The sequence below is a fragment of the Xyrauchen texanus genome, chromosome 15 (assembly GCF_025860055.1).
Source record: "Xyrauchen texanus isolate HMW12.3.18 chromosome 15, RBS_HiC_50CHRs, whole genome shotgun sequence".
NCBI lineage: Eukaryota > Metazoa > Chordata > Actinopteri > Cypriniformes > Catostomidae > Xyrauchen > Xyrauchen texanus.
In genome coordinates, this window is record NC_068290.1 from 16,619,882 (window position 1) to 16,891,498 (window position 271,617).

The following is a 271,617-nucleotide window of genomic DNA, read 5'->3' on the forward strand; positions in this document are numbered from 1 at the left end:
GTTTCCCTGGAGACCATGTGACTGGTGTTGTTGTTTTTCTCTTCCCTTTCTTTTAGAAGTTGTGTTTATTATGGGATGTCAGAGCGGTCTGCCTATGACTATTATGGGATGTCAGAGGGCGGGTGGGGGCAGTGTCTCCATAGCAACGTGGTTGCTAAGGGGGCAGGGACTAAGAAAGGGGAAGGCAGTGTGTACTTGCTGGTAGTGAGTGAGTGAGTGTGTGTGTGTGTGTGAGGGGGGTGATTATTATGGTCTGTAGGTTGCGAGGTAACTATGCAGAGTTGGGTGAGTGTTGTAGGGAGGGGGTAGCGTGCCTAGGATTATTATGGGATGCCCCCTCCTGGATTTCTTTGTGTATGTGAGGATGTTCGCTTCTGGTCACTGACGCTGGAGATAGAGGAGAAGAGTTAACGACGTAGCCCGAAGATTTTCACCTTTTTTATTTCTTTGTGATAGATATAACCATAGGGATTCGCGTCAGACTATAGCTGATCATATCGTGGACTCTCTACACCTTGGACTGACCTGTAAGTCAATTCTACCCACCCACCTCCGACCATTTTCAAGACCGCCTGCGCTAAAAGATATAAACTTGTATTTCTCGCTGACGTTTTGCGCCATATATTACAAATAAAAAAACTAATTGATATTATTGATAACTTAAATCTATTTAACGCATGTCACATCGCTTTGTAAAGCGCCATATGGTGTTTTACGGGGGCCTCGCGACCTCCGGTGCGATTTGTACAGTAGGAAAGTTGTAAAGGGCCAAATGCGGCAAAAATAAAGGCAGATAAGCGCTTTAACTCAACTCATCCAACCGGCTGCCATTTTCCCCGCAGCCGGATCTCTTGACTCTGTTTGCTAACGTTGCTAACTTGATTGACAGCTAAGTTTCTCTCGCGCGGACCGAGCGATAATGTTGACGAAAAAGGCCGAAACGGCACGATTACTTCCAACTCTTTTCAATGCTACAGGCTGTATGATGTTGTAGTTTCGAAAGGTCATCATCATTAAGTGTTTTATTTAGGGTTTAAACAGTTACCCTGCAGTGTCACTTCTCTCTGTCAACATGATGTCCAGCTATAAAACAGATCATATATTGTTTTGATTTCTGTTTTATCAAGTGTCCGGACATTTCCTGGAGCATTATGTCGGGGAGTGAAGAAGACAAGGACCATTTTGGATCCATGAGAGATGGTAAGCTGAGCTACTTTGGGTTAGCTGCACAACTTGCTGTCCTGAGCCAAATCTGGACCCGCATTAACCACATCATATTACATATTTTGTATCGGTGTCTTTTAAATAATATTTTACTATGCTTTATGTGTGTAAATCGGCTGCTGTACAGCACATTGGTCAACACGTGTTGTTTTAAATTGTGTTTTATAAATAAACTTGAATTTAACTGAATTGGATAACCTCCCCAAATAAGCCAAAACATGCACATTAACTGCTGCTTTTCTTAAGAGAGTACTTGGGGACAAAACAGCAGCATTTCTGTTAAGAGAAAGCTTGCTGTCATTTAATAACAGCCTGTCTCTTGCTTGTTTAGCCACGCGTTACTGCAAGATATTTCCCTCATAAATAAAGCCACATCTTCTAAAGATCAGTTCGTAATACAGCAGCAGCAGCTAGTTGCATGCAAAAGTGCGTTCACTTCCTGATTCAATCCCTTGTGAAAACAGCTGCTATTAAAATAAAAAGATAAACCGTTTTAGTGACCCCTTCTAAACCTCAAGATCTAATAAATGCTCGTTTTTGTACTATAAAGTTTATGTCATGCGAAACATTGTTTAGCATAGTGTGTCAAACCCCTTTGCTTTGCGTTCCTCTTCTGGCTGCTTTGGGTAATGGCGTTGGTTCTGTAGTGCAGCCTATCAGCAGAGAGCTTATAATGAATGAATGATTTCAAAAGCAAGAGTCTTATGCCCCAGTTCGGTCTGCTGCTGACATATTTGGACAGTACACTCAGATCTTAGACAGGAATGCACAAATATAAAATATTTCTACAGGCTTTAAAAAACTGTTAAGCAATGTCATTGGATCTAAATTGATTTGCTACTGTACTGTATATTACCTGTAATCACTATGTTAAAGGTAATATTTAAGGTCACCCAAAAATGAAGAATTTACTTTACTCAGACTGATGTTGTTATAAACCCATGAGTTTCTTTCTTCCATGGAATGTAAAAGGAGATTTTTTTCAACTTTTTTTTTTGACATTCCAGCTTTAAATAAAGGACTTCCAGAGGGGCTCCAGCTTGAGACACTTTCTAAATAAAATTAAAAAACAAAAGCGCGGATGGAGGCATTTGGTGTGAATGCCTCCTAATATGCTCAAAATGAAAACCGCTTTAATACAACCACCAGGAAGAACCAAATTTCTATCAATCTTCAATAAACAATTTTGCCAAAAAATGAAGCTGCATAGAGAAGGACAATCAAGACATTATCAAGCATCCCCCATCATAATTGAGCTTAAAGGGTAAATTCATCCAAAAATGAAAATTCTCTCATCATTTACTCACCCTCGTACCATCCCAGATGTGTATGCCATTCTTTCTTCTGCTGAACAATTTATTTTAAGTCCATACAATGACAAGTGAATGGTGATCAGATGTTTGTAGCTCCAAAAATAATTTAAAGGAAACATAAAAGTAATCCATATGACTCCAGTGGTTAAATCTATATTTTCAGAAAAGATGTGATTGATGTGGGATAAAACGGATACAATATATATATTTTTTACTCTAAATCTCCACTTTCACTTTTACATCAGAAAGCCACAAGTGGTGCCTGTTTAATTTCACTTTGACATGTGAAAGTGGATAATTAGAGTAAAAAAAGGACTTAAATTTTGATCTGTTTATCATCGACATGTATCATATCAAAATAACTAGACTTTTGGAGCACCATTTACTTCCATTTTAAGGACCTACAGAGCTGAAATATTCTTCTAAAAATCTTTGTTCAGCAGAAGGAAAAAAGTCATATACATCTTGGATGGCATGAGGGTGAGTAAATAATGAGATAATTTTTGGGTGAACTATCCCTTTAAGCCTTTTATGCATTTAAAGCTCAATGAACTGAGTTTCCATTTAAAATATGTCTCATCAATTTGTAGACAGTATATAATGTATTAATAATAGTACATCTCACAAACAATTATCTGGCATTCCGAGGCCCCTCTCTCAGTAAAGGTTGTACTACTGTTTTTATTTGTTTTAAAGTGGATTTTTAACATGAACACTGCATGAAATTGTGTATTTCTCCTTGAATTAGTGTAATTTTTTTGGTAGTAAATAGTGTTTTTCACAAGGGAAAGGCATTTAAATTAAACTTGTATTGTACATTTGTAGGCTACTAAAAGTGCTGCAATTTTTCTCCATCATTTAGCTCTCTCAGAGTCTTTTATGGTGCTTTTACACTGGCAAATTAGTTTGGAAACAGAGCATGGTTCACATTAAAAATGGGTAATGTGAAAGCTGTCATGCTGACCGGGGTGCGCACTGTGGTACCAAACCCGAGACTACCTGTAGGAGGTGGTCTGATTTCGGTTGCAATAGAACTGTAGCGTGATTCGCGTGAATGTGAAAGCAACTCTTATCTACCTATCTACCTACCTTCCTTCCTTCCTTATAAATACTATTATATAAAATTAAAAAAGGTAAATGGTCTGCACTTATATAGCGCTTTTTTAACCTTAGAGGTTACCAAAACGCTTTAAACTGTGTCCCATTCACACATACACTAATACACCAATGGCGGCAGAGCTGCCATGCAAGGCGCTAGCCTGCCATTGTGAGCAACTTCAATGGTTCAGTGTCTTGCCCAAGGACACTTCGGCATGTGGAGTCGTGTGGGACAGTTGTGAGGAGATGACAGTGGTGATAACTTCACCTTGGACACGAGCGTAAGTGTGCATTGTAAACAAAGATGCAAATGAATTCCTTGCAATCAGCTGTCTACTCAAACTCCGTTTGTGAGTAGCAGCAAGCCGCCTTCCCTTTATGCCTACGTGCATTTATACGCAGTTGTCGTTCACTCTGCTGTGCGTAATGGCACCAAAAAAAAAAAAAGTATGATGAGTCGCATTTTGTTCACCATGTGTGTTTGTGATGATGGAAGATGAACGCAAATAGACCGCCATTTGATAGAATTAAGTGAGTGTGAAACCAGACCAATGCTGCGGGGGGCACCAGGAACAATTGCACTCGGAATCGGACCACAGCAAATGTGCCCAGTGTGAAAGCCCCTTTAAAGTCTCTTTTCCAGAACGAGCACTGACATATGCAATCACGTTCACTTTTTATTGTTTTGGAAAATGCAGCATTAACACAAAATTTCTCCTCTTGTATTTCATGTAAGAAAGCAAAGCATACACGTTTTGAATGACATGAGGGCGAATAAATGACAACAGAATTTTCATTTTTGGGTGAAGTAACCCTTTAAGAGCACACTTCCGCTTTGATTTTTTTTGTGATGTTATGATTGATGCCCATGCTGGTCTGTGTTTTGGACAGATGAAGATGCAGATGAACCGATATCAGAGATAGAGGCTCCCAAATCTAAAAAGAAGAAGAAGGCAAAGAAAAGCCGTGAAAGTAGGAGCAGCAAACGACAGAAAGCCCTCAGAGAGGTTAGTGGAGCACCTCTAGGGTGCATATGGTCCAGGATTTTATATGACTTTTCACACCTGTGGAATGGACCTTGAAATTTCTCTCAAAACTAAAGTATTTGCTGTAAAACAGTGCCAGAATGTATAAAACAGCTCAGGGGTGTAAAGCTCAAATGGAATCTGTTTTCCTCTGTCTGTTTATAAAAAATGTTTTAGATATGGGAGATAAAACTAGCCACCAGCTAGATCAAACCAGCACTAATCAGCCTACACTACCTGGGAATTGCTTGCTGGTTAGGCTGGTCTTTTCCGAAGGGTTAGGCATGTTTGGAACTGTTATATGTGATATTAGGATCAAGCAGTGAATTTAAAGGATCTTATACATGTCATTTTTCCTTGCATGCTTTCTGTGGTGTAGGAAGTTCCTGTCAGCTCTCCTGAAGTGATGGAAGCGATCAGATTGGTTGGAGAAGAAGAAGAAGAGGACAGAGTGATGCGATCTGAGAGTGAAGGAAGTGATTATGCACCTAGCAAGAAGAAGAAAAAGAGATCAAGCTCTTCTAAGGAGAGAAAGAAGGGTTCAGCAGGAGAGAAGGCTGGCAGCTCATCTGGAGGAAAAAGCAAACGTAAAGATCCAGAGCCTGAGGAGGATGACGATGATGATGACGATGATGATGGGCAGGTAAGGAGTAGCAGATGGGAGGTCGCTGTTAAACCTTGAACCTCCTAACCACAAAAGAATTTGTGAAACAAATCCAATAGGCCTGGGCGATATGCCAGAAATATGTTCACCATGTTTTTATAAAAAAAAAATAGCGTGATATCCGAATACATGGTCAACCTCCCATTCTGAGGTATTGTTGAATATTCTTGCTTTATTGATTTTGCTTTAAAAATTAAATGTATTTATTGAAACACAAAAATTGCACTTCTAATGAAACGAAGAAGCAGTGGTCAAAAATTGTATATAACCACCCTTCCATTTGCCATCCAAGTATCCATCTACAACAGGTTTAACTTTTCTTATACAAATTAAGATCTAAAGACAATTATAAACTGAATCATAGTAGTAATAATAATAACTATTAAAATATAAATAAAATGTAGGTTCAAGTTGAGCTTGTTTAAGTTGTACATACATGTGGAGGCCAAAAGTGAACCGGTAGAGTTGCGTTCACAATGCATGTTAAGCTGAAACTGCTCCGTGGAAATAAAATGAACTAAACATTGAGCACCTCTTGAGATGGTCTGAAGCCATTTGCAGCATTCTCATAGACAACACTATTCTTGCAAACAGTTTTCAGATGACTGAAACAGAAAAGTAAGAATGATAACTCTTTACATGCACTTGTTCCAAGAGACACAATCCCGCTGCATGCCTCTGAACAAATGGCACCTCAGAGATGCGCATTGACGGCTTTTCTGACGTCTGTTTTTAAAAATATAATACGGTGTTTCTTCAAGTCTAACAACATTTCTAGTCACGTGTAAGCAGTTAGCCCACCACAGTGGCAGGTAGATGAGCAAAATTACCGCCATGCTCATGATATAGACTACCTGCATTTCCCAGATCCTTTATTTTGTAATTTCACAATATTTTCAGTCATATTCTGTCAATGAGTGTCACAATCGACATCAGGACATTGTCGATATCCAAATACATTGTCCTATTGCCCAGCTCTAATGTCTAACCCTGTCTGTGTTTTCAGTCAGGTTTTGGATAAAGTACAAGTCAGATGATGTCAAATATCCATGGTTACCCTTATGATTGTGTTATTCATCTGTCAGCCTCTTCCTTTACAGGAGCCCAAGTCCTCCTCTCAGCTATTAGCAGACTGGGGAATGAAAGACATTGACTACACCTTTACCCAGGAGGACTACACCTCTCTCACCAATTACAAAGCTTTCAGCCAGTTTGTCAGGTAGAACAATGCAGATTTTTTTTGTCTTCCTGGTTTGTACCATTTCTATTATTGCCTCATGTAAACACCCAAACATATCCTGTGGTTTTCTTGTGGCTGGCCTGAAGTGAGTATTTGTCTTTTCCTCTTTCGTTTAGGCCTCTTATAGCTGCTAAAAACCCTAAGATCGCTGTATCAAAGATGATGATGGTTTTGGGAGCTAAATGGCGAGAGTTCAGCACTAATAATCCCATGCGAGGTTCGGCGAGCGCCAACGCAGCCCTGGCAGCTGCCAATGTAGCTGCTGCAGTGGAGAGTATGGTGACCAGGGTGGATGGAGGAGGGTCAACACCTGTGGCCACACCCACACCAACAGCAGCTCCTGCTGCACTGGCCCTTCCACCCCAACCCCAACAGCCCCCAGCAATCCCCCTGCGGAAAGCCAAGACCAAAGAGGGCAAAGGTCAGAGAAAGTAATTTTTTTTAGATGAATGTGAATTAATTGTGGATTGAAGTGAAAGTATCAGAGAGTTATGTCCTACACAATGAGAAGTGAATGAAGATAGATTTTATAATATGTTAAATATATGTTTAATCTACCCAACATTGTGTCTTGGATATATGTGCTCTAGGCCCAAATGCACGTAGGAGGTCCAAGCCCACCCCAAAGCCCCAGGACAAAAAGTCTAAAGCGAAGAAAGTGGCTCCACTCAAGATTAAGCTGGGCAACTTCAAGAGAAAACGTTCCTCTGTATGTATCCATTCCATTTATGCCTGCACATGTTTGTTTCTACTGTATACAAAGCAGTATTAGAAACCAGCTATATATTATACATCTGTTCCTTGTGTGATTCAACACAACCTGTTTTGTCCTTTCAGAGTGGTGAGGGTGATGATGATGGTGAGAGCGATTTTGATAGTTTCTCTGTCAGTGATGGTTCTAACAGTCGTGGCAGCCGCTCCAAAAGTAAGAAATCCAAGAGCTCCAAGAAAAAGAAGAGAGGTAAGTCACAGAGAGCACAAACTCAGGTTAAGTGTATTTTACTACTGTGTGTTACTCTTAAATTTTCCCTGTGGGATCAAAGTCCTATCTAACTCTCGGACTAATTGTACTTTGTTTGTTTGTTTGTTTATCTAATACAATGTTAGTTAGTTATACATTTTTCAGAGTGATCGAGAAGGATATACTGTGGCATGCAAAAGTTTGGGCACCCCTGGTCAAAATTTCTGTTGCTGTGAATAGTTAAGTGAGTAGAAGTAGAACTGATCTCCAAAAAGAATGAAGTTAAAGATTAAAAATTATTTTCAAAATTTTAAGCAATATTAATGTATTAGTTTTATTTTGTACAATATTAGAGTGAAAAAAAGGAAAGGAGCACCATGCAAAAGTTTGGGTACCCTAAGAGATTTGAGCTCTCAGATAACTTTTACCAAGATCTCAGACCTTGATTAGCTTGTTAGGGCTATGGCTTGTTCACAGTCATCATTTGAAAAGGCCAGGTGATACAAATTTGAAAGCTTTATACATACTCTGATTCCTCAAATCTTGTCCCAACAATCAGCAGCCATAGGATTCTATGAGCAGCTGCCTAGCACTCTGAAAATTAAAATAATTGATGCCCACAAAGCAGAGAAATGCTATAAGAAGACAGCAAAGCGTTTTCAGGTAGCCGTTTCCCCAGTTCGTAATGTAATTAAGAAATGGCAGTTAACAGGAACGGTGGAGTTCAAATTTAGGTCTGGAAGACCAAGAAAACTTACAGAGAGTACTCCTCGTAGGATTGCTAGAAAGGCAAATTAAACCCCCTGTTTGACTGCAAAAGTTTTAGTAGACTCTGGAGTAGTGGTGCACTGTTCTACTGTGCAGCGACACCTCCACAAATATGACTTTCATGGAAGAGTCATGAGAAGAAAACCTTTCCTGCGTCCTCACCACAAATTTCAGCGTCAGAAGTTTGCAAATGAGCATATAAACAAGCCTGATGCATTTTAGAAACAAGTCCTGCAGTCTGATGTAGTTAAAATATAACTTTTTGGCTGCAATGAGCAAAGGTATGTTTGAAGAAAAAGGGTGCAGAATTTCATGAAAAGAACACCTCTCCGGGTGGATCGATCATGCATTAGGCTTGTGTTGATGCCAGTGGCACAGGGGAATATTTCTCTGGTATAGGAAAGAATGGATTCAATTAAATACCAGCAAACATCACACCATCTGTAAAAAAGCTGAAGATGAAAAGAGGATTGCTTCTACAACAGGATAGTGATCCTAAACACACCTCAAAAACCACAATGGACTACCTCAAGAGGCACAAGCTGAAGATTTTCACAGTCCCCGGACCTAAACATCATCGAAAATCTGTGGATAGACCTGAAAAGAGCAGTGCATGCAAGACGGCCCAAGAATTTCACAGAACTAGAAGACTTTTGCAAGGAAGAATGGGTGAAAATCCCCCAAACAAGAATTGAAAGACATTTAGCTGGCTACAAAAAGCTTTTACAAGCTGGGATACTTGCCAGGGGGTGTTTCGAAATACTGACCATGCAGGGTGCCCAAACTTTTGTTTAGAGCCCTTTTCCTTTTTTGTTATTTTGAAACTGTAAAAGATGGATATAAAAAATGTCATAAAATATAAAAAAATGTGTCATCTTTAACTTTATGCCTTTTGGAAATCAGGCCATCTTTTGCTCGCTTAGCTATTCACAGCAACAGAAAATTTGATCAGGGGTGCCCAAACTTTTGCATGCCACTGTAACTGCAGGCAGATCTCCAAAGAAAAGAAAATAAGCAATGAAATTGGGAGCCCCTAACCTACCTGCAGACTGAATATATCCAAATGGGGGGCATGACCTCCAAAAGAGGGTGGAGTTACTCCATAAGTGGGTGGGGTTACTAAAAAAAAAGGGGTTGCATAATTTCCAAAAGGGGGCGTTATTTTCACTCACGGTTAGGGAAAGGGTTAGGTTAGAGGCTTTTAGAAGATTTTGTTGATGAGCTCTGCCTGCAGCTAAATTCTTCTCTAACCATGTGTGGAAGTAATGCCCCCTTTTGGACTTGGCACAACCACTTTTGGATTAACCCTGCCCTCTTTTGAAAATGTTGGCCCCATTTGGAGATCTCCGGCCTGCAGCTATAACTACTTTAACATGTTTATTTTGATTAATTATATAAAATGTGTTAAATTTTACACAATTAATCATGTCTCCTGACCCGTACTTAAAGTTAGTAATAAAAGTACGTATTTTTCTGCCATCGGAGCTATTCCATGTAGAAATACATTTATGTTTAATACATCAATACTAAGTTGGACATTGAGCAGTCTTGGAAGGGTCTTGGCAAGAATCATACTGTGAAACACAGTACAGTTACACAATCCACCTATATTGTCAGATTCAGCTGTTATAGCCTCTGTATTACAATGTATCATTTCTTATCCCTCCTCTGTCTCAGTGGATGAAGAGGCTGATGGCTATGAGACTGATCATCAGGACTACTGTGAGGTGTGTCAGCAGGGCGGTGAGATCATTCTGTGTGACACCTGTCCACGAGCCTATCACATGGTGTGTCTAGACCCTGACATGGAAAGAGCCCCTGAGGGCACCTGGAGTTGCCCACACTGCGTATGTACACTTACTTGCGTTCAATCAATGCCTTATGTTATCACAAACCTGTGTCCAGAATAAAATGTCTGTCCTTTTTCTATTGTAGAGTTATTGAGTAAAACCCACATTCTGTGTGTGTGTGTGTGTGTGTGTGTGTGTGTCTGTGTGCATGCCCTGACTACTTTTTACTATTCCGTTGATGTTTAATGACTGAAGTTTGTGTTGATTATGCATTGGTTATGCCTGTCAGGAGAAGGAGGGAATTCAGTGGGAGGCTCGGGAGGAGAGCTCTGAGGCGGAGGAGGAGAATGATGATGGAAGAAGGGATGAAGGAGATGTAGAAGAGGAGGATGATCATCACATGGAGTTTTGTCGGGTGTGTAAAGATGGAGGAGAGCTGTTGTGCTGTGACACCTGCCCCTCATCCTACCACTTACACTGTCTCAATCCTCCCCTGCCAGACATCCCCAACGGAGAGTGGATCTGCCCTCGTTGCCTGGTGAGAGAGATAGTATTGTTGTGCAAGTGTCCTTTATATTTAGTTTAGCATAATACTGAAATATTTATAATTAACATTAATTGTCATTCATTCATCATGAATAGGTCACTCTTCAATGCCTGATTTTATCATGAAGTGTTCCTTCTTTATCAGATGCCTTACTCTCAAGATTTTATGTCTTTTTCAATTCCAACTCTTTTTGTCTTCTCAGAGTCTTCCACTAAAGGGCAAAGTCCAGAAAGTTCTGACCTGGCGATGGGGTGAAGCCCCTCCACCTATGCCAGTGCCCCGCCCTGTGGACCTCCCAGCCGATGCCCCAGATCCTCCTCCTATGATTGGTCGAAAGGAGAGAGAGTTCTTTGTGAAGTGGTGCAACATGTCTTACTGGCACTGTTCTTGGGTCCAAGAACTACAGGTAGCACACAAATAAATCACACATGCTGTACATACTGTCTTCAGTGGATTTTATTTTTTATGGGGTGGCCAGAGGGGAACAGAAAAATGTTAGGATGGCACACCAAAAAATGTGTGTATGTATGTGTATATATATGTAATTGTGTGTGTGTGTGTGTGTGTGTGTGTGTGTGTGTGTGTGAGCAAACAAATTCAAAAAGGACAGTGGTATTCAATTAACATTGTAAGAATTACAATATTTTCTTCCCAGTAAAGTCCAATATATATGTTATAGTCAACTTATATTAGCAGTTAAAATGTTTATAATTCAACAATTGTTTTTTTATTTGAGTAATAGGCCTACTTTTCACAAACAAAGGGCAGCTTTACAGAGAATAAAAGGGTGTCTTACAAAACCCCAGTGAGCAAGCCAGAGGTGAATAGTCTGTGACAAGGACCCAGCAAACACAGAACATTCCCCTAACGTTAGCATATGGTTTCCATTTTGATAATCTTTGGGAACCAATTCTCTTTAGGTTATATTTTTTAAACCATAAACTAACATTTCCAGAACACTGTAGGCAGGCTTTTCTGTGGCAACATTAAAAGCACTTATGCAGAATGTTCTCTAATTGTTATTTTTAGGTTTTAGCTGTGTAACTATAAACTAACCGTCCAAGAATGATGTAGGGAGGTTTTTGTAGGAGAACCTTAAAATAACATACATACAAGTAAAATACAAGTTTTTTTAATGGTTATTTTTAGGTTATATTCTTATGTCTTTGACAGACAACAATTAATTAAATTAGTGAAGTAGGCTAGTATTTAATTAAATGCAGAAAATAGATAGGCTAATGAACCGATGAGAAAAACATTCTACTTTCCTACCTTAATATATTATCTTTATCTAATTACTGTCTGATAGCTATACTGTATTTGAATGCGCACTTGATCTGCATGCGGTTCATTCAGCCACAGAAATTCGTGCTCTTGTGCAATATAAATTTAACGGTTATACGGAGACAGACTCACTGACTGCCATTCTATTCAAATTTGAGGATAACTATAGGCTAAATGTTGACTCATAAAATCGAAAAGAATATGATGTATTAGTTTAACGGAGTGGTTTTCTGATTAGTTGCTACAACTGAAGAGAAACAAAGATGTCTTGTAAGCCAATAACAAATACATTCAGACACAGATCTGTTTCAGTGGATGTGTTTTAGGGTTGCGCAATTAATCGGAAAACGAATTGTGATTACGATTACATCTGCAGCGATTATGTAATCGTGAAAACTGACAATTACAGCATTTAAAATTATTTCTGCTCCTGTTGCATCAACGGTTTCTATTTACAACGCATTTTTGCAGCAGTTGAGGATTCTAACCAATCACTAACATGTCCGTTGAGCAATGTGCATAAAAATCAAAAAAGCTAGGCTTTGAACGTAAATGCACTGCAAATGAGCGACACGATAAAACTAAAACGATCCTGTGCTATCAAGGCGCAGACGGGGTGTGAATAACTGATTTATTATGCTGATTAGACAGCTTTGTTTTTAATGAGAGCATTTGTGAGAGTGCAGAACATTGTGTGGAGCATCATGAGCTTGCGTCGAAATGCAGGTCTCAAAAAGTGTAAACCTGCAGCGAGTGACAGCAGTCATTGTAATGGGAGAGTTTTTGTTCGATTTCTATGTACAATTTATAAAAATGTTTATTACAGTTTTGTTTTGTCATGTTAGTAAGTAGGCCAATGTGAATTTGATTTGTACAAAATAGCAATAAAGTAATTCGGCTGAACTGTTCTAATTGTGTTTTGGAGGTGTAGCCAACATAAAGAATATGGCATGAATAGCATATTTCAGGAATCGCTGTTATTGTTATCGAGTCTGCACTAATAAGACCCATTTGTCACGCAGCTGGTATTGCTAGATTTTACATGTTCACAAATCGCACTAACTCCGATAGCAAATTAGTGTTTTTAATTTCCAAAATACAACCACTGAGGCCAAAAATTATCTAACGTTGATCTTACATGTACAAGATTACCATCGAAGATCTAACGGGATGAATGGTCACCTGTCTCGCCACTAGAGGGCTTACTGAACGCAGTAACTTGGTCGATTTAAGTCAGCTGTTAATAAGTTTGAATATTGAATATGCAATATTATTTACTGTACATGGACTAATAATTTAAGCAATATTTAAATTTATTCTATACCATAATTTAAGCAATAATTTCATTTATTCTATACCATAAATATCCATTTAAAATAATTTTAATTTGCCTTACCTTAACAAACATTATTACAATATAACATACAATTCAATATAATGCTTAAAAGATGCTTAAACAAAACTGGAGCTGAAATCTGAAATCTGAAAACTGAAATCTACTAAAATCTGAAGAACCACACGGTTGCTTACTTTGTGACATCAAGGTAATTTCATATTTTAATCAAAATTAATAATCGCGATTACAATATCAAGGGCAATAATTGACAGTTATGATTTTTGCTATTATGGTGCAGCCCTAATGTGTTTACTAGTAAATTCTTCCAGTCAGATATGTCTTTATATCTCTCTCTCTATCTCTCTCTCTCTCTCTCTTTTGCTGTAGTTGGAGCTGAACTGTCAAGTAATGTTCCGTAACTACCAGCGGAAGACAGACATGGAGGAGCCCCCCAATCTGGAGCTAGGTGCTGAGGGAGATGAGGATAAGAGCTGTAAGAGGAAGAATAAAGATCCTTTCTATGCCCGTATGGAGGATCGGTATGGACGCTTTGGAGTAAAACTCGAGTGGCTCCTCATCCACAGAATCTTGAACCACAGGTGAGAGCTGTCAGATACTGAAGCCTATTTGCTATGGAAAATAACATCATCTGAACCATTTGGGCATTCATCTCTCTATCCTTCTCTCTGTCAGTGTGGATAAGAAGAATAATGTTCACTATCTGATCAAATGGAGGGATTTGCAATATGATCAGTCAACCTGGGAGTGTGAAGACATGGACATCCCAGACTTTGAGACTTTCAAACAGCATTACTGGAACCACAGGTATATGCACAGAGGACTCTTTAGAACAAAAAATACTGATTACAGCAAAATATCTATCTGCATATTGGCTCAATCTTTCTCTTTGTTAGGGAACTGATGCTTGGAGAGGAGGGCAGACCGGGTAAAAAGCTGAAGAAGGTGAAAGTGAAGAAGACAGAGCGGCCTCCTGCTAATCCTGTGGTGGATGTAAGTAACAGAAGAACAACTCTTGCATGCCCCCTATATTATACCATATATGATACCTTGTTTTGGCAAAATTTGAAGCAGCTTTGCATATAAAAAGGCAGTTAGGCAATCTCATAATGCAATGCAAGAAACATGTTGATTATAAATATACTTTATTGTACATTCATTGAGTTGTTAGCTTATATCAATTTGTGTTACATGATAAGTCCTATTATTGCACTGTTTGTGCATGACCGTTAACTTGAGTGTTTCAAATCCGTCTCTAATGAGGTTCCAGTTTGGGTTTCATGTTGATTTATAATGTTGCTTACTGTTTAGAATACAAATCCAAAATTTGTTGACTTTTTTTTTTTCTTGATAACGTGTCCAATATAATTTCTTTGTCTCGTTCTTTCAGCCAACCATAAAGTTTGACAGGCAGCCGGATTATCTGGACACTACAGGTGGTACACTTCACCCTTACCAGCTGGAGGGACTGAACTGGTTGCGTTTCTCTTGGGCTCAAGGCACGGACACCATTCTAGCTGATGAGATGGGTCTGGGAAAAACTGTTCAGACTGCTGTTTTTCTCTACTCTCTCTACAAAGAGGTCTGTACGCTTATTATCATCTCTTTTGTCAGTGTTTTGTCATTATGAGTAATTCCCATAACTTTCTAATGGCGACTCATTATTAGTTTAGCAAATATAAATGCTTGCTGGGGAATTTGTTTAAACCATTAAAATGGCTTATAGAGTACAACAGTCTGGTTCCGGAAGTAATAATCCTATACTTTTTTCCATTGACTAATTGATTTTCAACTCTAACTTATAAACCTTTAGAAACAGACCTTCCGTGAGCTCTGAGGTTGTTCACGATGGTATATGCTTCTGTTGAAGCCAACTGTCTGCGTTATATCAACTTCATTGTTGAATTAAAATCATCTTTAATAGCTTAATTCCTGTTGAGTAACTACATAACCTATGGTCCAGCAGAGTAAGCTTCACCAATCAGAGAACTGCGACCACAAAGTCTGTGAAATAAACCCGGAAGAAACCGCCTACTCCCAAGATACACTCGGAATGATGCAAACGAGTCGGCCTACCTACACTCTCAAACTTCTTCTATATTTGTGTATTTTAGTATATTTCACAATAAACAAACTATATTAGTTCAATACTTATAATCAAGAAACTTAAATTAGTGCCGTCAGTCGATTAAATATTTTGAATCGCATAATTCTTCAGAGTTAAACACGATTAATCACAGATTTTGAAAATGCTGAAATTTTACAACATATATTTCCGGAATATAAATCTAGTTTTTTTACAGAATCTAAAAAGGTCCTGCAACTTATAGTCCAATGCGACTCATTTACATAATTTATATGTAACTGATGTCGGCTGGTGAAACACGTGCACCAAAACAGATGAAAACATCAGTCATAGTGACGGTAGAGGTGTTTTGAAGTTGCCAATTTAGAATATATTGCCTTTACAAAGTACTTCATGCAACCAATTGAAATATTCTGTCATCTTTAGACTGCTGTCAAACGCAACTCTTCACATGCCCACAAAATGAATGTATCAAGTAGTAAAAACATTCAGTCATTGAACAGGATAATTAATACTTTGCAAAGAGGGCTGCAAATATCAAAAATATTCACAGATATACAGTCGCTAACGTTAATAAATAGAATGCAACAGGCAAATGGTTTTACTCACAGACTGTTTATTTCTGCACAGCATAGAGGTATAGATTTTATAAACAGATGTGGATTATTTGTTGTGTTTCTGTCATGAAACATAAACAGAATATGAGAAACTCTTATACATGATTTAAACAACCATTTTAAACAAGCCCAAAACACCATCATACAAAGTGTAGATTCTGAGGTAATTTAATCTTCACGAGTGCGTTTGACATCTGCGTGCTAAAGGGAAGTCGGCTGATCCCGGGTCCTAGAGCCTGCACTATTCAATGTTTGTCAGTGTGACTTTTATATACAGAGATGAGACATGAGTATTTTTTTTCTCTCGCAATAACCCGGTGTGACTTATTTTCAGGTGCAACTTTATTTCCGTAAAATACGGTACTTCTTTTCCTGTCAAAAAATATTTTATTTCCATCTTAGGAAAGAGAACAAAACAAAATGCTTTATTAACATTTTCCAAACATTATACTTTCACAGTTTAAAGATAGAAATGCACTAAAATAGCACAAATTCAAGTTACATTAAATATTTCCCAAAGTCTAAGTGGAAGTTTGACTAATTGAAAGAACTAGTATACACACAGGTTGCATATTCATTGCTATGAGCATTAAATCTCTTAAACTCTCATCTTCCACAAAATGTATCTGCTGGTAGACTGTGGCTATCTGCTTTCCTACAGCAATCTTGAAGCTACATTCCTAATTCCTGTCAGAGTGTCAAGTGCAGGAAAAGTGCTGGCAGACAAAAACATCTCATTCTGCGTTTTGTTGATAGTTAAGACTTGGCGTGCTTCTGTGGTAATTACAATGCGCTTACAATGCATGATTCAAGTCCCATCTGGGCTTGTTTTGTACATCAAATAACGTTAAGAGCTAATTTCTCCATAATTTTTTCTGTGACAGGGAAGCACTGTTATGTGTTTTTTTGGCATGTGCATCAGTGTAATGATTCCGGGCAGACACATTACAAAGGTTCTGCCCTCACAAATGTGTTTATGCCGTATAAACGGTTAATGAATTAATCACGATTAAGAAAAATTAACGTTTTAAATCTTTTTAATGAATCGCATGCGTTAACATGTTAATTCTGACAGCTCTACCTTAAATAAGTTGTTTTATTTTTTCCAGTTTTATATTCGATTACGCCATTCGCAATTCTTCATTGGGATTGTAGTCTGTGCAATAACTTATGCAAGACGGTAAGTACACAGACCTGTACCTTTTGTCTGATTTTCAAATACATTTTTTGCCTTAAAACAACGTCTGTAATCTTGCGACTCACCTTGGAGCTGGTTGGTTTGGTTCATGGTTTACAACTCTTTAATGGAGGATTTTATGAAAAGTCTATGGAATAAATTAATGGGAAAAATACTTCTGGAACCCAGATGGCTGAAAAAGTGGGCAGGCACTGTTGCACTCCATTGTGCCTTAAATGTTTATAATACAGTGTACATTTGCTTATCTCATTCTTCTAACATTCTCTCTCAGGGTCACTCGAAAGGTCCTTTCCTGGTGAGTGCCCCTCTGTCCACTATCATTAACTGGGAGAGGGAGTTTGAAATGTGGGCCCCAGACATGTACGTGGTCACTTACGTGGGTGATAAAGACAGCAGGGCTGTCATACGTGAGAATGAATTCTCCTTTGAGGACAATGCCATCCGTGGTGGGAAGAAGGCCTCCAAAATGAAGGTAAGACTCTGAGGAAAGAGATGGAGGGCAAAAATGTATACTGGTTTATGATAAGAGAAAGCTAGTAACCTAGTAATGTGTAGGATTGTTTAATCTGTGCTACATCTTAGTGCTCCGATAAAATTTTATGATATGTTCCCTTGTATTTATCTGCTGAATGTGTGTGGTTTCTCTGTTCTGAATCTCTCTTCTTCTCCCTTACAGAAAGAGGCTTCTGTAAAGTTCCATGTACTGTTAACGTCCTACGAGCTGATCACAATTGATCAGGCCATCCTAGGTTCCATCGACTGGGCCTGTCTTGTGGTAGATGAGGCCCACAGGCTCAAAAACAACCAATCAAAGGTAAGAACCATGTGACAGATCTGCGGCACTACCAAAATATCCACTACTTAATACAACAAACCAGTGATTAAAGAGTTCATGAAGTTAAACTAACACACACACTCTCTTTTGTCTCTCTCTTTCTCTCTCTCTCTCAGTTCTTTCGTGTGTTGAATAACTACCCACTCCAGCATAAGTTGCTGTTGACAGGCACTCCTTTACAGAACAACCTGGAAGAGCTCTTTCATCTGCTCAACTTCCTCACGCCTGAGAGATTTAAGTGAGTGTGTGTGTGTGTGTGTGCGCGTGCTAAAATTTATCCCAAGAATCCGCAGCCCTTTACTACAATGAGAAAAAAATCACTGTAATTAGCAACCAAATTTTGTGCTATGTGACTAAAATGTATATAAAGTATTTGGCAACTGACTGGTAAATGTTCAGATTTCTCTCACCAGTAATTGTGTAGTATACTGATGGAGTATTCAGCAGCAAGATCCTTTCACTGCATGTTGAGAGTACATTAAATGTTGTTCCATGTAATGTGTGTCTAAAGATGGGATATCTATACAATGCATAAATATCAATATAGAATTTTTTTAGAGATGTACCTTTATTTTAATACTCTTATGTCAGCCATGTCTGTATGCATTTCCTTCAGGCGATGAAGCAACCGTATTACATTAATTTAACTTTATGAGCACTAAATATGCTTTTCTGTGGGACGCAGATGTGCACGGGGTCTTTGAAGCCAAATTGTGCTCTGCTATCCGTGACGCGTGCCCCGTGCGCATGCGTCAACCAGGCTTGCTGCGAAATGCGAGCTCCATTGACAGGATCCTTGCGAATGCATCAACCAGGCACTCCTTAAAATGTGAGCTCTCGTGAAAAAGACAGAGTGCTCGCATGCATGATTAATTCGGGCTTCCATCGATATCGTTGTGCATGCGACCCATTTGAATTTTACATGAGAATTTGCTATTTTAAAGTACCACGGAGAAGTTCAACCATGTGAAACGTATTGACAACGATGACATTCTGAACAGCACTAACGAGGGAAAGAGAAACACCTGCTCAGCTTCAGCATCAGTTATAAGACTTTAAACATCTATACATCAACACCCCTTACTAACACTTATCCCAGTTAACTGTAACAGAATGTTTCATAACAAATAGAGAGGTTGTAGCCAAGAAAACACGGATAGTACAAATAGTTGTAAACAATCATGTGTATGTAAGCATTTTGAATTGGACTAAACTGAAAAAAATGAGTGATGATCACTTGTGTGTGACTTTATTTTTATACTATTTATCTGAATAATTTTTTTCAACATCTGAAATACCTTATTTTGTTGTGGATGTCCCAATGTATATATAAAGAGAGCTGAAAAAATTATCAAATAATATTTTGGTTGCATTTGGGGGCAAAAAAATAAAATAAATTAATTGATTGTGTAAAATAGGCATCTTTATTGGAAGAACGATCGCAGGCCCCTGAATTTGAATTGTATCGCATTAGACTTTGAAGTATCTGCAAATATTGGGTCGCTGGCAAAGAGAATCAATTCAAGATCATATTGTGATAAAACTTACATAGCATGGATGAGGTAAAGCTGTTGGAGTCCTCCAACGGCTTCTTCCTCTCATTTATATGTGCTTATTTAAAGACACTTTACGGAACTGACAGTTTTCTTAAAGAGACAGTACTGTTTTAAGCACATGTTTAACAAATCAATGTAAATACCTGTAAATATGAATAATTATGCAATTAAACAATAAACATGGCATAATATATGAAATATGTCATATTTATTGATCAAAAACTTTGATTAGTTTATTTTTTAAAAAGTGAAAATGTGATCAACATGATGAAAAACTAATTAAATATAATTGGTTGAATAATATTTTTGAAATGTGCCTAGTTAGAAGGTTCCCTGTATAATTCACAACATTAGCTGTAAGAGAATTTGTTTCATATGTAAGCAAAATGGACAATATAACTGAAATATACCCATATTAATCGATATTGAATCTAATCGAATCGAGAGCTTGTGAATCCGAGTCGGGGTATGTGGGTCAGGTTTTACTTGCGTTGTGCAGACCATATGTCCCCACAAGGATATTAACACTTGAAATATTTTACATCTACACTGTGGCGGACTCCATCAGGAGAGTGGCTTTATAAACATACTAAATAATATCTAAATTAAAATCTAAAAATGGTTTCTGTTAGGGTTAAGTTTAGGGGTAGGATTAGTGAGTAGAAAATATGGTTTGCTCAGTATAAAAACAATAGTGAGTTTGTGTCCACAAAAGGGCAGATCAACAATTTTTTGCCATTGTTCAGTACCTTATGTGTTTGGGTGTGTGTTTCAGTAATCTGGAAGGCTTCCTGGAGGAGTTTGCTGAAATTGCAAAAGAGGACCAGATTAAGAAACTGCACGACATGTTGGGTCCACACATGCTCCGAAGACTCAAAGCCGATGTCTTCAAACACATGCCCTCAAAAACTGAACTCATTGTACGAGTGGAGCTCAGCTCCATGCAAAAGTATGAGAGTGACAAATCCTGAATTGGTCTGTTATGTTGTTCGCCACATTGAAACTTATTTCTCATTTAAACTCCTTTTCGCCACCTGCTGGACAAGTCCTCCAGTTATTTAAAACAAGTTTATTGTATAAATGGCAGCTTGATAGTTCTGGTGAGTTAGAGTGCGCCTTTTTGTATTACAGTTGGGTGATCCACTTTACTATATTGGAATGTATTGAAGAAAAACTTTAAAGAACCTGAGGCCTTGTTATGAAGACTTCTAATTCAATCTTTCTGATTATTTTTCTGGGACAGGAAGTACTACAAGTACATCCTGACACGCAACTTTGAAGCTTTGAACACTCGTGGTGGAGGAAACCAGGTGTCTTTGCTCAATGTGGTTATGGATTTGAAGAAGTGCTGTAACCACCCCTACCTCTTCCCCACAGCTGCTAATGTAAGATTTCACTGACATACTCCTAGTTTAGGACTGTACCATTTTACAGTAATAATGGCAGGGATATTTTAATTTAATTAATGGCAACAATATTTTGGGCTGATTTTCAATTCCTTTTACAGGAAGCCCCAAAGATCCCCAATGGCATGTATGATGGCAGTGCCCTTACAAAGTCTTCTGGGAAACTGATGCTTCTGTGTAAGATGCTAAGGAAACTAAAAGAGGGTGGACATAGAGTGCTGATATTCTCACAGGTACACTCCTATTCCAGAGAAGCGAATAGAATACAAATATATTTTGTACTGATACATTTTTCATACAGAAGCGCATTGTTATTCTTGCAGTATTTCACATATACACAAACACTATCATTTTCTTGGATACTTGTTCTCTTGGATATAGATGACAAAAATGTTGGACTTGCTTGAAGACTTCCTGGAAAATGAAGGATACAAGTATGAAAGGATAGATGGAGGGGTGACTGGAGGGATGAGACAGGAAGCCATCGATAGATTCAATGGTGAGTGGAAAATGGCATTCATCTCCATTAACAGCAGATAAATCAACATTTTGATTTGTTTGACATTTATATGTTCTCTGTCTGCAGCTCCTGGTGCTCCTCAATTTGTTTTCCTCCTGTCCACCAGAGCAGGAGGTTTGGGCATCAATTTGGCAACTGCTGACACTGTCATCATCTATGACTCCGACTGGAACCCGCACAATGACATTCAGGTAGAGGCAACACCAAATATCTGACCGTAAAACTGCCAAACATCTCTCTGTTCCTCTCTGGGTGGAAGTTACATTGAAGAACAGGTTTTCTTTAAAGAATTGTGGCCGAACATTTTTCTAACATAAAGAATCTAATTTTGACTGTGTTGCGGACTCTTTCGCAGGCATTTAGCAGGGCTCATCGTATTGGTCAAAATAGGAAGGTGATGATCTATCGATTTGTCACTAAAGCATCTGTGGAGGAAAGAATTACGCAGGTGAGATAGCACTTGGCACAACAAACCACATCAAATACTAAGAGGAGTATGTGTTTCTTGAATTCCACTTATTGGCAATAACTACTGGAATGCGTGTTGTGTTTATGGCCTAAAAGATGACTAGACAAAATAATGGGAAATACATGTTATACAGTAACACTAGTCAACAAACAAACACTGCCACTGGCAAAGTCATTATCTCAGAGTCATCAACAAACTCTGCCTCATTATCTTCACGTCTCAGGTGGCAAAGAAGAAGATGATGTTGACCCACCTGGTGGTGCGACCTGGTCTGGGCTCCAAGGCTGGATCCATGTCTAAACAGGAATTGGATGACATCTTAAAGTTCGGTACAGAGGAGCTTTTTAAAGGCGAGATCGGAGAAGGTGAGTGTTATTCAACGTGAAATATCTGTGAATATTTATTAGGGCTGCACGATTTGGGGAATTTGTCATATTGCGATTATTGAGGCTAATATTGCGATTTGCGATATAATAAATAAATGGTATCATGAGTCAACTTGCTTGGTTATCAAGGAAAATGCACAAATAGATTACTGATATTGCTGAAATGTATATTTCTCAACTCAAACATACAAACTAGCAACAAAAAACACTGTAAATGCACAGTGTTTTCAAATTAAAATAATATTTTTACAAAATTAAATAACATCTTTGCATTACTGCAAACTTGTTATTTTCTCAATATTACACCTAAATAAAATAGAACAATAAATAAGAACATAAGATTGTCCAAACAAACAGGGACATTTAAGCAGGATGTAACATGTACTTTGTATAAACTCTTTTGAAAAGGAAACGGTATAAAAGTGTGGTTCACTCAAACCACTAAAACTGTTGTTGTTTTTTTGTGTGTTGTTTTTTTTTAAATGACCAACTGGTATTTCCAAATCCTCTTTCTAAGTTATACTTTACAGTATAACACAGTGTCACAGTGTGTGGATAATTTTCTGAAATCTCACATCAATCAAGATTGATCTTATGACGATGACGTTGCGAGCTGCAGACAGCGGGGGTGAGAGACAAACGTCTCCGCATTAGAGTGTGCATCAGCCGGCGGAACTTTAAATCTCTCCCGGTATTGACTCGCGCTCAGATTGGGTCTCTTCCGTGACTGGTTGAAGCAGCTCTGACTGCACAGAGAATGACAGTTTTAGAGTTTGTGCTTATTTACATGGCACGCTCCCGTATTATTTGAAGCTTAATTAAGGATGAAATAAAGATATATCGCCATGCTTTGATCTGTGTTTCTATCAGACACTCGAGCGGCAGTGCTCCTCTCGTCTCGCATGCCATCATTATAGACTGGTCATCTTTTTATTAGCTGTGTAGAAAATGGCCTGTCACGTACACACATGCACTTATTTATTTAATAAAATCGCAGCATTTTGCCATCATATAATCAAGATTGTGACATCAGATAAGAAAAGGTAGAATATTTAGAGATGCAGTCAATTTTTGGCTCTGTAAGAAATGTTCTGCAGCTCCTATTGAAGCATTTGTATGCAACATGTTTTGCGGATTTGTCAGTATCACTTACAGTTGAAGTCAGAAGTTTACATACACCTTAGCCAAATACATTTAAACTTTTGAGTTTTTCACAAGTCCTGACATTTACTCATAGAAAACATTCCCTGTCTTAGGTAAGTTAGGATCACTACTTTATTTTCAGAATGAGAAATGTCAGAATAATGGTAGAGAGAATAATTTCTTTCATCACATTCCCAGTGGGTCAGAAGTTTACATACACTTTGTTAGTATTTGGTAGCATTGCCTTTAAATTGTTTAACTTGGGTCAAACGTAGCCTTCCACAAGATTCTCACAATAAGTTGCTGGAATTTTGGCCAATTCCTCCAGACAGAACTGGAGTCAGGTTTGTAGGCCCCTTGCTAGCTCACACTTTTTCAGTTCTGCCCACAAATGTTCTATCGGATTGAGGTCAGGGCTTTGAGTGGCAACGCTAATGCCTTGAGTTTGTTGTCCTTCAGTCATTTTGCCACAACTTTGGAGGTATGCTTGAAGTAATTGTCCATTTTTGTACTTTTGAATCATCAACTGACTGTAAATAACAGAAAGGATATTAAAAGAGACTTGAAGTGAAAATGGGATGCAGGGATCTCGTCTTTGGACACAAAATACACAGAACTAACCAAAAGGGAACTTTTACACGCATAATGTGTATTGACTTGCATGTACAGATATTTATTTTACAAGTTCGCAAATCTAAATCTTCAAGCTCGAGTTTTGCAACCCTTTTACCTGCTTACAGACGTCCAGGGACTTTACTGGTCTGTAGCCATGCTGTAAAATGGAGGATGTTGTAAAAACAGTCCATGGAAAAGTTTAAGCAAAACCAGTGTTGACTTTGCTTTCTTTAAATGCAAAGTAAATGTAACTATGGCATATCACGGCTCAACTAAAGCGATGGTGACAGTGTGATCACGACCACTGCAGCCAAATAATGTAAATTATTGTGTGCACACATGAGAGTAATTTTATTGAGTAAAAGGACAGCTGTACTTAGGTTCTTCACCACTACACGACTCAATCACTGGCGAGTGAAATCTGAACATTTAGTAGCCAGTGGCTTATAACAGACATATTTTAGTTGCATAGTGCGAAATTTGGTTTAGTATTCAAGTGATTTACTCGCAATTTAGAGGGCTGATCTATTCATCTTTTACACAAAATGAGAAATCTGTTTCTTTTTTTATTTGTTAACTTAACATTTAATGGACAATAAACATATTTGTTTCTGGCATATATTATATACATTGCAAAAATGCAGATCAAGTTGTGTAAACTACTATTACTGATTACTGTTGCCTTTTTCTCTCTGTCTCTCTTTCTCATCCAGGTGACAGTAAGGAGGAAGACAGCAGTGTGATCCACTATGATGACAAGGCGATTGATCGTCTGTTGGATCGTAACCAGGATGCAACAGATGACACAGAGCTGCAGAGTATGAATGAATACCTTAGCTCCTTTAAAATGGCCCAGTATGTGGTCAGAGATGAGGAAGAGGAGGTAAGCCATTTGGGATTTTGCCTGTCTGTGGGTGATATGATTGTTTTAGCCATATCTACGGTTGAATATCATATGTTGTGTGTCTATCAGGAGGAGGATGTGGATAGAGAGATTATTAAACAGGAAGAAAGTGTAGATCCTGATTATTGGGAGAAACTCTTGCGTCATCATTACGAGCAGCAGCAAGAAGATTTGGCTCGTCATCTGGGCAAAGGCAAACGACCACGTAAACCTGTCAACTACAATGACTGTTCACAGGAGGACAGAGGTAGTAGACGGGGTACAGACGCACTTTTTATGCTTTCTTTTTCTAATCTTTCCCTGTGTGTGCATGTGTAGTTGTATTTGTGTATTGTTATGGATGAAGTTGAGCATAAAATTGTGATTTCAAATAAGATAGGTTTACGTTATAAGGGTAAAAAATGACCTGCCACTATGTTTACTAGCAGAGAAAACCAGCTAAATATTTTTTTTTTTCAACTTGAAATTTGAACACTTTTCCTAGAGTGACCCCAACATTAGAAAAAGTGAACATTGCCTTTGTTCATATTTCCATGAAAGCTGTACACCACCAGGGTACAAAGATTGTTTTGGGGTCATTTTTGACCCAGCCATTATAAAATCATTCACACACCACAAAAATCACAATGAGACACACACAATGAGAAATTGCGATATATGTGTGCTACTGATTGAACTCAGACAAAACTAAAACTTTCTTTTGCATGTGCACACATGACTCAAGTTCACAGACAAAATAAAAACAATTTCAGACAAAATAAACTAAATTTCAGACAAAATAATAATTTCTTGAAAGCATTGTTTAATAATGGGGAATGCAGTCAGTGGCTATACATGTGCTGCAAATGACAGTTCCCCCAGTTCTTTTTGCTGAAGCCATGAGTGCACATTTCAGTGCCCAAAAGGTCGTAGATCTGTTTTTTTTTCAGATGTCCAGGAGGAATAAGTGAACAATGATTTAGAAGAGGAGTTATCTGAAGATGAAGATGGGGAAGAATACAACCCAGAGCATGATGCATCTTCAGATGATGAAGAAATCCCCCAAGCTGAAAGAGAGACATTTTTGTCAAAGAACAGCAAAATAACATTGTCCTTGTCACCATATGACAACCAGGGCAGGATGGCAGCACAAAATGTCATAAGGATGACCCCAGGGCCCACAAGACATGCAGTTGCCCATGCCCAGGACATCGCCTCAACATTCTACATGTTCATCATAAGATCGTGTCACCACCAGTGCAGAGCTTGCTCAATATTGGTAGCAGGTTGATGCGAGTGCACAGTAAGGCGAAGACAATGGCCTGGCGTCAAGAAGGACAGCAAAGAAGCCACTTCTCTCCAAGAAAATATCAAGGACAGACTGAAATTCTGCAGGAAGTACAAGGATTGGACAGCAGAAGACTGGTGCAAAGTTATTTTCTCTGATGAAGCCCCCTTCCGACTGTTTAGGACATCTGGAAAATCGAAAGTCTGGAGAAGAAAAGGTGAATGCTACCATGAGTCCTGTGTCGTGCCAAAAGTGAAGCATCCTGAGACCATCCATGTGTGGAGTTGCTTTTCATCCAAGGAAGTGGGCTCTCTCACAATTCTGCCCAAAAACACTGCCATGAATAAAGAATCGTATCAAAACTTCCTGCAAGAGCAACTTCTCCCAAAGATCCAGGAGCAATTTGGTGATGATCCGTTCATTTTCCAGCATGATGGAGCACCATGTCACAAGGCAAGAGTGATAATGAAGTGGCTTGGAGATCATTAGATTGAAATTTTGGATCCGTGGCCAGGCAACTCCCCAGATATTAATCCCACAGAGAACCTATGGTCAATCGTCAAAAGGCAATTGGACAAGCAGAAGCCCACAAACTGTGATCAACTCCAAGTACTAATAAGGCAAGAATGGATCGCCATCATTCAGGATTTGGCCCAGCTGATATCCAGCATGCCAGAGCGAATTGCAGAGGTTATGAAGAACAAGGGTCAACACTGTAAATATTGACTCTTTGCATTTATTGATTGTTTTTGCCAATAAAAGCCTTTAAAAATCATGAAATGCTTATCATTGTTTTCCAGTATACCATAGAAACATATGAAAAAATAATCTACAAATAATGAAGCAGCAAACTTTGCAAAACACAAAATGTATGTCACTACCAGTACTTTTGGCCATGGCTGTAAATGTAGTCTCTGGTATGCAGAGAGTGGAAGGGCGTTTTTTTTTTTTTTCGTGCCACGATGCCACTGAAAGTCTTTCACACTTTCTCAAGAATGCTATGATTTGATAACCGTGAGTCGTGTGAGAGACAATCTGCCGGCCATAAGAGAGGTCTGGGAGAAGAGGTCTCCTCGCAACAAGGGGGAGAGAGGCCTTCTCATCAAAGTTTGCCTTCACCCCCACCACCACTCTAGTTTCTTACCTTCCAAAGAGGAACAAGAATGTGGTAATCCTGGGCACATTGCACAAAATGGCTGAGATCAGTGACCGTGGGGACAGGAAGCCAGCCATCATCCTGGACTACAACCACAACAAATGAGGCGTGGACAACCTGGACAAGGGATTGGAACTTACAGCTGCAGGAGGATGACTGCCCGCTGACCCCTGTTCATCTTCCTTAACATCGTTTGATGTGTCCTCATACAATGCCTTCATGATATGGAACAAGATCAACCCTACCTGGATGCCTGATAAGCGGAACAAGAGGAGGGTGTTCCTGGAGCAGCTGGGAAAGGCACTTGTAACCCCACACATTCAAAGAAGTGAGCGCCTCCCCATGTTCAGCAGCCTCTGCAGTGCTTGTGAAAGCTGTTCAGGGGTCTGAATCTCCAGGGAGCTGCATCTGAGGCAGGCAAGACGAGGAGATGCCAATTCTGCCTCTGAAAGAAAGACTGTAAAACAAATACTATGTGCTGCACATGTGAGAAATACATCTGTAAAATCCATGCGCACACACTTGCATACTGTCCTGCATGTGCTAATTAGAGTTGATTGATGTTGTTCTTCTCATTTTTGTTTTGTATCCATTATCTTATTTTATTCTTATTTATTGTGTTGTTTATACACCTTGTGGGTGGGGGTAATGGTTCGAAAAAATTTTGTAGTTTAATTCCTCATTGTACAGTATATAAAAATATATCGCTATGTTGCCAAAAGAAGTTGAAGACTGTTATTGTTTCCCTTCAATAAAATGCATTCAAAACTACTTTCTGCTACTTTCTTAGGCTTTACTAGTACAAAAAATTATGTTTACACTTATGCAGTACCTTTAGCAATAATAATAATAAACCTCTACTTTAGTAATGAAAACAATTATGACAGGTATGTTGTAATAAAAACAACTGGTGTCCACTGATTTTATGTCAGTACAGTCTTTCTGTACTGTAAAGGGGTAAAACCCACATATTCACAAAGTTTGTGATGAATGACAGGTTGTTTCTTCATGCAAAATAGATTTGGGGTTTAAAATTCAATTAAGCTGCTTTATTTTAGGGGTTTGGTGAAGGTGGGTCATTTTTTACCCTTAGGACAAGGGGAGTATACAGAATGTTAAGACTACACAAGGGTTAAGTCTATTGGTCTCATTCATGAAACACAGATTTCTGTGTAAATTGTTTGGGGAAATAAATAAATAAATAAATGGTTAATAAGCAATACAATTAGAGCTGTTGGAATTAATGCATTAACACATGAGATTTGTTAAATATAATGTAATTAATATTTTTTTTTAAAGGCAATGACCCATTTATTACATTTTTCATTATATCATTCGATTTTAAAAACTGATCAGAACCTTCAGAGCTGATTTGATCTGATCGGAGTGCCACAACGCAACTCTTTCTCTCTCTCGATATCAGTAAGTGGTGGAGGAAAACCCTCTACGGGTTATTTGTAAATCAAACCTAGACAGGATGTTTAACAAAGTGCAAAGTCTTTTGCTCTCTTTGTATTGTTAAAATCAGTCATCATTGAAGCTTAAAAACCTAGCACAGGCCAGCAGCATCTCGACACATGATTACATCCGTTAAGTGTGGTAAAAGGTGTTGAATCACTGCAGGGTACATTTCCTGTGTTTTGATACAGTTTGAGAACTTTAGAATCTGTTAATGCATACATTTACAACATTATGGACATCATTCACATAAATTGCTGAACCCTATAATCACACAGGCTTATTATTAAGCTTACTTAATAGGCACTGAATGCATTAATGCGATTATTTGCATAAAAATGTGATTAATCATGATTAAATAATTGAATTGGTTGATGCACAAAACTAAATCTCACATGAGTGGTCATGATTTTATACATATATTAAAAAATTACTATTAATTTCTTTAGAAGTAAAAACATTTTAAATTAGGAAACATTTTCAAAAAATCTGTTTTTGTTTCAAGAATGAGGCCTGTTTTACATATTTCTTTGGAAACTAATATTTGGCGTTTTAATTTGCCTTAAATTTACAAATTAGGTGTCTGCATGAATCTTGTGTTTTGTCCCCTCAAATAAATATTTTCATGGCAAGAGTACTGAACTCCTCATCATTGTATTCCCCTGCCCATTTGTCTTCTTAGATTGGCAGGATGATCAGTCTGATAACCAATCAGATTACTCTGTAGCTTCAGAGGAGGGTGATGAGGACTTTGATGAACGTTCTGAAGGTAAGATAAGAGGATAAACAATAATGTATTTTTATTTGTATAAGCAATTATTATACAAATTTATATTTTTATTGACACAATCCTCTCTTTTATTCATAGCTAACTCTCGAAGGCCAAGTCGCAAAGGCTTGAGGAATGACAAAGACAAACCACTGCCCCCCCTACTGGCCAGAGTGGGAGGAAACATTGAGGTTTAATCAATAATACCGTTCAGCTTTTTTTTCATGTATTGTTAATTTTTTAATCAATAGCCTTGAAACACGTCTCACTCTGGTAGGTGTTGGGTTTCAATGCTCGTCAAAGGAAGGCCTTCCTGAATGCAGTGATGCGTTATGGGATGCCTCCGCAGGATGCCTTCACTACCCAGTGGCTCGTTAGGGACCTGCGGGGCAAATCAGAAAAAGAGTTCAAGTGAGTCTGATTGTCCTTGGAGAGAGTGTGTGAGAAACATGGAATTTGAATGAATTGCCTCATTTATTTAAGAAAACTCTTTCTCTTTATTTTCTCAGGGCATACGTGTCCCTTTTTATGCGTCACCTATGTGAGCCAGGCGCTGATGGGGCGGAAACATTTGCTGATGGTGTTCCACGGGAAGGGCTGTCACGACAACATGTCCTCACACGCATAGGTGTCATGTCTCTGATTCGCAAGAAGGTGTGTGAAGTTGAGATTGTTTGTGTCAGTGGTTAAAGATTTTAGGGAAGCTGATGTCGAGATGCTGTGCGATCTGGGTTTTTGATATGTAGGTTTGTTGTTTTAGTAACCACACTGGTTTTTGATGTGTGGTTGTCCTGGTCTGTGATTTGTTCTTTTGGTGGTACACTTTGCATGTGTGAGTGTACATTGGTGCAATGTAATAAAGTGTAAATAATGTGATTGGTTGTTATTAGGGATGCACCGAAATAGAAAATAGGCCGAAAATATTTACCTCCTCGCCCCGCCCCTCAGTGCTCTGATTTCAATCTAGATCTGGATCGATCTAGCCCTTATCACAGCGCTACCAAACAAAGGCCGATCATGTCAGCGGTGTGGAAATTCTTCAAAGTTTCTGATAAGGACATTACATTTGCGATCTGCAGTGTTTATTCAGCAGAACTTTCAAGATATATATATATACAGAGTACAGCAAGAGATTCTACAGGAAAGCACCCCGATCCACAGCAGTGCCACACCTAGCGCTGCTACAACACAACTTGAGGCGTATCTAGCTGAACTACGCTAGAAGCGACAATCCCCTTGACTATGGTCGCATAAACAAAGACCGCTTTCCTTTGCTTGCACGGATTGCGCACAGGTATTTATCTGCCCAAGCACCAGCACAGAGAGTGAGAGACTGTTCAGTGCAGCATCTCATGTTCTTGATGAGCTTTCTGACAGGAGAAACTGTCAGAAAATTTAGCAACTTTTGTTCTTGAAGAGAAACCTGTCAATTGTAGTTAAATAGAAAGCGGTCCAATATGATGTGTATAGCAATTACATTACACTTGTTCTTCACTTGAGGATACATCTGTCGTTTACAGTTGCCTTTGGATTTAGTTCAATTACTGCTGTTTTGCACTGTTGTTTTGCACAATCATTTTCACTTAAAGTGTACATACGTTTACATAAACAGAATAGAGCACTGATCTATATATATTATTATATATTATAGTTATATATAGATCAGTGGAATAGAGGCCCTCTGCCATTCTGTGTTCTGCCTTTTGTTTTAATTAAAATTACTGTTGCATATTTAAACTTTTTGAAAGATGTTAGCTAAGTTCATTACTTGACTGTTGTTTTTCATATAATAGTTTTCTAAAACTTTACATTATTTGGATAATTGTTAATAAAATCTGTAAAATTAGATTTGTACAGAACTGAAAGAAGAAGAATATTTAATAGTTTTAATATATTTTTTGTCCAATTTTGGTGTTACTTTCAATAAAAGTGTGATTTTATTTTATTGGTTTGTAGTTTTTCAATTCAGATTCATTAAATTCATGAAATTAATGAAAAAGTATAAAATTAATACAATTATACACAACATTTTTTTTTTTTTAAATAGGTAAAAATTTTGGTTTGGATTTTCGGTTTCGGCCCAGAATTTTCATTTCGGTGCATCCCTAGTTGTTATGTGACTGTTCTGAATTATGATTGGCGACTTGGAACTCCTACAGGTGCAGGAGTTTGAGCATGTGAATGGTCAATGGTCAATGCCCTGGATGAAAGAACTGGAGGAAAGCAAGAGAGCAGCAGCCATAGCAGCAGGAGAAGATCCAAAAACACCTTCTTCTGGAACACCAGCTGATACGCAGCCCAACACACCAGCAATGGGTACACACACACAAACACTCTCTCAGAGAGTTAATCTGAACAGTTCTTATTTAGAAAAGCTCCATTCATGCTGACGGCAACGGCAACATGTTGCCAGTGCTTGAAGTGGAAGAAAAAAAGTGTAGGTACTCTCCTTGAGAGGGGGCTGATTTATCTTACCTAACACAAAAATAAAACTGTTAATATTATGTATTTATTTACATTCAAATAGTATGTAATTACATTAAAAGAGGTATTTAATTAACGTTCGAGCAAATTTATTCTTAAGATCTGGCTGAAAAACAAATATGACATCACACCCTCAACTAACAAACAGGTTTTTATTAGCTTTACTTTGAAAATAAAAACATGCAATGTAGGGTTATTGTTTATGAAAACTTAGGAAGAGCATTTAGACCTGCTTAAGTATGTATCTTTGACAATACCAACCCACATAAGAGACATCTCTTTTTACAAAACCTAATGTAGCCTAAAATTGAAAGAGCATTATATCTGGTTTTCCTTTATAAAATTGTATTATCCTCCTATTCAATGAGGGGACAATTAGCCATGTCCTTCACACATGAATTTGCACACAATAGCCAGATACTTAATGTGTAGGGCTGCCCCTGACCAAAGATTTTCCTAGTCGACTAGTAGTCGTTAATTTAAGCCATTAGTCAACTAGTCATCACACATTTATGATATTAATTTAATTACTTAAATATATATATATTGGGGACATCAGAATATGGTTTGAGTTCCAGGGTTGAGAAAGAATGTTAGAAGTAATGGCACTTTTCCACTGCACGTTATGGTTCGACTCGACTCACCTCAACTCTACTCGTTTTACTTTTCTGAGCTTGCATTTCCACTGCAGTTTAATGCCACATCAACATGGGTGGGATTATAGGCTGGTCGTCATAGTTGCTCCGCCTCTACTGCCGTGACATCATCTTAAACATGACACAAACTGACCAAAACAATAACACAACTGCTAGCTGTTAGCTACTAGCTCATTGTGCTGCATAAAGCAGTTGTTGCATGGTGATTTTTTTACACAAGTGTAACAGTTAAATTGGCCTGGTTGTTTTAGAAGCAAGCTTTCCAGTAGCTGGTCAATTAAATAAATTGAAGCGTTCAAGCAGAATATGGAGTTAACCGTACCATCCTCCATCATGGCTGAGTCCAGGGCACTCTCCCTCCCATTGCTTGCCGGTTTAGATTTCCATTTGGTCGAACCACTTCCACTTTTCCTTGATGGTTCTGCAGTCACTTATGTTTTTTTTTACTTTTCCCTACACTGTTGGTAGGTCTGGTGGTAGCCGTGTGCGGCCAACAGCTGAGACACTCCCTGAGAGACTTTATCGTTTCGCACATCGCTAACGAGTGGACTGTCTGCACCTCGTTTATTGACAACGGCATGGTTTTGCGCACAGCCATTTATTTTTTCACAATTTGAAAGTCGCTTGAACAAATTATACAGCTATCGCTGTTAATAACTTTAAATCTAGCAGGTTGATGTTACATATCGGAAGTCCAGTGATGCTGGTAGTGACACTTCTCCCTGACCAATCCTGACCTGCAGTCACATTTAGTATCGGCTCTCCTCGCTTGGAACCTCAGTTACCAGGTACTATCCACAGTGGAAAACCCCAAAAAAGCGAGCCGAGTTGAGTTGTACCGTGCAGTGGAAAATTCTTCATTGCTAACACTGATCTACATTACTGAGAAATACTAAACCGTAATAATGAGCCTTTAAAATATAAATTTTACAAGCGAACGCATGATGCGAGCCGCAGCGACACCGGCAAAAGTGGTAATGACCCTATTTCCACAGATTTATTCACTGATCCCTCAGCCCCGAGGTTTCCGGTGTAATTTGATATTGCTATATATATATATATATATATATATATATATATATATATATATATATATATATATATTTTGCAGAATTTTAATTTAATTTGAATTTAAGTTAAAAAAAATATAAAAAATATGTTCAAAGTTTGAAATCAAGGTGTCTTGCCTAACCCTGCAATAATGAACCAGCAGTAATACTGGTGTTTGTCATTTCCTGCTGAGTTTTTTCTTTTTTTTTGCGACCAACGGACTAATCAAAACTTGGTCGACCAAGACTCTTCTCATCGACTAATGATTAGTCGACTATCAGGGGGCAGCTCTATTAATGTGCACATAATAAATAATCATAAGAAACGATGAACAAACTGATTTGATGATGTTCAAGATTGTGAACGCTGACACACATCTGTATGTAGATGTCACTGTCAGGATTTATGCATAGGCAATTTCAGAGACATTTCACAATCTTTTTACGAACACTACAGAAAAGAATTGAGAATAAAATGCAAATTTTCCTTTGTATTTTCTTTGAAGCTTCAGTTTTCATCATCTTTTTTATCTTTTGTGGAAAAACATTTTGTGCATATGAGCTGACATCACTCCTGTAACAGCTTTTTTTAAGTCTGTAGTTTAAACTGCACCCAACATCTAAACAATTTGCACAAACAAATTTGATTGAATAAGACTCAATAAAATGTGCTCACCTAAAAGTTGCTGGTTCGTGTTTTGGAGAAGAGTGTAACTGAACTATGCTCAGACAAGCTTAAACATGCGCCCTCCGGAACTGGACCACGGATTAGGGATGGGTGGATCAATCCTAATAAAGTATCGATACTTCTGATACTGATGTTGTATAAAAAAATATCAATCCTTACACAAAAATATTGTTTAAAAAATTATTTTAAAAATAAAACTAGGGATATTATTATTATTTGGTTACCATGAACCTGCATAATAATCATATGTGTCAAAGTGAAATGAAAAGGATTAGGCTATATCAGAAAATACTTGAGCAGGATGGAAACTATTTCTTCTTCCACTCATCTTAACATGCATGCTGAAAGACACAAGCAGACAAGCACTTGCACCATCACAAGGCACATTCAAACAAGAGGGATCAGTGCCTTGTAGAGGTAATGATAGAAAATCAGAGAATAAGTTCTGGACAGTAGTGTAGGCTATGGCATATGCCTTATTCCCACCTATCTTTCTTAGGATTTTGCATATGCCCACCTGAAAAGAGTGTATATATATATATATATATATATATATATAAGTGTACAGAGATTCTCTCTAAATGTGCATGGAGCTGCAGGAGTGCAACTGATGGCACGGGTAAGACAGATAGTCCGACTAAGGTGATCCACCAATCAGAGCGTTCATTTCAGACATGATTTGATATTTGCTAACCAATAATATTTCCCGTTTCAGTAAGGGGCGTGACATTTCCAGCTTCTGAAGCATCTGATACACAAGCATCCCTGGAGTAACCATAATTTGACCTGTAAATTAATTTCCCTGCTAAACGTGTGTATGTATTTATATAGGCCTAATATATATATATATATATATATATATATATATATATATATATATATATATATATATATATATAAATAAATTTAACTTATGCATTTAAATGGGTCTTTCATAAATTCACAGTATGCCCACCTCTTCAGACACTACTACACCACTGCCTCTGGAGTAAATTCACACTATAATAACAACATATCTAAATGTGACTTCTTATTTCTTATAATTGTTTGTAATTGTTGTTAAGTAATTAAAACAAATAGTTAATCATGGTTTTACTAAAATAATAATATAGTAACCATGTTTTTTTTCTAAGTCTAATACTTTTCTGTTAAGGCTCACAAATGTAAAAAAAATAAATAATAAAAAAAAAGAATTATGACATAAAATATATATTTTAAATGATCCATTTTATCCCAAAAAATCACAAAAAACCCCCAAAACATTTACAGAAGTATTGGTATCGATGACAGTGGACTTCAAATAATTGGTATCGGATCGAAAGGGAAATACTGTAAGTGGTATCGCTCATCCCTACCACGTATTGCTTGACGACCGCTGATGCTGTTGTTGCATGTGTTGAGCATTGTTAAACTCACCGCTGAGTTTACTCAGAGAGGGCTCGGATGTTTACTGCCACAATTTTATCCAAATCATTTAGAAGGTCTGATAAAGTGATTGGCTGGCCTCATCACATCACTGACTTACATTAATTAAAGACATTACATCGTACCGGGAGACTCTTTAGAAGTGGTGGTATGCAAGATAAACTGCCGAGATGCTGTATAGTAAATTATAGAAGTTCAGGTACTGCTTACCGTTGCGTACCGCCCACTTCAAACACTGCTTGTAGCGACTTAATGATAAGTTGGTGAGACAAGTTATGCTTAATACAAATAAGCAGCCGTGCTATACGACTTACTTGAACTGTCAATACATCTAATTTGTGATCCAATTTTGAAAACTATGACCAGTTGCACAGCCCAGTAATAACTTTTGGGCATCCAGTGGCAGAAACGCTTGCTAACAACCTTCAATTAATAGTCTGTGTGAATGGAATACTTGTATTTTTGTTCTCTTTGCTGTTTGTTTACAGATCATTTGTTCCATTATCTCTGTACCATCCTCAATGCTAATCATCAAGGATTAATCACTCTCTCTTTTATCCAAACAGAGGACCTGTCCAAGAATGAAGACATGGGGAAAGAGCTGGAGGAGAAGACGGAGGGAGATGGAGAGAACGAGACAAAAGGCTCCAGACAGGACAATGAGGTTCTTGTTAATTACTAAGGCTGTAATGGTGTCAATTATTTACCACCGCAGTGGTTAAGGGCCAATCACTGCCAGTGAATGGTGTTGCTTGGTGGTTGGAGGGCTGGGCAGGGGGTGCGCACAAAGTACGCATTTATTTAAACTTTAAAAAGTGCGTCATTAAACACAAAAAATAAATTAAACCCTTTGTAAAATATAACAAAATATGCAAGATGACATAAATACAAAATTGTTGCATTGGCTAAACATTTCTGTCTTTTATTGCAACATACATCCTAGGCTATATGTCTGAAATATGTACACATCAATAGCTAAAAATATTCCAGATTGTCAGATTCTAATATTGCTAAACTAAGTATCACTAATCAGCAGGACAATAAATAACTAGTTCAGTCCTACCTTTGAAAGCCTTTCCATTGTCAGATGCTTTTATTTTTTTAGACAGAAAAAAAGCTACATTTTCCGTTTTTTGAGAGGATCTCACTTGTGTTATGATGTTTTCTAGCCACACTGAATGCACATACAGAACGGGATGTTAATCTTGTCAACAAAAGTACTGACTAAAATGTTTGTGGTTTTGTTTGATTCCATTAACATAAATGGGATAATTTGAATAATTAAACCATTTTAATTAAAACTTTGACTAATATATGATGAGAAATAAACAGCACAGCAAATTTTACTAATTCACTGACCATGTTTAAGAAGAATAAAAACCTTGTTGAATAAAACCTAATTTATTTAAGTGATCCAGTCATAGTTTTGTGGGAGGTTTTCCCGTCTAAGCTGCATGCTGTGAATTGAAAGCACGGATCCCCGGTAAACTGAAACACTTTTTTAATCACCTATTTTCAATGCATCATATATATGAGATTAATCAACTATACCAACAACATAAACATAATATTACAACTTAAATCTGCAATGAAGCGAATGCACAATGGAGCTTAACTTTTAGATAGAGTGCATAAACAAGCATGAGCCCTTTCTTTCAGATTGTTTATTGGCATGATATCATGAATAAACTCTCCTGTGCTTAAGTTTGTGAAGGAATTTCAATTTACCGTAATTTCCAGACTATAAGCCGCAACTTTTTCCCCACGCTTTGAACCTCGCGGCTTATACAATGATGCGGCTAATATATGGATTTTTCCCGCTTTCAAATTTTATAAAAAAAAAAAACATTCGGTGACGTGCTCAGTTTTTTTGGCAGCGTGAAGCTTTCATTAGACCAATGAAATTGCCGAACGGGTTAAGGTCAAAACAACTTTTTTTGTTTACTGTTTAGATTAAATCGAGCACGCTCAAACTTCCCATCATTCTGATTACTGTAGTCATTTTGTCACCCTCAAGACACGGAGAAATGCATATGATGCTGCTTTCAAGTTGAAGGTGATTGATCTGGCTGTTGGAAAAGCAAATAGAGACATAATTTAGCTCAGGTTTAAGCGCCCTTACCGCTTTTCTCTCCCGGACGGGCGCTTGACCACGCCCCCGCTGCCACACCGTGTTTCGTTAAAGCCTATTTATTTTTTTACAAGCCGTGTTTCGTTAAAGCCTGAGTAAAGTTTCAATGTACCGGTAGGCACCTGCGGCTTATAGACAGGTGCGGCTTATTTATGTTTAAAATAATATTTTATTTAAAAATCAGTGGGTGCGGCTTATATTCAGGTGCGCTCAATAGTCCGGAAATTACGGTAATACAAAACACTATGCTGAGTCGATAGGTGTGCACTTGGCTTGAATATGTTGTTGCCATAAAAATACACTGTGCAGCACAAAATCAAGAATTCTCTATATAAAACGGAAAATTAACACTTTCCTGGGATGAAGAATCCACAAAACAGTTACTTAGGATCGAAGACTTTTCTATACTCATTAAATGACATTATTTCAGGAATTTTATTTAAATTTTTTGCACGGTCTTATCTAATTTGATAAATCTACATTACATGCATAACTGCTGGTGGCACTCTGCTACTGCGGTGGGGCACTTGTCACGGTGATGGTAGCAGCTCTATTATTTACAAACTCTCTCTTTCACTTCACCTTCCTGTTTTTGTCACTGTATTTTTAAACACTTTCCTTTGAAAGCACCTGCCTGTTTCAACTTCTCTGTCTACATCTCTCTCTCTCTCTCTCTCTCTCTCTCTCTCTCTCTCTCTCTCTCTCTCTCTCTCTCTCTCTCTCACAGATCATTGAGATTCCTGATGAAGGTGAGAAACCCTCCAGTCCAAAAGAGGAGAAAAAGGAAAAGGAGAGAGAGGATAATTCACTGTCAGTGGAGAAAGATGGAGGGAGTAGAGAGTTAGACAAGGAGAAAGAGGAGGATGGAGAGAAAGAGGAACTGTTGCCTGAATCAAAGGAGAGCACCACCTCTTCAGATGTCAAGGCTAAAGGTTCTGAGATATCAAGCAGTGCAGACACATCCAAAACCAAAGGTGAGTGAATGTAACGCATAAATGGCCAAAATACTCTCTAAATTAATTCTTGTTCATTCCCAATAATATTCAGCTATACTGATGACACAACTTCTCAGTAGCCTTTTTCATTCATGAAAGTTTTAAAATAAATGTACTCTAAAGTTACTAGATTTACTTTTTTGGGAAAGGTACAACTTTTGTTAACCCAAGCAATGGCTTTCCATTTTTGATGCATAGTTCTACTATTCACACACTACCAACAAAAAGCAGTTAAAGGCTCTGATATTTTATTAATTTTCTGAGTGAAACAGGATAATTGAGAAAACATTTATGGCAGGACTTGATTTTATCCATCAGGAATTGATTGGATTGTAAAAATTGTGTGTTACATACTAGAATGAAGCCAGGAGATTGGAGGGGAGGGGTTGTAAAATAATAATGTGGTGACGAAAAGGAAAGTCTTTTTAGAGGTGGAGCAAGCTATTGCATTTTGATGAAATATTACTAAGTCAAACATTTATTTTTCTTTGGTATAGCATGCAACAATGAATCGTGCACAATAGGAACAGGAAGAAGTATTAAGGAAGTAAATGGAGTCTATATGATTTCATGTTGATTTCACAAGCTGTGCTGGTAATCTAGGCTGCTACTAGTTTGAAAAAATGACAGGAATGATTTATTTGGTGCCTACAATGCTTGTTGCATTTCCAAGGCAAATCTTTACAATAATACAGTTGCATTCAAGGAAACATCATGAGATAATTGTGTCCGCTCCTTCAGAACATTGATGAATAGATAAAGTAAACCTCTTACGCCGGTGTGTCTTAAACAATCTTGCTTGAAATGTTACAGTTTTGTTCACACATAACTTTTCCCACAGTGTTACAGTACATCTATGGCAGGAACAGATTTGCTTGTATTTACACAAAGGGTCCTATTCACACATGACTTAAAAAAATTATTTACAGCAATGGCTGTATGTATGAAAGCACCTCATAATCTCCCTCTCTCTTATTACATTTCAGAAGAATCTTCTGAAGAAAAGACAGAGAAAATGGACACTAGCCCAGTTGGAGAAGATAAGAAAGGTACACACTGACTCAAATAACACATTTATATCACACAGGAACATATACCTAACTGTAATTGTCAATAATCTTTTTTTTATTTTTTATTCTTTTTTACTCCAGACTTGAAAGAGGAAAAGGATGGCTCAAAGACTGAGGACTCTGCCAAGCTTCAAAATGGGGAGAATGGGAAAGACACAAGTGGAGGAGGGGATGGAGTGAGTGAGGAGAAGAAGAAGGCAGTAAAGCAGAGGTTCATGTTTAACATTGCGGACGGAGGTTTCACAGGTACACTGGGAATTTACTATCTGTGTGTGCGTATGTGTAGGTGTTGTTGAATTTTGAATGAATAAATTCTCTGTTTCTCTCTCCAGAGCTTCACTCTCTCTGGCAGAATGAAGAGAGAGCTGCCACTGTCACCAAGAAGACTTATGAGATTTGGCATCGTCGCCATGACTACTGGCTCCTGGCCGGTATCATACAGTATCCTAAACCAGTTACTGTGTATTATGTCATTCATTATAGGATGGTTGGAAGCTTGTAAATGTAGCAGTAAATGTGTCTCTTTTATACAGACATTACTTGTGGTGATGTGGTATCCATACCAGCTTGAATGCATGCTGTCATTAAAGCAAACAAAACGGGGGAAATACCAAGTGCAAAGAAATGTTTCAGTTCCATTTTTAACTCAAATTTGCATATTGATAATCCAATGTGTAAATAAGAAATTATTTTAAAATGCAAAACAGAAGCATTTTTGTTAGTGGTCTCAGACTTTTGGACCCTGCTATACATCTATTAGCTATTCTGGATTCATCGTGAGGTCATGGTTAATGGTAGTTCTGGAGGAAGATCAGAAACCGTTTGTGTTGTGTCCTTCACCTCTGTGCCATCAGTCACGGCTACGCTCGCTGGCAGGATGTGCAAAATGACCCAAGATTTGCCATTCTTAATGAGCCGTTTAAAGGAGAGATGAGTCGAGGAAATTTCCTGGAGATCAAAAACAAGTTTCTTGCTCGAAGGTTTAAGGTTAGTGACACAGAAAAATATGAAACCATACTGCCCTGCAAAATTGAAAAGCAGTACCAATTTTGTCAACATTGAGTTACGACCAAAATTGGGAGACTTAGACCATGGACTATCCTGTGAAATGCGGGTTTGGATCAACTCAACAATGCTCAGATTCAGAAAAAAAAGAGTGAGATGTTTTTATAATCCACATTTTGCTGAGCAATCAGTAACTTTGAGGCCATTTTTCTCGGTTTCAGGCGTACAGTAGTTACTGTATTTTAGCTTTTCAGGGCAGTTTACACAAGCTACAGAGTTAGCTCTTCTTTTAACTCCAGATGGCTAATTTATATCTCTCTGTAGCTGTTGGAACAGGCTCTGGTGATCGAGGAACAGCTTAGACGCGCTGCGTATCTGAATATGACAGAGGACCCGTCTCACCCCTCCATGGCACTCAACACACGCTTCAGTGAAGTGGAGTGTCTGGCCGAGTCACACCAGCACCTCAGCAAAGAGTCCATGTCAGGAAACAAGCCTGCTAATGCAGTACTGCACAAAGGTATGATAAACTCACATGCCAATAAAGTACAGCATAATCTCTGGAAATTTCCATGAATAGGTAACAAAACAGGACTTTATTTTAAGTAATTAAGTAATTGTTTTCTGTTTCACCAAAGTATCACTAAAGGAGTTTTTTTTAAAGGAATATTCCAGGTTCGATACAAATTAAGCTCAATTTACAGCTTTTATGGCATAATGTTGATTAACACAAATTAATTTAGACTTAGTCACTCCTTTTCTTTAAGAAAAAAAAAAAAGCATATATCTGGGTAACAGTGAAACACAATGGAAGTGAAGAGGGAACAAATCAGTAAGCGTTAAAATACTCAGTGTTTTAAGTATAGCCACAAGACTGAAACAAATTGTATGTTAACATGTTTTTAGTGTGATGAAATCGCTTGCTAATCTTTTCTGTGTAAAGTTAATGCCAACTTCTTTGTTGCCATGATGAATTATTCAACAAATCCTAAAATGACTGTAAAAACTATGATTTCAACAACTTTACAGCTCAAATAATACATTAGTTTTAACAGAAGAATTAAAGTGTTTTTTGTGATATTAATAGCTTCAAATTTCTGCTTTTAAAGCCTCCAAATATTGGCCCCATTCACTTCCATTGTAAGTGCCTTACTATAACCTCAAAGTCTAAATAATTTTCATGGTAATGAACTCCATGCCACAAATGCTGTTGATCAAGCTAAACTTGTATTAAACCCGGAATATTCCTTTAACCTTCAAAAAATATTTTTCGTCAATCTTAGTAGGTTAAACTAAATATTAAATTAGCTTTTTATTTACATTTCATTTTAATTGAGGTTTGCAACGTTTGTAACCCTGTTACCAAATTTGGGATATGTCTAAATACAATTTAAAACCATGATTTGTGAGATTTGAGAAAAGAAAAAAAAAAGCCAGAATGGGACACAAAATTGCTCTGTATACCATGTCCACACAGCTCTGGAGACTTCCTTAGTCTAATAGTGTATGAAAAAGATAAGTTACTATATTATTCCACAATACATTTTACAACTATAGCACACTCTTAACACCTCAGAAGAGTGTTTCTAAAACGGCATTGCTCAAAGCCACTCAACTTCATGTTATTTAATACCTCTCCATATTTGACTACTAAAGCCTGTAGCTTTAGTACTGATGTGCAGAACCAAAAATGAAAAGAGAGTAATGAGATTATGTATTTCAAATGTTGTAGACAATTTCTCTGGAATTGCATGTGCAACGAAATGCTGACATGTTCAAAAATCTGTCCTTTCACCAATCGTTCCAAAACAGTTCTGAAACAATTGGAGGAGCTACTTAGCGACATGAAGGCTGATGTCACCCGCCTCCCAGCAACCATCGCTCGGATACCGCCTGTCGCTGTACGGCTGCAGATGTCAGAGAGAAGTATCCTTAGCCGGCTGGCCAGTCGGGGACCGGAGGTCACACAGACGCAGGCGCCACGTTGATGACCCCTGGATACATTTTTCACCGCTACCTCCTACAAGCGATGAGGAATCACTTGACTTTCTCTCACACATACAGACACAAACCTGTGTCCATTGCCTTGTATATATCTGAGATAATAAAGTCAGGCTGCCCGCACTAGTTTGGACAGAGAGATGGTGGAGAGGTGTCCTTAGCTAACACACAGTGGTTCCCTCACATTTTCCGTTAAACTCCAGTCAATTTAGAACCATTCCACCCCAAATCTTGTGAAGACACACCTGCTGACTAGAGAGATATATAAGCATGTTAAAATACACAGCAACCAGATCACTCTTCAGTTCAATAGAATTCAACTTCAGGTATTTCATGACACTTCATCTACACTGTAGGTCCATACAGGGCAAGGTTGTAGACCTGGTGTGAAAGCTTTGAGAGATCTTAGCAGTTGAGACTCTTTCTTCCTCAGGTGTGTACTTGTGTTGTAATTCACACTAGTTGAATCACTGTTTTGTGCATTTCCATAATTATGCTCCAAAAATGCCAGTTTGAGCTCCAAATCATGACGTGGTTTTCATCTTACCCGTACTGTAAGTACCGTTAGCTGTTTTGAAGTAATCAAGACAGCAGTTGGAAGGTGATTGAAAGGTTTATGCAGATGTCAGAACAAACAGACTATTATGATAAGGCCATCAAATGACCTATCGTTACTTAAGAGTTTAAAAAAAATCAAGATTTTTTAGATTATGAGAATTGCTGCTTTAAGAATAGTCATTCTGTTCCATTTTCACCATTGTTTATGAATTAAGTATGTGCTTGTTAAAAAAACTAAATCCACCCTTATGCCCTATCCTCTATTCTGATTGGCTCCTAAATAATGTAATTAAAGGTTCCAATAAGCCAGTTTATTCCTCCTATACAATAAAAATCACCCTAGCACAGGTGACAACATACAGCTATTAATTTAACTTCTTAAACTTTCAAGAGTTTTGAATATCTCACTTTGTAATTATTGTTGTTACCCTTGTATTGTTATTATGTCCTCTGTTTCTGTTTTTTCAGACCTGCAATAAAAAGGTAACAAAGAATGGGATGCCATTTTCTTTCTTTATAAGGACGATGCACACTCTGGTTTACATTTAGGGTTGGTTTTTTCACTGATTTTAAGCTAGGTGTCTGATTAGTCAAAGCGGCAACAGGTCTGGGCAAGAACTGTCTACTTGTTTTTACATGCCTTTTAAAGCTGAAGTATATAACTTTATCAGTGTTAAAATATTTTCTTCTATCCCAGCTTAATATGCAGAGACAACCATAAGTAAGCCATGCATAGGTTAAACACTGTCTCTGTGGCACTATTAAATTGCTTTTTTTTTTTTTTTTACAACCTGCGTTACTCAACCAATAGCATAAGTTGGAGGCGGGACAATCTAATAGTGTGAACAACAGCAGTTATTTGAAATAGATTATACCACAAAAATAGACTGCCGTGGAAAAACAAACAACATTAGTACTGACGCATCAGTCTCTGCGAATACATGATCAGAATTTCTGCCCAACTTGTTTTTCAGCTTCTCAGAGTAGCTTCTTTTAGCCACTCTGATTTCCCTTTTCAGTGTGTTCCTGGCCTGATTATACAAGACTCTATCCCCACCCCTGTAAGCATCCTCTTTGGCATGACGAAGCTGTCTGAGTTTTCCTGTGAACCATGGTTTATCATTGTTGAATGATAGAAATGTCCTAGTAGGGATGCACATACCCTCACAGAAACTGATGTTTGATGTAACAGTATCTGTGAGCTCGTCCAGGTCTGTAGCTGCAGCTTCAAAAACAATCAGTGCAGTCAAAGCAGGCTTGTAGTTCCAGCTCTGCTTCATTAGTCCATCTCCTTACAGTCCTTACAACTGGCTTTGTTGATTTTAATTTCTGCCTGTAGGTCGGGAGAAGATGTACCAGACAGTGATCAGAGAGTCCCAAAGCTGCACGTGGGACAGAGCGATATGCATCCTTTAATGTTGTATAGCAGTGATCCAAGTCCTGCTTTCAAATGCTCCCGTGTGTATCTGTGCAAGCGCTCGGTGAAGAGCGTCATTGATGTATATTTACAACATGTTTTTGAAGTGCTGATCATTGTAGCCAATCACAGACATATCCAATGAGCGCGTGAACACAGTGGCCAATCAGAGGTGTTTACGATTCCGCTCAACAGCGCTCAAAGCGTCACCTTTTTTAAATTTCAGTATCGACTTGGTACTGAAGTCGGTACTTTAGACAACACTAGTCTGGACTGCCCTACTATCCCTCTCCAGCTCTCATAGCAACACAAAACAGCTGTTAGAAATAATTTCCCGCAGGTGTCAATCCTTACTGCCCTTCCTCTCCTGGCCTCACTCTCCACAGAAGTCACTCGGCCACACCTCCCTCTCCACATTCCCCATCGCCTGACTCAGGCCGGGGACACATCCGGCCTGTCACCAACAGAGGGTGAAAGCACACCCCACAGATAGTACTGGAGGGTGAGATCCACCCACTTGATGGCCAAACACTCCTCCTCAGTTGTGCTGTACTTAGTCTCCCTCAGCTTTCGACTAAAGTACAGCATGGGCGCTCCTCCCTCTTCACCATCTGTGACTGTACCACTCCCACCCCCCTGTCTGATACATCCATCTGCAAGATAAAAGGGAGAGTAAAGTCAGGAGAGTGCAAAAACGGCCCACCACAAAGTGCAGCTTTTACCCAAGTGAATGCCTTCTGACATGGCTCTGTCCACTGTGACAGATCTCTTGCTCTTTTGTGAAGGAGGAAGCAGGAGCCAGATAAACAATCCACTTTATTTAGTGTCTTTATTTAGTCTTGATTTTTAACACTTTTCAGCGTAACATAAATGATCACATATTAAACACTGCTGCGTCCGTCTCTCTCTCTCCCTCTCCCTCCCCTCCAGCAGTCTGGACTGCGCTTTAATCCCTCTCCAGCTCACTGCATCACAACTGTTAGAGATAATTTCCCACAGGTGTCAATCCTTACCGCTCTTCTTCTCTCTGCCTCAATTTCCACAGACGTTGCTTGACCATGCCCCCATCTCCACAAATATTTTTTTGCCTTAAACAAAGTATGTAATGTTGCGATTCACCTCTGAGCTGGTTGTTTTGGTTAATGCTTTACAACTATTGACTGAAAAGTCTATGGAAGAAACAAATGGGAAAAATACTTTCCGTAATCCAGAAAAAGTGAGTGGGCACTGTTGCACTCTATTGTACTAATTGAAAAAAAAGTGCTTGAATTTTTTGGGGATGTAATTTCATATGCTTGTGTGTGTATGTATATATATATATATATATAGAAACTGTGAAATATTTTATTGAAAACGTGTTGGTCCTCTTCTGATTTGAATGCAATGAAAATCAAATAAAATATATATTTTTTTCAAGATCAATACCTGATTGCACCACCTAGTGGTGAAGCCTAGTAGCAGCAAATGAAGATTGTGCATCACAACTGTACTGCTTTTCCTGTAATGCCAGGATGTACAAGGTTGAATTTCCAAACAAACTTTAACAGCTGAAATTTTACAGGTGAATTTGCAAAGTGAAATGTAATGGACAGAATATTGCCTGTTAAATAATAAAGATTACATTTTTGGAAAAATCAAACTAATTGTTTTGGAACTGAATTTCAGAAGGTGAATATTTATTTTTTATTTTTAATGATGATATTTTGTGTGAAATGTTTTCAATGGCAATATTCACAATATTCACATGCTTCTTGTTTCAAAGACTTTTGTCATATACAGGTCCTTCTCAAAAAATTAGCATATTGTGATAAAGTTCATTATTTTCCATAATGTAATGATAAAAATTAAACTTTCATATATTTTAGATTCATTGCACACCAACTGAAATATTTCAGGTCTTTTATTGTTTTAATACTGATGATTTTGGCATACAGCTCATGAAAACCCAAAATTCCTATCTCAAAAAATTTGCATATCATGAAAAGGGTCTCTAAACGAGCTATTAACCTAATCATCTGAATCAACTAATTAACTCTAAACACCTGCAAAAGATTCCTGAGGCTTTTAAAAACTCCCAGCCTGTTTCATTACTCAAAACCGCAATCATGGGTAAGACTGCCGACCTGACTGCTGTCCAGAAGGCCATCATTGACACCCTCAAGCAAGAGGGTAAGACACAGAAAGAAATTTCTGAACAAATAGGCTGTTCCCAGAGTGCTGTATCAAGGCACCTCAGTGGGAAGTCTGTGGGAAGGAAAAAGTGTGGCAAAAAACGCTGCACAACGAGAAGAGGTGACCGGACCCTGAGGAAGATTGTGGAGAAGGACCGATTCCAGACCTTGGAGGACCTGCGGAAGCAGTGGACTGAGTCTGGAGTAGAAACATCCAGAGCCACAGGCACCAGAAACAGCAGCAGAAGCGCCTGACCTGGGCTACAGAGAAGCAGCACTGGACGCTCAGTGGTCCAAAGTACTTTTTTCGGATGAAAGCAAATTTTGCATGTCATTCGGAAATCAAGGTGCCAGAGTCTGGAGGAAGACTGGGGAGAAGGAAATGCCAAAATGCCTGAAGTCTAGTGTCAAGTACCCACAGTCAGTGATGGTCTGGGGTGCCATGTCAGCTGCTGGTGTTGGTCCACTGTGTTTTATCAAGGGCAGGGTCAATGCAGCTAGCTATCAGGAGATTTTGGAGCACTTCATGCTTCCATCTGCTGAAAAGCTTTATGGAGATGAAGATTTCATTTTTCAGCACGACCTGGCACCTGCTCACAGTGCCAAAACCACTGGTAAATGGTTCACTGACCATGGTATTACTGTGCTCAATTGGCCTGCCAACTCTCCTGACCTGAACCCCATAGAGAATCTGTGGGATATTGTGAAGAGAAAGTTGAGAGATGCAAGACCCAACACTCTGGATGAGCTTAAGGCCGCTATCGAAGCATCCTGGGCCTCCATAACACCTCAGCAGTGCCACAGGCTGATTGCCTCCATGCCAAATATTTCAGTTGGTGTGCAATGAATCTAAAATATATGAAAGTTTAATTTGTATCATTAGATTATGGAAAATAATGAACTTTATCACAATATGCTAATTGTTTGAGAAGGACCTGTATTTACCTTCCAAATATCGCTTTGAGCTTCCAGTGCAACGTTTAAACATACAAACATATGGATTTAAACATATACATACAGTGACATAAAAGTAATTAATAAAAAAAAGATATAACAGATAAAAAAAAAGATAAATACACAATTGTGCAAAAATGCTGTTAGAATATTTTATAATGAGATATACAGTTATGTTGAGGTAATGTTTTGAAGAGGTAGGATATTTTAAAGAATATAAATGAAATATGGATATAAGTAGGAATGGATGGATTGAGTATTGCACATGGTTGTATTGACCAAAGGAAAGTATTTGGGGGCAGTTTTATCTGTTCATGAGGTGGATGGCCTGAGGGAAAAAATGTTCCTGTGCTTGACTGTTCTGGTGCTCAGTGCTCTGTAGTGCCAGTCAGAGGGCAGTTCAAAAAGGTAGTGGGCTTGGTGAGTGGGGTCCAGAAGGATTTTTTCCAGCCCCTTTTCTCAGTCTGGAAGTGTACAAGTCTTGAAGGGAGGGCAGGGGTCAGCCAATAATCTGCTCAGCAGTCCAAACTGTCCATTGTAGTCTTCTGATGTCCGATTTTGTAGTTGAACCAAACCAGACAGTTATTGAAGTGCAGAGGACAGACTTGATGACTGCTGAGTAGAACTGTATCAGCAGTGCCTTTGGCAGGTTGAACTTACTCAACTGTTGAAGGAAGTACAAACTCTGCTAGGCCTTTTTCACTTGGAGTCAATGTGGGTTTAGGAAATATGTTTAGGATGTTCATTGATGTCTCATGAAATATCAACATAAATTAATGAAGCTTCACTCTGATCAGAATTATAGCAAGGAGGGCAGTAAATGACACATAAATAAGTGTGTGGTCAGAGGATGACGCAGAGAGAAAGAATGAGTTAATGAATGACCAAAACATACAGGATGGGGAAATGATGACAATTATGATGGGGTGGAGGCAGATAACTTCTCAGAAGCTTAGAGACAGAAGGCTTCAAAAGAGGAGATGGTTCAAGTTGTAACTCCACTAAGAATAATATGCTCTGTTAGTCAACTCCTGTTCCATGTTATTCCATGTTAAGGTAAATGTAAGATTTGTTCCATCATCTTTACTCTTAAGTGCAGACACAGGATTGTTGTGTGTTAGTGAGCCCTTAATTTTCTGAAAAGAAGGGGACAGCAGCATGCCATGCAGGTGAGAGATACATTTCCTACCTGACATATGTGCTTATATATTTGTGTGTAAAAAGTATTTATTTTAATCTCCACGTAAACACACAACTAAAATGTTGTTGTAGCAACTAATAATGTAATAACTGCACAAAATGTAATAAGTATTACATTATTAATGTAATAACATTTTCATAATGTAATAATTTTCTCAAAACAAGTTTTTTCATTGAGAAATGTAATACATTATGAACTCACCAAAAACATTTAAAGTTAAAATTTAATAATTTTGCCATATTGTAATAACTTACAAAACAAAAAGTATAATTTTTAAGGCTTAAAAAACATTGGTATTCCTTTACAGTACATATTTAAAATCTAAATCTAATTTTAAACTACCCACAAAATGAAACAAATTTAAATATTCATGCATTTATTATTATATATGCATTATTAAAATATGAAAAACATTATACATATATGCATTATATTTTTCTTACCTGTGATTGATGATGTCTATAAATTATCTAATGCATGTTTGAATAAACCTCCTAAATCTAAATAAGTTTGCAATTTTACTAATTTTACTCAAAAACTAGAGTTTATGACAGACACCTTTTAAATGGTAATATGTCGAGAATGGCTTTGGGTAAAAATATTAGTTAATACTTAAACAGTCGAGACTTTTACTGTTACGCTCAGAGGACGACAGAATTGATGAACCCAAATGCTGATTTATTAAGGGATACAAACAAAACATGGGTATATACAGTGAACAGAGCTGGATATCAGACTAAATAATAACTTAAACACAGGAGATATTCTTCAGGAAGAGTGACAAGGATAAGTAGTGCACACGTGAGGAATCAAAGCGAGACTAGACCAGGAATGGGAGTTAGAGATGAGTGATGAGGTGGCAAATGGAAATCAGTTGAGGGTAATCAGTTCTTGGGAGAGTTGGAGCAGGGGAGAGTGGGAGCAGAGAATGATGAGGGGCCTGACAGTACCCCCTCCATGGGCAGCTCCCGAAGCTCAAAATGAAGAGGACAACACCGAAGGCCAGGGAAGGGCCAGTGGATGATCAGGAGGCCTGAGAGTTAGCCATAAGAAAGGGACAAGGTAAGGAGGTCTGGGAGGCAGATAAAAGGCAGGAACAGGGTCAGGAGGCATTGGAGGTGGCCACAGGGTAGAGACAGGGTCAGGAGGCCTGGGAGACGGCCACAAGGCAGGAGCAGGAGGTTTAGGAGGAGTATCCGGTGGCTAGGACAGAGTTGGCAAGGGTAATGAGGTTTAGGAGGATGATCAGGTTTGGAGATGGCCATGGAAGGCTTGGAGGAAGGTGAGGAAGATTTGGGAAGTGGAGCCAAAGTAGACTCAGGAGGCAGAGATGTAGGAGGCTATGGATCAAGTACCTCCTAGAAGTGCACTGTGAAAGCCCCAATGGATTGCATGACAGAGCTTCCCTGTTTCCACATCTCATCTCCCCATTGAACAGCCTTTCCGGTGAGGTGGGAGATGATAAACGCGATCTTTGAACGATCATTGGTGAATTGCTGGGGTTATGTCTCAAACAACAAGGAACACTGGAGAAGAAAACTGCTGCATTCTTCTGCTAAGCCTGAGTAATTTGCTGGTGATACCACTGGGCTGATTAATGCTGGAGGAAACGGAAGGAGCAGAGGAGCTGTTGCGGACACTGTGGAATCTGTGAAGGCGCCCGGAGCATTGGAAGATGAGGTGATGGGTGGAATATTCACTAGGATTTCATCAAGCACACCTTCGTGTCACTGGAGCCGATGTTCAAGTTCGGCCAACCGTCCAATATGAGATGCTGCTTCTGCTGGGTTCATTCTGTAGTTGGTCTAGTCTTCTGTTATGCTCAGAGGAAGAGGATGACAGAAGTGATGAACCCAAATGCAGATTTATTAAGGGATACAAACAAAACACAGGTATATCCGTTGAACAGAAATGGATATCAAACAAAGGAGAAGTCAAACAAACTAATAACTTAACTCAAACACAGGAGATATTCTTCAGGAAGAGTAACAAGGATGAGTAGTACACACGTGAATATTCAAACCGAGACTAAACAAGGAATGTGAGTTAGAGGTGAATGTTTATAGTGTCCTTGATGAGGTGGTTAATGGTAATCAGTTCTTGGGAGAGTTGGAGCAGGGAGAGAGTTAGCAGAGACTGATGAGGGGCCTGACATTTACATTTTTACTGTTTTGTGTTTTTTATTTTTTGTGTGATAAAAAACAAGACTCGGCTTGTCAATTTTAACTGTCAATTTACCACAAAATCTAAAGAATTTATGTTCTTTTGATAGGCTTTGGGTTAATCCATCTCAAGTGGTCGAACATATGTTGCTTCACCATTTTTAATGTTCCTTTTTTTTGTGTGTAATTACCTCTACGTAATGGTATTGCAAAACCACCTGTTTTTAATTTTTATTTTACTTTGTTAAATCACGGTGGCCATATTTGTGTCATGGCACACATTCTTTTCTTTAGACTTACAGTAGAACTTAAGTCCTAATGTGATGATGAAGATCGCTGAAAGTTCAATTTTATAGACAATTTATAATGGGAAGGGTTCGAGTCTCAATCCTAAATTATTTTAAGGGGTACCTAGGTAAGTATAGTGTACATGCAGAACATTTCAGGTTTGAGAATTCTCTTATTTTTTTTATTAATATTTTTTTTTTATGAGGGCAAGAGTGCATTTTTTTTTTAACATTTCCCCTCACTTTCGGTGGGGGACCAGATAGGAACCTGAAATGGTCACAGATATAAGTCCTCTATGTTAGCATTCTGATGTAAAGTTTGAGTTTGAGATTCCACTTGTTACAGAGCTTTGGCTAGTAGAAATCTGGGGAAAAGCCTATATTCATGCATTTTGAGAACTTTCAGTGATCTTGTTCATTACTTTAGGACTTAAGTTCTAAGTTTAAGGACGAGAATGTGCTAAATGTTTATATATGTACACTGACTGCCAAAAGTTTGGAATAATGTACAGATTTTGCTCTTATGGAAATAAATTGTTACTTTTATTCACCAAAGTGGCATTCAGTTGATCACAATGTATAGTCAGGACATTAATAATGTGAAAAATTACTATTACAATTTGATTTTTTTTTTCAGAACTTCTTAAACTACTTCAAAGTGTTCTCATCAAAAAATCCTCCATGTGCAGCATTGACAACTTTGCAGATCCTTGGCATCCTCTCACATCACTCCCATCCTTCATAGGCTTCACTGGCTGCCTGTCTCCTATTGTATCCAATACAGATTTCTCCTTACACCATACAAAGCTTTACATGGTCTGGCCCCCTTTATACATCACTGATCTCGTCCACTCAGGACAGCTTTTGAAAAGCAGTTTTTAAAAAATATTTTATTATATGCTATTTTGAAACTGGATCCTGGATTTTTCATGTATTCAAATGTTGCATTTACAAAGTAGAGGCTAGTAGGTCACATTTGCAAGGCAAACATACCCTCCTTTTCTGGGTGGACTTTTGGTAATGTTTTTTTTAACATACTAAATTTAATCAGTTTAGGTATTAACTTCAAAAATGCGAAGCTACTACCTTGACGCTTTTACTGTGAGTTTAGTAAAGATTTTAGTTGGGACTGTAACTTTTATTACATGGAGACCTCTTCATTAGGAAATGTTTTAATAAATAAAGCATATACTGTTATTTGTTAACTTCTTTTTCAAATTGCAAAAGGTTTTTTAGGGGTAAGGTTATTCAGTGGTTCTCAACTAGCTTTGATTCAGGACACAGATTTTACATTGGAGATCATGTGGCAACTCAACCCAGTAAAAAACGAGGTAGTAAAAACCTGTAGCCTAGGTATAATTTTCTTTTATCTTGCAAAGTTTTCATGGTTTTCAAATAAAAAGGCATGTATCAACATTATTTTTGTTGTTGTTGACAACAAAAGATACAGGACCAATTGATTCCACCTATTATTTGTCAAAATTCCACAGTTACTTTTTCTGTTGTAAATTTGTGGTTCATTTTAGTAAGGGTGATGATGCTGTCTCTTTTCCTCATCAGTACTGTTTACAATGTCTAGGCTGTCTAGCTGTTTGAGAGGTTTGACTTTCTCCACTGCGCTTTAAACTAGAAAATTCTCGCAGGAAATGGTGCAGTGTTGTGGGCTGCACCGTGATATCGAGGGAAGCCCAGCTGACACACGTGCGCTCCAGACATACAGTAGGGTACAGCGGAGCAGATTGTTGGCTCGCATGAAAACAAGGATTCAATCGTATCGTGTTTTCAGTTGAAGAGCATATTTTACGCGTATATAGGGCAGAACATGAAATTAGCCGCAAAGAATGAACCCTGCCACTGTTCTTTCACTGTCTGTGACCCAATCCGAACACACTTGCGACCCACCAGTTGGGGTTTATACTATTTATAATTAGTTTATATTTATATTTAATTATAATGTGTATTATTATAGTGTTTCTCAAAACTTACAAACATCATTTTGGGGACATTATAAAAATATAAAAAAATAAAATTAATTAAGCACATACTGTTTATATATATATATATATATATATATATATATATATATATATATATATATATATATATATATATATATATATATATATATATATATTTGTCATTCTAAAATGCTAAAAGTTTTCTTTGAGGTGTAAGGATAGGGTGTAGATTAGGGTTAGTCAGTCTATAGCGTTCGTAATTCGTTTTTATTAAAAAAAGCCTATGGCATGTGCCCATTTAGCTAAATATACATTGTGTGTTTGTGTGTGTGAGGGAGAGAGAGAGAGAGAGAGAGAGAGAGAGAGAGAGAGAGAGAGCGAGAGAGAGAGAGAGACAGAGGGGGGTCTGTAAATAAGGAAGTATGCAACACTTGTACAATGGAATTTAACTGTAAGACTCAATGACACGTAACCTGTGATATCAGATGATGAGGAAGAGAGATATTAGTAAAGATTAGAAAAGATACTGTATTAGTAAAATTTTATCAAGAAAGCAGATTGTGGTAAGCGCAGAAGCAGGACGCTGTGAGAGGGTCATTCGTTTTCCATTGTTGCTATCATTATTATGTAAATCCTGCAGTTCCTCTATTAGTGTTTGGTGTGCCACTGTCTGAATTTATTAGGCACTATTATGGTAAGCTGGTTGTTTATCTGATGGCGCTTCAATATATCTAGTGGAACACACATGCTAGATGAGTGCCTGAGAAAATGAAATCTGTCTTTCATCTGTATCTGAATTATCTGTATCTTTTCTCTACCTCTCTTACTGTGGTGCTTTCACTGTTTTATGAAAAAGCCACAAAAAGGAAGGAAGGAGTGTGACGGTGCTTGAGAGAGTGAGAGAGTCCGAGTGAGAAAGGGAGGGACATTGGAGGGGTAAAGGCTTATATACACTGACAGGAGAACCTGCTCTTCAAAGCGCCGCAAAGACTGTTTATGTTTCGAGAGAGAAAGAGAAGAACAGAGGGCAGGGTAGGTATGAAGCCAGGTAGAGGGTAAATAATTATGGCTTGAAGTTGGTAATTTGGAGGCATGTTATTGCACTGGTTTTAGAGGAAGAGAGAGAGAGAAAGGCAAATGAGGGGAGGGGTGTAAAAGCATTCAGGATGAGAGTAGACGTATGACAGTGACCGTATACAAAGAGACAGACTAAGGGGAGGATACTGGACATTACTGTTCTGGATAATTGTTTCTGCCAGTTTAATATCTATAAAAAATATTAATTAATTTTTTTTTCTTTGACTGGAAGAGGAACATTTGAAAAAGGAAGATGGTTCGGTAAGTTGAGACAGGCTCCTGTGAACTTCACGCACTTGTTCCATATCTTCCCCTTTTTAGTTTTGCTTTTCTTATGTTGTCTACTGCAAACTGTCATCTGTGTGTTTTGCAATAGGCCTGTGTGTGTTTTTAAAAGGATTTTTATTTCACTTGTTTTACTGTTATTCTTATATGCCACTGCAAATGTGCAAGGTGTATGTTGATGCATGCCTGGCTGCACTTGTGTGTGTCCATTTCTGCAAATACGCATGGTGGTTAGTTGCGTACTAGGCCTTTACTGAAAAGCTGTTTATAGAGTGTGTACTTGTTTTTGCATGTGCTTATGAACTTACAGATACATACATGATGCCAGACTTGACAAAATTAAAGAGCTAATTCATTTAAAAAAGTGCTGAATAGCAATGTAGATTTGGCCAGTAGGTAGGTAGTTGGTTATGTATTTTAAACGTACAATGACCAATTAAAAAGTTAACTGGACACAAACCAAATTTAAAATGATAGAAGTTATCCTCACACAGGTGTCCTAGAGTGTAGTTCATCACATTAACTACTGTATGGATATGTCCCACACATTTTTAAAACCAGAAAGTGTCCAAATTTCTTTTGTCTTAATTGTAAACAATATGTCTATAGTTTTATCATTAAACCTAACCATTTATATTCTAAAACCTAGCAATTTTCTTTTTATGAGTAAACTTTGCTTTAAAATCTATCATTGGTTAAAATAAACACCACTTTGTTTGGTTTGACATTTTGTTATTCACTACAACGTGAACTTAGTCGTTAATTCCATCTTCCAGCGTGTTGTACCACGCGCATATATGTGGAACCATTTTGCAAGGGTCTATTTTATTTCCACCTCTAGTGTGTCTGACACTAACATACATATGTTTGTGTGTTGTACAGGTGGTTCCACAGAGATCTGTCTGGTATAGATGCAGAGACTATTTTGAAGACCCGAGGTGTCCATGGCAGCTTTTTGGCCCGACCCAGCAAGAAGAATGTGGGCGATTTCTCCCTCTCTGTTAGGTACAGCACTATTGGTGTGATCATATTATATGAGACCATCATTATATTGGAAAATGCTGCTGAACTTGACTAATTTTCTACCTTAGCCATGCTGTAGGCCTATGTCGTTTAGAGGAGGAATATTGATAGTGAAAAAGATTGTGTCTGCTGATGGAAGAGCTCTGATTTGGTGATACAGAGATGTCCTTCATAACTGCAGCTTAGATAAAAACTTATAGTACTTACTTTCTAAGATTTGTTTCCCTTTCTATCTGCACCAATTATCAAAGACAATGGAAAAAAGTGATTTTTACTAGATTTAGCTGTATTTGTCTGGTTTGAAATTGTACTTTGTTCCTCTGATTTGTCTGTCTGCGTTTAGTTCTACAATTCGTTAGAAAACATCTACAGTGGGGTTCAAAAGCCTGCCTTCTATTGTGCATTTTTCTTATTTAACACAGTTTGTTTTCATTACACATTATGTTACCAGCATAACAATTGGAGGGAAAAGTTGAATTGAAAAAGTAACATGAATTTCAGATTTTGTTTTGGTATTTGGTATGTCCCCTTATGGTTTAATGACAGCATGCACTCGAGCTGGCATGGACTCCACAAGTTTGTGCAAAACCTGATTATCCATGTTATCCCAGCATGTTTTGAAAATGTTCCAGAGCATGTATGTTTCAAATTAATAGATAAGTTTTTCCAATAGATAACAGGCAATTATTGGACAGAAGTCTAATAAAGAGGCAAAAACAAATCTTGTCAACAAAAACCCCTCAAATGCCTTGTGGTGCTATTCTCGTTCTGCATGTATATATTTGTACATTGCTATTTAAAGATGTTGTGTGGGTTGTAGTTCTCTGACCTTACGATTCCAAGTATATTAATTTACAAATATTTTCAATGAGTTAGCACCACAGAGATGAATATAACATATTCTTATAAACCTTTTGGTTTTAATTTTTCTCTTTTTTTAAATTAACAGTGTTATTTTACTAATTTGACATGCACCTACCGTCAACAGATGTTAATTTTCAAAATGCAATAATACACTCACATATATCTAGATGCATTTCAGTGCACTGCAATACCTTATTTGTTTATTTTACATGTAGACTGCCAAATTCCCTCCAAACTTACAATGTGTACTCGAGACTGAGACTCACGCTTGATTAAATGTGTACAATTTATTGCTGTGATACCCTTTGTATAAAAACATGTCTGCTAAATGATGAACAACATAAATAATAAGGCCACAATTAGGTAGATTATCAGGTTATGATAGTCAGAAATTAGAGACCTGGATATTGTCACATAACGCATAGACTGTTAAGTGTTCCTGTACTTAATTTGAACGGGCAAAGATAAAGGTTATGAATTGAAAAGTGGCACATTAAGTGCAAACGTTTCTGACAGTTGTATCATATCAAAAATTTTTATTATTCTATTCTGTTAAATATGCTCCTAATATGCTCCTTTAAGTCAATGGCAGGATAAACTTGTGTAGAGTATTTTCAAGCATTTTGCTTAAAATCAGAAAATTCTTGTCTCAACTTGCAGAATTGCTGTTCAGTTTATTCATAATTGCGGTTATACAAACAGAAATGACTGTACCTCTTTGGTTACTTTTGATATCTGCAAATAATTTGCTTTTGTATTGTCCTATGTCCCCCCTTTGATTCGATATACCCTGTTCCATAACTGTTCTATTAAGACAAGATGTCAAAGAATTAAATATCTTCGGGCTCTGGAGACATTAAAAGACACTTACGTGTGTAAAACAGTTAAAGGATGGACAAGGAGGAGGCGAGAACCAGCTTGACGATATAAATCATAGTTTAATGGAAAACTTAAAAGACAACACAAACACACATGACGGACATGTCCGCTAACGTTCTCTCTCTCTCGCACGGCCCTCTGCAGTCAGCCTTTAAACCTCAAGGAGGCATAATTAGCCTAATACGGGACCGGGTGTGTAGGATCACGACCCGGCCCCGCCCCGCCCTCCGCCCTGCCACAGTCCTCCCTCGTTCTCTCAGGCTGGGGAGCGCGCCTTCCGTGCTGACTGCCGGCAGGTCATCCCCATCTACCTGGAAATTAAGCAAATTAAGCAGCTCCCTGGTTTTGTAATGAACAGCAAGTTCTTGACCCTATTTTGACATTGCAAAGCCTTTCTATTAAACTAATCAGTGAAGTTAAGTCACACCCCGTTATCTCGCATTTGCAATCAGTATGGACAAAAGTGGCCAGAATGTTTAATTCTGACATTCATTTAAATGTTGCCTCAAGCAAAAGGAAGAACCCTAAATTATGTATTAATAAGTCCCGTTTCTGCTGGACAGAGTGGATTGTGAGGGGGGTTACTACACTCAGTGACCTAAACGAGAGTGTTGAGATCTTTTGAGAATTTGGTTCAACTTTTTGGGATTCCCAGATCTCAGTTTTATAGCCGCGCCACCTGCTCTGTATTGTTTTTGGGAGTAGCACACACCCCCAAGAGAGGCAGCTACTCTGGGAGAGGTGATTACTGCTTTTGGAAAAGGTCATTTGTCATGAGTCATCTGTGTATTACTCCCTGCTAATTTAGAGTCTGGGGGACGGAGCTTCAACCTCTCTCAAGAGATGCGAGAAAGATTAAATTTGGTATTGGAGGAGGAAGTGTGGGCTAGGATTCTAAAAAAGTCTGCAACTAGAGATGCAAGGGATCACCTTATACAATTCAAGATTTTACATAGATTGTATAGGCTTGGTTTTAAAGATACACTCACCTGCTGGCAATGCCAATCAGAAGCTGGAGAAGTTGGGGGGTAGTTAATATCCAAGAATTTTGGTTGAAGGTTCAGAGTTGTTTGTGTGACGTTTTGGGCACTCAAATTTTACTTTGCCCCAGGCTTTATATTTTATATTTTGGGTCATAAATTTGGGGGATAAACATATAAAATTTTTTATTCTGACCAGTATCATGATTGGCAGACATTATTTTAAGGGGTTGGAAGTCGGACAGAGTGGCATTATTTTCGGAGCGGTGTGCTGAGATGGGGAGGGTGGCAGCTTTTGAGGAGGTGGCAAATAGAACGCATAATTGGGTGTTTCTCACGAAATCCAGATTTAGAAGTTGTCCAGCATCAGAATTTTTAAAATGCCCTTAAAGCCAATTTTCTTTTTGCACATATAAGATTAAGGTCTGAACTTACTATAACCATTATTTTTAGAAGATTTAAAAAAATATTTCCTATATAATTATTTAAATTTTTTAGATGAAGTCCATAAAAAATTATCATTACCGCAACATGACATTACATTAAATATATGGTTAAAAATGTGTATTTTTGGCTAATGTTAAAGTAGACTCTTATTACTCATGCTCATGCTCATGCTATGTAAAACTCTGGAGAGATTACTTTTTCATATTTATTATTTTTTGTAATTTCCTTATTTTCTCTCATTACCGAAACATACGTGATGATTTACAATTTCTTTTATTTAATTTTTTTACTAAAAGATAACATACACATTTGTTATTTAGCAGACCTTAAATAAGTAGTGTTGTATAATATGTATATGCATTTTAAAACAAAATATGATTATCTAATTATTACTTAATTTGTAAAAAGATACATGTTGCGGTAATGAAAATGCCATTTCGGTAATGAGGATCAATGTTTCGGAAATGAGATTTAGCTCACACATTCACTGTTGACAAAGGGGTTTGATGCCTAACCCTATTTTACATATTTAAAACGCATACAATTTTTAAAAGAATATTTATTTCATAAACAGAGTTTGATTTTCTCATTTATCGTAATCATCACAGTACCATGCCTTGTGTTAACAAGTGTTGTGTATACAAGTTACAACCTTATGCTCAAAGAATCATGTCATGTAGCCTACACTGTAGTACTAACAAATATACAACCATTAGTATAAATATTATCATTCTAGTATAACATATAATCATGTGTTCATGAGAACTTTTTCAATGTAACAGCATCATGTGCTCTTGTAAAAAGATTTTAGTTTAGCTAAAACACTTTTAGTCCTGACATTCAACCACACATACTTTTTCTGAGAATAATTTCATGTGAAGAACTTGAATAGCAGCAACTCGATTTATGCTGGGGGGGTTGTAATAGCTATTTTGTTTACACAATCTGTTCAAGAAGTGTTTAAGGCAAATGTCAAGTTATATTGAAATGAGCAAGAGTTATAGTGCACGTCCCTCCTTCATAAGTCTTTTTCTCATTACCGAAACATTGAGTATCTCCACCGCAACAGGCCTTCAATTGTTGCGCTGAATGATAATGGTGTTGCAGAGGATGAGCGACCTTAAACATTCTTGCTAATTGTGGAAGCTAAATGAGGGTTAGCTAAAATGTCCCTCTCTTTTTATATTTAGACCATAATGGGGTATATAGTAATAACATTTTTTAAAAGGCAACATTTTTTAAAACTTCACAAACTCATGTTTCAGTAATGAGAACTAAAAAGTCGTGTAGGTACTATGACTTTTATTTGGAGAGAAAAAATAAGAACTGCTTACCTGGTAGCCATCTTGAGTGTCACAGACAATTATGTCCCTTCCAAAAAAATTCTTGAAAATGTTAGTTCCTTGAGGACTTAAACAATGATTGAAAATTGTTGCGGAGGATGAGAAAATTGGTCTTGGACACGTTTATATTCCTTATTATTGTCACTACATTTACCAATGATCACCAAATACCACATGTTTCTTACTGTAAATTTTTATAATATAACATGCACTGAAGCTTTTTATTTTTTATATTTTTTAATTATAAATATTTCCATCTCAAAGAACACAAATCCAGTCATGGACACGTTGCGGTAATGAAACATTTCCCCTTAAATATGGAAAAAAAAATTGGTATTTATGATGTAATTTGAAATCATGTGCAAAAATAGTACATGAAGAGATGTTTATAACTGTATCCTTCTTATTTTGATAGCATTTACTTTTATCATCAAAATGTTTCATGACACCTCATATTTCTAATTTCGCGAGAATCACCCAATTGGGGACATGTTTGTCAGGAAATGGGGTAATTATTTAGCATTTTTAGGGTACTCTTAGGGAGGGGATGAGAAGAGAGAAGTCTAGTTTAATTATGTATGTTTATTTTATATTTAAATTTGATTTAAGTGTGTGTGTTATTATATGTGAACACAGGGGTGTTCGCTGGTGGTTTGGGTGGGGTTGGTGATTGGGGAGGGATATTTGTGGGGGTTAAATGTAAAATGTTGATTCGTTGTGTATGTGTTGTGTTTTTCTCTGTTGTGTATTTTTTAATCAATAAAAAATGTAATTACAAAAAAAAAAATAAAAAAATATGAAACTAATGTTAATAATATTCAAATTCAGAGTAAAATCACTTTTGATAAATTCAGTTTATGCATGATATTTCTTTGTTCCAAATCACACAACCAAAGATGCTTGCTGGCATTAAAATTTTTAAGTTTTATGGACACATTTAAATTAAGAAGCTCAAGCCCAAGGAAAACAGGATTGATCCGAATAATCATTATCTTGTATATTGTAATCTGTCCCTTCCGAATAAGAATTCAAGTTCAGCAATTACTACACACATATTGTTTCTACACACTGCATGAAGTTACTTCACAAATGACTCCATTTCCTTGACATTTAGTCTCGATGTCAATGCTTCAGTAGTTTTGGATTTTGCCTCTGAAAATCCTAATTCACTTTGATTATTTATTTACAGGGTTCTGGATTAATTATTTTCAGTTGGCATGTTCGGTTCATCTCTTCCTTTTCATTTCTAATAAATAGTAATAGTTTAATGCTACTTGGCATGATGCATCCTCAATCTCCCTTTCTTTCTCTTACTCTCAGAGTGGGGGATATGATCACACACATCAGGATACAGAACACAGGGGATTATTATGACCTGTACGGTGGGGAAAAGTTTGCAACGTTGGCCGAGCTTGTGGAATACTACACTGCAGATCATGGAGTTCTACAGGATAAAGATGGAACCATTATTGAGCTCAAATACCCTTTAAACAGCTCGGACCCCACCACTGAGAGGTAAGACATCATGTTTGAGCCCTAATCTGGAAATATCAGAGTGTATGTATATAATTTACTGAAGCAGGTATGAAATACAAGCTGTTGTATTTGATTGTGGGTGCACAATCATACATTATCACCAATATAGTATGGTCACTTACTATATAATTCCAGTGACTTTTGTGTTAAGGGTTTCCGTGATATCATTACCATTACAGGTCTTCAAGATGAATTTCACCTATATAGGACTCATTCATATGCCATGGCTGTATATCTGCTTTCAGATGTCTTGTCATATTGGGTGGCATTGTAAGGGGGATTCTTGTCCCTATGACATCTATGAACGTTTATCAGAAAACATATTGAAGCCCAGAAGCTTTCAAAGTTGTAAGAGTGTGGTGAAAGCAGGCCTGCCACGCTCTTTTTGAGGCATGGGAACACGGGCAAATTCACATAACAGATTTATGTACAATTTGTCAGTGCTAAAACCTACATCTTATTCAGTAACCACTTGCTATCTGGTTCAACCAAGCTAAATTTGCTTAAAGAGCACTGTGCTGTATTTAAATTGAGCACTTGTCATGCTTTTCATTGCAAACCCGGCTCCTTTCTATGCAAATTTTAAAGAGATGTTTGTGTACATTTTTGGTGATAATGGAAGCAGTAGTTTATCAAATGATTATGAACTTATGGCGATGAGTGTTGTAACCAAGCATATATCCAGATGTGCAGTTTAGATGATTGCACTTTCCGTATTTTAAAGAGCTGATACAGGTGCCTGGATCACAATGGTGGAGCAAAGCTATAAAGTCCCAGCAAGTATGCCAGATTGAGGTAGCCTGCTGCAAAACCGATCTGCAATTTTATGAATTGCGTTATGCAAATTGTATTCAAAACAGAATTTGTGGGTAGCTCAGTGAGTACTGATGCTGACTACCACCCCTGGAGTTGCGAGTTCAAATCCAGGGTGTGCTGAGTGACTTCCGCAGTTCCCCTAAGTAACCAAATTGGCCCGGTTGCTAGGGAGGGTAGAATCACATGGGGTAACCTCCTTGTGGTTGCGATTAAGTAGTTCTCGATCTCAATGGGGTGCATGGTAAATTGTGCATGGATAACGGAGAGAAAAATGAGCTTCCACATGCTGCGAGTCTCCGCGGGGTCATGCACAGCAAGCCACGTGATAAGATGTGTGGATTGACTGTCTCAGAAGTAGAGACAACTGTGACTTGTCCTCCACCACCCTGATTGAGGTGAGTAACTGCACCTCCTCGAGGACTTAGTGGGAGTTGGGTATTCCATAAAATGGGGTGAAAAGGGGATTAAAAAAAAATAAATAAATAAATTGTGGGGGCATTTGCGCCTTTAACAATCCTGGGTAGATTACTTCTGAACTGTAATCTAGTACTGATAAGTGACATGAGTCAGTAACCTAATCTTTTGAAATACATTTTAGAGTAATCAAATCTAGTTATCTGCACATTTGGATTGCTTTTGGATTACTTTAGACATAATTCTTGTTTATTTGACATCACATGCATTTGAGTAGGATAACTTGTACCATTTTAGCATCATGTTGCTCAAATGCATAAAAGAAAACTTAGTTATAAGATAAAAATAAGGGAACTTGTATGATTTTTTTTGTGTAATAACAATAACTATATGTTATTTCTCCAGGAATTTTGACATTACAAACGCCATCCATGTGTGGTAGCAGATCAGACCAGATATATTTGTGAATCAATGTTTTCTCAAAAATGATTTGCAAAACTAGAGTACAAAATAAGTACAAAAGAGAACAAAAATTATTTGCAAAACTAAAAATAACTTTATCACACTCATGCAATCGTTTTGGCAGTTAGGTGTGGATCACATCTTGTGTGTAAATATGGCTGGTGGCTAGTATGACATATTTTTGCAACCCCCCCACCCACCCCCAATTATAAAACACTCGAAGACTTACCAAAGTTATATCAGTTGTAGGCTGATTTTGAATAAAGAACTGGTGTGATAAAAACTATGTAACTATGATCTGATTATGAGTATTTTAAAATGAAATTTAATATTTTTCTCCCAGTCTGTCTCTCTCCTTTCTCTGTTCTCTCTTTAACTGTCAAAGCACAAATCCTCTTTATGGTGCTAAAGCAGCACTTACTTAAACTCACTTTTTTAATGACTTACTAAAATAAATGTACTTAAAAATCTAAGCCTTTTCCTCATTTACTCACTTTTTGAAACAAACTATTTGCATGAATTACACAGTATATATTATTTTCACAGGTAAGGTGATCTACCTAACATGAGTGTGAAAGGTTATTTTATTATTCAATGAAATATAATTTATTGATATTTAATTAAATTATGATGCAAATAAACAATGAAAATTGCATATAGTAAAAATAAAGAGAAAATATTATAGGTCCTAATTGGAAACCATTAACTATATGATGTTTCTGTCCAGTCACAATAAATCTGCGTTGAGTGCAAGACCTATCTAACAATAAACGTAAGATAAACCACTTTTCAAATGGTTACAACTATTCTATTAATGAATTAGCATACATCTTTGACTGAAACTCCTGGATATGGTGCATTTAAATGTATTATTTTTGGACATATTAGCACAGAACACATGTAAGTAAAAGCATGCAAACATATTAACACAGATAAACTTGGACATTCATTTTGATCTTTTATGGCTCATCGTTTCATTTTAAAGCACCTTGAATCACAAACAAACTCTACCCCTCCCTATGCCATGTGTCTGACTTCCTTTTCTGTTATGCGGTTGGAAACTTTAGATTTACCACTTTTGCAAACAGTGACCAGACCCAATTAGGCCTTCCTTCATCTCTCCTCCTCTTTCTCTATCTATCCTCCACCCTTCTGTCTATCTCTTACTGGTTTTTGGTCATACTCATGATGAGCTGTTTGATGGGTGCTCTTTTTTTAACGGACAAAAAATGCAAACTTTCTACTGCTGACTGTCAGTCAGGTCACAGCCAAGTCCAGCGCTTTGCACTCAAAGGCACTGAAAATATGTAGTTCTTATGTTGTTACTATGTTTGCCATTTGTGAACTTCTCCAAAGGTCTTTTCTTCTTTGTCATGTTATTAACTTTTGGTACAGAGAACGGCACTTTTGACATTCTCACTTTACAATAAGGTTGTATATGTTAACATTATTTAGTGCATATCATAATTAACACAGAACAATTATTTAGTCAACATGATCACAGATTAAGAAATCTTGGTATAAAGTTATAAATATACTATTGTTTATTATTGTTCATGTTAGTTCATAATGCATTAACAAATGTTAACATACATCTTTGAATGTTAAAAATGTATGAGTATATGTAGAAATAGTCAACAAAAATGAAGGTCAACCAAGAATTATCATTGCTGTAAAAGTATTGTTTAGAGTTAGTTTATGTTAACTCAGATGTCTGCAACCTTACTGTGAAGTGTTACAGAGAAATTAAAGAGCAAGAATTAATTTATCTCAGACAAAACATACAATAGTTGCATATATGATGTTAAAGCTGTTGCCAGTGATTTCATGCATGTCAAAAATGTTTCTTTGTTAGTATGAAAATATTTCTTATTTCATGTCATGTACAAATCTTGATTTATTTGAGCTTTAAAACGTTTTCACTCTTCGTTGCCTCTAATCGGCTGATCTTCAGCAGATTGAATTGTAATGAAGAAAAAAAATGCTTTTTCTTTCCATAAAATGAGAGATAAGCCAGTTCAAGTTTAGTAACAGTAAATGAATAACTTTGAGACACTGGTCTTGTTTTTTGACTGAATAGAGCAGAATTTGAAATTATGTTCAAACATAATTGTCTTACAAATGTTAGTAGTACACACTCACCAGAGATACAGAATACATACACACAGCACATAAAATATAAAATTACACTGTTTTACATTTTTAATGAGTTTGTGGTCTTTGTATGCTGAAAGGGATGGTTCACCCAAAAATGAAAATTCTGTCATAATTTACTCATCCTCATGCCATACCAGATACAATTTATATAAGTGAATGGTGGCCAGAACTTTGAAGGTTCAAAAAAAATATAAAGGCAGCATAAAAGTAATCCATACACATTCAGTAGTTAAATCCATATCTTCAGAAGCCATGCGATAGGTGTGGTTAAGAAAAAGATCAATATTTAAGTTCTTGTTTAAAAAAGAAAAGAAGAAATGAAGAATGTGGAAGTGAAAGTGGAGATTTATAGTACAAAATTACTTAAATATTGATCTGTTTCTCACCCACACATATCATATTGCTTTCATAGACATGGATTTATCAAATAGAGTCATTTAGATTACTTTTCTGCTGCTTTTTGGACCTTAAAAGTTTTGGCCACCATTCACTTGCTTTGTATGGACCCACAGACCTTCGCTTGTGCTCTGCATAAGAAAGAAAGTCGTACACATCTGGGACGGCAAGAGGGTGAGAAAACTATTAGAGAATTTTCTTTTTTGTGTGAACTATCCCTAGTTACTTATGGAGAACAGACTCATGTTATAATGCTAAGTTTGAAGAGAATTTGCAATGACACTTACACAGTACAATATATACATTTGGAATGCACACAAAATAATATTAAACACACAATCAGATAATTGATAGGAACAGATATAACATTATCAGCCTAATTCAAACTCAAAAGAAGCCTGATTGTATGAAACAAGTGAATTAATTACAAGAATCTTATAATTATTCATTGTAATCCTGCATGCTGCTATGCTCTAGCGATTCTAACTGGCATAATGTTTAATAAGATATGTATAACAGCTCTATAACAAGGTTATTACCACTCAGTCTCTGTAGATAATTTTAGCCTGGGGCAGTGAACTTCAGAATCAGCATTAACTAAATGTAGCTGGCTAAAGTTTGCGCTATTATTTCACCATTTGCTTAAATGTATTTCCTTAGTATTCAAATCAAGTTTTATCATAAATTTTATTTTATATTATAATATAATTATACTTGAATTACTCTTTTATCGCTCAGTTTAATATTCAGGAGTTGAATAAATATTATATTGTATTCAACAATTCATTGGCGGTTGTTGTCAAAGAGCAATCACGGAAGAACCCTCAGAAGGGTGATTTAGCAAGCTTTATTTTCTCAAGAAAAGAGAGAAGGAAGGACAAGCTAAAAATACACCATATGCTCGTGTCAAGGTATCTTGTCATCAGAAAAGTTTCCGACCGCAGTACAGGAAGCTGAAATGTAGAAATTGAGAACTAAATCTAATTGTTAGCTCTCATTTTAGCATGCATGTGCTTGAAGACCATCATACTTTGCCTCATGATCCTGAAATACAATGTTATTAAATTCAAACATCTGTGCACTGCAGATATAGATAGTTTTTAAAACAAAATTTATGTGTATTGACTGTACGGCTGCTGTGGTTTGTGCTGCATCTGAAGTTGGATCTAAGTGTTTTTGTTTTAAAGCAATGCCATCCTCTAAATACCCTAGCTTGGGCTGTGAGCGTCAGAGGCATCAGATTTCATCCAAATTTGTAATAATGAATGATTGAATGAATGAGTATGCTTACACATACAAAAAATTTGTCTTGGTGACAGAAGCTTCCAGTGCACAAACAATACAACAAGACAGAGATAATAAAAAAATGTTAATGAAATAATGAGCGAATAGCAAAAATAAGTGTGTATACACACACACACACACACACACACACACGTATGTACAAATGCAAATACAAATCTGTTATATGCACATGCAAGGGAATGTATGGCAGAAAAGGTAGGATATGTTGGATACATATAAATAGACTAAGCTGTGTATTGCACATAATTATTGCTCAATGGGGCAGTTTTAATTGTTCATGAGGTGGATGGCCTGAGCGGAAAAAACTGTTCCTGTGCTCTGTAGTGCCAGCCAGAAGGCAACAGTTCAAAAAGGTAGTGGGCTGGGTGAGTGTGGTCCAGAGTGATTTTTCCAGCCCTTTTCCTCACCCTACAGTTATTGAAGGGAGGGCAGGGGGCAACCAATAATCCACTCAGCAGTTCGAACTGTCCTTTGTAGGCTTCTGATGTCTGATTTTGCAGCTGAACCAAACCAGACAGTTATTGAAGTGCAGAGGACAGACTCAATGACTGCTGAGTAGAACTGTATCAGCAGCGCCTGAAGTAGGTTAAACTTCCTCAACTGGTAAAGGAAGTACAAACTCTGCTGGGCCTATTCCACAATGGAGTCAATGTGGGTCTCCCACTTCAGGTCATGTGAGATGGTAGTGCCCAGGAACCTAAATGACTCCACTGCTGCCATAGTGCTATCCAAAATGGTGAGTGGGGTCGATGCTGGGGTGTTCCTCCTAAAGTCCACTATGATCTCCACTGTTTTGAGCATGTTCAGCTTCAGGTTGTTTTGACTGCACCAGTGAGCCAGCCATTCAACCTCCCTTCTGTATGCAGACAGAGGGGTCCTTGGCAGTGTAGTCCTTGGTATACAAGGAGAAATGTAGTGGGGAGAGCACACATCCCTGAGGGCACCAGTGCTGATCGAAATTAACTCCTAACTGATGCCTGTCATTCAGAAAGCTGATGATCCATTGACAGATAGACATGGGAACAGAAAGTTGGTGTAATTTTGTCTGGAGAATAGCAGGGATGATGGTGTTGAATGCTGATCTGAAGTCCACAAAAAGGATCCTTGCTGGTCTGTCCAGATGTTGCAAGATATGAGGCAATCCAATGTTGACTGCATCATCCACAGACCTGTTTGCTCGATAAACAAATTGAAGGGAATCTAGAAAGGGTCCAGAGATGTCCTTCAGGTGGGCCAAAACCAGTCTCTCAAATGACTTCATGACCACAGATTCTGCCTGTAGGTTAGAAGAAGATGAACCAGACAGTGATCAGAAAGTCACAAAGCTGCTCTAGAGACAGAGTGATATAAGAAAGCCTTTATTATTGTCACACATTATACATTTTTCATATATACAGTGAAATTTCCACATATCCCAGCTAATCTGGGGTCAGAGTGCAGGGTCAGCCATGATACGGCACCCCTGGAGCAGATAGGGTCAAGGGCCTTGCTCAAGGGCCCAACAGTGGCATCTTGGCGGTGCTGGGGCATGAACCCCTGACCTTCTGGTCAGTAACCCAGAGCCTTGACCACCACTGCATCCTTTAATGATGTGTAACAGTGATCCATTACATTTCTGTCCCTGGTGGGGCATGTAATGTGCTGTTTGTGTTTTGGCAGTTCACGGGTGAGGTTGGCTTTGTTAAAATCGTGAGTCCGGGTATTATTGTTCCATGTCTGTGATTCAGTGCAGCACTCACACACACACACTTGTGGAGGAATATAAACACTCACCAGAATAAATTAGGAAATGTCCCAAAGTGAGTTGAAAAGCTTACAGTTGATAAAGAGCACTTCCAAATTAGGACAACTCCTAATTATATTCCTCATGCTCTCAGAACCACTCTTTCACAATTTGAGCCCGATGAATCTTGGCATTGTCGTCCTGGAACATGCCTGTGCCGACAGGGAAGAAAAAAATCAATTGATGGGATAACCTGATCATTAAGTACATTCAGGTAGTCAGCTGACTTCATTTTATTGCCACATAATGTTGCTGAGCCTAGACCTGACCAATTGAAGCAACCCCAGATAATAAAACTGCCTCCAGAGGCTTGTACAGTGGGTACTATGCATGAAGGGTGCATCGCTTCATGCACTTCCCTTCTTACCCTGACGCACACATCGCTTTGGTATAGGGTAAATCTGGACTCATCAGACCACGTGACCCTTTTCCATTGCTCCACACTCCAAACTTTATGCTCCCTAGCAAACTGAAGTAATTTTTTTTTCGATTAGACTCACTAACAAGTGGCTTTCTTGTGGCCACACAGATGTTTAGTCCCAATCCTATAAGTTCTCGTCGCATTGTGTGTGTGTGGAAATGCTCTTATTTTCACTATTAAACATAGCTGTGAGTTTTCCTGTTGATTTTTTACGATGTGACTTCTTCAAGCGTTTTAGTGATCTCTGATCACGATCATTCAAGATTTCTCCTACCACATTTTTTCCGCGAATCTGAAGGTTTACCATTTTCCTTCCGGGTTTTAATAATGCATTGGGCAGTTCTTAAGCCATTTCCAGTTGTTTTCTTTGCTTGATGCAAGCCAATGATTTTCCCTTCTGAAACACAATAGCATTGTGGCAGGGCGGAGGGCGGGGCCGGGTCGTGATCATACACACCCGGTCCCGTATTAGGCTAATCAAGCCTCTGAGGTTTAAAGGCCGACTGCAGAGTATCGTGCTGGAGAGAGAGATCGTTAGCGGACATGTCCGTCATGTGTGTGTTTATGTTGTCTTTTAAGTTGATCATTAAATCTATTATTTATATTGTAAAGCCGGTTCTCGCCTCCTACTTTCCATTGAATCCCTTTACAAGCATCTTTTCCATGATACGTATTCCGACATGGTTGTTTAAGAAATGAAAAGCTACACACTGCATCAGTTAGGGGGGATAAAAGAATTGTTGCCTGCTGAAACATATTAATCACATCAATAATGATCCAATCATAGGCTCTTAAGTATGTGCTTATTTATTTTTGGTCAGGTTTGTACCTGTACAGAAAGTGGCTGAAAAATAAACGTACCCTGGAAAAAAAATGCATGATATGTGTGATAACCAGCCCAGGTCTGCCCTGTATACTATAAAGTACAGGAAATATCTTTCACCTCATGTGTGAATAAACAACTCCACATTTTACTTTTAGAAGTTTCTATTATGAGAACATCTAGAACAACACACAGAGTACTTTAAACTAAGGATGGAACAATAAAACATTTTTTCTTCCGATTCCGATACTTTTACTCTCATCATCGGCAGATACCGATCCCGATCCGATACCAGTGTTGTATTTCTTAATTAGTTAAACTTTATTGCTAACTAGTCTGAATGAAAGAGCCTACAGAGAGGAGGTGCAAACTCTGACACGCTGGTGTCAAGAGCACAACCTCTCCCTCAACGTCAGTAAAACCAAGGAGCTTGTAGTGGACTTCAGGAGAAAAGACAGAGTACACAGCCCCATCACCATTAATGGAGCACCGGTGGAGAGAGTCAGCAGTTTCAAGTTCCTCGGTGTCCACATCATGAAGAACTCACATGGTCCATCCACACTGAGGCCGTTGTGAAGAAGGATCACCAGCGCCTCTTCTTCCTGAGACGGCTGAGGAAGTTTGGAATGAACCACCACATCCTCACATGGTTCTACACTAGTATTGTAGAGAACATCCTGACTGGCTGCATCACCGCCTGGTACGGCAATAGCACCGCCCACAACTGCAAAGCCCTGCAAAGGGTGGTGCGAACTGCCAGAAACATCATCGGAGGTGAGCTTCCCTCCCTCCAGGACATATATACCAGGCGGTGTGTGCAAAAAGCTCGGAGGATCATCAGAGACTCCAGTCACCCGAGTCATGGTCTGTTCTCACTGCTACCATCAGGCAGGTGGTATCGCAGCATCAGGACCCGCACCAGCCGACTACATGACAGCTTCTTCCCCCAAGCAGTCAGCCTGTTGAACACTTGATCTATCAGGATCAATAATTAGCACTGCACTTTATTCATCTATAATCTCACACTGGACTGTCAACATATTCTCCTCAATTCAACTACTTATATATTTCATATACTCCCACTTATTGTATATTGTGTATTCTATATTGTGTGTATTGTTTACTGTACATTGTATATAATTATTGTGTTGTGTAAGTATGTGTACATTTGATATGTAAATAGTGTTGTGTAAGTATGTTGTTTACTGTAATTGGTATATGTCTCGTCACTGTCATGACTGCTATGTTGCTCGGAACTGCACACAAGAATTTTACCTACTGTTGCACTTGTGTACATGGTAGTGTGACAGTAAAGTGATTTGATTTGATTTTGATTTTGATTTGATTTGATGCAGCAGCAAAAACAAAAATAATTCCAGTGAAAGTCTTAAGTAGAAAAGAAGCCAGTTCTCTTTACACATTTTAACTTGTATCTGGACTTGTAAATGGTTTCAGATCTCTCTCTCTCTCTCTCTATATATATACTGTATATTATTTATTTATTTATTTTTAGCTTTATTAGTTTATCAATCCACTTTTCAGTCACACAGTCATTTTTGGAACTCAATTTGTTCTTATTGTAATTTATAATAATAATAATAATTATTATTATATAAATAATAGTAATATTTTTAATTAAACATTGGTAATACATTTCAGTTGAAATTTCTTAATAATTTTAATTTGACTCCAGCTTTTATTTTGAAAGTCCAGCTCTGAGCGCTCCAGGTTGTCTCTGTTTGAGTGTTTAATTGTAGGCTAGTTCACTGTGTTTCTCATTCAGCATTTGGCAAAATGCTTGTTAGGTGCTGTTCTCAATGCATCTTATAGGCAGACCGAACTATTGATTATATACATCCAAGATAGTTTGTGTGGGCATGAGCCTCTGCATTAATTTGTGTGTATGTGTTGGGAGAGCGGGGCTTGTTCAGTAAAGCTTAGTGCCAGAGACTACTTAGCTGTGCATGCTGACTGTATATTTATTATTAAACAGAGCCTTTTGCAATTCACAAAGCTTTTGAATGACTGTAAGAGCCTGAATAACATGCACAAGTTATATGGACTACTTTAATGGTGATTTGAAGGTTATTTATGGTCTTTGAGCTTGACAGTAACGTCGATGACCTATTGGATTTGGATTGGGCTCGTCGGACCGATACCCAATCCAGGTAAAAATATCAGTATTGGACCCGATACCGATCCAGGTATCGGATCGATGCCATCCCTAAAATAAACATCACAGTTGCAAAACTGTTTTTCTTATTCTATCAACTGTGTGTTTTCAGGTGGTATCATGGCCACTTGTCGGGGGCAAACGCTGAGAATCTGCTCCGTGAGCGTAATGAGACTGGAACATTCCTGGTGAGGGAATCGCTGTCTAAACCTGGAGACTTTGTGCTCTCTGCACTCACTGATGAACAGACCAGTGCTGGCAGGAGGGTCTCCCACATCAAGGTTATGTGCAATGTAAGTGCTTGTGTGTTTGAGCTCATACACATTCAGTATGATTGTGAATCTTTACAATCCAAATGTGCAAAACAAACTGCTGCCATATAGTGTTAAAAGCAAGTGTCTGACAACAACGTGTTACACAGCCCTACTTTGACATACTCTGGTGACTCAGTTAAATATGAAACCTATTAAACATTGAAGAGATTAATTTATCCATAGGTCACCTAGGCCCCGTTTCCACCTGGTGTTACGATGCGTTTCGGGTGATCCGATCACATGTGGTCAGGTGAGACACATCGCTGTTTACACCTGGTCGTTTTAATGCATCTTCTGTGACTAATTGTAAGAGCCAAATAAAAACTAGTTCATTTGAAGTAATAATTTAAAAACAGTTAAGTGGTAAAAAAGGGAAACATTTCATGAAAATTAATTGGAAATGTATTGGTTTAAAATGCATAATTTAGTAATGTTTAGGTATAACATTTCAGTAATAACATTTCAGTATTTGAGCTTCCAATCAGATAGTACTTGTCATAGCGTAATTATGGGATGTAGTTAGTTTAGTTTGAAGTTAGAGATGGTGGAAGCGACACAGTTTTTTGACCGTGCGTATATGTAATTTAAAAAGTAAACATTCAAAAAGAAGACCGTCTGCTCGTGTTTCAAATACTGGTTGTAGTTAGACTGACTTCAAAAGGTGGCAGAAGAATTAGAAGCAACGAGACACCACTACATTAATTGTGTTCGAATTTGGAGGTGAGGGTCTCTGTTCCATGACGACATACACTGGCGGCCAAAAGTTTGGAATATTGTACAGTTTGGAATATTGTACAGATTTTGATGTTTCGGAAGGAAATTGGTATTTTATTTCACCAAAGTGGCATTCAACTGATCACAAATTATAGTCAGGACATTACTGATGTAAAAAACAGCACCACTATTTGAAAAGTAATTTTTGATCAAATCTAGACAGGCCCCATTTCCAGCTGTCATCACTCCAACACCTTATCCTTGAGTAATCATGCTAAATTGCTAATTTGGTACTAGAAAATCACTTGCCATTATATCAAACACTGTTGAAAGCTATTTGGTTTGTTACATGAAGGTTTTTGCTGAACATTGCCTTTGTGTTTGTTTTTGAGTTGCCACAGTATGCAATAGACTGGCATGTCTTAAAAGTCAATATTAGGTAAAAAAAAAAATTGCAAAAAAGAAACCGCTTTCTCTAGAAACTCACCAGTCAATCATTGTTTTGAGGAATGAAGGCTATACAATGCTTGAAGTTGACAAAAAAAAAAATTATTTCATACAAAAGGTGTACTCTACAGTCTTCAAAGACAAAGGAAAACTGTCTCTAACAAGGACAGAAAGAGATGTGGAAGGCCAGATGTACAGCTAAACAAGAGGATAAGTATTTTTGAGTCTCTAGTTTGAGAAATGCGTAGATGCCTCACATGTCCTCAGCTGACAGCTTTATTGAATTCTACTCGCTCAACACCAGTTTCATGTACAATAGTAAAGAGAAGACTCAGGGTTACAGGCCTTATGGGACGAATTGAAAAGAAAAAGCCACTTTTGAAACAGAAAAAAAAGAGAAAAGGTTAGAGTGGGCAAATAAACACAGACATTGGACTCAGATCACTTGAAAAGAGTGTTATGGATCTTAACCCCATTGAGCTTTTGTGAGATCAGCTAGACTGTAAGGTGTGTGAGAATGTCCGACAAGACAGCCACATCTATGGCAAGTGCTACAGGAAGTGTGGGGTGAAATGTCACCTGAATATCTGGGCAAACTAACAGCTAGAATGCCAAGGATCTACAAAACTGTCATTGTTGCACATGGAAGATTCTTTAATGAGAACTCTGAATTAGTTTAAGACATTTTGAAATTTATTTTTCAAATTGTAATTGTACATTTTCATTTTATTAAAGTCCTGACTATACATTGTGATCAGTTGAACTTTGGTGAAAAAAGTAACAATTTATTTTCATAGGAGCACATTTTTTACAATGTAAAACATTTTTACATTTATTCCAAATTTATGGCCACCAGTCAATATGTCAGTGTGTTACTGCATGATAGTAAGGCGCAATAAAGTCAGACAAGACAAATAAGGTGTGAAAAAAAACGGCATGCTGTTTTTCCCAGATGCAGTTGAAATTTAATCGAAGCACTGAAACTTGCCATCTGACGAAATGAATGGTACTTTTGAAAAATATTTTTTAAATGATGAACACTCACATGAGATAAAGACTCTCTAGTCAGATCAGTAGCCTAACAAATGCGGTTTTAATTTACATGGAGCTGGGCTGGCTTATGAGGGCTGCAATGTTGAGATCACATGACCAGCCAAATACTACTCACTTTATCTCAGTAACCCCTCAGTTATAGAGCGCAACAGTCTGGTTCCAGAAGTAAAAATCTCATAAATTATTTTCCATTGGCCAATTGATTTTTAATGATAATTTATAAGAGAGCCCATATTATGCTAATTTGAGCCCCCCCAAAATGATTTTATTTTGGGGGTCTACTTTAATAGGTTTACATGCTTTGTTCAAAAACCACATTATTTTTCTCGTACTGTACATTTCTGCTAAACGTATCGGTTACCTAACGTAACCTCGGTTCTCTCTAGATGAGGGAATGAGTATTGCGTAAGCTAGCTTACGCTACGGGAAAGATTAATCTTTTCTGAGATATTGAAGCCAAAAAATTATCCTTAATTTTTGTATCCATTGTCAACGCAGTGCGGCAGCTGCAGACCTTGAGCGGGCTAGCTAGCGAGCTCATAGGTTGCTCTGCGGCAACTGCTGCAGCCTATAGATCGAGCTTGGGCTGAACTCGCATCCAATGAGAGGCGTCCCGCGCTCACTGCAACAAAGCCCGCCAAAATGGGCGTGACTAGAGTGCATATAAGCGTAGTTCGTAGGCTGGAACCCTGGTTTTCATTGACTGAAGCGAAAAGTCGCTCGTGATGCGAAGCACGGCCGGCTACGCAATACTCGTTCCCTCATCTAGAGAGAACCGAGGTTACGTTAGGTAACCGATACGTTCTCTTACGAGAGGTTCTCTCAGTATGCGTAAGCTAGCTTACGCCTACGGAACCCATTGTCAACGCCGTGCGCGCCAAGCATCCACTGTATGAGCCCCAGGGAATTAAGGGGGACCCGTGGGAGCCCTTATGAGTGGGGAAATAATATTTGGCCGGCAAGAATGCGGGTCATTGATTGTGTAATACATAAGCACATAGTGGGAAGGGAACGACAGAGCGGCGGTGCCGTTCTGTGTGGAATGTGTCCCATCAGTGCAGCTCACCAGGGAGCTGTAGCGTATTAAACCGCTAGTAGTTTTGCCTGCAGAGCGGGCACTTCCATTTTGTAAAATCTGACAAAGGTGGAGGGGAAGTCCATCCCGCTGCCACACATATGTCGTGAATGGAAATCCCGCTGGACCATGCCCACGAGGATGCCATGCCTCTAGTGGAGTGAGCCCTAATGCCCAACGGGCATGGCAGGTCTTTTGACGCGTATGCAGCAGCAATAGCGTCCACTATCCATCTAGATAGTGTCTGTTTCGAGGCGCGAGACCTTTGGTGTGCCCTCCGAACGAAACGAAAAGCTGCTCAGAGCGTCTGAAAGCGGCGGAGCGCGCAGTATACAATCTCAGTGCTCTGACCGGGCAAAGGAGATTGGCGTCGCGTTCGCTAACGGAAGCTGGCAGCGCCGATAGGGAAATGACCTGTGCTCTGAAAGGAGTACCGATCACCTTGGGAACATAGCCGTGTCTAGGCTTTAAAATGACCTTGGAGTCACTTGGTCCAAACTCAAGACACGCAGCGCTGACAGACAGCGCGTGAAGGTCTCCCACACGCTTGACTGATGACAGGGCAGTCAGAAAAACGGTTTTGAGTGAAAGGTATTTCAAATCCACGGATTGAAGTGGTTCGAAAGGGGGGCTTTCATAGTTTCGAGAACTATAGAAAGATCCCAGATAGGAACCGATGGGGGCGCGGGGGTTCATCCTTCTAGCTCCCCTGAGGAAGCGGATGACCAGCTCGTTTTACCCCATGACTGGCCGTGCAGGGGTTCAGCGAACGCCGCAACGGCCGCCACATACACTTTGAGCGTGGATGGGGTTCTGCCCTTATCCAGCAGCTCTTGTAGAAATACGAGCAGCTGACTGACACCCCACATGTCCGCGGGTCCAGGTCTCGGTCGGTGCACCATTTTGAGAACACAGACCATTTTGACGCATAGAGTCTTCTCGTGGAAGGGGCTCTAGCGCGTATGATGGTGTTTATTACTCCTTCTGGCAGAGCGACGGGTAGTCGTTGATCACCCACGCATGCAGCCCAGCTCTGGGTGGGGATGCCAAATTGTGCCGCGAGCTTGAGAGAGGAAATCTGCTCTCACTGGGATGGGCCACGGCGCTGTCAGTGACAGCTGCGTAAGCTCCGGGAACCATGTCTGATTCTCCCAACGCGGGGCTATGAGGAGCACCGAGTGACGCTGCTTCCTGATCCTCTGCATTACCTGTGGCAATAGCGAGACGGGAGGGAAGGCGCAAGCCGGGCGCCTGGGCCAGTCCTGGGCCAGCTGGCCCTCGCTTTGAGAAAAATATTGGGCAGTGAGAGTTCTCTTTGTACGCAAAGAGGTCTATCTCCGCTCTGCCGAATAGGTGCCATAACGCCTGGACTGTTTGAGCGTGCAGGGACCATTCCCCTGGGGGAATATTGTCTCTGGACAGTCTGTCCGGGCCGCCGCTCAGGTGGCCTGGCACGCGCGTCGCCCTCAGCGAGCGCAGGTGGCACTGGGACCAACTCAGTATGCGCTTCGTCAGATGGAAGAGGTTCCTGGATCTGACACCGCCCTGACGGTTTAGGTAGGATACCACAGATCTGTTGTCCGAACGGACCAGGACGTGGTGACCCTGAATGACCGGGAGAAAGCGCACGAGCGCGCATCGACCGCTATCATTTCCAGACAATTTATGTGAAGGAGCTTTTCCTGAACTGACCATAGGCCGAAAACCGGAGAGCCCTCGCGAGACCGCGCTCCAACCCGTGTTGGACGCCGCCTGTCGAGATGACTTTTCGGCGAGATACAGCTCCCATTGTCACTCCCCGCTGATACCATTCGGCCACTGTCCAGGGCTGCAGAGCTGAAATACAGGTCTGAGTCACCTTGATGGGCTGGCGGCCTGTGGCCCAAGCCCGGCGAGACGCCGGGTGTTTAGCCAATGCTGAAGCGGGCGATGTGCAGTAAACCCAGCTGAAGTACTGCTGCGGCTGAGGCCATGTAGCCTAGCACTCTCTGAAATTTCTTCAGAGGTGTGAGGCTGTTCATCTGAAATGACGCTGCTAGTCGCTGCACATGGCGCGCTGTGTAGATAAGCGAGCCGCCATTGCCACTGAGTCTAGTTCTATTCCAAGGAAGGAAATTGCCTGACTGGGCTGTAGTGAGCTCTTGGTCCAATTGACTGCAAGGCCCAAACTGTTCAGATGACTGAGGAGAACTGTCCTGTGAGACAGAAGCTCCGTATGTGATTGTGCCAAAATCAGCCAATCGTCCAAATAGTTCAGAATTCGCAAACCCTGACTCACGAGGGGTGCGAGCGCCAGGCCCATGCACTTCGTGAAAGTACGGGTGCTAAGGACAGGCTGAACGGAAGGACGGTGTATTGATAAACCTGGCCGCCGGCTGAATCTCAAGAATGGCCTGTGACGGGATTTATCTGAATCTGAAAGTATGCATTTTTCAAATCGAGAGAAATAAACCAGTCCCCTGGCGCATCATGCGCCGAGGAGTTTGCTGGTTGTAAGCATTTTGAACGGTCTTTTGCAAGCGCTTTGTTCAAAACCCTGAGATCTAATATTGGTCTGAGGTCGCCGCCTTTCTTGGGGACAAGAAAATAACGGCTGTAAAACCCCGACTCGCTCAGGGGAGGCGGCACTCTCTCTATGGCCCTTTTGCACAGAAGGTTTGCTATTTCTGAACGAAGCATGCACGCTGCTTCCGTGTTCAAAGTAGTTTCGAGCCGCTCCGAAGCAAGGAGGACGGCGATCGAACTGTAGCAAATAGCCCTGTTTTATTGTGCTTAACACCCATTCGGATATCCCTGGAATATCTTCCCACGCTTTGAAGCGTAATGTTAGAGGGTGAATGGCCAAATCGCTCTGATTGCCGCGACACAGCCGCTTAACAGAATGTGTGAGCCGCTTACTGTGCTTATGCTGGACTGCTCGCAGACAGCATGGACAGGCTGTTCTGTGAGTGACTTCCCGATTGAGGTGAATGGGGAAAGAGTCACGTCTGTTAAGTGATGCGCAAGCATAGCCACGGGCACGGGACTTACATACAGAGAAGTGTTTGCTGGCCGTGTGACAGAGACAGAGAATGGGCGTGCGCACGTATTCGTGAGCGCATTTATTGACTCTAACACTCGAGAGGTTCGTAATCGCTTTTGAGTGTGCTCTGATGGGGACACGGAACGTGTAATGCTTGTGTGTAGAGCTGAACACTAGATTGTGGGCACATTTTCTACACATAAGGCTGGTCGTGTGACAGAGCGGCCAGAGAATGGGCGCCGCGACGGATTCGTGGGTGCGTTATTAACCCTAACACTCGAGCGGGTCGTAACCGCTTTATGTGAGTGTGCTTTGATAGGGACATCGGACGTGTAATGCTTGTGTGTAGGGGTGAGCACTGAATCGTGGGCACATTTTCTACACATAAGGCTTTATTTTGGGTCGCCGTGGAAACGGCGCTTGAGTGCAGGCAAGCGGGTAATATCACCGGCTTGTTGGCTGCTGAATCCACCACTGCAGTAGCCTGAGAGAAGGGGACTGACAGGGGCGTACGGGACTTACATACAGCTGGCCGTGTGACAGAGCGGGCAGAGGAGGGATGCACGACGGGCTCGTGGGCGCATTTATTAACTCTAACACTCGAGCCGGTCGTAACCGCTTATGTGAGTGTGCTCTGATAGGGACACGGGATGTGTAATGCTTGTGTGTAGGGGTGAGCACTGGATTGTGGGCACAATTTCTACACATAAGGCATGTTTACTCTTTACAAGATTTCTTTGGGTCGCTGTGAAAACTGGCGCTTGAGTGCAGGCAAACGGGTAGTATCACCGGCTTGTTGGCTGCTGAATCCACCACTGCAGTAGCCTGAGAGAAGGGGACTGACAGGGGGCTAAGCTTTGACGGTGGTCCGCCGTGGCGGACTGAGCCGCCGCTTTCTCAACAACGCTAGGAGGACTTCGGTTGCTCAGGTTTCAGTACAATCTTAGGCCGAGGCCCGCAGGGGGAGGCTGTCTGAGCGCTGATCGAGGGCGGCCGCCCTGTCGACGCTGAGAAGTCTGGCTTGTTGAGCTGGGCGCTGTGAAGAGGCTCGTGCAGGAGGCTGGTCACGTGGGCGGCCTGCAGAGGAGCTTAGCGCGACGAGGCAGAAAGAGATTCATGGCTTGGGCTTCGAAACGGTCAACAATGCCACTCACCGCGGAACCGAAGAGACCGGACAGAGAGAGCGCGCGTAGTGCGCTCAGCTTCTCCCAAGTCGGCTAGTCAGATCTGAAACAGCCTCTGTCTGTAAGACGGCCATGGAATGCAGAGCAGATGCGCTTGGCCGGCGGCGGTATAGGCGCGGCCAACACAGGCGGAAGTAGTTCTGCAGGCCTTAGACGGGAGCACCAGCTTAGACCGCCATCTCGCAGAGGGCGGGCAAAGGTGCGGCGTGGAGTCTGTTGGGAGCCTGTTCAGGGGCGGTGACCACTGAGCCCGAGGCGGTCGACAACCTGTGTGAGGAGGCGCTAGTTCCCCTTCGACTCGGGCGCTGGTCCTGCTGGATTCCTGGGCCGAGGAGGAGGCGTGTGAGCCTGACCACCTCGCTGTCCGAGCCATGATGGAACAGTCCTTATCCTCCGCTTCGGTCCGAGATGGCAGCAGAGCAGCCGCCGGGCGGCAACTGCGCGTCCCGAGTGGGCGGGAGGGTGAAGGCGATGCTCGAGGGAGAGGCTCCGGCGAGGCAATCGCTTCTACCACTGGTTCCGCAGCCTTTGAGAGCGGCGCTTTTACTGCGCTGCTGAATGGAAGGCGCGCGCGGCTTCGGTCCTGAGCGCTCGAAGTCGAGCCCGCAGGGTCGACATCGGAAGCTCCTCGCAGAGATCGCGATCCGCCTTCAGCGAGGGGAGCTCTGCATGCCCCAGTCCCAGGCAGAGAGCGCAGATGACGTGGCGGTCTCCGGTGCTGAGAGGGGCGCTGCATGAGGCGCAAGTGGAGCGAGGCATCTTTAAAAAGACGCCAGTACTTTTTGTGAAGTTCATAAGAACTAGCTTGCTTTAAAAGGATACGTCGCCGGATGGCGTAGCTCGCAGGACGGCTGAAGGTGGCGAAGACGGCCGGCTTCTTCGAAGCTGTCCACGCTTGCTTGATGCCCCTCGAACGGCGACGCGGCTTCCAGTTCAGAGATGCGAAGAGCTTCACTGAAGAGATGAAAATCAGGGTTCCAGCCTACTGAACTACGCTTATATGCACTCTAGTCACGCCCATTTTGGCGGGCTTTGTTGCAGTGAGCGCGGACGCCTCTCATTGGATGCGAGTTCGCCCAAGCTCGTCTATAGGCTGCAGCAGTTGCCGCAGAGCAACCTATGAGCTCGCTAGCTAGCCCGCTCAAGGTCTGCAGCTGCCGCACTGCGTTGACAATGGATACAAAAATTAAGGATAATTTTTTGGCTTCAATATCTCAGAAAAGATGAATCTTTCCCGTAGCGTAAGCTAGCTTACGCAATACGAGAGAACCTCTCGTAAGAGAACCTAGTTTCATCCTATGGCTCAAATTCTCTGATTTTGGTCCTGTCTCTTTAAAGATCCCCTTTCCAAAAAGCTAAATTTGCTCCGATTGGCCAGCTGGCCTAGTCTGTTGTAATTGGTCAGCCGCGTGGATCGTATGTCGGAAATGTAACGCCCCTTACCATAACGGAGTTTCAAGCTTCCCGAGCAGCTGTAAACACTATTGTAAATATGGTAGAAGTGGCATCGGTTTTTGCCGTACAAGTTTGAGTCGATAATGAAAGTTTGGAAGAACAAGCTGATCGATCTGAACCACCTTTGCAAGTATGACTTGAGCAGGACGTTTCACAGTGGTAAGTTTTAATTTTGTAGCGTTCTTACAAGTACACTGTTGATTATTGTGAACCTAACAAAGCTTCAAGTAAAAGACACGTAGTGCATCTAACTAGTCATCTTTTGCTTGAATGGGTGTAGCCGAACTTTTTTCACCCGAACTTTTTTCAACCAAGATATTAACTGAGAGCAGAGGCTTACTCCCGGTTGGACATTACGAGGGGTATTAGAGAGTTGGTGAGCAAGTTAGCCCTGGACTACCACGGAGAGTGGCCGTAACATTACAGCTTGTAGTTATATCAATATATAAGACTCTTGAGATCAACCATTTTGTTACATAGTTTTAGTTAAAAGCCGGCCCACAGCTGAATAGTAAACCCTTGCCAAACAATAACGTTACATAGCAAGTTAGCCGAGCTGTACCGTGGATTGCAGATGTAAAATGAATTTGTAAAGTAAATCCATCTCCACACTTGATCACTATTCATGATAGTAAAAACGACAAACAATCTGCTTAATTCTATACAATTGTAGGTAAAAGTGTACCCGCAGCTGATTAGCAAAACTATTTCGACACAATAACATTAGCAGAGGCCTACAGCTGTGCACTGGATATACACTGTAGCTACACAAAATTCTCAGTAGCAGATACATCCACAAATAATCAAGCATCCTTACAGTTTGTGATCCTGAAACACCAGATTGTCCCAACAAAGTGGGAACTGCACCATCTTTCAGGAGTAATCATCTTAATTCCTGCATTGATTGTGGTTGTACTGCTGAGGAATAGTGTTATGATCCAGCTGAGGATCGAACCCGGGTCTGTGGAGTGCGTGTCCGAGAGGCAGACCGCTCCACCACTGGGGAAGGTGGAACTTAAATGCAGAGGAATAAGGAATCCTTTGCTCTTTATTTCAGAGGGAAAAACATTAATTACAGTCTTGTGCAGCACTTTAGGTTAACGTGCCACAGGGTGACTCAAACATCTCTCCTTGAGAGGCAATGCAAAGGATGAATCCAGACATCCACAATACATTAAAGGTAACAGAAACTGGTTATCCAAGAACAAAATAGAAGACTCACAAACCTCAGACCATCGTTTGGCATGGCAAAGCTAAGGAAAACATCAGGACTGAACAAAAACAAAAGTGCAATGAGGCTTTAAATAGGGTCTATCATTAGGAGTGATTCAACACAGGTGAGAGCATTGAAACTAATTAACAAAGTAGTAATCTGAGTTGAAATTATTCCATCTAGTGGTGAAATCAAGAAGCTTCAGACAAAACATTACAGAATAGCAGTAAAAATAAATTTTAACCACTGATTCTTCAATTCATCTGCCTTTGGAAGTCCAAACAAAGAGGTTTTGCTTTCACAGTGAAGAAAAAAGTGGCTTCTCGACAATGCTAACCCAACTCATCCTGGCCTCTTATATAACTACGTTTGTTTGAGGGCAGGCCAAAGTTGCCCTTAGGTATGGCATTATGCAAATGTATTACATAGATACTTTACGGAAGAAATGTCTGGACTACAAACAGCCCGTTTCTTGTAGTTCTTGAGCAGCTTTGTCTGTTGGAGAGAATAATTCCCTTTTGCGTGGACTTTGTGCTTTTTAACTTTGCAGACCTTTTACATGCACAAACTGCTATATTACACTCTAAAGGAAAGGTAAAATCCAAAAACGCATAATAGGGCTTTAATAGATCTACAATGAGCTCCAATGTTGTTAATTGATGGTACATAATTCTGGTGAGGCTATCAGTCCATGATATTTCAACTTAATTTAAAAAAAAATAATAATAGTGTTTAATGAATTTATGGTAAAGAATTGCACTGTACAGTACATGTTCCTAAAGGGGAACTCACTCCCATGATGCTCTGTGAGTGACAAAATCAAGACGGTCTCCCTTCTCTCTTCTTATATATTTGCATTTATCTGTATATATTTGTAATAAAATGTAAATATATTGTTTATACACTTTTTTTATTACGTCATTCGCAGTTCTTCAAGTGATTATAGTTTATTCCTTCATTAAAGACATTAAGTTCAGACATGTACCTTTTGTCTTTTTGTCAAATCAAAGTTTGCAATATCGGGATTCACCTTGTCATGATATTGTTCATGACTTTGAATTTTATGAAATCCCTATGAAAGAATAAGAAAAAAACTTCCGAAATGAATCATGGCTGTCTGTGAATGGTTTATTTCTACATTGGCATTGGTTACCGGAAACTATTGCTTTTCCATGAAGCTGCATCCACACAGCTAAGTGTGAATATAAGTCCAAGAGGACTCCCATATCGGCAGTGCAACAGAAATAAAAAAATGACTGCACCTGTAAGTGAAATTGTTTGAAAATGTGATTAAGAAAAGCCATTTGAAGATTTTTGTAAACGGCCCAAAAAAATAAATAGTTTTATAATAGTTGTATGAAATGTATACACATATATACACATGCAGACAGTATGACTTTTAAATCTACACAAATCAACATTTGAGGTTTGCACATACCTGAAAAACTCAACTGGACTTGAGTCATGAGTGTGTGTGGATGGCTATGCTCCACTCAGGACTCAGAGCCTTGTGGGCTCTAAATAGTTCTATTGTTTTGCTGTGAAAATGTGAGAGGAAGATTATGACCAAGGTTTCAGGCAAAACTGCTGCTCTATTGTTTTATATATTCCATTTGTAAGTATGTGCATGTGTGTGCTTTACCAGAGGTTCAAAGCGCTCTACCTAGAAAAACACCATCACTGCATTGTCTTACCCTGTGAGCAGATTAACAGAACAAACTCCGTTCTGTGAGAAGGTTGTAATCAGCTCAGAGAACAAAACAATGCGGTTAAGGCCTAAAACTTTTAAACCAGCCTAAGTTAACTCTATTTCAATTTTAAGAAGTTGTAAGCCCTAACCAATGGGCAGCTTCTGTTAATCTGATTCAAAGACACACAGAACGTTTTCTTTCCCTTTTTTTTATTATTATTTGAAGTTTTAATGAAAGATGCAGTCAAGTACATATTTATTTTTGGGGCTTTCTTGGCCTTTTTTATTTAGGGGACAGTAGAGGCAGACAGGAAAGCAATCATGAGTAATCATACTACCATCTACTTCACAATTCAGTATTACTTTCAGTTATACTAGAGCTGCACAATTAATTGAAAAACAAATCATGATTATAAGTGTTTTTGTAGTGGTTGAGTATTGTAACCAATCACTAACATGTCCGCTGAGCAATGAAATGGCAATGGACAATCAGAGCTGCTTAAATTAGTCCTTCGTGTGAGAGCATTCGTGAGAGTGCAGAACATTGAGCGGAGCGTCATCAGCGAAATGCAGGTCTCAAACAGTGTAAACCTGCAGTGACAGCCGTCATTGTAATGGGAGAATTTGTCGCGTTGTTCGATTTCTGTGTACAATTTATTAAAATGTGTAATTACAGTTTTGTTTTGTCATGTTAATAAGTAGGCCAATGTGAATTTGATTTTTACAAAATATCAGTAAAAGAATTCAGCTTAACTGTTCTAAGTGTGTTTTGGAGGTGTAGCCAACATATAGAATATTGCATGAATAGCATTTTTCAGGAATCACCGTCATTGTTATCACGCCTGCTCTAATAAGACCCATTTGCCACACAGCTGTATTGGTAGATTTAACATTTAAGACTTAACAATCTCAGATGAACGAGATCTCCATTGAAGATCTAACGGGATGAATGCTCGCCTGTCTCTTACTGAATGCAGTAGCTTGGTCGATTTAAATCAGCTGTTAATAAGTTTGAATATTGAATATGCCATATTATTTACTGTACATGGACTAATAATTTAAGCAGTAATTTAGCAATAATTCAATTTATTCTATACAATAGATGTCAATTTACAATCAGTTTTACAATATAAATTACAGTGCAAAATAATGCTTAAAAGATACTTAAAAGAAACTGGAGTGCAGCTCATATCCACCATTGAAATCTGCTACTCTGAATCACACGGTTGCTTACTTTGTGAAGTCACAGGATTTTAATATTTGAATTGACATTCATAATCGCAATTACAATATCAAGAGCAATAATCGACAATTATGATTTTTGCTATAATCGTGCAGCCCCAAGTTATACATTACTGTGCCAATTTTTAGGCACTTGTGAAAAATGTTGCATAGTTAGGATGTTTTCAGAAATAATGCCATAAATAGTTTTAAATTGATCAATAACATAATACAAAGTCCAGTAAACACACAAAAAAACAAGGTGTGTATTTGGTGTGACCACCTTTGCCTTGAAATCAGCACCAATTCTTCTAGGTACACCTGGACACAGTTTTTCTTGGTTGATGGCAGATAGGATGTTCCAAGCTTCTTTGAGAATTCACCACAGTTCTTCCATCTATTTAGGCCATCTCAGTTGCTTCTATCTTTTCATGTAATTACAGACTGACTCGATGTTCAGCGGGGGCTCTGTGGTGGTCATGCCATCTGTTGCAGGGCTCTCTGTTCTTCATTTTATTCGCAGAAGGAATGTTTGGGAGTCTAAATTGTATTTTTCCTATTGACACACTAAAGGTGAAGATATAAATAACCATTTTAAGACAAATATTTTTGTGACACCTCTTAAGTCATTAAATCTTTTGCACAGTACTGTATATACAGTCATAGTGTTTCATTTAAAAGAAATGTTGTGAGGTGGTAAAGTGAATGTAAAATCTGAACAATTGTTTGTGTGTTCTTAATATGTGAGAGTGAAGGTGCTATACTGAACTGGAAATTGCCCAAAGAGGTGGTAAGTAGGTAGGAATCCCTCTGAACTCAATTTATGTTTATTCACTTTCAGAATGACCGCTACACAATTGGTGGTAAAGAAATTTTTGACAATCTGACAGACCTTGTGGAGCATTTCAAACGCACTGGTATCGAGGAGTTATCTGGCACAATGGTTTACCTCAAACAGGTAAAAAATATCTGGTCCCAACATGTGTTTAAGTGATGACTGTCTCTTAAATGTTACACATATAGCACAAAATGTCATGCCACAAAAACATCAACTAATCAGCTTCTGGTACTAATCAGCTTCTGGTATTGGTAGAAGTTTTAGCTTTGGTCACACTGGATAAATTAGAGGGCCAGTTAGAGGGTGCTAACCACTGTGATGTACAGATGGTATCTTATACACATTGAGATTTTTGGTCAGTGGTTTTGATTAAAACCATTTTACAACAAGACCAAAAATATACAGGGCTCAACAATAAGATTGGTCCAATGGCCTGTGGCCAATATGAGGGCGCTTTGGACCAGTTAACTGAACTGTCACTTGCTCAGTGGTTAAATGCTGACTGGCATTTAATTTAATATAAAACATTTGTTCTGCTTACATAAACAGATTGGAGTGGAAAAAATCTGTAAAATTAGTTTTTTATGCTTTCTGACATAATGGCACTTCACAAACAGCTGTGGGAAAAACCCACAGAACCCCATGATGTGATTAATCACGCCCTCTCTGTCTGTCTCTCTCCTACCTTCTGCTGTCTATCTGTGTTCATGTCTTGTCTTCTCTCTCTATGTCTTTTGATGTCTACCCACCTCTCTTTTCCACAGCCATATTACTCCACAAGGTTGAATGCAGCTGATATTGAGAGCAGAGTAAAGCAGCTCAATCAGACCTCAGAGAGAGAGAACATGGGTGGGGCTAATAAAAAGCTCAAAGCTGGCTTCTGGGAAGAGTTTGATGTAAGTGGCATGTTAAAGGTTCTTTGGATGAACCAAGTTCTTCATGCATTGGAATCAAAACTACATTGTATGTGCTCATTGTGGGATTGATTTCGAAAATGCAGTTTGAAATTGTGCAGCATTCATTTATAACACATAACAAAAATAGAAATAACAATCTATATTTCATACAATGGCCCCCAAAAGTATTTGGACTAGAGCTTTGAGAATTAACGCATTAACGCATGCAATTATTTAAAAGGTTTGACATGTAAATTTTTCTTTTTAAATTAACGCATTTAACGTTAGTACAGCATAAACACTTGTTGGAAGGGCAGAACCTTTGTAATATGTCTGCTCTGAGTCATTACACTGATACTCTTAACAACACACACACACACACACACACACACACACACACACACACACACACACACACACACACACACACACACACCAGACGTGCTAGTGATTAAATAATGGAGAAAGGAAGTCTTAATGCTTTTTAATGTTGAAAACAAGCCCAGATGGGACTTATGATAGAAATAAAATATTATTTAGCCTATATAAGGTGCATTTTAATTACCACAGAAGCACGTCAAGCCTTAAATATCATTAAAACGCAGAATAAGACATTTTTGTCTGCAAGTACTTTTCATGTGAGAGTTCAAAGTGGCGCTTGACGCTGACATTGATGCCCCTAACCCGAATCGTGAAATTGGCTTCAAGAATCATGATATAGGAAAGCGGATAGCCACAGTCTGCCGGCTGACTAATATTGTTGAGGATGAGAGTTTGAGATATAAAACACATTGCAATGAAAATGCAACCTATGGGGAGAATAGTTCTTTCAATTATTCAACCTCCCAATTAGACTTTGGGAAAGGTTTAATGTTACTTGAATTGGTGCTATTTTTGTGCATTTCTATCTTTATACTGTGGAAGGCTTTGTTTGGAAAATGTTAATAAAGCATTATATTGTTACACAGTACCGCCACTGCCAATAAGCAGACTACGCAGCCTGCGTAGGGCACCGACTCCCTAGGGGGGTACCATCTTACCCTTGGAGGGCACTAGAAAGTCCACCGGCTGCCCTTACTCACACATTATACATGTTATTCACACACAGATTATCACAAGAAACCCCTGGAACTCTGCGTAGGGCATCAATTTGGCCAGCGGCCCTGTTGTAACATATTGTTTTGTTTTCTGTCATAAGAAATAAATGCATTTTGACAGGAACATTTTAATCAACTGATTAATTTGGATGCTTAAGCCACACTTAAAAATTTACATAATTAATATATTCACATTATGTAACAAAATATCAAACCAAGTGGCATTTTCTTTAGAAAAAGTAACACTTTCAAAGAAAACAATTTCACACAAAAAAGCTTATTAGATTTCAAAACAATTAAAAATGTGATTAAAATGTATTTAGGCTCTTTCTGGTTGTCAAACTTTATGGAATATGTCCATTAATAATTTGTTGAACTACACATGTGGTTATTCATACATCCACTACAAATCATTGCAGAAATGGCTTAGAAAGTTTAAGTTAGTTCTGAGAAAAGGTATATCATCATTTGTTTGCAGATGCCGCTTGGTTTGATATTTTGTTATCTGACGAAATTCAGACGTTTATAAGTATGGGTTAAATGTCCAAAAGTGTCCAAATACTTTTTAGGGCCACTGTATACAATGGGGAAAAAATAGAAGCATTATGCTGACTATGGTAGTGCTACTGAAAATACATAAAGAGTGTTTCAATCCCATGGTCAAAGTTCTGAATGGTTTTAGTGTGGTAGTTTAGTATGCCACAGGTAATAGGATCACCCCGTAACAGCAGCCTATAGGACGAAAAAAGAGGCCTTGTTTCCCACCAGTGTAATTCTTTATCCCATTTTTTTCCCATTGGCCCACTTTTGGGTCTGCCAAAACCTTTAGATCAAATGAAACAACTTATTATTTGACATATTTAAACACATGAGCATACTGTGACAAATAGGACAGTAGGCATCATATAGACAAAAGTTTTTAGCCATTAGTTTTTGCAGCAACTTTTTGATCAGCATTATAAGTCTGATTAAATAATGTATTCATACAAATAACCCTGCTTGTGCACAGCATGGCAAAAAGCTTGATTTAAAGGGTAACTAAACCCTAAACCAACTTTTTTTAGTTAATGATCTGTAAGCATGGGGCTTTATTAGTACTGGTCATTGATTCAAGTAATTCTTTTGACATTTGTGTATAAAGTGTTTTAATTCTACAATATATGGTGTAAAAACGTCTGAGTGCTGCCCTCTTCAGGTTGAACGGTGGCTACTGCAGTTGAATTTTCCTATTGGCTGTTGCGGTACTTCGTGACGTAAGCGGTGACAGCTGACGTAAGCAGGTTCCAGCTCACCATGCCAGATTCATGTACATGTCGTCTTGCGACCGTGTGAGGAATAATAATAACATAGAGTCTGACAGCATCTGTCAATTAATCCGTCACTACGAGTCTCAGGTGAACCCCCCCCCCCGCTCAGCCCCGCACTCGGTTCGTTCCCTCTATCCCCGCCGGGGTCTGCCCACTTTTCCTGCATTTTCAAATATTTCTAGTGGGTGGAGTCAGACTCTGAGCAGGTGTTTAGTTACCCTTTAAGGTTTAAGCAACTGTTGCTAAAATTAGCGCATTCTTGCTAAGCTGATCTCTGGTCGGAGTAAGGTTAGACCACAGTAGCCAAACGGTTGTTCAGAGCCACTCTCAACAGACAGGATTTCATGTATCTTTTCTTTTGGTCTTAATTTTCCTTCCCATCTTTGCTATTTTTGGTCTGTAGATTTCTTTTTCTGTCCACAGGCGCTGCAGAAGTTTGAAACGAAGGTAACGAAGAGTAGAGATGAAGGCATGAGACCAGAAAACAAAAGCAAAAACAGATACAAGAACATCCTTCCCTGTGAGAAACAAATCTAATTTGATAACAGTTTAATAAATACCGGCAGCTCTGGTTGCCAGAAATTTACCGTAAAAAATACAGTGACAATTTTTCAGGCATTACGTAATGCCATTTTAATGGCTGTATACTTTACAATTCACTACTATTTCATTAAATTATATAAACTTAATATAATAACCATCTCTAACTACAAAAATCTGCTTTTCACTATAAAATGTATTGTTAAACACTGCAGTAACAACAGAAGGCCACATAATGACTTAAAGTTGATCAAGAGTGTGGCCCTTCCAGGAGCAATAATTAATACACATGTAGAGATGGTAATCACGGTAACACGTGTGAACACATTAAATTAATGCAATAAAATTGAACTAAACTACAAAACATATGACATAGAAAACATCAAAGTACATAACTGATTTAAAAAATAAGAAACATAACCATATACTGTATACTGAAATTTGATGGGTCACACAGAGACTTCTAGGAACATCAGATTAAAAAAAAAACATTTCGCCAAAATTTGAACAATAGGTTACTTTAAAAGCACATGTATTCTCTTGTTAAATATTATATACATTTTTACCATTTAATTATATGGTAAAATCATACGTTTCCATCTAAAAACATTGGGGAAAACATATTGTTAAATATATTATAATTTTTTACCGTATATGTTAAAGAAACGACCTGTTTATAACTGAAAATACTGTAACTAGCATCCCCGTTAAAATTATGTTTTTTTTTTTTAGAAGTGTAGAAAGGGATGCCCACATACTTTTAAACTTGTAGTGTATTATTTATGAATATACAATTTGTGTTTCTTTGAAAATAATAAAAATAAAAATCAGTAACTCTCTTCCTTCCATATCTCTCCTTTTTGTTTTCTTAGTTGATGACACCAGGGTTATCCTGCAGAACGCAGATCCTAATGTTGTTGGCTCGGATTACGTCAATGCCAACTATGTTACAGTATGACCTCAATAAAAGTCATGGTTTTTAAATGACATTTGTAAAATGTCTTTCAAATCTCTTTTAAACTTTTCTTTCTCAATGTTCACAGAACAAATTAATGGAAATTGGTAACCAGAAAGTTTACATTGCTGGTCAAGGCTGTCTTGCAACAACTGTAAATGATTTTTGGCAAATGGTATGGCAGGAAGAGTCACGAGTAATCGTCATGACTACAAGGGAGGTTGAAAAAGGACGGGTTAGTATATTAGATCACTGTATGTTTAGGGTTAGGTTAGTATTAGGTTAATGTCAAGGAAGAGCTGAAATTCATCCTATTTATTTATGATAATTACTGAAAAATCTTAAATTCTTGTCTAACATTTTCATTTATGTGGTTGTTAAATCAATGTTTGTTGGTCCTTGGTCATGGGAAACCAAAATATAAAATAATTAAAATAAAATGATTTCCAAGAATGGAAAAGTCTTGAAAAATCGTGAAAATATCTTATAATGAACATACATTTGTTGTTAAAAAAACTAAAAAATTGACTCCAAATGTAATATTCCTATTAATATTATAATATTTTCTATTTCTGTTCACTAATAATTTACCCATTGTAAAATGATCAAAATGACGTGCTTTCTGCAGAACAAGTGTGTGCCATACTGGCCTACAAGTCCGGAAGAGAGCAAGGAAGCAGGCAGGTACATAGTGAAGTTACTGTCTGATAAAGATGCCACTGATTATAAGGTCAGAGTGATGGAGCTTTCACCTTCACACCGGGTAAGAACACCTATGCAAACATTCACACTAACACAGCACATTTATCTGTGTAGCACCTGTGGCGCATATTCTGTCCCTGTAATTCTGTTCCTTTCAATTTCATGTTGTCAGTATTGCATGTTAAAGTTACAAATGTGACTACCACTAACATTCAAGCTTTAATCATCAGTGCACTATATAAAGATATGTGATAATTATCTGCATTCATTTAGCCTCACTCCCTCTCTTTACTTTTCTGATTCCAGAAAGAGCCAGCACGGACCATTTGGCACTACCAATATATGAGCTGGCCAGATCATGGCGTGCCGCAGGAGCCTGGTGGAGTGCTTAGCTTTCTAGAGCAGGTCAATGCCAAACAGCATGAATGTTCTGGATCTGGACCAATGATTATTCACTGCAGGTACTCATCTGCACACAACAGAGCCCCTTAATACCTCCTCTACCACTTGGGGGCTTCATGAGCACAAGTTAGTCAAGTTTCCTGTAAAAAAATTGCCTACAAAACAAACATTTACATTTAAAAAAAAATAGATTAACTTTTTAAATGGCTGAGTTGGACCAGATTGTGAAGGGAAAATTGCCAAGAAGTGCCAGGCATACATGGGAACACCTTCAATACTGTTTAAAAGATTCCAGGTAGATACCATATAAAGTCAGTTAAGAAAATTCAGAGTCTGCATAGCTGTAATACATAATATATTATGTACTGAATATAATACATAATATTAATACTTTCGTTTGTGACATTCCATAGTTTGGATGGCCACTATTTTAAGAGCACTAGCACTTAGCGCAGTGCTATGCCATAAGTCATACAAGTTTTTGGCAAGTTCTGGTATTTTCATACAAGCATGTGTAGGTCGAGGCTCAAGTTGGTTTTGCGAAATGCGCTGATGGGTTTGGTCAAGTGCAATTTAATTCTGAAGTTCTTCTCCGGCACATCTGCCTCCTATAAAACTGTCCATTCTCTGTCAAGCACCAGCGATATAAACAAAGACAGCACATTCATATGAAGTTTGTGGTGTGTATGGACCGAGAACAATGAATTAGAAGAATAGAAATATGGACTTACCACCTTCTCTGCATTAAATGCATCCTTGTTGAATGCCAGGCTTCTTTGACAGTGACGCATTCCTTTTATATGCGTGGAAAATGTGGTTCTTTTCAGGATTTGAATTTACACTGTTAAATTAGAGAGGACGTATGTAACTGTCATCTACTGACACACAAATCATGGCTGATTGTATCTGAATGCACTTCTACCAGTCGATTTTGATTCTCAAACAATTAAATTCATTTATTGAAACTTGAAAAAAATGTAACCAAAATGATTTCTCAATTCAAAGTACACTTAAAAAAATATATAATAAAAATAACGAAGTGGCCAAACATTTTACTCTTCTCCAACTTCTTTTGCAGTGTTTTAAAAATCATTGTAAGACAACAATGGAACAATACCAATACAAACATAATAATAATAAATACAAAATAAACTATGACTCATAAATCTCATAAATATTAGTTTAATAAAACAAACAGTGACTACATTGATCGTCGTGGACATGATTTGATGTTCCACTACATTTACAGAGTTTGGACATGGACTTTATTACTTCCCTGCATGTGGAATCTCCAAACTGCAAATGCAGGAACTGAATTTGGACTTTGCGCTGAGATAAGACATGCTTTTGTAACATCTTGGCGCAATTACCTATTTATTAGCACATCGTGGTAATGCATAGTACTGCGCTTTGCTCACATATGAAAATAGAGCATGATGACTTCATTATTATTCTAAAATGTGAAAATAATAAATTAAGAATAAAGACTGAGTTGGTGTATCCAGACTTTTGACTGGTCGTTTACATTTTGCATTTGTAAACCTTTCCCTTTTTTAAAAGCCGATTTAGACATATTGAACATCTGTAAACCAGGCCTAGTGAACAGTAATTTGGTTTGTATTTCTATTTAATACGTCTATACAAAGATGATATTAGCAACTGCTAAGTGTTATCTTCTCTAATATTTAAACCAAAGCCCTCAGAATCACATTCTAAGAGATTGTATCAAACCCAGACGATTGATAAGACAGAAGACAAAATTATAAATGGCATGGGGAAGTGAATATTCTCTGTATGGCTAGACATTCAAGAACAAAGAAAACAAAGGCAGAATTGCAAAAACTTCTCTTCTCTTAGCATGCAATGTACTACATGCCAAAAAAGAAAAAAAAGAAGCCTAATCGGGGTGCTTTAGGCAGTATTCACACCACTCAGCAAGAAGTAATCACAGTAAATGCTTGAACTTTCCATGACCCCTGAATTTGTATTCTAAACCGTTAATTAATAGTTTGTTTATGCTTTAGTGTAAATGTGCTCTGGGACATTCAGTGTCTCATGACCTCTGCAAGCTGCATGATATGAGTTCAATGTTTTTTTTCTCAATGTGTTTTGTCAGTGCTGGTATTGGAAGAACAGGAACCATTGTGGTGATCGACATGCTTATAGACATAATTGACACTAAAGGTGAGTTTACAGCACTGATTCAACAGCTTTCTTGAATCTTTACATTTTCTTAACTTTTTTGCATTTGGCAGATGCTTTTATCCAAAGTGACTTGCAGTATAGTGCATACATTTACAAATACATGTCATCAGTTTAGGTGTTCCGCAGGAATCAAACCTATGACCTTGGCGTTGTGAGCCTTACTAGTGTATACATTTTTTTTTTTTTTGAAAGTCAGAATGCTGGCAACAGGGAGTCTGATGGTTCAGTTCCCACCAGAAGCAAGACAAAAGCCCTCACCATTGTGCACTTGAGCAAGGCACTTAACTCCAGGTTGCTCCACAGGCGTTGTGCCGTTCTATTGCAACATAACATGAAAGTCATGGAAATAAATTCTACAGGCCCTGGTCATGTGGCAATAAATTAAGAAATAATGGTTCTGCATTCATTGGAGTGCACCTAAACAGATTTGTGCATACACAGTCTGTTGATACTCTCAGACCATTGGAATGCCTTGGCACAATAAATTCCAACTCATTTTGAGAAGTTTATATTTTAAATAAGCTCAAATACATTCTAAAAATGTGCTGCATTTCCAGACGGGTTTAGGACTGCCCTAATATTTACCTTAATCTCAAAACATTAATCAAACTTTGCCATTGCAAAACTGATTTTAGATGAAGATCTTTAAAATGGCAATGAGATAATTTGATCTACAGATCAGCTCTCTCAGCAGGAGATTCATAATTCATCCGTTTTACTGCAGGTTATGGGTTAATGCAATGCAATCACATTGATGGAGGTATAATAACCTGTGAATGTCCTCAGGCTTTCTGGAGCCTATGTTTGCTTAATCTCCTTCCCTTTCTGATGACTCAGATATTTTTTTCACAAATTAATACCATCCGGAAATGCAAAAGTAACACAATTCAATGTTGTTAAGAGTACAGTTAGTCCATTGTTTATTGCCTTAAATCTTATAAGAGGTTTATTTTTACTTTTTGCAACCACATTTCATATGAACTCTTAGGTTCTGGGTCAAATATTGAAATGCAAATCATCCTGGTGTTTGAAAATGTTTCTAATGATGTTGTCCAACTGTGATGTCAGGTCTGGACTGTGACATTGACATCCAGAAGTGTATTCAGATGGTTAGAGGGCAGCGTTCCGGCATGGTGCAGACTGAAGCCCAGTACAAGTTCATCTACTTGGCCGTACTACAGTATATAGAGTCAACTACAGCCTCACGAAGGGCCGTCATGGTAAGGGAGTGGAGGGGATATCTTATGTTTTTCTCCCCTCTGTTGTATTTAGTATTGCTGATTCTTATTTTTTTCACTTTCTGTTATAGGAAACAGAAACGGAGTATGGAAACCTTTCAATTCAACCCAAACACCAGAAAGCCAGTCGCAAAACCTCTGCAAAGTGAGTACGCTCTATGTGTCAGAGACTTATACTTGCAATTTATAACCAAATATTCACAAAACATTCCAGAAATGTTCCCCTCACATCCCCTTATCTTCTTTGAACGAATGACCTGTTAAGTAGGCGGTTCAAAGTTCTCTTAGTTGCACGGGCCATTTTGATTGCACAAGCATTTGGAAAGGCTTAGAACAGTTGTGCAACATCCTATTGAAAAGAGAAAGAGAGGGATTGAGTTGCGTATTTTATCTCAGATTGGGTATTGTTTCAGTTTGACCTTGTTCTAATTGCCATAAATTGAACTAATCATTGGCTTACTGGACAATGTTTGACAAGTCTCTCTGTCTCTTTCACGTTATTTCAGGTAATGGCTCTGAGCTATGAAAATGTTATACATTTTAAGTTAATCAAAGCAACTGTTGTGGACTGAAAATAGGACAAGGAAGAGTATAATGGCGTGAATATCTCCATATTTAAGTCTAATAACACCCTAAAGGAATTGTTCACCTCAAAAATGTGTCATTATTGACACCCTCATGTTATTCCAAACCTGTTTGACTTTTTTCTTATGCAGACTAAAAAAGATGTTTTAACATACTCACTGAGCCATCTGCTTCAAGGATCAACGTGTTGTGCATTTCTGAGATGCTATTCTGCTAAACTGCTGCCACACGATTGGCTGATTAGATTATCGCATGAATAAGTAGGTGTACAGGTGTTCCTAATAAAGTCTCAGTAAGTGTATGTTCTCATCAAAAAAGTCTTGTGACTTTCCCTTTACAATGTGAATACAAATTTCACTCAGAATGCGCTCTAAACCCCAAGTAATTCATTACATTTCTTAAAAGAGCAACAGTGGCTTCAACTTTCATTTTCATTTCTATTTTGTGTAAACTTTTTGTATTTTTTCTAAAACACGTGAGATGGAAATTCTGTTTTAATTGCAAATTCTTTTTGAGATATTCCTATATTGTGAATAGTGCTGCAACTAATGATTATTTTGATAATCGATTAATCTAAGGATTATTAGAATGAATATTCGACTATTCAGAGTTTATTTTAACGATTAATCATTAGCTCTTAACCGAATATTCAGCTTGTTTCCTGAATTAAAAGGTTGTATTAAACGTGCTTACTAACAATAAAGATGACAAAATCATCTTTTAAAAATACCTCTAAATGACATTCACTGAATTAAAGGGAAAAAATACTTTTTATTACGTTTATTTCAGTAAAGAAATTCACTGCAAAAAATCCTATTGTTATCAAGTGTTTTTGTCTTTTTTTCCATTTAAAATTGTCTAGAAATCCTTAAAACAAGATAAATTTACTTGAGAAGCAACATAAGATATTTAAACTTGCTTTAAGAGACTGTATCTTAAATATAAGCGTATTTTATATATAAGTGTATTTTTTCACTTGGTTATACTTCTGCGAGTGCAGTAAAGACAAAACATACTTATATTCAAGATATGTTCTCTAAAAGCAAGTATAAATAGCTTATATGCTGCTTCTGAGGTGAATGCATCTTTGTATTTTTAATATTGTATTCAACATTCTCATATAACAATTTTTTTAACAAAAATAAAAACAAATCAAAAACATATTTTGTTGCAGTGTATATCTCACCTTTCTGTTCACTTCAATCCATCTTATACTCTCAAAAAAAACAAACTCTCACTTAACCCTCTGGGGTCTGAATTTTGTATTTTGGGCCCTGGAGAAGTTTTGACATGCCTTGACATTTGTGCTTTTTTCAGTTGCTTAAAAACATATTAATGGCTAAAGTCTGATAACACTGTATTCAGCACAAACTGGGCTACAATAATATGTGAGCAAAATGCATGTACAGGTTTGTATTTTTGAGAAAATAACGTTCATATAACACATACTAAACATTTGTCCACAAGACTTTTGAGAACTGGATCTTGTAGCCTAGATTTTTTGCTACAAAATTATGTGAAAATCATCCTGATCACTCATTCATACAAAATAATATAGTAATTTAACTTTTGTAAGACACTTTTAGTGTTGACAGGTAATATGCGAGGAGGCGTGAACTATCATGAATATGGAGGTAATTTACACCTGAGAGACAAAGACCTTCCCCTGAGCCTATCAATGAGGGATAGAGAATGAATGTGAGGAGACTTAATGATCAAAATCAAGTTTTAAGTTAAAAGAAGTAATCTGACTATATATTTTCTTTACATAAAGACTTGGAAAATGTTACATTTTCCATAATATCCTGGAGCTTTCTCGCCTGTGTGTCATTGCAAATGTGCAGAAAAATGAAAGAAAAGTGTTTACAACCTCACAGTCGAGGGGGGGGGGGGCGTGTACATTTGCATTGATTGTCTCAGCACATTAGCGTATGAATGGCGCGCTCTGCTGGTGGGTGGGATCACATTACAGATAATGAGATGGACCGGTAAAAACTGTACATCGCTTTGTTTCAAACAGATTGCATCGCAGGAGAATATTTGTTTTATATTGCAATAGTTTTATTTAAAAGTAGACATTTTAAGCTTTCTTTAGACATTTTTCATGTTTGTGTGATAGGTATTCGCGGAGTTTCAGTTCCTTTTTGTGACGTGTTTCTGAAATATGCTCGTGGAGACAGAGACTGCTGAAAGCTCACCCTTTTAATTTTCTTTATTTTACAAAAGCACAAGATGTTGTTATTGTGAGTGTACACAAATAAAAGTAGACCCTTTATAGTCTCTAATGATGTCTTACACTTATCTGTATACCCAAAAATGACAGAGTATTTTAAGTTGTTTCTGCTGTAATGACGAAAATATCCAGCAGGATGCGCCGGCGTGTCCGTCGACCCCAGAGGGTTAAGCATGCACGCACTCTCATTAAGTGTGCGTGCTCGAGGGACGAGCATACAGTTTCAATCTCTTCCCCTTAGATAGGGACATTTGCGCAACTCATAGATGAGGCACTGACCACACAGAGAAATGCCAGTTTAGAAGTTTGTAGTTATTTACACGATCTGCTTCCGTATTATTTGAACTTTAGGACTGGAATAGCTTTATCTCATCTGTGCCATGCACGATGGCCTGATTATTTTTAGTTGTTTTTGATCATCTTACTGTAAAGTACAGAAATGATTAAAAGGGACATTATTGAATGACAAATGGGTCATGTGCATTTCGTCTTTGGACACACATTAACGGACCAAATTTTACACTCAACATGTAGTGAAAGGACGTGCTGCTGAATATTTCACCACTATTCTACACAACTACTGGTGAGTGAAATGTAAACATTTACCAGCCAGTTTTCAAATATACACATTAGTCGCATAGTTGAAATTTGGTTGCAAATGCTCATTTTAGTGGAAGGCTGTACTTGGAGTAAAATATCCTTCTTGGGATTTAAGAATCAATATCGATATTGTTTAAATAAAGATTGTGATGCATCTGGAAATCTATATTTTTACCTACCCATAACTGGCATATTATTGAAATGATCTCCTTTTGTGTTCTGCATAAGAAAGTAATATGGTTTGGAATGACATTTTCGGGTGAACTGTCCCTTTAAATGAAGATTTTTCATTTCCAGGCATTGCAGATGACTTCTCATTCCATTGAACTCCTTTGCGTCTTGTGATGTTAGGATGGTTATGATGAATAGACTACTATAAGTTTGTGACTAATTAGTGACACTTTCTTTTTCAGAAAAAATGAAGAGGTTTATGAGAATCTGGGAGCAAAGGGCAAGAAAGATGTCAAAAAGCAGAAATCTCAGGATAAGAAGAGTGGATCTGTCAGAAAACGCTAAAAAAGAATAAAAAAAATAGATGACATTTTATTTTACTTCACTGTTGTACAGCTTATAATAAAATACATCTTCAGGTTTTTTACAGACATACTGTTTTAAATCAAACTGAGCCAGAGGTTTTTGCGAGAAGCCCAAAAAGTTGATTGTATTTAGCAAATCCTGCTACATTTATTTTCAATTTTATTTGTTAAAATAAAATTGTTATTTAGCAACAAATTATTGATCAAGTAAATTTGTTTTACTTGATATAAATTGACCCATGATCTGCTTTCTCCCATGTATTTCTGAGTTTCAATAAAAGCCTGCCCAAAGACTGTTAAAAGTTATCGCTTGCCATTTACATTTATCAGCAGTAATAAAATGAAGATGTGTTTGCATAGACTGTTCAGTTTTCCGGGATATTATTATTATTACAGCGGTAAGGCCGAATGGAAAGGCTGATGTGCTGGAGAGATAATATGCACAAAGCCTGGCCTGATGCCAGTGAGAGGAAACATCTCGGTTACGCATGTAACCTCAGTTCCCTGAGGCGATGGGAACGAGATATTGCGTTTATTAACGCATATGGGGAGTGCCTTCTTATACGACTTAGTTGAAAACTCTCTACAATAACGCCAATATTCTAATATTGGCTATAGTGTTTTAGTGACGCCTGTTTATGAAAACAGGTGCACAAAAACACCATTTACTCCAAATTTCTGTCTGAGAACAAGGAGCGCATCACTCCCGCCTCAATAACTCTGAGTCTAGTAGTGTGGCTAGCGTTCGCAATGTCTCGTTCCCTTCGTCTCTGGGAACTAAGGTTGCATATGTAACTGAGACGTTCCCTCAGTACTGTAGTAATCTAGATCGGTCTCTGTCTCGAGAGAAAAATCGACCGCATTTTTACTCAGTCTTGTCTCGGTCTCACACAAAGAGAGCTCTGGATTTTATTTCAAGACTGGGGTCAAGACCACAACAGCGAGATGTCACTAAATTGCCTTGTCTGATTTATTTGTTAACATCATTACTGTTACTGGGTGTAAATCTTCCTGCTTCAAATGCAAGCAATAACTTGACTCATTTCTAATTAGACATTTTTGTAACTGTTAACAGCTGTCACACCTCCCCTCCCCCTTCACACACTCAAAGAAAGTGAATGCAGTAGACAGGAGAAGAAACTGTGGCTGTCTGAGAGATGTCAGCCAAATATTCTGTAATACACTTTGGCTGCATAAACAAGTGTTTCCTAATAACTGTGTCCAGGTGTGCAAAAATGATAAAATTCTTCAAAATAAATAAATAAATACCGTTTTTTTTTTTCTGGTATTTAAATGAAGGCATAGAGACTAAAAGCTGTTTATTTGTGTACAGCATAGTTACAGATGCTATGAACAGATGTGGCTTACTTTTGGCATTTCTCTCATGAAACATAAAAGAATATGATTAACTGTAAACGATTGTTATATATATATATATATATATATATATATATATATATATATATATATATATATATATCTATCTATATATCATTCATATATATATATATATCATATATACATATATACTGTATATAGATAAGAAATGGAAGTAAAACCACAATTTAAAAAAGAAATTTAAAAATGGCCATTTAAAATCAATAAAATACACAATAAAAAAAAAAAAATATATATATATATATATATATATATATATATACACACACACACACACACACACACACACACACACACACACACACACACACGAGTCTCAAGATGCTTCCACTCATGAATTGCCCTTGTTCTGAGGGACGATTCAGCTTCACAAGCCCTCCCACCCCTCTCGTCTGTGATGCCCAAGGATTTACACGAGGAGGCACAGCGGTGAGTTAGAGCAGGATGAATTTGAGGTGATCCTCATGCTGGCACACAAGCCCCTCCACTAAGCGCAAGTTTTCAGATACGCTATGTGAGAGACAAGCTCCAGCCTTCAAGAGCGCGTGTCCTCGTCTCAGCGGTTCTGATGCTGGGGATGATAATGACAATGTCATGTCTCTCGCAGCATCAGGCGAGTGGTCAGTGGATGATGCTGCTGCCCCTCCCCCCAGCAAGGGCGATGAGCGTGCACGTGCCACTGACAGGCTGGTCGAAGAGCTTAACCTTGAGTGGTCTCCCCCAGAGGAACCTGAACAATCTTGCATCGATGAATAGTTTCTGCAGTCTGGACACCGTCAAGTGGCCGCATTCTGCAAATCTGCCCCATACTACCCCGAAGTTCATAACGAACTGTCCAAGTCCTGCTGCACGCCCTTCTCAGCACGCTCGCACAGTTATGCCATCCTCTCTAATGTGGATCACAGGGAAGAAAATGGTTATGCCCAATTACCCCCTGTGGAGGAGGCCAAAGTGGCACACCTCTGCCCACCGCGTAACAGTGGGTGGAAATCACACCCATGCATCCCTCCAAGCCATGTCAACAAACGTCCACACTGGCTGGAAAAGCTTACTCAGCAGTAGGACGAGCTGTATCAGAGCTACACACAATGGCGGGGCTCCAGGTATTTCAAGCCAAGCTCCTCAAGCAAATGGACGAGCAAGGCTTTGATCCAGAGACATTCAAAGAGCTCTGCACGTTCTGGATCAACATATATGGCTGACCCTCACACAAATGTGTGATAGGGAAAAAGCAAAAAAACTCCTGACAGGCACAGCCCTTTGAAGCAGAAAGCAGAGCCAGCGGTTCCCTCTGGGTCTGCTCCATAGAAGGCTTGATTGGAGAAACAAAACACTGTTCCCCATCTCCCCACTGCTGGTTGTCAGGAAAGGAATATTGTTGTTCACAATATTGTTCAATGTTGTTTCTGTTTCTTGTACAAATAAATGCAAAAAGAAATGCAATGAATGCAAAAAAAGAATACAGCAGTCGCTGAAAATGCATGAAATGCTCACACATTCTCAATAAAGAGCCCTTTTTCATCTTCAAAGCACATACATTATGCGCAACCACTTCCCTATGGTGAGCACACATTATATCATGGTGAGCAAACCAAATTACCCTCAGTCCCATTCTGCGAACGAGTGGCAAGCTCAAATGGGTATTTCAGAGCTGTACACATATGGGTCAAACATAGCCTTTGATCAGTGAACCCCATTTAACACCGACACAGCAGGAAAAACAGTAGGAGAAATTAATAAACTTCTCAGAGCACTGTGCCAAAAAAATTGATATACACAAGTGTTTTATTTATTATATATTTTTGTAATATTTTGTTTAAGGGATAGTTCACCCAAAGATACAAATTCTCTAATAATTTACTCACCCTCATGCCATCCCAGATGTGTATGACTTTCTTCTGCTGAACACAAACGTTTTAGAAGAATATTTCTAAGGTCTGAATGGCTTTAAATCTACAAAAGGCAGAATAAAAGTAATTCATAAGATTCCAGTGGTAAAATCTGTGTCTTCAGAAGTGATATGAAAGGCGTGGCTGAGAAACAGATCAATATTTCAGTCCTTTTATACTATAAAAAAGCCCAGTAGGCGGCAATATGCACGAATCGTCAAAAGAAGAAGAATGTGAAAGTGGAGATTTATAGTAAATATTGATCTGTTTCTCGCCCACATCCATCATATCACTTCTGAATATATGTATTTAACTACTGGAATCTTATGGATTACTTTTATGCGGCTCAGTGCTGGTCCTACCCCATTTGGCACCATAGGCAAGACTCTCCAGTAACCCGTGTCCCCCAACTAAAATTATTAGAAAGCTATGAATTACTTTTGACACAAAAAAGTACAAATTAACACATAATACATCCTAATATGTGTAAACCCAAACTAGCAAAAATGTATTATAATAATGTTGGGAAGAAGTACGCAAGTCCATGTTATGGCTTCTTAAGTAGGCACAGTAGCGGTTCTAGGTTGTTTGGCGCCCTGGGCGAAACCAGCTTCAACACGCCCCCAAAGTTGTTAAAGTTGTGTATATAGGAATACCTTTAATGTAAAGTGAACTTGAACCAAGTCAAGTGGTCAAAGATGTAACCAACAACAACAACAAAAAAGGCACACTGCCCAAAAGATCTATTCACATTGTACAGTATATTTCACAGCAGGCACATTGCATCATCGGAATACAGGGCACATTTTGTTTGACACAGATTGAACACTAATTATTGGCTTGGTAGATTGGCACCCCCCAAGCGATGCCGCCCTAGGCACTCGCCTATGTCGCCTAATGGGTTGACCGGCCCTGATGCTGCTTTTATGTGCTTTTGGATCTTTAAAATGTTGGTACCCATTCACTTGCATTTAATGGACTATATAGCAGAAATATTCTTCTAAAAATCTTTGTTTGAATTCAACAAAAGAAAGAAAGTCATACATATTTGGGATGGCATGAAGGCCATGATGAGAGAATAAAAAATGTGGGGGTGAACTATCCCTTTAAATAGCCTAACCTCTTTATAGAGGTTAGCCTAATTTAGATGATAAATACTATAAGATACTCTAACTGTTGATCACACTGAAACAAAAAAACAGCTACAACGTTTTCTTTATACTGCTATCATTCTTTTGTTATATTTTGTATTATACTGTATATTGCCAATTTGTGCATATTTAATATTTAATATAAATAAGCATAATTAGCATATATGAATGCGTTCAGTGCGGTTTAAAACTCAATAAGGAGGTTGGATTTGGCTAGTTATTCGTATATGAGCTGATTTGGGAGGAGTCATGGCTACTTTGGGGTTTACTTACAGAGTGAGGATGGAATGTTTATCGGGGCTTGGGGCATTGTGTGCAGAACATCACGGAATAGATTCTCCGGCTTGGATTCTGCATCTCGTTCTGCACTGATAGTTATTTGCGTTTTGTCAGCAGGAAACACAGCGTCAATCGCGCTATTCTTTATAACCAAATTAAACAGCGTAGGATGCGATAGTGCTGCCTGAAGGCACAAAGAGATCAGGACGGACATCTAAAGGGAAAGTGAGTGCACAGAGCCACACGTCAGATAAAGTTTAGCCGGCTGCGTGTCGATTCGCATCAAAGACAGAGAAAATGTCTAAACCTAATTATACCGGCATTTACCACATGGTTTCCCAGGACAGCTTTGATGAATATCTGGCGGCTTTGGGTAAGCAGGAATATCTTCACTTTTTTTCTTTTGTCAGTTTGGAAATCTAAGTAAAGATGATGAGAGAGCAAAACTGATTTTTGTCCTAGAATATAAAGAGTCCATTCACCACCAAACACAGTCACTCAAATTACAATATTAGGGGGCGTTAAGACTGAACTGAATAGAAAAAGATAGAACAGAACACAGGTGTCTCGAGACGGGATCTAAAGACAAAAGACGTCCATCTAGCTCAAACTATTGAAAAAACAAAAAAAAGCTTAGACATGTTCGGTGTGAACAGCCCCTCTAACTTTGTTTGTAACTTGATAATGTGTCGACTTGAATGCACCCTCTCTACTTGTCTTCAAAGCTCTGTGAAGATGGTGACATACCTCACTTTAACCTTTGATTTACTCAAATATAATCATCTTCTTGCCATGGGGAAGAAAGCCTAAACGAGATCACAGCATTGTAATGTGTAAAGAATACAAATGGGAGTCATGCCTGAACAGATGTGCATTGCTTTTACATTCAAGATGAAAATTATAGGTCTGTCACTGTCATAATATACTGAGGTTATCTCTTTTAACCTACCTCTCTCTTCTCTGTGTCTGTCTTTGTAATGTTTCACATTTAGATGTTAATTATGCATTAAGGAAAATCGTCAGCATTCTGAAACCCAGTAAACATATTGAGCATGATGTGAACACCGGCAAAATGAACATAAAGACAGTCACAACCTTTAAGAACTTCGACATGGATTTTACTCTGGGACAGGAATTCACCGAGGACCTGGGGCCAGTTGATGGACGAAAGTGCCAAGTATGTGGGATTTTTACTGGCTTTTTGCTCTTTCTTTTTATCGTCTGTGACGTATTTGTTACAAATGTGCCACTTTAAAAGTAACAACAGCCAGACAAAAGGACTGGGGGAAGTGTAGTATGTGTGTTGCTAATGGATAATGTTCTCCACATGTTTCAGACCACTGTCGACTGGGACGGTGATAAATTGGTGTGCGTTCAGCGAGGAGAGAAAGAGGGTAGAGGGTGGACACACTGGTTGGAGGGAAACATTCTCCATTTGGTAAGACATTAAGGCTTATCCTGGGTCATACAAACTGCATTACATATGTCTTGTTATCTATTTGCAGAAATCTTATAAAAGGTAACTCAAAAAACTTAAATCCTGCAGAATCCTACAGCCCTCTTCTGAAGGGGGTTCCATAGAATAGAACAATGGGGAGTGGAATTCTTTGAAAAGGTTTCATTTTTTATTACCACGGCAACAAAAACTATTAATTATATTTACAGATATAATGTATGAAGTGCAGGGTTTTTTTTTTTTTGAAGGAATGTTCTGGTTTCAATAACAAGTTAAGCTCAATCGACAGATTTTGATTTTTCAAATTATGACTTGTCTGCAAAATACACTGAGGCACTTACAATGGAAGTAAATGGGGCCAATTTTTGGAGGTGTTAAAGGCTGAAATGTTAAGCTTATAATTTTATACAAGCACATACATACATTTTCCTGTTAAAACTTGTGTATTATTTGAGCTTTCAAGTTGTTTAAATCATTGTATTTAAGGTTGTTGTAGGCTTTAAGGAATTACATCATCATGGCAACACATTTCCAAAATTGGATTTAACTTTACTCCAAAATTTGTATCACATTTAAATCATGTTAACATGCTTGCTATTTTCCTTCTTGTGGCTATATTTTTGAAACAATGTGTATTTTAACGTTTACAGATTGGTGACATTCACTTCCATTGTAAGTGCCTTACTGTAACCCATATTTATTTTTAGATTTTTTTAAGAAGAGACAAGTCAAAATGTATTTTAGTGGTTATCAAGTTTATACCACAAACGCTGTTGATTTAGCATTAAATATTGAACGCGGAATATTTATTTAACTGTTACTTTTATGGCAATTATGAAAATCAATTTAGAGACCTAAATAGACCACACATGTGAAAAGTGTCAAGATGACAAAATGGAAAAAAGGGTATTGAAAGAGGAGATAAAGAGGAGGAGGGGGATTTAAGCAAGGAATTTGAGACGGAAGGTCTTTTGTGTGCTGGTTTAGCAGTCTTTTTAGAAATCTCTTCCCATCCTACTGTCATGTTCTTTCCCACGGTTGCTTGTCGTTTAACATATCTTTCAAAACAACAAACAATTTATTCATTTTGGGGATAGTTCCAATGTAGCAACCTGGGTCTCCAAGCCTTGTTCAAAAACACAATGTTGAATAGGCTCTCTCAAAATCTCTTGCAAGTTCATGGATCGAACCTAAGCCTTCATTGGGCTACTACCAATGTTTGAGTCCCTGATAATGCTTTTTTTTCCATTTTGTTTTCTCTCCCTCATCTCTCTTTCTTTCTCCCTGCAGGAGTTGAGGGCTCAGGGTGTAACTGCCAAGCAAGTCTTTAAGAAGTCTGAGTGAGGGATAGCGAGAGGGAGAAAGAGAGGGGCCATTTGCGGGGAGTTTAAGCTCAGAGTGTCCTAAGATATCTGGACTCAGAAAGAGGCCATGTTGCCACATAGATCTGTCCTCAATCAGCAGCAAATATTGTTTTAATGGAGACTACAAATGTAGAAATTGTTTCCCTCTCAGTGAAATATTTCAGCATGAAAGTGAATTTCCTTCTCTCGCATTTGAAATCCAAACAAAATTTAGAATGAGATCAGGCCACAGTAGCCCTCCAGACCTTTGTTAATTTTAGTGAATGGTACTGTAAATATGGACCAGTTTCAGGCTGGATTCATAAAATCCTAAAAATGTTTTATGCCGTTATGTTTGTAGTATGCAGAAATAGTGATGCACTTAGCCAATCAAGTAGTTCACATTCTTAAATTTGTATTCCAAAATTCTATGCCTATTTATCAAGTGTCCTGCTACGGAATTTGAATTTGTAAAAAATTCTGTAATGACTGTTAAGTCTGTTGAATTTGTTTTGATTAATGCACTGCACTTGTCAAACTTTGCCTAAAAGTGCTGAGATATGTATGGTCAGAAATGTAAAGTTATTGTCCTCTACTGAATACAACTCTTTATATTACCATAAAAACAGATGTGTGTGAAATATTTTTGTTACTGGTTACTTGTCTTAAAAAGTTTTATATAGCTGCTGTGCTGTTTCAGTTGTTAAAAGATTGTTCAGTACAAGTTGGGCTCAATCGATAGCATTTGTGGCATAATGTTGATTACCACAAAAATTTATTTAGACTCCTTCCTCCTATTCTTTAAAAAAAGCAAAAATCGAGGTTACAGTGAGGCCCTTACAATGGAAGTGAATGGGGACAATTTTTGGAGGGTTTAAATAAAGCATATAATTTTATAAAAACACTTGCATTAATTCTTCTGTTAAAACTTGTGTGTTATTTGAGCTGTAAAGTTGTTTATATTGTCATTTTTGTGTTTGTTGACATTACATCGTCATGGTAATGAAGGCTATAATTTTACACAGAAAATGTTTGTAAGTGATTTTATCAAACTAAAATAATGTTTACACACACTTTCTTTATGTCTTGTGGCTAAACTTTTTAAACAGCGAGTATTTTAGTGTAAAAAATTGTCCCCCATTAACTTCCATTGTAAGTTCCTACATCCAGATTTTTGATTCCTTTAAAAAAGGAGGAACGTGTCGAAATAAATGTTTGTGGTAATCAACATTATATCACAAATGCTGTCGATTGAGCTGTAAATAACCTGGAACATTCATTTAATTTACTAAATGCTAACTAAAACACTTACATTGACTACATGGGACTGTAACTTGATAAAGTGCACAGTGGCCACCTCATAACACTTTAATTTATAAAACTTATGCTAGCATTAATGGTTGACCGATATATCGCAAAGGCCTATAAATCGGCCGATATTCTGACTTTTTTAATGTTCGGCATCGGCTGATAAATTTTCCCGTTTGGTTAAAAACCAAACCGTTTTTTTCTTGAGGGAGGCAAAAATCACCTGCATGCATGCAAAGTGACTGAGACATGTAAACAACCAAGTTTTGTTTTGTTGTTACGTGCTATCATGTTACTACAATAATAGAACGTAGTGCAACACAGTGTCATTTAAATGGTCCACATATTTGGCAGATGCATTTGAGCTCATAATGTTAAAGTGCTCGACTGTTTAATTCTCCCTCTCTCTCCTCAACAGTTCCCTGTAACTTTGAACTGTCTTGTCTAATAATAAAAAGGCAAATATCAATAAAACTAATATCATATACCATCTGAAAATATGCACATATCTCATTAAAACAGATGTAATAAACCAACCTCACACAACTTCAGCAGATCCAGCATCCTGTGGAGCGCTCATTTCTTTACCTCTAAAGCATGTATTCTAACAGTCTCTCCTCAACAGTTCCCTGTAATTTTTCTAATGACAAAAGGCAAATATCAATAAAACTTATATTATATACCATCTGCAAATATGCAGATATCTCATTTAAAAAGATGCAATTCACGAACCTCACGACAATCCAGCCTTTTCTTACCGTCGAGAAGTATGCACAGCAAACTTATGCAGCAATAAAACGAAGTCAGGTGACTTCTTGAATGTACTGAATGACCAGGTTATCCCATCAATTGATTTTTTCTTCCCTGACGCCACGGGCATTTTCCAGGACGACAATGGCCAGATTCATTGGCCTCAAAATGTGAAAGAGCAGGGGCGGGACCAGAATGGTGGCAGCTAAAAATGAGCTTTACCACCCCAACTCAGATCCTGCTCTTCTATTCTAAACTTTTCTATTTGCAAAAGTAATGTTTGGGCGTCCAAAATGTATTTTCCCTATTGACACACTAAGGCTGAAGATATAAAGAACCATCTTAAGACAAATGTTTTTGTGAAACATCTTAAGTGCCTAAAATTTTTGCACAGTATTGTATGTACAGTAGCATTCTTGCATTCTCTTTGCACTGGAGGATTCTGTCACAAAAAAAGCATACTTGGTAATAAAGCTCATTCAGATGTCATTTTGTCAGGAGTAGCCGACTTGTAAGTGGAGAAAGATTGAGTGCAACTTTTAAAATAACTTACATGTTGTTCGTACTGCAGCCAATAACGACTTGATTTGCAATATAGATTAGGCTTGTAGAAACTATTATTTTTTTCTCCCTGTTCAGACTTCCAAAAAAAACAAGTTGATTTAAGGAGGATATACTAAGAATCTGAATGTCGGTACCCGTCTCAACAACGCCTACAAACCTCAAATATAATGTCTTCCCCACTGCAAAGCCCTTATTTGACCACTAAGGGGCGACAAGAGGACAATATCTTCTGGACTTCGTCCCTTTTGCTTTATCACACGGTATAATCCATTCCAAACACATCATCACCGAATTTGACCTCTTTGTGTTGATGGATCAAATGATCAAACAAAACAAGCATACAAAAAAACATATCTTAAATAGAGGATTAAAGACAATATATATATGTTTTATTGCAAGAGAAGAGACCATACTGTGGAACGGCAGTAAAACTCTGAACATTTTCATTCATCCAGGTTAAATATGTGTTAGACTTTATTTGTGCTCTTTAATTATAGTTCTTTACAAATGCTTTACAAAAATATGCAGTAAAGCTCATAGCTTTATAGTTGTCCATCCATCCATCGTCAACCGCTTATCCTGTGTACAGGGTCGCGGGGCGCTGGAGCCTATCCCAGCTAACATTGGGCGAAAGGCGGGGACACCCTGGACAGGTCGCCAGTCCATCGCAGGGCCACACATCGACAGACATACACTCACACTCACCTCCACATCCACACCTAGGGCAATTTTTTTGGAGACACCAATTAACCTAGCCTGCATGTCTTTATAGTTGTAGGTAAACCAAATCATTCTATACTCATGGATAATTGTCAGGTAAATAGAAGTGAGTTAATCATTCCATTCAGACTCCTGTGGCTCTGATTGATATGTGGAGTGGCACATGATGCTGTCTTTATATCCATTTGCAGCATTGGATTCGCTGTATTTCTCTGAAACTGTCCTCACTGGCATGGCTCCACAACCACACCCTGTGTTACAGTCTATGTTTGTGTCATTTTCAACTGTGGAAAGAAAATCAGGTACAATCAGTATTGAACAATGATTGAACAGCATTGATAATTGAACTGGCAAATATTTTTTAACTCCACTACAAGCTAGTTCACCCAAAAATGAAAATTCTCATCATTTTCTCAATTTCCCCCATTGCCCCTTATCTATCATGGCCTCCTAATAATCCCCATCCCTGAGTTGGTTACATCACCCTAATCTCTTCTCCATCAATAGTTGGTATGTGGTGAGCGTAATGGTATACTATGGCTGCCAGGTGGATGCTACACACTGGTGGTATTTGAGGAGAGTCCCCCTGTACTATCTGAAGCACTTTGAGTGCCTTGAAAAGCGCTATATATAAAATGTAAGGAATTATTATTAATAATCAGTTTCTTATGAGATTATACTCATGATATCCTGAGAAATCAGTAAAAGCAGATTACTTCACAAACTGGATAAACAATGAACCTATTGTCACTCACAATATGACTGGTTTTACAACATCATGTGAATCAGACCCCGTGATTAAGCTGAGACAACAAATTATGTGTAGGAAGAACATTTAGGAGTCGTGGGAAGCCAAACCCTATTAGATTCTATAGCACACAGTGAAAGATGACACATACTGTATGTGGTTTGTACCCTTCCGTCTGTGAGCTGATAAGATCAGAAGAGGTCAAAGGAAACTTTGTAATCATTTACAGGTATATGGTGACGCAAAGCCATTGTTGTAAACATCACACAACCTTTGTTACTGTTCATTTAGAAAATCTGCTGACTGCAAGTAATGCGTTCTGTGGGAATGTTTGTATGATTCTACAGTGGTGTGACTTAATGTTATCTGTCAGACATCTGGGTCACAGCCTCAGAGAAATATTACTTGAGATCCAGTTTTGCACTAAATGTAATACCTGGATGCTGTTGGAAGATTTCAATCATCTTATATGGGTTTAAATTCATTTAGATTGTACAAATAAGGTTTGAATAAAATGGTTTCACGTACAGATTAAATAAATGGCCATTTGAAAATAAAATAAAAAACCTCAGGATATAGCCAAGTTTGATCATTAAACAGAAGGATGTAATTTGATTATTTGCGCTACATGCTACAGAATGAACAAGAGGTGCCGCTCTGCTCTGTCATATGGTATACACACGTACGCACACGCACACACGAGCAACATACTGCTGGTGCTTTATTTTCATACAGTGTGTTTAGAGTATAAATGGCTGTTAACACTTAAAGGAACTCCTCAGGTACAGATTTCAGCTGGAGAGTTGCAACAGGAGTATACCAGCAGTAAGGGGAAGCTTGATATAACTAACCCATAAAAACAAGAAGAACTCAAAGGTCTGTCAAAATAAAAGTCCTGCTTAAACAAAAGCACAATTCAACTGGATGTGTGAAATTGAAGACAGAAAAATATAACTACTGTATAAATATGTTATATTCAAAATGTAGCAATAACAATTATGTAGTATTAAATTGTATTATTATTGTTAAATCTGTAAGCCTTGTGCCACAGGTAATCAGATCTTTTTCCATTAATATTTTCATTAATACTCTGTTGTGCAGCATTTTATTTTAGCAAAAATAAAATGGCAATTTTTAGTAAAAACAAATAATGATAATTTTGATATTTCTATGTGATTAAAACTATGTATCAATTTGATTAAACATCTGTAAGACTTTACACAGTTCTTTTAATCTTTAATAAAGTACATTTTTGTGTAATTTCATAAAAAATCTGAGGCTTTTTTATTTGATTATAGTATCAATTTAGTATCGATACTGAGGTAACAGGGCTGGTATCGTACCAAAGTGAAATTTTTGGTATCGGAGCAACCCTAGTATGTGGGTGAAAAGAAGACCGGCAATTCATTTTACTTGTGCATTTAACAGAAAGAGGGTCTATTACCTGTATATGTGTGTTGGTGATATTCTGCATGTTTCTCCACACCAGGGTATTTCAGGATGTCTGGAGGAAGTACTGGTGAGTGTAAATACTCTGAAATATTCACTAAAAACACACATATGCACATGTCATTAGATGATTCACAAGCCTTAAGAAAAAACAACTTGCTAACCAATGCGTGATGGACTCTTTCTGCAGTGCTTGATGAATGTGACTTTTGCCTTTTATTGTTATGATATATAAATATATAAATCCCTATAAATGGATATCCTGTCATCATTTGCTTACCCTTGTATAATTTCAATCCCACATGATGATCTTTCTTCATAGACCACAAAAGGAGATGTTATGTAGGATGTTTATGCTGCTCTTTTTTTGACATAATGCAAGTGAATACTGACCAGGGACTGTCAAGCTCCAAACAGGCAAAAAACACAAAAGTTGTTCATACGACCTGTGCCCTATTTTCTGAGTGATCTCAAGCCATGTGAAAGCTTTAAGGAAAAAGTTTGGGAGTGGTGGCTCAGTGGTTGAGGCTCAGGGTTACTAACCAGAAGGTTGGGGGTTCAAGCCCCAGCACCACCAAGATGCCACTGTTGGGCCCTTGAGCAAGGCACTTAACTCCAGGTTGCTCTGGGGGATTGTCCCTGTAATAAGTACTGTAAGTCGCTTTGGATAAAAGTGTCTGCCAAATGCATAAATGTAAATGTAATGAAAAAGGCCAAAAATTGAAATGAATCATTATTCAATGATAATCTTCTCTGCCTCAGCTGTTTGTATATATTCAAATGTGACATGTCAAGAAGGGCTTGAAATCATGCAGTATGCCAAATTTATATGCACATACTAGCATTCTAGAGAGGAACAGTACAGGAGATGATTTTCCGTGATAAACATCTAAAATTGTTTTCTCATATGACTTATGAACTACCGGTTATGGTACTTTTTTGGAGTTGACAGTGCTTGGTCAATATTCACTTTCATTGTATAGAAAAGAGAAGCATAAACATCCAACATAACATCTAAATTTGTGGTTTAAGAAGAAAGAAAATAATTTGGGTTTGGAGAGACAAAAGGGTGAGTAAATGAGGAATTTCACGTTAGAGAGTTCAAAAAAAATGTCATGTTAGAGAGTTGGACATAATGCAAGATTTGGATGCCATTTACAGTACTCATCGTTTTGCTTCTGGCAACAGATGTGTCTGATAAGTTTTAAGAAAGCATGTTTGTGCAGTCTTCATCAGTAATATAAGGCTGTGCATGTGTATGCTGAACTGAAAGGATGTGGTCTACTAGCAGCATTTTAATCTCAAGCATCTTGTGCACCAAGCAGAAATCTTTTGACAAAGCACACAGCATAGAAACTTGTATGACTGTTTGTGTGTTTTGTTATATTCCCTACATCCTCACTGATAATGCTATCAGTGACAGCAGCAGAGGTAGTATCATTGATTGCAGAGTAGTCTATTACTCAGTGACTGGCAGAGCAACTCTGGAAATTGTGTTTGTGTGCGCGTGTGTTTGAGAGAATTTGGGGTTTCCCATCAATCAGACCAGCAGTTACTGCAAAATGACCCTTTTATTTACATCAATGCAAAATGCTGTTCACCCGTCATCAAAAGGACAATTTTTTTTCTTAACCCAGATCTGCAACCTACAGATTTTATCTGAAGTCAGCTTGGTTTCAATGACCAGCTGTAAAGCAATGTATGAGACCTGGCTGAGATCAAGCAAAAGTCTATTATAAATACCGTTTTAATATTTGAACATATCTTGTAAAAACACATGTAACTTGTTTAGTGAGCGGGTAAAGAATTAAAGAATTCCTTCTGAAGTGTCACATTTTTCAAGCTACTGAAAAAGCATAATTTTCTGTTAAGCTGTTTTGAAATTGTGTTGTGAAAAGCACTATACAAATAAAAATGACTTGACTTGAACTTGATTTTTCTTCCTTCATCTGAAAGTCTACATCACTGAAACCTAATTGAGGGTATGTGCACCCTAGGGGGTGCTAAGTCACGTTCCAAGTAGTACTTGGAAAGATTTCGATTTTTAACCTTGAAAATAGAAATTAAGTTTTAAAGAGATAATTCACCCAAAATTTTAAATTCAGTCATTGTTTACTCACCCCTGTACTGTTATAAACCCATATGACTTACTTTCTTTTTCTTATCACAAAGGGAGTGTGGTGAGCCGAGCAGCATCTGGGCAAAACGAGGCTGGGAAGATAAGTGGCAAATGACTTTCACCTGCGTGACATACCGGTTTTGTGTTCCAGTGAGGGGCGGTGGGAGTACTTAACGAGAAGTGATAGCGGCAGATGGAAGAGAGAGTTGCGTGAAGCTGTCTGTGTGTAGCGTGTTGAGCTGAAAAGCCAACACAGTTTATGTGTAGTCAAGCTGAAAAGAAAACCTTTTGTGTACTGCTGAAATGTGGCCTTGTTGTGTGCGACTGAAAAGTGCAACAATAAATGTCTACGTGTTTTGTCAAGCCAACCCTAGCATCCTCCTTTCCACAAACTGTTACAGGGAGAAATTATGAAAACATTTTGTGCTGAGTGATGTCAAACAAAGGCAGTTTATGGTGACCATCTCTTCAAGGTTCAATAAGACACAAAATTATAATTCAGAAGTCTAATAAATTATTGTATACGAAAATTATAAAGTTTAGTGAGAAACAAATCAAACTATAATGTATTATTAAGTCAAACTTGTGACTGAACATTGATCTCCCATGCATGTTCATGAGTCTGCATGCAAGCTTTAGAGCTTCTTGCACGAGAGCAACAAATTGTTATGTTTTGCTTCAACAGGACCACCAGTAATAATAACATCAGAAAGCACAATAAATATGCATACAAACCAGAGAACAGAACTTAAAAACATGTCTGAAGAAGTTGTGTCTGAATAGATGCGTTACTATGCCCAGCTATATTTGTTTGAACAGAGTCCTCAATCAAACAGTGTGATGGGGGAGGCTGAAGGTAGCTACACATACACACCCAGATGTTACAGTCAGACAGAGAGTACAGGAGACTGCAGTGAAAGTGAAAGAACTGAAGAGAAAGGTGGAGGGAGCATGAATGTCTATCACCTCTTCTCTATTCTGAACCAGTGGGTGTGTGCTCATCGAGATGCAAGCTTCTGACGGACAGAACAGTGCTCTTCGTTGGAAGGTGTAACACTCTCTGCTAAAATTAAGTAGTTTTAAAAGGCAAGTGTATTGCTGGCATCAATATAATGTTATCAGAGTGATTTTGGACTGGTGCCAGTTCATAGCAGATGAGGTTACCAGGCGACCAAGCAATCTCTGTTGATTGAGGACTCCGGTTCAATCAAATAAGGCTGGGCATAGAAACGCATCTATTTTCCGACTACAAACTCTTCAGACATGTTTTGTAAGTTCTGTTCTCTTTGGTTTGTGTGCAGCTATGTTGTGTTTTCTGTTGTTAATATTGCTGGTTGTCGTGTTAAAATAAAATATAACAAGTTTTTCCTTGAATGCCCCACCTCGCGAGAGACAGCATAACTACTGTTGCTCACGTGCAAGGAGCTTTAACCGTACATTTCCTCTAGTGTTGTGAGCAAAGGTTAAGCAAGTGTTTTCAATTAATTCCAATGGAAGTCGAGTCCCATGCTCTCGAGGTGGATTGTGATGTTGAGCGGTGCAGAAAAAGAAAATGAGGATGGTCAAGAATGTGTCAAAAAGGTTGAAATTACTCAACTTTATGCAAATGATGAACAAAAAATAGTAGGCAGCAGCCAATCACTGTGAGCTGAAATCAATGACATCTGTCATAAGTGCTTAAACATATGAAGATAATGCTAAAGTTTCTGCTGGACTGGAGTGCTTTAATCAAAAACGGATTTCAAATGATGATTGCAAGCATACATTGTGACAATACTATGGCTGGGTGAGCAAAAATGAGACTCCAAACAGACTTGAAAAACAAAGACGTCATGCATTCATTGTGAAAATAAAGTGGCTGGATGAAAAATCATAAAAAATCAACACAGTTTTTATATGTTGGGCATTTGGAAATCCTTTTTTGATTAGATGATTAGATTGACCGTGAACTGAAAACAATCACAGGATGAGTTTGAAATGGCATATACTGACGTGGCAGAAGCAGTAAAAGAGTTATGGGAAGTATGAGATTGCGAAGACAGGCCGCATTGGCTGTAACAGGCCCCAAAGCAGCAGCTCTCTGGCGTAGAGAGTGGCTTTGAGCTTTTCTGAGCCTGCGTAAATGTACAGTTCCACAGCGTTTCCACTGGCGTGGAAGAAATTAGCTCACAACACTAGGAAACAGCTTGCTCTGCACGTCTGTCAATCCCACAATCCACCGTGTGAGCATGACGCTCTGCTTCCATAGGAATGAAATAAAAAAGCTCTCTCACCTTTTCTCACAACGTGCCAGTGGAAACATGGTAAAGATTCTGTGCAGACTCATGTGCACAGGAGATCAATGGTCAGTCAAGAGTTTCACTAAAATAATACATTAGATAGCGGGTTGTTTCTCAACAAACCTTATCGCATTCCTTTAGAACAAGACATGAGTTGAATACAATAATTGATTAGACTTCTGGATAATACTTTCGTGTCCTTTTAAAGATTAAAGAGGTGGACACCATAAACTGCCATTGTATGACTTTACTCAGCACAAAATGTTTTCACAATTTCTCCCTTTGTGTTAATAAAAATAAAAATAAAGTCATATGGGGTTATAACAACACAGGGATAAAATAATGACTGAATTAAAAATTTTGGGTGAACTAATCCTTTAATTGTATTTAATTTATTAATAATTTCTTTGCTAGGAAATTTTCTTGAAAGTTTCTCCATGATTTCCCCCAGAACTTTAAAAATTTGTGAAAGACAAACAAGATTGTGTGTCTCATTAAATGGTGATGCTATTTAGTCAGTCTGTTTTCCACCCACAATATTGATTGTTTCATTTGTTTTTTGTTTTTAAGTGAATCACTGTAATAATGCCCATAAATGGCCTTTATAAAATGTTTATGCTGATTGAAATCCAGTATAATATCAGTTAAATGGAACACATTTCTGGAGGAAAAAAATGATCTAAATGGGAAACTTCATAAACAAAGGCAAAGACAGAAAAAAGGATCACTTACCTGATCTATGTGATGTACGTTTCTTTGACCGATAAATAAAAAATAGGGCCAAAAATATTATCAGGAAAGTAACGACTAGCCCTGCCCAGAGACCAGCAGGTAACATCCAAGGACAAGCTGAAATAGAGAAGAAATAGAGAACTAAGGACATATGGACAATAGTGGTGTGTGGATCTTTTCAGCTTCTTTTCTACAAATGCTTTTTTTTTTTTTTTATCAAGACATTAATGTATTTGTTTGATTGTAGAAATAGAGTGAACTTTGTGGGGTATCCTGGAAAATCTAAGTTCCTCCAGTAGAGTTTTGGAGACTCACATGCTTTAAAATCTCCACACACAGCATCTGTTGTGTCAGTCCCTGGACCCTTCAGATGTCGACCCAGAGCTTCACAACTGTAAAATGACAAAGACAGACAAATGAGCTCAGAGCTTCCAGAGAAAGGGGAAACTGCATCAAGTTTCAAAATCACAGTTCTACTGGGTAAAAGTGGAATCATTGCGTATAGCCTATACAGTATGGGGGTATTTCATATATTCATGTCAATAAACTTGTTTTTAAATTAACATCAAGATATTAAATTACATTTCATTTTAAATGTACATGTAGTATGATTTAATGAGTAGCAAGATTTTATGATTTAAAAGTACAGCTAATCCAAGTAGTCTCTCAATTAATATGATGCCATTAAAAACGGCATGTATTATATTTATAAAAGAATAAACAAAATGCCATTTAAAATAGTTTAAATGCCATATAGAATGTCATACATGTCAACTTCCCAAATCAACTAGCATATGTATCTTGTATTTATCTAAAATGTACTTTTGGTTTATGCCTGTATGTATGTGTGTATTGTGGTAGAGCGCCCTTTGTGTATATGTGTGTTGATGAAAAGGGAGAGAAATATTTGTGTATGTGTATATGTATGCGTGTGTAAGAGAGAGGTTAAGAAAGAAAGTGATACCCTCCCACACCCACACACTTGTGCCTCTAGACTTATTTCGTGTAGGAGAATGACATCAGACATATTGACGTAAATCCTGAATAGGTTATTAACATAAAAGGTATACATTCCATCTCTATCTGTTCTTCTAACCAAATAAAGGATCTGCACAATGAGATTAGATATAGGGGAGACCGGAGCTAGTTGTCACAAGCGGAAGTTGTTTCAAGGGCTATATCTAGGGGAACAATGAATGAATGTTATATTTATATAGCGCTTTTCTGACACTACACTCACTACAAGCACTCTTCATACTGAACAGGGGACTCTTCACCCATCAACTATATGGCTTTGAGTACAAAGTCCAATAACACATATATATTTTCTATAGCACAGGTTTTGTATGTTGTTTCAAACGCCTAATTCAAAAACTTCCTAAATTAAAATGATGTTTGTGAATTCTATTTTTAAATTGCAAAATCATCATATGCTCTCAATACTATAGATATTTGGTAAACAAGGTGAACACAGCACAACCACACTGGAATATGTTAAAGGGTTCGTTCATTTTTGGGTGAACTTTCTCTCATCATTTACTCACCCTCATGCCATCCCAGGTGTTTGACTTTCTTCTGCAGAACACAAATTAAGATTTTTAGAATAATATCTTAGCTCTGTAGATCCATACAATGCATGTGAATGGTAATTAAGTCTTTGAAGCTCCAAAAAGGAGATAAAGTCAGCATAAACATTATCCTTAAGACACAAGTGGTTTAATCAATGTCTTCTGAAGCAATCCAGTTGGTTTTCAGTGAGAACATACCAAAATGTAACTCTTTTTCACTGTAAATCTGGCCATTGCAGTCTATCCACCTTTTTCCTACATCTTGTTATGCTTAGCATTAAATGTGGGCATTAATTCCGTTGTCAACACAGCTATTGTTGCGGCATTCATCCATTCATTCATTGCAGTGTTTGGATTTTGAGGAGAGCGTCTATGATTTCATGAGGACATACATCAATAACTGTATCATTGTGTTACTGAACGATAATATACTGCAAAAAATAAATAAAACAAAGAAAGCACGAACAAAACAGGCGTGCTGTATCTCCCACATGCAGTTGAGATTTAATCTAAGCACAAACACAACATTTCAAGCAAAATGATCAGTTGTTTTAGTGGAGTACCTGTGTTAATTCAACTTCAGATGTGTGTGTGCTTGTACTTGTCACCCTGCATGTTCAAATCAGACAGACACACTGAGGAAAAGATATGATGTTCTCGTCCTCGGGTATGTTATCGCTTTTTAAAGTTTTCCATTTGGATGGTTATTTCCTTTTAAATCAACACGTAAGTTTAAACATTTGTTAAGCGGATGATTGACTGGTGAGAGGTGGTGCTTCACTACCTTCCGGGACATATCAGGATGCCATTTTAAACCTGAAATACGATGTGGTTTTTGACTACCACTGAATGTGTTTTTGTGATCCAATCACAAAACATTTTGCACCCAGTTTACAACAAAATTTAGTGCTGACCATTGGCAATCGGATCATCTGAAACACATCTTATAACCAGCTGTAAACAGGGTCTAAAATGACTGCAGTCAGAGCTAGGGAATGCTATAGAAAGGCTTCCGGCGTAAGTCCCACCCACAGTAATTTCCCCAGTGAGACCTCCGGGAAAAAGGTGGATAGGCATGATCATGATTTCAAGCTTGATTACACTTCCTAGTGCTTGACCCCTGTGCAGAGCTAGAAAGCACTGTGGGAAATTTATTCGAGCTTGAAAACCAACTGGATCGCTTCAGAACATTGATTAAACCACTGCAGTCTGATGGATTGTGTTTATATTGACTTTATCAGTATCACCTTTTTTTATATCTTCAAAAACTGATCACCATTCACTTGCATTGTATGGACCTACAGAGCTGGAATATTCTTCTAAAAAGCTTTGTTTATGTTCTGCAGAATGCTGGAGATTTTAACTGAATAGTTGAACTGTGTTTATAATTAAGTTATTTTTCATAAATGTCTAGTTGGGAAAAATTGGTCACATGTTTATACAATTTATTAATTACAATGTTTGTTATCCAAGACAATGGTTTGACATATATTTTATATGGGAATAATTGTTTATTGTTTACTTCAAGGTATGTGGCTAAGTGTATTGAAATTGTCTCAAAATTAGAAATATTCACAGGAGTACTGTGACAATACATCCCTGTCTCCCTTACTCCGTGTAATAAATGCAAAAAATTTGATAAATGCAAAAAATTTAACCAAGATACATTAAGACAAGAAGTGTTGTTTTGCGCAAGTGTGTGGGACATGGAAGTACTCACTAATGTTAGTCAGAAACTTGTGGTTCTGGTGAAAGTTTCACAAGAGGACATTTTTACAAATCACATCTGATTCTTTGTCATTTGAGTAAATTTGATGGCTTTTTAGTCATACGTTCCCGTCAGTACTGTAGGTGAGTAGGAAGTTTGTGCCACCGGCTGTGTGTATAGTTTTGTACTGTATGTCTTTTGTCAGTTTGCTTAAATGTTTTGAATGTTTATTGCAGTCAACTTTGCTGAATCTCACCTAGTATGATTTTTGCAGCTGGAAAAGTAGTCCTCCACATCGCTGTAGGTTCCCTCTAGGCAGGGACTGCACTCTGTGTCTCTCATGTCTGTGTCTGCAATACATCTTCAGTTAATAACAGACCACTCACCACCCGTGAAGGAAATTAAAATAAGTGTCGTAACTGTGGCCTAGTGGTTACCGCACACGTGTTCACAAGTGAAATTCACATTAAAAAAAGTTATCTGGAAAAAACATATTTTTTTTAATAGTATTTAAAAATGAAGTGAAGTATTATACGAGTCAGTATTGCCCTCGAAGAAACAAAAAGCTATACATATTTTACAAGCATGTACACCTTTTTAAATATTCTTATAATATATTATTATATAAATATTATTTATACCTCCCCCTAGCATTTGAAATGTTGTATTGTATTTGTATGTTTTTTTTTTTAAATATTTTCTTCAATATATATTTATATATATATATATAACCTGTTAACAAGAGATTTAACCCTCTCTCTCTCTCTCTCTCTCTCTCTCTCTCTCTCTCTCTCTCTCTCTCTCTCAATTTCAATTTCAATTTAAAAGTACTTTATTGGCATGATTGTGTTTACATACATTATTGCCAAAGCATTAATACACAAAACAGATAATGACAAGACAAATAATAATGATAAAATAGTAACAAATAACAATAAAGACAGAATTAAAATAAGGTACCAGGTAATGAATCACATAAAATAAAAACTATAATAACAATATACACTATACAATATAAAATAAAATACGCATTTAACAGGATATTATGAACATAAGAAAATAAAAGTACTCTGACTGAAGTACATTAAGGCAGTAATTGGTTTCTGAGGGTATGCAGCTCAAAAATGAATTTAGCTGCAACTGATGCATGATGGTCCTCCCCCAGTCACACCAGCATCTGATCTGTTTCTGCTGAACTGGGTAACTCTCTCTCGCTCTCTATTGTTTCATCCTCATCAACACTGAATTAAATGTAAAAAAAATTTGGCTTACATTGCCTGGTCACCCCTTTCCCTGGAGGGCAACTGGAGACGTGTTCGCAAAAATCACAGGGTTTCTCAGATTTGTGTTTGCAGTAGTACCCAGGCTTACACTTGCACTGCCTGTTTCTGTCGGCCTCACATTCCTTGTCCGTCATCAGATTTTCATCTAACACACACAAACACACATGTTACTCCCTGAAAAAGATATGTGGCATATCTGTACTGAGATTAACTGAATTTAAAATTACTGCTTGAGCACTCCCTGCAGGATAGACACTTGGACATAAAGTTTTCCTGCTCAATGTAGGTGTGAGGTGGGCAGGTTTCACATACTCTGTCCGATGTAGCATTACATTTTGCAGACTCATATTTCCCTGAGAGAGAAAGAAAGAAAGCTGAGCTTTGCAATATGACATTAAATGGCACATTTTATCTCACCATGAATATACAGTGGCACTAAAAATTATTTGGACAGTAAAGCCACACTTAAATTGTATGAATTTGTTTGCATTATATAACAAAATATCAAACCATGTACAGTAGCATCCTACAATACTTTTAACCAGCTGGTCCCAAGTGGATGTTTGAAGTGCCCTAGCACAGTAACCACAGGTTCATCACATTAAATAAATATTCCAGGTTCAGTACAAGTTAAGGTCAGTCAGCAAAATTTGTGACAAAATGTTGATTACCAAAAAAAAAAAAAAAAAAAAAAAAATATATATATATATATATATATATATATATATATATATATATATATATATTTTTTTTTTTTTGACTCATCTCTCATTTTCTTTAAAATAAATTAATAAAAAAATAAGGAAACATTTAGGTTACAGAGAGGCATTTACAATGAAAATGAATAGGGTCAATTTTTGGAGAGTTTAAAGGCAGAAATGTGAAGCTTATAATTTTATAAAAGCACTTTGTGGAGCGGAGGGGGGTTCTGTCCGCTGGGGGTCGGAGATTTGACTCCGGTTCACCCGGAGAGGAGCGGCTGTCGTCCGCCAGAGAGTGTGGAGGAGTGTTCAAGGACTCTGCGACGGGCACCCCTCCTCCTTCCCGGGCTTCGGCACCAATGTAACAGAGTTAAGGATGGGCAAGGAGGAGGCGAGAACCGGCTTGTCAACATAAATCATAATTTAATGCAAACTTAAACCACAAACACACACACACACACACACACACACACACACACACACACACACACACACACGACGGACATGCCCGTAATTCTCTCTCTCTCTCGAACCATCGTCACCGGCCGCCTTTATCCCTCACGCGCCTCATTAGGCCGATTGGGGACTGGGCGCGCGATATTCCGACCCGGCCCCACACCCCTCCGCTCCACACACTTACATATATTTTTCTGTTAAAACTCATGTATTATTTGAGGTGTGGTAAGTGGTGATCAAAGTGATAATCAATATTATGCCACAAATGCTGCTGATTGAGTTCAGACTGCTGAGAGGATTACTGGCGCTCCCCTACTCACACTGCTAGAACTGTATACATCCAGAGTGACAAAAAGGGCTGATAAAATCACTCCCATTCACCCAGCATACTTCCTTTTTGGACTGTTGCCCTCTGACCGGCGCTACAGAGCACTGAGCACCAGAACAGTCAGGCACAGGAACAGTTTTCCCCCCTCAGGCCATCTACCTCATGAAAAGTTGAAACGGCCCCCAAATACTTTCCTTTTGTCAATACAACCATGTGCAATATTCAGTCCATCCATTCCTATTTATATCCACATTTCATTTATATTCTTTAACATATCCTACCTCTTCAAAACATTACATCACCTCCACATAACTGTATATCTGAATATAAAATATTTTAACAGCATTATTGCGCTATTGCATATTCTCTCTCTATATATATAATATTTTTTTTTATGTCACTATATGTATATATGTTTAAATGTATATGTTTATTTGTATGTTTATATGGTATGTATATGCACTCTCTTTGCACTGGAAGCTTCTGTCACCATGAAAAATTCCTTGTGTGTAAGCATACTTGGCAATAAAGCTCATTCTGGTTCTGATCATTTAAAACTGTATAATGTCTTGCTTAAAAATATGCTTGTGCTATCTTTTTTTTTTTAAATAAATGCCACAAATTTTGTAATCTAATGCTAAAAAATTCTGAAGGGTATGAAGTGTCCAATACTTTTAGAGGACGCTCTATATTAGTCTAGTATTTCAAAAACACATAAATGCCATGAACAATTTAAATATTTCCCATGTTAACAGACAAAAGGGTACAGTACACAGTACAGGATTTACTCTGCTTAGCAGAGGCTCTAGTGGGCTGCTTTGACCTTGATGAAAACAATATGAAGGGTAAAAATAAAAACCTGATTCAGTGCTTTTCACTAAATTCTTGGCAATTTATGACATTAAATACTTTTTTATACATGACCTACATTACCCCAGACACACAACAAAGTAAATGTAACTTGACATAGCTCAGCAAAACACCAAATAATTGTAAAAATGCCATAGATAAGTTATTCTCACAAATTAGCTTGGGAGAACAACTGCCCTTAGTTTCATAATAGTGTTTCACAGACTATAACAGAGCTTTCATATTGAAAAGTAGTTTAAAAACAGTAGTTCCAAATAGAATGACAGTCCAAGCGATTTAATACTTAAAACACTGTAATGGAGCTTGATTATTAAATATGGCAACAACAAAAAAAAAAAGAAAAGAAAAATGACAGAGTGTAGAGTACAACTGTATCAAACTCCTATAGTGTAACCAAATCAAATACTTAAACAGAACACTCACCTTTTGGGCATTTATTGCATTTTACCATCTTGATCCCGGCTACTTTTACAGTCTTTTTTGATTCTGTCCTGTATGAAAATAGTTGTTTTGTACATACATATGAAGTCTGTGAGAGTGGACGCTCCCTTGACACTGCTCACGGACACTGAGCAAATTATCTATTGATTGTTCTGTATATTTACGTTACCTGGTAATTGAAGATTATTGAGACATGCCAACCCCTTGAACTGTGTCAGTGACCTTCTTCTCTTTTTTAGTCTTTGCTCCCTGTCCCTCAGTCTGTCTGTCACTCTTCTTGCTCTCTCTTTTCTTAGCCGTGTCTTAACATTTGTGTTCATCTACCACAGGTCCACAGGCAGAGGAAGAATTCTTTTTCTCTCTTTCCTTTTCAGATTCCTCTGGCACACTTTCATATGTCACCCACTTTTAATCCCCTCTGTTACTCTTTTTCTGCCTTCCACACTGGAAATCCCCGCTAAAACTATTCCACCCTCTGCGCTTTGCCCGCATCTCTCGACTTCCTTCCTGTTCTCTCAGCTCTTAACCCCCAAGAGAGAAAAAGAAAGTCAACACTACCTAATGGCCTTACTTTGTTTTGTTTTAAAGGTATTGTTCACCAAAAAAAATTATATTATTTACCCTAATTTTGTTCTGAACCTGTATTATTTTCTTTCTTTGTAGACTGCAAAATGAGATGTTATATTGGATGTTCATGCTTCTCTTTTCCATATGATGAAAGTGAATGGTGATCAGGGGCTGTCAAGTTCCAAATGTGACAACAAGCACCATAAAAGTACCATTACAAGGTCCATACGACTTGTGTGCAAACATTTAGCTAAACTGCTCCTATTGTGTTACATGGAAAAAAGAAAGTCATACAGGTTTGGAACAGCATGAGGGTGAGTAAATGATGATATAATATTGGGGTAAACTACAAAACTTAATTTTGCATTCATTTGTATCAGGAACTTCTTAAACCACTCTCTATCTCTTATTCAGGAAAAGATACTTTGTCTCAAGTCTGATTTAATATCCATGTATTAGTTTAATATGTTGATATCATACAGTACCTATAAAAATATAGCCTTAGCTTTGGGGGCAAATTTTCTTTATGCCCCCAAGCGCAAATGAAGCAAAGGATCGAGTTGTTACGTCATGGCGCGAACCCTAACCCTAACTAAATGCACTGGAACGGAAGACATACTGTATGTGCATTGCAGCACGCATCTGTTATTAGTAGCTCTGAATCACACAGTGCTATGATCTAAATGTCAACCCACAGACACTTTTGTGGAAGACACTGCAATACCACCATTGTGAGATTGTGTGTGTGTGTGTGTGTGTGTTCCTGCTTTCCTTCTTTGGTCAGACCTGTTAACAGTGTAGTTTCATTACTGTACGCTTTGATGTAACAGCACTTGTGAGCCAACATGCTGTGACACAAAGAAAACTATACTAATGCAATTTGGGGGCGCAAGCCAAGGAATTAATTTGAATACACATTTAATCTACCCCATATAATTTATTTGCATGATTCTGAACCAATCATAAAACGTTATTTTCACAGTTTCAAATGATTGTGTTTCCCCCGTTGACAGTTGAGGCTGATAAGTCTAGTGGTTTAATTTGTGTGTGAGGGACCAATCTTGACCCAACATATGTTTTAATGGTCTTTGTAACGCAGTTCAATGGAAAGGAGGAGGCGAGAACCGACTTGGCAATATAAATAATATTTTAATGACTAATTTAAACAAAAGACAAACACACACACATGATGGACATGTCCGTAAACGATCTCTCTCTCTCTCTCTCTCTATCTCTCTCGCACCATCCTCCGCAGTCGGCCTTTGTCCCTCTCGGAGGCTTGATTAGCCTGATAAGCCACCGGGTGTGTAGAATCACGACCCGGCCCCGCCCTCCGCCCTGCCACAGTCTTCTAACATGATATGGGGTTAATTAACAGAGGTTCGGGAGGAGCATATTAATTTGAATCTGACAAATCACAGCCAACGAGAGTTGCTTCATGTGACAACTCTCCTGACATGAGAGTCTCTCTGGCATTCGGCCCCACCCATTGCCCACGTACAGACCCAGGCAATCGGATCTAGTGATGGGAAGATCAGATCATTTTACTGACTTGAATCTTTGAGTCTCGTTCAGCAAAATTTAAAAATCTTTATTCAAGCCATTTCGTTCATTTGAGCAGAATTACATTAAAATGTTACATTTTCAATAGCCAAATCCCCCCCAACACGTCTACTTACGCAAACTATAGTCCCAATAAGGAAAAATTAATAATGCAGCCAAGGGCAAATTAGTTCACCTCTGGAATCTTCTTGTCCGAGTCATTCATTGTTTTGTCACGTGACAGCCGTATGTGCATAACATATACGTCTGTCACATAACAAATGAAGGTATGACTCGGACCAGAAAACTGGCTGTTTCTCATTTCAAAGGCTGCATGCTAGGTAGGATGCATATTTTGAAGGCTGCAGTATACGGAACGTCCTCCTTTAAAGACGGCCTTTGAAGGACAAACGGAAACTTAACGTAACATGGTTGCTATTACAGCACACCACTCTTTAACAAGTGAGCGCTTTGTGTGAGAAGGGAACAAAGTCCCTCTGGAAGGGAATGTATGAGATAAAATTTAGGAGAATTATAATTATGTAGAGAGAAAAGAAAATAGATTTTACAGGTGTACTTTTAGTCTAATACTTTATTTTAATTATTTATTAATATAATTATACATATTATATACTCTCCACCCATCTACTGAGGTACTTCAACTTGGGAATTAACATTACTTGTGTTTAAACATCATATTTACGGGCAAATTGTGGTAATTGTGTTTTAGATATTTCCGTTAAAGCAGAGAATTGTGGGTTGTGTCATGCATTCTCTGAATTCCCTTGAAAGAAGGTCGCATTTGAAGGCTGCATTCAAAATATGTCCTACTCACTTTTTTGAAACAAGACAGCCTCAATGACATATGCGGCCAACAAATGCGACCTCCGGAGGATGCAGCCTTCCAAACGAGACACAGCCACAGTTAACCAGTTTCCTGTGTGAGCAATGCATAGCGTATACGTCTGTCATGTGACAAAAGAATGAACGACATAGGCCATACGAGTTGAAAGGTTAAATAATTATCTCTGTTTCCTGTACAACGGTTTTCTCGTCACAAATGAACGGAGGTTGCACAATGCACATGCGCGGCCAACACAAAATGAAAGAATCAATCTCTGGGACTACTCGTTCCTCAGAGTCACATCAAAGGTTTGTTCACATCACTGGTCGGATTATCAGATGAAACTTTGCAGATGAAGCATTTGACTCCACCAGAACAGCTCTTCCATCCAAACAATCTCATTATTCAACAGAAGCTGCCACAGCAGCTCTTTTGTTTTTAGCAGAATTGATGGCTACCACGTTAAAGCTAGGGTGTGCAATCTTTTCCAGAGACATGTTTTTTTTACTGGTTGAAAGTATAAATCTTGAAATCTTCTGTGGAAGGGACAGGACTAAAAATGATCGAACAATCATTGCATTTGGTCTGAATATAATGATAGGATGTCCTTCCTGTCTGTCAATCTATGTTTGCATTAGCTATGACATGCAACTTGTTTGCACAGACAATCACATGTCATCAGCGCGGGTTCCTTGATGCTGTGCAGAGCGAGTGCGAGAGTTACGTTCATCATTATTGTAATGTCTAACCTGTGAATGAGACGTAATCTGAAACCGTTACAATCGAGAGAACACGTCTCTCCTCCTGGCGCTTAGACTCTGCTCTGTGTGATAGAGGAGGCGTGGCTTAGGAGACACCTCTAAAGCGTGGGTGGGCTCCATGCTTTCAAAGCTAGCTTGCTAACTGCTAGCTTCTCTGCATCACACACTCTAGCTTTAAGTGTTATATTTATTACCCTGTCTTTCTTTCTATGCTCCATTCGCGAAAAGTTTATAGCGTGAAGCTGCTTCCGCAAACTGGCTGCTCCGGCTCTTTAAAATGTGAAATAGCTCTCTGCGACTGCTCATGTTCTCTTATCTAAACTTTCCACCCGGAAAGCAGTGCGAGCTGCCTCTGTGAACGGGCGGCGTTTCATTTTCATGCCATTAGATTTCCATTTTTATTTGAACGCGAGAGAAACAAACATTAATGATTCAATCCAACCACCATTTCAATCCCAAGCATTTTGAATCAGGTTCTGCCACACAGGTGATGCCTGTCAGCCTCATTACCTCGCAGCAGCTTGTTTTGGGCGTGCTCTTACCAGCGATTGTACGTCATCTTCTAATGCAGTTTTTACACTACACTATTTTAGGCCAGATTTTCACTCGCCTACAGTTTTGTGGAGATCGCTGACAAAAGAAGTGCCTATGCGTCACCAATGTCAGCGAGATATCTAGCTTGTTCAATATATGGACCTGTACAAATTGTGAAATGTGTTTGGACTGAATACAACTGCAGCATTTACCTACAGCCAACGAGAGAGCAAGAAACGGGGCATGGGAAGTTTCAGTGGGAGGAGTACTGATGTACCTGCAATAGAACATCAACTAGCATGGCTGCGGTACCAAGAAAGTCTCATTGGACTGAAGAAATGGAGGAAAAATTTGTGGAACATTAGCAGGATCACCAGTGCTTATTTGATTTTTCATCTGAACTGTACCACAATCAGGTGGAGAACGAGAAGAGATGGAAAGAAATTGACAATTCTCTTGGACAGTCGGATAAGCAAATAGGTAGGAGTAGGAGATACTTTTTCATATTGTAACCAATCAAACATATGATGCCTTTAGTCGATTAAAAACATACACATCATATTCCGAACTGCGTAACATATGATCACGCATTTGTTTTTGTATCTCGTATCACTTCTCGCGTGTACTCTTACGTTGTGAAACGTATTTTGGAGTCCAGGCAGAGTTGTCGGGGATTCGTCAATAGTGAAATGTTTTGTAATGTGTTCACCACTGTCACCGATCCCTTGTGTAATTTGAAAACTCTATGACTTCAATGATGAGACAGACAGTTTTTTAATATGAACGGTACCAGAATCCAACGTCTTTGAAAGTCATGTAGTGTGTAGGAGGCATAACATGAATATCACGATTGTTTCTCCCTCCAAAGTGCCCTTCAATGTGTGTGATTTTTCCATTCTGAACAAAGGGGCATAATGCAACACAGAACTCCTTCTAATCGACCGATAATCTAATGACAACTTCTTTTCAAACCAGCGCAGACATTTTAACGCAAGCTTGCTGCTGTACAGCACTCGCTCTGACCAATCCACAGCACACTGCAGTTATACACAACCTCTGTCCGAACAGACATAAGCCGAATTCAGCTCTGCAAGAGGCTGATCATGCGCCGCATCCCAACTCATTCAATAATCATCCTATTGTCTGAAGCTATCTGCCAGATCTTGTCAAAAAACTACACCGTTCCCCACTTAATTCACCAAATAGACAATTTCCTATTTATCTCGCCCCCAATGCCCCTCCCGCTGCCAACCTCTGTACCATCCAGAAATTTTTGGCCGATTTAGGAATTCCAATTTCCCAAGAGAAAACAGCAGGTCTCTCCTCATCCATCGAATTACTAGGTATCATTCTCAACACAGATGTCTTTCAAGCCTTCTTGCCAAAAGAGAAATCGACAGAATAATCATAATAATGCCCAACCTCCTATCTAACAAAAGCTGCTTAAACGTGAGCTCCTCGGGCATCTCAATTTCGCCACGCACACAATCCCAAAAGCCGCCCCTTCATCTCGCATATCCTCACCCTTGCCTCATCTGTTGCTGCACTAAACGTCACAATATCCCTAAACCCATACTGCTGTGCTGACCTCGCTGCGCTGCACTGTCTGGTTAACATTCCTAAAACAATGTAATGGACTTACCTTCTTTTACTAGGACTTCCTCTCATTCATGAAGGCATCCAATTTTTCACCGATGCTGCCCCGTCCATCAGATTCGGCGGATTCTACCAAAGTCGCTGGTTTGCCTCCACCTGGCCCCCAGAGCTCACCAGCCTTCCACAATCAGCAGCTTCCTCAGCCCTGCACAAATTATACTCTATCGTGATAGCAGTTTTTCTGTTGGGAAACAAATGGACTTAAAAAGCATCATAGTCCATTGCGATTATCAGGCATCTACAAGGGCCGTTCTCGTGCCCCCAAAATCATGCAGTGTCTAAGACATCTAATTTAGATTTCAGCCTGTAACCAATTCATTATCTCTGTTAGACACATACCAAGATCAAAGAACCAAATTGATGACTCACTTTCTGTTTTTTCCTTTCAGAAATTCAGAGCATTAGCTCCAGAGGCGGACTCAACTCCGATCCCAGTACCTCCCTTTTCGGAGCTGAGATTCCTTTAGACCATCCCCACAAAAATCACCACCACCATTGATTATTTTGAACAGTATCAGTAACAGCAGACACAGTGAACTGTGGTGCAATAACCTCCTCCACCACCTTCATTCCGGCATCCCGGCAAAATTTTATTCCAGTCATTCATTCCGTATTGTTGTAGCACCCACAGCTGCCCAAAAAGTTTGATCAGAACAACAAATTCAATTTCTCGGTCATTGGCCCTCAGATCCAATAATTTCTACATCAGGAAAGCTCATCAATCACTAATCAGCTAATCCCTTATCAGTACCACATGTCACCGTCATTCATGTCACAACCTGCCTCCATCTCGGTGCATCCTACATGCACACGCGGATACATGTACACGTACGATTAAACACGGGTGTGCGTGCATGTGTGTATGTGGGCACGTGTATATGTGCATGTATACTGTATATTTAAATCAGAAGTCCTTGGGTTTGAATAGCAGCATAGCCCTCTCGATTAAATGCCACGCAAGCTCAACCACGTCCTCATATCACAGTCTTTTCCCTCCGAGGCAATCGATGGGCTTTCCATTTCAGACACATAGTGGCCCCTGAGCAAATGCATGTTGGGCTTACCCATTCGGTTGCTGTGAGCTCTCTCTCTCTCTATAGAGCAGTCTCCCGTTCGCATCGCAGTGTGAGCCCTCCCTTTTGAAAACAGCTAGAGCCAACTCTCGTTCTCATTTTCCCCTTTCGATTGCTTGCTGGGCTTACCCGTTCGAATGCACTGAGCTCTCTCTCTCTCAATAGAACAGTCTCTCATTCGAATCGCAGTGTGAGCCCTCCCTTTTGAATGCAGCGCGAGACAACTCTCATTCTAATTTTTTCCCGTTCAACTGCTTGCTGGGCTTACCCGTTCGAATGCCGTGAGCTGTCTCACCGTTAGAGCAGTTTCCCATTCAAATTGCAATGTAAGCCCTTCCTTTAAAACACAGCACAATCCAACTCTCGTTCACTTTTCCCCCGTTTGATTGCTTGCTGGGCTTACCCATTCGAACGCCGTGAGCATTTCAACGACAAGTGGTGGACTCTCGTTCAAATCGCAGCATAGCCCTCTCGACCAGCCATCATACAAGAACGCACCTTTAAACAAATGCATGTAGCACTCCCTCTATACAGATTTTGGGGGGAAAGAACAATTCAAAAGCATCCGCCAATTCAATTTACCTTATAGAATTATTGCTGGCTTGCTGCCTAAATCCTTCCTTCCATAGTCATGGTACTGATCTTTCATCTAATAACACTCGAGTTGAGTCTTGAGCTCCGAGCCCTCCAGTATACAGACAGCAATCCAAATATGTTTACTGCTTCAAGTTTACATTACCATACGAACTACTGAACATATCTTATATATAGCCTATAAAATCCTGAAAACAGAAAAAGACTGCCAGAAGCAGAAATACAAATATTCTTTGTAAATATAACTTGCCAGTTAAGTCGTTTGTTTCCTGTTGGCTCAGAATCATAACTTGTGATGTCTAATTCATGAGTGAATCACTTTTTTAATCACTTCCTCAAAGTGAATGTGTCAAAATGGATTAGCAAAATGGCTTGAATTGGTACTCTCACTGGATGAAGTGGAATTATTATCTTCAAACCACTGAACAACTTTTTCCATGTAGCTTTTGGTGTAACCAGGGCCGGCGCTACCTATAGGCAAACTAGGCAGTTGCCTAGGGCCTCGGCCTTGTAGGCGGGGCCTCCAAAACATACACATGCTTATCCACCAATCAATAGCAGCAAAATACTATGCTGTTTGTCCATTGGATATAACAATTGTCATTCACCTGTAGTTAAACCAATTAATATCACCGTTTACATGCGAGTCACTCCCAACCTCTGAATTTATGAATGAAGAGATTGTAGATGAATAAAATCCAACTTTTCTGCAAATTGATCTGATGGCGCCGAAGCGAACTCATCCTTCAGGGGCTGTTAAGCGTAAGGCTAAGCAGGCACGCAAAGAAAGTGCAGCTCGTGATTCAGGTATCATCTATTTTTGAGTGAATGTAATGTATTGTAAAAAAATAAACTGATTCTAACGATCAGCGTCATTTTGAGATAGATCATTTGACGGTTATTTCCAGTTCAAAAGAGCACGAGCACCGTTGATGGACTGAATTCGCTTCTGACACTTTGAATCCGAGCGTATGTAGCTACAATCGATTTCCAGCCCTAGTCAGGAGCTGACTCACAAAATACTACAGAAAAAGTCAAGTTTGTCAGTCAAAGAGCAAACGCACTATACTAAAGCATTGTTTATTATGTTTTAAAACAGTCTGTATATCTTCTAAAACGCAGATGTTTAGCCTACATTAACTGCTCTAGTCTATCATAATAGACTATAGACCATAATAGACTTCATTTTTTTTCGTTTTCCAATCATAAATACTGTTGCTTTATTTATTGAAAATAAGTATGCAATCTTAAGCATAAGCACACAATTACAGTTGACGAAATTAACTTGTCTTTTCACTTCCGCTAGCAGCTGATTTGTGTATCATAAGGTATTTCTCTACAATACATACCTAATATGACTATATTTAGTCTATCAAAAACAAAACTGTTCATTATCCCAAATAGTGGGTTAGTGTGTTACCATAAATAAATTACTGAACAAATTACTGCAAAAAACTTCCTGACTGTTAAAAAAAAAAGATGACTTTTCAGATGATTTTTTTTTGTTTACCTTAATTAAAGTTACATTAATATGCACATTTATGTAAAAATATAAAAATACTGACAACAGGTTTTGTATAAATAAAATGGTTAGGAATCATATTTGTTTTCAAGTCTTTTTTATTAAATTATGTTTTATTAACAAAGTTTGGGAGGAGCACATTCAGATAATCGACGAGATAAGAGGTATATATATACTGCAGACTTACCTCTGTTCATTGACAGTTTATCAGCATCCCTCCACCACCCCCATCTCCTCACTTTGATTTTTAATAATCTCTTATTGGATGTAAACAACACAATCCAAAATACAATGCAATCCAATGTAATACTGTGTAAAAATTCAGAGCCTGGAGCCCTCCCCTGGACAGCATGCCAAATACGCATAATCTTTACTCTATTTAATTTGATGTAAGTGTGAACTCGTGAATTCTGAAAGGTGGAGGGGAGGAGGGCATGGCGGGGGGCCTCCAACATACATTTTGCCTGGGGCCTCCAAATGTCTAGAACCGGCCCTGGGTGTAACTAACTAGATAATTTCTCTAAAGTGTCACTTTAGTTCAGCTTAGGTTTGCTATTTTTGTGGACACTTCAGAATCTTGGCTGTTTTGTGGCTTACTAGAAGAGAAGAAGCACTAGTATAAAAATCAATGGGAGAAATTGAAACACCCAGTATGGTGGATGTAGAAACGAAGTCATGCGTTAAAGGAATAGTTCACACAAAAATGAAAATTCTCTCATTATTCACATACCCTCATACCATCCTAGATGTGTCTTTCTTTAGCAGAACACAAATGAAGATTTTTAGAAGATGGGGCTCTGTCAGGTCCTTATAATGGATATACACGGGTGCCAGCACTTTGACAGTCTAAAAGTCACATTTAGGCTGCATAAAATTAATCCACGTGACTCCAGTCGATCAATGAACATCTTCTAAAGAAAATCGATAGGTTAATGTAAAAAAACTAGTCGATAATTAAAACGTTTTTATCTTTAAATCGGTGCTTCCATACAGGGCTCTGATGCAGTTTGAAATGGCTGACGTTTGTTCTTTTGTTGTAAATAAGCGGCGCTTAAACTTGCCGACATGCTTGCATCACGCTTTGTATCAGCTGCTGGCAGGAAGTAATTTTTAAAAGTTAATAACTTTTTAATTATCAATTTATTTTTTACACAAATGTATCGATTTGCTTCAGAAGACATTCATTGATCGACTGGAGTCACATGGATTACTTTTATGCTGCTGAATATGATTTTTGGACATTCAAAATATTTATATAATACACTCACCTAAAGGATTATTAGGAACACCATACTAATACTGTGTTTGACCCCCTTTCGCCTTCAGAACTGCCTTAATTCTACGTGGCATTGATTCAACAAGGTGCTGAAAGCATTCTTTAGAAATGTTGGCCCATATTGATAGGATAGCATCTTGCAGTTGATGGAGATTTGTGGGATGCACATCCAGGGCACGAAGCTCCTGTTCCACCACATCCCAAAGATGCTCTATTGGGTTGAGATCTGGTGACTGTGGGGGCCATTTTAGTACAGTGAACTCATTGTCATGTTCAAGAAACCAATTTGAAATGATTCGAGCTTTGTGACATGGTGCATTATCCTGCTGGAAGTAGCCATCAGAGGTTGGGTACATGGTGGCCATAAAGGGATGGACATGGTCAGAAACAATGCTCAGGTAGGCCGTGGCATTTAAACGATGCCCAATTGGCACTAAGGGGCCTAAAGTGTGCCAAGAAAACATCCCCCACACCATTACACCACCACCACCAGCCTGCACAGTGGTAACAAGGCATGATGGATCCATGTTCTCATTCTGTTTACGCCAAATTCTGACTCTACCATCTGAATGTCTCAACAGAAATCGAGACTCATCAGACCAGGCAACATTTTTCCAGTCTTCAACTGTCCAATTTTGGTGAGCTCTTGCAAATTGTAGCCTCTTTTTTCCTATTTGTAGTGGAGATGAGTGGTACCCGGTGGGGTCTTCTGCTGTTGTAGCCCATCCGCCTCAAGGTTGTGCGTGTTGTGGCTTCACAAATGCTTTGCTGCATACCTCGGTTGTAACGAGTGGTTATTTCAGGCAAAGTTGCTCTTCTATCAGCTTGAATCAGTCGGCCCATTCTCCTCTGACCTCTAGCATCATTAAGGCATTTTCAGCCCACAGGACTGCCGCGATACTGGATGTTTTTCCCTTTTCACACCATTCTTTGTAAACCCTAGAAATGGTTGTGCGTGAAAATCCCAGTAACTGAGCAGATTGTGAAATACTCAGACCGCCCGCCTGGCACCAACAACCATGCCACGCTCAAAATTGCTTAAATCACCTTTCTTTCCCATTCTGACATTCAGTTTGGAGTTCAGGAGATTGTCTTGACCAGGACCACACCCCTAAATGCATTGAAGCAACTGCCATGTGATTGGTTGATTAGATAATTGCATTAATGAGAAATTGAACAGGTGTTCCTAATAATCCTTAAGGTGAGTGTATACACTGGCAGTCAAAAGTTTGGAATTATGTACAGATTTTGCTCTTATGGAAAGAAACTGGTACTTTTATTCACTATTATGTATGCTCAAGTGGCATTCAACTGATCACAATGTCTAGTCAGGACATTAATAACATTGTTTTTCAAAACTTCTTCAAAGAGTTCTCATCAAAAAAATCCTCCACACGCAGCAATGACAGCTTTGCAAATCCTTGGCATTCTAGCTGTCAGTTTGTCCAGATACTCAAATGATATTTCACCACTCACTTCCTGTCTTGCCAGGCACTTTTTACGCACCTTACAGTCTAGCTGATCCCACAAAAGCTCTTTTCCAGTTATCTATTTTCCAATGTTTGTGTTTCTTTGCCCACTCTAACCTTTTCTTTTTGTTTTTCTGTTTCAAAAATGTCTTCTTCTTTGCAATTCTTCCCATAAGCACTGCATCCCTGAGTCTTCTCTTTACTGTTGTACATGAAACTGGTGTTGAGCAGGTAGAATTCAATGAAGCTGTCAGCTGAGGACATGTGAGGCATCTGTTTCTCAAACTAGAGACTTTGATGTACTTATCCTCTTGTTTAGTTGTACATCTGGCCTTCTACATCTCTTTCTGTCCTTGTTAGAGCCAGTTGCCCTTTGTCTTTGAAGACTAATGTTCACCTTTGTATGAAATCTTTTCAAGCTCTATATAGCCTTCATTCCTCAAAACAATGATTGTCTGATGAGTTTTTATAGAAAGCTGTTTCTTTTTTTTTTTTTACCATTTTTGACCTAATATTGACCATAAGACTGTGGCAACTCAAAAACAAAAACAATGTTAAGATTCATTTAACCAGTTGTGGAGCTAGGGGGTGACCACCATGGACCGAAGCCTGGCCACCCCATTGGCCACCCCACTAGCAATTGCTGTTTTAGTCATTTATTTCTGATTTTTTTTTGGCACAGTTGAGTTATTTAGAGGTGAAATAATCTCTGTACAAATGTACAAACTTAACATGTGCACACCGAGGTCCCAAACCTCTCCGTCCCGGGTGTCATGGTATCCACCGTGTGTGTGTGTGTGTGTGTGTGTGTGTGTGTGTGTCTGTAAAGATTACTGAATTCAGGAATTTTGTTATAAAATTTAAATGTGTAAAAACAAATTGTGTAATTTGGTTTATGTGTGTGTGTGTGTGTGTGTGTGTGTGTCTGCAAAGATTACTGAATTCAGGAATTTTGTTATAAAATTTAAATGTGTAAAAACAAATTGTGTAATTTGGTCTGTGTGTGTGTGTGTGTGTGTGTGTGTGTGTGTGTGTGTGTGTCTGTAAAGATTACTGAATTCAGGAATTTTGTTATAAAATTTAAATGTGTAAAAACAAATTGTGTAATTTGGTCTGTGTGTGTGTGCGTGTGTGTGTGTGTGTGTATGGGTTTAGCATTTTATTTAATGTACTTATTCTGGCACTAAATTCACTCAGAAAAATATTTTCAAGATTTATGCATTTCAATTTCTTAACACCTTCCCATCAAATTGAATTGAGTAATCTTTAACAAAATTAAGTTAAACATTTTTTTTTTTTTAATATATTTTAAGTTTTACTAATTTAATTTAGTTAAAGTTTACAACATTCATTTTGATGGATTATTTTTCTTTTTTGTGTAGGGCATTATGAACCTAAGAGATCTTATCATAAAGGAAGGAAATTACATTTTTTGGACATGGGTTTTGGACACTGAATATAAATCTGTGCAGTGAAAGATGAGTAATTAATATTTTTTGTACATTTCCCGGAAGAGGAAGACTGTCAATTTTATATGTGTATATCAGCTAAAAGGTAATTTTTACATCTTTTATGAATACAATATAGATGGCTTCAAAGCTAATAGACATGAACTAAAAGCAAGAAAACTCCCATTTTAATTTCATAAGGGTACCATGTGAGCAAGCTCATATAATCAGGTTTTATAGAATACACTCATAAAACTCTTGGTGTGGTACAGATGCACTTTATTTGAATGGCTATTAAAATAATTAATAATTAATAAAGTAATCTGAGGTGTTTTGTCTATGTGACAGACATTAAAACAACAATTAGAAGTGGGATTTACAGTGTGGGCCAAGACTTTACTCTCTAAGAGTAAGAATGATCTGTTTTACTTCCTGGATTCTGGGTTAAATTAAGATATTAAGACTTTCTGTTTTACTTCCGTTGTCTGGTGGAGAAAATCAAAGCATTCTTGTTTATCTTCTATCAGGTAGGTGTTGTATAAATATCTGATAATTGGTAATGCACATAATTTGCAGTGCTTATTAGCAAACAATGCAACACAATCTTTTAAAGACCCTATTTGACCTTTTTTGTGTGGTTGTTACGGTAAATGGTTGTTGGAAAATAATCAAACAATACACAGCAGAGAACTTCTGCACTTAAGCGGCAACTTGCTACTGCCTTGCCAATAATGAAAATTATTTTCTGAAAGTCATAGAATCTCGCCCTCCCGTTCCTGTCAGAACAGGGTAAACCACTGACAGATGTTGGAAAACACTCTGAGGTAGGTTGACTGGTTTTAGGGGAAAGGAGGGTGGGACATTACGAAAGTGTAGAAAGAGGAAAGGCAGAGTTGTGTTGTAGCAGTTCTAATCATGATCATATTCTGGTATGTAAGCACTTCTCTATTTATAAACATTGGGTATTTAAACATACATTTCTATACTATTTAGGTACTGATCATAAGTGTCAATGGTATTTATATTGCACAGTTCTTCAACTCTGCTGTTCAGAACAAAAATTACATGGATTATATAAGAGTGGCAGTGGAGTTTTAATTTTGATCAGCATTTGCTGTTGTTTCTCTTCTCTCTATCTATCTATCTATCTATCTATCTATCTATCTATCTATCTATCTATCTATCTATCTATCTATCTATCTATCTAACTGTCCGTCCGTCCGTCCGTCCGTCATTTTCTAATCAGCCAATCATGTGGCAGCAATGCATAAAAACCTGCAGATACGGGCCAGTAGCTTCAGTTAATGTTCACATCAACCATCAGAATAGAGAAAAAAAATAGATTTTAGGGATTTCGACCCTTGCATGATTGTTGGAGTCAGATGGGCTGGTTTTAGTATTTCTGTTTATGCTGATCTCAATGGGATTTTCACGCACAACAGTCTAGAGTTTACTCAGAATAGTGCCAAAAACAAAAACATCCAGTGAGCAGCAGTTCTGTAGACAGAAACGCCTTGTTGATGGGAGAGGTCAAAGGAGAATGGCCAGACAGGTTTTAGCTGACAGAAAGGCTACGGTAACTCAGATAACCACTCTGTACAATTGTAGTGAGCAGAATAGCATCTCAGAATGCACAGCACATCGAACCTTGAGGGGGATGGTCTACAACTGCAGAAGACTAAGTCAGGCACTTTATTAGCATCGTATGTTCCTAATAAAGTGCTATATGATTGCATATTTGTCTTTTATCTTTATCTCCCACCTACATGCTCTTATTTTATTCTGTTTTGTCATGTCTATTCCTGTCACATTTCCTCTCTGCTCAGTTTTAAATCTGACTTTCTATATGTTTCCCCCCCTCTCTGTCTAGTTTTATCACCCTTCTCCTTCCCTTGTGTGGGTCAGTGCCATTAGCTGGGTGGGTGCAGTCCCCTTGGACATCTACGTGGATATAACCCTGATTCCAGCCTGACGTGGAAAGAGTGTGCCCCGAACAGACACAAAATCACCCTCACTCTCATACACTTGGACCTAGAAGAAAGCTATTTGTGTGAGAATGATGCTTTGAAGGAGTGTTTGTGCCTAGCTATAGTTTGCAGAGAAAGTGGGATAAATATTTTCTCATTTGGAAAAATTATTCCATTACACTTTATTTTAAAATGTCCTTGTTACAGTGTAATTACACAAGTAATTACTGATTATTATTACTTATTAACAATGCACACTTACTAAAGGTTTAGGGTTTGGGTAAGGGTTTGGTATAGTTAGTTGCTTGTAAATATGCATAACTGACTGTTATTACTATAGTTAATACATGTAATATGTGTAACAAGGAAATTGTAAAATGAAAGTAAATTATTTTTCTTTTTCTTAAAATGCTAACTTTCTTTTATGGTTTTCGGTTGAGAACCACTGGTCTATAGTTTATATAATCACAATAAAAGTATATTCTACATACAGGTATATTATAAATATAAAGGTTTATACTACAAAAAGGTGTATTTTAGATCTTTATTTATATTTTGTTTGTGAGAATGTGTGTCTGTGTAAGTGACATCAGCCACCTTTTGTACAGATATTTGTAGATAAAAAGCTCCCTTTCCTTCTGTGTGGGACCAAGTCTTTGGAGGAGCTGCAGACATCTATCAACATATTCCTTTACTCCTCTTCTGGTGGCTGTCTCTCTCTCATTTCTCGCAGACTACTCAAACCCAAAGAGACACACAGGATTTCAAGGCTTTTACACCATACAGGGTGAAAAACCTATTCCTTACAAAAGCATTCTAAAGTGCTAATTTTGTACTCAAGAAAATGTTCTTATTATTACAACCATTGAAAATGGTTGTGTTACCATGTGAAAATCACAATACAGTGAGTTTCCCCCCATATGCTGAGGTATTGAGTTATTACAAGTTGCTTTGAACATGCAAGTCAAATTCTGGTTTTAAAAATGGGCAAAAAGAAACACATTTCTTCAGAAATTCTGTTTTCTCCTAAAGTCTATTATTTTAGAGTGATGAAGGCTAATCCATGCATTTCTGTTTTAAAAAAGAATCTCTAACCAGGATAGAGAGGGAAGTGGATGGCCCAGATGCACATCAAAAAGACAAGTTAATCACAGTCTCTAGTTTGAGAAACAGACTCCTCACAGGTCCAAAACTAGCAGCTTCTAAATAACAAAGACCTGCATTGCTGCAAGAGGATTCTTGGGCAAACAGAACATTTTAAGAATACAACATTTATTTAAATAGAAATAGTCATGTGAACATTCTTAATGTCTCTAAATCAACTCTAAACTACAAAATGTGCATTGTGAATGAAACAGATTCCTATTTCAGGTTTATTCTCATTCACGTATGTCCAAGTATTTTTGCTGTTAAGTTAACATACTATAAAAACTAATATAATGCAGTAGAATAGAGGACACAATTTATCCTCTATGATTTTGCAGCAATTATCCCGATATGGAATGAGATTATTAAGCAAAATTTATCGACTCCTACATGCCAACTGAATAAAGTAAGGCAAAAATAAACATTTCACAGAGTTTAGTGAGAGATATGATTTATTCAAACACTAAAAATGGTTGCTCTGTATATGTATTATTGTATTACAGTTGTAATAATAAAGTCTTAATTAACATTATGGTTATTTAACATATTGAGATATTATAATTAAGTAAATTGTAGCATTTGTTTACATTATGTTTTTTAATTTTGTAATATGCGGATAGATTGAGTGCTTATAACTTTCTTCTTCCCAAAAATGTACTTACGTAAATTGAATACTCAGCCATGGGCGTAGTTTCCCCCAATAATTAGACCCCCTCCTCCCCGCCCAATTTTTATAACATGATCAATGGAAACATGTAGATGCTTCACACTATATTCAAGCCAAATATAGGCCTTGTTGGTTTCAGCCAACATTTGTGGTCGGGCTAACATGTATTTGTATGTATTTTCATTCAACATTCACAGTTAATTGCTATAAAGAAGTCTCAACATACAAATGCGAGTTTCATGGACATTGTAATGCTTGTTAGTTCTAAATAGATGGACAAACCTGCTGGCTGCACTTGCAGTTGTAAGTCAAAATACCTTATTACATAACATTACAAGGAATAATACCAAAATGGCCATAAGCACAACAATGATATGTTACAATGAGTTGTTTACAGTGTATTTCCATAGCAGTGCGTTACATGGTTTTGTTCTCGTTCTCTCTCTCTCTCTCTCTCTCTCTCTCTCTCTCTCTCTCTCTCTCTCTCTCTCTCTCTCTCTCTCAATTCAATTCAATTTAAAAGTACTTTATTGGCATGATTGTGGTTACATACAATATTGCCAAAGCATTAATACACAATAGAGATAATGACAAGACAAAAAATAATGATAAGATAGAATTAAAATAAGGTGCCAGGTAATGAATCAAATAAAATACAAACTATAATAACAATATACACTATACAATATAAAATAAAATATGCATTTTACAGGATATTATGAACATAAGAAAATAAAAGTACTGTGACTGAAGTACATTAAGGCAGTAAGTAGTTTCTGAGGGTGTGCAGCTCAAAAATGAATTTAGCTGCAATTGATGCATGATGGTCCTCCCCCAGTAACACCAGCATCTGATCTCTCTCTCTCTCTCTCTCTCTCTCTCTCTCTCTCTCTCTCTCACTTCCGGTGTGCGTGTTGGGAGCGAGTGCTGTGTGAGAGACACGTGTGTGAGAGCGTTTTGCTTGTTTCAAGCTGATTTTTCGTTTTTTCCCCGAATTTTCTTATTTATTTATTTATTTACTTATTTATCTATTTATTTATTCTTTTTTTTTTTTTCACATCTTTGAGCACGTTTTTTTTTTTATTTAATTTTTTTTTATAGGTTATATATCGCGTGGTGTGTGAGGCAGTATGACGTCTACCCCCACGGGGGGAGCGTCGCCTCTAACCCTCCGGAATGGTTTCAGGTGTGCCCTGGAGGCGAATACCTCTATTGAGGATGTTCTCCTTGCTATAGGAGCCAAGGTTGGCAATGAAAACATTAGTTCTGCTTCAAGAATGAATAAGGCAGTCATTGTTTTTTTGAAAAATGAATTTCAAGTAAAAAACCTAATTGAAAGCGGAATATGGATCAATGAAACGTATGTGCCTATTACACCGTTGTCGGCACCAGCATCGAAAATTGTAATCTCAAATGTGCCCCCATTCGTCGGCAATGAGAGTATTATTAAAGAGTTGACTAGATTTGGCAAAATTGCCGGCGCTATAAAAGAGATTCCCTTGGGGTGTAAAAACGCTGCACTGAAACACGTATTATCTTTTAGGAGACATGTTTACATGTTTTTGAGCTCTCCCACTAAAACGCTTGATGTATCGTTTCGGATCTCTCACGGAGAGAGTTCATATAAGGTGTACGCTAGTACGGAGACTTTGCGTTGCTTTGAATGCGGGGATATTGGACACAAACGCTTCACCTGCCCACACAAAGCGCGTAATGTTGAAGAGGGAGGCCCAACTGAAACATCTGACAAGCCGCAGGTTGTGATGGAAAGTACACCGCAACAACCTGAAATGGCAGATACGAACACCGAGGTAAGACCGAATGTTTCAGAAGATGTTATTGATGCTGAGGTTCCAAGTTGTAGTGGGGTTGGTAAGAGTGATGTTTGTGGTGGTCTAGTACAGGAAAATGAGACGCATGAGGGGCAAAGCGAAGAAATGGATGATTTGTCAGAAGCAGCTGTAGAGAGTTGTAGAGATGATGAGTCATGTGCTGACCTTGATGTGGCAAATAGTGGAAGTGATCTGTATACAGTTGAGCAGATCAATGCATTTCTGGATGAGACAAAGGGTAAAAGTGTAGAAATTGATAAGTTTTTTCCAGATTTAAATAAATTTGTGTTATCTGTTATAAATGTAAGACAAGATTGCAGCCTAGATGAATTATCCCAGCAGAAAAGGTTTCGATTAAAAAAATACATAACAACAATTAGGCAAGGAGTAAAACCAGGCAGGGCGAAATGCCGAGCCGTGAAAGGTAAACTAAAATAAGTGCACGATGGGTATCTATCCTTTTCTTTTATTATCCTATTCTTCTCACATTTCTGTTTATTTCTGCTTTCCTACAATATTTTATTATGGATGTCCTACGAGTGGGGTCCCTAAATGTAAATGGTCTTAGGGCGAGTAATAAATGGTCATTGTTAAAAGAATGCATAAAGCTAAAAGAAATTAATGTGATGTTTCTACAAGAAACACACAGTGATATAAATAATGAAGTAGATTGGGGTTTGTGGTCTGATGGTCAGTGTGCCTTAGTCATGGGACAAATTTAAGTGCAGGGGTGGCAATATTGTTTTCTCCCGGATTAAATGTAAATATTTTATCTATTAATGAATTGGAAAAGGGGCGACTTCTTTTAATTAAAGCTAAAATAAAAGATTTGTGTTTTGTCTTTGTTAATATCTATGCACCAAATATTGGTAAGGACAGAATTAAGCTTTTTGAGATGCTAAAAAATACTCTTGTTTCTCTTTCACAAGAAGATTTTTTAATTATAGGTGGAGATTTTAATTGCACCCTTGATTTTGTTATTGATAGGATTGGAGAAGAACCACATCCTCCTTCTGCTAAAGTTTTGAAAGTAATAATCACTCAGTTAGGGCTAGTAGATGTGTGGAGGGAAAAAAATAAAAACGTGAGACAATATAGTTGGATTAAAGTGGCAGTAGGTAGAGTCAGTGCGGCACGTCTGGATAGATTTTATTTACATAATAATCAGTGTAATAGAGTGATGGGTGCATATATCACACCCTGTGTTATCTCTGATCATCAGCTCATTTTAGTGAATGTTGTTTTATCAGAAACAAAACCACAATTCTTTCATTGGCGGTTTGATATTAAATTAATTCAAGATGTAAATTTTTATGAGAATTTTAAAATGTTTTGGAATTGTTGGGTTGAAGGAAAAAATGATTATGGAAATCTACTTCAGTGGTGGGAAATAGGGAAAACGCAGATCAAGCTTTTCTGTCAACAATTTATGGCACATACTTCCTGTCAAATTAAATATAAAATGGCAGAATTGGAGAAAGATATTTTAAAAATTCAAAATAAGTTAATTGATCAAAACGATGTAAATTTACAAGATGATCTTAGACAGAAGAGACAAGAGTTAAGTAATATGTTAAATGAAAAGGTAAAAAGAGCTCTTGTAAAATCACATTTTGTTTCTTTACATGACATGGATGCCCCCACGAAATTATTTTTTAATTTGAATAAGAAGTGTGTTCATACAAACTATATGCATGCATTACGCACACCTGATGGGAATGTTACTTCAGATCCTTTGGAAATGAGGAGACTTGCTGTTGATTTCTATGTGGACTTATATGCTAAAGAGTGCACAGGAAACTTTGACGCAGATGAACTTTTTAACAACTTGCCTGTACTGGATGAAGAAAATGTAAAGAACTTGGACTCTGATCTGACATTTGAGGAAGTTACAAAAGCAGTGAATCAACTTTCATCTGGTCGTGTACCAGGAATCGATGGATTACCAGCAGAATTTTATAAAACTTTTTGGGGAATAATTGGAAAAGACTTTTTTAAAGTTGTACAAGAAAGCTATAAAGCTGAGGTTCTACGAAAAAGTTGTCAACGAGCAGTGCTGTCTTTCCGAAGAAGGGAGATCTTTGTCTGCTAAAAAACTGGAGACCAGTAGCGGTCTTATGTTCCGATTATAAAATAGTATCAAAGTGTTTGGCAAACAGACTTAAAGGTGTTCTTGATGTATTAGTACAAAAAGACCAAACATATTGTATACCAAAAAGGTCTATTTATGATAATTTGTTTTTAATGAGAGATATCATGGATTATGCTGGAATATATAATGTTGATTTTGGTTTGCTTTCTCTGGATCAGGAGAAAGCTTTTGATCGTGTAGATCATCTCTACCTTTTTAAGGTTCTTAAGTGTTATGGGTTTGGAGAACATTTTTTATCATGGATAAGAATATTATATACTGATGCTGTAAGCATGGTTAAAATAGGAGGAGGTTTGAGTGTACCAATTCAAATGAAAAGAGGGATAAGGCAAGGGTGCCCTATGTCGGATCAGTTATATACCTTGGCAATAGAGCCTCTACTTTGTTTATTAAGAAGTAAATTGACGGGTATTCTAGTAAGTAATAAGCCAGAAGCTGAAGCTATTAAACTTTCCGCTTATGCAGACGATATAACTGTTATGGTTAGGAATACGCATGATGTTCAAGTTATAAAGGAAGCTCTTAATATTTATGAAGGAGCATCATCAGCCAAACTTAATTGGCAAAAAACAGAGGCGTTATGATGTGGTTCTGAAGGAAGCTCTTTACCTGAATTACAAGGAAATGTCAAGTGGGGGAAGTCCGGTTTTAAATTTTTAGGAGTATATCTTGGTAAAGATGAATGTAAGATGAAGAATTGGGAGGGGTTAGTAGACGGAGTGCTTGCAACTTTGTCTAAATGGCAATGGCTGCTACCCCAGCTATCCTATAGGGGAAGAGTCCTGATAGCCAACAATCTTATAGCTTCCACCCTTTGGCATAAGTTGATGGTTTTGGATCCTCCAAAACACATAATTGAAGATATTCAAAAGACTCTTGTTAAATTCTTCTGGTCAGGACAACACTGGCTAAAAGCTGCTGTCCTATACCTTCCAATTCATGAGGGAGGACAAGGTTTAATTGACATTTGTTCTAGGATTGCTGTTTTCCATTTGCAAGTGGCACAGCGTCTTTTATATGGGCAGCATCAGCAGTGGATGGATGTAGCATGTGCTTTGCTGCAAAAAAACAGAAGAATGGGGTTGGATAAGCATTGGTTTGTCATGTCCTTTAATGGACTAGCATTGGAAGGATTGGCTGGTTTTTACCAGAGTGTATTGCAAGCTTGGCAGACTCTATCTTTTTCAAGAGAATGGGAAGGATCCAATCAGTGGGTATATGAAGAGCCTTTGTTTTTCAATCCACTTATCTCTGTTGAGTTGCTGAGCTCTGCCACTGTAAGGTCGGCAATGTTGAAAGCAGGAGTCTCCAAAATATGCCATCTACGCAGGGGACTGTGCTGGATATCTGTAGAGGATTTGGCACAAAAGGTGGGCTTCAGGTCTGAACGTTTTATCAAGAGGATGTTGGATGATCTTGAGGAGGCCCTCCCTGTTCCTATAAGGGATTTTATGAAAGTTTCTCCTGCGGTGAACTATGATACCAGAGATAATGGCCATTTTCCTGAACTGCATGTTTCCATAAAATAGAAGACTGGCAGGAGGATGGCAGCAAGTTGCTTTCCATGGATATACCAGAACTAAATATCTTGAGTATTTTGAGCAGACAAACACTTTACAGAGCTTGTGTAAAAACCATAAATTTCCAACATCTTAAGGATGTAAGAGACACTAAATGGTCTATGGTGTTTGAATCAGGCTCTTCCCCGAAAGGTAGCTGGCGGTCCCTGTACAAAAGACCCATTGAAAAGAGGGTGGGTGATCTTCAGTGGAGAATTGTGCATGGGATTTTAGCTACAAACAGACACAGAGCACTCCTTAATGACTCAGATGATGAGGGTTGTCCTTTCTGCGGGGTGTCTGAAACTGTTTTTCATCTTTTTATTGAGTGTCCACATTTAGATCAAATTTTGGGTTTAATGGAAAGCTGGAGTATGCAGCTTTTGGGAAAGTTCAATCAAGAATTGTTTATTTTTGGTCCCAAATATTCAACAAAATATAAATCCAAAGTGTTTTTTTTAAACTTCTTGTTTGGTGCAGCAAAGTTGGCTATTTGGTGTACAAGAAGAAATAAAGTAGAAGGGAGGGAAAGTGTGGACACTTGTTTTGATGATGAGAGGTTTTATAAAGAAGAGACTAACGATGGAGTTTGCGTATTTTAGCCTCATTAATGATGTTAATTCTTTTTTTCATGTGTGGGGAGTTGATGGTTTTATATGTGAAGCTGATGATCAGGGGGGTTTTGTATTAATTTATGAGTGTTTTTGTATTTATTTATATTATTTTTTGTTTTTGTTTTTCTATCCCCTTTGTTTTGTGGTAAATATAAACACATGGATGTTTTAATGGTTTTTATTTTTTTTTAAATATAGGTCACTTATGTTTATATTGATCAATTAAAGAAGACCTAAAAGTCTCTCTGTCTGTCTCTCTCTCTCTCTCTCTCTCTCTCTCTCTCTCTCTCTCTCTCTCTCTCATCTCTCTCTCTCTCTCTCTCTCTCTCTGTCTGTCTGTGTCAGTTAGCTGTAGTGAAGATCGCAAAGGCTCCCAAGAGGGTGTGTTGATGTCACCTAACTGGCCTGGATCGTACCCAGAAAACTGTCTGCTCTTACAATCTGGCTGTAGAAGAGGGTCTGCAATTTGAATTAATGCTCACTGGGGTCTTTGATGTGGAGATGGTAGAGAATGGACAATGCATCGACACGTTAACTGTAACACTGTTATAAACTGTTTCAGAAGACTTTGGTCCATTTTGTGGCCAGGTCCGCCCTAATTCTGCCATTCGCCCTAGGTCTCCACATGTTGAAATTATCTTTAGGACAGATGATGCAGGAGCAAACCAAGGGTTTCACCTCAGTTACAAAACCAGAGGTGTGACTGTTAATGATCTCCATCTTTAGTACAAGGCATGTTTCTGCTGGTTTTATCTCTATTTACTGTATATATATATATATATATATATATATATATATATATATATATATATATATATATATTATATCACTCACCTAAAGGATTATTAGGAACACCATAGTAATACTGTGTTTGACCCCCTTTCGCCTTCAGAACTGCCTTAATTCTACGTGGCATTGATTCAACAAGGTGCTGAAAGCATTCTTTAGAATTGTTGGCCCATATTGATAGGATAGCATCTTGCAGTTGATGGAGATTTGTGGGATGCACATCCAGGGCACGAAGCTCCCGTTCCACCACATCCCAAAGATGCTCTATTGGGTTGAGATCAGGTTACTGTGGGGGCCATTTTAGTACAGTGATCTCATTGTCATGTTCAAGAAACCAATTTGAAATTATTCAAGCTTTGTGACATGGTGCATTATCCTGCTGGAAGTAGCCATCAGAGGATGGGTACATGGTGGCCATAAAGGGATGGACATGGTCAGAAACAATGCTCAGGTAGGCCGTGGCATTTAAACGATGCCCAATTGGCACTAAGGGGCCCAAAGTGTGCCAAGAAAACATCCCCCACACCATTACACCACCACCACCAGCCTGCACAGTGGTAACAAGGCATGATGGATCCATGTTCTCATTCTGTTTACGCCAAATTCTGACTCTACCATCTGAATGTCTCAACAGAAATCGAGACTCATCAGACCAGGCAACATTTTTCCAGTCTTCAACTGTCCAATTTTGGTGAGCTCTTGCAAATTGTAGCCTCTTTTTCCTATTTGTAGTGGAGATGAGTGGTACCCGGTGGGGTCTTCTGCTGTTGTAGCCCATCCGCCTCAAGGTTGTGCGTGTTGTGGCTTCACAAATGCTTTGCTGCATACCTCGGTTGTAACGAGTGGTTATTTCAGGCAAAGTTGCTCTTCTATCAGCTTGAATCAGTCGGCCCATTCTCCTCTGACCTCTAGCATCAACAAGGCATTTTCGCCCACAGGACTGCCACATACTGGATGTTTTTCCCTTTTCACACCATTCTTTGTAAACCCTAGAAATGGTTGTGCGTGAAAATCCCAGTAACTGAGCAGATTGTGAAATACTCAGACTGTCCCGTCTGGCACCAACAACCATGCCACGCTCAAAATTGCTTAAATCACCTTTCTTTCCCATTCTGACATTCAGTTTGGAGTTCAGGAGATTGTCTTGACCAGGACCACACCCCTAAATGCATTAAAACCACTGCCATGTGATTGGTTGATTAGATAATTGCATTAATGAGAAATTGAACAGGTGTTCCTAATAATCCTTTAGGTGAGTGTATATATATATATATATATATATATAAAGTAAATAGAGATAAAACCAGCAGAAACATGCTGGTTTTATATATATATATATATATATATATATATATATATATATATATATATATATATATATATATATATATATATATATATATATATATATACTGACCAGATTGTTGATTGAAAAGTGCTGCTTTTTTATTATTATTATTATTATCATTATTATTATTATTATGTCTATCAATTACATTATTCCTCACAGAAATTACTAGTTCTAGTCTGAGTCCAAATCGTCCTGAATATCTCCAGGACTATGAGGTTACAGTAAAATGTGACTGAGGGCATGTATTACAATCGGTAAGTATTTCTTGCTGAATTTGATCTATTTTACCCTCCCTCCAGGCCACCAACTGAATATTTGAGTTTACCACAGATATTTTAGAACAGTGGTTTTCAGTTGGTGGGTTGCAACCCAGTAAAATAGATCACAGGTCTGTTCAAATAATGATGTCCAATGGACAATCTGTACCCTAAAGCAAAACATACTACATTTACTGTAGCTACCGTATGCTGACTATAGCTGACTGCATTAATAGTTTATGAACCAACCTTGTTCACTATTGGAGGCTTTTGGTGTCTTTACCTTGACTAAAGTGTTTCCTGTGTTTCACAGGAATCAGCAGCTAAGGTTGAGTATAAATCCATATGCCAGATGAATGGAGAGTGGAGCCCTGTTATTACATGTGAATGTAAGAAAATATTTTCTTTACCACAGGCTTCATTCTTAATTTCTATATAGTAAGCTGGGCTTTTGAGGTGCAGATCAAGGTTTATCAACTGTCACTACAAAGAAACAGGGAAACAATTTTTACAGTAAATTTGACTCTACTTTTCCCCCTTCAGCTGTGGGTTGTGGCATTCCTGAGCTACGAGATTTAATAGAGCTAACAGTGGAGGATCCTCTCACAACTTATCAGGAAAACATCAGTCTCAAGTTTCCGTCTGAATATTATGTACTGTCTGGAAATGGTGAGAGGTGTATGGTGTATATGTCAACTATGTTAATTTAATGCTTGATGCAAAAGAGTAATTAGTTCCCTGTTTCTGTATCCCCTCATACCTTAGGTCGGTTCACTTGTGATGCCGAGGGTAATTGCGTATCTGAGACTGGTCAAAAATTCTCAGAAGAGTTGCCTAAATGTGTCCCAGGTACACACATATAAAACCAATTAACTTTGTCTTTAGACCGTCTTAAATGCTCTGAAGGTGCATTATTCATTCTCTATTTCATATCTTTCTATTTTTTCTATTTTTTTAGTGTGTGGACTGAATACAGAAATCACTGCTGGTGGCAGGGTCTTTGGTGGGAAGCAAGCATTACTGGGGCAGATTCCCTGGCAGCTCTTCCACAAGTCATCTTCCAGAGGTGGTGCTTCTCTGATCAGTGATTACTGGGCTCTCAGCTGCTCATGTAGTAGATGGATATTAAACAACCTCCATGAATTGGTTTGGGGGAATGATTGATGCTAAGGCCAAAAAAATTGTTACCATGGAGACAGAGAAGATAATAATTCATCCAAAGTATAAAAAAGTAGGTAAAAATGGAGAACAAACAAGCTACATTGCACTGATCAAAATGTCTGCCAGGGTTCCGCTTGGTCCAAACCTTAGGCCAGTGTGTCTTCCAAAGAAAACAGACGGACCAGTTATGGAGAACATGATGGGTACAGTCTCAGGTTTTGGAAGAGATGGCGATAAAAGTCTAAACAATAAAAATTTGCTTTATGGTCATGTTCAGGAATATTCCCTTGTTAAATGTGAATAAAGAGGTAAACATGTCACTGATAACATGTGCTGGAGATGATGATCAAGGTATAGACAGTTGTAAAGGTGACAGCAGGGGTCCACTATTTCTCCCTACATTGGAACAAGGGTCTGCAGAACAGCCTTTTAGTATTGTTGGTATTGTTTCGTGGGGTCCCCCTGAATGTGGACATGAAAGCTTTAAAGGTTACTACTCTAAAGTACAGAACTACCTAGACTGGATTAGAGAAACTATGGAAAACAACTAACATCCACATACTGAAATGAGATTCAGCTCTATCTTGTTATACTCACCGGTCAAATTTTTCATAAAATACAGTTTTATCTGTTTAACTCATATCAGATAAATTATTCAGCATTTATTTTTTTTATCTTTTTATAGACTAATATACTCTAATATACTATACTATTCTATACTGTATTACAAAAAATATATAAAACATATATACTCTATATACTGCAATCCAATAAAATTATTTGTATATGTTAAAAAAAAAAAGTATTTGTCCAAAATGTTTAATCTGACAAGGCAAATGTTGCTTGTTATGTTGTACACAGTTTTTGGTCTAATGTGAGTACATTACACTAACTGTAATCATGCAGGTTGCTGTTTTCTACAGTTTTCCCATTTTAGATTTCATGGGTTGCCTCAGCCTGTTACATTTCTCACTTTCTCTTGCATGTCGTTTTTGTGCCTTGTACTGTTGCTTTTACAGGTTGGTGTTCTTCTGCCAGATCAAACAAACCTGATTTATGTTGTGACATTTAGACTTGTTTCACACCTACAATGCCTCTCAAATAAAAAATCAAAGATTTATGCATTTTTAAAAAAAGGTAACACTTTACAATAAGGTTCTACGCATTACAATAATAGTTAACGCATTAGGTATTATGAAGAAACAATGAACAATATATTGTTTACAGCATTTATTAATAAATAAATGTTTTTATTGTTAGATCATGTTAATTCATAGTTCATTAAATAATGTTAACAAGCGCAACTTTTGATTTAAAAAAAAATTGTTAGTATATGTTGAAATAAACAATAAGATTAATAAATGCTATAAAAGTATTGTTCATTGTTAGTACATGTTTACTAATATTGTTAACTAATGTTAACAAATGGAACTTTAATGTAAAGTGTTACCAATAAAGCTCTTCATGATTGCTTTATAGTCATCCTCTGACATCCATCTGACAATAATCTATATTGTGTGACTTCAATAAATTTACTCTTACTATTAGAAAAGCTGCATAAAAATGGTCCATGTAGACTATAACCCTTACTGCTTGAGTAAACAAGTTGGTGAAAAAACACAGGGATTACGGGAAAATTTGTGTTTATATATGTCTCTCTCTCTTATTTTGTTGTCACTGTTTTTCTACCTTAGCCAAATCAAACAAGATTATCTTTTATAATGACTTTTAGACCCTTGCGCTCTCACTCGAGAGGCTTTTCATTTTTAATCGCATAGGCTTTCTGAACACAAGAACAATAATAGTTGTATTACACATTTAATGAAACATCTACTGTCTGCTGATATTTGTATGTATGTATGACATGGGTGGAATACATCTAATATTGAGGTAAGTTGTGTTTAAATGTAATTCTTAAATATTCATTTTTTATTATTTATAATATAACACTTCAGCCTTCATTTCACAACAATCTTCGGTGACAACAATGTTCGTTAATCATCTAAGAATGCATCCCATACCTATTTACTGAATTATTCAAACATAAAACTATTATGACCTCTTTTCTACTAATTATGCCTCTTTTCTACTGCAATATTCCTAAATGCAATGATCCAGCCTGCTGTTGGCCTGTTTGAATGTTTGTGAGTGTGAGCTGGCCATGTTTGGGGAGGTGTCTTCTCCTCGGTACCCCCAACCATATCCTGCAGATCTCCAGGAACAGTGGGACCTGGAAGTGCCACAGGGCTATCAAATCCAGCTAAAGTTTAATCACCTGGATATTGAGCCCTCTCCAAACTGCTACTATGATTCTCTTAAGGTCAGTGATGCTTCATAACAGTTCTCTAAATCATGCCCTTCATGGTATAATAGGCTTGTTCAAATGATTAATGGAGAAAGACTACTCCAATGTCATTTCAGTTGCACAATGCATGCACTGTACCTTGTTCTGTGTATCTTGTGAAGTGAAATGAAGAAACACAGGTGTTTCAAGGTGCATGACTCTGTGTTCCGTATAAAATTATTTAAAAAAAAAAAATGTTAAACTATCATTAGGCTTCAGTAAAATCAATGTTTATTGCTTCTAAATCTGTTACACAATGGGTTATTATTTTGCATTCAGGTTGTTGCTAATAAGAAAGTTCTGGGGAAGTTCTGTGGCCAGAATTACACTGACAGGTATCATCCTGGTAACAAGCCCATCTTGGCTCCTGGCAACCGTCTCCAGCTGTTTTTTCTAACGGATGACTCCAACCATGTGTCACACCTGGGCTTCACCGCATTTTACCAGGCTGTTGGTGCGTTATAAAGCAGAATATCTGTTCAAAGCATGTTACACGTTACAAACATTTTATTGATTAAGTACATGCACTACCAGTTAAAAGTTTGGACACATACACTCATTCTTTATTATGACTATTTTTCAAATATTAGAACAATAATAAAGTCCTCAAAACTATGAAATAACGGACTTCCAGTTGACGTTCATTATGTGAGGCTGCGAAGTCCTGAGCTCTGCAGGCAACTTTCATTTAAACAGTAATTTCAGCATGCAATATACAAAACAAAAGTATTACGGGGTCACAATTTAGTGTGGTAACAATAGTGAATCATTGAGCACGACAATGGATACTCAAACGGCTGCCCTCCTTCAAGAAATAGCATCCATCCGTCAAGAGCTGCATACGACTGTCAGTTCACTGCAGTCTGCTAACACACAAAATACCAAGCGCATTGACGATCTAGAACGTTCTGCCACAGAATGGAGTTCAACTGTCATGGCCCTGGAAACTACAGTGAAACACATGCAGTCAGAAGTGTGTAGTTTGACTGATAAATGTTTGGACTTGGAAGGCCATAGCCGTCGACAGAACATCCGCCTCGTTGGAATTGAGGAAGGGAAAGAAGGGAGAAATTCGTGGCAGTTCTGTGCGACTGTGTTGAAGGAAATATTGGATCTCGAGGACATTCCTCGTTTAGACCGCGGACATCGAACACTGGCACCAAAACCTAAAGAAGGGGAGAGACCCAGATTGTTCGTAATTCGAGTGCTTCTTGGAGACGTCAAGGATTGCCTTTCTAGTCAGAAGAAGCCTTTTATATAAGTCTTTTACAGCTGTTATGTGACTTAAAAATATACATTTCTGGATTCAATCTTAGAAATTAACCCTGAGGTTAAAGGAATCATATCCAGGCTTTATACAGCTATATTTGATATGGAAGGCTCCTCACTCTCAATAATAAAGGAAAAGTGTGAGGATCAATGCAGATCAATGGACTAAAATACTTCAAAGAATTCACACATCATCTATTTGTGCGAGACATGGTCTTATTCAATTCAATATTATACATCAGATTGATATGTCCAAGGTCAAGCTTTCAAAAATTTTCCCTGGGGTTAGCCCCATTTGTAATAGATGCAAGCAAGCTCCCGGCAGTCTCTATCACACATTTTGGTCGTGTCCACACTTTGGTCCTCTATTTTTTTTTACAGGTTTGGCTCTTTGACCCTGTCCTTTTCTCTGGCTTTTTGGTGTGTCATCAGATGATACTGTCCTGCAAAAAGCACAATTAAACAGCATAGCCTACTCTTCTCACTTGGCAAGGTGTCTCATTCTTTTAAATTGGAAGAACGACCACACCCCCACCTTTGGCAGGTCGATTTGTGACGTCATGTTCTTTCTTACGATTGAAAAGATGAGATATACACTGAATGGATCCAAGGGATAGTTTGATGTGGTGTTGTCACGAACCCCGCTCCTCTGCCCCATCCCCGCTTCGTCGCACACACACTCACTCCCTCGACCTCACTCCCTCACTCCGCCCCCTCGAGCTTTTCATGCTCTTTTTGCTCGCTCGAGCCCTCACGCCCACTTTGCTCCTACTCGCTCACATGCTCGTAGGTTATCTCCCTTCCTCGAAGTTTCTCACGCCTCCAATCCTCCTGCACATTAGTTTCACCTGCACTCGTCTCATCACCTTTCATTGTTTACACCTGCACATTCCCCTATAAATACCACAGCACATCCGTTTCACGGGTGTTGGTTATTGTGTTTAGTTTCCCGTATCTTTGCCCCCCCGCTAGTCTCGTCTAGTTCTGACCTCCTCTTGTTTACCCCTTAGCTTGCCGGCTCCCCTTGTTCCCCTGTCTTTGATCCCGCTAGTCCCGTCTAGTTCTTCGCCCTAATTGTTAACTGTTTTCCCGGCTTCGACCTCCCGCTCTCGTTTACCACTCTCTCCCGGATTTGCCCCTTACGATACTTTGATTCCCCGGCTCTCGACCTCACGCTCCCCTTGACTACTCTTCACTGGATTTGCCCTTGTTTTGTACTGTTGTTTTGCTTTGTGAATAAAGCAGTTTTTCCCCGACATTGTGACTGTCTCAACTTGTGTTCGCTACAGGTGTGGCAGCCTTTTATTTCATTTGTAGAAGGGTTGACCATGCCTCTTGACTCTGGATAACGGGTATTGTGCTGTAAATAGCTAGATAGCTACTCTGTGGACTCTAATTGTCTGTATATGTATTTAATATTTTTTTATTTTATTTACTTATTATTATTATTATTATTATTATTATTATTATTATTATTATTACTATTTCCATTTGTGTTACATTGTTGCTTTCTCCCATGCATTCTTGTCTGTGCCTTTTCTCTGTTGTGTTTGTGTATTGTGTATGTTTCAAAACTTAATAAAAAATACATTGACCAAAAAAAATAAAAAAATAATATGAAATAACACAAATGGAAAGATAGGAAAAGATTGTTATCTCAGTTACAATAGCCTTTCTGTCAGTTCGAACCATTCTGGGCTATGTTTCCCAAAATCATCGTTAGCCTAAGTAGATCATAGAAAACATTAGCACCAGCGGCCTCTATGATCAACTTAAGCTTGCGATGCTTTTGGGAAACGCAGCCCTGGCCATTATCTGTTGACCTCTCTCATCAACACGGCATTTCCGTCCACAGAATTGCCGCTCACTGGATGTTTTTTTCGTTTTTGGCACCGTTCTGAGTCAATTCTAGAGATTGTCATGTGTGAAAATCCCAGGAGATCAGCAGTTACAGAAATACTCAAACCAGCCCATCTGGCACCAACAATCATGCCAGAGTCAAAATCACTGAAATCAAATTTGTTACCCATTCTGATGGTTGATGTGGACATTAACTGAAGCTCCTGCTCCTCCATTGCACTGCTGCCTCAAAATTGGCTTATTAGATAATCACATGAAAGTGTACAGGTGTTCCCAATGAAGAGCTAAGGAAGTGTATATTTGTCTGCAAAACTAATATAAAGAATTTAAGCACACGTAAGTCTGTTGATCAAACATATTTAAACATTATGAGAAATATAAATGTAGTCAAGTGTGCAAACTTTTGACTGGTTGTGTATATATTCCTAAGCTTTAGTACTATCAGATCCTATTATTTATTCCTGTTAATGCTATGTGCCCTTATACACTTGCTGTTCCCTTAGATATAGATGAGTGTTCCTCCTCCAGTGTGGAGAAGGAATCATATCCACCTTGTTCTCAGATATGCCTTAACACTCTGGGCTCCTACTTGTGTGCCTGTCACCATGGTTACCAATTACTACCTGACCAACGCACATGCATCTGTGAGAGTTTTCATTTGTAAAAGTGATAATCAATACACTAAGGATAGTATATGTTCATCTAATAGATGCAGGTGTGTAGCTTTGACCTTTGACCTGACAAAGACGCATTCAGGGTCAAAAATTTGTTATTAAACTGGAACATTAGCAGTGTGCGTGTTTTCTCTCTTTTTTCACGAGTAAAGGTCTCAAAAATAAAAGCCCATATTTATGCTGATTTTGTAGGTTAGTGGTACACATTACCACATTACTCTAAATATTTAAAACACTGAAGTATTAAAAAATATACATTTTGTTTCAAATGTCATTTTTAAATTTTCTATTTTCAGTGTTTCTGTAATACAACTTTGAACATCTAATTTTTAGACTAATGTGTAGACACATTCTTGAGGCAATTGTGTGAGGTGTGAAAAGCTTGAGAACCAATGGTTTAGGTAAAGTTTCATGTCCCAGCAATGAGAAAAGAGAAAAAACAAACTTAACAAACACAGTTTATAAAAAATTAAAATATTATTGACAACAATATAGTATTAGAAGCTGAATAAGTGGTTTGTGTTTCCTCCTTATTTTAGTGGACTGTGGGGGTGGGGTTTACAGTGAACCAGAGGGGACTATCTCCAGTCCTGGATACCCAGACACCTCCCCACTTGATATGCACTGTGTCTACAGCATCTCTGTGCAGCCAGGCTTCACAATCACCCTCAACTTCAGCCAGACCTTCCATATAGAGCAGGTCTTCAACCAAGGTCCGACCTGCCTCTTCCATTGGCTGAAAGTAAGTTTTTCTGTCTGCATGTCTGTCTCATGTTATTCCAAACCCATATGACTTTCTTTTTTCCTGCAGAACACAAAAAAATATATTTTAATGAATGTTCGTTGGCTGATTTAATTAAATGGCTGTAAATGGTACTCACTTTAAAGATCCTATTTTAAGAGCACTATACCTTAAGCACAGTGCTGTGCGATACATCTTACTTCAGTGGGCATGGCCATGAAGTTTTTATTTTTGTGCAAACATGCACTAATTCTAGGCACTTGCTAATGGGCTGGGTCAAGTGCAATTTATGCTGCGTTCCAGATAACTCGGAACTCAGGATTTTCCAACCTCCGACTTGAAAATTATGACTGGAACACCTCTTGATGTTGGACATCCGACTTGTGAACTCAGGGTAGATCGATGAACCCCTACTTCAGCGAGTAGCTTTATTTGGTGTCATTTCCATGATGGTCTGACCTCCGTGCATAAACTGGAGCTGGGTTTTGTGAAGCATAAAACAAACTTTTATGTATTTTACTGCAGGAAATGTCTGTATATGCAATATTCAATAAATGAACAAGAAGATATTAAGAGGAATTGTTTGCGTATCAATCAATTCCTATGTTTTCACCTATTTTGCTCATGAAATAGCTACTAGATTGCCAGCTAGTTAGCATCTTTAAGATTATGCACGTGTTTATGCATTTGGCATGTGTTCATGCGACCGTAACTTTTGATTGACTGGAACGCACTGAGGCACTGGGAAATTTCAACTTGGATTGCTCTGCTTAGCATGGTCATGAAAACAGAAGCTTAATAAAGCATCCAAAGGTGTCTTACAATTAGTACATGCGACTTGTGCTTCATATACCAAGTCTTCTGAAGGCATGCAATCTCTTAGTATAATGAACAGCTTTGGTGGTGGGTTCGACTTGTCATGGATCATATGACTTAATTAGCATGTGTTCTATCTATACAATCTTACACAGCATGGCAAGTAGAAGGGAAAGTGCTGTGTTGCCTAAAATGTTGCTTTGTTGTTGAATTTCACCCCTTAAAAGTATCCTAATTCACTTCTTGCAATAATTATAGCCTATAAAACTCTTTTACCAGCCTTACATAAGGAAAACAATGACTTCTTAACTGGATGGTTAGTTGATAAATAAAAATGAGTAGTCTTGCAACCCCTAAAATTAAAGTGTTTATTTAGATAGCCATCAGCGTATTCATGGCATATACAGTACATTCATGTTTGTGTCTAATTTTCTGTACTCCTATCTATTTTAGGTGTTTGTTCCAGAAAAAGAGCCCCAAAAGTTTTGTGGTGGGAAAAGCCCTGGACTCCTCCACACTGGCTCCCATTCCACACAGCTTGAGTATCATACTGACAAACACGGACAGAGCCAGGGGTGGAGCTTACATTACACTACCCAGAGTGAGAGAAAAACAACTATTTTTACTGGTTTTAATATTCTGATGTGTGCTAATCCTTAAACATCAAATATTCCCATATCTCTTTTAAAGGGGTGCAGTGTCCAAGTCCGGGTGGGATACGCAATGGAAGAGTCACTCCAAACTTTACCCAGTACTTGTACAGAGATTACATTCATGTGCTCTGTAACCCAGGATACAAGCTGATGATGGTGAGATTAAAAATAATACTGGGGAGAAAATAAAGAACAGCAAGAATGCATTAGTTGTCACAAATCAATCGTTATTATCCATCTTTTCTGCCTTGATATTAAGTATGGATATCAGTATTTACAAGCGTTACACTTTCCTTTTCCTTTGCCCTTTGTTAGGGAGAGAAAGAAATAAGAAGTTTTAAGTCCATGTGTCAGAGTAATGGAGAATGGCATTTGACACTGCCAGAGTGCAAGAGTGAGTAAAAACATGTACTGAAAACATTTACTTTTGCCATTCATAAATATAACAACCACATAATATAAACTACTCCTATTTCACAATATTTCTCCCTTCAACACATTTAAGAGATGAGAAAAAGTTTTTAATACATACATGTATATTTTCCGGATACCCGAGCATGACTGCTGTGTGCATTTTTCATTCCCTTTTTGATTTGTAACTAGTAGTGCATAATAAAAAATTATTCTAGAGCAAATTGTTTTCATAAAAACGGATGGCAACATATTTGGACAGCAGAACTAAGTTGTGAAATTTTAAATAAAACCAAACTATAGTAAATCATATTTTTATTTTTTTATCAAATTGTATATGATGTTGGAGTGTTGGTTATTCATGTTTTTGAGATTTTACAGGCATTACAACAGAAATTAGCATAATTAGTTCTGATTCAAAGTAATGGCCAGCATCACTGTAAACATAAAATTATCCATTATAAATTCTGAATTTATGTACTGATTAGCATTGTCCCATGTCTGCCAAACATGTTGAGTAGTCCAAACACTGCAGCCTGAAACTGAAACTTTAGTCAGATTTTAGGATTGAATGCACTTAGCTGCATAGGGAGCTATACGATGTCTCCTTGCTACCTGTTTAGTGAATGTCTCAACCTCCCTTGTGCTGGAGTCTGTACTGGTGTAAGAACAGTTGAAACGCACCTTATTTTCATTCTAACTCCATATAAAGCCTCTGAAAGCAAAACTTTTCAGCTTTTGTATGAACCCATTGATTTATCTATATGATAATGTACAGTAAATATAGGACTTCTAAGGAAAACAGCGTGGCGTTTCACAATAAGTCATATTTTAAAATTGGATGATAATTAGGTTTCTTGCCAGATTTGTAGTTTTGCTGGCATTTCTCTCAAGCACAAAATCCACTGTGATCGGTGCTGTGCTGTTTTGTCACATGGCTCAGTACGTCAAAAGTTTAACCATTTACTGACAGCCCAGAGTCTTCTTAAATGAGATCATTTTGTTTAAATTAATTAAAATGACGCATTGCGTATAGTGAAGCCAAAATACCACATCCACGCATGTGTGCGCTGGGTAACACGAGGATATAAAAATGTTTTACACTGTCTTAATATTTTGTTTGGACTGTGATGCATATATCTTTTTGTTTTATAATTATCTTTGTCCTTTTCTTTTGCAGTTATTGACTGTGGAGATCCAAAGCCTCTGATAAATGGTGGTGTTCATTTAATCAGTGGATCAAATAATGAATATCTCTCAGTCATTGAGTACCACTGCAATGAGCCATACTATGCTTTTGAGGAGACTCCAAAAGGTTTATTGGAAAAGGTTCCTTTATTCAATGTGATTTCAGCTTTTCAACTGAATTTCAACAACTTACTTTCTTTATTTCCCTTGTGTAGCAAGATACACCTGTGCCGTAAATCGTAAATGGACAAAGGATGATATCAATGACATTATTCCTCCTTGCATTCCGGGTAAGCATTCTGAAATTGAATTTGACAGTGACAGTAGCCAACCAGCTAGCTGGATGGATGATTTATGGATGAATGGATGGATGGATAGAAAAAACAAACACACATGCAGAAACAGAATGTAGCTAGCCAACCAGATAGATAGATAGATAGATAGATAGATAGAAAAACACACATGCAGAAACAGAATGTATAATCTCTCTCTCTCTCTCTCTCTCTCTCTCTCTCTCTCTCTCTCTCTCTCCTCTCAGTGTGTGGACTGAATTCAGAAATCAAGGCTGGTGGCAGAGTTTTTGGTGGGAAGCCAGCATTACCGGGGCAGATTCCCTGGCAGCTTTTCACTAGGTCAGGATATGGAGGTGGTGCTTCTCTGATCAGTGATTATTGGGCCATTACAGCTGCTCATGTAGTAGATGGATTTGAAAACACCACCATGTATTTCCTTGGTAGAATAACTGATTTAAATAAAAAAGATTTTGTCAGTTTAGAGACAGAGAAGATCATAATTCACCCAAATTATCAGAGAGTGGGTACAGACAAACATGAAACAAACTATGATAATGACATTGCACTGATCAAAATGTCTGAGAGGGTGCCACTCGGTCCAAACATCAGGCCAGTGTGTCTACCAAAGAAAACAGACGGACCAGTGATGGAGGGCACAATGGGTACAATCTCAGGTTTTGGAGGGTTTCAGTATCAGTTATTAAGTAAACAATTGCGTTATGGGCATGTTCAGGAATATTCAAATGATAAATGTGATTCAGGGGATCTGACTGTCACTGATAACATGTTCTGTGCTGGGCAAGATACTGAAGGTGTTGACAGTTGTAAAGGTGACAGTGGGGGCCCTCTGTTTCTCCCTATGTTGGGCTATGGGTCTGCAGAGCAGCGCTATGAATTGAGGGGCATTGTGTCATGGGGTCCTTCTAGATGTGGTAATAAAAGCTTTAAAGGTTTCTACACTAAAGTGCAGAACTACCTGGATTGGATCAAAGAAATAATGGCAAATAACTAGAATCGACTTACCAAGAGACATGACCCATTTTTTATGATTACACCACAGATAAAACTCATAACCTTGAGTAGTTTGGGATGAGTTTCAGATATGCACATTTCAATAATTCACATTTAGTTTCCTATTAAAGGTGTAAATGTGCATTTGGTTAATCTATTCATGTTTAGTAGTATTAATGTAATGTATTCAAGATTTTGAATAAAAGTGTTACACCATGTTAAAAAAATACAGATTATTTTCCTCTGCTACAGCAAACATGGTTGAATTGTACCATTTTCAAGTTTTCATCTTTTGTTTTCTCTTAAAGTTATAAGGTTATCTTTTTCATTAGCATTTTATAAAGCAATCAGGGGCATACATTTAATCTAACAATTAAGGCTGAATTATGATTTTAGCCATGATTAGCAATCATGTAGAGTCTGTGATCATCTGCTCTAGTCTGCAGATTTTGGGCCAGCCAGAGTTGACAGATTTCAAATGTATTGCAGTATATGAACACAGACTCAAATTTCCTACCTTAAGACAATGATCACTTCAAGTCAGGGTATATCACACGTGTTTGGTACTTTAGAGCCAATTATGAAGAAATCTGGTTGCCTATGAAGCTCTACGACTCAAATATGAAATCATACAGTGTCTAATGTGTGTAATACCTTTTTTCTGCCCTAAAAGGGTATGTGCAGCCAAAACCGTAAGCCCCTGTAACCTGTAATACCGTTATTTGTGTCCACTACATGGAGCAGCAAGTTAAGAAATTCCATTAAATCCTCTGACTTTTAGTTATTGCTCTTGTTATGTAATATCTATGCATAGAAAAATAGCAACAGTTATCCAACAAATGAAAAGTTCAAGTATTTCTGAAGTTCAGTTTTTCCTGATTTAATTGTCCAGTGCTACAGTGAACAAAACAATACAAATAAAAATGTTGGACCATAACTTTTGGGCCGTACGTCCTATAACAAAATAATATTTCCTGTGATTCCTTGCGTCATGGCGAATCTTTTGGACTCTTGAATTTTTGCTCTGGCCTTTTATTTTGACGTCTTCTGTCAGTGCATGTACTTTGCTGCCTGTGTAATTTGATACGTTGGTAAAGAACATCTGGCTTTCAATGCATTATTTATGTTAATTTATCATTGGTCACAAACTCTTCATTAGGCAACTATTCTTTAGTTAGTCTATTTGTTAGGCTATTGTACTCATATTGGAAGTTCCATTCATGTTTCCACTGGTATAAAGTTTCTCACCGGTGTTGTCCCTTGTACGGATTAAAACTGGTAACACGTACACCGTGGTAACCCTACTCAGTAATTATACTTAAGTAAAAGTATGGATATTGAGTGAAAATCTTACTCAATTAAAAGTCCAATTATCTAGCCAAAAACATACTTGAGTGAAAGTAAATTAGTATTCACATTAAATTGCGCTTAAGTATTAAAAAAAAGTAAAAATTACTTTTTTCCTAACTAGAATTAAATTGTGTGAGAGAGGATGTTGTTCAATTTGGTTGGTTTAAGTTGACTTTTTACGGTCATATTTCTCCCTTAGTAGGCTTTGCAACATGATCAAATAATCCTGTTACAATGACAACATTGTGATCTGTTGTATGTAACACAGCAATTGTCTGGTGAAATGAACACTAGAGGTGCTAAAGCAAAAATGACATTTATCCCCTTTCACTCAAAACACCAGTAAAATGGCAGATTATCAGTTTATAAACATGTACGTTTCACTCCGTTCCTCACACAATGGGATATAGCACATGACTCATTTTAACATTTGAATTACATAACCAACTACATTTACAAGATTGTTTAAGTGTGATCAAATTGCATGGTAGCTCAACTGATTGCATACGCAATTCAAAGGACAATGCCCCTCAATAAACTAGTCCTGAAGAGCACGCGAGTTGACACATGAGCCATGAGGGTGAGTAAAGGATGAGAGAATTTTCATCTTTGGTTGAATTATCCCTATAAGTCAAATACCTCCAGCTGGAGATTACCTGTGATTATGTCATATGGCTGTTATCACGCTCACTGACGGGTGGTTGGATGTGGAGGAAATTATCCTATTAATGATAGACACAGGATTATAAAAGTCTGCAAGGAGAGCCAGGGTTCTCATTAGTCCTCTCGCTATGGTGTTATTTGCTGAGTGTGTTTTCAAGAACCCAGTTTAAAAACTGATTTGGCATCAACTGGTCAAGATTATGGCAACAAATATTTCTTGGATCAAACAAATCATCTTTCAAATCAGACATAAACATGAGGTGTAATATAATTTTCAAAGATTATGTCTGTATGTGTTTATCTGCTGGGCATTTGAATGCTTAAAACATACCTCTGAATATTTTCTTGTGGTTTATGCTTTTGCATTGCTGTCCAATGATTCTGGCTGGCTCAAGCATTCTGTTCCACAGCCCAGATTTATCACATTAAATCTGCCCCAAACAACAAACTCTCCAAGATCCAATTCACTGCCATGATGATTTAATGTCAACAAACCCTAAAACAACTATAAAAATTATTTAAACCACTTTACAGCTCAAATATTATGGTGCGAACTGCCAGAAACATCATCGGAGGTGAGCTTCCCTCCCTCCAGGACATACAGGTATATACCAGGCGGTGTGTGAAAAAAGCTTGGAGGATCATCAGAGACTCCAGCCACCCGAGTCATGGTCTGTTCTCACCTCTACCATCAGGCAGGCGATATCGCAGCATCAGGACCCGCACCAGCCGACTACATGACAGCTTCTTCCCCCAAGCAGTCAGACTGTTGAACACTTGATCTATCAGGATCAATAATTAGCACTGCACTTTATTAATCTATAATCTATCTCACACTGGACTGTCAACATATTCTCAATACAACTACTTCATATATATATATATATATATATATATATATATATATATATATATATATATATATATATATTCATATACACCTTACTTATTGTATTGTATATTGTGTATTCTATATTGTGTGTATTGTTTACTGTACATTGTATATAATTATCGTGTTGTGTAAGTATGTGTACATTTGATATGTAAATTGTGTTGTGTAAGTATGTTGTTTACTGTAATTGGTATATGTCTCGTCACTGTCATGACTGCTATGTTGCTCGGAACTGCACACAAGAATTTCACCTACTGTTGCACTTGTGTACATGGTAGTGTGACAATAAAGTGATTTGATTTGATTTGATAATTTTAACAGAAGAATTAATGTAAGGGCATTTGTAAACTTACAAGTCTTAAACCCTCAACAAAATTGGACCATTTCACATCGATTGTAAGTGCCTAATTGTAACCTCGATTTTATTTTGTTATTTCTTTTAAGAAAGAAAAAGAGGGACGAGTTGAAATATTTTTTGTGGTAATCAACATTATGCCACAAATGCTGCTAATTGAGTTTAACCTGTATTGAACGTGGAATATATATTTAAAATGATTTCCGTTAGGCCCCCAGTGAGCAAGCCAAATTTGACTGTGGCAACAAAAAACAAAAAACTCATGCATTAAATTTAAATTTATGTAGAAAAATAACCTTGGGAGAAACCAGGCTCAGCTGGCAAAGTGGGTTCCCTTCTTGCTATATAGCATGAATATTATGCCAATATTAGTTATCTATGTGTAGTGCACGTTTTGTTTTATGCAAGTAAACTGAGTAGATGTTGTTGGCAAATGTTTAATACCAAAGGATTGTATTAAAAGAAAATTATAAAATAAAAATACTAAAGGATTGTGCATGAACCGTAAGATTAATGATTAAGAGTCTTTGAAGTCCATCCCGATTTCACTGCGGAAGTGCATGTAGATAAATTGTTCTTTTTATTTGGTTGATGTAGGCTTTTGTAAAGGGATCAATGGAAAGGAGGAGGCGAGAACCGGCTTTTCAATATAAATAATAGTTTAATGATAAACTTAAAAGAAGGCACAAACACACACATGACGGACATGTCCGTAAACGATCTCTCTCTGCCGCACGATCCCCTGCAGTCGACCTTTATCCCTCAGATGCTTGATTAGCCTAATACGGGACCGGGTGTGTAGGATCACGACCCGACACCACCCTCCGCCCTGCCACAGCTTTATTTGGCATACATTTTTTGTCTATGAATTCCAATTTAAGAGAGTGTAGTCCGTCCTATGACCAAAATGATACTGGCAGAGGTTTACTCACCCTTATGCCTTCTTATACTCATATGACTTTCTTTTTTCTGCCGAACACAAACTATTTTCCAGTACTCAAGTCGTATGGATTACCTTTGTGCAGCCTTTAGGTCCTTTTTGGAGCTTGAAAGTTGTGGAGCCCATTGACTTGCATAGTATGGATATACATCATACAGTATATCCATAAAATATATATTTGTTTATGGTTCCACAGAAAAAAATCATATGAGTTTAAGACGGCATAAGGATGAGTAAATTACATGATAATTAGAATTTTTGGGTGAACTATTCCTTTTAGATACTTTTTAGAATTTAGTATGCAGAATCACAATTTGTATTTATTTATTTTTTACCTTTTACTCTTTTTCAAAAGTGCTTTTTTTTTACAGTGCATTTACCATGCACAATGACATTTTTACAATGCACAAAGACCTATTAACATTGCACAGTGATTTTTTATTTGCATTTTTTTTATATGAATTCTTTTCTTTTTTTTTTTAGTGCAGAAGGAGGTTTTCTTGGAAGAGCATATCAGTGTTCATGTACCAGCAGGACCAACTCTGGCTTGAGTGTTTCTCTTGATGATTGAGAATTTCATGCCCAAAAATGTCTTCTTCCTCTTTTGTTTCAGGACAGCATGGTGTGGAGCTGGGACTCTGCTGTTGCTTTCTTTTTTACTGCTCTTACTCGATCTAAAGGGCTTCATCAGCTAAAAACAAATGACACTCATTAGTAGAAGAATTTCATTTAATTCTGAACTTTGTCAAGTTCAGATCTAAGGCAGATTTCTTTCAGAGCAAATCTGAATGAAGAGCCAATCTGACATTACCTTTTGGACAATGGTGGATTTCAAATTCTTTAACCTCTCTCTGAAGGTCATTGGCCTGTTTAATTGATTCCCATGTGGAACAACAGCTTCATTAAATGTGGTCTCTTGAGCAGCATTGGTGGAACCAGTCAGAGCAAATTTTTTTGCTTGGATGTCATAAACCTGACTGACCAGCAGCTCTGTCAGAAGAGCCATTGTTTTATGGAAAGCTGCGATAGTGCAGCTGTCCTCTTCATCACTCTCAATGGGCATCACTGGCATCTCATGATTAGAGAATTTAGAGCACAAGAGAAGGCGCATTACTAGTTCTTCAATGAAATTGTGTAGAAATTCTTTAGCTGCCCCTCTGACCTCCTCACCCTCCGAGACGTCCTTTGTCTGTGTTAGGTCTTCCAGCGTCTCTTGACTTGCTTCTATGCATCTGTTTCCAAAATCTGCAAGCTTCTGGTGCAGATGCTCTGATGCTATACAACTATCATCTAGTGAACTAAAGTCTTTGCCCTTCATGTAGAGTTGGATCATTGCTGTGTCCAATAAGGTGGTGGTTGTTAGCCCATCACTCCCTGAGGGGTGATCTAACTCTGATGGATGTTTGTCCTGTCGATTCAGTACAAGTGATATGGCAGCTTTAGATCTCTCAAAACATGTGTGTAAAACTGGTATAGGTCCATATAGTGAAGAGGACTTCCCTTGCCATGCTTGAACAACATCGCAAAGAATGTACTCAATGACATTGCTTGTAATGTCCACCGTACGGCTTGGTCTTGGAGCAGATGGAAGCTTTTCCTCCATTGTTAACAGAACCCTGCTGATGGCTCTTGTTGCTGCTGAACGTGAGATTGTGCAATGTAGTGCATTCAGCTTTCTAAGGACAGCGTTTATTAGTATGTCTCCAATTTCAGCACAGGATTCTGGGTAGAAGTATACAAAGGGTAAAGATTTGGCCGTGTTGATCTTGTACACGGTTTTGTATATAACCGAATTCACCTTATTAAAAACTTCTTCCACCACAATGCCAGAGAGTTCAGAGACTTCCAGTTCACACAGACAGTCACTTAGATTGCAACTGCTGAGGAGACTATCCACAGTGATCCCAAATAGGGATTCCAGTGGATGAAGAAATAGAAATCGTTCCTTCTTCAGGATTATTGATGTTTCCGCCTGAATGTCCTCAGAGAATGAGACTGTCGATGCCCTGCAAACTGAGTCTACAAATACTGATGAATTTGCACAAAGTTTTGGTGTGAGTTCTACTGCAGTTTTGGCTACTGGCTTCACAATGTAAGTCAGCATTTTACAGATTTGCTGTCTGGAGAACTGTGTGGAATAAAGACAAAAATAAGCTTAGTCCTAATGCAGTGACAATTTTCTGCCATAATGTAAGTTTTCATCATGTTAAGTTTACAGATATGGGCCATTTCCTATATTTTCTGTTTTAATTTTTCCAAATTCCATGTTTTAAAGTTTAAATGTTTACTCACTAAAAATGTGCTTAATCAAATGACTTTCACTAAAACTTTAATTTTCAACATAATATTGTATTATTTGTATCAATTGAAGTGATTCTGTGCAGATCTGTACAGCACAATCAAAAATGTGCTGTACAACAGAGGACCATTGTAGGCTATAGGGTAGATGAAAACTTTTATTCAAGCTTTTATTTTGGCAGAAAACTGAGTGAAGACCTTTCATTTTCTGTGTGAATTTGACTGTAGTTTCTCACCTCCAGGTAAGCAGTTTGCTACATGGAACAGTGTGATTATTGAATGCATTAAATTAATATAAAATTTTACATTTATTTTATTAAAATGCTTGCGGTTTAACAATAAAACTAGGACACATCATGATTTTAATTTATTTATTGTACCTGCATATATTTTTAAATATGTCAAATTCTTTGAAATTCTTCTTAAACTTTAATAATTATTTTTTTTTGTCCTCATTGCAGAAATCATAGGGCCCTACAACATCCATCAAGTTAAAAAGAATAAAATCTTATTGACATACTTTGTATTGGAGTAAATATGAAAAAGTCAACTTACTGGACTGCTCATCGCCCCCTGTATCACTTCCAATTCGCTGAAAGATAGACAAAAAATTCAATATATTATAATAAACAGTAACAAGTTGTGTTATTGATTTAGTCATATTAAGTATCACATGAAGTACATCAAATGAAAAGTAATATAATAATTTTATATTTTATATTATAATTTTAAATAAATAATTATCATTGGATTACATAAATAATATGTAATTATATATGAAATCATGTTATTTAGTATTATAATATAATATAATATAATATGGGGGGCATTATGGAGCACCGCAGAAGGTTTTTTGCTCCTCCACAGCCAATTCAGTAATATAATATAAGATAAATAAGATAAAATTATAGAATAAAAGACATACTGCTCAGTCAGATTCCAAAAGAAGTTGAGGATAACTGAGTTAAAACGGATGTCCTCAGATTTTGCTGCAGCAAATTCTTTTGCCAGACGGACCCACCAGGCCAGGTCCCTCTGCTGCTCTGATTGAGTCATATTACCACAAGACTTTGTTATCTTTGATTACCAATTATAGCACGAGTGCATTTTGTGAAATTAACACATTACTGAGGACCTGTAGACTGTGCAGCCCAATTTATACTGTGCTGTCTCCAACAACACAGAGCCCGTGTTGTGATCCAAAAGTTACCATGGTAACACATTCCATTAGAATTCTGGTAGAATATGCTCTTATTAATAAGTAGCTTATGCTGTCTCTTTGTTTAGAACCCCTTTTCTTCTTTTTTTCTTTTCTTTTTTGTTAAAAGATTATATTTTTAGTTGCACAACAAAATTGAATATAACAATATAACAAAATGTTAATATTTTCTTCAATTTGATTTTTTACAGGATTAAGGTTTTTTTTATAGTATAAATGTTTTAAATGAACAGCTATTAATATGTGATTACAGTATTTTGTGGAACATCCTGTATTGAAACATTTTTATTGTAACCAATACTACTAATGTGTCATATACAGCCCTTTCCATTTAACAGCATTTTTGCATTCAGAGGTCATGCAGAACACTTTGTCATAAGAAGTTGTAAGAAAAAGTTGCATGAAAAAAGTTCCATATTGATATATTATAAGTTGTCAAATAAAACTTTTGAGCATGTATGAGTTTAGGATGCTTTGACTTAAGAAGTCTGCTCTCAAAGAGTTTGAGACATTCACAACATTTTTAATTTCTCTTTCTCTCTCTTTTTTTTTTTGTCTCTAACTACAAAATATTTAGTGCATGCTGCGTCTAAAATGTCTAGTTTTCTTAAAGGTCTTTGAATTAATTAATTGGAATTACATGAATGCATTTGGTAGATGCTAAATCGACTTATATTCAATGTATGAATTTTATCAGCATGTGTGTTCCCCAGAAACCCTTAAAGTTGCTAGCACCATGCTCTACCAGTTAAGCAACAGGAACACTGTAGCATTGTAATGAAGTCTATACACAGTATAATGAACTAAACATTACAAATTCAGATTTAGTTTTCCTTCGCTATCCTTATTTTATTTTCCTAATTAATGTAAACATCACACATTATATTTTGCCAACCTTTCTTCCTTAATCTTCTTATTTTTATTAATACATTTTTTTATTGATTTTTACAGTGCTCTCTTTTTCTTATCACTTATTTTGACATAAAAAAATGAAAGCCTATCTGTGCTTACAAGCCATATAGTAAGTTCTAGTACATATGAATTTAGTGAGGTTGTAGTAACATATTTATTTTCCCAAATTGTGTTATATTTGTCTCACTTCTAGGAAGCTGTTTCACAAATCCAGGACATCTAATGGGGCTTTTCCACTGCATAGTACAACTCGACTCAACTCCACTCTGCTCGCTTTTTGGGGGTTTTCCACTGTGGATAGTACCTGATACTTTTTTAGTAAGCAAAACTATAAAGACTCTCAGGAAGTGTCTCAGCTGTTGGCCGCACACGGCTACCACCGGACCTACCAACAGTGTAGGGAAAAGTTAAAAAAACCTTAAAGGTGACTACAGAACATCAAGGAAAAGTGGAAGTGGTTCGACCAAATGGATGCTATCTATGGCAATGGGAGAGAGAGTGCCCTGGACTCGGCCACAGCGTTGTTGGAGTCCACGATGGAGGATGGTACATTTTGTTACGTTAACTCTATATTTAGCTTGAAAGCTTCACTTTATTTAGTTGACCAGCTACTGGAAGCTTGCTTCTAAAACAACCAGGCCAATTTAAACATTACACTTGTGTAAAATCACCATGCAAAAACTGCTTTATGCAGCACAATGAGTTAATAGCTAACAGCTAGCAGCTGTGTTATTGTTTTGGACAGTTTGTGTCATGTTTAAGATGATGTCACAGCAGTAGAGGCGGCACAACTATGACGATCAGCAGATAATCCCACCCACGTTAATGCGGCACTAAACTGCAGTGGAAATGCAAGCTCAGAAAAGTAAAGCGAGTAGAGTTTTTATTAAATCTTTATTTTACCATATTTGAACCTTGAGATTAAAATCTCTTTTTCGAGAGAGACCTGGCCAAAATGACAGCATACAATATTCTAACAATAAATATAAAGCAAGGGATTATCAATGTCTTGGCATGTTAAGAGCCAGGTGTGTGTCACATTTGGGAGTCTCATCCTTGGTTTAGAACTGGGAGTGAGGGAAGGCCTGAGTCGTCCCTAGTAAAAGTTTTCAAGATTAATTCAGCTGCAGTCCAGTGAAGTGTGCGGGATGGTGCTGGTTTTCCAGATGGTAGAAAATATTGCCAGGGTGAATTTAAAAGTTTTTGGAGCTATGTGAATCCCTGCAGAAGGTGTGGAGTGATTAACACTGTTTGTTATGTTGACTTTTTTATTTTTGTTTGTTGTTTTTGGTGTGTCGGATGTGGATCGACTGTCTTCAGTCAAGCGTCATGTGTAAATTCCAGTCAATTTGTTCATTTGTTTTTACAATTGTTGAGTCTTATCGTGACTTGATCAAGTGGACTTTTTAAATGAATTTTTTTGTGGCTCCATCTGAAGACATGTTCGATGGTTTAACAAAAGAGATATTCCATGGTTTTTGATCATTACAACTATAAAATTGAGCTCCTAAAAGAGAAAAAAATTACAACAACAAGACCAGGGATCTGCCAGATATGCAAACTTTTTTTTTTAACTTTCTAATTTTACACACTATTTATCTTTTTCAGTGCACAATGAGATTTACGGTACATTTTATTTGTATTTTTATTTTCATTTTGCAGATGCTTTAATCCAAAGCGACTCACTATGCATTCAAGATATACACTCACTGAGCACTTAAATGGAACACCTGTACACCTACTTATTCATGTAATTATCTAATCAGCCAGTCATGTGGCAGCAGTGCAATGAATAAAATCATTCAGATACGGGCCAGGAGCTTTAGTTAATGATTACATTAACCATCAAAATGGGGAAAAAATGTATCTCAGTGATTTTGTCTGTGACATGATGGTGCCAGACGGGCTGGTTTGAGTATTTCTGTAACTGCTGATCTCCTGGGATTTTCATGCACAACAATCTCTAGAGTTTACTCTATGAATTGAGAATGAAGTTTACACTAAGAATTGTAAAAACATCCAGTGTACGGCAGTTATGCGGACGGAAATGCCTTGTTGATAAGAGAGGTCAACGGAGAATGGCCATACTGGTTCAAGCTGACAAAAAGGCTACATTAACTCAGATAACCACTCTGTATGCACAACACGAACTTTGAGGCGGATAGGGTACAACAGCAGAAGACTGAGTCTGGCATTTTATTAAAACCACAGTGTTCCTAATGAATTGCTCAGTGAGTGTAGACAATAAATTAATTAACAACTAAAGTCTTCATCAGCCAAATATCAAAAGGACAATGCATCTGTGTGCAATTCTGCAGTTAATACAGTCATTAATCTTACAGTTCATACAAAATCTGGGACTCACGCTTACAAAATCGTGCAACAAGGCTGTCAAATTAAAACTCGAAATTCCAATATTCTTCGAATTTAAAATGCACATCAGAAAAAATAAGCATGTGCCAAGCACTGATGATGACATAACTTCTTGGGCTAAAACAGGTGAAGTGCAACAAATAAAACAGATTTCAGGTGTTTCGAGGGATGCCTTTTAAAGTTTGAATTTTGACACAGCATTTAAAAAATGCATTGTTACTGCACTAGATGCAGCAAACAGCAAAACACTACTCAATGGTCAAAGACGTCCATCTAGTGCATGCTTACATAGAACAAGGCAGTCACATTCAGAGTGAAAGACCCTAGAGATGGAGGTTTTTGGCAGTTGCTTTTATTATTTTACTGTAAATTTGCTTGATCTGTTATTGTAATAAAGGAGTTGAAATTAAATAAGTATACACAATTACATTTTATTTATTTATTAATTGAACATATACTGTATGTATGTTTACAGATTTTTTTTTATCAAAATATGTCAAACACAAACATTTAAACATGAAGCTCACATACATAAAAGTAAAAGGGGTGAATTTGCTAAACAGTTGTGCTACTTTAGCGCAAAAACCTGCATCTTTTTCACTAACCACCTGCAATCTAGTTTAAGCAGGTGCAGTCATCACTAAAATTGCTCTGTGTCTTGTGTATTTAAATTAAGTCATTCTTTTCTGTGCAAACACACATACTTTCTATGTAAATTAGGCTTATTATAGATTTATTCTATTCGCTTACTTCACAAAAATTGCCCGCCGGAATTTACTACATTTAATTATTATTCATAATATTTATTACCAAATGAAAGCAGGTGGTGAAATGAAAGCCTTCAGAAGTTCATAATGGAATGAACTCATTGTCTGCATTCTTTGCATCATTCAGTGCTGCTTGAACGATTGGCACACACTGAGCAGAGCAGCAATGTTTATCATATTGCATATCAAATCACAAAAGTTTGTTAAAATTATCCCTTCCCAAATTTGACTATTGATACAAAAATCTTGAAGAATATGTCACAGATCAAAGCAATGGTCAGCAATCTATCAGAATCATCATGGTAAAAAAAGAGCTGTGGATGGTTGATTCTCTCATTGATAGTCATACGATTTTTTATATAGCATCTGCAACTGTTTCATCCATAACACATTATTATGTGAAGAAGGGAAACAATTTGTTTATCATAAGTTACATCGACATAAGTTAGCTTTGTACATAAAGTATCAATATTTTTTTAATGAATATTTTTCAGGGGTTCTTAAACTTTCTCAACCCAGGACCCAAATATGACATATTTTACCTGTAGTACGTTTAGCTCTCTTATCTGCATGTTACTGCACAAGCAATAGATCAGTGGTTCCCAACCCTGTTCCTGGAGGCCCCCCAACACTACATATTTTGGAAATCTCCCTAATCAAACACCCCTTATTCAACTCATCAGCTCGTTAGTGGAGACTCCAAGACCTGAGTTGGGTGTGTCAGAAAAGGGAGAACTACAAACTGTGCAGTGTTGGGGGTGGGCCTCCAGGAATGGGGTAGGGAACGGATTAGGTACTCGACTCCATCTTGATATCCTGCTTTTTATGAAGATTCAATGGATGAATACATTGATTTAGTGAGGTTTTAGAGGATTGGAAGTGACTCTGTTATAGAATAGTATGTTTTATTGAAAGAGATGAGTTGAATAGTTTTCAGTGGTTTTTATTATTGTAGACGATATTGTCACACTACATTCAACTGTATTGAATGAAAAACACTGATACTGCATGTATTATGAAGCTTGAGTATATTGTGGTAATATATTACAGTTACAGTTAACATGGATCCATTTATTTGGTTTTAGTTTTTTTTCTCGTTTTACTTGAGTATATGAACTGGCAACATTTTTTGAGTTTTTTATTTTACACGCATTTGTTAACACCCACGTAAGTACTTTGCAATAAACAATCGCTACAACCCAGTGCTGATTAGTTTCTATTGATTTGTTGCGCCTTCTTGTGGATGTAGACAATGTCGATAACATTTTTTTGAAGTCTTGTATATTTTTCCCTCTACCTGTCTTCCCTCTACATGTCTTTCAAATTCAAATATAATTTGAATTTTGGTAATATTTAAGTGAAATTTGAATTTAATTTTCAGCCCATATACGTTAATAAAAAAAACCAGAGCAAAAAGCAATTTTGCTTAAAGATTTATTTTCCATAAATTATATAGTTGAGATTTCCATGGAATTGCCCAGTCGACAACTGCATGCTCAAACTGTACTAAACTACAAGCATTAAAAAATCAGCTTCATACGATGGACAAGACAGAGAGAAGCTGATTTACTTGTGCTGATATTGGAATCATTGCCCCGCTTATGTAACTGTATTAGATCCATGCCTGCTTATATGAAGAAAAAATAAATAATTACTGGGCTTCCCAATGGCCCCTAGTATCAGTTGAATCAATCCTGTTGTCAGAAAGACAGACAAAATGAAAACTGGTATTTTCATATACATCATAAAAATAATATTTATTTATTGACAAAGTTAATATTACTACAAGACGTACATAATACAATACAATAACATACAATATAATACTCAAATACACATAATAGCTCAAATAAGTAATGAGAATGAGCCAGTATTCTACTAGTCTAGGGCAGAGGTCTTCAATTGGTGAGGCGCACTTCCCCTGGGGGGCGCCAGAGAGCCCCAGGGAGGCGCAGCGTGGGGGGAAAAAAACATACTTCGTTTAGTTTTTTGACTGTGGAGGATGCTGTTCAGAAGGCTAATTTGAACAGCTCCCCAATTGCTTGAATGTGGTAAAAATGTGTTGCAAAGTATGTGTTCACTAATAATAGTATTACTACTAGTAGCCTAGTAGTACCAATAATAATAGCCTAATGTCTTCAAGTTCTCTAGGGGAGGCTCACTTTCACCCCTGGTCTAGGGCATACGCAGGCATACATCTTATGCCCACCTATCTTTCTTAGGATTTTGCGTATGCCCACCTAAAATAAGTGAAAATAGGTGTGGTGGGCAGAACAACGAGATGCCGCAGAACCGTTGAGTGATTTGTGTGTTTTATTTGTAGTTTTTTTTTAAGTGTACAGAGATTCTCTCTAAACGCTCATGGAGCTGCGGGAGCACAACTGACGGCTCTAGCAAGACGGTCCGACTAATGCCGAGTTTACACTACACGATTTTAAGCCCGATTTTCGATTGCCTACAGTTTTGTGGAGATCAACAACAAAAGCCTGAAATCATGGGTAAAACAGAGCTCGCTCCTGTGAGCGACGATCGCAATGTATGAATTATCAAAGATGCGTTTTGAGGGACATTCTAAAACGCTTAACGTGAAAAACGCTTAACGTGGCTTACTGTACTAATACAGTGATATTGAAAGACCAAACTCAGTACACATCATATTAATAAACCATACTATGTATAAAAAAATAAGATGAGTCCAAAATATGAACGCAACGTGTTTAATTACACGTTAAGCATTTTCTTCCCATAGAAAACCGTTATAAGAAAACGCTTAACGTGGCTTACTGTACTAAGACAGTGATATTAAAAGACCAAACTCAGTACACATCATATTTATAAACCATACTATGTATAAAAAAACAAGATGAGTCCAAAATATGACCGCAACGCGTTTAATTACACGTTAAGCATTTTCTTCCCATAGAAAACCGTTATAAGAAAATGCTTAACGTGGCTTACTGTACTAAGACAGTGATATTAAAAGACCAAACTCAGTACACATCATATTAATAAACCATACTATGTATAAAAAAATAAGATGAGTCCAAAATATGAACGCAATGCGTTTAATTACACGTTAAGCATTTTCTTCCCATAGAAAACCGTTATAAGAAAACGCTTAACGTGGCTTACTGTACTAAGACAGTGATATTAAAAGACCAAACTCAGTACACATCATATTAATAAACCATACTATGTATCAAAAAATAAGATGAGTCCAAAATATGAACGCAATGCGTTTAATTACACGTTAAGCATTTTCTTCCCATAGAAAACCGTTATAAGAAAATGCTTAACGTGGCTTACTGTACTAATACAGTGATATTAAAAGACCAAACTCAGTACACATCATATTAATAAACCATACTATGTATAAAAAAATAAGATGAGTCCAAACTATGAACGCAACGTGTTTAATTACACGTTAAGCATTTTCCTCCCATAGAAAACCATAAGAAAATGCTGTGGAGTAAAAAAAAAAAAAACTTTTCCTCTTCAACGCCCTTTTGTGAACACACCCCTTTTTAGAGCACATGGTTGCCTACAACCAATCACAAATCTTTGTTTTTGAATGTCCAATCACCACACAATGTAATCTTTTGAAATGCGTGTAACTGTCATCTGTAGGTATATATAAGGCACTGTCAGTGGCACTGACACCACAACCTGTCATTTGTGCAGTCGCCTTGCTAGAGTCGCTCTATAGGTCATTCAGTTGCATTCAGATTTTTGGAATCGAAATTTCTTTATAAAAAGCCTTTTTAAAGGCTACAACTCATTTTCACTGGTGTCATACTAATTACCAGGGTATTCTTAATATACATATATTATATAATATTATATTATAGTATATTATATTATTACTAATAGTATATATTATAGTATATTATATTATAGTATAGTATATTATATTTTGTTGTATTTGTTTGTTTTGTCTTTTTTCCCCCTTTGTTGTATATTCACATCGACAAAGGTGAATATAAAAAAATGACTGTAATGCAAAAACAGTCAGAGTTTACATTTAAAGAAGCAGAAGCAATTCTAGATGATGTTGAAAAATACAAGGAGTTAATTTCCAGCGAACCACCATTACATCCAAAGGGTGGTGATGTGTTCCTTTACACAAGTTCACAGTCAGATAAACCTAACATGGACTTTAGGTTTGATCAAATGATGTGGAAGCAGAAGGGTTCAAATTATCACAACATTAGAAAGTATGGGGGAATAGTTTTGAAACGCTACTATCACATTAGAGCTGGTGAATGTGAAAAAGGCACCTCCTCAGAATTCAGGAAGTGCATTTACTCTCTTGTTAATGAGGAAAAAAATTCCTATTTGATTCATTACCTGGGAAATGAGACCATATATGTACCACGAAAGCATGGAAATGCCAAAACGGACAGAGTGTTTATTCCCTCCAAAAAAGACGTTTTCTCTGACATACTTTTAAACGATCACGGTCAAGCCCCGTCAAACATCTACAAAACTGTCCTTGCTAAAACATGCAGTGTTAATCTGGAGCACATGGCAGTAAACACACCACGAAACCTTAAACAAGTCCAGAACACAGTATATGCACAACGATGCAACCAACGAATATCACGAGATGAACTGTTTATTTTGCATGAATTGGCATACCAACTACCAGGTTTCATATGGAACATTACAACATTCCCGGACCTTCTTGTTTATGCTAGCATGACAGACATTGTTGATTTGGCACGTGCAAACTTAGATGTTTGAGAACCCACAAATGATAAGTTATGACACAACATTTCAAATGGGGGATTTTTATGTGTCTGTGCTGGCTATGAGAAACACTGCACTGGTCAATGACCCAGTGTATCCAGTTGGCTTCATGCTACATGAACGTAAATTCATGCAACACCATGACAAATTTCTGACTGAGATTTTTGGAAAGCTGGGAATGGACTCAAAAAAATACCAAAAGATACCAGTGACAGTTGACAGGGAGAAAGGAATTGTAGGTGCTTTGAAAAAAAACTTTACCAATCTAAGTGTAGTGTTCTGCCGCAACCACATCTTTCGAGATGTGGAATATTGGGTTAAGACACATGGGGGGAAAAGGGATGATGTGAAGGTCCTAAAAGACCATGTTGAGCAGCTCATTGATTCCTCCTGTCCAGATGAGTTTGATGCCCGCTATGATGCCTTCGGAAAAGTATGGTCAGAAGGATTCCTCTGCTACTTTGACCATCACCTGAAAGCAGACATTTGTGAAAACATGGCTGCATACTACACCAAACAATTCTGTGCATTTAAAGACAAAACACCAACAAACAATATAAGTGAGAGCATCACCAAAATGATAAAATCCCAAAATGAATGGCGAGAACTTCCAGTGGACGCAATGGTGCTCTCACTGTACTACATGCAGTCATACTTTTTATTTGAATTTCAGAGGGCAAAATGTGGCTTGGGAAATTATGCAATGAAGCAGAACCTTAGTGTAGCAGTGACGGATGTGAAAATGCCCCCTTTTCTTCCTTTGGAAGAAATCATCAAAAGGATCAAGACCAACACAGAAAATGAGCCGTGCAAAGTTGAAGGAGTTAAACTTCTGTCTTCTCAGACATCTTTGGCCAAGACAGTCATTGAAATGGGTCTGGTGAGTCTAAATCCATCATTGAGAGTGTTTGTCGTGAAAAGTCCCTCAAATGAATCAGTACATGTAGTTCGAAATACTGCAAATGGTGCATTATGCTCTTGTCCCAGCACTGGAAAATGCTACCACATTTTTGCAGTAGAAATGGCTACGGGGCTTCACTTTGCTACAAATCGAACATACAGCCTCTCAGTGATGCGGAAGAGAAGGAGAGGCAATGAAACAAAATCGGGCCGGAAAAAACCCAGAAAAAAAGATTATGATTATTTGGTGAACCCGGCACCAGACTCTTTACTGTCTTCATTGCCTGACTCTCTGGTAGACAACATTCCACAAGTTCCAATGGATGCTGAAAAGGAGGACAAAACAAAAGATCAAAATAAGTGTTCCGATACAGCTGCTCTGTCTAAGGAGCCACCACAGACTGATGCTGGGAAAGATACTTGCCAGTTTGGGTGCTCATATGAATCCGCCTCTTTGGTGGACAGCATGCCATCAATTTCTTTGAATGCTGAAAATAAAAAAAATACAGAGCAGGAGTGTTCTGATAAAGCTACATTGTCAAACGTGCCATCACGACCAGGTGCTGAAAAAGAGGACAACACTTACCAGTTTTGGCTTTCAAATGGCGACAGTCTGCCTCTAGAACCACATCTTTCCAGAGTATCCACACCAAACAGTGCAGGGGATTCATTTGCTCCTTGGATGGGCATCAATGACATTCATGACTGGGCAAAGGTCTCTCCCAAAAGCCGCTGTCTTTCTCCAATGACCTGGCTTGAAGGGGAAACAATTGAGCAGGCAATTAATGTCTTCATTCACCAACAAAAAAAGTCAGACTCAATTCTATGTGTACCCACATACCTTTACCAGCTAGCTGCACTAGAAGACTTTACTCCAATTTTGCAGTTTTGTGCTGCAAAAAAGGCTCTAAATTATGATCTAATCATAATACCCTTCAACACTGACATTACTGGCCGTGGTTATCACTGGGTTCTTGCCACTGTAAATTTCAGAGAGCGAGAGATCTCAGTGTTCAATTCAATCCACAGTCTTAAAACTTTGAAGCATGCTGCTCCAAAACTAATGAAAGTATTAGCTTGCATGTACACTTCAGCAACAGAAAACTTTCAGGCTTCTGACTGGAAAACTTCAGATGTGGTGAATACTCCACAACAAGGAAATGGGTATGACTGCGGTGTCTTCGCTGTAGTGAATGCTTGTGCTATCATTGACAACACACCATTAGGTCCAGTCAACAGTGTCAAGGCAAGAATGTGGATTCATACCCTTATTGAACAGTATGAGCCTCCAAAGGTCAGAAGGGTGGGACTCTCACACGAAAAACTGCAATGCTTTAAAAAAGAAGTACAGTCATATGAGGCAGTCACACAAACAGTACATGTAAGCAAAGCAGATTACACTGGTACCTTGAAAAGACTACACCCAAACAGCAAAGACTGGACTCTCTGTTTAACCTCAACGTGTAAGGGTGACCCAAAGCACAGAGATGACTATATCTTGTGCATTATTTGCAGACGGTGGTTCCACCTTAAATGCACACCATCAGCTGACTGGTTAGTTGTTGCTTGCACTGATTATCATAAATGTCTTATGTGCTGTTCCTGAGGCAACAAATTTGAAACAACACAATGAAATGTGTTAACACTGTCAATGAAATAGTGCAGGTTTCATGATCAATAAAATTGATAGTGAACTGTTGCAAATACCCCAGAAAGATAAAAGAAAAAATATACTATAAAATATATATTATATTATTCCACATATATATATATATATATATATATATATATATATATATATATATATATATATATATATATATATATATATATATATAAATATTATATTTATATTTATAAATATTATATAAACAAAATAAATTTCTATGGGAGGAAAATGCTTAACGTGTAATTAAACACGTTGCGTTCATATTTTGGACTCATCTTATTTTTTTATACATAGTATGGTTTATTAATATGATGTGTACTGAGTTTGGTCTTTTAATATCACTGTCTTAGTGCAGTAAGCCACGTTAAGCGTTTTTCACGTTAAGCGTTTTAGAATGTCCCCGTTTTGAGAAAATCGTCGACACATCACCGATCTCAGTGAGATATCAAGAATGTTAAATATCTGGACCTGTCTGCGATTCCAAATCGTGCAGTGTATATATATGTTTTGTCTGAATACAACTGCAGTGTTGACCTACAGCCAATGAGAGAGCAAGAAACAGGGCACGGTAAGTTTCAGTGGGAGGAGTCCTGATGTACCTGCAACAGAACATCAACTAGCATGGCTGCGGAATCAATAAAGTCTCATTGGAACAAAGAAATGGAGGAAAAATTAGTGGAACATTAGCAGGAGCACCAGTGCCTATTTTTTGTTTCATCTGAACTGTACCACAACCGACTGCAGAACGAGTAGAGATGGAGAGAAATTGCCAATTCTCTTAGAGAGTCAGGTAAGCAAATAGGTAGATTTTTCAGTAGGAGGTAATTTTTCATAGTGTAACCAATAAAATATATGATGCTTTTACACATTATGTAAAGGTGATTAAAAACGTACACATCATAATCTGAAATGCATAACATATGATTACACATTTGTTTTTGTATCTCGTATCAATGCTTGCGTGTACTCTGTTTTGAAACGGATTTTGGAGTCCAGGCAGAGTCATCGGGGATTCGTCAATAGTAAAATGTTTTGTAATGTGTTCACCCCTGTTGCCGATTCGTTGTGTAATTTCATTACGCTATGACTTCAAAATGACAGTTCTGTAATATGAACGGTACCACGATTCAACGTCTTTGAAAGTCGTGTAGTGTGTAGGAGCCATAAGATGATCCACGGATCATAACTTTCATTTCAGACGCGATTAGATATTTGCTAACCAATCATATTGTTTCAGTAAGGGGCGAATTATGTATTGATAATTGAAATTATCAATTTCAATATATATTGAAATTGATAATTTCAATATATATATATATATATATATATATATATATATATATATATATATATATATATATATATATATATATATATTATTGTGCATTTAAGTGTTAATAAGTTAATACAACATTAAAAATCTAAATTAATTAATTAAGAACACATGTAGCCTAATGTTGCCTATATTTTGACCCTTCTCTTTAGTCACTTGCTTTCTAGCAAGACATGACACATTAGACCAATGCTTTGGCAACATCAAAGCTTAATACAAACACAGAAGGTAGCAAAAACCATGCACTAAAAAGCAAACTTTTATCGGATTACATTGTTGAAAAAAGATTCCGAGGGCTCTTGTTGATTTCTGTGGCTTCAAGATCGCCAACAGAGCTGACTGGACTGAGGAGATAATTTCAACTCACAACTTTGCAGCAAAGGTTTATAGCTAACATGATTACATGTTTGTTATTAACTTTTATCATTATAGTATTTAAATCGAATGCAACAGTCAGTGGGCTTTCTGCCACCACTTACTTCACATGCGCTGACATTTTTGTATGAGGATTGATCTATAGACCTTATTCACAGTAGCCCCATGTTTAATTTTTAATGGGAATTGAAACGAGGCTGTGAGGGATAGACTTTTCATTTCTTCAATGGCATGCATGGTGTAAATCTGTAAAAAGCTCCAATATCCCATCTGATTTTCCACAATTCATGTTGTGTCCTTGAAAAGATATTTTTTGCAATGTTTTGTACACAGAATGATCCAAAAACACTTTAAACTGCAGTACATCTCATCGAAGACACTGTACGTCTATTCCGCACAGCCACGTTGTCGTTGTCATTAAAAATCGAAGATACCGCTGCTTTGAACAAGGTCTAACATGTGCTGAATAACATTTATATTTGTTTTCTTGGCAGATACATTTAACAAATACATTAACAGGTAGTTAAAGGTTCATTTAAAAATTAAATGTATGTCATCACTGCATACCCTTAAGTCTGAATGAGTTTTTCTCTGCCATAGAACAAAAAAGGAGATGTTAAGCAAAACATTTAGTCTCAGTCTCGATTCACTGTCACTACATCTTGTTTTTCATTCAATGTAAGTGAATGGTGACTGAAACTCCCTAATAACTCCTTTTTATATCCACTGAAATAAGAAAGCCATACAGGTTTGCAACAGCATGAAGGTAAGTAAGTGATGACAATTTACATTTTTGAGTGAAATATCTCAAATAAAAACACACCAGTTACCTTAAAAACGAACAGGTAAGTCCCGGACAGTTTGCCGGGTGTATCACTTGCGCATAGCACCTTTCATCTCCCCTGAGCTGAATATGTGCTCTGTTGACTCCCAATAGTGTGCACAAAATGTGTTCCCTGGATGACTTCCTCCTAGCCCCGCTCCACACTCTCGTTCCCTCCATCAGGGAATGGAGGCTACGAAAGTAACCAGGATGTTTCCCAACCACTATGCCGTGGCACACTAGTGTGCTAAAGATTGTCAGGTGTGCTGTGGAAAATTAACAAATTCCACTAAATGAATAGATAGAAGTTGCAGATTTTTTAATCATCTGAAAGGTCCTATGACATACTGTAGTCCGAAGTGATTTCTATACATAATTTATATGTAACTGATGTTGGCTGGTCAAACAAGCGCACCATAACAGATACAAATATAGATTTCAGAAACATTTTTCTGCACTTTTCAAGATGCACCAATCACATAATTTCCTGGAGATTACATGGGTGAATTTCCATTTTTATTTTATGTCCAAAATGTTTCAATTAATAGATTTAAACAAGCATACTTTACATGTACAAATGTTTGTTATCTAAAAAAAAGAAGAAAAAAAAAGCGCACCACCCTAGGGTCCGCCCTCTAGCTCTGCCCCTGCTTTAAATGGAGCATATACTTGCAATTTACCAGGTCCATTTCTCCTTGTAAGATATTCACTGGAATAAAACTGCTGCATGGTGGCTGGCTAAAATTAGAAATTATTCCCAAGTAAATTCCTTTCATTCATTAGAATTATATCCATACCAATACATTAATGTAGCCTAATTGTTTTGGAATGGTAGCGCAAAATTTGGGACTCTTTAACACAATATCGTCTGGCTGGACTGACCAACCGGTTTTGGTATTTTGACCACTCTAATGGCAAGTAAATTCCATTAAAAGGCATGTATAGATCTATAAGAATAGAATAATGTTATTCCTTGGAGTGAGAGTGAAAGAGGAGGCAACATTCAGAGCTGTTCAACGCAAATCAGCTAGCCACCAGTGAGCAAAAGTTTCCTTCCAATTAGAAATGAATATTATTCAAGGATAAATGGACTTGGTACATTGCAAGTAAACTCATTATAAAGGCTTTAATGAATAATACAAGTTAATAACCCTACATTTAAAAGAAAATGAAAAGCAATTCTGAAGAGGTCACCTTTGTTTATGGCTAGTATCCTATGCTTTGTAAAAAAAAATAAGAAATAAATGATACAAGTGGTACAAGGACTGAAACATGTGATCCTTCATTGCCAGCCAGCAGGAGTTCAAACCCCTATCATCCACTGTGTGGGGTGAACAGTGCAAAGCCGAACCCTTTATGCTTCCGCGACCCACTGAAAATACAGAGACATGCCTGGCGCCAAGTTGGCACTCAGTTGGTCGCTGGAATGGTTTGTCACTCTCTTGGTATTGCCTGTGTGTGTGTCAACCCCTCAGCATGGCAAAGGTGGCATGTGTGCCTTTGGTTTTCGACCCCTGAGCAAGCCTTTTAAACTACTCCTTATCTATATGCAATCAGTTCCCTAACCCACACCCCTGTGCAAGACACGTAAAAGGGAGAAAAAGGGAGAAAAAGACAATTATGAATTCTTGAAGTAATGGAAAGTTTCAAACTGTTTTTCTATTTTTGCAATTGGATTGGTATGGTCTGAAAAATGAATTGTAAAGTGTTACATGGACCAACTGACCCTATCAACTTTCAAACCAACCCTACACCCATATTACATGAAAATGGACAAAGATATGCCTTATAATCAGTGGAATTACTCAGGGTTAAAGGAATATTCTGGGTTCAATACGTGTTAAGCTTAATTAACAGCATTTATGGCATAATTTGAAACTGGCATAAAATACAATAAATAATTTTAATTCATCCCTCCTGTTCCAAACAATTTTTTGACACTTACAATGCAGCTACTTTTTAGAGAGTTTAAAGGCAAAAATGTGAAGCTTATAATTTTATGAAAGCACATACAGTGCACTAATCCTTTTGTTAAGACGTGTGTATAATTTGAGATGTGAAGTTCTTTAAATCGTTGTTTTTACGGTCGTTTTAGGGTTTACAGCATTACGTTGGCAACAAAGTTGTAACACTGGATATATCTTTGTGCAGAAAAGGTTAATAAGAGATTTTATTACACTGAAAGCATGTTAACACACATAGTTTATGTCTTGTGGCTATACTTTTGAAACAGTGAGTATTTTAATATTTACAGATTGGCCCCATTCACTTCCATTGTAAGTGCTTGACTAACTCAAATTGTTGCTTTTTTTTTTGTTTATTTTTTTTAGAAAAGGAGATACAAGTGGAATGCAGTCGTGGTAATCAAATTAATGCCACATATACTGTCGACTGAGCTTAACCTGTCTTGAACCTGGAATATTCCTTTAAAGCATTGTACTCTGACACAGGTTCAGATGCAACAAAAGCCCACATCAGAGAAAACAGGCTACATTTTGACACTAAAAGACAGAATGACTTGACAAACACCATGAGAACACAAACCTCTAGAAAAATTCATACACAGCAACACTGCACTGACTTGAGTCCAATATTATTCTTTCTGTGTTTAACAATCGCAACTCCATGAACAATCAAGAGAACATGCTATTCACATATGTGTGGTAAGCAGCTTGCTCCTTAACCAGTGTCTTATAATAATAAACAGACCAGTTTAGATGTAATTTATATGGTAATATCTACACTTTTACTGTAAAAAAACAAACAAACAAAAACAGTGGTCCTAAACACACCATGGTACTAGTGCAAACCACTGGAAACTGTCACTGGCCACTACCATTTTTACATCTTCACACATAGGGAATTTTCAGAAATCAGTAATAATGCTTATCTACTTTGTTTGCATTTTACAGTCTCATTTTAGACTCAGTCTAAAAAAAAAGCCACAAAACCACTTGTGTTTTCTTGCAGATAGGTGATGCTGTCAACAAGTTATCCAGGCTCTGTTACCAAGAAGGCAGATGGATTCATATCTCATAAGGAGGTTTTTTTTTTAATAGCTACTACCATTGTAAACACTAAAATGTATTTTAAATATTATTTATCATAAATCACAGGTCACATCTGTATATGAGAAGCAGTCTAGACATAAGTAAGGTGGAAAGATCAGGCCACATAAAGACTTTAACTGTAGCTTATTAACATAAGTGCAAAAGGGCCTCTTATAACGGCATTGGGTAAACCTGAGTCTCCTGTTTCTGAGGATTTAGCATACAGCAGCAGATGTCCACAGTCATTCTTTATTCCTTTATCCTTGTGGTGGATTGTGAAGAGTTACAGTGGCTTTAGAAAATACTTTAAGAATTATTTAAATAAAACAAACTCTAGTGAGGCTTTAGAAAATACTTTAAGAAGCTGGGCTTCATTATGTCTCACACAGGGCACACAGGGCAGCCAATATGTTACCAGAATTGGCTGGATCCAGCTCCAAACATCACTTCAGTCTATTACGATAGACTTCAGTGGATGAATTGATGCTAATTCCAACCATAAGACATAGGATACATCATATGACATTGCCTGACCTCATCAAAATTACTGGCGGGTTGAGCTGCGATGCACCTCACTGAGCTCTGTCTGTATCAGCTCGCTCTAATGGTGGACTACACTCTTATAAAGGAATATATCGACTATCAATAAATTGCCAATAAAACCCTTCATCAGCCAACTAACAAGGACAATGTACCTCTGTGAATTTCTGCAGTTAATCCAGGATGGACTTCAAAGACAGTTCAAAAAAATTTTTTGTTTAAAAACTGACCCTTAACACTTACTTAGTTTAATCATTTTAAACCATGACTTTAACTATACATAAGTAATATTGGCATTATATTCATGATGTTAGCCAGAGGGGAACTGACCCCCACAGTGAGTCTGGTTTCTCCCAAGGATATTTTTCTCCATTAATCAACATTTTATGGAGTTTTGTGTTCCTTGCTACAGTTGCCTTCATCTTGCTCACTGGGGTTATTAATACAATTATTATTTAATTACTTATTTTTAAACATGATTAACAATCGTATTTTATCTAATTACACAATGATGATTCATCCACATTTTAGACATTACAGTTTTATCTTCTGTTAATACCTAATCTTCTGTAAAGCTGCTTTGAAACGATGTGTGTTGTGAAACCCTAAATTCTCAAAAGATCTAAACACTCCTCTCTCGTACAGGTCGCCGAGTGTAGTAACCCCCCTCCCAATCCACTCTGATCAACTGAAAGGGGACTTGTTACTTAATTTGGGCTTCAGCCATATGTTTGAGGAAACATTAAAAAAAAAATGTCAGAATTAAATACTCTTGTCACTCTTGTCCAAATCACATGCAAATATGAGATAACGGGGTGTGACTTAACTTCTCTGGTTAGTTTGATAGAAAGGCTTTGCAATGGCGAAATAGGGGCAAGGACTTCCTGTTCAATACAAAACCAGGGAGGGGCTCTCTCAGGTGGAAGTGACCAATGAGCCAAATGTCTGAGACCGAATGCATAATAATAAAACAAAATCTTGGGTAGGCCTAGCCCACATTTGTCAAGCAGCCTATGTAACTTGATGAAATGTAATCTGGAACGTTGACCGTTCCAAATAAAGGACTTTGCTATCTATAATAAATATGGCACTTCAGCTCTGTCTTGGTTCTTTTAATATTCTCTTCCAACTCCATGAGTTCTCGTGCTTTGGATTTTTTGATGAATGAAGCATACTGTATGATCTGACTCCTAAGAACCGCCTTAAGTGCCTCCACAAAGGATACTGAGGACTTGTTGGTCTCCATATAAACATTGATTTCAGCCTTTAACATTTGTTGGAAATCAGGATTTTGCAAAAGGGATACATTAAAGCACCAACTATAGGATATCTTTTTCTCCGTATATGGCAACATCTCCAAACTCACCAGGGTGTGATCTGAGACTAAAATGTTTCCAATTGAGCAACAACAAATGAAATGAGGGACTTGGATATATATATATATTAGGGATGCACCGAAATTAAAATTCTGGGCCGAAACCGAAAATCCAGGATGCACTTGGCCGAAAACCGAAACCGAAATTTACTATTTTTTAATTTAATGAATCTGAATTGAAAAACTACAAACCAATAAAATAAATTACACTTTTATTGAAAGTAACACACCAATATTGGACAAAAAATATATTAAAACATTATTAAATATTATTCTTCATTCAGTTCTGTAAAAATCTAATTTTACAGATTTTATTAACAATTATCCAAATAATGTAAAGTTTTAGAAAACTATTATATGCAAAACAACAGTCACGTAATGAACTTAGCATCTTTCAAAAAGTTTAAATATGCAACAGTAATTTTAATTAAAACAAAAGGCAGAATACAGAATGGTAGAGGGCCTCTATTCCACTGATCTATATATAACTATAATATATAATTATATATATAGATCAGTGCTCTATTCTGTTTATGTAAACGTATGTACACTTTAAGTGAAAATGATTGTGCAAAACAACAGTGCAAAACAGCAGTAATTGAAGTAAATCCAACCTCAACTGTAAACGACAGATGTATCCTCAAGTGAAGAACAAGTGTAATGTAATTGCTATACACATCATATTGGACCGCTTTCTATTTAACTACAAGTGACAGGTTTCTCTTCAAGAACAAAAGTTGCTAAATTTTCTGACAGTCTCTCCTGTCAGAAAGCTCATCAAGAACATGAGATGCTGCACTGAATAGACTCTCGCTCTCTGTGCTGGTGCTTGGGCAGATAAATACCTGTGCGCAATCCGTGCAAGCAAAGGAAAGCGGTCTTTGTTTATGCGCCAGTAGTCAAGGGGATTGTAGCTTCTGGCGTAGTTCAGCTAGATACGTCTCAAGTTGTGGTGTAGCTGCGCTAGTTGTGGCACTGCTGTGGAACGGGGCGCTTTTCTGTAGAATCTCTTGCTGTACTCTGTATATATATACATCTTGAAAGTTCTGCTGAACAAACACTGCAGATCGCAAATGTGATGTCCTTATCAGAAACTTTGAAGAATTTCCACACCACTGACATGATCGGCCTTTGTTTGGTAGTGCCGTAATAAGGGCTAGATCGATCCAGAGTGAAATCAGAGCACTGAGGGGCGGGGCGAGGAGGTATATATTTTCGGCTCATATTTTCGGCCTTTTTTCTCTTTTGGCTGAAAACCGAAAGTGCCATTTTCGGCGGCCGAAATTTCGGTGCATCCCTAATATATATATATATATAAAATCTATTCTAGAATAAATCTTATGCACTGATGACAAAAATGTATAGTCCCTACCAGATGGGTTCAAAAGTCTCCAAATATCTGTAAAACCAAGATACTGTGAAGCATCAATGGGGCTCTAGGGGGCTTGCACACTTTTGCTTTATTATGATCAAGGACTGAGTCCATCAACAGATTAAAATATCCTCCCAATATTATATCATGAGGGGTGCGTACAATTCATGTATGCCTTGCCATTGGATTACTCAAGTCTATACAAATTTTGTGAAACAGAATTACACAACAAAAGATAATCTATAAAACAAATGCCAGCCATTAAGCAGAATAAACACAAAAAATGTGTAGATTCATACACAAAACTGTCTCGAAGGTGCGATCCTTCACAAAACAAACTCCAGCCTGTAGCGGAACCAGCACCAATTGTTTTTTTTAAATAAATACAAAAATGAATTTAAATAAAATTATAATAAAGCCATTAGGTTTCCTTGGACATTCAAACAAGTGTGCAGTGAGCACATGCACAATTTTCATTATTGCAATTGATTAAATAATTTTTTCAGGACCAGCTTGTGCTCAGTCTTTTATTGTCATGTGTGAAACGGAAGCAAGTGCTTCTGTGCACAATATGCCCTTTATTTTTGCAGCTAATTTTGCATAATTATGCAATTATTTTGCAATACTTGAATCTTTAAAATACTAAAAATATGAAAAGTAAATAATACATATATATTAAACTAATACTCATATCATACTTACATATGAATATATACTGTATATGTTAATACAGCACTGTAAGTGTTGGGTCTGTGCGAGCCACCTACTGACAGCTGTGTGTCCCCCCTGGGGTCACACAGACTGGGCTCAAGCCAGCTGGTGGACTTACACTGGTTCCACCAACAGCACAGCTAATAACATTCTGACTGCCATGGAGGGATCCATTAGTGCTGATTTTGAGACTCTTAATTCCAGACACATCAGAGAATCTCTGGTAGGGTATGTTTGCATTCAACTGTATCATCATTGACTGACACAATGAACTGTAACTATTAACAATATGAACATTATTTAAATAAAACAAAGCTATTGTCATGATTCACTGTTTGCTTTGTGTTTTGCTCCTGTCATCTGTTTCCCCCAGAACACACTTCCCATAATTCCCTGCCCTCATCACTGCTAGCTGTTCCCTATTGTTCTCACCTGTGTTTCATTCCCTCATTTACCCCTGTATATATAATGCCCTGATCTCTACCCAGTCTTTGTGAGTTGTTGTGTTTTTCGCTCCTGTTCATATGTATCAGTCCCCATCATGGATGTTTCATTTGTTTTATTTACTAGTTCTTAATTCAGCCTTGTTCCAGATTGTTCCATGTTATTTTTGTACTTTTACATTATTTCTTTATTAAACTTCTTTAACCGCACCTAGATCCGGCTCTTGTGACATCCTTCCAAATGTTACAGAACAACTTACCGCACAGATGGATCTAGTGGCATACTTCGTCCAACTGAGCCAAGCAGATTTATCTATAAGGGAATACATTTTTTCACCACTTTTACCAGGCACACAGAATTTTATGATTCCACCCTAAAATCCATATACCAGGTCAGACTCGCAGCTCACCAGTGGATGGAATTACCGGAGACTGGAAATTATACATGGGAGGAATACATGAAGCTAATATTAGAAACTCTCGCTTCAGAGAATCATCCTCTCTCAATCCCGGCTTCCTAGTCTTCCATGCCTGAGTCTGGTCCACGCCATCTCACAACCATGCCGCATTCTACTCCACGCCAAGTCACAGCCAAGTCTGAATCTGCTCCACGCCAAGTCACAGCCAAGTCTGAGTCTACTCCACGCCATGTCACAGCCAAGCCTTCCGTTACTCCTTGCACCAAGCCTCCCCTGTCTCGAAGACTTCCAGGGCCCCTGTCTCCATGTTGAATGATCCACCACTGAATTCGGTGTGTAAGGCAATGAAGACCCTTCCTCACAAATTGTCAGTGCCCATGCCTGCCACGGGCCAACGAGCCAATGCCCATACCTGCCACGGCCAACGAGCCAACGCCCATGCCTGCCAACACCCATGCCTGCCACGGCCAACGAGCCAACGCCCTCGCCTGCCACGGCCAACAAGCTGGAAGCCTTGTCCGTCCCAGAGCCGGCATTGCCAGCCTCATCCATCCCATAGCCAGCGTTGCCAACTTCGGCCGTCCGGAGGAGGAAGAGAAGAAAGGCTTCTACTTCCAAATCTCTTCCCGTGCTCATGACCACAGAGGTCGTTCCTGAGTCTCTGCCCATGCCCACGACCACAGAGGTTGTTCCTGAGTCTCTGCCAGTGTTCACGACCACAGAGGTCGTTTCCGAGTCTCTGCCCATGCCCGCAACCACAGAGGCTGTTCCCGAGTCTCTACCAGTGTTCACAACCCAGAGGTCATTCTCAAATCTCCGTCCATGTTAACGACCACAGAGATCGTTTCCATTCTCTGCCCATATTCACGACCACAGAGGTCGTTCCCGAGTCTCTGCCCATACCCATACCTATGCCAGTGTTCACAACCACAGAGGTTGTTCCCAAGTCTCTGCCCATGTCACCACCTCAGAAGTCGTTCCCGAGACTCTGCCCATGCTCGTGACCACAGAGGTCATTCCCGAGTCTCTGCCAGTGTTCACAACCACATAGGTTGTTTCCGAGTCTCTTCCCATGTTCACAACCACGGAGGTCTTAGTTCAGCCTGGTTCCTGAGTTTTCCATGTTATTTTGTACTTTTACTTTATTTCTTTATTAAACTTCTTCAGCCACACCAAGATCATGCTCTTGTGACTTCCTTGCAAACGTTACAGCTATAAAAATGTAGGGTCTATGCTGCATTCTATTCAACTCGTTAACTGGGAATTTACAACGTCATACTTGGAAATGTGCAATGGAACACCACTTGATGTCGGACTTCCAACATGGAATCTCGTGCAGAAATCCTCAACTCCAGAGCATGTGAGCTGAAGCAGAGCGGTGTGACACTCTGCTCAATATTCTGCTTTAAAGCGGAGAAATTTCATGTTGGAGCTTAAATCCCGCTCCAACATGAAATTTCTCTGTTGTATATTTGTTTCTGCTTGTAATACATTTCTTGAATAAATGCCTCAATTATAGTTATAGAAAACAGTTCATCTGTTCATCAAGAAAACTTGCGACAACACCCAGAAAGTTGTGTCTTCTTCTGATTATCCAAATATCTACAGCCCTCTAAGTCTGCCTTCCATCTCGCTGAGAGCATTTGGCATCAGAGTATCACATACTGTGCTGTAACATGGTGTGGTATAGCCGGGCTGGGCATCACTGGCAAAATTATGCATACCTTCTTCTACCTTTTGTAAGAGGTTCATAATCCAAGTAAACCATCTTAAAAAATGGATCATCTAAATCTTTCTTCTGTGCTTTTGACACAGAGAACTGGTGAAGCCGGAGAGGTGAAAAATTCTTTATATTCTTTTGATTGGTTACCTTTCTTTCTGTAAAGAACAAATTTACATACATGTTATTAGTGTACCATTTACTGGACACAATCTAAATTCTATGCCTAATTACTTGGGTCAGTCTTTGAAATAATTAAAAAATAAGTGTTGTTATAACTTTTGTAGTCTAACTTTAACATTGCCTACATAAGCTCCCTTTCAATAGGCTAACTATTCATATTACAGTTGTTTGTTGGTTATTGCTTACTGACATGAATGCATAACAAAAGATTAATACCTACTGCTCTATTCATTTATTATCGAATGGAATGTAACCAACTAGCTCACCTTTTGCTGCATTATACTTGTTGTGTAGCACATCATCGTGCTTTCTAGCAAAGTGGCGCTTAAGATTCCAAAACAAATCTTTGCTAACTCTCACAGTCTCTCTACACTCCCTTTCAATTTCTTCTCCTTCCTCGTTCTTTACTTTGATTTTTACTGTGCACTTATGTATAAAGTTTGCAACTTCATTAAAACAATATTTGAACTCCATGACTTTAGATGTATTGCTTATTTTACAGATTCTCAAACCAGCATATCACAAAGGGCATTCTGGGTTGAGTGATTGGTGCTGAGCGGTCTAAGCAAGCGCAGCATAATTTTCAGAAAGGCGCTCTCCGCTGTGGAGGAAATATTACCTCTCTACTCCTCTCACATCACTCTGATAGGGAGTACAATGTTTATGATAAACATACATTTTTAAGCAAATAAAAAGACCCATATTCACGACCACAGAGGTCGTTCCCGAGTCTCTGCCCATACCCATACCTATGCCAGTGTTCACAACCACAGAGGTTGTTCCCAAGTCTCTGCCCATGTCACCACCTCAGAAGTCGTTCCCGAGACTCTGCCCATGCTCGTGACCACAGAGGTCATTCCCGAGTCTCTGCCAGTGTTCACAACCACATAGGTTGTTTCCGAGTCTCTTCCCATGTTCACAACCACGGAGGTCTTAGTTCACCCTGGTTCCTGAGTTTTCCATGTTATTTTGTACTTTTACTTTATTTCTTTATTAAACTTCTTCAGCCACACCAAGATCATGCTCTTGTGACTTCCTTGCAAATGTTACAGCTATAAAAATGTAGGGTCTATGCTGCATTCTATTCAACTCGTTAACTGGGAATTTACAACGTCATACTTGGAAATGTGCAATGGAACACCACTTGATGTCGGACTTCCAACATGGAATCTCGTGCAGAAATCCTCAACTCCAGAGCATGTGAGCGAAGCAGAGCGGTGTGACACTCTGCTCAATATTCTGCTTTAAAGCGGAGAAATTTCATGTTGGAGCTTAAATCCCGCTCCAACATGAAATTTCTCTGTTGTATATTTGTTTCTGCTTGTAATACATTTCTTGAATAAATGCCTCAATTATAGTTATAGAAAACAGTTCATCTGTTCATCAAGAAAACTTGCGACAACACCCAGAAAGTTGTGTCTTCTTCTGATTATCCAAATATCTACAGCCCTCTAAGTCTGCCTTCCATCTCGCTGAGAGCATTTGGCATCAGAGTATCACATACTGTGCTGTAACATGGTGTGGTATAGCCGGGCTGGGCATCACTGGCAAAATTATGCATACCTTCTTCTACCTTTTGTAAGAGGTTCATAATCCAAGTAAACCATCTTAAAAAATGGATCATCTAAATCTTTCTTCTGTGCTTTTGACACAGAGAACTGGTGAAGCCGGAGAGGTGAAAAATTCTTTATATTCTTTTGATTGGTTACCTTTCTTTCTGTAAAGAACAAATTTACATACATGTTATTAGTGTACCATTTACTGGACACAATCTAAATTCTATGCCTAATTACTTGGGTCAGTCTTTGAAATAATTAAAAAATAAGTGTTGTTATAACTTTTGTAGTCTAACTTTAACATTGCCTACATAAGCTCCCTTTCAATAGGCTAACTATTCATATTACAGTTGTTTGTTGGTTATTGCTTACTGACATGAATGCATAACAAAAAGATTAATACCTACTGCTCTATTCATTTATTATCGAATGGAATGTAACCAACTAGCTCACCTTTTGCTGCATTATACTTGTTGTGTAGCACATCATCGTGCTTTCTAGCAAAGTGGCGCTTAAGATTCCAAAACAAATCTTTGCTAACTCTCACAGTCTCTCTACACTCCCTTTCAAGTTCTTCTCCTTCCTCGTTCTTTACTTTGATTTTTACTGTGCACTTATGTATAAAGTTTGCAACTTCATTAAAACAATATTTGAACTCCATGACTTTAGATGTATTGCTTATTTTACAGATTCTCAAACCAGCATATCACAAAGGGCATTCTGGGTTGAGTGATTGGTGCTGAGCGGTCTAAGCAAGCGCAGCATAATTTTCAGAAAGGCGCTCTCCGCTGTGGAGGAAATATTACCTCTCTACTCCTCTCACATCACTCTGATAGGGAGTACAATGTTTATGATAAACATACATTTTTAAGCAAATAAAAAGCATAATTGAGTCAAACTTACTATATTACACATTAATAAATCTTGTTTAGCCAGTGTTTGCATAGACAGGTGTGTACAACACATTGTTCTCTCTTTTGATAATCGCACACCTGTAGAACAAATGCAATCACATAGCATCGTTTATCCTTTGCAATTTGGTTGGAAGGAGACATCTCGTAACAATTGAATGTCTGCTAAGCTAACGGAAGCATTACAGTTTTTTTTCCAATCATCTTTCAAACATCAAGCAATGGAATGCTTTTATGGTTGGAGATCAGAGATATTGGAATATCTTACATCAAACTTTGAATTGAACACATCATTAACTTGCCCTAGACTGAGCCTCAGAAGACACACCCACAGTCCATCCACAGTCTGATGCAAATTAAACACAAAACTGAAACGCTCATTTTCAATCTGGCAAACTCTAATCTGATTATCTGACTTTTTGAAAAATTATAAAATTATAAAAGCTTTTATCATCCGTTTGGAAACATAGTAGTGTTTACAAGGTATTTACAATGAACATGTATATATGTAAGATCAGTGGCATCAACTGAGGCACATAGCAGCCAGTAAGATATCCATGTGTACCCCTGCATATTGTCACATTCACAGTTGTCTTTTGTTTGTGTACTTTTATTTTGAAATTCTTGTTAAAGTTCCTGTTCCCCAGTCATGTGATGACCTGTTTTCCCTCAGTGTTCATGTGTCTTGCTTTCATTGGTTCATTGTTTTATTACTTTGTTATCAGTTCTAGTTTGTCATTGGTTTTAGTTAATTATCTTGTTAGAGAGAGAGAGAGAGAGAGAGAGAGAGAGAGAGAGAGAGAGAGAGATAGAGATCTCACGCGGTGCCACAGCGAGCACAACATGAGCCCTGCTTAATGAGTGACAGAACTAAACATTCAAACGTAGCCTGTTTACACTTTAGATCTGTGATATTAGACTGATTTTATTTCAGAGCTCGCCTTCCAAAGATTATAAAAATAATATTTAAACATAAGCCGCATTCTGTCAAGCACAACTTCCTTCCCTTAACAGCAGTGCACTGACATTTCTCCCTAAAACTCAAACTTAACGTCAGAATTGGCACAATCGGTGATTGTTGTAAAATGCAGTCTAGCTACTGTTGCTAAATTGCGGGATGCGTTGAATAATAAAGAGCGCAAGAGATACCGTTCCCAAGGCAGCGCGCGCTCTGAAACAGACCGCAACGAGACAAGCAAAGTATAGGCTACTTTGGGTTCATGTGCGCGTCTAAACGATCAACTATACACAAAAATATGTCAAAACGACCGGCTTGGAGATTCACTTAAACACAGTTTATGTCTTAAATGCAGGTAGTTATGGAAATAGTTGGGAGAAAATATGGTGCATCAGGAGCCTATTAGACTCGGTCTTAAAGGGGAAGCAGTCTAATAAACATGCTGACGATTGAGCCATTACTACAAATCAAACAACAAAAGGCAAAGAGAAAATCACTTACAGCTCTTGAATGAATAACTTCTTCATTAATAAGCATTAATCTATCTATGATAAACTATGCAGTGTTATTTTACAATTGATTACTTTATTAGATTTCTTTTTAGACCACACCTGAACAGTAATGTTAGTAGACCTTCCTGAAATTAAATCACTGTGCCTATATAACGTTTATCTTTGTGAAATTGTTTCTCTTTTGTTTATCTTTGTTTGATATATATATATATATATATATATATATATATATATATATATATATATATATATATATATATATATATATATCAAAAAGAACCGTTAAGAATACCGCTAAAGTACCGGATCGATAAGCACTATCGGCAAGAGTACCATAAAAATACCATTAAAACCTTAACGCTACCCATCCCTAGTTATGCCTGTGCTTCTCTTGGATGCTCTGAATATTGGATTACGTGTCTGGATTGCCCCTTAATTAAAGCTGCATTTGGATCTCAACCTTCGTGTCTCGGAGCAGTTTATTTAATATATTAGTTATACATGATTTATACAATATGTTTTTACATTATATATTTTTAATTTAAGTGTACAAGTGCAGATTGGTCAAGTGTTCAATAAATGTATTTGTTGAGAAATTTTGTCTATCTTAAGTAATTATTTGTGTTACATTTTATCTTTCAAATAAAAGGTTCAAATAAGAGGTTAAAAACAAGCACGTATCGGCCAAAATAAATCGGCAACATTAATCGGCCATCGGCCGACACGGATTTCAAAAGATCTGCATCGGCCTGAAAAAACCCATATCGGTCGACCTCTAGACTAGCCATAGCCTAGCCATAGTCTAGCTATAGTCTAGCCATGTCATGTCATGTCCATGGTTTCTTGTTTTTGTTTCATTCACATTTATAGTTAGAGATACTGGTTTCCACGTTTGAAGAATAAATTGCTCTTGGGTTCATCTTAACTTCATCATCATCATCATCATCTCTGCCTGTTTGGTCAGCAACGTTACAGAATACTTGACCACCCATTATGGACCCAGCAGTTCGGCTCTTGGATCTTCGTCAGGGGAATCAACCCCTGGAGGTTTATGTGGAAGATTTTTACTGATACTGGTTTCCACGTTTGAAGAATAAACTGCACTTGGGTTCATCTTAACTTTATCATCATCGTCTCTGCCTGTTTGGTCAGCATCGTTACAGAATACCTGACCACCCATTATGAACCCAGCAGTTCAGCTCTGTTTCTTCGTCAGGGGAATCAACCCCTGGAGGTTTATGTGGTTGATTTTTGTGCTCTGGCATGCCAGGTTAACTTCGATGAGGTAGCCCTTAAAGAATTTTTTTGTTTAGGACAAAATGAGCCAACCTCTTCCTTTATGCCTAGTGGTCACTTTTCCCTCAGCCTGGCTCAATATATCGACCTCGCCCTACTGATCACTGGTTCCGTGTTCACTGTGGGGGAGGCGGATGCCGAGCCAGTGTTCCACGACATAGCCACCACCAAACCAGAGTTCCACGGCCCTGCCACCCACGCCTGCCACGGCCAACGAGCTTACAGCCTCGTCCGTCCCAGTTGCCAGCATCGTCCGTCCGGAGGAGGATAAGAAAGGCTTCTGCTCGCCAGCTCCGCCTTCCAGGGCTCCGCCCCTTGAGCCTTCCAGGGATCCGCCTCCCGAGTCTTCCACGGCTCCGCCTTCCAGGGATCCGCCTCCCGAGTCTTCCACGGTTCCACCTTCCAGGAATCTGCCTTCCAGGGCTCCGCCCCTTGATCCTCCCAGGGCTCTGCCCCCGAAGTCCTCCATGGCTCCGCCTTCTACGGCTCCGCCCCAGAGACCATTCCTCATGCGGCTCCGCCCGCTCCCCCAGAGACCATTCCTCCTATAGCACCCCCCCTCCCGAGTCTTCCACGGCTCCGCCATCCAGGGCTCCAGCCCTTGAGCCTTCCATGGCTCCACCCCCGGAGTCCTCCATGGCTCCGCCTTCCACGGCTCCACCCCCGGAGTCCTCCATGGCTCCGCCTTCCACGGCTCCGCTCCTGGAGTCCTCCTTGGCTCCACCTTCCACGGCTCCGCCCCAGAGACCATTCCTCACACGGCTCCGCCCGCTCCCCCAGAGACCATTCCTCCTATAGCACCCCCTGACCCGGTCCCTGTCCTGTGGCCTCCTCCTAGGCCTCCTGACCCGGTCCCTGTCCTGTGGCCTCCTCCCTGGCCTCCTGACCCGGTCCCTGTCCTGTGGCCATCTCCCTGGCCTCCTGACCCGGTCCCTGTCCTGTGGCCACCTCCCAGGCCTCCTGACCTGGTCCCTGTCCTGTGGCCACCTCCCTGGCCTCCTGACCCGGTCCCTGTCCTGTGGCCACCTCCCAGACCTCCTGACCCGATCCCCACTTTGAGGTCATCCCCTTGGTCTCCTGGCTGCCCGTCTGGTCTGCTCTGGTTCCCTTGGTCTCCTGGTTGCCCGTCTGGTTTGCTCTGGTTCCCTTGGTCTCCTGGTTGCCCGTCTGGTCTGCTTTGGTTCCCTTGGTCCCCCCAATTGTCTTGTTATCTTGTTTAGAGTTCTGTTTGTTCATTGGCTTTTGTTACCCATGTCTGTGTATTTAAGCCCTCATGTTTGCCATTTGTCTCTGGTCAGGTATTGTACATGTAACCTTGTTGTTTTGTTAAAGTTTAGTCTTGCCAGGGTACATGTTCTAGTCTAGCCATAGTCATGTCAAGTCTAGTTTTGTCATGTTTAGTTAGGTCCATGGATTCTTGTTTTTGTTTCATTCACATTTATAGTTAGAGAGACTGGTTTCCATGTTTGAAGAATAAACTGCACTTGGGTTCATCTTAACTTCATCATCATTGTCTCTGCCTGTTTGGTCAGCATCGTTACACATATTCTTCTTTGTTATGACGGTGATCTAAAGAGTACTCATTGCTTTTGGATTGACAGAAATAGATTTGTATACACCAGATTATTGTTGTATATTCTATTACAGTTAAACCCACTGACAAAATATAAAAGTATCATTATAGTTGAAGTTATTCAAATACAGCATTATTTTCCTGTGAGATGTTATGTATCTTACTTTTTACTATACTGTATAAGGTTGTGCCTTGCTATCTCCGGATCACGTATTGTGTGAATTATGTCTAAATTGAGAAATTGGGCATCTAACCACTGTATTCACAAGTCCATTCACATGTCTGATAGTACCTTTTTTTCTAGATCACACATCTTAAATATGTATTTTTTCTGTTGCTAGGCTGAAAATTCTATGTTTAGGTATTCTGAGAAACTCAGAAAATTTTGCATGAAAACCTTAGGTCCCTTAAACCCTTCTTTAGTTAAGATTCATAAATAAATAAAATTGAATTTATACTGGCAAATATTTGTTGGACATTTTAATCCAAATCAGCAAATATAGTTGGATACATTTATAGAAATCTATGTCATGTTTGTGCATCATCCATAGGGATTTTGCAAGCGTGATATATTATCAGCCTTTATGAAGTTTCTAAATTTTGCATGGCCAATAGTTCACTAATCTAAAAGAGGAGAAAGACGTACTATAACCCACCTTTTTTGTTTTCTCCAATGTGAATGGAGAAGTTTGTAATTATTTGTGCCACAAGTCTTTTTATTTCCACAATGAGTATTTGCTTGTAGTATCTCATTATGACTGTATCTCCCGCACTCACGTTCATTCTCAACATCTGTCATTTTTTGTATTTGTGATCAAGCTGTCTTATTATAGGCCTATTTGACAAAATCCTTCTTTCTTGTAAATGTGAGTCTATACTCATGATGGAGTGGTATTGGAGCAATGGAAATGCTGACGTCCTGACTTTCAGAGAGAGAAAAAAATGCTCTTCCATGGTGGGCAAATTGCGCCGTTTTGCTTCTATTCCACAACACTCCCGTAACGTGAGTCAAGTTCACTGATATACGATCAAGTTCATACGATTGGGACAGTATGTATGTCGTGCAACAATCGACATACAACAAATTATAACTCGTACAGTGTGCACCCGCCATAAGTCCCATTGTAGGTCCTACCACAGGGGGGAGGAGCTCTACAAAGGGACCTCTGCCCAAGGAAGACGCGGTTTTACCAGTGGGGAAACCATTTTGCAGGATGTACATCACGTAGTGGGCCAGCAGTTTCTCCATTAACTCGCCTGCAAAAGGTCTAAGGAGGAAGGACATCCAGGGTCCACGACTTCGTGAACATGACACGGCGTTACATCCTGGCGTGATATGCCAAAGCAATGGCGTCAATGACCCAGTGGGTGATCCTCTGTTTGGAGACAGCTCTCCCTTTCCGCTGTTCACCAAAGAAGACAAAGAGCTGCTCAGAGCGTCTAAAGCTCTGAGTGCGATCCAAATAGATGCGTAAAGCACACACCAGACAAAGCAACGCCAAAGCTGGGTCTGCCTCCTGCTGGGGCAGTGCTTGAAGGTTCACCACCTGATCCCTAAATGTGTTCGTGGGAACCTTGTTCACATAGCCGGTCGGGGTCTTAAGACCACGTGAGAGTAATCCGGACTGAACTCCAGGCATGTTTCGCTGACAGAGGATGCCTGCATGTCCCCAACCCTCTTGATGGAAGTGAATGCAGTCAGGAGGGCAGTCTTCAAAGACAGGGCTCCAGGGGCTCAAATGCAGCTCCCCATAGGCCCCGAAGGACCACTGAGAGGTCCCACGAAAGGATGAGATGCGATCTGGGAGGATTCAAACTCCTTGTGCCTCTAAGAATCCTGATGATCAAGTTGTGCTACCCTAAATACTTATCGTCTACTGCATCGTGTTGTGCCTCTATAGCGGCTACATACACCTTCAAGGTGGAGGGGGACAGCCGCCCCAATGGCCTCTCCTGCAGGAAGGAAAAAATGGATCTGACTGCGCATCTATGGGGGTCATCGCGTTGGGAAGAACACCACTGGGGCAGGCTGTGGCAGAGCCGGTGTTGCTGCCACAGGGGGATTCCCTTGGGCAGGATGTGTTGGATGGCCTCCGTCTGCTTCTTAACCGAGGCGTCAAGGAATCGAACCATGTCAGCTTCCTTCTCGACCAGGTTGAGCCAAAGGTGGCGCTCCTGGACCACCAGGGTGGACATCGCCTGTCCGAAAGACCGTGCCATGACCTACGTCGAGCGCAGCTCATGCATCAATCCCGGGTCAGTACTACCCTCATGCAGTTCTTTCAGCGCCTTGGCTTGGTGCACTTGCAGGAGAGCCATGGCATGCAGGGCGGAGGTGACCGGGAGCCACTGGGGTGGCTTTCCCTCTGACGAAAGAAAGCCACGACTGCAATGTTGCCATGGTCATGTTCTCGCAATGAGGAGATGAACCATCTGCGAAAGATGTCTCTGCGTGGGCAGCGCTCTAACATGTGAGACAGCGATCGTGGCCATCAGAAGTGGAGAGATAGCGACCGCGACCAGGATTTACACACAGATGGAATGGCATCTTGAAAAAGACGCTCCATCAGTGCCACTCTTTTAGTAGGAAATTTACTCTTATTTTGTGGAAAGAATATACTCTTTTAGCTGCTGAAGCGCCCAGGGGCGTTCTCTGCACAACGCCGGTGCAAGAGGGGGATAAACTCCTGTAATGAGCTTCACTGACTTCAGAGGTGAATGGACCGGCTGAGGAAGCTGAACACAACCGATCGGCTCCAAAGAAAAAATCTGAATGAGTTGTTGCAAGCCAGCTCCTTTTATACCCTTATGTCCGGGGAGTGGCATGCAAATTCCACTCGCCATTTCCCATTGGCATTTTCTCAAAGATCAGAGGTGTTTGGTGCTCCCAAGGGCGACTGCTAGTGTCACTACATTGACACAATGTCGAGTGAGTGACAGACAGAGAACCAGCCAACCAGCTTATGCTGGTTTTAGCTGCTCTTTTCAGCAGGGCACCAATTTTATACAATCTGTAACGGGGGTCCCGACACTGTGTCTCTACCCACAGGGGTCCTTGGCCTGAAAATGGTTAAAGACTATTATTTATTATAATACTGTTCACGATTGAATCAAATTCAGCTAAAGAGCTATTTTTGAATGCAGTAGATACTATGTCAACCATTGAATTTTGCTCCCTGTCACCTCTATAACAGTCTTACCCAATGGGTGTGTTTGCACATCAAAATGTGTTGAGAGGACTCCTGGAACAGGGTTGGGAAACTCTGTTCTGAGACCTAATCTTTTACTGTATTAAAATACTGTGTATTTACTTCATCATATAACCACTGATTAAACACTGTTGTTATTTTTTATAAAACCTTTTATGCTGTATTTTTGTGTCTGCTAAACATGCATCACCAGTCTATACACAGCACATAAAAACAACTGTGGTTGGTGCTGTACATTTCATTTAAAGGGGACCTATTATGCAAAATTCACTTTTACATGGTGTTTGTACATAAATGTGAGTCGGCAGTGTGTGTACACAGCCACCCTACAATGTTAAAAGTCCACCCACTCCTCTTTTTATATTTCTATTAATCAAAAACAGTGTATCAAAATGAATGGTTTTCGTTTCTGATCTAATGTGACGTCAAGTTAGAGCAGGCCTCACACACGACTGGTGACGGACTCCACCCTATTATCATAGATCCTCCCCTGAGTGATCTACACACAATCCACCATTTTTTTCCACACTGGAGCCGATACAGTGAGAAGAATAATGTCTCAGCTTCGTAAGCGTCATAAGTATTCTGTTGTTGGCTGTAAAAGTGAACATAAGGGTCTTCATGTACTCCCTGCATCAGAGCCACTGAAGTTTTTTTTATTTTTTTTATTTTTATAAACGGTTTTTATTGTACAGACAAAACAAAAGTGTACATTGAATCATTAAAGAGACAGGCATAAAAGAGAAAACATTGTCTGCACATTTATCTTTTATACATTCCCTAACAACATATAACTAAATAAAGAAAGAAAAAAAAAAAAAAAAGGATCCACCACCCCAAACCCCTCCCCACCCCACCCAAGAGGATTAGAAATATCGGCAGTATCTACATGCAATTATACTATACAATAAAAAAATAAAAAATAAAAAAAAATCTTGTATACCCATGATATATTTAGTCAGAATCTAGTGAGGATACAGAGTCATAAATATTTAAAATAGGGTTCCATAATTTATAAAACTTATCAGTTGAGCCCCAGGTCGAGTATTTCAACTTTTCAAGTGAAAGAAATGACATCAGATCCTTTAACCAAGATGTAGTTGGAGGGGGGGTTGGACACTTCCAGTGTAACAAAATACACCTTCTAGCAATAAGAGAAGCAAAAGCAATAACCTCTGCTTTCTGTCTCGTGATGGAGGAAGAGTGAGACATGCCAAAAATGGCAACTAGAGGGCATGGAGATAGAGAAACGTGGAGAGCTCTAGACATGAAGTCAAAAAAAGAAGCCCAATACGAGTCCAGTTTTGGGCAGCTAAAAAATGTGTGGGTGTGATCGGCAGGAGAAAAGGAGCATCTGTTACAGTAGACCCCTGTTTCTGGAAACAATTTATGAAGTTTAGCCTTGGTAAGATGAATTCGATGAAAGACTTTTAGCTGAATAAGACTCAGCCGAGCACATATAGAAGTAGAATTAAATCTAGCAAGGGCCTCAGACCATAGCTCCTCCGATAACTTGATTCGCATCTCATTTTCCCAAGTCATTTTTAGACAGGAGAGAGAGGACATATTAGAAGAAAGTAACATGGAGTAGACAGAGGATATACGACTACCACCTGTAGAAGCTGACAATAAGTTCTCAACCAGAGATTTTTCTGGTAATTGAGGGAAACTAGGGAAGTTCGTCTTAACAAAACCGCGGAGTTGAAAATATCTGAATAAGCTTGTACTATGCAGGTTAAATTTGGACAAAAGATTGATGAATGAAGCAAAAGAATTATCAATAAAAAGATCTGAAAAACAGGCCATCCCCTTATCTTTCCATCTTTTAAAAGTGTGATCAATAGCTGGTGGTAAAAACAGGTGATTATTGCAAACAGGACTTAAAACAGATGTTTTAAGTTAAAACCGAAAATGTTGTCGAAATTGTTTCCAGATTTTTAAAGTTGATAACACAATAGGATTTCTAGTATAATTAGAGGGACGCAGAGACAGAGGAGCAAAGACAAGTGCAGGAAGAGAAGAAGAAAGACAAGTAGCAGCTTCTAGAGTACACCAGTCGACCTCCGGCGCATTACACCACAAGAAAATCTTAGAAATGTTGGCGGACCAGTAATAAAAAAGAAAATTTGGTAAAGCTAGACCTCCATCGCGTTTATGTCATTGCAGGATAGTTTTATTCACTTTAGGAATTTTACCAGCCCAAATAAATGAGGAGATGGTTTTATCTAGACATTTAAAGAAAGATTTAGGTAGAAAAAGAGGGAGAGACTGGAAGAGAAATAAAAGTCGCGGCAAAACATTCATTTTAATGGTCTCCACTCTCCCAACAAGAGAAAGGGGTAGGCTGTCCCATCGTTTTAAGTCTAGTTTAATTTGATCAACCAAATTTGTAAAGTTATTCTTAAAGATAGAACTGAAAGAATGTGAAATGTTTACACCTAAATATCGAAACCCTGAAGGAGAAAAATTAAAAGGTAGTGTACCTTTAGAAATCTTTTTAGCCACGTCATTTATGGGGAAACATTCACTTTTGGTGAAATTTAATTTGTAACCTGAAAAGGAGCCAAAGGTGTTGAGCAAGTGCATAATCTCGTTGGCGCAGCCAACTGGATCTTGTACATATAACAACAAGTCGTCGGCATAAAGAGAAACACAGTGTTCTGTGCCTCCCCTATGGATCCCGCATATAGACGAGGATGCTTTTAAGGCGATAGAAAGTGGCTCAATAGCTAAAGCAAAGAGCAAAGGAGACAAAGGGCAACCCTGCCACGTCCCACGAGAGAGGGAAAAGAATGATGAACTGTCAGCATTAGTTTTAACACTAGCAGAGGGAGCCGAATATAGAAGGCGAATCCATGAGATAATATTGTGACCAAAGCCAAACTTTTTTAATACAGTAAATAAATAATTCCATTCCACACGGTCAAATGCTTCATCAAGAGAAATTATCATTTCAGAGGTCTTAGGCAGAGAAGGACTAAAGAGTATATTTAGCAATCGCCGGATATTAGATGACATCTGACGTCCCCCAATAAACCCGGTCTGATCCTCAGAAATAATATCAGGGAGACATGCATCGATGCGCTTTGCCAGCACCTTTGCTAGAATTTTATTGTCAGCGTTCAATAAACTAATAGGTCTATAACTACTACATAAAGTTGGGTCTTTATTTTTTTTTAATAAAAGAGAGATAGATGCTTGATTTAATGAGGCTGGGAGAAAACCCTGCTCAAATGACTCCTTATACATATCAAACAATAAGGGGGCTAACTGTGCTGAAAATTTCTTATAAAAGTCTAAGGGGAAGCCGTCAGGCCCTGGAGCCTTGTTACATTGCATGAGACCGATGCAGGTGGTAATTTCATCTAGCCTAAGAGGTACATCTAATGTCTCCTCTGTTAATGTGTTAATAGTGGGTATACTTAAATTGTGCAGAAAAGATTCCATTAAGGAAGCATCAGAAGGAGGTTGAGAAGTATAAAGACTGGAGTAAAAGGAGGACAAGACAGAGTTAATTTTTTGAGGTTCAGTAATGAGCTCGTTAGAATGGTTATCATAAGTATCAGATGTAGCGTGATGCTGACTGATGTTTAAGCTGGGAGGCAAGAAGATGGCCTGCTCTATCTCCATGTTCATAATAGGTGGCTCTAGTTCTTTTAATCAAATATTCGGCTTTATTTGTTGAAAGCAAATCAAATTCAGTTTGTAACCTGGAACGTTTTAGCTTAAGATCAGGATTGGGATCGCTTGAATACTGTCCATCAATCTCTAAAATTTAACGGATAAGCTCTTGTTGCCGAGATTTTCTTGTCTTGGCTAAGTGAGCACTAAAGGATATGATTCGACCACGAATAAATGCTTTAAATGTCTCCCACAGAAGAGAAGCAGACACGGTCTCCGTTTTGTTAGTCTCAATGAAAAAGTCTATATTTTTGGATAGAAATTCGCAGAAGTCAGTTCTGGTAAGAAGCCCTACATCGAATTTCCACTGAGGTCGGCTCTTAAAAGTCGGCCTAAAGGAAATATCTAACAAATGCGGGGCATGATCAGAAATAACAATGGCAGAGTAATCTGAAGACATAACCGAAGAGAGAAGGGCTTTATTGAGGAAAAAATAATCAATCCGGGAGTAAACATGGTGCACACCAGAGAAGAAAGAAAATACCTTGTCAGAGGGATGAAAAAAGCGCCAGGGATCTATGCAGCCTATTTGAGTTGTTAGCGAAATTAGAGACCTGGACATAGCAGAGAGAGAAGAAGATTTAGTCAAAGATTTATCAAGATTATTATCGATAACACAGTTAAAGTCCCCTCCAAAAATAAGGTGATGAGTGTCAAGATTTGGGATTTTTGAGAAAAGCATAGACATAAAAGTAGGGTTATCCCAATTTGGGGCATATACGTTTACTAGGACTACTGGAGATTGAAAAAGAATACCACTGACGATTACAAAGCGGCCTTCAGGATCTGAAAGTACTTGCTCTGCTAGAAACATGACTCTTTTATGTATCAGAATTGCAGTACCCCTGGATTTACTATTAAAACTTGAATGAAATACTTGACCAACCCATTGTTGACCAACCCATAATATCAGAGGACAGTGATTTTAAATGAGAAAAAACTCTGGAGCGTTTAATTTGGCCACCCATCCCACGTACGTTCCATGTAACGATTCTAACATTGTGTCCAACCCCTCCCCCCTTAGAATTCACAGGTGGTTTACTCATAAAACTGCAAAGTAGAGCATAATAATCTAAATTGGGTACAAAAGAAAAAAAACAATGCTTTTTTAAGCTCAATCATGATAGCATGTGTAAGAGACATCATTAAAAGCCAAATAAGACAAAATAATCCTCCATTGAACATAACTCCCGAACATACCCAGAACCTAGAGAACAAAAATACTAATATGCTCAAAAATAGCAAAATAAGATCCCTTCTGATACTCGACCACTTAGACATGACGAGTTGCCAGAAAAACGTTATCACAACCGATTGTGTAGTGAAGTTGACTCCAACAAACAAAGAATTTAACACTAGTAAGAAAATTTACTCCAGAAAAAAAAAAAAAAAGGGGTTGACAGGGTCTCCTTATCGCCAACACCACTAGTGACGATTCTAAGCAAAGTTTTGGTGGTAGAATTTTTCTGCAGTCTCAGGAGAGTCGAAATAATGCTCCGTATTGTTGTATGACACGCGAAGTCTGGCCGGGTAAATCATGCCAAAACGAACACCACGTTTCTACAACAGGCCCTTGATGTAGTTGAACGAAGCTCTCCTGTTAGCCACCGAAGCGCAGAAGTCCTCATAGAATTTAATTCTGTGACCCTTGAAAGTAATTTCTTTTGACAATTTCAAGAATTTGAGGACAGCCTCCTTCTCGATGTAACGATGAAATATCACTATAATCGGACGGGATATTTACCTTGATGGGGTTTGGGTCTAAAGCTCCGATGGGCGCGATCAAGCTCCGGTGGGGAGGGAAGAGCGACGCCGGCGACCTCGGTGAACAAATCTGCCATAAACTGCCTTGCGTCCCTTCCCTCAATATCCTCCGGAAGACCAACCACACGAATATTCTGCCGTTTGGACCGCGAAACGAGGTCTTCCACGTTAGCTCTTAAAGCGACATTCTCCTCCGTCGCCGACGACAACTTCGACTGAAGAGTAGTGACCTCCTGTTCGAGATGTGTGATCCTGTCGCTGTGGTCGGATAGGCTAGTTTCCATGTCAGTGATGATTGTCGCTTGAGTTGCCAAAGTAGACCCAATAGAGGCAATGGATGAGTGAATGGACTCCAGCGACGAATTCAGCAGCGCGGTGAGTTCACCAGTTATGTTTCTCCTTAGTTTATCAAGTTCGTTCACCAGTGTGTCAGTCGTTAGCGGGTTTAAGGCGTCGTCCGACATCTTGCCGCTTTCATGCCCAGAATTAGGCGCCTTGGTTTGCGGGTTGATTTTACCACCAGCTCGCGTACCCTTACTCAGCTGGATCATATAACTTTAACAAAGATCAACTGTAGTACAAAAATAGCTAAAAAGCCCCAAAAGTAGTGTTATGAGGAAAAAAATATGAAATTGACATCGGAGCGCTAACACCACGCGTCTCTCCACTACATGGCAAAACCGGCTGAAGTTTTGTTTTTGAAGGAAATGTGCACCAAAACATACAACATTTTTGTATGTTTGTGCAAATCATTTTACACCGGACTGCTTTGTGAATGTGTCAATATAAAGCAGGATTTTCAAAATATGTGTTTCACAAGCATGGATCAGTACCAACTATTCCTGTTCCAGCTTAATATCCTGAAGATGAAAGTATTGCTCTTTGTATTTTGTGAATGTTTGGAAATTGCCTTTCCGAATGTGCTTGTTAGCTGATTCCGCGGCTAATGCAGCTAAAGGGGGTGGGGAGCAGCAGCTCATTTGCATTTAGACACACATGAAAACAGCGTGTTTTTGATTCCACCCAAAAAGAGGCATTTACAACATAATAAATGATCTGTGGGGTATTTTGAGCTGAAACCTCACAGACACATTCTGGGGACAACTGAAACTTATGTTACATCTTGTAAAAAGGGGCATAATAGGTCTCCTTTAAGGTAGCCTCTTTCTGTCTAAGAGGATTGTCATTGGCAAGAATGAGCATCAATATAAATCAGATGTTATGCTTTTAGTCAAAGATCAGGATACGCGAGGCTAATTTTGCCCTATCCACTATGCTGTAAATCATAGGCACTTAGTACAAAAATACACATACTGTATATACATAGACACACACACACACACACACACACACACATATATATATATATATATACTGTATACATATACATATATAATTAAGATAGAGAATATGTTTTTATAAAGATAAAGTAAACTAAATATAAAAGTTCATTAAAACATTACTTTTGTGCATCTACACGTCTTTGAAGCTATTCATTATAGCCAGTGCAATTGAATTAACTATTCTTGTCATTTCATTTCTGTGTGTTTTTATGCATACACCTCAGGAGTTCGAGAGGGAGTATGATCAAAGACAGCAGTTCAAGCATCTGGGTACAAGCAAGTTTCATGGCTTTGCTTACGATGGTACATGGACAATTACCAAAGCTTTTGCAAACATCATGGAGATTGTGAGGTACAGATAGAGATACAGCATCTATTGTAATTTACGCTGACCAAAAATTTTAAACCAGCCTGACCATCTACTGTATAACCAGGCTGAGTGATCAGCTAAAACCAGCCAACCAGCTTATGCTGGTTTTAGCTGCTCTTTTCAGCAGGGCACTATTTCATGATTATTTCAATGGATTTGCAAAGTAAACATCATGAAGTATGTACAGACAATAATATGGTACCGTAGCACCATACCTGTTTTTATGAGCATAAAACGCAACACTCAATTTTATACAATTTGTACCGTTACAAATGGGTGCTGGCTCTGTCTCTCTACCCAAAAAGGGGTCCTTGACCTAAAAATGGTTGAAGACCCCTGCCTTATGCTTATGCACATTCTTACACACCTTGTTCAATTTACTTAAAATGAAGTAAACCAACACAATTCTAGAACATTTTTCACAACTTTATTTGATTGTGTTAAATTTGTAAAATAAAAGTTTACTTAATCCATTTGAGTTGGGACTACATGAATATTTTTTGTGGTTTCTATAGGACTTGATTCGGAGAGTAAATGTTAAAATTAAGAATTATTTTATGTGTTTTTGTGCCAGATGAGTATAAAAAGGGATAATTGTTAGTGTTTAATGTTTTGTTATGTTGATATTTAGAAGAGTTTCTTGTGTTTTGGAGTTTTGGTGGTTAATATTATGGTTAAGAGTGGAGCTTGAACTAACAATGAGGACAGGTAGATAGTCGCTTCATTGAGCAACTGCTTTGCTAACCATAGCATAGTTATTAAACGACACTCTGTAGTGCTTCCAACCAGCATTTATTTAGCATGCTAACATTCACTAGTTAGTACATAAAGAAATAAAATAGATTTATTTGAGTTACATTGACACGTCTAATTTTGTTGAGTTTACCCAATTTGACTAGGTTCTTCCTACACAAAGTGTTTGTGTTGAGATTAAATAGTAACTTTAATTTAGAAAAGATCCTTTCAAACATATGGAACCACTGTTCACGATTGAATCAAATTCAGCTAAAGAGCTATTTTTGAGTGTAGTAGATACTGTCAAACCTTGAATTTTGCTCCCTGACACCTCTATAACAGTCTTACCCAATGGGTGTGTTTGCACATCTAAATGTGTTGAGAGGCCTCTAGGAACAGGGTTGGGAAACTCTGCTCTGAGACCTAATCTTTTACTCTTGTGTATTTACTTCAGCATTTAACCACTGATTAAACATTGCTATTCTTTGTCAAAAACTTTTATGCTGTAATGTTCATTTTGCGTCTGCTAAACATGCATCATCAGCCTTTACACAGCACATAAAAATAAAACTATCTGTGGTTGGTGCTGTACATTTAATTTAAGGTAGCCTGTTTCTGTCTAAGTGGATTGTCATTGGCAAGAATCAGCAGCAATATAAATCAAATGTTTAAATCAGGCCTCTTGAGGCATGCTGTATCTATAAGTCAGATATGAATAGTTGACAAATGGACATTGTCTTGTTTTGTCAACATCATCCACTTGTTTTGTTAACATTAATGGATAATGTATATTTTTTGATGCTGTAACTAGTCAAGTTAAGTCAAGTCACTTTTATTTGTATAGCACCTTTCACAACACACATAATTTCAAAGCAGCTTTACATAAAATCAGGCATTAACAGAAGATAAAACTGTAATGTCTATAATGTTGATGAGTCATCATTGTGTAATAAGATTAAATACGATTTTGAATTGTGTTTTAAAATAAATAATTAAATAATAATTGTATTTATAACCCCAGTGAGCAAGCTGAAGGCGACTTTGGTAAGGAACACAAAACTCCATAAGATGTTGGTTAATGGGAGAAAAATACCTGACTCACTGTGGGGGCCAGTTCCCCTCTGGCTAACATCATTAATATAATGCCAGTATTACTTATGTATAGTTAAAGTCATGGTTTAAAATTATTAAACTAAATAAGTGTTAAGGGACAGTGTTTAAACATAGATTTTGTATGAACTGTAAGATTAATTACTAATGTCTTTTAAGTCCATCCTATATTAACTGCAGAAGTTCACACAGATGCAGTTGTCCTTGTTAATTGACTGATGAAGGGTTTTGTTGGCAATTGAGAGTCTATGTATTCCATTTCAAGAGTGTATTCCATCAATAGACCGAGTTGATGCAGGCAGAGATCAGTGAGGTGCATCGCAGTTCAACCTGGCCGGTAATTTCGGTGAGGTTTGGTGTGGTCCGTCCAAGGTTCAGACAATGGCATATGAAGTATCCCATGTCTTATGGTTGGAGTTGGCATCAGTTCATGCTCTGAAGTCCATCATAATAGACTGAAGTGATGTTTGGCTGGCACCGGCTGTTATTAGTCATCATCATCACTCAGAGACACATTGCAGTGGAGTCCAACACAAAGCAGGAATGGAGCTGAATCCAGCTGGTTCTGGTGACCTCAGGATAGGAGTCCCGAGGTTGAGACAGGGAAACAAATAAAATAATATTAGCATAGATGCCATTCAATTTATTGCAGAGATATAGATCATGATCAATGTTTCTGGTTCTGGCAGACCAGACTAAAGCAGCCTAATTGTGTGTTGAAGGATAAATTAGGTGTATGCCTGGCTAAATAGATGAAAAAGCAGTCAATGGAAAGGAGGAGGCGAGAACCGGCTTGTCAATATAAATAATAGTTTTAATGATAAACTTAAAAGACAAACACACACATGATGGACATTAAAATGGGGGCGTACTTCCTGTAACAGTGTAGAACCCCCCCCCCCCCAAAAAAACAATAACATTTAAACGAGAGGGAAAAGGCCAATGCAGAGCGGCAGTGAGAGAGAGAGAGAGGAGAGAGAGATAAAAAAAAAAACTTACTCGCCGGTTCTCCGATACGCCATAGCTTGATCCTCGGCCACTCCTCCACACTCCAACGGACGACAGCCGCTTTTGATATTCTAGGAACTATTAGCAGGCCAGAATTTTGCGATCGTAATGAGCTTGATGGAATATAGCGTGGTAGAAGGTCACTTAAGTACTACGGAGCTAGACCATTCAAAGCTTTGTATGTAGTTAACAGAATTTTTTAATTAATACGTAATACGTAGTAATTTCTTTAATCATAAGGGGACAACACCATCAAGCGTGCTGGAGAAGACTGTATTTATATATTATGATATTACTTCAAGTTCTTCTGGATTTTTTGGCTAACTTATGAGATATAGCTGTAAGATTATTAGTGAAGCTATATTTAGTGGTCGAAAGAATAGCCCTACCTGAACGATAGCGTGGTGTGGATTGAGTAACAATAGCTGATTGCAGCCTACAAGAGATGATGTAATGATCTGAGATGTCATGGCTCTGCGGCAGAGTTTCTATAGTATCAATATCAAATCCATATGACAGAATTAAATCTAGCGTATGATTATGGTGATGAGTTGACTTGAAGAGAGTTTAGAATATCTATAAATGCTAATCCCAATGTGGTTATCTAAGTGAATGTTGAATCTATGAACAATTAAAGCTCCATCCACAGGAACTAATAGATATGATAGAAAATTAGCAATTTCACAAAAGAAATCAGAATAAAAATACTATATACTGTTGCAAGAGCAAAAGACAACAGATATTTTTTTTTAACTGTATCTGATGTGTCACATTAAGCATTATTAGTTCAAAAGACTTAAACTTATATCCTGTCCTCTGAGTAACACCAAAAACTTAAACACCAGAAACACCTCCTAATCAATCTTTCAGGTGAGGCAGCATGTTTATAACAATAACCTGGGGAAGTAGATTCATTTAAACTAATATATTTATCCGGTTTAAGCCAAGTTTCTGTCAAACAGAGTGCATCCAAAATATGAACTGTAATAATTTGATCGTAAATTAGTGCTTTGGTTATAAGAGATCTAATGTTTAGTAGCCCTACCTTTATATGATGTTTATGTTACAGTCCTTTCACTCTGTCAGTCTGGGATTTTGTCTGACAGAACAGTGGCATTATCGTCCCATGTCTGTCTTGTGTTTTGTTGTCTGTCTTTGTGTGAGTGTGCAGTTCCAGTTGTATTCCCAGCTGTGCACACTTTGGTCTGTCTTGTTTCATGCCTGGAGTTTTTTGTCTGGGTCCTGACTTCCTGTCTGGTTCGGCTTCGGTCTGTGTCGGGATTTGGACACTCATGCTCCGTGTCTATCTTTTATTGATGTGGGTGCATCATGTTTATGTCATCTTGGAAGCATGCACTCACGTCAATAGTTTATGTCTGTTTCTTGCGAACACGGGTGTGCCTTGTGTCTCACTCGCATTGTTCTGTGTTGCATTCTGAGCTGTCTTCACGATGTGCTGAGGTTCGATCATTTCGGTCTTAGATTTCGGGTTTGTGTGTGTGGACAAACTCTCGCACAGGTGTCCTGTCTTGTTTTTGTCGCCTGTTGCGTGCTTAATCAAACTTTTTCTAAATGGTTTAGTGAGGGGTTTGTGTTTGGTAGTTCGGACAACATACACAGTCTCTATGTGATATCTAGGTCACAGTCTCTGTGTTTTGTTGTATATGAGACCTATGTGATGTCTCAAGGCAGCTAGCAGATGTTTGGTTTAGCCCGTTTGTCTGCTTCCTGACCTGGCCCCAGTTCGTCAAATATTATCACTATTAAAACTATGAACCAAATTACTAGAGAGGAGAGCTGCACCTTTCCTGGAGGGATGGAGTCAGTCTCTCTTTACAGGTCAGGTTTACCCCAAAAACTCTTCCAATTGTCTATGAATCCTTCGTTATTTTACAGAGGTGAGAATAAGCAACAAGAGGAATCTCATATTCCAAATGTGTCATGAAGTCAAAAATATTTAAGGTGTTTCTTAAAGGAATAGTTCTCCATCAAAGTCATGCATGTCAGAAGTATGAGCAAATTATGACAGAATGCTCATTATAGGAAAAGTACTCCTAAACTATTATCCATCTTCTTGCATGTTTATGGTTTTATAATTGCTGGAAATTGCAGTTATATCATTGCAAATGGTATATGTTAGGAAATATTTGTTTTGGTTTTGGATCATTAGTAACAAAATAATATGGTTACAAAGCACAGTCAAAATGAAGTAACAGTATTCAATTAGAGTGTGTTAGAGAAAGTTTATTGTCTAACAAGCATGCAATGCAAAATGAAGGTAACATAACAGAATTCAGGAGTTGCAAAGGGTTAGAGAAATCACAATAAAATGAACAGTTAGATTCACTATAAATAACAGGAAAGGGCTTGTAAGTATTAAAGGAAAGCACAATAAACACACAATTGAGTAACATAAAACATTAAAGGCATCTGAGAAACAGATTCAGTTCAGATACTAATTTGTGAAAAAGTGGCAAAGCCTTTTTACATGTTCAAACCCACACTAAACACAAAGCCGATTATTTCTGTTAGTAATACAAATGTAATGAGTTGCTTCACAAAATTCACTGATCACTTAAAGCTCTTAGTTCATAAGTACATGGAGAGAAATACTTTTCTCAGTATGTTAAATAAGAGATTATAATATAGGCCTCAGACATGAAGTCACAATTGTTGTAGAATAGTTGTCTTTTTTTTAATGGTTCAATTTTAAGCATGAAGTGATTTTTTTTAATTATTAAACAATATACCATCTCTGTTCAAAGATGAATGAAGCACTGTTTGGAGGTTTGTTTGCTTGTTGTTGTTTTTTTTAAACAGGATCCGTCTCTTCATATTTCATTTCCATTCGTTAAGCATCAGAATCATTGCTTCCTTCAGATTTGCAGCAGCAGCACCTCATAATTGCCATACACGTTAGGACCAGAGAGATCAGGAACAGGATGGAAAATCCCACTATCTGAAGAGAATGTTTTGTATTACTGTTTTTTAAAGAACTTATTTGTTTCTATTTCAAAGCTAAATAACACTAATTCATTTAAGAAAGAAACAGGCCTCAATTTTACACTTATTCACAATTAAACACAAAACGATTGCCCTTCATACATTATTAGTCCAGGTTCAGATAGATCATACCCACATTTCACTCACCTGTGAGAAAATTCTGTTGGAAATGTCATCGTCTGAGGTTTTGCATTTTCTTCTTGCACAGACATAGTATTCCCCATCAACGCAGAGCAAGAAGATCCAAACAAAGGCAGGGGTGACACAAGTTACCATGGTACGCAAACAGCTTTTGCATTGTTGGGTTTGAATATAAAGCATGATTGCGAAGGAAAAAAAAGCAGGAACCACAAAGTACATTATCAAGAATGCTATGTTTATGTCTTGATTACAAGAGCATTTAAAATCAAACTCCATCATTTTTTCAAATCCCAACATCATAGCACCAATTAGGATATTTGAATATACTGGGCTTTCCTTCACCTCGTTTGTGAAGCCTCTAATCCATTCGGATTTACTCATTGTCTAAGCTATTATGGCAGAGGTGTATAAACTAAACCCAATAACGATCACTGACTGACTATTGTGCAAGTGTGCAAGTGAATTTATGTACACACGCTTTTCACACGTTTATGTTTGAGTGAAGCAATTTCTCTTCACATTGGTTTTGTGGTTATGTCACTGAGATATCTGCACCTTTAAAATGCTTTCAATAGAATGTGCACAATTCACATTGATGGCACTGTTACTGTATATACAGTTGAGAAAATATATGTGTGAAATAAAAGATACATTTTACAGTGACTGTGTAACGATTGAGGAAGTAGGAGAAGGCAGATGAAGGTTGAGGATCCAAACGCAGTTATCTTTATTTATTAAACAAACACAAAGGAACACCCACGATGGGGAAACAAACATAAAACTAGAAAACACAGGAACTAGAAACACAGGCTCGGGAGGAACATCCAACTACATTCAAACACGTTCACAAACAATCAACGAAAGACAGGGACTAACCAAAAACCAGGTGTATGTATATATATATATATATATATATATATATATATATATATATTTATATATATATCTATATATACATATATATATATATATATATATATATATATATATATATATATATATATATATATATATATATATTCTATATATATATATATATCACACACACATACACACACACACACACATGAACATAGAACTAAGGGGCCAATGAACAAACAGAACACCAAACAGAAGCAAATGGCAAACTAAACGAGGGCAGGTGAAAACAATGAACAGTGAACACGAGGGCTGACAGGAAGACTATGGAGGTACAAGGGTGACAAAAGTGAAAACTAAGGAATAACAAAAGTGACAAAATTACAAACAAAGGGCAACAGTGAGACAAGACAGGGTAACCGTTACATAGCCCCCCCTCAAGGATCGGATACCAGATGATCAACAAAAACGGGAAGAACAAATGACCAATGACTGGGGGCACAAAGGGCAGACAGGCAGTCCAGGGGGCAACGAGGGGCAGACAGGCAGGGGCCGGTTCAGGGCACCTGGGAGGTGGCCACAGGACAGAGGCCGGTTTAGATGGCCCGGGAGCTGGCCACTTGGCAAGGACAGGGACCGGGTCAGGGGGCCTGGGAGGAGGCCACTGGACAGGGACTGGGTCAGGGGGCCTGGGAAGAGGCCACAGTACTGGGACCGGGTCAGGGGGCCTGGGAGAAGGCCACACTAAGGGGACAGGTTTGAGTGGCCCGGGAGCTGGCCACAAGGCAAGGGCCGGTTCAGGGAACCTGGGAGGTGGCCACAGGACAGGGACAGGTCTAGGAGGCAGCCTCAGGACAGGGACAGGTCCCGGAGGCGGAGCTGAGAGGGGCCCTGGAGACGAGGCTGTGGGAGGTTCTGGAGGCCCAGGAGGCGGAGCCAAGGGAGGTGGACCCATGGAAAGCTCAGGAGGAGCAGGAGGCAGAGCTGAGGGAGGCTCTGGAAGCTCAGGAGGCGGAGCTGAGGGAGGCTCTGGAAGCTCAGGAGGCGGAGCTGAGGGAGGCTCTGGAAGCTCAGGAGGCGGAGCTGAGGGAGGCTCTGGAGGCGGAGCTGAGGGAGGCTCTGGAGGCGGAGCTGAGGGAGGCTCTGGAGGCTCAGCCGTAGGAGGCTCAGGAGACGGAGCTGAGGAAGGCTCAGGAGACGGCGCAGAGGGAGGCGTAGGAGGTGGAGCCGAGGATGGCTCAGGAGGCTCGGGGAGGCAGAGCCGCAGGAGGCTCGGGAGGCGGAGCCGCAGGAGGCTCGGGAGGCGGAGCCGCAGGAGGCTCGGGAGGCGGAGCCGCAGGAGGCTCGGGAGGCGGAGCCGTAGGAGGCTCGGGAGGCGGAGCCGTAGGAGGCTCGGGAGGCGGAGCCGTGGATGGCTCGGGAGGCAGAGCCGTGGATGGCTCGAGAGGCTTGAGGGGCGGAGCCCTGGAAGGCTCGAGAGGCTTGAGGGGCGGAGCCCTGGAAGGCTCGAGGGGCGGAGCCCTGGAAGGCTCGAGGGGCGGAGCCCTGGAAGGCTCGAGGGGCGGAGCCCTGGAAGGCTCGAGGGGCTTGAGAGGCAGAGGCTCAGAAAGCTCGGGAGGCGGGGCTCTGGAAAGCTCGGGAGGCGGGGCTCTGGAAAGCTCGGGAGGCGGGGCTCTGGAAAGCTCGGGAGGCGGGGCTCTGGAAAGCTCGGGAGGCGGGGCTCTGGAAAGCTCGGAAGGCGGGGCTCTGGAAAGCTCAAGAAGCTCGGAAGGCGGAGCTCTGGAAAGCCCGGAAGGCGGAGCTCTGGAAAGCCCGGAAGGCGGAGCTCTGGAAAGCCCGGAAGGCGGAGCTCTGGAAAGCCCGGAAACTCGGAAGGCGGAGCTCTGGAAAGCTCGGGAGGAGGAGCCCTGGAAGGCTCGAGAGACTTGAGAGACTTGAGACTTGGGAGGCGCTGGCTCTAGGACGGGCTCGACCACTGGCGCTGGCTCTGGGACGGTCCTGGCTACTGGCGCTGGCTCTTGGACGGTCACGGCCACTGGCGCTGGCTCTTGGACGGTCACGGCTACTGGCGCTGGCTCACTGACGTCTGAGGCGACAGGTACTGGCTCACTGACTTCTGGGGCTAAGGGCTCTGGCTCGCTGACCGTGGCTGACGAGGGCTCTGGCTCGCTGACCGGGGCAGGCGTGGGCCGGGAGGCGGACGCCTGTCTTCTCCTCCTCCTCCTCCGGGCGGACGAAGTTGGCCGTGTGGGTTCAAGGGAAGCCATAGGCATGGGGGTTTGTTCGCTGACAGGAGGGGCTGGTGTGTCAGGGAGCGGTGAGCTGCACGCTAGTAGGGTCGTTCCCAGGTAGTCGCGGAAAGTGCAGCCGGGCGATGCCTGTGGCACCTGCTCCCTCAGCGAGGGGTTCAAGCTGTTCCTGAAAAAGATCATCAGTGCAGAGTCCGGGAAGTCAGTAGCGTTCGCCAGGAGGAGGAAGTAGCGAGCGTGGTATACAAGTGGGTAGTGTTCTTGCTGCAGATTGAGCAGCCGACATTTGGCCCGAATAGCTGCTGGATCCATGTGTGGGTCTTTCGTTCTGTAACGATTGAGGAAGTAGGAGAAGGCAGACGAAGGTTGAGGATCCAAACGCAGTTATCTTTATTTATTAAACAAACACAAAGGAACACCCACGATGGGGAAACAAACATAAAACTAGAAAACACAGGAACTAGAAACACAGGAACACAGGCTTGGTAGGAACATCCAACTACATTCAAACACGTTCACAAACAATCAACGAAAGACAGGGACCAAGCAAAAACCAGGGTATATATACATGAACATAGAACTAAGGGGCCAATGAACAAACAGAACACCAAACAAGATAACAAGATGACAAACAGAAGCAAATGGCAAACTAAACGAGGGCAGGTGAAAACAATGAACAGTGAACACGAGGGCTGACAGGAAGACTATGGAGGTACAAGGGTGACAAAATTGAAAACTAAGGAATAACAAAAGTGACAAAATTACAAAGGGCAACAGTGAGACAAGTCAGGGTAACCGTTACACTATGGCACAATGTGTTAAAATGTAATATATAAATATAATGTGTAATATATATATAAATTAAGGCACCTGTATATATTTAAAAGGCCATGAATGTGCATTTGAGGTATGTTTAGTTTTAAGAAGTTGTGATTTGTGACAATAGATAAATAGTGTTAGATCTTCTTGTATTTGGCTGACCTGATATCATGTGGCTTGGCAATGTATCCGAGTTCTTCTAATACATAAACAAAGAGTAAGACAGACCAAATGCTCATGGAGAAAAGAGTTTATTGATATTGATCATGTAGCTTAGCTCTTCTGAATCTGTGTGACAGAACATTATACCTGAAGAACAATAGTGTTTGCACCTCCCTAAAGGCCCCCAATAAACCAGACGTACAGGATATCTCAATATGTTCCTCCTGGGAGGGCTTGATTGCTCTGAGTTTCTGGCTCCTTTGATTAACACCTTTACAGACACAGATGCAACTCTAACAATGTAGATATCATACAGATTAAAATACACATAATCCTTAGATCGATAGATAGATATAATTATTCTTATTGCCGAGTATTGACGCTGACCACCCCTGGAGTCGCAAGTTTGAATCCAGGGTGTGCTGAGTGACTCCAACCAGGTCTCCTAAGCAACCAAATTGGCCCGATTGCTAGGAAGGGTGGAGTCACATGGGTTTAACCTCCTCTTGGTTCATGATTAGCAAGTAGCATGAGCCTCCATTTGCGGAGTCTCTGTCATGCACAGCGAGCCACGTGATAAGATGCATGGATTGACGGTCTCAGAAGCGGTGGCAACTGAGACTTGTCCTCCGCCACCCGGATTGAGGTGAGTAACCGTGCCACCACGAGGACCTACCAAGTAGTGGGAATTGGGTATTCCAAATTGGGAGAAAAGGGGATAAAATAAATATATATATTCTTATTGCGCTTGTCATTCTCAATTTCTCGCTCCCTCTCTCGCTTTTTTTAGGCTGACCCTCATGGGCGAGACTTTGCCATTCAGCCCTATTCAGAGTGCTTTGAAAACACATACACAGATTACTGGATGGCTGCTGTCTATGTTTATAAGGGGATACACTGGTATGAGATCAGATGTTGACATGTTCACAAAGTGAAAAATTAGCATTATACTGAAAACAAGATGTCTCTTAAATGCTCTCTTATATTAATATTATTAATACTAAACATCACTGAAATCAAGTACATAGTCAAATGAAAATGTACTCATCATTTACTCACCCTCATGCCATCCCAGATGTGTATGACTTTCTGTCTTCTGCTGAACACAAATGAAGATTTTTTTAGAAGAATATCTCAGCACTGTAGGTCCATGCAATGCAAGTGAATGGTGATCATACCTTTAAGTCAACATAAAAGTAATCCATAAGACTTGGATGAGAAGTCCAATATCCAATAGTTGGGGTGAGAACAGACCAGAATATAACTCCTTTTTCACTGTACATCTTGCCATTGCAGTCTCTAGGCACGATCATGATATCAAGCTCGATTGGACTTCCTAACACTTGACACTCAGACCCCTAGATGGCACTATAAGAAGTGTAATTGAGCTTGAAATCAAGATGGCCAAGGTGACTGCTGTCAAGATGTACAGTGAAAAAGGAGTTATATTTTGGTCTGTTCTCACCCAAAACCAAATGGATCGCTTCAGAAGACATTGATTAAACCACTGGAGTCTGATGTATTATGTCCATGTTGACTTTATCTCCCTTTTACATTTACATTTATGCATTTGGCAGACGCTTTTATCCAAAGCGACTTACAGTGCACTTATTACAGGGACAATCCCCCGGAGCAACCTGGACACAATGGTGGTGGCTGTGGGGATCGAACAATGACCTTCTGATTAACAGTTGTGTGCATTAGCCCACTACGCCACCACCACTCCTCTGGGGCTTCAAAAGCCTTATCACCATTCACTTGCATTATATGAACCTACAGAGCTGAGACATTCTTCTAAAAATCTTCTTTAGTGTTCTGAAAAAAAGTCATTCATATTTAAGATGGCATGAGTGTGAGTAAATGATAATATAATTTTCATTTTTGGGTGAACTAGTCCTTTAAGTCTTCAGATCTGTTGTGTTGGCTGATGATTCTCTACGAAGTCACTTTATAATGCATTAGATTAGATTAAATTCATATTACACATTGAAGGGAAGTGTGATCATTGAAACATTTTAATTATGTCAAACATGAATATGTCTCCTTTCCAGCTGAGTACCTATTTCCTGGCCTGGACGACATACCATCGTCTGGCCCAGTTATTCTGATTGGTATATGTGCATCCACACTGTCCTAAGTTCAGCCAAATGGGCAGTTCTCTATCTTGGGCCTTGTGCTCATCACATGCTGCACCAACACACTGTGTATGGTGTTTGTTCCAAAGGTACAACATGGATATTACTTAAAATGTTACTTTTTCATTTGATGTCATGTGATTACTCAGTACAGTTCTGTATGTTAGAACCTTTTCACATGTTCTGATTTAGAAATGTGTCCCAAGTTTTAAAACACCTAAAGAATTGTTATACCTCAAGGTTATCCCTAATGTCTTATATATAACAGCTTTTATTTACAATTCAAAAACTGTCCATAACTCTGGATTTGAATGATAATTCGCTAGGTAGTTCTTGATAATTAATCAAACTGAAAACTTACCTCATGCTACATCACACTACCATATGTTTAAGCCTAAACTTAGTTATGTCTACTTATGCTCTGATCATTCTTACATGTATATAATGTGACAGATAATCATCATAAGGATGGGTCCTGCATCCTTGTCTAGAAGGTTCCACCTCACCAGTGGCTTTGAGAGAGATGGAGAAGGAGAGTGAACAGGAGAAGGCCACTGTGGAGCAGAAGGACTTAGGAGTATCTGACTATGAGTCTGATTTCATGGAAAGCATCTACCACCCTTGACGTTCTACAGTTGGATAACCAACACTTCAAACTGCACATTACTGAAGTGAGAATCTTTTTGCCTTTACATTTACTAGGCAGTTGCTTGCTTACTAAAGCAACATATCAGACTTAAGACTAGGCTTAAGGTAAATAGGGCTAGGTTCATAAATGCATACCTGTTAGGGCTGTGTGGGAAGCAGGAGAAGGCAGTGTAGCGAATCAGCTCTATAAAATATTAATAATCAATCATAACTTGTTATAATCGATCATGAATATTTGGATCAGTTAATCGGGTTAACTTGATGTAGCTACATTAACATTACAACCAAATGCTCGGTTCATCCCGTGAACACTCAATATTGGTTATTAATTAATTAATTAATAGAAAGGTACATTTCCGGGGCATGGGAAATGTCTTTCTTACTACGTATTAAGAGCAAGTAGTCAAAATCTATGATTAGTGACTTTAGATATGAGCTTGAGACACAGACAACTTTACATGTGACATGAACAAGACTTTATTAACTAGACTAAACATTTAAACTACTCTAACATACATATACATACATGCATACAGTTTACCAAGGGAAAGAGGGTTGAAGCAGAATACAGGAAGGCAAGAAGTTATAGCATTGTTTGAAGTTCAGCAGATCAACAGCCTGAGCAAACCATCATATTAGTTCTGACACGCCCTTTTTAGAAAGGGGTTAAGGATACTTAATGTATCAAATAATGAGACTAAGTTTGATACTTGCATGTCCCATTTGAATTAAACTGTCCTGATGCAATTTGTTGATGGCTTGAGTTGATCTTTGATGATGTTGTCTTGATGAGAGAGAGAACCAGTGGGAGTCAGAGACAAGGCCGTAGCCTGGCGCATGCTTGGGAGTCCTTGGGGCCTTCTAGTTCAGCATCATTCAGCAAGAGAGTGAGAGAGCACAAGGCTCAGAGGACCAGAAAACAAGAGAGGCAGGAAGCAAGAGAGGCTAAGAGAGGGCTAAGAGACGAGAGAGGGAACCAAGAGAGGGAGAAGCAATTTATAACCTTAGAAAACATGTCCCACCTCTCATTGGCTCGACCAATAAGAAGGGTTTGTGTTCCAGGCGGGAATTTGGTTTATGGCTCTTTGTTCTAAGAGGGATGGTAGCCAATGAAGAAACTAGAAAATCTTCTTGTAATACTAATATGTTGTTGTTATCGACATATCATGTACACAGTCATTTCAATCTTCAAAATACCAAGTTATAGAGACCAAATATGCCACACATATGATTTCGGTTAACCATAGTATGCAAAGTCTGAAACATTAACCCATTAGAGTTTGCAAGAAAACATAGATCAACAACACTTAGGAAAATCCTGAGATGGAACAATAGATACATGTTAATATTTTTATCACATGGATATATATAGGATATACAGGATTAAACAGGGTTCATTTCTCTTTCTCAGTAAGAGAATGAAGTGAGGGTCAGCACTTCTCTGAACATTCCTTTGGAGGTCGTAAAAGTCTCCCTTACTCTGGGCATGAGAGAGTTCCTTTGTCAAGGCTCATTTGCATGTTTATGACAGTAAGAGATTTTGGGCTGAATGACTCAAAAGATAGTAAAACATCGCGTAATATCATTCTACAGAGATCTTATATTCGAATTCAGCTCGGACAAATCGTAAGGTTTAATTTGATACCAAGAAACGTGTGTTTAGTACACTTAAAAAGGGAATATACACTCTGAGGCTATTAAATATGAGGCCTCAGAGTTTAAAACACACAACGAAACAGTTCTAACGAGTTTGCTATACCTCAGAAATACACAACATACAGGGATTACACGTATTTCATTAGCAATATGCAGTTCTGTGTTTAACTGAAAAACACACACACACACATTTTTACGTTCAAAGTTTCCCCTTCCTGTCCACCACGATAAGCACGTGGTGAGCATGCAGATGTCACATGCGGTTCTCTGTCAATAGTTCATTGTCTCTTTGTCAATACATTTATTGTGCTTGTGGAGACTGGTTGGCGCTATTTCAGTAATTAGGGGAGTTTTTAACAGTAAGTTCTTGTTTGTTCGTGAATCTGCTAAGCCACTGATCCTCCGCCATACCTTACAGCAGACAGGCGATTCGGATCTAAGTGCAGCTTTATTGCAACAAAACACAAACACTGGACTCAGGCAAAACAGGAACAAATAAAAAGTCAACGATGGGAAAACAAGCTGAAACACAAAATGACATCCAGGGGGTACAATAAAACTAAAACACGAAATAACATACAGAATGGGAAACATACACGAGAGGCAAGGTAACTGCGAACGGGAGAATTAACACAGAGGGCCGAGAACAACGGACATGAAACGATAACGATTGACAAAGGGAAGGGGAGAAAGCGGGGTTTAAATAAACAGACAAGGTAATGACAAAATAACAGACAGGTCCGGACAATAACACAGTGATCAGGGCTTGGAGTGTGATCCGGGAATTGTGGGAAGTGCTGTTACGAATAGAGGCAGACAAGGAGAGCGGATCCAAATGCAAACTTACTTTAATTAAGTTAGACAATAAAAACATAAAGAAAAACCCACAATGGGGAAATGAACATAACACAGGAAACAAAACTGAAAACTCGGGCAGGTAACACAAACCAGGCATGACAACATTCAACGACTAACAAAGACAGAACAAAGAACCAGGGTATAAATACACAAGGACAGGATGATTACAAATAATAAACAGGTGTGAACAATGACACAAAATGGCAGTGATGACGGCAGGTGGATTGTGGGAAATGTAGTTCATAAACAATAGATTAGTGAGACACAGGGCAGACAACAGGGGAATGAAGAGAAAACTAAGGAAAGCAAAGGTGAAAAAAAAGGCAAACAAGGGCAACAGTGAAACAAGACAAGGAATTCCTAACATAGCCCCCCCTCAAGGATCGGATTCCAGACGATCAACATAAAACAAAACAAAAAATGTCCATTGACTGGGGGGGGAGCTTGTGGTGGGCAGACAGACCAAGGGGGGCAACGACGGGCAGACAGGCAGTCCAGGGGGCAACGAAGGGTAGACAGGAAGTCCAAGGGGGCACAAAGGGCAGGCAGGAAGTCCAAGGGTGCACAAAGGGCAGGCAGGAAGTCCAAGGGGGCACAGATGGCAAGGACAGGTTCAGGTGGTCTGGGAGCTGGCCACCGGGCAAGGACAGGTTTGGGGGACCTGGGAAGGGGCCACAGGACAGGGACCGGGTCAGGAGGCCTGGGGGGAGGCCACAGGACGGGAACAGGGTCAGGAGGCCTGGGAGGAGGCCACAGGACAGGGACTGGGTCAGGAGGCCTGGGAAGAGGCCACAGGACAGGGACAGGGTCAGGAGGCCTGGGAGGAGGCCACAGGTCAGGGACCGGGTCAGGTGGCCTGGGGGGAGGCCACAGGACAGGGACCGGGTCAGGTGGCCTGGGGGAGGCCACAGGACAGGGACCGGGTCAGGAGGCCTGGGAGGAGGCCACAGGACAGGGACTGGGTCAGGAGGCCTGGGAGGAGGCCACAGGACAGGGACTGGGTCAGGAGGCCAGGGAAGAGGCCACAGGACGGGAACAGGGTCAGAAGGCCTGGGAGGAGGCCACAGGACAGGGACCGAATCAGGAGGCCTGGGAGGAGGCCATAGGACTGGAACAGGGTCAGGAGGCCTGGGAGGAGGCCACAGGACTGGAACAGGGTCAGGAGGCCTGGGAGGAGGCCACAGGACAGGGACCGGGTCAGGAGGCCTGGGAGGAGGCCACAGGACAGGGACCGGGTCAGGAGGCCTGGGAGGAGGCCACAGGACAGGGACCGGGTCAGGAGGCCTGGGAGGAGGCCACAGGACAGGGATTAGGTCAGGGGCCCTGGGAGAAGGCCACTGGGCGAAGACTGGTTTGGGGGACCTGGGAGGCAGTCGAAGGACAGGGGCCGATCCTGGGGGCCCAGAAGTTGACCACAGGATGTGGGTAGGCTTGGGGGACCTGGGAGGTGGCCGCAGGATAGGGACCGGTCCGGGGGGGCGGAGCCGTAGGAGGCGAAGCTGAGGGAAGCCCTGGAGGCTCAGGAGGCGGAACTGAAGGAGGTTCTGGAGGCTCAGAAGGCGGAGCTGAGGGAGGCTCTGGAGGCTCAAGAGGCGGAGCTGAGGGAGGCTCTGGAGGCTCAGGGGCGGTGCCATGGGAGGCCCAGGAGACAGGGCAGAGGGAGGTGGCGCCGCAGGAGGCTCTAGAGGCGGAGACCTGGAAGGCTCAGGAGGTGGAGCCAATGGAGGTGGTGCTGTAGGAGGCTCTGGGGGCAGAGCCGTAGGAGGCTCTGGGGGCGGAGCCGTAGGAGGCTCAGGAGGTGGAGCCGTAGAAAGCTCTGGAGTCTCTGGGAGCAGGGCCGTAGGAGGCTCGGGAGGTGGAGCCATAGGAGGCTCGGGAGGGGAAGCCGTAGGAGGCTCGGGAGGCTCTGAGGGCGGAGCCATAGGAGGCTCGAGAGGCGGAGCCCTAGAAAGCTCTGAAGTCTCTGGGAGCTGAGCCATAGGGAGCTCGGGGAGAGGGGCCGTGGAAGACTCGAGAGGCTCTGGAAGCGGAGCCCTGGCAGGCTCGAGAGGCTTGAGAGGCGGAGCTCTGGGAGGCTCGAGAGACTTGAGAGGCGGAGCTCTGGGAGGCTCGAGAGGCTTGAGAGGTGGAGCCCTGGAAGTCTCGAGAGGCTTGAGAGGCGGAGCCCTGGGAGGCTCGAGAGGCTTGAGAGGCGGAGCCCTAGGAGGCTCGAGAGGAGGAACCCTGGGAGGCTCGAGAGACTTGAGAGGCGGAGTCCTGGAAGACTCGGGAGGCGGAGCTCTGGGAAGCTCGAGAGAAGCCCTGGAAGGCTCGGTAGGCGGAGCTCTGGAAAGCTCGGGAGGCGGAGCTCTGGAAAGCTCAGGAAGCTCGGAAGGCGGAGCTCTGGAAAGCTCGGAAGGCGGAGCTCTGGAAAGCTCGGAAGGCGGAGCTCTGGAAAGCTCGGAAGGCGGAGCTCTGGAAAGCTCAGGAAGCTCGGAAGGCAGAGCTCTGGAAAGCTCAGGAAGCTCGGAAGGCGGAGCTCTGGAAAGATCGGGAGGCGGAGCTCTGGAAAGCTCGGGAGGCGGAGCTCTGGAAAGCTCGGGAAGCTCAGAAGGCAGAGCTCTGGAAAGCTCAGGAAGCTCGGAAGGCAGAGCTCTGGAAAGCTCAGGAAGCTCGGAAGGCAGAGCTCTGGAAAGCTCAGGAAGCTCGGAAGGCAGAGCTCTGGAAAGCTCGGAAGGCGGAGCTCTGGAAAGCTCGGAAGGCGGAGCTCTGGAAAGCTCGGGGGGCGCAGGCTCTAGGACGGGCATGACCATTGGCGCTGGCTTTTGGTCAGTCCTGGCTATTGGCGTTGGCCCGGGGACGGTCGAGGCTACAGGCTCTGGCTCAGGGATGGTCGAGGCTACAGGCGCTGGCTCAGGGACGGGCATGACCATTGGCGCTGGCTTTTGGTCAGTCCTGGCTATTGGCGTTGGCCCGGGGACGGTCGAGGCTACAGGCGCTGGCTCAAGGACGACCAAGGCGTCAGGCACTGGTTCACTGACCTCTGAGGCGACAGGCACTGGCTCACTGACCTCTGAGGCGACAGGCACTGGTTCGCAGACCGGGGCAGGCGAGGGCTCTGGCTCGCTGACCGTAGCTGACGAGGGCTCTGGCTCGCAGACCGGGGCAGGCGAGGGCTCTGGCTCGCTGACCGGGGCAGGCGAGGGCTCTGGCTCGCTGACCGGGGCAGGCGAGGGCTCTGGCTCGCTGACCGGGGCAGGCGAGGGCTCTGGCTCGCTGACCGGGCAGGCGAGGGCTCTGGCTCGCTGACCGTAGCTGGCGAGGGCTCTGGCTCGCTGACCGTAGCTGGCGAGGGCTCTGGCTCGCAGACCGGGGCAGGCGAGGGCTCTGGCTCGCAGACCGTGGCAGGCGGAGACTGGGAAGCAGAAGCCTTTCCTCTTCTCCTCCTCCGCCGGGCGGACAAAGCTGGCAATGCTGGCTCGTTGGCCGTGGCAGGCATGGAAAGCCCAGTGGCGGAAACCGGGATCGAGAGAGGTGGTTCCCCGGCAGCGAGTTCTCCCAAGACTAGACTTACATATTCCCTCCACGTGAGGTCTCCGGAGTTAGGCAATTCCCTCAGCTGGTATGTTGGTAGCCCGAGCTGGTAGATGGTCTTTAGGGATGCGTCGTCGAAGCCGGTGTGGATGGCAACAGCGGAAAAGAAGTGGGAGAACTCGCGGATGGTCAACTCCGCCTGGGTCAGTTCCAATAGGTAAGCTGCTAGATCCATTTGTGGTTAGTCGTTCTGTTACGAATAGAGGCAGACAAGGAGAGCGGATCCAAATGCAAACTTACTTTAATTAAGTTAGACAATAAAAACATAAAGAAAAACCCACAATGGGGAAATGAACATAACACAGGAAACAAAACTGAAAACTCGGGCAGGTAACACAAACCAGGCATGACAACATTCAACGACTAACAAAGACAGAACAAAGAACCAGGGTATAAATACACAAGGACAGGATGATTACAAATAATAAACAGGTGTGAACAATGACACAAAATGGCAGTGATGACGGCAGGTGGATTGTGGGAAATGTAGTTCATAAACAATAGATTAGTGAGACACAGGGCAGACAACAGGGGAATGAAGAGAAAACTAAGGAAAGCAAAGGTGACAAAAAAGGCAAACAAGGGCAACAGTGAAACAAGACAAGGAATTCCTAACAAGTGCAGTTTCACACGGACAGTGAGACTCAGAGCGGACAACAGGGAAAACCTGACATGGAGCGGGATCGGTGACGGGTGAGACGGAAAACACGGCGCAGACAACAAGGAAACGTGACATAAACGTGATTAGTGAAACAGAGAACACAGGCAGACAACACGGGAACGTAACAATACCATACTACTCTTACTGTCGCTGTTTGGATTTAAATAATCAGATACGTAAGAGCCTATGATTGGATAATTATTGCAGTGATTAATAGCTTTCATCTGGCAACAATTCTTTTAACCCTAACTGATGCAGCGAGTAGCTTCTCATTTCTTAAACAACCATTTCGGAAGATGTATCCCATGGTCGTGGAAAGATGTTACTGTGTTTAAACCTGAAAGGATAGTGGTGAACCATCAGCTTCACGGAAGAATTGTGGTCGGAAAAAAATCTTGAATGATCGTGATTGGAGATCACTAAAAGTCACACCATAAAAATCTACAGTAGAACTCACCGGCTATGTTGCACAGGCATATGCCAGGAAGTTAATGGCAAGATTCATTGGGCTCAAAGTGTGAAAGAGTGGTTCAGTGAGCATGAGAAATCATTTTCACATATGAATTGGCCACCACAAAGTCCTGACCTTTACCCCATTGAAAGTCTTTAGGATGTGCTGGAGAAGACTTTACGGAGTGGTTCGACTCTCCAACTAAATATTAGTGTATGCAACTTTTTGTTTTTGGCCAAGCATATTTCTGCCATTAGAGTAGAATCATAGTATGCCATTTTGAATGTGAATCCATCCTAATGCACAGGCAAGGGGGAACTCTGGTGGTAGGAAAGAAGAAGCAGCTCAGATGTAGTGTGTGGTGAATAGCGCAGTGAATAGCAATTACACTAATCTAAAGGCACAGATCAAATATGACAAAATATAGGGGATGTGTTAGGACAGGTTAAGTTGATGTGGTTATTTATTTAGTTATATAATAAGGGATTTTGAGGCATAATGAACCAAATATCATAAAAATGTTTCTTATTCATTTCAAACATGTTCCACTTTCTAAAAAGTTCTTTCATAGCTTTATTTGCAGCGTTTACTCTGTTAATCTTATTCGTATCTTCTGTAGCTGGATTCTGAACTGGAGGATTTGATGCAACTAAATGAACCAAGTCCTCTTGAGAATCTTATCGTCAGAAGTTCTGTTTACAAAGCAGGTTGGAGAATCATTGAGTGTATGTGTGCAGTACAGCAAAAACTTTATGGGCTGATGGTTTAACACAAATTGTAATTATTTATCAACATTAAACATTCAATCATACATTAAAAGGCATTTAGCAGCTTGTTTTGAAATCCAGTTGATAACTAGCTGTGGACAAGGAGATTGATTTTCTAAAAAAAAAAAAAAAAATGTATTGCTCTCCATATTGTGTCATTTCAGGCAAGAACAAATGTCTAACTCTCCCTGAAAGCTCCAATTGCATCCAGAATATACTTGAGGACATTGGCTCTCCTCAACAGTGCATGTCATGTGTATTTTTCAGTCCTTTTAAAGTAAACTAGAATTTGAAGGCACATGGGCAATCTTCTGCAATTTAGAACAGATCTTAATTGTAAAATGTTATAACATGTAGAAAGACTATGCTCACATAATCCTAAATGGTTTTATTTGCCAGGTTTTTAAAAGTCATTAACTTAAGTTTAATTTAGCAAGTTGTTTTGTATGTTCTGAAAATTCCAGAACTTGAGTTGATTTTAAAATGTGCACATGAATAGAGCTGGTTTGGTAAGTTTTTGTTCATGTCATACTATAACCTTATTTGGATTGGTTTGATGCTTCCACAGCATTCAGCGCAGACTCTCTCTGCAGTAACCAATTCTGCACCATGCTTACTTGCCCTCCATTGGAGTGGACTCCAACCCTCTAAATAGCCATTGTGACAGCCCACAGGATCATGATTTGCTACCGTACAGCACAAGGATATGGTAACAAAATGCATGCATGCATGGATCCACAATTATGGATACTTTACAGCATGCATACATGTTTCTTCACTATCCTCAACTTACCAAAAAATATTATTTTTATGCAAAAACATATTTGAGTATACATCATACTTGAAAAGTACTTATAAATAGCATATATACAGTAATGTATACATGTACTGCAGCTTTCACTGTGAACTAAAAATTGTCAAAAATGACTGTGCTTTAAAATATCTTTTCCAAATGGCTGGTTTAAATCATTAGGGACATCCTAATCACACTACCAACAGTAGTGGTGAAGCTTACCTTTATGGTAAGTGCCGGGCTATTAAGAAAGTTTGGATTAGGTGCAAGCTTCAGAAATTGGAATAACCCTGTATAATATCACTGCAGAGGAAATCGAGGGAAAATGGCCTGACATTGTTCAATATTACAAATAAATAACATTATACATTTAAAAGTGTTAGGCAACAGCTAATGTCTATTAGCTAGTCTGTATTTATGAATATTCAGAAATAGTCTTTAATCACACTGGACCTAAATGAACAGCAAGTTCTGATAATTAATATATACTATTTTAAAAATAGAAAAATTTACAATTGTTTCATTGAAATTGTGATGCTACAGGCTCAATGAAAAAAAAACAAAAAAACAATGCCGATCATGACAGTTGGTCTCCCGGATTGTCATAAAGTTGCCAGAATTTCTAAATGTAACATTTTAAAGATAATGGTTCCCCTTCTGTCACTCACTCGACGTTGTGTCGATGTTATGACACTAGGGGTCGATCTTGAGAGCCCCAAAACACCTCAATCTTTGAGAAAAGGCCAATGGGAATTGGCAAGTGGAATTTGCATGCCACGCCCCTGGACATACGAATATAAAAAAGGAGAAAGAATGCCCACTCTCATTGAGGTTTTGTGCTGAGGAGCCGAGACAAGGTCCCGGCCATTTCAGCATCTAGTACAGCATTGTGGCAAGAGGGACACAACGTGGAGGTTATGACAGTAACCAAGAAGTTCCCCTACTGTCACTCACTCTACATTGTGGTGTCGATGTAGTGACACTAGTGGCCCAATAGAAAAATGCCAAAAAAGCTGAACCGTGTTACGTGAACACCATAGCAAGCTGCTGTGTGCGTCAGACAGCACGTAACCTCCTCCAATGGCCCAAAAGACATCATGTAGCTCCCCACATCCCTGTTGGGGATGGGGGGGAGTGGGGCAACGTAACTAGCATGGAGCAGGCCACGCCAACCTTGTGGTTCAGTGGTTCAACCTTGTCTGTCTATGTTTTCTCTGCACAGAGTATTAGATGAGTGGCACACAGAACCCAGGAACCAATCATCTAGCTGCGAGGGCTCAGGGCGGCCCGGGCAAGTATAGCGGTCAGCTCTGCATCGGCCTCAGACTGGGCAGGCAGACTCGAAGGTGGCAGCCCAGTCGAGTCCTCGGTGTCTGACATTGCCAGTGCACTCTCAGATGCAGCGATCGAGAACTCATCCTGCTCGCGAGCCCCGAAAGAGACATTAAGCTGCCCATGAGGCGAGACGAAAATATATACTCTTTTAGTAGCGCTGTTAAAGCACCATGGGGCGCTTGTCAGAGTCAGAGCATCTAAAAAGCAAACAACCTGGCATTATATCTTTAATGCATCCTTTATTAAAATTTCAAATAATAAGGAAGTACATCATAAACTACAAAAATGGCATTTCTCTGTGTGGTCAGAGCCACATCTATGTGTTGCGTGAGGGGGGAGAGATTGAAACTGCACAGACCATACTCAGTAAGCCAAAAAACTTCTTAGAAGTTTAATAACAGAAAATATAAATACTGTCTTCTCTAGCACTCTTGATTATGTCACCCCCATTCTATTAAAGAAAAACAACATGTTAGATCCAATACAAACTAAGCTCTTAAGAGATATTCCCTGTAATCTCAGAACCTCTTCATAATATTAACTCCTCGCTCAACCTAGGGATTCATATCCCGAGGTTACCAGAGCTGATCAGATCCAGCTTCGCTCCTGCTTGCTGTCAGACTCCACTGCTACGTGTCTCAGTGATGATGACTAAATGCAGCCGGTACTAGCCAGACATCACTTCAGTTGATTACAATGAACTTCAGGGATGAATCTCACCAAAATGACCTGCCGGTTGAACTGCAATGGACCTCACTGATCTCTGCCTGCATCACCTTGGTGTAATGATGGACTACACTCATAAAATGGAATACATAGACTAACAATTAATTGCCAACAAAAGCCTACATCAGCCAACCAAAAGGGGCAATGCATCTGTGAACTTCAGACATTAAAAGACATTAATTATTAATCTTACAGTTCAACAAACTCTTTGTATCAACACTGCACTGCACAAAAACAACTAATATTGGCATTCTATTCATGCGGTTTTGCCAGAGGGGAACATCCAAAGGTTATTTTTTGCCATTAACCAATATTTTATGGAGTTGTGTTCCTTGACGCAGTCGCCTTCAGCTTGCTCACTAAGGTTCCAACAATGGCAAATTCTCAGGGCCAGCAAAGCCTTCTCTGCTGGCCTAACATGCCAAATAAATATTTTTCATCCTCAATCAACTTTTTACCCATGTATTTTAATCACTTTCCAATCTTAATCTACAAACAAATAAAGAAAAACAAAAGTTTATCCAGTCAGAATTTATTCCTTGATGCTTACAAGCGAAGCGTGACAACCATTTCACAAATCACATGCCCAAAGCCATGCACCTTAGCTGAAGCAGCATGCATGTCTGAGCTAAACCCCATTAGGCCTTCAGAATTTCCACTGAATCCCTCAACAGTGCAAATGAATTGACAAAAAAAGTCAGATTAATCAGCCAATCAGATTTATTTGCTCTTGGTGGGTGTGATCTTTAGGATATGTCCCGGTCGAGGCCTTCTACCTGGCCTTGAGTGATGCAATCATGATTTAAGTGACATAATTTGAAAGGGAGCGCGAGATGTTGCTGACGAGTCGACTGTCACTACTGCCGCAATTGCCATTAAGAGATCCTTATGGATTTAAAAACCTGAGATGTTCTACATTACTGTGTGATTGCTTAATTTATTAAACCAGAAAGGACTGATTTTCACTTCAAGCAAATTGGTAAGTGCTTTTTGCATTGTTATAGCCACATAAGGAGTTTTCAAAGTGTAAATTAGGCTGTTTGTGCATTCAGCGTCAGATCAAGTTGGGAAGAAGTGCTACATTCCATTCACTACAAAAGTCAGATTTTCCAACGTCCTACTAGGAAAAGTGCAATAGAATGCATCTTTATGTCCGAATTACAACTTTTAGGCTTGTGCACAAATTCTCAACTCCGATTTCACCGAGATGCAGGGGCATGATGTCACACAAACATGTCGACACTCCGTGAGATATACAAAGTAAGTGATAAATGTTGACAAAAAGTAATATCGATAAATGAGTTTGTTTTCACATTACATGATACTAAAGCTTGTTTAACAAACGCCAGCAAAAACAGGTGTATAAGACATTCTACTAATCTCTTTTGATAACCGTACACCTGAAGCACAAATGCTAGCACTGCAGCATTGTTTCAGTTGGCTTGCTAGGAGACATCTCTAATGAGAGGCAAACACCTGCTAAGCTAATGGGAGTGTTGCAGTTCCGAATATCGGGGAATGGAATGCATTTAGGGCAAATATTATTAGATCGATTTTTCCAGGTTTTAGTCCTCCTTTGTAGATTCAAATGAAAAATTATGATTTTTGAATGTCTGTTCGGGAGACGTTAATTTTACAAACAGTCATGATGCAGTTAGGCTTACTTAAGCATTAAGTGTCATTTCAAGTTCTGGCTTTCATGCGTGGGCGTGTTTTAAAAATGTCAATTGGTATTATTAGTTATCTGCGACAATGCATGATGCCCAAAGGCATAGGGTGTCATTCATTGTGAAACTGTTTTCTTAATGGCATGAATCACACTGAAGGATTAGACTTTTAATGCATGGCCCGTCCCTGGGTTCTAAATACAATTATTATTATACAGAATTTACAATAATATTTAAATCAAAATACACAATAACTAAGACTTTATTGTGGTTTAATTTTCTGTAAAGCTGCTTTCACACGATTTGTGTTGTGAAAAGCGTTATACAAATAAAAATAACTGGACAAGGAACAGCATGCAGTGAGGGAAACCCATCACTAGCCTCCCCAAATGGACGCTCCAACTCCTGCTTCTAAAACAAAGGGGAAGAGTTAAACAATCAAGATAAATATCACAAAAAGGATACCAGTAAGCACCAGATCACCACAAAGAGTAGATAGAATCGCCAGGCCCAGTTAGAGCAGAAAATCAAAAGATCAACTTTCAAAAATTACATCAGAATATTAAACACACACAAATCAATAAGACATACAATTAATATCACAAATCTATTGAAATCAAACTGTTGAAACATATACAAATGAGAAAATGACATCAAGAATAAGAATGACCAATTATCAAGTTTACAAACAGGGGCACCAAAATAAACAAAGCAACTGAGTGGTATCAAGGTAAAAGACAAGAACCACAAAATAAACAAAGAATCAGAGAAAACCATAACAAACAAATAGACAAAACAGCAGCTTTAGGCATTGTGTACAGCTCAGGTGACTACAACAGAATACCAGGTGCCTCTCAAACTACACGCAGGCCAAAAAGCAGGGCACACGTTTTGGACAGATAGCCTGGATTAGACAGGACCAGCAGGCCTAAATGAACTATGTCAGCAGAGAACAAAAAGAAAAATATAACTAAAATCTCTTAAATGACTGAAGTCCTCTAAACAAACAGGCAACATACCTTCAAGAGAGGACATGGCAGCACAATACAGCAAATCATAAGCAGATAAACTATTGTGATATGGAAAAATATAAAACAGAAAGAAAAAGATGAAAATAAAAGTCACAAAGAAATCAGGACTGGCATACCCGAGTAGGTTAGAGAAATATGAGAGCACAAACTATAGGAGTCAACCGGAGTCATTCCATGTAAAGGAAAAACCATGAGCACCTTAACCTTCTTCCCCCCACAATATAATGGCTGAGAATGGGATCACCTGCTATTTCGGAAAATGGAGCCTTATTTTTAAAGGTACAGGACTCTTCTTCTTTTATTTTAATGGCGGACTGGTATCATGAGCACATGCCTCCACCTACTGTTCAGTTTAATGCATCGTATTCCATGCCTTTCTATTAATCTCTTAAAACAAAAACAAAAAAACACAACAACAAAAACAAAAAAAAACACAACACATTACTCATTTACTATAGGTCTAGATCCATCATGAACCAGGTGTTCCCTGGCACTGGTGTTCCCTCTGGATCCAGACTGACACATTACACAAATCTGTTCTTTGATATATTTAAATTCTATCACTCAAACCTGTACTATACATGCATTGTATTAAAATCCTATATCCTAACCTATCTCTATTAACCTATATTCCTTATAGATACTCCAACTCCCTAACTTTATGTCCATTATGGTTTAAATATTGTATTATTTCCCTTTTCTCCTGTATATACCTTCTACAATCAAATATGACATGCTCTACAGTTTCTTTTTCTCTACAATACTCACATAAATAATTTCCTTGGATTCCTATTAAAGCCAATGAAGAGTTCAATCTTGTATGACCAAGCCTTAATCTAGTTATTATAACCTCTTCCTTCCTGTTTCTGCCACATATATTTTTATTCAGTTCTACCTGTTTTTTATTTTATATAAATGTCTTCCCTTCTTGTCTTTATCCCATATTTCTTGCCACTCTTTCTTAATATTTTTCTTAATAATAGATTTTATTTCCCCCTTAACTAGTGGTACTCTAATATCCTCTTCATTTGTTTTTAAAGCCTTCTTTACTAACTCATCAGCAGCTTCATTTCCATGAATCCCTTTATGTGCTGGTACCCAACAGAATCGACTGTCAATTTCAACCTCAGGAAAAGTCCATGCCGGTACCTCTTCTCAATAGGTGACATCTTACACTCAGTCTCTGCAATCTGATATTTTTCTGTTATGCTCCATCCAAATCCCCTTTCTCTTTTGTTTACATATTGCCAACAGTTATTTAAAACCTCAGTAGCAATGCGATTTCCAACATAGCTCTTCATACATTTCCAGTATATCAGTGATAATTACTAAAATTCAGTGGCATTTCATTTGCCTCAACCAGTAGAGCATTAATTGGCATTGATTTTTACTGCTCCTAAGAATATCCTAAGAGCTCTATACTGTATTTTATCCAATCGCTTTAATAATGTTATTGATGCAGCACCATATATCATACAGCCATAATCCAACACAGATCTAATCATAGCTTGATATATCATCAACAATCCTATTCTTTCTGCTCCCCACTCTTTGCCAGCTATTGCCCTCATCACATTTAAGGATTTTCTACATTTATTATCAATTTCATCTATATGTTTTTTCCATGTATATCTGCTATCAAACCCACTGCCTTTCTTTGGGTATGATGAAGTAAGAGCTGTAGAAACCCTTCTTCATCTCGGCTGGAGGGACAGGCTCTATCGCGTCCTTGAGTAGCAGAGTGGAAATCTCTGCTCGTTAGGTGCTGGCGTTTTCGCCTAGCATTGGCGTGGAGCGAATACCGCTGAAATGAGGCGGGAGCCTGGCGAATTGAATCGCATAGCTGAGTCAGATGGTCCTGGCCAGCCATCGCGACGGGCCGGAAAGCGCAAGCCATGCGTCTAAGCTCCGTGCAAGGAGCACTAACGGGACGATCGTTTGGACATACCATTTGGGCGTCGCGGCGGGGGGGAGCAGGTAATAGTGCAAAAAGCGAGAACTGAGGATTCTCCTCCCGGCCCTCCACCCAGGGATGGATTGGTCTTGCTACCAGCTCCGGAGCAAACATCTGGCTTTGTGGGTGCACCGTCTCAGGAACGCTTAGGGGTTTTAGGGGCCCAAACGGGGGCCTAAAGAGGAGACGGAGGGCATTCGCCACCTGCGGGGCGCTCTACGCTGGGGCTGAAAGCTGGGCCCAGGTTGAGGCGGAGCTGCTGTTGGCTTTTTCGCAGGGGGAAGTCCACAGCGAGCAGACGGGGACAGCCTGTGCTACGACGGCACGGCATGATGTGGGAGATGGCCTCCGTCTGTTTCTTCACCATCGAGAACTGCTGGGCGAAGTCGTCGATGGTGTCGCCGAAGAGACCGAACTGTGAGATGAGGGCGTTGAGGAAGCGGGCTTTGTAAACGTTGTGCATCTACACCAAGTTCAGCCATAGATGGTGTTCCTGAACCACAAGGGTGGCCATCGCCCACCCGAGTGCTTGCGCGGTGATCTTCGTAGCTCTGAGAGCGAGGTCGGTGGCAGAGTGCAGTTCGCTTGTGTATGTTGCTCTTTTACCAGAATCAAACTCTTTTAGAGGAGAATAAACTCTTTCAGAGAAGTCAACTCTTTTATAAGAGAAGCACTGTCGAAGCGCCCAGGGGCAGAGGCTGCACAGCGTGCAGAGCGGAGAATCCCACTGGAATGCTCCATCAGATCCAAATTCTGTCTGCCAACTTGACATTGGCCTTATTTCAAGTTCAAGTTCAGAGGTACGCGAGGCTCTCAGAAGAGACCCCTTGTGTCACTACAATCGACACAACGTTGAGTGAGTGACAGAAGGGGAAATATTGTTTCTTACAATATTTGAGGGATATATAATATTGCTGCTTCTAGAAAGAGATCCACAAAAAGTTTCCACTGATTCTTCATTTACTAGATTTATATTTCTCTCACAATAATTTTTAAAAGATTTCCAGTCTGCTTTTTCATATAACCATTTTCTTTGCAGATAATAATCTGTTTTATATCTGTTAACTCTTATTGATCAAATTATTGGAAAGTGATCACTCCCAATAGTAGTATCATTGATCACATACATTCGCACATCTCTGCCATCTCATTTGAAATCATTGTTAGATCTATACTTGATGTAGTATTCCCTGTTATATTGGATCTAGTGCCTTCTCCTGTATTTAAACATCCAAGTGATCTATCATCCATAAATTGTTCCACTATTTTCCCATTACAATCTGTCTTTGTACTTCCCCATAGCCAATTATGCATTGAAATCTCCATACTATAGTTCCATTTTCCATGTATTCCGCCAACCTTTTCAAGTAACCCTTGTGAAATTTTATCACATGGATTGTAAAAGTTAAAAATCACAATTGATCCCTCTTGGTAGAATACCTCTATACCAAGACATTCTATTTCTTTGACATCTGTAAGTGTTCTATATGCTATTCCCTCTTGAATAAATGTCACTACCCCTCCACCTTGTGCTCCCTTTCTATCCTTCCAGACAGAATTATATAAAAATATTTTAAATCGCAGATTTGGTTTAAGCCATGATTCTTGTACACATATTATACTTGTTTATTGTTTTAATTCCATTATAAATTTCTTAAATTCTTGTCCATTCGCTGTAAGACTTTTGCATTCCATTGCAGAACACTTATTACCATCAGGCTAATCAGACAATTGAGAAGCATCATGAACTGATGATCGAGAAAGAACATCATATATAATTTGAACTGATATTCCAGAAATCACCAAGAATTCTGATGCTGCTTCCAGGATTACTTTTATTTTAGCTGATTTGCTTGTCATCATAGCAGTAACATTTATAATCTTGATAATGAAAACCCCAAAATTATCCTTTGTCATTATTAATTAGTTTTCTTTTATATAGCATTGATGACTGCATTTGTTTTTTTCTGTCTTTTCTTCTCTTAAAGAAGCACTTAAAGAGCTCTACAGTGCCATTAGCAAACAACAATCTGCACACACAGAGGGAGATTTCGTTGTGGCAGGAGATTTCAACCAATCAAACCTCCGGACTATTCTCCCCAAGTGGTAAAATCATGCTGGATTATGTCTACACCAACATAGAGAATTAATACAAAGCCATCCCCTGCCCCCATCTCGGGCAGTCTGACCACCTCTCTCTTCTCCTCATACAGCCCACTTTTTAAACAGATTAAACTGTCTATCAAGACTGTAAAAGTGTGGCCTGTAACAGCTACATAAGAACTCCAGGATTGGTTTGAAAACACTGACTGGACCTTTTTTTGCACATGAGGCTACTACAGACTTCCATACAAACATTGAGTTGGACACATCAGCGGTTCTGTCCAACAGAATTTGATGTGGGAAAATGCTACGGTCAATAAAACCATTTGTGTCTTTTCAAATAAAAAAATCATGGATGAAGAGAGAGGTCCATCTGTTACTGAGAACATGAGACACAGCTTTCAAATCAGGGGGACAGAGAGGCCTGCAGTACTGCCAGATCCAACCTCAAGAAAGGCATTAAAGAAACCAAGAAGAAACTCAGGATTGAGGAGCACATTCTAACCATGATCCATAGAGTATGTGCCAGGAAATTCAAAGTCTAACTGACTACAAGCACAAAAAACCCAACAACCTAACCTGTGATGCCTTTCAACCAGATGAACTCTTCACATGCTTTGATACAGCAAGCAAAGTGCTAACATACACTATCCCTACCAACAACAATGTTAGCGACAACTATCAGGGTCTCACACTCTCCACTCACAACATAAGGTTTGCACTGCATAGGATTAATATCCGTAAAGCTGCAGGACCTGACAGAATACCAGGCATGTACTCAAGGCCTGTGCCGATCAACTGGCAGTGGTCTTCACCAACATCTTCAACCTGTCCCTGGTACAAGCAGTAGTCCCCACATGCCTTAAATCTGCAACCATCATCCCAGTGCCAAAACAGTCTGTTGTGACCAGCCCTAACAATTACCAACCAGTAGCCCTAACCCCATCATTATGAAGTGCATCAAAACCAAGATCCCTGCCAGTTTTGACCACCACCAGTTTGCATATTGTGCAAACAGGTCAACAGACGACACTATTTCCACTGCCCTTCACATGGCTCTGACACACTCAGAAGGCAGAGACACGTATATTAGCTCTGCCTTCCAAACCATTCTCTTCACCAATCTCTACTCAATATTACAAGACTTAGGTCTCAAACAACACACTATGCAAATTCCTCTAAATTTCCTAACCTGCAAACCACAGACTGTCAAATTAGGAAACCCGTAATACTTGACTCTGACACTGAATTCTGCACCACAAGAGTGTGTCCTGAGCCCTCTTCTGTATTTACTTTTCTGGTATGAAAATTGCAGCTCAGTTGACCACAAAGCCCTTCAGCGTGTTCTCAAGACTGCACAACACATCAATGGCACTCTGCTACCAGCCGTTTAAGACCTAAACAACATATGCTTCCAGACCAGAGCACTTCCTGAAGATGATTCAAACTCATTAAAGCATGCACCACCAGGAACCGTATATAATTCACAAAGTTGCAATAGTCTCAAATAAATATTTTTACCAGTAAATATCTTTGAAATTAAGTTTAATTTGATGTATTCAGTTTGTTGACTAGCCCAAACACAACCAAGTTTTTTAAGACTTTTAAGAGACTACAGATTTTCGGTTACAGCATAATTTTCTGGAAAGCTGCTTTGAAACAATGTGTTGTGAAAAGCAATATACAAATAAAAATTTTGAAATTACGCAATCCAGCTTTTTCCCACAGCACTGCCAGTTCATGTCATGTTTGTTTTGATGAAATCAGCAGTAAGGCAAGCTGAGGTAAAGGGGAGGATCACGGAGTCTGAGAAGTATAAAATTTCTGCTCTGGTAACAAACTGTCAGAATCTCAGAAGCTTCTCTTTGCTGTTAACCATGGTCTTCTCAAAGACTCCACTGGGTTTGGTTCTCTTAGCCATGTTGGCAATGGTGGCTGAATCCTCATGGGGCAATGGTATGTTTACAAATCTTACTAGTGTTTTCTTTACTTGCATTGTCTTTCATTAAATGATATGCACCTTCTGTATGGATTATGTATCATTTTTGGCTTAGAAATTTTTAATCATTACATGTGCACATGCAAAGGAGTTATCTTTTTTCTGTCTGCACATTAAACCTCTTCAGGGAAGGGAAATTCCTATAATTACGACCTTTCCAAAATGTCTGACCTGAGGAAACTGTACAACTCCAAAGTGTACAAAGCTGAGAGGATGACCAGACCTTTGGAGGGGATGTCTATCAAATTAGGCATATTGAGCCACTCTGGAGTCAGGTAAAATAAGAAGATACAATCAACCATTTTTAAACTTTAGTTTGTGTAATATGTATCAATATAAACAAGGGGCTAAAAATATTGTAGGGAGAGAATGACTTAAATCTTATACAGGTCTTCTTCTGGTCCTGCTTTTAGAGTGACTCTGGAAGATGGCACTAAATGGCTGGTCCATAAAGGAGATGGCTACGGTATCTCATCTCAGACCGTTGTTGTGGATGCACGTCATATGAGCAATAATTGGAAAGCAAGTGTTTCTGTAACCCTGATCTGCAGGATTGCATTAAAATCTATAGTTTTATAATGTTTATTAATGATACATTCATTTATACTGTACCTGAAGCTCTCTATAAAGCTATTTCTTATTAGTTGTTATCAGAAGATAATTTTAGGTGTTTACTAATTATTATACTTTTTTTTTTTTTACTGAACAGATTGTTGAGACGAAAAATTTTGGTGGAAGCAAGACAGTGTCTGATTTTGTGAAGGCTGGAGGAACGGACTACAAACTTATCTTTGATAACTGTCATGATGCTTCTGGACGCATGATGGATGGTTAAATTCATAAATGTAGTTATAGTAACGTTCATTCACTACATTGCATGTGTTGCATGTTGTGAATAGAGTATCACTTTACTCATTTGTATTAATTAGACAATACATGGTGAATTGTGACACTGTTACTATGTTGCTTTAAAAAAAAAAAATATGTATAATTTTGCTTTAGTGTGATATATTTTTTCAAAATTTTGAAAAGGATATCTTAAGATCTTTCCTAGATAAATTTCCTAAAAATCCAATAACCTAAATAAATAAAAAAAAGTTGCTGCAAAGGAGAGAGTTTGATGTGTCCTTCCATTTATCTATAAGTCTTAACTCTGTTTGAATTCAAAATGCTGTGGAACATATGTAGAATTCCACTTTTAGAATTCCATAAAACACAAGAGCACAAGAGAGTACACTCCCTGAACAGTAGCAAAATGCAATAATAGGAGGCAGAAAACATTTGGTTTAACACAAATGCATTGGTCAGAGAGAGAGAGAGAGATCCTGTCTTTAGGTCTGGAACATTTCCACCAAGGTTTCCCAACCTTTTCTGTCTTATACCCCACAGCTCCTCAATAAGGCTCAAGTACACTTTCATCAACACCAAACCAGTACAGAAATGTGTTCTTTTAAACAACTGTATAACATGCAACATTATTATTCAGATTATTAGTTACTTTAAAACAATACAGAACAAAATAAATAAAAAGTGTCTATTTATATATATATATATATATATATATATATATATATATATATATATATATATATTAATACAGTGAAAAAAACACTCTATTAGCATAACATAAATTTAAGTAAATAAATAAAAATGTCCATGTACTAAAATAAAATATTTTATGCAATGAGTGTACCTTCCTTTACTATTACTATTATTTTAAATGGCCATGGAAAATAAAAAAGCAAAAAGTAGTCTGAACTTTCACCTTTTGCTGACCCTTTATGCTTCGCAGAGTTAATGTGTGCTTCTAAATCACTTGCACCTTTATTAGCAACTGACACATAAGTGCCAGCTTTACATGGCATACATTCTGTTTCCCACGGACCTCGACCTGGATGAAAGCATGGGAATTTATTGTGCAAATCTTCTCTAAATTTGCACTTTCATTTGGGCATTGTTTCCACTCAGCTGTCATTTGCTGCTACTGGCAAGCAACTGTTTGATGTCGAATACAACAGCCCTTTTCCCATTTGCGGAGAGATACACAGGCAGGAATTTGTCCAATAGTTGCTGCAAGCCTCATATAATCAACCAATTGTGTGCGAGAAGGCGGGACTTACAAAGAGGGGTTAAGCAATGCAAATATGCGCGCACACACAATGAAGTGTGTGTATATGTGTGTTGTAGGTTTTTACAAAGCAAACACAAGGTAAATGAGGCCTACTCCTGGTTGTGCACTGACATATATCCATTAACTTCATGACTAAAGTCACCATAGTCCTTTGTGCTATAAGTAGGGATGAGAGATATCACATCATTTCTTTTCGATCCGATACCAAAAATGTCAAGTCCAGTATTGTCGATACGAATACTGATACTTCTATTATTATTATTATTATTATTATTTTGTAATTATTTGTATTATTAAATTGGTAATTTAAAATATAATGTTTTGTCATAATTCGTCATTATTATTATTATTTACATTTGTGAGCCTAAACAGAAATTTATTAGACTTCTGTTTTGTTTACCCTTACAAAAATGAACTATGGTTTTTCACTCCAGTAACTACAGTTTAACCATGGGATTTAGTTAAACCATAGTTACCACACAATTAACCACGGTTACTACAACATAATTACTGTAGTAAAACCACCATTTAGTGTGAATTTACTCCAGAAGCTGTTTCTCTGATTTTCTATCATTACCTCTACAAGGCACTGATTCCTCTTGTTAGAACGAGCCTTGAGACAGCACAAGCGCTTGTCTGCTTATGTCTTTCAGCATGCATGTTAAGATGAGCGGAAGAAGAAATAGATCTCATCCTGCAAAAGTATTTGCTAATGTAGCCTAATCCTTTTTTTTTTTTTCACTTTGAAGCTTATGATTATTGTTCATGGTAACCAAATAATAATATCCATATAGTTAAAAAAAAATAAATCTGAATTTATATTTTTGTGTGAGGATCGATATTTTTGAAACAACACCAGTAAGGCTATCCCATACTGTCCCGGGCCATCAGAGAGGCAAAGCGCACATACGCACAGAGAATCCACAGCCACTTCCAGGACATCAGCGACACACGGCCCATGTGGCAGGGCATCCAGACCATCACCAGTTACAGGAAAACATCACCTGCCTCCCTTCCAGATGCGCTGAACAAATTCTACGCTCGGTTTGAGGCGCAGAATGATGTGGCAGTGAGGAAGACCACCCCTCCTCCCAACAACCAGGTTCTATGTCTTACAACGGCTGATGTGAGGAAAACTCAACCCAACCCATGGCTGCTGGCACTGGCTCTTGGACGGTCATGGCTACTGGCACTGGGACGGTCGAGGCTACAGGCGCTGGCTCAGGGACGGTCGAGGCTACAGACGCTGGCTCAGGGACGGTCGAGGCTACAAGCGCTGGCTCAGGGACGGTCGAGGCGACAGGTGCTGGCTCACTGCTGGCTGAGGCGACAGGCGCTGGCTTACCAATGGCTGGGGTGACAGGCGCTGACTCACTGACATCGGGGGCTAATGGCTCTGGCTGGTTGACCGGAGCTGACGAGGGCTCGGGCTCGCTGACCGTGGTTGAAGAGGGCTCGGGCTCGCTGACCGTGGCTGACGAGGGCTCGGGCTCGCTGACCGTGGCTGACGAGGGTGCAGGCTCACTCACCGTGGCTGACGTGGGCAAGGGCTCGCTCACCGTGGCTGACGTGGGTGCAGGCTCGCTCACAGTGACAGGCGTGGGCTCTGGCTCGCAGACCGGGGCAGGCGTGGGCCGGGAGGCAGAAGCACGTCTTCTCTTCCTCCTCTGGGCAGACGAAGAGGAACGTGCTTGCTCGTGGGGGGCGACTGGCGTGGGGATGGGCTCGATGACAGGTGGGGCTGGTGCGACAGGAAGCGCCATGGATGACTGGGGAGTCACCACTGTGGGAGGAGAGGTGAAATCCTCCTCGGCGATGCCCACGGTGTACGGTGAGCCGCAGACCAGTAAGGTCGCCTCCAGGAAGTCGCGGAGAGTCCAACCACGCGTCGCCGGCGGCAAACGCTCCCTGAGCGAACAGTGTAAAGTGTCCCTGAAGAAAACCACCAGGGCTGAGTCCAGGAAGTCTGTGATCTTCGCCAGCGCGAGGAAGTCGCTGATGTGGTCTTCAACAGGGCGGTCCTCTTGTTTGAGGCTGAGCAACCAGAAGTTGGCGTGTTGCACCGCTAGATCCATTGTTTGGGTCAATCGTTCTGTTAGGGCTGTGTGGGAAGCAGGAAAAGGCAGACGGGCGATTCGGATCTAAGTGCGGCTTTATTGCAACAAAACACAAACACTGGACTCAGGCAAAACAGGAACAAATAAAAAGTCCACGATGGGAAAACAAGCTGAAACACAAAATGACATCCAGGGGCTACAATAAAACTAAAACACGAAATAACATACAGACTGGGAAACATACACGAGAGGCAAGGTAACCACGAGAATTAACACAGAGGGCCGAGAACAACGGACATGAAACGATAACGATTGACAAAGGGAAGGGGAGAAAGCGGGGTTTAAATAAACAGACAAGGTAATGACAAAATAACAGACAGGTGCGGACAATAACACAGTGATCAGGGCTGGGAGTGTGATCCGGGAATTGTGGGAAGTGCAGTTTCACACACGGACAGTGTGTGAGTCCAACTAAATATTAGTGTATGCAACTTTTTGTTTTTGGCCAAGCCATTAGAGTAGAATCATAGTATGCCATTTTGAATGTGAATCCATCCTAATGCACAGGCAAGGGGGAACTCTGGTGGTAGGAAAGAAGAAGCAGCTCAGATGTAGTGTGTGGTGAATAGCGCAGTGAATAGCAATTACACTAATCTAAAGGCACAGATCAAATATGACAAAATATAGGGGATGTGTTAGGACAGGTTAAGTTGATGTGGTTATTTATTTAGTTATATAATAAGGGATTTTGAGGCATAATGAACCAAATATCATAAAAATGTTTCTTATTCATTTCAAACATGTTCCACTTTCTAAAAAGTTCTTTCATAGCTTTATTTGCAGCGTTTACTCTGTTAATCTTATTCGTATCTTCTGTAGCTGGATTCTGAACTGGAGGATTTGATGCAACTAAATGAACCAAGTCCTCTGGAGAATCTTATCATCAGAAGTTCTGTTTACAAAGCAGGTTGGAGAATCATTGAGTGTATGTGTGCAGTACAGCAAAAACTTTATGGGCTGATGGTTTAACACAAATTGTAATTATTTATCAACATTAAACATTCAATCATACATTAAAAGGCATTTAGCAGCTTGTTTTGAAATCCAGTTGATAACTAGCTGTGGACAAGGAGATTGATTTTCTAAAAAAAAAAAAAAAATGTATTGGTCTCCATATTGTGTCATTTCAGGCAAGAACAAATGTCTAACTCTCCCTGAAAGCTCCAATTGCATCCAGAATATACTTGAGGACATCAGCTCTCCTCAACAGTGCATGTCATGTGTATTTTTCAGTCCTTTTAAAGTAAACTAGAATTTGAAGGCACATGGGCAATCTTCTGCAATTTAGAACAGATCTTAATTGTAAAATGTTATAACATGTAGAAAGACTATGCTCACATAATCCTAAATGGTTTTATTTGCCAGGTTTTTAAAAGTCATTAACTTAAGTTTAATTTAGCAAGTTGTTTTGTATGTTCTGAAAATTCCAGAACTTGAGTTGATTTTAAAATGTGCACATGAATAGAGCTGGTTTGGTAAGTTTTTGTTCATGTCATACTATAACCTTATTTGGATTGGTTTGATGCTTCCACAGCATTCAGCGCAGACTCTCTCTGCAGTAACCAATTCTGCACCATGCTTACTTGCCCTCCATTGGAGTGGACTCCAACCCTCTAAATAGCCATTGTGACAGCCCACAGGATCATGATTTGCTACCAGTACAGCACAAGGATATGGTAACAAAATGCATGCATGCATGGATCCACAATTATGGATACTTTACAGCATGCATACATGTTTCTTCACTATCCTCAACTTACCAAAAAATATTATTTTTATGCAAAAACATATTTGAGTATACATCATACTTGAAAAGTACTTATAAATAGCATATATACAGTAATGTATACATGTAGTGCAGCTTTCACTGTGAACTAAAAATTGTCAAAAATGACTGTGCTTTAAAATAACTTTTCTAAATGGCTGGTTTAAATCATTAAGGACATCCTAATCAAGCTTCAGAAATTGGAATAACCCTGTATAATATCACTGCAGAGGAAATCGAGGGAAAATGGCCTGACATTGTTCAATATTACAAATAAATAACATTATACATTTAAAAGTGTTAGGCAACAGCTAATGTCTATTAGCCAGTCTGTATTTATGAATATTCAGAAATAGTCTTTAATCACACTGGACCTAAATGAACAGCAAGTTCTGATAAATAATATATACTATTTTAAAAATAGAAAAATTTACAATTGTTTCATTGAAATTGTGATGCTACAGGCTCAATGAAAAAAACAAAAAAACAATGCCGATCATGACACTTGGTCTCCCGGATTGTCATAAAGTTGCCAGAATTTCTAAATGTAACATTTTAAAGATAATGGTTCCCCTTCTGTCACTCACTCGACGTAGTGTCGATGTTATGACACTAGGGGTCGATCTTGAGAGCCCCAAAACACCTCAATCTTTGAGAAAAGGCCAATGGGAAATGGCAAGTGGAATTTGCATGCCACGCCCCTGGACATACGAATATAAAAAGGAGAAAGAATGCCCACTCTCATTGAGGTTTAGTGCTGAGGAGCCGAGACAAGATCCCGGCCATTTCAGCGGCTAGTACAGCTTTGTGGCAAGAGGGACACAACGTGGAGGTTACAACAGTAACCAAGAAGTTCCCCTACTGTCACTCACTCTACATTGTGGTGTCGATGTAGTGACACTAGTGGCCCTATAGAAAAATGCCAAAAAAGCTGAACCGTGTTACGTGAACACCATAGCAAGCTGCTGTGTGCGTCAGACAGCACGTAACCTCCTCCAATGGCCCAAAAGACATCATGTAGCTCCCCACATCCCTGTTGGGGGTGGGGGGGAGGGGGCGACGTAACTAGCATGGAGCAGGCCGCGCCAACCTTGTGGTTCAGTGGTTCAACCTTGTCTGTCTATGTTTTCTCTGCACAGAGTATTAGATGAGTGGCACCCAGAACCCAGGAACCAATCATCTAGCTGCGAGGGCTCAGGGCGGCCCGGGCAAGTATAGCGGTCAGCTCTGCATCGGCCTCAGACTGGGCAGGCAGACTCGAAGGTGGCAGCCCAGTCGAGTCCTCGGTGTCTGACATTGCCAGTGCACTCTCAGATGCAGCGATCGAGAACTCATCCTGCTCGCGAGCCCCGAGAGAGACATTAAGCTGCCCATGAGGCGAGACGTTCACGTCAATGTGTTGCTCTAATAGAGGAAAATATATACTCTTTTAGTAGCGCTGTTAAAGCACCATGGGGCGCTTGTCAGAGTCAGAGCATCTAAAAAGCAAACAACCTGGCATTATATCTTTAATGCATCCTTTATTCAAATTTCAAATAATAAGGAAGTACATCATAAACTACAAAAATGGCATTTCTCTGTGTGGTCAGAGCCACATCTATGTGTTGCGTGAGGGGGGAGAGATTGAAACTGCACAGACCATACTCAGTAAGCCAAAAAACGTCTTAGAAGTTTAATAACAGAAAATATAAATACAGTCTTCTCTAGCACTCTTGATGATGTCACCCCCATTCTATTAAAGAAAAACAACATGTTAGATCCAATACAAACTAAGCTCTTAAGAGATATTCCCTGTAATCTCAGAACCTCTTCATAATATTAACTCCTCGCTCAACCTAGGGATTCATATCCCAAGGTTACCAGAGCTGATCAGATCCAGCTTCGCTCCTGCTTGCTGTCGGACTCCACTGCTACGTGTCTCAGTGATGATGACTAAATGCAGCCGGTACTAGCCAGACATCACTTCAGTCGATTACAATGAACTTCAGGGGATGAATCTCACCAAAATGACCTGCCGGTTGAACTGCAATGGACCTCACTGATCTCTGCCTGCATCACCTTGGTGTAATGATGGACTACACTCATAAAATGGAATACATAGACTAACAATTAATTGCCAACAAAAGCCTACATCAGCCAACCAAAAGGGGCAATGCATCTGTGAACTTCAGACATTAAAAGACATTAATTATTAATCTTACAGTTCAACAAACTCTTTGTATCAACACTGCACTGCACAAAAACAACTAATATTGGCATTCTATTCATGCGGTTTTGCCAGAGGGGAACATCCAAAGGTTATTTTTTGCCATTAACCAATATCTTATGGAGTTGTGTTCCTTGCCGCAGTCGCCTTCAGCTTGCTCACTAAGGTTCCAACAATGGCAAATTCTCAGGGCCAGCAAAGCCTTCTCTGCTGGCCTAACATGCCAAATAAATATTTTTCATCCTCAATCACCTTTTTACCCATGTATTTTAATCACTTTCCTATCTTAATCTACAAACAAATAAAGAAAAACAAAAGTTTATCCAGTCAGAATTTATTCCTTGATGCTTACAAGCGAAGCGTGACAACCATTTCACAAATCACATGCCCAAAGCCATGCACCTTAGCTGAAGCAGCATGCATGTCTGAGCTAAACCCCATTAGGCCTTCAGAATTTCCACTGAATCCCTCAACAGTGCAAATGAATTGACAAAAAATTTCAGATTAATCAGCCAATCAGATTTATTTGCTCTTGGTGGGTGTGATCTTTAGGATAGGTCCCGGTCGAGGCCTTCTACCTGGCCTTGAGTGATGCAATCATGATTTAAGTGACATAATTTGAAAGGGAGCGCGAGATGTTGCTGACGAGTCGACTGTCACTACTGCCGCAATTGCCATTAAGAGATCCTTATGGATTTAAAAACCTGAGATGTTCTACATTACTGTGTGATTGCTTAATTTATTAAACCAGAAAGGACTGATTTTCACTTCAAGCTAATTGGGAAGTGCTTTTTGCATTGTTATAGCCACATAAGGAGTTTTCAAAGTGTAAATTAGGCTGTTTGTGCATTCAGTGTCAGATCAATTTGGGAAGAAGTGCTACATTCCATTCACTCCAAAAGTCAGATTTTCCAACATACTACTAGGAAAAGTGCAATGGAATGCATCTTTATGTCCGAATTACCACTCTTAGGCTTGTGCACAAATTCTCAACTCCGATTTCGCCGAGATGCAGGGGCATGATGTCACACAAACATGTCGACACTCTGTGAGATATACAAAGTAAGTGATAAACATTCACTGTAAGTAATATCGATAAAGGAGTTTGTTTCCACATTACATGATATTAAAGCTTGTTTAACAAACGCCAGCAAAAACAGGTGTATAAGACATTCTACTAATCTCGTTTGATAACCGTACACCTGAAGCACAAATGCTAGTGCTGCAGTACTGTTTATCAGTTGGGTTGCTAGGAGACATTTCTAATGAGAGGCAAACACCTGCTAAGCTAACGGGAGTGTTGCAGTTCCGAATATTGGGGAATGGAATGCATTTAGGGGCAGAGATATCAAGTAGGAATATCCCACATCAAACTTAAATGGAACTCAACATAACTGTGCACCCTGACGAAATTTATTGCAATAACATTTAAATCGCAAATATTATTAGACACATTTATCCAGGTATTATAGTCCTCCTTTGTAGATTCATATGAAAAATTATGATTTTTGAATGTCTGTTCGGGAGACGTTCATTTTACAAACAGTCATGATGCAGTTAAAATTAAGCTTACTTAAGCATTAAGTGTCATTTCAAGTTCTGGCTTTCATGCATGGGCGTGTTTTTAAAATGTCAATTGGTATTATTAGTTATCTGCGACAATGCATGATGCCCAAAGGCATAGGGTGTCATTCATTGTGAAACTGTTTTCTTAATGGCATGAATCACACTGAAGGATTAGACTTTTAATGCATGGCCCGTCCCTGGGTTCTAAATACAATTATTATTATACAGAATTTACAATAATATTTAAATCAAAATACACAATAACTAAGACTTTATTGTGGTTTAATTTTCTGTAAAGCTGCTTTCACACGATTTGTGTTGTGAAAAGCGTTATACAAATAAAAATAACTGGACAAGGAACAGCATGCAGTGAGGGAAACCCATCACTAGCCTCCCCAAATGGACGCTCCAACTCCTGCTTCTAAAACAAAGGGGAAGAGTTAAACAATCAAGATAAATATCACAAAAAGGATACCAGTAAGCACCAGATCACCACAAAGAGTAGATAGAATCGCCAGGCCCAGTTAGAGCAGAAAATCAAAAGATCAACTTTCAAAAATTACATCAGAATATTAAACACATCCAAATCACTAAGACATACAATTAATATCACAAATCTATTGAAATCAAACTGTTGAAACATATACAAATGAGAAAATGACATCAAGAATAAGAATGACCAATTATCAAGTTTACAAACAGGGGCACCAAAATAAACAAAGCAACTGAGTGGTATCAAGGTAAAAGACAAGAACCACAAAATAAACAAAGAATCAGAGAAAACCATAACAAACAAATAGACAAAACAGCAGCTTTAGGCATTGCGTACAGCTCAGGTGACTACAGCAGGCTACCAGGTGCCTCTCAAACTACACAGGCAAAAAAGCAGGGCACACGTTTTGGACAGATAGCCTGGATTAGACAGGACCAGCAGGCCTAAATTAATTATGTCAGCGTAGAACAAAAATAAAAATATAACTAAAATCTCTTAAATGACTGAAGTCCTCTAAACAAACGGGCAACATACCTTCATGAGAGCAGCACTTGGAAAGAGAGGACATGGCAGCACAATACAGCAAAACACTATAAGCAGATAAACTATTGTGATATGGAAGAATATAAAACAGAAAGAAAAAGATGTAAATAAAAGTCACAAAGAAATCAGGACTGGCATACCCGAGTAGGTTAGAGAAACATGAGAGCACAAACTATAGGAGTCAACCAGAGTCATTCCATGTAAAATAAAAACCATGAGCACCTTAACCTTCTTCCCCCCACAATATAATGGCTGAGAATGGGATCACCTGCTATTTCGGAAAATGGAGCCTTATTTTTAAACGTACAGGACTCTTCTTCTTTTATTTTAATGGCGGACTGGTATCATGAGCATATGCCGCAACCTACTGTTCAGTTTAATGCATCGTATTCCATGCCTTTCTATCCCTTAAAACAAAAAAACAAAACCAAAATACTCATTTACCATAGGTCTAGATCCATCATGATCCAGGTGTCAGCTGGCACTGGTTTTCCCTCTGGATCCAGACTGACACATTACACAAATCTGTTCTTTGATATATTTAAATTCTATCACTCAAACCTGTACTATACATGCATTGTATTAAAATCCTATATCCTCACCTATCTCTATTAACCTATATTCCTTATAGATACTCCAACTCCCTAACTTTATGTCCATTATGGTTTAAATATTGTATTATTTCCCTTTTCTCCTGTATATACCTTCTACAATCAAATATGACATGCTCTACAGTTTCTATTTCTCTACAATATTCACATAAATAATTTCCTTGGATTCCTATTAAAGTCAATTCAATCCTGTATGACCAAGCCTTAATCTAGTTATTATAACCTCTTCCTTCCTGTTTCTGCCAAATATATTTTTATTCATGTCTACCTGTTTTTTATTTTATATAAATGTCTTACCTTCTTGTCTTTATCCCATATTTCTTGCCACTCTTTCTTAATATTTTTCTTAATAATAGATTTTATTTCCCCCTTAACTAGTGGTACTCTAATATCCTCTTCATTTGTTTTTAAAGCCTTCTTTACTAACTCATCAGCAGCTTCATTTCCATGAATCCCTTTATGTGCTGGTACCCAACAGAATCAAATGTCAATTTCAACCTCAGGAAAAGTCCATGCCGGTACCTCTTCTCAACAGGTGACATCTTACACTCAGTCTCTGCATTCTGATATTTTTCTGTTATGCTCCATCCAAATCCCCTTTCTCTTTTGTTTACATATTCCCAACAGTTATTTAAAACCTCAGTAGCAATGCGATTTCCAACATAACTCTTCATACATTTCCAGTATATCAGTGATAATTTTACGCTACTAAAATTCAGTGGCATTTCATTTGCCTCAACCAGTAGAGCATTAATTGGCATTGATTTTTACTGCTCCTAAGAATATCCTAAGAGCTCTATACTGTATTTTATCCAATCGCTTTAATAATGTTATTGATGCAGCACCATATATCATACAGCCATAATCCAACACAAATCTAATCATAGCTTGATATATCATCAACAATCCTATTCTTTATGCTCCCCACTCTTTGCCAGCTATTGCCCTCATCACATTTAAGGATTTTCTACATTTATTATCAATTTCATCTATATGTTTTTTCCATGTATATCTGCTATCAAACCAGACACCTAGATATTTAAATGTTTTCACTCGTTCTAAAGCTTTATCATATAATTTTAATTCATACTGTTCTGGGATTTCTCTTTTGCAAGTATAGAACATAAAACATGATTTACTTGTTGACATTTTAAATCTCCAGTCGACAGACCACTGTTCCACCTTTTAATGGCTGCCTGCATGCAAGATATGACCTGTGAGACGCCATCATCTGCATATAATGCACATCCTATACCAGGGCTTACGCTTCCAAATATATAATTAATCATAACATTAAAAAGTAGAGGACTGCCTCTGCAACCTTGGTGAAGACGCGAGGGGACAGGGACAGGCCAAAGGGGTGGACCTTGTACTGATACGCCTGGCCGTCGAACGCAAACCGTAAGAAGGGTCGGTGTCGAGGCGTGGAAGTACGCGTCCTTAAGGTCTACCCGTGCGAACCAATCTTGATGCCGAACGCAGGTTAGAATTCGCCTTTTCGCCAAAGGTTAGAATTCGCATTTTGAACGGGAGTCTGTGTAAAGTCCAGTTGAGAACTCGCAAGCCCAAGATTGGCCGCAACCCACTGCCTTTCTTTGGGTACGATGAAGTAAGAGCTGTAGAAACCCTTCTTCATCTCGGCTGGAGGGACAGGCTCTATCGTGTCCCTGTGTAGCAGAGTGGAAATCTCTGCTTGTTAGGTGCTGGCGTTTTCGCCGCGCATTGGCGTGGAGCGAATACCGCTGAAATGAGGCGGGAGCCTGGCGAATTGAATCGCATAGCTGAGTCAGAAGAGGAGATCCTGCAGGGACATCCTCTAAACTCGTCAGTGCTGGCCTGCCGGAGGCGAGATGACCGCGTCCGGGGAGCTGGGACTGCAAGGTTTTGGTGCCGGGGTGCCATGAGAACGGCGCACGGACGGGGGTGCGGCGAAGAAAAAGGGAGAACTGAGGATTTTCCTCCCAGCCCTCCACCCGGGGACGGAGTGGTCTTGCTACCAGCTCCGGAGCAAACGTCTGGCTTCCTGGGTGCACCGTCTCAGGAACGCTTAGGGGTTTTAGGGGCCCTAGAGGGGGTCCAGGAGATGGGGGGCATTCGCCGCCTGCGGGGCGCTCTACGCTGGGGCTGAGAGCTGGCGTAGCTGCCGAGGCAGAGCTGCCGTAGGCTTTTTTCTGTCACTACAATCGACACAACGTTGAGTGAGTAACAGAAGGGGAAATATTGTTTCTTACAATATTTGAGGGATATATAATATTGCTGCTTCTAGAAAGAGATCCACAAAAACTTTCTACTGATTCTTCATTTACTAGATTTATATTTCTCTCACAATAATTTTTAAAAGATTTCCAGTCTGCTTTTTCATATAACCATTTTCTTTTCAGATAATAATCTGTTTTATATCTGTTAACTCTTATTGAGCAAATTATTGGAAAGTGATCACTCCCAATAGTAGTATCATTTATCACACACCATTCGCACATCTCTGCCATCTCGTTTGAAATCATTGTTAGATCTATACTTGATGTAGTATTCCCTGTTATATTGGATCTAGTGCCTTTTCCTGTATTTAAACATCCAAGTGATCAATCATCCATAAATTGTTCCACTATTTTCCCATTACAATCTGTCTTTGTTCTTCCCCATAGCCAATTATGCATTGAAATCTCCATTCTATAGTTCCCTTTTCCCTGTATTTCCACCAACATTTTCAATAACCCTTGTGAAATTTTATCACATGGATTGTAAAAGTTAAAAATCACAATTGATCCCTCTTGGTAGAATACCTCTATACCAAGACATTCTATTTCTTTGACATCTGTAAGTGTTCTATATAATATTCCCTCTTGAATAAATGTCACTACCCCTCCACCTTGTGCTCCCTTTCTATCCTTCCAGACAGAATTATATCAAAATATTTTAAATTGCAGATTTGGTTTGAGCCATGATTCTTGTACACATATTATACTTGTTTTTTTGTTTTAATTCCATTATAAATTTCTTAAATTCTTGTCCATTTGCTGTGAGACTTTTGCATTCCATTGCAGAACACTTATTACCATCAGGCTAATCAGACAATTGAGAAGCATCATGAACTGATGATCGAGAAAGAACATCATATATAATTTGAACTGATATTCCAGAAATCCCCAAGAATTCTGATGCTGCTTCCAGGATTACTTTTATTTTAGCTGATTTGCTTGTCATCATAGCAGTAACATTTATAATCTTGATAATGAAAACCCCAAAATTATCCTTTGTCATTATTAATTAGTTTTCTTTTATATAGCATTGATGACTGCATTTGTTTCTTTCTGTCTTTTCTTCTCTTAAAGAAGCACTTAAAGAGCTCTACAGTGCCATTAGCAAACAACAATCTGCACACACAGAGGGAGTTTTAGTTGTGGCAGGAGATTTCAACCAATCAAACCTCAGGACTATTCTCCCCAAGTGGTAAAAACATGCTGGATTATGTCTACACAACATAGAGAATTAATACAAAGCCAACCCCTGCCCCTACCTCAGGCAGTCTGAGCACCTCTCTCTTGTCCTCATACAGCCCACTTTTAAAACAGATTAAACTGTCTATCAAGCCTGTAAAAGTGTGGCTTGTAACAGCTACACAAGAACTCCAGGATTGGTTTGAAAACACTGACTGGACCTTTTTTTGCACACGAGGCTACTACAGACTTCCATACAAACATTGAGTTGGACACATCAGTGGTTCTGTCCAACAGAATTTGGTGTGGGAAAATGCTACGGTCAATAAAACCATTTGTGTCTTTCAAATAAAAAATCATGGATGAAGAGAGAGGTCCATCTGTTACTGAGAACATGAGACACTGCTTTCAAATCAGGGGGACAGAGAGGCCTGCAGTACTGCCAGATCCAACCTCAAGAAAGGCATTAAAGAAACCAAGAAGAAACTCAGGATTGAGGAGCACTTTCTAACCACGATCCATAGAGTACGTGCCAGGACATTCAAACTCTAACTGACTACAAGCACAAAAAACCCAGCGACCTAACCAGTGATGCCTTTCAACCAGATGAACTCTTCACACGCTTTGATACAGCAAGCAAAGAGCTAACATACACTATCCCTACCAACAACAACGTTAGCGACAACAATCAGCCTCTCACACTCTCCACGCACAACATAAGGTTTGCACTGCATAGGATTAATACCAGTAAAGCTGCAGGACCTGACAGAATACCCGGACATGTACTCAAGGCCTGTGCCGATCAACTGGCAGAGGTCTCCACCAACATCTTCAACCTGTCCCTGGTACAAGCAGTAGTCCCCACATGCCTTAAATCTGCAACCATCATCCCAGTGCCAAAACAGTCTGTTGTGACCAGCCCTAACAATTACCAACCAGTAGCCCTAACCCCATCATTATGAAGTGCATCAAAACCAAGATCCCTGCCAGTTTTGACCACCACCAGTTTGCATATTGTGCAAACAGGTCAACAGACGACACTATTTCCACTGCCCTTCACATGGCTCTGACACACTCAGAAGGCAGAGACACGTATATTAGCTCTGCCTTCCAAACCATTCTCTTCACCAATCTCTACTCAATATTACAAGACTTAGGTCTCAAACAACACACTATGCAAATTCCTCTAAATTTCCTAACCTGCAAACCACAGACTGTCAAATTAGGAAACCTGTAATACTTGACTCTGACACTGAATACTGCACCACAAGGGTGTGTCCTGTATTTATGAAATATTTACTTTTCTGGTATGAAATTTGCAGCTCAGTTGACCACAAAGCTGTAAGGCGGGGTGCCAATGTGTTTGCATTCAAAAGGCAAAGAGCAAATGTATGATCTTTGAGAAAATCAACAAATTAACTTTCTCACAATTAGCAACTCTTCCTGAGGCACCACACCCCACTGAGCGAAGACTGCAAATTCACACCTCATTGTTGCCCTTCCACATCTGTCCCGTTCTGTCCTCCTCATCTATTCCCCTTCAGCCTAGAATCACCTCAAACTCACCTAAGATCTATATGTACAAAATACCATATCTGATGTATACAAATAATGTAACTAGTGTAACATGTTTGCTATCATTTAAAATGTCTCAGTGCGTCTGGTATAGTGTTTTGTCACCAGGTTTGTAAAACTTAATGACAACAAAGTTATAAGGTCTTTGCCAAATACTGAATAATTCCGGAGGTCTATCCCCCTCCTTGAAGGTTTAACACCAGGAAGCCAAGAACCCATTCATCCCCAAATTCTCATTGATCAAAGGATAATACCATTTGGTACTCAATGTGTATTCTGTCTGGATATTTAAGGAAGGCTGGCCCAGAGCTCAAGGTTCTATGTAGTCAGATGATCCCACACCTTGATGTGTGTAACTGTAACAATAGGAATCTGCATTCAGATTTCCAATGCTTTGCAATTACATGTAGTTTTCTCAACTGCCAGGTATGTTCTTTAACTTGTGTTTTAAATCCTACCTGGAAAATAAATAGTTACTTTTTGATTTATTTTGTATTCCTCTGAAATCATTTATATCAATACTGGGTCTTTAAAATAGTAGAAACTGCTCTGGAGCAACTGAGCAGGAGAGTACCATTTTAAGAATAATTTATATCATAACTGAAGCTTTAATGTAGGAGGAAGCCATTTAAAGACTATCAGTTTGAATCTCATTAGAAACTGATCAAAAGGTAAATGAATAGAGGAGGATTCAGAGTAATCAATAACGTAAATGATTAAAATAGAAGAATGATCAGAAAGTATTTAGAGCTTTAATCTAAATTAGAGGTCAATTTAAAATTGGAGTGAGATTAATATAAAATTGGAGTCAGATAAAATGAATAACGTGATGAATTTGTAAAGTGCAAATTATTAACAATAATTGCTTTACTTCAGTGCTCAGAAAAGACAGAACAACGCAGAGACCTTCAAGGGGCAAATCTATATATATTTAGCAGTTTTGCCTGCCACTTTACAAAGCCCTTCAGCATGTTGTCAAGACTGCACAACACATCAATGGCACTCAGCTACCAACCGTTTAAGACCAAAACAACATATGCTTCCAGACCAGAGCACTTCCTGAAGGCGATTTAAACTCATTAAAGCATGCACCACCAGCAACAGTATCTAATTCACAAAGTTGTAATAGTTTCAGATAAATATTTGTACCAGTAAATATCTTTGAAATTAAGTTTAATTTTATGTATTCAGTTTGTTGACTAGCCCAAACAAAACCAGTGTTTGCCAAATGTGTTCACCTCTTTCATTTTTTAAGGCATGATCTACAACCAAGAGATTACATATCCATTTTCGGTTACAGCATAATTTTATGGAAAGCTGCTTTGAAACAATGTATTGTGAAATGCACAATACAAATAAAAAAAATTGAAATTACGCAATCCTGCTTTTTCCCACAGCACTGCCAGTTCATGTCATGTTTGTTTTGATGAAATCAGCTGTAAGGCAAGCTGAGGTAAAGGGGAGGATCACGGAGTCTGAGAAGTATAAACTTTCTGCTCTGGTAACAAACTGTCAGCATCTCAGAAGCTTCTCTTTGCTGTTAACCATGGTCTTCTCAAAGACTCCACTGGGTTTGGTTCTCTTAGCCATGTTGGCAATGGTGACTGAATCCTCATGGGGCAATGGTATGTTTACAAATCTTACTAGTGTTTTCTTTACTTGCATTATCTTTCATTAAATTATATGCACCTTCTGTATGGATTAAGAATCATTTTTGGCTAAGAAATGTTTAATCATTACATGTGCACATGCAAAGGAGTTATCTTTTTTCTGTCTGCACATTAAACCTCTTCAGGGAAGGGAAATTCCTATAATTACGACCTTTCCAAAATGTCTGACCTGAGGAAACTGTACAACTCCAAAGTGTACAAAGCTGAGAGGATGACCAGACCTTTGGAGGGGATGTCTTTCAAATTAGGCATATTGAGCCACTCTGGAGTCAGGTAAAATAATAAGATACAATCAACAATTTTTAAACTTTAGTTTGTGTAATATGTATCAATATAAACAAGGGGCTAAAAATATTGCAGGGAGAGACTGACTTAAATCTTATACAGGTCTTCTTCTGGTCCTGCTTTTAGAGTGACTCTGGAAGATGGCACTAAATGGCTGGTCCATAAAGGAGATGGCTACGGTATCTCATCTCAGACCGTTGTTGTGGATGCACGTCATATGAGCAATAATTGGAAAGCAAGTGTTTCTGTAACCCTGATCTGCAGGATTGCATTACAATCTATAGTTTTATAATGTTTATTAATGATACATTCATTTATACTGTACCTGAAGCTCTCTATAAAGCTATTTCTTATTAGTTGTTATCAGAAGATAATTTTAGGTGTTTACTAATTATTATATTTTTTTTTTTACTGAACAGATTGTTGAGACGAAAAATTTTGGTGGAAGCAAGACAGTGTCTGATTTTGTGAAGGCTGGAGGAACGGACTACAAACTTATCTTTGATAACTGTCATGATGCTTCTGGACGCATGATGGATGGTTAAATTCATAAATGTAGTTATAGTAACGTTCATTAACTACATTGCATGTGTTGCATGTTGTGAATAGAGTATCACTTTACTAATTTGTATTAATTAGACAACACATGGTGAATTGTGACACTTACTGTTACTATGTTGCTTTAAAAAAAAATATGTATAATTTTGCTTTAGTGTGATATATTTTTTCCAAATTTTGAAAAGGATATCTTAAGATCTTTCCTAGATAAATTTCCTAGAAATCCAATAACCTTAATAAATAAAAAATGTTGCTGCAGAGGAGAGAGGTTGATGTGTCCTTCCATTTATCTATAAGTCTTAACTCTGTTTGAATTCAAAATGCTGTGGAACATATGTAGAATTCCACTTTTAGAATTCCATAAAACACAAGAGCACAAGAGAGTACACTCCCTGAACAGTAGCAAAATGGAATAATAGGAGGCAGAAAACATTTGGTTTAACACAAATGCATTGGTCATAGAGAGAGAGAGAGAGAGAGAGAGAGAGAGAGAGAGAGAGAGAGAGAGAGAGAGAGAGAGAGAGAGAGAGAGATCGAGAGCCAACACCTGTCTTTAGGTCTGGAACATTTCCACCAAGGTTTCCCAACCTTTTCTGTCTTATACCCCACAGCTCCTCAATAAGGCTCAAGTACACTTTCATCAACACCAAACCAGTACAGAAATGTGTTATTTTAAACAACTGTACATGCAGCATTATTATTCAGATTATTAGTTACTTTAAAATAATAAAGAACAAAATAAATAAAAACTGCCTATTTATATACACTCACCTAAAGGATTATTAGGAACACCTGTTCAATTTCTCATTAATGCAATTATCTAATCTACCAATCACATGGCAGTTGCTTCAATGCATTTAGGGGTGTGGTTCTGGTCAAGATAATCTCCTGAACTCCAAACTGAATGTCAGAATGGGAAAGAAAGGTGATTTAAGCAATTTTGAGCGTGGCATGGTTGTTGGTGCCAGACGGGCCGGTCTGAGTATTTCACAATCTGCTCAGTTACTGGGATTTTCACGTACAACCATTTCTAGGGTTTACAAAGAATGGTGTGAAAAGGAAAAACATCCAGTATGCGGCAGTCCTGTGGGCTGAAAATGCCTTGTTGATGCTAGAGGTCAGAGGAGAATAGGCCGACTGATTCAAGCTGATAGAAGAGCAACTTTGCCTGAAATAACCACTCGTTACAACCGAGGTATGCAGCAAAGCATTTGTGAAGCCACAACACGCACAACCTTGAGGCGGATGGGCTACAACAGCAGAAGACCCCACCGGGTACCACTCATCTCCACTACAAATAGGAAAAAGAGGCTACAATTTGCAAGAGCTCACCAAAATTGGACAGTTGAAGACAGGAAAAATGTTGCCTGGTCTGATGAGTCTCGATTTCTGTTGAGACATTCAGATGGTAGAGTCAGAATTTGCTAGATGCTATCCTATCAATATGGGCCAACATTTCTAAAGAATGCTTTCAGCACCTTGTTGAATCAATGCCACGTAGAATTAAGGCAGTTCTGAAGGCGAAAGGGGGTCAAACACAGTATTAGTATGGTGTTCCTAATAATCCTTTAGGTGAGTGTAGTTTAACCATGGGATTTAGTTAAACCATAGTTACCACACAATTAACCACGGTTACTACTACAAAATTACTGTAGTAAAACCACCATTTAGTGTGAATTTACTCCAGAAGCTGTTTCTCTGATTTTCTATCATTACCTCTACAAGGCACTGATTCCTCTTGTTAGAATGAGCCTTGAGATAGCACAAGCGCTTGTCTGCTTATGTCTTTCAGCATGCATGTTAAGATGAGCGGAAGAAGACATAGTTCTCATCCTGCAAAAGTATTTGCTAATATAGCCTAATCCTTTTTATTTCACTTTGAAGCTTATGATTGTTGTTCATGGTAACCAAATAATAATATCCATAGTTAAAAAAAAAAATCAGAATTTATATTTTTGTGTGAGGATCGATATTTTTGAAACAACATCAGTATGGGCTATCCCATACTGTCCCTGGCCATCAGAGAGGCAAAGCGCGCATGCGCGCAGAGAATCCATATCCACTTAAAGGACAGCGGCGACACACGGCCCATGAGGCAGGGCATCCAGACCATCACCAGTTACAGGACAACATCACCTGCCTCCCTTCCAGATGCGCTGAACAAATTCTACGCTCGGTTTGAGGCGCAGAATGATGTGGCAGTGAGGCAGACCACCCCTCCTCCCAACGACCAGGTTCTATCTCTTACCACGGCTGATGTGAGGAAAACACCAAACCCACGGAAGAATGCTGGACCAGACAACATTCCTGGCAGAGTGCTCAGAGGATGTACAGACCAGCTGGTGGATGTTCTTACTGAAATATTCAACATCTCCCAGAGCAGTGCTGTCATTCCAACGTGCTTCAAGGCCACCACCATCATCCCCATGCCGAAGAAGTCTTCAGTGTCCTGCCTCAATGACTAACCATCCCATTGCACTCACACCCATCATCATGAAGTGATTCGAGAGGCTTGTCATGAGGTACATCAAGACCCAGCTGCCCCTTCACTGGACTCCCTGCAGTTCGCGTAATGTTCCAACCGCTCAACAGACGATGCAATCGCCACCACCCTCCATCTGGCCCACCTGGACAAGAAGGAAATGTAAGTTTGAATGCAGTTCATAGACTTCAGCATACAACACAATCCTTCATCAGCACCTGATTGGAAAGCTGAACCTGCTGGGCCTGAACATCTCGTTCTGCAACTGGATCCTGGACTTCCTGACTGGGAGACCTCAGTCAGTCCAGATCAGGATTAGCATCTCCACCACTACGACACTGAGCCCTTGGGCCCCATCAGCAAGAACGATGAGTCGGCATGCAGAGAGGAGGTGCAGCAGCTAACGGACTGGTGCATAGCCAACAACCTGTCTCTGAAAGTGGACAAAACAAAGAGATGGTTGTTGACTTCAGAAGAGCACGGCGAGACCCCTCTCCACTGAACATTGACAGCTCCTCTGTGGAGATCGTCAAGAGCACCAAATTCCTTGGTGTTCACCTGGCGTAGAACCTCACCTGGTCCCTCAACAACAGCTCCATGAAGAAGAGCAGCGTCTCTACTTTCTGCGAAGGATGAGAAATTAATCTCCCACCCCCCATCCTCACCACATTCTACAGAGGGACTATCGAGAGCAGCTGCATCACTGCCTGGTTCGGAAATTGCTCCGCTTCGGATCGCAAGACCCTGCAGATTATAGTGAGGACAGCTGAGAAGATCATCTGGGTCTCTTTTCTCTCCATCATAGACATTTACAACACACGCTGCATCCTCAAAGCCACCAGCATTGTGGATGACCCCACGCACCCCTCACACAAACTCTTCACCCTCCTGCCGTCTGGCAAAAGGTAGCGAAGCGTTCGGGCCCTCACGGCCAGACTATGTATCAGTTTCCTCCCACAAGCCATCAGACTCCTCAACACTCAGATACTGGACTGACAGCACACACACTCAACTGAACACCATCCGACTCCCTTTGCAATTTTGCGCATTTCTGTGTTCATAAAATATTGTACTTAATTTCTTGTCACATCTACCTGGCTGCTACTCCAATAACTGCTATGTCCATATATAGTATAAGCTTATCTGCTGAATACAATGTCATAGTATATTATGTTTACATTCACAGCATTTTCTATTATATTGTAATATCTTTTTGCACTACCTGTTTCATCTGACACCTTCACACTAGAACTGTGTACTGGTCTCTTACTGTGCCTATTGTCTAGTACTGTTTGCACATGTACTTTATGTAGAAATGTGTAGTCTCATGTAGTTCTGTGTTTTTCTATGCTTTTCATGTTGTTTTCATGTAGCACCAAGGTCCTGGAGGAATATCGTTTCATTTCACTGTGTACTGTACTAGCTGTATATGGTTGAAATGACAATAAAAGCCACTTGAGTATTAGAAGTATCAATACTTTAGGATCGATCCGCCCCTTCCCTAGCTATAAACGTAAGATGGTTAGTACACAGACTGTGGGCATCTGAGGGTGAGACTAATTTGAAGCCGAAGGATAATCAGAGATTCTTTTATACTACTATATAACAACCTTCACAGCATTACCATAGGAGAGAGAGTAACAGTCAACTAGCATGTTCTGACAGCAAATTAGCTTTTGCGTATCCCATTCAAATGAATGGGGATAGCGTATACTGACTCCTACCTGTCGTTGAAATTATAAAAACACTCCATATATAGTTCACTCCAAAAAGATTGTTAAGTGTAAAACATGTTGAAGATTAGCAGACAGGTGGTCAATTTAGTAAGTGATGACCCGTTTCCTCACCAAAGCAGTTTATTTGCCGCATCTCCTCCTTTCACATCAATTTCGACAGTGTACCGCCCCCGCGTGATGCTGTTTTGCTAACCTTAATGGCTGGTGGAGGGGTTCCTGTGTTGTGTCGAAGTCTGTTTCCCTGTCAGATTCTGTTTCCCCTTAGCCCTGAACCCATCCAAACGACGAAGGTAACAAATGCTCCAAAAAGCTTGCCCCCGAGATCGGTGCCATTTTCTTGCCCCCAGAAAATTTTAATAGGGGTGGCCAGTGGAGGCCACAGCAAAATCTTGGGGTGGCATCAAAAACAAACAAAAAATTCAGTGTAATGTGTGTTATACTTGCTTACATTTGTTTCTGGTTAATGTAACAATATGACTAGTCCGTAACTTTTTTTGGTTAAAAAGTTTCCAAAATCAATTTGTCGCGTGTGAAAATGCAGCCGGTGTCGAATCGTTTGTAGCCTCTTCTTACAGCAGCTGGAATGTAATTAAACTTGTCATTTTGATGGCGGTTTGTAATCCAGCAAGTTCAAAACAACTGGTGTGTTGATTGATACACCTCAAAACATTAGATTCTTCTGCGCTGAGGAGCCATGCCGATGCACAACCCAAGTAAAGAAGATAACTCTGCAAATAACTGCAATTTCAGGGTTCAGACAGAGATGGAGACAAAGAGGTAAAACTTACAGACTGTAGCTTTAATTGGCAATTAATTATTCTTTACATAGTATAGTTCTTGTCCTTAAAAATAATTATACATCAGCAAATATGTGCAAACCAAATAAAATGACAATAATACAACTAATAATATAATAATAGCCCCTCTCCACAGTAATTATTAATAGCATTTGAAATGTAGGTCTGTAGACATTTCTATTTAGACTCTTCCAACTCTAATACTAGCCTAAATAACATCAGAATATGAATATCATGACTCATAATTCAATTTAAATAATACAACTTTAACAACTTAAAGACAGTATTTTTTTAATATTCTTTGAAATGCCATTTTTTATGAATGAACGATATTAATACAGATACTGATGTCTATGAAATTGCTTTTTTAAAACATTCATGATAGACATTCAACATTACAGTATAATTGAAAGCTATATCAATTTCAACATTTATTAGGCTATGGAAAACAACAACTTTTAATTTAAGTGAACTGAAAAGAATCTTCACATAACCCATTAGAATAAATGTTGTATTTACCTGTGGCCTTCCTACCTGTCTAACAGAGGAAATATATAGAAATTGAATAAAGTTATCAAACATTCTGCCCTGCATAAATAAATTATATATAGATTAATTCTTATTAAAGCTACAATTTTCTAATACCTTTGTTCTTTTATTAACATTAATAACAGACATCACAGCAACTGGTTTATTAGGCTACTGTGACTTTAAGATCTGCCTCTGCCTAACATGGCATCTCATTTTGTCACAACTCTTTACGTTCATTTAAGACGTTATTTAACTCGTTTAAGACCGCTCTTATGAGAATACTCGACAAAACCGACATTTTGACACATTTATGTGTTATTGTTCGTTCAAGTGCGAAAGAGAACTCGATTCTGGTGTTGTGTTTGTGTCACGTGTGTGTGTGTGTGTGTGTGTGTGTGTGTGTCACATCAGGACATAGCATCCATTTCATTAACAATGGTAACCTAAACAGTCTTGTCTATTTAACTTCACCTTGCTGGCCCAGGACCCATCACTGATTCTGCCTGTTCCTCGCTGTGCTCTGCAAGATCCCTTGTAGCAGCCTCTGCCTGCTCACTGGCTTGCTGCTCTGCCTCACTTTGGACATTATTTTCAAGTGTGTTCTCACACCTGCCTTCTTCCTCAGACCTACACTCTCCTGTGCTACATTTCTTCTTAAAAAAATTTGAGATGCTTGTCGATTTTCTCTTCATCCTCTACAAATTGATATAGCACAGTGTGACTAGTCAGAGCTAGTAAACTAATTTTGCAGCTTATTAGCGCTAGCGTTAATTTCAGCTAATGTTAATTCAACACTGTAAAAACTTTACTGAGGAAAAGTTAACTTAAAACATACATTCATGTCTTCGCTATAAGCCACTACTGTTATGGCATACATACCCGTTGCCTTTTGTCATCTCTCCTAAAAGTGTAGATGCTCTCCTGTGGTCAAATCAGTTAGTCAGTCCTGCTTCTTGCACTGACTGAGCAGTCAACAGGGGATTGGAGAGGGGGAGGGGCAGTGAAACTCTGGTGGTGGCGCTGGCGCCAATCAATCTACAATCTAGCTGCAGCGGGTGTTTTATTTTATTTCACTTCACGAACTATTGTAAATTTACATTATGTATTCAAATTAATTACCCACTGCAAAAATCATACTAGGGGTGGCCACAGGGTGGCCAGAGTTTATACAGTGGTGGCCGTAGCAACCCCTTGGGGGCGCCCCTGCCCGAGATGCTGTGCTGTACCACTGAGGTCTACGGAGAGCACTAAGGCTCATAACTAGTTATTAGCTTAAAAACTCTGTAGAATGTTGTATTCTATAAGTAAAATGCAAATTTCATGACTGTCTAGGTATATTTTGGAAATGGGGTAACAGATGTTTGTTGCGTTTTTATGTCTTTCTGAACACAACCACCTACAGTTATTTTTTATCAATAAATAATATTATATTTGTGAGAGTTTTCCTTTTGAATATTGTAGACTTTTGGAATAAATGTGTGCTCACTAACATTTTATAGGCTAAATATGCAACCATTGTCAAATATTGTTTTCCCCTTAGCCAAGCCTTTATTTATTTTTTTAGAAATGCAATTGCGTGATTTGGCCAGAAGAGAGCTCCATTATCTGATGGTTTTCTGTCCCAAAAAGTACACTTTCACCGCAATTTACTGAGAAAAGATCAAAAGAAATTGTAGATAAAAAAAAATCTCATACAAGTATTACATAATAATACATGATAAAGTTGAATGTATTTTGCATACTTGTAATTATTAGATTAATTGTTTGTTTTTCATTGATTTCCTTCTGAATGATTTTCTGACAGAGAACAAAGAACGCATCGCTCGTGTCTCAAGAACTTGTAGTGCGGCTAGCATGCGCAATGTCGCCTTCCCGTCGTCTCAGGGAACCAAGGTTACGCAAGTAACTGAGACAT

At 39.0% G+C, this 271,617-nt stretch overlaps 7 protein-coding genes and 1 pseudogene across 14 annotated transcripts; 6 read left to right on the forward strand and 2 right to left on the reverse strand.

Moving 5' to 3' along the window:
• Window positions 1–240: 240 nt before the first annotated feature.
• Window positions 241–44,226, forward strand: LOC127655920 (chromodomain-helicase-DNA-binding protein 4-like). Of its 2 annotated transcripts, none has more exons than XM_052143989.1 (40): window positions 241–527; window positions 1,128–1,200; window positions 4,527–4,642; window positions 5,040–5,303; window positions 6,425–6,543; window positions 6,681–6,985; window positions 7,155–7,273; window positions 7,402–7,525; window positions 9,971–10,140; window positions 10,373–10,621; window positions 10,833–11,036; window positions 13,638–13,849; window positions 13,944–14,075; window positions 14,165–14,261; window positions 14,659–14,850; window positions 17,441–17,641; window positions 17,846–17,983; window positions 18,121–18,242; window positions 20,336–20,509; window positions 20,804–20,945; window positions 21,068–21,199; window positions 21,348–21,465; window positions 21,553–21,677; window positions 21,842–21,934; window positions 22,179–22,320; window positions 24,813–24,982; window positions 25,073–25,262; window positions 29,567–29,653; window positions 29,753–29,844; window positions 29,931–30,064; window positions 30,163–30,307; window positions 31,813–31,969; window positions 36,522–36,619; window positions 38,814–39,060; window positions 40,068–40,130; window positions 40,233–40,397; window positions 40,484–40,592; window positions 41,006–41,138; window positions 41,481–41,676; window positions 42,969–44,226. In XM_052143989.1, exons 2-40 carry the CDS (start codon window positions 1,152–1,154, stop codon window positions 43,142–43,144), a joined length of 5,901 nt encoding a protein of 1,966 aa, XP_051999949.1. In that variant the 5' UTR covers window positions 241–527; window positions 1,128–1,151; the 3' UTR covers window positions 43,145–44,226. The 2 variants fall into 2 exon arrangements, with proteins under 2 accessions (XP_051999949.1, XP_051999950.1); XM_052143990.1 differs by having other exon boundaries at window positions 25,073–25,250.
• A 5,025-nt stretch (window positions 44,227–49,251) lies between these two features.
• On the forward strand, window positions 49,252–101,143 carry LOC127656503 (tyrosine-protein phosphatase non-receptor type 6-like). Of its 2 annotated transcripts, XM_052144882.1 has the most exons (16): window positions 54,790–54,897; window positions 55,175–55,203; window positions 56,110–56,232; window positions 62,084–62,278; window positions 73,162–73,342; window positions 87,279–87,395; window positions 88,040–88,171; window positions 90,999–91,095; window positions 91,988–92,067; window positions 92,159–92,305; window positions 92,699–92,833; window positions 93,079–93,233; window positions 95,291–95,358; window positions 96,448–96,599; window positions 96,689–96,762; window positions 100,449–101,141. In XM_052144882.1, exons 2-16 carry the CDS (start codon window positions 55,196–55,198, stop codon window positions 100,549–100,551), a joined length of 1,767 nt encoding a protein of 588 aa, XP_052000842.1. In that variant the 5' UTR covers window positions 54,790–54,897; window positions 55,175–55,195; the 3' UTR covers window positions 100,552–101,141. The 2 variants fall into 2 exon arrangements, with proteins under 2 accessions (XP_052000843.1, XP_052000842.1); XM_052144883.1 differs by lacking the exons at window positions 54,790–54,897; window positions 55,175–55,203 and adding an exon at window positions 49,252–49,313 and having other exon boundaries at window positions 100,449–101,143.
• A 4,140-nt stretch (window positions 101,144–105,283) lies between these two features.
• LOC127656067 (retinol-binding protein 1-like) lies at window positions 105,284–109,874 on the forward strand. Its single transcript, XM_052144227.1, has 4 exons — window positions 105,284–105,661; window positions 106,281–106,465; window positions 106,625–106,726; window positions 108,035–109,874. Exons 1-4 carry the CDS (start codon window positions 105,586–105,588, stop codon window positions 108,086–108,088), a joined length of 417 nt encoding a protein of 138 aa, XP_052000187.1. The 5' UTR covers window positions 105,284–105,585; the 3' UTR covers window positions 108,089–109,874.
• A 1,255-nt stretch (window positions 109,875–111,129) lies between these two features.
• Window positions 111,130–126,573, reverse strand: LOC127656233 (tumor necrosis factor receptor superfamily member 14-like). 2 transcript variants are annotated; one of them, XM_052144445.1, is made up of 9 exons: window positions 126,281–126,425; window positions 126,094–126,161; window positions 123,543–123,668; window positions 123,305–123,460; window positions 122,289–122,382; window positions 119,072–119,148; window positions 118,757–118,873; window positions 113,622–113,723; window positions 111,130–111,713 (listed from the first exon to the last, which is right to left on the reverse strand). In XM_052144445.1, the coding sequence occupies exons 2-9, from the start codon at window positions 126,119–126,121 to the stop codon at window positions 111,541–111,543; spliced, it is 873 nt and encodes a 290-aa protein (XP_052000405.1). In that variant the 5' UTR covers window positions 126,122–126,161; window positions 126,281–126,425; the 3' UTR covers window positions 111,130–111,540. The 2 variants fall into 2 exon arrangements, with proteins under 2 accessions (XP_052000405.1, XP_052000404.1); XM_052144444.1 differs by lacking the exon at window positions 126,094–126,161 and having other exon boundaries at window positions 126,281–126,573.
• Window positions 126,574–139,989: 13,416 nt separating this feature from the next.
• LOC127656171 (mannan-binding lectin serine protease 2-like) lies at window positions 139,990–153,443 on the forward strand (annotated as a pseudogene).
• Window positions 153,444–154,618: 1,175 nt separating this feature from the next.
• LOC127656506 (complement C1r-A subcomponent-like) lies at window positions 154,619–164,476 on the forward strand. The gene is made up of 11 exons (XM_052144887.1): window positions 154,619–154,782; window positions 155,011–155,212; window positions 155,516–155,690; window positions 158,869–159,009; window positions 159,579–159,781; window positions 161,051–161,198; window positions 161,288–161,406; window positions 161,566–161,644; window positions 162,842–162,976; window positions 163,065–163,139; window positions 163,388–164,476. The coding sequence occupies exons 1-11, from the start codon at window positions 154,748–154,750 to the stop codon at window positions 164,152–164,154; spliced, it is 2,079 nt and encodes a 692-aa protein (XP_052000847.1). The 5' UTR covers window positions 154,619–154,747; the 3' UTR covers window positions 164,155–164,476.
• A 4,397-nt stretch (window positions 164,477–168,873) lies between these two features.
• Window positions 168,874–171,707, reverse strand: LOC127656172 (uncharacterized). Its single transcript, XM_052144356.1, has 4 exons — window positions 171,577–171,707; window positions 171,207–171,243; window positions 169,165–170,481; window positions 168,874–169,044 (listed from the first exon to the last, which is right to left on the reverse strand). The coding sequence occupies exons 1-4, from the start codon at window positions 171,705–171,707 to the stop codon at window positions 168,874–168,876; spliced, it is 1,656 nt and encodes a 551-aa protein (XP_052000316.1).
• A 73,282-nt stretch (window positions 171,708–244,989) lies between these two features.
• LOC127656048 (uncharacterized) lies at window positions 244,990–264,725 on the forward strand. Of its 5 annotated transcripts, none has more exons than XM_052144179.1 (4): window positions 244,990–245,156; window positions 245,327–245,474; window positions 245,613–245,721; window positions 245,909–246,310. In XM_052144179.1, the coding sequence occupies exons 1-4, from the start codon at window positions 245,078–245,080 to the stop codon at window positions 246,032–246,034; spliced, it is 462 nt and encodes a 153-aa protein (XP_052000139.1). In that variant the 5' UTR covers window positions 244,990–245,077; the 3' UTR covers window positions 246,035–246,310. The 5 variants fall into 5 exon arrangements, with proteins under 5 accessions (XP_052000139.1, XP_052000138.1, XP_052000140.1 ...); XM_052144178.1 differs by lacking the exons at window positions 245,327–245,474; window positions 245,613–245,721; window positions 245,909–246,310 and adding exons at window positions 263,439–263,586; window positions 263,701–263,833; window positions 264,018–264,725 and having other exon boundaries at window positions 244,992–245,156; XM_052144180.1 differs by lacking the exons at window positions 245,327–245,474; window positions 245,613–245,721; window positions 245,909–246,310 and adding exons at window positions 263,439–263,586; window positions 263,725–263,833; window positions 264,018–264,725 and having other exon boundaries at window positions 244,993–245,156.
• Window positions 264,726–271,617: the final 6,892 nt, after the last annotated feature.

Bases quoted from the DNA above. Each gene is read 5' to 3' on its own strand.
- LOC127655920 (XM_052143989.1), top strand. From the start codon at position 1,152: ATGTCGGGGAGTGAAGAAGACAAGGACCATTTTGGATCCATGAGAGAT. The intron at 21,200-21,347 runs GTACACTCCTAT...TCTTGGATATAG, and splicing joins GAGTGCTGATATTCTCACAG to ATGACAAAAATGTTGGACTT. The intron at 30,308-31,812 runs GTGTGTGAAGTT...GAACTCCTACAG, and splicing joins TGTCTCTGATTCGCAAGAAG to GTGCAGGAGTTTGAGCATGT.
- LOC127656503 (XM_052144883.1), top strand. The intron at 87,396-88,039 runs GTAAAAAATATC...TCTTTTCCACAG, and splicing joins CAATGGTTTACCTCAAACAG to CCATATTACTCCACAAGGTT. The intron at 92,068-92,158 runs GTATGACCTCAA...CAATGTTCACAG, and splicing joins TCAATGCCAACTATGTTACA to AACAAATTAATGGAAATTGG.
- LOC127656067 (XM_052144227.1), top strand. From the start codon at position 105,586: ATGTCTAAACCTAATTATACCGGCATTTACCACATGGTTTCCCAGGAC. The intron at 105,662-106,280 runs GTAAGCAGGAAT...TTTCACATTTAG, and splicing joins TGAATATCTGGCGGCTTTGG to ATGTTAATTATGCATTAAGG. The intron at 106,466-106,624 runs GTATGTGGGATT...CACATGTTTCAG, and splicing joins TTGATGGACGAAAGTGCCAA to ACCACTGTCGACTGGGACGG.
- LOC127656233 (XM_052144444.1), bottom strand. From the start codon at position 126,431: ATGAACACAAATGTTAAGACACGGCTAAGAAAAGAGAGAGCAAGAAGA. The intron at 123,669-126,280 runs GTAACGTAAATA...TTTCTCTCTCAG, and splicing joins CAATAATCTTCAATTACCAG to GGAAATATGAGTCTGCAAAA. The intron at 122,383-123,304 runs GTAAGCCAAATT...GATGTATTGCAG, and splicing joins GAAAGGGGTGACCAGGCAAT to ACACAGACATGAGAGACACA.
- LOC127656506 (XM_052144887.1), top strand. From the start codon at position 154,748: ATGTATGACATGGGTGGAATACATCTAATATTGAG. The intron at 161,645-162,841 runs GTGAGTAAAAAC...TTTCTTTTGCAG, and splicing joins GACACTGCCAGAGTGCAAGA to TTATTGACTGTGGAGATCCA. The intron at 163,140-163,387 runs GTAAGCATTCTG...CTCTCCTCTCAG, and splicing joins TATTCCTCCTTGCATTCCGG to TGTGTGGACTGAATTCAGAA.
- LOC127656172 (XM_052144356.1), bottom strand. From the start codon at position 171,707: ATGACTCAATCAGAGCAGCAGAGGGACCTGGCCTGGTGGGTCCGTCTG. The intron at 171,244-171,576 runs GTATGTCTTTTA...TCTATCTTTCAG, and splicing joins TTTTGGAATCTGACTGAGCA to CGAATTGGAAGTGATACAGG. The intron at 170,482-171,206 runs GTAAGTTGACTT...TATTCCACACAG, and splicing joins AGGGGGCGATGAGCAGTCCA to TTCTCCAGACAGCAAATCTG.
- LOC127656048 (XM_052144178.1), top strand. From the start codon at position 245,078: ATGGTCTTCTCAAAGACTCCACTGGGTTTGGTTCTCTTAGCCATGTTG. The intron at 263,587-263,700 runs GTAAAATAATAA...AATCTTATACAG, and splicing joins TTGAGCCACTCTGGAGTCAG to GTCTTCTTCTGGTCCTGCTT. The intron at 263,834-264,017 runs GCAAGTGTTTCT...TTTACTGAACAG, and splicing joins ATATGAGCAATAATTGGAAA to ATTGTTGAGACGAAAAATTT.